We start from the raw sequence: 240,108 nt of genomic DNA, 5'->3' as shown, positions 1-240,108 counted from the left end.
GAGTGTATGTCTCCTATAGACACGCCGAGAACAATGCAGTAAGCATGACGATTGAACAAGGAGAGGCGTACATGATACTTCATGTAACCTGTGTCACAATTCTGCCTACCAGCTGGCAGACAAAAAGAGATTTATTTTTTTTAAATCAGAAGGGGACAATTTCTGGGCCTTTTTCGATAAAATTCAGTTTGGAATCTCGCCTCCCTCATGGTACATCACATGACTGTCATAAGAGACGACAAACGGAATCGGGTGGTCAGGTTCGCTGACTTGGATGATTGCATGCCATCGTACCCTAACTGTTGATCGATGCTCATTTAATTAATCACTGGATTGCCTATTAATTATTTCCAGACCGCCGTCATATCGCTGGAATAGTGCTGACATAAACATACAAACATAAGCTGTTTACCAGGGTACCGTCGTACAAAGCGATCTTAGCACTAAGGTGATCGTATTTCCCATACCTTAACATAGACTTACGACAGTCGTAGAGCTAAGGTTGTTTTGTACAACGCCACCCATCGCTCTTTGTGTATACATCCAAACAAACTACTTGTGTGACGTCACGTACGTACGGCTATAACTTGTCTTTGTGTCATCCGCGGTACACTTTATTATGTCAAGTAGTGTCATTCCTCGAGCTTGGTTACTCATAAGATCAGGCAGCTGCACAGCAACCCGTGCCCAAAATAACCACGGAGATTTAACGTCATGACACGTTTCACTATGACGTGCCCAGCCAACAAGAATATGTGTGGTTGTTTGTTGTAAAACGCCCAGCTATATTCCAGCGATATGAGGACGGTCTGTAAATAACCGAGTCCTGACCAGACAATCCAGTGATTGATATCATGAGTATCGATCTACGCAATTGGGATCCATGACATGCATCAACCAATTCTGCGAGCCTGACCGCCCGATCCCGTTAGTCGCCTCTTACGACAAGCATAGTCGCCTTTTACGTCAAGCACGGGTTGCTGAAGAGCTATTCTACCCCGGATCTGTGCGGCGTTAAACAACAAATAAACAAACAAACAAACAAACAAACAAACAAACAAAAATATGTCCTTTTATCTGGAGTACCCGGTACACTGTAAATCTAAGTCAACATCGCGTGCAGAGACCGGTGTCCCGCGGCCGGTAGAATTAGAAGCGACACAACCCATTCCGTAATCACGACAGAGATTTTATTCCGGCAATACCACGACGGGGAACACCAAAAATGGGCTTCACACATTGTATCCATGTGGAGAATAGAACCCGGGTTTTCAGCATGATGAGCGAACGCTTTGACAACTAGGCTACCCAACGACCCCACATATTCATAAGAAATCTCTGAGTCACAGAGTCAGCTGTACAATTCCGACTATATAACAAGCGTGTGTTTATGAATCACTATCAAATAGTAATGATACCAGGGCCCACTTGTCCAAAGCGATCTTAGCGCTACGACTATTGTAAGTCTATGTTAAAGTATGGGAGTTACGATCATCTTAGCGCTAAGATCGCTTTGTGCAAATGGGCCCAGGTGTTCGCTCCTCCATCCCTCAAAAATAATCGGAACGTTACTGCTTTCTAGTTTCCCTATGCCATTCATAAAAAAAGTATATATATAATAACGTCAAGATATTATCCAGTCTTGACTATCGGCCGAAACAGATATCATTTGGCATTAAAGTGAGTGAGTGAGTTGGGTGTGACGCTGCTTTTAACAGTATTCCAGTTATATCACGGCATGTCAGCTTAATGTGGGTGGAAAGCCCAAAGTGATGCAGGTCTCAGACGTTTACCACTTCGGTGAAACCCACGAGCACGGGTATGGTGCTGACAAACCTAGAAACATAATCGGGGCGAACCGGGATTCGAACCCACAATCATAGGTTTCTGGCGTGTCCAGGGGACGCAACTCTGCACAGCGAATCGCGGCGCCTTCGACGACTGGGCCAACCATGCCCCCCAGTCACATTGAACATCCATCCATGGTTCATATGTTGCATGCAAGGTAAGGCCTTCCCCAAGTGCAATGTGTCATTGTTAAGTGTAGTTGGATGAGTGGCATTAAACTAGCTGTGAAATGTATATGAATGGATATGAAAATAAGGGATGACGCCAGATGTTCGCGAAAAGGGTAAGGATGTCATGCCCTAACGGTAGCACCCGCCATGCACACAATTTGCAGGAATGGTGGAAGCATCCTTACTTTGTTCGTCTATACCATTGAAAGAGTACTGACACCAGCTGAGTCCGAACACAAAGATAATACTAGTTCGCTTTTTAAATGAATGAAAAGAACCGGAAAACAGTATATTTTTAAACATGTTTACCATGAATTTTGCAAACACCTGTGCACCATTATTAATTACTATTTGCACATTTTTGACAAATTTGTAATTATATGATTGCGAGTGAATAAACAATCATAATTTATTTCCATAACAGCCATCAAACAATGAATAGTTTGGAAACAATGGAATAATGAACACTGCTGTATTAGCAATTTAAATATGTCCGATTGCCATTTATCATATTTCTATGATGGATTGACACTTTCGTATTCAAACCGTCACAATATCTAGAATTAGCCTTGGGGAATTAGCTCGGCATCGGGCACCACCTTCAAAGAAACCAAACAAAGTGTCTATGGCCAGCTCCTTCATTGGGGATTACTCGACAGTCAGGTACCCCCGGGGCTAGCCAGTATATATACTCAAGACGCCTTGAATGGTCACGATGCATGTCATCGATCCCAATTGCGTGGATCGATGCTCATGATATCAATCAGTGGGTTGTCTGGTCCAGACTCGATTATTTACAGACCGCCATCATACAGCTGAAATATTGCTGAGTGCGGCGTTAAGCAGCAAACCAACCACACCAACCAACCATCAACTTGGTTTATCTGTACTTTTGGATGTTGCTATTGTGCCAAGTTTGCTGTGAACATTGGTGATATACGCGTTATGCAAGTACCTGTGAATCTGACCGCCTCCGTGGTCTAGTGGTAGAGCGTCCGCCCGGAGAGCGGAAGGTCCGGGGTTCGATCCCCGACCGCGTCATGGTGCTCGACATTCAGGGGCTAAAACAAGGACTGGTCGGCTCGGAGTCAGTATACTGTGTCTGAGTGGGGTATTCATGTTAAACTGTGGCATGGTATCTCAGTGAGCTAGCACTATAAATCGGCATCAGTCCGGACTAGTACAAGCAGCCACACACACACACACACGTGCATGCACGTCAATATATAAGTGTAATAATCTTGGACGCGACGTTAAACCCCATTTCACCTCACCTCACCTCACCTCACCTGTGAATCTGGTCTGCACATCTAATTTCCACAAATATTATACATATTATCCATATTTGATTAAATGCCCAATAATATACATATTATTTAAACATGTTTAGATTATTATAGGATAATACATATTGATATGCATTTTGACGTAAATATGTTTATATTCTAAACATGTTTAAACACTAGACATGTTAAACTTCTGAATATGTTTAGGTTGTGGGAATGTTGTGCAGTGGTGTTTAGGCTGTGAGACGATTGCTCCATTTCATGTGTTTAGACCCTAAACATGTTCAGATAGAACACACCAACTGTGTTTTCGGTTAAGGACTTATAAACATTCCTAAACATGTCATGTGTGTGTTTACATTCTAAATACGTTTTTCCTGTGCAATGCCGGAAAGACAGCACGAAGCCGAACTGGTAAAAATGTGTCAAAATATTTTACTTCCAATTCAAGGAACGTTATATTGTCTAGTGTCATCACACCGCTTCGGTTATACATTATCATTAAAACGAATACATTGATATTCCCATGAGGCCAAACCCTGGTGCTTGGAGCAACGCGACGAGTGGGTGAGTGGTTATGGTTTTACGCCGATTCTAGCAATATTCCAACAATATCAGTGAGTGAGTGAGTGTGGTTTTACGCCGCCTTTAGCAATATTCAAGCAATATCACGGCGGGGAACAACAGAAATGATCTTCACACATTGTACACATGTCGGTAATCGAACCTGGGTCTTCGGCGTGACGAGCGAACGCATCAACCACTAGGCTACCCGGCCGCCCGCCAACAATATCACGACGTTGACACCAGAAATAGGCTTCACACGTACATTTTACCCATGTGTTCGGCGTGACGAGCAAGGCAACGCGAACAGCTGATGAGGCAGTCACTTTGCACAAATCAGTAACCCCATGTGTTTAATCAGTATCTAGCAATACAAAAAAATGATCTGGCATAGTTGGGGTAAGATTAATGAAGTTTAAACAGATGTTTTTTAAGTGTTGTGCAGGGTCATCAATTTATCACGTTGATGCAGGCTACACCTTCTCCAGATAACACTTTGAATGTTTTTGCTGAAGTTTACAAATGAATTTGACTGTGAGAAGAATACTTACATATTTCATGGGTGTAATAAATAATGTGGATTAACAGTTATTAATCGTTGAAATCAGGGAAATATGAATGTGGAATTAGAACAAACAACCATATCTTACATTTGTAGGGAGTCCCCAATACGTCATTCAAAACTAGATATCACAAAATGTTAAAAAAACATGAAAGCGATATAAATTATATTTAATCACTTTCAAGGATACGTTGCGTCAGTGAATAAAGGTGAGCTTCAGTATCTCTGGTGTAAGTGAAAACCCTACAGTTTCACATACAGATAACAGGCATAGAGATTACGTTTCATATATCTGTAACAAAATAATTATAAAAGAAATCCTGTGAACCGTCTATCAACCATGTTCTATTACCAGTCGTGCAGTTATCTCACAATGCCAATCTGTAGCTGACTGCACATGGTATTCATGAAACGATTTACAGTAAAGTACGGTTATAACGAACTCAAAGGGACTACTAATTTTAGTTCGTCATAACCGTAGTTCGTTAAAAGCATACATACAACATAACTACAGCAAGTAGTCTTGACCAAAAGAGTAAGTTCGTTATATCCGTCAGTTCGTTATAAGCGTGTTCGTTATAACCGTAGTTTACTGTATGTATCGATGGTTTATCTAGTTACGTACCTCTGTACAGAATCAGTCATTTATAATTCAAACTAAACAAGAGGGCATACTGCCTTTTCTGTCGTGCACAACGTTAACAATGGACAACTCTCACTGCTCCATTTGTGGGTTTAATTACCAAGAACAGCGACTGTTTTCAGAGCTATTAAGCATTAAACTCAGTTTACATGGCACCAATTGTCATGCAACTGTGCATGTCGAATATTTCCTGTGTAGCTTGGTATGGGCAAAGACACACAATAGTTTTGGTCTTCAGATAACAAAGAAACATACGTTACCTTAATTGTGATAAAGAAGTTGTTCATCTATAGATCTTATCCTTACTAAGTACTCTAACTTCTAAATGACCCTCAAAGAAGTTATCTGTTACCATGCAATACGGAACATACAAATGAGTCACCAAAAACTATAGATTGGCGCTTATATAGAGGATTCATCACGAGTGTTTTTTAATATTAAAAAAACACGAGTGATGAATTCTATTTATCATTTTCACATTTTTGCTTCCCAATTAAGGAATAATTGCATTAAACATTAACATCAGCAACTTGTCGAAATCTTACGTATAGATCGTGCGTAGTGATACATGTTTTCCATAGCCGTGTAAACCAAAATAAACAACCTCTTAACTCCTTTATGGAATATTCCTTCGCTGAGAAAAAAAGTTCCTCGGATTATTTTAAACAAAATACTTGAACAGACTTTTGCAGAATAATTGAAATAATGTCTCCAACATCAAAGGTATCCATGTTCTTTGTAAACACCTACTCATGTGCACCGACGAAAAAAGTCCCACTTCCGGTTATCTAATTTGCATATCTAATTTGCATACTTATGTCATTGGGGTATGACATACATGTTTTTATGTCATAAGCTTATGTCATGGATAAATGCTTTAGTTAAATGATAAAAGGCAATTATTTCTGTAATAGTGGTCATCAAGGTTAGGCTACACACCAAGCAAAGTAGAGAGGTTGTATCGGAAGCTTTATCAGATTAGTCAGATACCTCTAGGGAGTAAACACCAACTCCACCTGAAGCTGAATCTAAATTGTCTGGCACAGATATGTATTTTTTTATGGCATCTTATGTGGAATCGGGAATGAGGACAAAGGGAAACTGAAAAAGATAAACAGTGGAATGAGCTCTAATATACTGGTGCAAACTCTCCCTCGTCTACTGTTCTGAATTATAGGTGAGGTGAAATGGGATTGAACGTCGCGTCTAAGAGTATCCGTCAGAGAAAAGGGGAAGCTGAAATGGCACAGGTCGACTGGCTACTAAACTGTCAGGAGGACATCACAGAAGGAGATGCAGTTGCCAGTTTTGTAACATCTGGAGACATCGATGCAGTGCCAATCCACCTGTTTGCTGTCTCCCTCCATTGGCCTCGTTTGGAAAACAACCTTTTCAAAAATACTGTCTATGTCATTCTTCAAAAGCAGAATCGCATCTATGATATTTTTAACATAACTGCAATTATAGAAATCTTGGAGAAGACCTACGATGACAGACACATTGGTGTCAAAATTGCAGTGGCACTCTGTTGCGGTGGAAATGATTTTGTTCCGAAATTCTATGCCATATCCCATGATAAACTGTTGAAGACATTCCTGGGAACAGAAAGGTTGAGAGAGCAAATGGTACGCCAAGACCAAACTGAAAAGTTTCAGTTGAATGTTGAACTGTATCAGGATCTGGTGAAGACATTGTATTGCCCGAAACAGAAAACCCCAGCTCAGTTAACATTTGAGCAAGTTAGAACAATGACAATAACAGCAAGGAGAAAACCTAAAGAAAATGTTTGTGGTCAGATGCAATTGCCAAACCCACAGAATTGGTTACCCCCTGCTTCAGCTGTGGAGAGACTTGCTGAGATCATTCAGTTCCAGATTGAATACCTTGAATCTGTTGGAGTGCATGAAGCAGACTTGCCTAACTTTCTGTCAAAACGTTGCTTTAGACAAACAGCAACTGGTGAAATAGAATACAACTTTGGGCCAGAATCTTATATGACTGCTAACCAGTTATGTGCTACAGAAGAAAATGCAAAGAGGAAAATAGATGTAACACCACAGAAAGGTCGAAGGAAAAAGGGGCAATTGACTTCAACCCCAGTTAAGCGATAGATGTTAGCCTGATTCACAAAATCTAAATCTTCTCACACCTACAGTGAGTTCATGTAAACCTTTTTTAAGAATGTTGTGACACTCACAGGCAATACCTATATTCATTAAAGTTGTGTGAATGAGGAGGCATACCAGTAGAGCAGGACATGCTTACCCAATTCATGAACACCTGATGTAAGTCTTATATAGACACTACATAACATACGCTGTGAAAGTGTAACACATAGTGTTTGTGCATAAATCTTTATTTGGGAACGGTATCCATGTGAAGCAAAGATATATACAGGATTGTATTTGATCAAGATTAACATTCACATACACACAGAATTACTATCCCAATATATTCGTGTGCATAAACTATGTCCAAATAACAGTGATTTCGACTGTTACAAATAGATGTTATCAAATAGAGATGAGTTTTATTGTTGTATCAAGACTATTTAATGACTTTGTGTAAATACAATTATTAACTTACTGATTTTTTCAGTGAGGAGGAAGTATTATGTATGACAAAATGTAAATGGATTTAATGAATTAAATGAGTAATTTAAATAGATTTCAGGACAATAACAGATACACAAGATGTTGTATTCAAATATTATGATGTATGAATAGTGTATAAATATTTGTGTGAAAACAATGTGTCACTTTAGTGTCATATGATTTCATTTCTGCTATCCCAATATTTCTTAAGTGCTAAAGAGAGCTAGACAATTCTCTAAAAACTTTCCAATTTTTACAGAAAAATTACAGCAAAAATGGAAAAAGGGCCCCGTAATATGGGATATTGAGATTCAGATGTCTGGACTTGCTTTATTTGGAGGTATAGCATTACAGGTTCAGTGATGGTGGAGGCAAATAATGTGATTCAGAGACTGTGTCTGAGAGACTAATAAATAGCATGTAGATGAACATGTACAGCAACGAGTAGTCTGTCACACAGTCCTTAAATCACATTACATTTCTTAAAAAAGACTTAACTAACTTGTTTGTTTGTTTTTTAACGCAACACTCAGCAATATTCCAGCTATATACGGCTGTCTGTAAATAATCGAGTCTGGACCAGACAATCCAGTGATTTACATCATGAGCATCGATTCATGCAATTGGGATACGATGACATGCATCAACCAAGTCAGCGAGCCTGACCACCCGATCCCGTTAGTCGTTAGTCGCCTCTTACGACAAGCATGGTTGCCTTTTATGGTAAGCATGGGTTGCTTACGACCTAGTCTACCCCGGATCTTAACGGGTCTAACTTACTTGTTATCCCTAAGACCAATTAAAGCAAGTTTATATTTCTTTCTGATTTATAAAAAATCGGTAATATAGGGTTCCTTTGTAATAGTTTTTTTATGAACTAATTATTACACTTTGTCTTGGCATCACTTAAAAGCTAAATATGTTATCCATATATTATAATACATGTTGTTCAATATTACCAAAATAAACTTCTGTTCATGATAATAATAATATGACTGTGGTTGTTCTTTTTAAATGTTTTCACGTTTTATCTCTGCCAGCACAGAATTAGTGCTCCAAGAGTCAGCCCCATGGTCCAGCTAGTTGAATTAAAAATAGATATCTCTGACTGAACTGTAACCTGATACAAAAACTGCTGCACCCTGACACTGTTAGGTGGGGGATAGAAGGCATGGAGGGGTTAGCCCATGTGGGGTCATGGCCGGCCTCTGTTGAGGGGGTGAGAGTAGTTTGTTAATGACTGGTGACAGAGAACATGTAAACAATAGAGAGATAAGGCAAGGATTAGGATTTCAGTTTTACGGGTTTGTTCCCTGGACTGTATCCCAGTTCTGGTCGTATCTTACTTCTGGTCGCTACACACGTGTGTGTCTTAGTGTGGCTGCTTGTACTAGTCAGGACTAATGCCGATTTATAGCGCCAACACATTGAGATACCTGACGGTCGGTATTGAAGGGGCTTTAACAAGGACTGGTCGGCTCGGAGTCAGTATATACTGTTTCTGGGTTGGGTATTCATGTTAAATTGGGGCATGGTATCTCAGTGGTTCAGCACTGTGAAATTAGTCCCGACACACAAACGTCGCCTATCGTTCTCAAGGCGCCTCTATATGTGATATTTCATACGGCGCCTTGTGTCCGTATTTGTTTGTATTATGTCTTGAACCCCGTATCAAACCTGTATATAGACACTTAGTTGTTGGGGAGCAAGTGCAGGTATCTGAAAGACCCGATGTTTGCTGAGTGGGAAATGGTGCACGTAACGCAGTCGGAATGTTGCTGAAATCTCTACTGACACGAGGCGGGAATAGAGATGTCACGCATATGTCGGTTTACTTGCCCCATTTTGCGTTATGCATGATACGGTGGCCCGGCAGTGAACACGAGCAACAATACGTATATCATGGGTATATCAGGGCATATTCAAGGGTAGAGTAGAGGACACTATATGTGTGTGAGATACCTCAGGGGATATTCAAGGGTAGAGTAGAGGACACTATATGTGTGTGAGATACCTCAGGGCATATTCAAGGGTAGAGTAGAGGACACTATATGTGTGTGAGATACCTCAGGGGATATTCAAGGGTAGAGTAGAGGACACTATATGTGTGTGAGATACCTCAGGGGATATTCAAGGGTAGAGTAGAGGACACTATATGTGTGGGAGATACCTCAGGGCATATTCAAGGGTAGAGTAGAGGACACTATATGTGTGTGAGATACCTCAGGGGATATTCAAGGGTAGAGTAGAGGACACTATATATGTGTGAGATACCTCAGGGGATATACAAGGGTAGAGTAGTGGACACTATATGTGTGTGAGATACCTCAGGGGATATACAAGGGTAGAGTAGAGGACACTATATATGTGTGAGATACCTCAGGGGATATACAAGGGTAGAGTAGTGGACACTATATGTGTGTGAGATACCTCAGGGGATATTCAAGGGTAGAGTAGAGGACACTATATATGTGTGAGATACCTCAGGGGATATACAAGGGTAGAGTAGAGGACACTATATATGTGTGAGATACCTCAGGGGATATTCAAGGGTAGAGTAGAGGACACTATATGTGTGTGAGATACCTCAGGGGATATACAAGGGTAGAGTAGAGGACACTATATATATATGTGTGAGATACCTCAGGGGATATACAAGGGTAGAGTAGAGGACACTATATGTGTGGGAGATACCTCAGGGGATATTGAAGGGTAGAGTAGAGGACGCTATATATGTGTGAGATACCTCAGGGGATATACAAGGGTAGAGTAGAGGACGCTATATATGTGTGTGAGATACCTCAGGGGATATACAAGGGTAGAGTAGAGGACACTTATATGTGTGAGATACCTCAGGGGATATACAAGGGTAGAGAAGTGGACACTATATGTGTGTGAGATACCTCAGGGGATATTCAAGGGTAGAGTAGTGGACACTATATGTGTGAGAGATACCTCAGGGGATATACAAGGGTAGAGTAGAGGACACTATATATGTGAGAGATACCTCAGGGGATATACAAGAGTAGTGGACACTATATATGTGTGAGATACCTCAGGGGATATTGAAAAGTAGAGTAGTGGACACTATATGTGTGGGAGATACCTCAGGGGATATTCAAGGGTAGAGTAGTGGACACTATATATGTGTGAGATACCTCAGGGGATATTCAAGGATAGAGCAGAGGACACTATATATATGTGAGATTCCTCAGGGGATATACAAGGGTAGAGTAGAAGACACTATATATGTGTGTGAGATACCTCAGGGGATATACAAGGGTAGAGCAGAGGACACTATATATATGTGAGATTCCTCAGGGGATATTCAAAGATAGAGTAGAGGACACTATATATGTGTGAGATTCCTCAGGGGATATTGAAGGGTAGAGTAGTGGACACTATATGTGTGGGAGATACCTCAGGGGATATTGAAGGGTAGAGTAGAGGACACTATATATGTGTGGGAGATACCTCAGGGGATATACAAGGGTAGAGTAGAGGACACTATATGTGTGAGAGATACCTCAGGGGATATACAAGGGTAGAGTAGAGGACACTATATGTGTGGGAGATACCTCAGGGGATATACAAGGGTAGAGTAGAGGACACTATATATATGTGAGATTCCTCAGGGGATATACAAGGGTAGAGTAGTGGACACTATATATATGTGAGATTCCTCAGGGGATATACAAGGGTAGAGCAGTGGACACTATTTATGTGTGAGATACCTCAGGGGATATACAAGGGTAGAGCAGTGGACACTATATATGTGTGAGACACCTCAGGGTGCATTCTAGTGTAGAGGAGGAAACACTGTATATGTGTGTGAGACACCTCAGGGTGCATTCTAGTGTAGATGGGGAAACACTGTATATGTGTGTGAGACACCTCAGGGTGCATTCTAGTGTAGAGGAGGAAACACTTTATATGTGTGTGAGACACCTCAGGGTGCATTCTAGTGTAGAGGAGGTAACACTTTATATGTGTGTGAGACACCTCAGGGTGCATTCTAGTGTAGAGGAGGAAACACTTTATATGTGTGTGAGACACCTCAGGGTGCATTCTAGTGTAGAGGAGGAAACACTTTATATGTGTGTGAGACACCTCAGGGTGCATTCTAGTGTAGAGGAGGAAACACTTTATATGTGTGTGAGACACCTCAGGGTGCATTCTAGTGTAGAGGAGGAAACACTTTATATGTGTGTGAGACACCTCAGGGTGCATTCTAGTGTAGAGGAGGAAACACTTTATATGTGTGTGAGACACCTCAGGGTGCATTCTAGTGTAGAGGAGGTAACACTTTATATGTGTGTGAGACACCAACGTGGATGTTCAAGGCTGGAGTAGATCCACGATTTTTTATGCTTGTCGTAGATGAGTTGATCGTATGTTCACAATTGCAGGGGGAGTGAATACGCTATAGACGGTTTATAGTGGTTTATAGTTATTACGGTGGATGATGAACACTACAATGTCTACAATACAATTGTTCCCTATCGTATAACAAGATGATAACGGTATTGTTGTCCCATTATATTATCTAGCAAGTGGAGAGTGTAGTAGGATCATGTCCCAGGACTGGGTATAACCTTGGTAACTCTCTGCTTACATTACTAGAATAGTGAATCTGCTAGAGGCGAATATATTTGGCTGGCCGGAGTGATGTTCGATAGTTACATATTTTTGTAAGCACTTCTTGTGTGCATTTGACCATCCAAGATTATCCTGCATATTTTATCGTCTCTCTGTCATGAAAACACCCAGGGGCCATTCGTCATCATCGTTTCGTTTCGTACTATCCACTTCGTTTACTTAATATCGCAGACAGAATATCTCTCGCTCGTGTGGGTAATTTTATTGGACAGCTATTTTGGGAGTCACGTGATTCGAATTCAGCTTAAATGAAGCTATGGTAGCGAATAGGTCATATACTGAATATTCAAGGACGTTGTTCGACTGTACTTCCGAAAATGTACCCTTGCTTCACAACAGCAAGGAAACATACTAATATTGATTCTTTTTTTAACTTCTTATCCGTTCACCGTGTTCTACAATCGGTCAATTTCCGAAATCTGTGTTTGTTGTAGTAACATCTTACAAACATTTATTGGTGAAAGATGTGTTACCAAAGTTGAAGAAAAGGGTTCCACTGATAGCTGCACCTGCGTCCTTCTTGTCATGCGGGGGCGGTCGGGTAGCCCAGTGGTTAAAGCGTTCGCTCGTCACGTTCGATTCCCGACATGGGTACAATGTGTGAAGCCCATTTCTGGTGTCTCCCGCCGTGATATTACTGGAATATTGCTAAAAGCGGCGTAAAACCATACTCACTCACTCTTATCATGCGACAATGAAATATGTCAAGTATTTTTATCATAAATATTTCTGATTTGTATCACTAATTTTGTCCACCAATGTATTAGAACTTGGGCCAATTAGAATATATTTACGACAAAGGGATGTTCAATTTATTTGGTTATTTCTGAAAAGGATACTGGATCAAGTCTACCAGTGGGCGTGAAAATCACGATAACAGACAGAATTAGTTGCATTTGAAAGGAATGTTCATATCCAGAATTATCCCAGTCTAAATCCGGAGTTGTTGGCAAAATGCAACTGGATATCTTACATCCATCCGCCAATCTAGCTGCCTCTAATTCCCGCCATCCCTTACACAAACAAGTACATCAAACACTTTCTGCCTTGATTTCTAAGCTCGCCCTTATCCAGTACACACCACGAACAGCCTCCTAAGCCTTCTATTATTTCTAGACATAATTTACAACGTCTTGCAAACATCTATCGAGCTGACGACATTTTCGTTCGGAGACAATAAGTCTTGGGTCTGCCACTCGACGTTTTACGTTTTTTTGTTCAGATTTATTGATTTCAGCTTGGAGGTTTAACAACTGCTTCCGGGAATTGGTTCGAGAACTTCTTAATGATCTTTCCAGACCAGCTTCCTGGAGTGACACTGTATCTAAATACTTGCGTACTGGTCGATATGGAAGTTTCTCACATACAAGATTATTATCAAACACCAGGACTTAAGTCAATACGTCGAGTGGGCTATATACCGCATGACCCTATTAAAAACTCCTGGCTTAAGCTTGGTTTAGCCGGTTGTTTTACTAAGTGAACTATACAGGCGATTTCTTTCTTTATTTCTTTATTAACTTCATTAACATTTTTAAAAGCCTTTACTTGTATTTCTCAGTCGATTGTGGTACACTACATTACATCTATATCACGGCAGCCTGTAGACAGCAACATTATATCTATATCCCAGCAGCCTGTAAACAGCAACATTACATCTATACCCCAGCAGCCTGTAGACAGCAACATTACATATATGTCACGACAGCAACATTACATCTACATCACGACAGCCTGTGGACAGCAACATTACATATATATCACGGCAGCCTGTAGACAGCAACATTACATCTATATCACGACAGCCTGTAGTCAGCAACATTACAACTATTGCCCAAGAGCCTGTAGACAGCAACATTACATATATATCACGTCAGCCTGTAGACAGCAACATTACATATATATCACGTCAGCCTGTAGACAGCAACATTACATATATATCACGGCAGCCTGTAGACAGCAACATTACATATATATATCACGACAGCCTGTAGACAGCAACATTACATATATATCACGGCAGCCTGAAGACAGCAACATTACATATATATCACGACAGGCTGTAGACAGCAACATTACATATATATCACGGCAGGCTGTAGACAGCAACATTACATATATATCACGGCAGGCTGTAGACAGCAACATTACATATATATCACGTCAGCCTGTAGACAGCAACATTACATATATATCACGGCAGCCTGTAGACAGCAACATTACATATATATCACGACAGCCTGTAGACAGCAACATTACATATATATCACGGCAGGCTGTAGACAGCAACATTACATATGTATCACGACAGCCTGTAGACAGCAACATTACATCTATATCACGACAGCCTGTAGACAGCAACATTACATATATATCACGTCAGCCTGTAGACAGCAACATTACATCTACATCACGACAGCCTGTAGACAGCAACATTACATCTATATCACGACAGGCTGTAGACAGCAACATTACATCTACATCACGACAGCCTGTAGACAGCAACATTACATCTATGTCACGGCAGCCTGTAGACAGCAACATTACATATACATCACGGCAGCCTGTAAACAGCAACATTACATCTATATCACGGCAGCCTGTAGTCAGCAACATTACATCTACATCACGGCAGCCTGTAAACAGCAACATTACATCTATATCACGTCAGCCTGTAGACAGCAACATTACATATATATCACGGCAGCCTGTAGACAGCAACATTACATATATATCACGACAGGCTGTAGACAGCAACATTACATATATATCACGACAGCCTGTAGACAGCAACATTACATATATATCAGGACAGCCTGTAGACAGCAACATTACATATATATCACGACAGGCTGTAGACAGCAACATTACATATATATCACGACAGCCTGTAGACAGCAACATTACATCTATATCACGACAGCCTGTAGACAGCAACATTACATATATATCACGGCAGGCTGTAGACAGCAACATTACATCTATGTCACGACAGCCTGTAGACAGCAACATTACATATATATCACGGCAGCCTGTAGACAGCAACATTACATCTTTATCACGGCAGCCTGTAGACAGCAACATTACATATATATCACGTCAGCCTGTAGACAGCAACATTACATATATATCACGACAGCCTGTAGACAGCAACATTACATATATATCACGGCAACCTGTAGACAGCAACATTACATCTTTATCACGGCAGCCTGTAGACAGCAACATTACATCTATATCACGACAGTCTGTAGACAGCAACATTACATCTATATCACGACAGTCTGTAGACAGCAACATTACATCTATATCACGGCAGCCTATAGACAGCAACATTTCATCTATATCACGACAGCCTGTAGACAGCAACATTACATCTACATCACGACAGCCTATAGACAGCAACATTACATCTATGTCACGGCAGGCTGTAGACAGCAACATTACATATATATCACGGCAGGCTGTAGACAGCAACATTACATCTATGTCACGGCAGCCTGTAGACAGCAACATTACATATATATCACGGCAGCCTGTAGACAGCAACATTACATCTATATCACGGCAGCCTGTAGACAGCAACATAACATCTATATCACGGCAGCCACGGCGACTAAAGCTATCTTATCAGGTTGAGATTTGATCCATGCTGGCAGAGCACGGTGACTTTTAGTCAGCCTAGTCACACGCACCTTGTGGTCACTGTGGCTGACATGAGTTAATTCCTCCAATGATTTAGAAGTGAGTTGGAGGTATTGTATACATGCCATGTGCCGATTTAACACTCTCAGGTGGTGCCTGTGCGTATCTATGTAAAATTACAGCCCAACGACACAAACGCATGCTCTCACTGATGGCGAGTTCCACGAATACCACACGACCTATAACATACCTGTCAACTCTCACGTATTTGGCGTGAGACTCAAACCTTTTCAACACAACTCATTCGCAATGTCACTGTAATCTCACGCCAATTCGTTCAAAACAACTTTTAAAAACATCGCGCTTTAATTGCCTCGTTCTTCATCGCAGCTGTTGTAGCGCTTTAGCCATTATTTCAACATCTCATTTCGACAACGCAAAATGAACCCTCAAGTAGAGAGATTCAAAATACAGTGCGAAAAGTTTATATCATATTCAATGCACCCCCACCCCACCACCATCAACACTTCGCACTGGACCTGACCCCCGGGCCTGCTCGCCTGGACCCTAGCTAATATACATCTGACTCATTGAATATATTTGGAGGTTTTTTTGGGGTTTTTTTTTGTTTGTTTTATATTTGGAGTTGACAGCCATGCTTATGTTCTAAAGTTAGTCCATGCTATAAGATCCTAAAAATGCGTGTAAAAATGCTTTTCGTTGGAATATCTTCAAAACTCCAAACATCAAAATATTGTAACGTTATAGTTATATATCATTATATCAAACTAAGTATTTGTTTGGATATCTTGTCAAGCTTAAAAATCAACCCTTGGCCGCCTGCGTGGTAAGCTAACACTTGAACCACTACCCTAGCGTCCGAGAATGTTAAGTAAACTACACGTCTTAACCAATTAAAAGAACATATTGAACACGATCGGAACTGATGCGATACAAATGACTCGTGAATACAAGGACGCCATTGCGGTTGTCTTCACCGAGGTCCGCGCCCTCCCGACATGGTTTCTGGTTATCAAAGAGATGTATTTCCATTCAAATACGTTCAGACAGCTGAGTCCACGAGCACTCGGTGAAGTAGATATTTGACGTAATCGGAGGTAACACGTCTGGCCGCCACGATAGGCCGTCTGCAGAGAAGGTCAGGCCACTTAGAGGTGAGGATATTTCGCTGCTGTCAGCGAATCTCGCTCCTATGTTCAATTCATGGCAATCAAATTTCATTTCTTTCAAATGATCCTCTTTAAGCCGCCAACTGGGTCGATATCTCCATGGAGACTTGCAACTTTGTCGACGAATCCTCCCCGAAAGCTGCTTTTCTCTTACTATCTGTGTATTAATAATGCCAGGCAAATTGATAAATTTGAGCACGGTGTATCCTACAGCTAAATAGGAACACCGATTTGTCACGGAATTGGCATGATTCCCCCGTGGATGGTATTCCCACCAGCAGTGGTTGTACGTCCCCGTTCTCTGATGGACTTCACGTTCAGGCTACGGACATTGACTACTTAACGTATTCCAGCACGATTAGGCAACACGAATTGTTCTGCTAACTAGTATGCTTTAATGGAACAAGGACGAAGCGGATCTGATAGTTAGCTAGTTTCGATGAAGGTTTATAATTGGTTGAAAGGATTTCAACCAAACTGGCACATAAAGAACGATTAGGGCATTATAGGATTGTGAATATTTACGAGAACATTCTTGACGAACAGGGAAATGTACAGTTGGCTTGAATTGCAGCGTATGTGCAGGCCGGTATGTACAAAGTGGTGTCACCATGTTGGTTAGAAAATAGCGTCACAGGGGCCTGTAGCTCACCTGAAGGAGTGAGTGAGTGAGTTTGGTTTTACGCCGCCTTTAGCAATATTCCAGCAACATCACGGCGGGGGACACCAGAAATGGTCTTCACACATTGTACCCATGTCGGGAATCGAACCCGGGTCTTCGGCGTGACGAGCGAACGCTTTAACCACTAGGCTACCCGACCGCCCCTCACCTGAAGGATATTTCTATAAAGATACAATTCTAAGACGTTGAAAACTAAAAGAATTATTGCTGAAAGGGTTAAGGCAGTGTATGTTTCAACACCACGGGCAGATTCACTGCAGTTGAAAATGAGGGAATAATTTTCTGAGTGTTACATTTTCAAAATGGCGTCTATGTTCGGTTAGGATTCGAGTTAAGATAAAGTCTTCACTGCCCAAGGCTGGCCTTGCGAGGCGATAAGGTTGGAGTACTGCCGATGTACCGTTAAATTATAATTCTCGCTCACTCGCTTGCTCCTACATGTCGACGCCTGTGTGTGACCTGGCTGTGTGTGTGTGCGGCCTTGCTCTCTCTCTCTCTCTGTGTGTGTGTGTGTGTGTGTGTGTGTGTGTGTGTGTGTGTGTGTGTGTGTGTGTGAGACACCTGGCTGAGTGTGTGACACCTGGCTGTGTGTGTGACACCTGGCTGAGTGTGTGAGACCTGGCTCTGTGTGTGTGTGTGTGTGTGTGTGTGTGTGTGTGTGTGTGTGTGTGTGTGTGTGTGTGTGTGTGTGTGTGTGTGTGTGTGTGTGTGACACCTGGCTGAGTGTGTGCGGCCCGGGTGTTTACGGCCTGGCTGTGTGTGTGTGTGTGCGGCTTGCTCTCTGTGTGTGTGTGTGTGTGTGTGTGTGTGTGTGTGTGTGTGTGTGTGTGTGTGTGTGTGTGTGTGTGTGTGTGTGTGTGTGTGTGTGTGAAACCTGGCTGTGTGTGTGAGACCTGGGTGGTGTGTGAGACCTGGCTGAGTGTGTGAGATCTGGCTGTGTGTGTGAGACCTGGCTGCGTGTGTGAGACCTAGCTGTGTGTGTGTGCGGCCTTCCTTTGTGTGTGTGTGTGTGTGTGTGACACCTGGCTGAGTGTGTGAGACCTGGCTGAGTGTGTGCGGCCCGAGTGTTTGCGGCCTGGCTGTGTGTGTGAGACCTGGCTGGTGTGTGAGACCTGGCTGAGTGTGTGAGGCCTGGCTGTGTGTGTGAGACCTGGCTGTGTGTGTGAGACCTGGCTGTGTGTGTGAGACCTGGCTGTGTGTGTGTGCGGCCTTGCTCTTGTGTGTGTGTGTGTGTGACACCTGGCTGAGTGTGTGAGACCTTGCTGAGTGTGTGAGACCTGGCTGTGAGACCTGGCTGAGTGTGTGAGACCTTGCTGAGTGTGTGAGACCTGGCTGTGAGACCTGGCTGTGTGTGTGAGACCTGGCTGTGTGTGTGAGACCTGGCTGTGTGTGTGAGACCTGGCTGTGTGTGTGAGACCTGGCTGTGTGTGTGAGACCTGGCTGTGAGACCTGGCTGAGTGTGTGAGACCTGGCTGTGTGTGTGAGACCTGGCTGTGTGTGTGAGACCTGGCTGTGTGTGTGAGACCTGGCTGAGTGTGTGAGACCTGGCTGTGTGTGTGAGACCTGGCTGTGTGTGTGAGACCTGGCTGAGTGTGTGAGACCTGGCTGAGTGTGTGAGACATGGCTGTGTGTGTGAGACCTGGCTGTGTGTGTGAGACCTGGCTGTGTGTGTGAGACCTGGCTGTGAGACCTGGCTGAGTGTGTGAGACATGGCTGTGTGTGTGAGACCTGGCTGGGTGTGTGAGGCCTGGCTGTGAGACCTGGCTGTGTGTGTGAGACCTGGCTGTGTGTGTGTGCGGCCTTGCTCTGTGTGTGTGTGTGTGTGTGTGTGTGTGTGTGTGTGTGTGTGTGTGTGTGTGTGTGTGTGTGTGTGTGTGTGTGTGTGTGTGTGTGTGTGTGTGACATCTGGCTGAGTGTGTGAGACCTTGCTGAGTGTGTGAGACCTGGCTGTGAGACCTGGCTGAGTGTGTGAGACCTGGCTGAGTGTGTGAGACCTGGCTGTGAGACCTGGCTGTGTGTGTGAGACCTGGCGGAGTGTGTGAGACCTGGCTGAGTGTGTGAGACCTGGCTGAGTGTGTGAGACCTGGCTGTGTGTGTGAGACCTGGCTGTGTGTGAGAGACCTGGCTGAGTGTGTGAGACCTGGGTGTGTGAGACCTGGCTGTGAGACCTGGCTGGGTGTGTGAGACCTGGCTGTGTGTGTGAGACCTGGCTGAGTGTGTGAGACCTGGCTGTGAGACCTGGCTGTGTGTGTGAGACCTGGCTGTGAGACCTGGCTGTGTGTGTGAGACCTGGCTGAGTGTATTAGACCTGGCTGAGTGTGTGAGACCTGGCTGTGTGTGTGAGACCTGGCTGAGTGTATTAGACCTGGCTGAGTGTGTGAGACCTGGCTGTGTGTGTGAGACCTGGCTGTGTGTGTGAGACCTGGCTGAGTGTATTAGACCTGGCTGAGTGTGTGAGACCTGGCTGTGTGTGTGAGACCTGGCTGTGTGTGTGAGACCTGGCTGGGTGTGTGAGACCTGGCTGTGTGTGTGAGATCTGGCTGAGTGTGTGAGACCTGGCTGTGTGTGTGAGACCTGGCTGAGTGTGTGAGACCTGGCTGTGATACCTGGCTAAGTGTGTAAAACCTGGCTGTGTGTGTGAGACCTGGCTGAGTGTATTAGACCTGGCTGTGTGTGTGAGACCTGGCTGTGAGACCTGGCTGTGTGTGTGAGACCTGGCTGTGAGACCTGGCTGAGTGTGTGAGACCTGGCTGCGTGTGTGAAATCATGCCCCGTCGGCTTTGTGAGTTTCGACAATCACCAACCACTAGTCAAGACTCCTATTATATACAGCGGCTGTAAAATAGTTGGACTATTCACTCATTCATTTCACTGTTAAAAATCAGATATCAATTCACTGCTCGTTGACAGACCTGCAGGATAACAATTGTTTGTTTGTTGTTTAACGCCGCACTCAGCAGTATTCGAACTATCTGACGGCGGTCTGTAAATAATCGAGTCTGGACCAGACAATCCAGTGACATCATGAGAATCGATCCACGCAATTGGGATACGATGACATGCATCAACCAAGTCACCTTTTACGGCAAGCATTGGCTGAAGACCTTTTCTAACACGGATCTTAGAAAATATCTCAGAATCTATGAAATAAACTATGTAAAATGTTAAGGATGTGTTAGAAAGACAACAGACCCGACAAATATGCAGATGTGGATCATAATATCAAGTACTGCACAAATCACGATTGTCACAAAACTGAGGGTAATTCAATTATTGAAACCCTCGCTCGTCACGCCCAATACCCAGATTCGATTCCCCCCATATGTAAAGTGTGTGAAGCCCAATTCTTGCGACCCCGCCGTGATATTGGTGGAATATTGCTAAAAGGGGGCGTCAAGCCAAAGTCACTCACTCACTCACTAATACAGTTGAGGAAAGTTACAAAGGACGCATTCTTTAAAGAGCATCTTCCCAAGGGAAGAAAGTTAACTGACTATAACAGTCCAGCTTCCACCCTTGCTGAACTAGCCTGGAATGTCGTGGATCGATCGTGGCGCCACCTGTGGCTATGACGAGTTTTGGCATTTCTATGTCCCTTCTATTGACCAATCAGATTCCACCACTCATATCACATGCATTTGCTTCAAACAAAATGGCGGCGCCCAGTTAAGACAATATGATCGATAAGCAAAATCTTTTTTATAATAGAATGCGTTTTACCTCACGAAGTGCATCAGGTCACTTGAGCACATTGATTAAAAACATGAACAGACTTGGAAAATATCTGTGTACGCCTAGTTGACGGTAAACATGCTCAACAAAACCTGCAATCGACCGAAATCTGCACGGTAGTCGCCATGTTGTTCATGAACCGGATGTAGATTCCGTTACGCGAGTTTGATTGGACTATGCATGTATTGGACTATGCAATGATTCCAGCCTAGTTCGGCAAGGGTGGAAACTGGACTTTTACAGTCAATTAACTCCCTTGCCACGGGAAGATTAAGTGCTGGTACATCTCGTGTGGCTGGGGACTGTTGACGGACTGCAGGCAGTCTTCCAGTGAGTGTTTCTTTTACTTTATTTTCTTAACGCCGCGCTCAACATTCCAGCTGTATGACGGCGCTCTGTCAATAATCGAGTCTGGACAAGACAATCCAGTGATTGATATCATAATCATCCATCTACATTATGATACGATGACATGCATCAACCAAGTCTGACCACCCGATCCCGTTATAATCTCCTCTTACGACAAACATGGATTGCTGAAGATCAATAATTGAGTGTTTGTTTGTTTGTTGTTTAACGCTGCAATCAGCAATATTCCAGCTATATGACGGCGGTCTGTAAATAATCGAGTCTGGACCAGACAATCCAGTGACTGATGTCATTAGAATCGATCCACGCAGAGACCATATACCGGTATATGGTCTCTGATCCACGCAATTGGGATACGATGACATGCATCATCCAAGTCAGCGAGCCTGACCACCCGATCCCGTGTGTCGCCTTTTACGACAAGCATAATCGCCTTTTACGGCAAGCATGGGTTTCTGAAGGCCTATTCTACCACGGATCTTCACGGGATGAGCAGTGGGGTGATGGGGACACACTCAACCCTGGGCCCGGATGTGGGTGGTGCAAGTACGACCTTCGAATCAGACTGCGGTGAGCACCTGGGTTGTACATTTCAAACGCAAAACGTAGCGTTGCGTGCAGAGGGACATGCGCCAGTATGTTGTCACGGCAGTACTCTCCAGTGACCAACAGATCAGCGAGGTGTAAGGATGTTCCGGCCGGCATGGTGATCCTAGTACCTCACTGAACCATCACCATCTCACATACTGGCAGACACTTAAGCTAACGTTGCGTCAAGCATGGGTGTGCCAATCCCCTTTCCCCCGCTGAATCAGGAATACCATCTCACCTTTCATCCTGAGCCTCATTTGATAACCCCTGAATCACGACTACTACCTTTCAGAAATCTCAAAAGCACTGAGAAAACGGAGCGATTTCAAGTTAATTTACTGACAAAGTATCGGAAAAATTAAATGATAAAAAGGAAACTTTTACGTACACCATTGATGGTCTGTTTTTAAATGAGGGCGGTCGGGTAGCCTTGTGGTTAAAGCGTTGGCTCATCACGCCGAAGTTCCGGGTTCGATTCCCGACATGGGTACAATGTGTGACGCCCATTTCTGGTGTCCCCCGCCGTGATATCGCTGGAACATTGCTAAAAGCGGCGTAAAATCAAACTCACTCACTCACTCACTCACTTTTATAAATGTAGGATCTGAGTATGAAATACGATTTTGCGTCCCGTGTACCACAGTACCGAGTCCCGAAAACCCTCCAAATAGACCCCGAATCCCGCGTACCAAAAGGGGGTTGGAAGCCTCATACATGAAGTCGATTTAAAAGATCCGCCCTGAAACAGCTATTGTTTGTTTGTTGTTTAACACCGCACTCAGCAATATTCCAGCTATATGACGGAGATATGTAAATAATCGAGTCTGGACCAGACAATCCAGTGACTGACACCATGAGCATCGATCCACGCAATTGGGATCGGTGACATGCATCAACCAAGTCAGCGAAGCGAGCCTGACCACCCGATCCCGTTAGTCGCCTTTTACGACAAGCATAGTCGCCTTTTACGTAAAGCATGGGTTGCTGAAGACCTATTCTACCCCGGATATTCACAGATTGGGTATAACTTATGGGAGGCACAATATTTCACCCCACAAACAGTGTAGCAGTTCACGCAAATATTATTTTGCGGGACAACTTAATCAATATGTCATGCTGACTGACGTGTGAAGAAAGAACGACATTGAATGTGTTCAGGCCGGATCACGTGCCATGTAGAGTCTTCCTGCCATTTAGTATTACTCGATGACTATCTTTAAAGGTGTTTAATGGGTATAACATGTGTAGGGTTAATAACTTGGAGGATACTGTAAAATTAGAATAACTGAAATCGAAATCGAACATCATTAGGCTGTCTATTGGCCAAACCCCAGACTGAAAGAAAGTTTTACATTAATTTGAATGATCAGTTTGATCTTTGAGACCATATTAAAATTAAATAAATTAATTTAAAGACCCAAATAAAACCATGCATGCACTTATATTTTTTTATATAAACTTGTGTGTAATTTTAGTAGTTATTGACGTTATTTGAAAATAATAAATTTCATCGAAGCAGGTTAGACTGGCTTTGGCCAAATACTGTTAAAAAAGTAAAAACTGAAAATATACTTCGATTATTTTTATTGAGGCTTACATGCTTACATTTATTAAATACTTACATCCTCAATATTAAGTGTCCATTACTGGTGTTCACAAACCTATGGGTGACACATCGGCATAAAATCCTTTCAAAGCAAAAATGGTCTAGGGGAGATAATCGCGTAAAGATTGAATCAAAATATTTTGTCCAACATGCATTTGTGCAATGATAAATAAAAACGCTATGTACACGACAATATGTCGTTCTCCCTCGTGCGATTCTAGTTTTTTCGATATAAATTAGGTTTCGATAAGAAACATATACAAAAGGACGCGAAAATCCTTGGACGACCATGCATGCCTCTTACACTATGACTCCGGTATACCATAAGGCCGCAGTTTCTTAAAGTTACGATTCACTGATTTATTCCAGCTTTTCAACAAAAGGTCGGTCGAAAAATAATGTCAATTTTTTATTTATTTATTTATTTATATGAAAGTCATTCTGCTGTGTAGTTAACTGCAGGTGGCTTCATGAATCACCGATAGTGATGTAGACATGGAATTCATATATTACATTTAAATTTGTATAAGAGGATCTATACTAGAGGGAGGCATAATAAAAATAAATATATTTATGTTTATTTTATTTCTTAGACCGGTTGCCTTTTAGTAGGGGTTGCGGGCTTGTAAAAACGTCACAGGACATAACTTTAAACGTGGTCAACCCGGTTCCACCCCAGTAAACACCCGTTTTACATTATTTTTTTTTCCAAAAGCAAACAACATTATATATTTAAACATATGAAATCAGGTCGTGTGATAGGGATTAAGAAAAAGCGGCCTACCTTTAGAATACAGTACCACAAACTTTTCAAACACGTGACAATACCCTATGACGTAATTTGTAGTATTTTGTTGCAAGTCACACCGGCGAAACAATGCCCTGTGACGTCAGGGGTCATCGAGTGTGCATAAGCTCCTCCTAGTGATCTATCATCTCAGCACGGAATGTCATTGAATAACGTGTATTATAGCTACCATTGGCATAATTCTCACATTCTTGATAGATGGATCTGACATTTTGGCATCCAAAGTCTGATCTAACAACGAACTTAACAATCTTTAACCGGTACTGAACAGGTTACTTCCGTTTGGCAGCCTCTAAAACATTCTAAAGCTGTTACATTAGGACACTCCAAACCATAGACGCAATGAGCATGGCGTAAACGAATCACTCTGCTGTACAACTGACAACAGGTAAATGGAACAGCCTCATGGGGAAATAGACAATTGACCAGACATAAAATTTAGATTGTGCCAACCTTTTCTATGTTGAGAAACCGTAAAGCTCTATACGCTCTATCGCTATCGCTGTGAGGAGCTTGAAGGAACTTTGCAAAAGGTTATCTCCCTTCTCAGAAGGTCGAATGATGGCGACACTGCAAGGAGCTTACGTCGTCCAGTGTTCTCAAACTCCTCACAGTGATAGACCGTTCTCGGAGTTCTCTGGGCTACCGCGGGGATAAGACCGACAAAGCCCTTTCCATAGTCATAAAAAAAAAATATCGTACGATTTCAACTGTATCTTGAGCTGTGTTTATGAATCACTATCAACGAAGGTGTCACGCGCTTGGAAGCTTTATGTGTATTTAAGAATTACTTCCCTTTGGCCTAGCCTCATCGATGCTACCCATTAGAATCAACGTTCTCTCCCTTTGACCATCAACACACTACTCAATGATTGATTGATTGTTTGTTGTTAAACGCCGTAATCAGCAATATTCCAGCAATATCACGGCGGTCTGTAAATAATCGAATCTGGACCAGACAATCCAGTGATTGACGTCATGAGCATCGATCCTACTAGGGGTACGATGGAATACTCATTAAAACCCGAAAATCAGAACACAGACGAAACTACTAGAATCTGGACTTTTCTAAGAAAGTGTTATCCCAAATATAACATTTGTTACATTTGACCACTTCGAAATGGCATTGTGTGTTCCAAATACAGTTACATTCATACATTTAAGGCCAGATAACGCATGACAGGTTCACCTATGTAAATCATTTTTTGAAAGGCGACTATGCTTGTCGTAAGAGGCGACTAACGGGATCGGGTGGTCAGGCTCGCTGACTTGGTTGATGCATGCCATCGATCCTAATTGCGTGGATCGATGTTCATGATATCAATCGCTGGATTGTCTGGTCCACACTCGATTATTTACAGACCAACATTTATGGCACCTGAAATGCTTAAACAACATTGTTTTGTTAAAGGTATTTTGAAAGATATTCAGGAACCCTATGCTCAACTGTGAGAACACTGTGCGAGTCGTGATATGGATCAGAGATCGCGGCATATGGTCGCTGTATCGATTACTTCAACATGTGGGAAAAAAGCCTAGACGATTTGAAAACGATTAGACACTGGGTTCTCGTGGTCTAACCTATACATACACTCATGTGCCAAAAATATGTAACTATAGCGACGACACCTCATCATTGCTCATGTAGTTACTACTGGGGTATATTATGTCATTTCAGAAAAGCAAAACTAATTAAGATATCTTTTAACCAACTGAGGCCATATTTGGCCACAACGAAGGCATATCATCATGATCAAATGAGATTTAGCAGGATTATAATTTCATAAAGGTTGTATAATTATCTTTTGAATAGTATGAATTTGTAGATTTGAATCACTGCACTACTTCTGTACAAAAGAAGGACATTGATATCACCAGTGCAGTTATTCAATAACCATCTCTTACAATTTCTACCATGATAGTGAGTGAATGAGTGAGTGACAGGTTCACCTATGTAAATCATTTTGTGAAAGGCGACTATGCTTGTCGTAAAAGGTGACTATGCTTGTCGTAAGAGGCGACTAACGAGATCGGGTGGTCAGGCTCTCTGACTCGGTTGATGCATGTCATCAGTCCCAATTGCGTGGATCGATGTTTATGATATTAATCACTGGATTGTGTGTTCCAAATACAGTCACATTCATACAACTAAGGCCAGATAACTCATGACAGGTTCACCTATGTAAATCATTTTGTGAAAGGCGACTATGCTTGTCGTAAAAGGTGACTATGCTTGTCGTAAGAGGCGACTAACGGGATCGGGTGGTCAGGCTCTCTGACTTGGTTGATGTGTGTCATCAGTCCCAATTGCGTGGATCGATGTTTGTGATATTAATCACTGGATTGTCTGGTCCAGACTCGATTATTTACAGACCGCCATCATAAAGCTGGAATATTGCTGAGTGCGGCGTTAAACAACAAACAAACAAACATAATAAAGATAGCTACGCGATAAATCGCAAAGAACAATGAACAACAAAGTGTTTGGGTTTTAAACGATAAAAATTTTTTCGTTTATGACGTAATATCAGGAGGACATGCGCCCGTAACTTAATGACGTCGTATATTGGACGACGTTATTTTGGAGACGGGAGTGTATAGTGAGTTGTTCCCCATAGATGTAGCTGGGCAACGCAGATAAACGCGATGGCCGAACAGTCGTATCCAAAAGCGGTGGAGATATGACAATCAGTATTGGGAGAAATAGGTACAGGTGATTGTGAGGATTGTGTGAATATGCGGGAAATACCCACCTGTGCATAAAATGGACTTGTCTGACATTTTCGAGGTCGGATTCTATTTTGGGAGTCATCATTATTAAGATACGGGTAAAGATACGGTATTGTTAAAGCTTGTACATTTTAGAAACATTTAACAGTTAACTCTCTTGCCTCGGAAAGATGACTGTGAATAGACTACAAAAAGGGTATTTCTTTTGCAAGTGAAGACTGTTGGAAGCAGAGATGTCGCTCAATGCAAGCGCTGCTCTGGAGCTCAATTAGTCATTTTGGGGAGTTGCGTTTATGCGGTGACACAATTTAATCTATTTTTAAACTATGAAATCCGTGCTTCGCCTGTTTGAAAGTAAACTTGAGCTGAAAAAACAAAAAAGTTCATCTGTCAGGATCATTTACATTTTCTATCAGCATTTGCGACACCCCTGCTGGCGGCTTACGCTAACAGGCAACTACAGGTAGATGTCGCTGGTGTAGGCGCTGCTTGGGAGTTGTAACGTGTGCTGTACATTCATTAAACAACTGACATTACTCAATCATTGTTTTGATGTTTGTCATGTTTGTACCAGAAACCGTGGAGAAGGAAAACCAGAGATAATGTATGCCCAAGGATTTTAACAGATGTGACATGATAAAACCACACTGACGGTAGCCTACCACAGGTACGTTAGCTCACCTTCATTGCACGATATAAAAATGGAGTGTTGATTATGTTATATTAATAATATTATCATTGTCTTGCGAAGATAGCATCTAGCAGATTTATCTTGATCTCCACCCATGTCCCCATGTTAAGTAGTGGCCATGCCCCTGAAATCATGTCATTTTCCTACCCCAAGGGGGCGGTCAGGTAGCCTGGTGGTTAAAGCATTCGCTCGTCACGCCGAAGACCTGGGTTCGATTCCCGACATGGGTACAATGTGTGAAGCCCATTTCTGGTGTCCCCCGCCGTGATATTGCTGTAATATTGCTAAAAGCGGCGTAAAACCATACTCACTCACTCACTCACTCTTACCCCCAGTTTCATGCATGCACCATATTGCATGTAAATATTGTTTAGCTATAAATGAGTGAGTGAGTACGGTTTTACGATTTTTATGGCAATATTCAAGCAATATCACGGCGGGGGACACCAGAAATGGGCTTCACACATTGTACCCATGTCTGGAATCGAACCCGGGTCTTCGGCGTGACGAGCGAAGGCTTTAACCAGTAGGCTACCCGACCGCCCCTGTTTAGCTATAAAGATAAGGCACACAGGTTGATTCAGTCTTATTCAGGTCAATGTAGTTTTCCACAATCAAATTTATGAGGTTTGTAAGATCATTGGGCCTACTGGCAAGGGACCAGTTATCGAAGATGACAAACTATAGCCAACCCTCAGTATCAGCGAGCACATGATCACATCTTGTTAAAAAATGATGAACAAATCTGACAAAACTGGGAAATCTTAATATTACAACTAACAGGATCGCTGACATGGTTGATGCATCGTGTAATTAAGAAATAAACGACCGTAGGAGTTGTTTATTGTATGATAAATGACCATGAGTCGTTTATTTCGTATATGAGATATCAACATTATGTACAGCCTCTTAAAAGACGATAATCAAGCGTACAAGCTTAACAATATTTTCCCTGGCAATGTTGGAGAGTCCGTTTTAGGCACAGGTGGGTATTTCCCGCATTTAGTCGCAATCCTAATGTTGATTACCTGTACCTTTTCTTCCAATACCGACTGCCACATCTCTCCTGCTTTTGGATGTGATCGTTCAGCCTTCATCTGCATTGCTCAGCTACATCTTTGGGGAACAACTCACTAGACACTCTCCTCTCAAAAATAACTTCTTTCAATATACAGTGCCACTCAGACACAGTATACTGACTCCGAGGTGACCAGTCCTTGTTTTATCCCCTTAATGCCGAGCGCCAGGCAGGGTAACAACAAGTACCATCTTTTAACGTCTTTTGGTATGACGAGGTCTGGGATCGAACCCCGGACCTTCCTCTCTCCGGGCGGACGCTCTACCATTAGACCACAGAGGTGGTCTTGTTGGTTGTGAGGTTAAGGCTGGAATAAACTCAGTATAATTCCTGATCAGTAGATACCTGGTCCCCTGGATATGACCATTCATAAGTAAGACTTCACTTTATGATCACATGTATTTATTGCTTCAAAAATACATGTCTGGGCTGGGAGACTGGACATACAGTAATCTAATAAGTAACAGAATTTAGTCAGGGGTAGAAACTAACATATTTAGTCCACTAGTCCTTATAATGATAACATATAGCAAAACCCTAAAAAAATGGCAAATTTCTACAAGTCCTTTTGATACTTAACTATTGGTCAGTTTGGCAAGGACTACAGGACTAGTGACAATTTCTAACACTGTTAGTCTGGACCAAAATGCTTTTTTACAGCAGCAATCAATGAGGTTATGTTTTACCGGACTGGCCCTATTCTGCATTTGTTCAATGGCTCACAAAAAGTCCATCCATGATTTTTGACCAATAGAATATCATATGCATCTACATGAATAATTCACCTGCCAGCGAGTGAGCAATTTATTAATTTACTTGTAGACTACTCAACATTTGAAAGGGATCAACTGTGCCAGCTTCATCAAATACTGGTCCTTGAATCTCAGTGAACGTGATAATAAATGCAGTTACCATATTCGATGTAATAAGCACTCTCAAAATTATAAATAGGTGGCTCTTATTAGAATATTATTTTGGTGAAAAAAAGTTGAAAGATTGTAAATTTCATGGTTTATGCTGACAGCCTAAAATGTTTATATTCGACAGATATATTTTTCAAGAATTTAACTGCCCTTTTTAAGGTTGCTTATAACACAAGAGTGCGTATTATACATGTATAAATAAGTCTTGTGTACATTGACCAACTGGGGATCATTCACTAGCCAATAATTAGCAAATATCACCCTGAGCGCTTAATAGAGCGGGGCGATTATTACGTCGAATACAGTATATTCCAGAAAAGAGCAGACAATGTTGAAAATGGGATCTAGTTCTTAAAATTCATATCAAAGCAGTTAAATCATAACAATTTGTGTATCAACCACAGGATAAACTTCATAATGCACAACAATAAGAATTATTACATTTACATGTGATATAATCAAAATATATTCAAGAAGAGGTATGTAAACTATTTATCATGATACACATGACAGACAGGTGATACACTTCCTTTCAAGGTGCATCCTTTATCTCTAAGTGCGTATCACGTTGATTCACAACACCAATGGGGATACCATTTCTACATTTCATGAAAACAAGATGATTAGTTTCATGGCTTAATGATTCACAAGTTTATTTCAAGGACACCCAGCAAAATAGTACAGCATAGCATCCTTTGTCTAACGTCGTCAACATTGTCACAACTCCATTTATGATCAATCTATAGATCTTTAACTAAATTTTGATTGAAGAAAAAGTCAATCCCTTTTTTTTTTCAAATGATAAAATTCTTCAGCTTTAAAAGAATTGTTTGATAGGCATTTCTTAGAAGTTGTCATAACAACGTTACAGTATAATTTCTTATACCCTTCTCAAGCAAGACAGTCATGCTTGGGAACCGTAAAAGGATCTGTACTGAAACGTCGCTATAACAGTATATCAAAACAGTTATGACAGTCGTTGTCCCCAAATTGTGTTAGCAGCATATGTATACTACTGTAAAACGTGAAATTAATGCGTCTCCAAAAGAATGAGACTGCTGGCCCCTAGCCAAAAATGCGACTCAATATGAATGTGACACCCCCTCCTCTCAAGCATCAGTGGATTTATATCTAAACAAAATGTCCTCTGTCAGGTTTACAGGAGAATCCTCACCTTAATCCAACCTTACATAAATCCAATCACACACCAAATAGCGCCGCTTATTAGCGCTGAGTAGAGCGCTTCAGCTAAAACAATAGGTGCGTGCTGGCTCGTGTCGGCCTTTGATGCAGTTGCAAAGAGCAACGACACCGTGTTGGGTGGCGTCTGTCTGGACTTGCAGGTGTGATCAGTGATGACATGAGTGAGTAGAACGCTTGTCTTGACCCCAGCAGTGAAAATTCACAGGATGTAATTAGTGTTTGAATGTCATTGTTTATATACTTGTTACAAGTGCTGCTCAATAAACATTGATGTGGAATACATAGTTGTTTGTTTTCAGCGTATGTCTAAGTAGGTATTTCTGCTGTCCAAAATGTCTTATTGTTGATATAAATGCGATGTTTAATAATGTGAGCAAAGACCACTCACATTTTTCGCATTTAATTCACGCTCGCGTTAATTTCACGTTTTACAGTATCATGCCAGGGGCACCAGCACTGGGCCCTGCACATTGTACCCGATGTGGAGAACTGATCACTGGGATTCAGCCTCAGTGAGATGTCCGTGATCACGTGTGACCTTGTCTAATGACGAACGTGCAGACATGAAAATCTCAGCATCAATGTCTTATGACAGTAAGAAATTTTTTAATTGCATGGTTTACAAATTGATTTTTTCAAACCATATGGTCATGTCAACTAAAGAATAAATTTGCAAAACATACTTTTCTTGAAATGTTCTCCCAAAAGTTTAGTGTCAAATCCCTTGAATTGTATACTCAACTTTGGGAACGAACATTTCTGTGGAACATATGGTGGTACCATCAATGTGAAACTGAAAGAAACAGAGGCAGGACTCGATTTAGCTATAAAAAAACATGCACCAGCGCAACCAATTATTGAAAAATGAAACCTAACATTTATATCAACATGCACCAAGTGCATGTAATATTTTGTTTGTGTCTGCCTAACTCTGACTTGTCCACCCAACAACGATCGTGGAACACATTCAATACCTCTAAGGTAAATTTACCATACTACATCAAAAATCTCTGTTACGTGTAGTTTGTCATGCTTTCGTGGGCTTGATGACATCAAACTGTGGGTACTTCAAGATACTGTACACATGTTCCTATAAGGTTTTACAGCAATGCATTATTAATCTATGTGACACTAGCAGCAGACCGGCCCATGTTTCACATATGAAAAATTTATGGGACCAAGGTGCAACCTGGTTTTGTTTGGTGCAACTTGGTTTTTATGTCAACTTGCACCTGGTGCAAGTTAAATCAAGTTCCTTAAATTGAGCCCCGCGTTTCATTTTGAAACTGAGACTGATGCTGACGCCAGTCTTTTGTTTGGTGCCACTTGGTTTCCATGTCAACATGCACCTGGTGCAAGTTAAATCAAGTTCCTTAAATTGAGCCCTGGGCCCACTTGCACAGAACAATCTTAGTTACAATCGATCCTAGGCGGCTACAATCAACTTTACTATCACCATACAATTGTCTTATTCCACTTGCACAAACCGATCTTAGCGCGATTGTAAGACGGCTTGGATTTAAGATCGCGATCTTAACTACTTAAGATTGGTCCGGACCAATTGTAAGTTTCAATTGTAGCTTACAATGATCTTAGCCTACAATCGCCTTGTGCAAGTGGATGGCGATTGAGCCGAAGCCTAAAATCACAATCTTAAGGATTTACAATAATTGTAGTGCTAAGATCGCTTTGTGCAAGTGGACCCTGGATGCTTCTCAACTGCACAGGATATACTGGTCTGAAAAGAGTTGCAGCAAAACAAACTGAGATGAATATTATGGGCAGCTTTTAACGTGTTTTTTTCAAGGACAAATCAAAGTTGTTTTTAGTACTTTTGTTAACAGAGAGAAAAAGTAAACTGAACTAAAACTGCATTCATAAAGTTTTTGATCCGTAAACCTTGTAATGAAAAATATGAAATTAAATACATTGCCCAAAAGAAAGATTACTACCAACTACAGCTTTGAAGAAGGGGCAAAAGTCTCTCGGACTAAACAAAAACAAATAATGTACAAGATATTATCAAAAAGGTATATGATACTTGCTATATATATTGCTTGGTGATCAGACTGCAAAATAAAACATTTCTTTTTCATTATTTTAACAAAAAAATTGACTGGTACACAAAAATCACTAATATGAAACTACCTGACAGTTAATTACAGATACAGTGGAATATTTCAAGGGAGAAAGGAAAAACCTGTACTTGTACCTGCTGAAGATGGAAAAAAAGATACCGTGAACATATTGTTATTCAGTGAATAAAAAACTGACCATGTTTTGTTTGTTTGTTTGTTGTTTAACGCCACACTCAGCAATATTCCAGCTGTATGATGGCGGTCTGTAAAAAATCTAGTCTGGACCAGACAATCCAGTGATTGACATCATGGACATCAATTTATGTAATTGGGATACGATGACATGTATCAACCAAGCCTGACCACCCGACCCCGTTATTCGCCTCTTACAACAAGCAGTCGCCTTTTACGGCAAGCATGGCCGCTGAAGACCTATTGATGATATCACTTACTAAGAGGCTGGTGTATTGAAGCAATACTATCCTGGGATGTGATATATACAAGGGTAATAATCATGATACAATTCATAGAAGGAAACAGGAACTAAAAAGATGAAGCTAAAAGGGTGAAAAAACAACAACCCAAATGTCTAAAAATAGATCTTGATTTATCGAAATAAAATTTGAAGCCATTAAACCATAGCTATAACATGGTTGTTTAAACAGTGCATGACCTAAATACAATGGGATGAAAACATACATGAAATCATTCAAAAACACTTTTTTATAGATATTTTGGGTGGCCTAAAGCATCTATGCATAGTCCAATAAAGACTGTGACTAAATTGACATCCGGCATGTAATACGAGAGGTGGAATCTGATTGGTCAATAGGAGGGACATAAAACGACCATGATTTGTAATAGCAACTGGTGACGCTACGTTCAAGCCATGAAATTCCAGCCTTGTGGACTTCTATAGTCAGTTAGTTAACTCCCTTGACTCGGGAAGATGGAAGTCAAGTTATCAACCATTGTTTCGAGGTGGAGCACAAGTTTTTGTCAAGACAAGATGTAATTTCTTTTGCCAATTAAGTAAATGATTTAGGGTGATCTGTAACAACAAGAGTAGTACTTCGAAAGTCAATTTATATTGTATTATTTGTCGCTACAGAGGACATGGTAAAATGGTTGATCTCTGAATGGGATGTCTGGTCAAAGATGCAAACATAAATTGAGAGAGTTTTCCATGATAATTACACTGAGGTAACGTGTCAATAATCTTAGCACCATTTTCCCATAAGACCACAGGGGGCACGGGGGGCCCAGTTGTCTAAGGCGGCGCGATTCGCTGTGGAGAGTTGCGTCCCTTGGGCACGCCAGAAACCTATGATTGTGGGTTCGAATCCCGGTTCACCCGGATTATGTTTCTAGGTTTGTCAGCACCATACCCGTGCTTGTGGGTTTCACCGAAGTGGTAAACGTCTGAGACCTGCATCACTTCGGGCTTTCCTCCCACATTAAGCTGACACGCCGTGATATGACTGGAATACTGTTAAAAGCGGCATTAAACCCAACTCACTCACTCACTCACCATAAGACCACGCTGAAGTAGTTTCCTAGCCCATCATCAACTAGTGATGCAGCCAGATTGAGTCAACTTAATACCCATCAGACCACGCTGAAGTAGTTTCCTAGCCCATCATCAACTAGTGATGCAGCCAGATTGAGTCAACTTAATACCCATAAGACCACGCTGAAGTAGTTTCCTAGCCCATCATCAACTAGTGATGCAGCCAGATTGAGTCAACTTAATACCCATAAGACCTCGCTGAAGTAGTTTCCTAGCCCATCATCAACTAGTGATGCAGCCTGATTGAGTCAACTTAATACCCATAAGACCACGCTGAAGTAGTTTCCTAGCCCATCATCAACTAGTGATGCAGCCAGATTGAGTCAACTTAATACCCATAAGACCACGCTGAAGTAGTTTCCTAGCCCATCATCAACTAGTGATGCAGCCAGATTGAGTGAACTTAATACCCATAAGACCACGCTGAAGTAGTTTCCTAGCCCATCATCAACTAGTGATGCAGCCAGATTGAGTCAACTTAATACCCATAAGACCACGCTGAAGTAGTTTCCTAGCCCATCATCAACTAGTGATGCAGCCAGATTGAGTCAACTTAATACCCATCAGACCACGCTGAAGTAGTTTCCTAGCCCATCATCAACTAGTGATGCAGCCAGATTGAGTCAACTTAATACCCATCAGACCACGCTGAAGTAGTTTCCTAGCCCATCATCAACTAGTGATGCAGCCAGATTGAGTCAACTTAATACCCATCAGACCACGCTGAAGTAGTTTCCTAGCCCATCATCAACTAGTGATGCAGCCAGATTGAGTCAACTTAATACCCATAGGACCACGCTGAAGTAGTTTCCTAGCCCATCATCAACTAGTGATGCAGCCAGATTGAGTCAACTTAATACCCATCAGACCACGCTGAAGTAGTTTCCTAGCCCATCATCAACTAGTGATGCAGCCAGATTGAGTCAACTTAATACCCATCAGACCACGCTGAAGTAGTTTCCTAGCCCATCATCAACTAGTGATGCAGCCAGATTGAGTCAACTTATTACCCATAAGACCATGCTGAAGTAGTTTCCTAGCCCATCATCAACTAGTGATGCAGCCAGATTGAGTCAACTTAATACCCATCAGACCACGCTGAAGTAGTTTCCTAGCCCATCATCAACTAGTGATGCAGCCAGATTGAGTCAACTTAATACCCATCAGACCACGCTGAAGTAGTTTCCTAGCCCATCATCAACTAGTGATGCAGCCAGATTGAGTCAACTTAATACCCATAAGACCACGCTGAAGTAGTTTCCTAGCCCATCATCAACTAGTGATGCAGCCAGATTGAGTCAACTTAATACCCATAAGACCACGCTGAAGTAGTTTCCTAGCCCATCATCAACTAGTGATGCAGCCAGATTGAGTCAACTTAATACCATGAGGGGGCTTTATCTACATAACAGCAGTTGACTGCATGTGTTTCACAGAATAAAGAGTTTTAGGACAGTGTTTGAAATACTAGACGGCCAGTTTGAGAATAATAAAATGTTTTCTGCAGAGCCTTTTTCGAACATATTGTACTTCATGATAATGATATATTTTTCTGCTGTGTGAAAGCCTTTTGAATAGTTTGTTGTCTGACACCGCACTCAGCAATACTCCAGCTATATGACGGCAGTCTGTAAATAATCAAGTCTGGACCACACAATCCAGTGACTGATATGAGCATTGACCCATGCAATTAGGATACGATGACATGCATCAACCAAGTCAGTGAGCCTGACCACCCGACCCAGTTAGTCGCTTCTTGCGACAAACATAGTCACATCCTACGACAAGCATGGGTTGCTGAAGACCTGTTCTGCCCCACATCTTCACAGGGTCCCTTTGAATAGGTAAGAGTTGCTTGTCAAGCTGTTCCCAGTCACCACTATTAAGCTTTATCCATGTTAGTGTCCAGAAGGTACTGAGGCTCACCTTTCTTGAAGGAAATGCTGCTAGATTTCAGTGTTCTGGTTTCAAGTTCTTGAATGGGGAAACCTGAATACTGAGATCCACTAGCTAAAAATCCGTTCTTCTTTTGTGGGCGGTGACCAAATGTTGACACTGACATGAACCAAGTATACAGCTGTGTCAAATATACCTCCAAGGAAACACTGTGGCGATCCTGATTGAGTGAATGACAATTTCAGACAGTCACAGCAAGCAATATGGTGACTTGAATGAAACTGTTGAAACAGGTCAAGTCCGCAAAGCGATCTTAGCGCTCTGACCGTTGTAAGTCTATGTTAAGGGTAGGGGGCATGGGTGGCTCAGTCGTCTAAGGCGCCGCAATTCTCTGTGCAGAGTTGCATACCTTGGGCACGCCAGAAACCTATCATTATGTTCGAATGGTTCGAATCCCGGTTTGCCCTGATTATGTTTCTAGGTTTGTCAGCACCATACCTGTGCTCGTGGGTTTCACCGAAGTGGTAAACGTCTGTGACCTGCATCACTTCGGGCTTTCCTCCCACATTAAGCTGACACGCCGTGATATAACTGGAGTACTGTTAAAAGCTGTGTTTAACCCAACTCACTCACTATGTTAAAGTATGGGAGTCATAATGGCCATAGCACTAAGGTCACTTTGTAGAAGGGACCCAGAGAGCCAACATGTTGAGCAATGACTATTTGCCTAAACTGGAGCTAGGGAGGGAAGTTAAGGACAAGAGCACCAGGGGGTCAATAAAATTGGAATAAAAGATGATAAAATCTAACTTTCTATAATCAAAATACCAAAACTAGGCAAGTAGCAGAAAAGACTGGTTTCCAAGCTGGTCCATTTATTCTGGTGTCCAAGAGGAGAGAAAAAATTAAAATGATCTTGAAAAATTCATACCTTTTCTAATCAAGCAAACATAATTGATTTCAAACTTTCTTGGTTTCTATATATCATCCTGACTCTCTGGCTTGTGTTCTTTTACTCTCAACCTGTCTAAAAAAGTAACATCAAGCATGTGAATAATACTGCTATAATAACAATACAAAACAGTCATACCATAGTCAGTGTAATAAGACCTAGGCACTCACAACATTATCGTATGTGACAGAGTTACAACATGTTTATTTGATATGGTTCCCCCCAAAATGCATGATCTCCATCCTCAAACATGAAACCCTTGCAAAATATAAAATAAGGAAATATCAACCATTTGTTTGTTGTTTAACTCTGCACTCATCAATATTCCAGCTCAGTGACAGAGGCCTGTAAATAACTGAGTCTGAAACAGACAAACCAGTGATTGATAGTATGAGCAATGAGCCAGGCACTCGTGGTGCCATGACATGCAACCAAGTCAACACATCGGGCCACCCAATCCATTAAGTCATCTTGTATGACAAGCCCAGGTTGTTAGGGGCCAGGGCCCCGTTCCACAAAGCGATCTTAGGGCTAAGTTGATTGTAACTCACTAAGTATGCGATCTTAAATTTTTGTTACGATCAGCCGCCCGTTCCACAAAGCAATCTTAACTAAGAGAGTTGTAAGTTAAGATCAAAATGCTAAGTTGCCCCGGACCAACTTAGGATTGCTAAAATCGATCTTAAATATTGTACCATAACAACAAAGATGGCGACTTTTATTATGGTGTGCAAGGAAATGCGTCGTCTGCTGAACATGACCAAGGGAGGCCACTCCAAGGGAAAATTTCGTATCTTTATGGCTGAAGATTCCGATCTTTGTTAAGATCGTCTACTTAAGAACTTGTAAAGTTACAATCACCCTAAGATCACTTTGTGGAACGGTTGTAAACTTTAGCTAAGACAATTTTAGAATCGACGTAAGTCTCTAAGATTGATTGTAGTTAATGATCGCTTTGTGGAACGGGGCCCAGGTCTGACCAAGAGTCCCCAATAGGGATATAGTCCCTGGTCATCGAGCAGATCTGCCCGTGAGTACACAGCCCTGTGTCTTGATGTGAGACTTACGGTGGCCCATAAGGGACATGGAGTCTGTTTTTCAATATTTTGATATTTCACTTACTTTTATCGCAACCTTTTGCAAATTAACACAATTTGTCATACAAATATGTGATAAATCATGCATAAAAACAACCAAAAACATGGAAAAAGTATTTTCAAGTAGCTATTGAATCGCTGAAATGTGAAGCGAAATTGTCAAAAACTAAAATGGAAATGTCAAAAACAAAAACAAAAAGGTTAAAAACTAAAATGGAAATGTCAAAAACAAAAGCGATGGAAATATTATCACCTCTAGTGTCAAAAAACTAAAATTAAAATACAGAAAACTATTTCCACCGCGGTGAAAATAGTTTTCTGTATTTTCATTTTAGTTTTTGACCTTTTTGTTTTTGACATTTTCATTTTAGTTTTTGACATGTTCGCTTCACTTTTCAGCGATTCAATATCTTCTTTATACATGATTTATCACATATTTGTATGACAAATCGTGTTAATTTGCAAAAGGTTATGAAAACAGTAAGTAAAAAATCAAAATATTGAAAAACAGACACCATGTCCCTTATGGGCCACCGTAGAGACTAGTCAGCTAGTAGCTACATAGTACAACGGCTGCAGAGATAAATTTGTGTAACAATAAACAATTAATGCTTTAAATAAACAAAACAGGATTAATCACTTGCTTTGATTACCTCAATCTCATTAATATCAGATACAGTCAAGTCCCGTTTATCCGACATTGTTGGTTGCATATGATTATGTCAGATTAACGAGTATGTCGGATAAACGAAATTGGGCAGTATCAACGTTCGTGATCGAAAATCCACCGCTGAGAATATCCAATTACAGGTCACGCCAGAACGACTTTGCAAACTTTAATTTTGTTCATCCGACATACTTGTTAATCCGACATAATCATATGTCATATGCAACCAACCATGTCAGATTAACAGGACGTGGCTGTATATGGCTATTGATGTATGGATTTCTTTAAATTTGCAGATAACATTTTTATAATGTACAAAAACTATATCTGAATAAGGACACACATTTTTTATTTGTTGCTTTGTCTGCAAAAGCAGACGGATTGAAATAAATTAAACATAAAAATATTAATTTCTATTATGTCACCAGCTAGTAATACAGACCCTCAATAAAATTGTTACATATAAATTCCATGTCTACATCACTATCAGTGATTTATGAAGCCAGCTGCAGTAAATGATTTTCATTTAAATAAATAATAAATTGACATAAATATTTTTTTATATTTTTTTTCAACCGACCTTGTGTGGGAAAGCTGGAGTAAATCCGTGAAACATAACATTAAAAAAGTGTGGCCTTATGTAAAAATAATATTTCATAACAATGATATATATATATTTGATTTGTTGAATATATAATGATAGAATCATTACAACACACATATATATTTTCAAAGTGGTTTGTGACTCTACATATCAACAGACCAATGAATAAACTCAGTATGTATACCAACAAAAGAACCTCTCACTGTGCAGCATGGAGAGTTTGTTCAACCTGCTCAACAATAAAATTTCAAAAAGGCCATTTAATGTGGGTATAAAAAATATATATATATATATGTATATAGATGGTTATAGTTTATAAGAGGACTGTATCACATCGTTAATATGAGGCAATATATAACAGTTACTGAATTAACTTCACTTATGTCAATCTCATTTAAATCAGATCTTAGTTTTCGCTACCGCTAAACAAAGATATGAGGACATCCCATAATGGGTCAAATCAGACCGACCTTGCGGTAACTTTGACAAATGGAAGGACTGACAAGAAGTCGACATTAGCCAATCAGAAGGCCGCTTTCTTGTGCTTTACGGCACTAATTTCAAATTGGCGACTATGCTTCGAAACAAATTTTGACAAATTCTTGATTAAAAATTTGAAACCTTAACAAAAGAACATTCTGGAATGGCTAACAGATGGTCTAGATTGTATGGATTCAGTTGTTAAACCCGTAATTATCGTTCAGAATACCCCGTGTGAAAGTTTTCGAGGTTGCATGATTAGAAATCACATTCCGACTGTCACTTTCATGATCTGGTAAGCGACGCTCTGATTGGTCGGATGAAATGTCGTTTTGACGTGACCTCTAATGGGATGTCCTCGGATCTTTGTTTAGCAGTGGCGAGAACTAAGATCTGATTTTAATGAGATTGCACTTATGTGTTCCAATCAATAAACACCATACAAAGAATTTCACCTTTAATACTAAATGATTAAGTTTATGAACCTAACGAATCTACAATGATGTCAGTCAACAACTTTTTATGAAATCAGCTGCAACTAAAACCTTTAAACATTACAAAACACCTGTTCCTTTCAAAATATTTCACCAATGTTCAAATTTTTCTTTTTGTATCTGTTATTTGATTTTGTTTAAATGCAAACCAAATTTTCAAAATCTTCTACATGATTAATAACAATTTTTCCCCGAAAATGTGGAATAATATTTGATCCAAACTCTGTCAAAGGCATTTCATCCACACCTAGCTTTGATTATGGTCAATAAAAAAATAATAATATGCAAACATATAGCACTATCTTAAACATCTAATTCATTCAAAGGCGTTTTATTTGTTGTATTATGGTCACAAGACAGTTCATCAAATATATGTCCTTAAACCATGGGATCGTCTTTTGAATTTAATTCTTTCAAAGGAATTTCATCCATAGCCAGCTGCCTCTCCATGCCTGGAGCAGGTCTGGGTGGTGCGGACTTGGGACCAATTCCGCCCACGGTGTGTTCTCGTCGTAACAATGGCTTCGTCTCAGTTTCCTTACCAGCATGGTCAGTTTCCTCCTCTTCAAACACAGCATCGAGACTAGGTTCCTCTCTGGGTAGATCAGGCTCCACCATCCCCATGCGTGCTGTATTACCGAGGTCAATGGTTACAGCCCTGGGATGGGCATGATCGTCTTTCTCCTTTCGTTCTTCACAGGCCTGAGCCTTGAAGTCGGACCAGGACGCCGGTCTGTCTGACACCGGGGACGATGGGGATGATGGTGATGTCGATGACTTCAGTCGTTGAAGGCGTCGGTTTCTTGCCGTCTTTTTCTGAATCTGATTGGCCATGCTTGACCGATACTCTTCTGTCAGGTTCTTGTCGTAGTTGCTGTGGAGCATCTGCAAGAGACATGTATATAAATTCCACAACTTCCAGAATATTGTTATTATTGTTATTCTTTATAAAATATACTGTTATGTGGTTCAAACTTCAAAGAGTGAGTGAGTGAGTTGGGTTTAACGCCGCTTTTAACAGTATTCCAGTTATATCACGGCGTGTCAGCTTAATTTTGGAGGAAAGCCCGAAGTGATGCAGGTATCAGACGATTACCACTTCAGTGAAACCCACGAGCACGGGTATGGTGCTGTCAAACCTAGAAACATAATCGGGACGAACGGGGATTCGAACCCACAATCATAGGTTTCTGGTGTTCCCAATGGACGCAACTCTGCACAGCGAATTGCGGCGCCTTAGACGACTAGCCACCCGTGCCCCCCAAACTTCATAGAGATATTAATAGAGATAAACTCCATGGGTAATTGTTATTTAGCGTTGCAATCTCAGTCTTTAAAAAATTGCATCTTGACCAGAGAAACCAGTGATCGATATTATGAGCAAATTCACATGCCTTAGGGATGCAGAGATTTTGCCAAAAATTGAAAAATGAAGGGGTGGTTTTGATCATGTTTCTAAATATATTGCAGGAATTTCTTTTACTTTGTTTTTCGTAGTAAACATAACAGCGTGAGGATGATAGACTTTTCTTATATCAAACTAAACTTTGCGATTTCACAACTAATGACAGACTACTGTGTGATTTATTTACATGCTATTACAGTTTTAACAAATAAAAATGTTACACAGTGAAATTTAAAATGCGGGTTTCATCATTTATGTGTGTGATCTCTCCTACACAACTCATTGTAATATGCATGATTGTAATTAATTTGCGTGAATCCCTGGCAATTCCTCTGGGATATACCCAGTTCCTTAACTTAAGGACAGCCTCTGTGGTCTAATGGTAGAGCATCCGCCCGGAGAGCAGAAGGTCCAGGGTTCGATCCCCAACCGCGTAATACCAAAAGACGTTAAAAGATGGTACTTGTTGTTACCCTGTCTGGCGCTCAGCATTAAGGGGCTAAAACAAGGACTGGTCGGCTCGGAGTCGGTATACTGTGTCTGAGTGGGGTATTCATGTTAAACTGGGGCATGGTATCTCAGTGGGCTAGCACTCTAAATCAGCATCAGTCCGGACTAGTACAAGCAGCCACAAACACACACACACACACACACACACACATACACACACACACACACACACACACACGTGCATGCATATAAGTGCAATAATCTTGGACACGACGTTAAACCCCATTTCACCTCACCTCACCACCTTAACTTGAGCCATGCTTGTGCATATTTTGACCATTGAACAATGCAGAGATACATCAGAAAGGACTGAAAGGTTAAAAAAATGCCTACCATCCTGCTGGTATGATGAGACAGTAGGAGGTGACGGAGACTCTTCGCATCAACATCTTGGTCTTTGGATTTATGTCTTCTTCGCACTGCAGGCTCTGAAATATACATGCAGTAATGCAGTTTACATTGCACTGATAACAAACTACTAGGAGTAAGAAGAATATTGATTTAGATTCAGCTTATATTATGGGACAATACCCATTATTTGTCTGCTGTCTGGCCTCATTAGGGCATCTTTCCACCCAGGATATGTGTTTGTTTGTTGTTTAATGCCGCACTGAACAATATTCCAGCAATCTGTAAATAATCAAGTCTGTACCAGACAATCCAGTGATTGACATCATGAGCATCAATCTATGCAAATGGGATACGATGACATGAATCAACAAAGTCAGCGAGCCTGACCACTCAATGCTGTTAGTCCCCTCTTACAACAAGCATAGTCGCCTTTTCCCCACATGGGTACAATGTGTGAAGCCTGTTTCTGGTTTCCCCACTGTGATATTGCTGGAATAATGCTAAAAGCGGCATAAAACCTCACTCACTCACTCACTCAATCAGCTGGAGATCAAGGGAATTATACCAAATAAATACAAATCTACATATTCCTAAAAAGAAAAGGTGGGCCTAATATAATTTTTCTGGTTATTGTCAATTTTTGAATAACCAACATGGTTTGCTAGCATACATCACAGACTTGACTACATCACAGGACCACAGGGGATACAAGTGGTGGTCAACAGGTGGTGGTCATCAGGTCAAGCAGCCCTACCTGGCTCTATTTCTACAGGCATCTGGTTGGCGTCGTCATCCTCTTCCCCAATGACAGGCTTCTGTCCAATACCTGGCAGGTACATGCTGGTGTCAATGTGAGGGCTGAAACACACAGCACATACACAGGTCTCTTCACACACGCATCTTATTATAGTAAACGATCGTTTACGAACTCAAAGTGACCACTAATTTTAGTCCGTAATAACCATATTTCATTATAAGCATATCTACAGCATATATGCAACAAATGCCCCGGACTAAAAAATAAGTTCGTTATTTTTGTCAGTTCATTATAAGCGTGTTCTTTTTCAACGTAGTTTACTGTTTATGCATTTTATGACATGCATCATATAACCAGTACTCGTCTTATCACACACTTATCTTACCAGTACTCGTCTTATCACACACCCATCTTACTAGTACTCGTCTTATCACACACCTATCTTACCAGTACTTGTCTTATCACACACCCATCTTACTAGTACTCGTCTTATCACACACCCATCTTACCAGTACTCGTCTTATCACACACCCATCTTACTAGAACTCGTCTTATCACACACCAATCTTACCAGTACTCGTCTTATCACACACCCATCTTACTAGTACTCGTCTTATCACACACCCATCTTACTAGTACTCGTCTTATCACATACTCATCTTACTAGTACTCGTCTTATCACACACTCATCTTACCAGTACTCGTCTTATCACACACCAATCTTACCAGTACTCGTCTTATCACACACCTATCTTACCAGTACTCGTCTTATCACACACCCATCTTACCAGAACTCGTCTTATCACACACCCATCTTACCAGTACTCGTCTTATCACACACCCATCTTACTAGTACTCATCTTATCACACACTCATCTTACTAGTACTCGTCTTATCACACACTCATCTTACTAGTACTCGTCTTATCACACACCCATCTTACTAGTACTCGTCTTATCACACACCCATCTTACTAGTACTCGTCTTATCACACACCCATCTTACTAGTACTCGTCTTATCACACACCCATCTTACTAGTACTCGTCTTATCACATACTCATCTTACTAGTACTCGTCTTATCACACACTCATCTTACCAGTACTCGTCTTATCACACACCAATCTTACTAGTACTCGTCTTATCACATACTCATCTTACTAGTACTCGTCTTATCACACACCCATCTTACTAGTACTCGTCTTATCACACACCCATCTTACTAGTACTCGTCTTATCACACACCCATCTTACTAGTACTCGTCTTATCACACACTCATCTTACTAGTACTCGTCTTATCACACACCCATCTTACTAGTACTCGTCTTCTCACACACCCATCTTACTAGTACTTGTCTTATCACACACCCATCTTACTAGTACTCGTCTTATCACAAACCCATCTTACCAGTACTCGTCTTATCACACACCCATCTCACCAGTACTCTTCTTATCACACACCCATCTTACCAGTACTCGTCTTATCACACACCCATCTTACCAGTACTCGTCTTATCACACACTCATCTTACTAGTACTCGTCTTATCACACACCCATCTTACCAGTACTCGTCTTATCACACACCCATCTTACTAGTACTCGTCTTATCACACACCCATCTTACCAGTACTCGTCTTATCACATACCCATCTTACCAGTACTCGTCTTATCACACACCCATCTTACTAGTACTCGTCTTATCACACACCCATCTTACCAGTACTCGTCTTATCACATACCCATCTTACTAGTACTCGTCTTATCACACACCCATCTTACCAGTACTCGTCTTATCACACACCCATCTTACCAGTACTCGTCTTATCACACACTCATCTTACCAACATGGTTGTCACAACTCCCATACTTCAACATTTGTTGCTCTAAAATTAGTTTTAGGAGGTAAAGTGGTCTTACGATAACGAGATTTAAAGCAGCTATACTTTAAGTGAGATACAGGTCTGTTTCATTGATCGTATTATCACTGAACATACAGCTGACAACCACAGAACAGACAGTTGTAGAGTTTGTTGATTAGGACTCAGCATCAATCTTGTTTTGACAGTTTTTCCTATCAAATTCAAGATTATATCTGATGATATTTGGGTACATCGAGGTAGCAATAAGGAAAAGTTGCTCACATATTTGCCTCCCCTGGCATAGACTTGACACCACACATCCTCAAGTACTTGAAATGTTCTCTGAAATGAAAACATAACAAATCCATTTTCACATTCTGTTTAACTTATCACTCAGTGTCATTAAAATCTGATCTTAGCTGTTGCTGCCATTGTAAACAAAGACCTGCGGACATCCCATTACGGGTCACGTTAATGGCCTTTCATCCAACCAATCAGAGCGTTGCTTACCCGATGAGGAAAGTGACAGTCGGAGAGTGTTTTCTGATCATGCAACCTTGAATAGGTTAACAGGGTATTCAGGGTAATTACAGTTATGGGCTGTACGACTGAATCCTTTAAAATCATCGTTCTTTTCTCGCTTTAATGGGATAAACATTTGAGGTGAGGTGAAATGGGGTTTAACGTTGCATCCAGGATTATTGCAATTATATAGTAGTGTGCATGCATGTGTGTGTGTGTGCCTGCCTGTACTTGTCTGGACTGATGCTGATTTATAGTGCTATCTCACTGAGATACCATGCCGCAGTTTAGCATAGAACACCTCACTAAAACACAGTTTACGGAGTCCGAGCTGACCAGTTCTTGTTTTAGCCCCTTAATGCCGAGTGCCAGACAGGGTAACAACAAGTACCATCTTTTAACATCTTTGGTATGACGCGGCCGGGGATTGAACCCCGGACCTTCCGCTCTCTAGGCGGATGCTCTTCCTCTAGACACAAAGGCGTTCGATAAACATTTGAAAGGAAGAAACTTTGCATAGCTCGTGGGAAATACTGCCATACAATCAGATAAATCTGGGCCATCTATTGGACATTCCAGAATATATAGACGTCAATCGGGATGTCACGATTCACCAGTATTTCAATGCATCAACATTATTGTCCAAGGATACAATATGCGATACTGTTCCGATTCATTTTTTAATCCTGTATCGTTTTACACATAGAACTTAAAAATACAACAGGAAAGGAATAACTTTGTTGGCAAAATGGAACCAACCTACATTTTAATAAACAATGTTATCATTATTAATTTATGCTATATCTACATTTTACATTGTACATAGTTTTAAGACTTTAATTCTGTTCTAGTAGTGGGAGTTGACCCTCAGGTTTTATCTGATATAAAGTATTGATTGATGCATCGTGTCCAGAATGTAGAAAATGTTGGATTACAGAGTGTCCAGTATAAAGAGAGCACCTACTTTAAGACAATCTTGTTGTAGAAAGCCTTCAGCTCAGAATCACTCCTCTGGGGCTCAATCTGCAGACATGGCCGGATGTAACGACTATCGAAATTTTCTAGCTTTTCCTGAAAAGTAAAAACAGTTACATGTATATGGTGATGAGTTCCAGCTAGGCTGCTCACAGAATCCTCCGGAAGCAAGGGAGTTAACTGACTATAAAAGTCCAGTTTCCACCATTGCCAAACTAGGTTGGAATTATTTTTTGGCTGGCCTAACGAGTCTTTGCATCGTGTAACGAAATAACATCCGGTTTCTAAACTTCTGTGCAGATTTCGGTCGATTGCAGGCTTTGCAAAGCATGTGTATGGTTAACTTTGTGTCAACAGATATTTTCCAAATCTTTTCATGTTTTTAACAGGACTTTTACAGTCAGGTAACTCCCTTGTCTCGGGAAGATGGCTCACGGGTGTTGCTTAGACAATGTTCATGATGCAGTCTACAGGGAGGCGTCCTCTCCTGGGCTTGTATACACTAATCCCTGGATCCATTCCTGTGGTTTATCACGATCTCAAATTACCCGCCCTTGAATTTCATCAACATTATACCGACCCACCAAATGTCTAGATAAGGGAAAAGGTAATGGGTGAGGCAGGTTCTCCACCAGTTTTAATGGACATGAAGACATCCTGACACCAAAAAGATTTTGAAGGCTTTCTTTTGAGTTTCAGAGTTTTTCAATGTTGAATTTCTTGCAAACTCTATGGTAATCAATGGGACAGACAGGCCGCCATGTTGTTGATTTTGCCAATTGAGGCTTGTGGCAAGCATTCTGATAGGCCGGTTACACTGAGTAGCTAATAATGAAAATCAAGGGCAGATAATTTGAGATCGTGACAACCAAGGGATTGGCCCAGGTGTTAGTGTAGGTGTACGGAAATGTGAGCCTTGGGGATACAGAGGATGACGTGGGAGAAAACAGGTGTGTGTTCTGTTCGTAGAAGAAATCTTGGAGACTGGATGCAGATTGATTTTGAGGAAGATTGTTCCAAGGCACAGATGATGCACACTGGAAAGAGTCATGGCCATATTTTGTTCTTGTTGTGAGTCTGATGTCCTTTGATCTAAGTGTGTGGGATGGAATGTGACTGTTGAGGAGTGGTGGCACATGTAGTGAGTGAGTGAGTGAATTAGGTTTGACGCCGCTTTTAACAGTATTACAGTTATATCGCTGTGTGTCAGCTTAATGTGGGAGGAAAGTCCAAGGTGATGCAGGTCTCAGACTTTTACCACTTCGGTGAAACCCACGATTCTGGAGTGCCCAAGGATGCAACTCTACACAGCGAATCGCGGTGCCTTAGACGACTGGGCCACCCGTGTGACAGATATAATGCAGTTGAGTCCACCTTCAGACACTTGCTCTTAAGATAAAATATTTTGTTTGAGAACATGAATTGTTGGACAAGCTGAAACAGAAGCAAAGAAGCAAGAAACAAATGACTTTTTCTTTGTTTTTACCTTGAAAGAGTATTTTCCATTAAATCCAATGATATCTTCCATCCCTGCCATCAGGTGATCAATGATCTGGAACAACAATGGAGGACATGTGTGAAGCAGGGTCAAGGTCATTTGCCACACCTCACAGCCTCCCAAAGAAAAAACCCAAAGTGTTTCAAAAAATGGGTATGCTATTTGTCTATATTGCAAACTAAAATAACGACTAACAGAAATATGAGAAGATTTTGCATACTAAACCCCCTTGCTGTGTTGAGAATGAGCTGAGATGGGTTTGGAAAATGACAAGAGAGCAGACGACAGTAAACTACGGTTATAACAAACTCAAAGGGACCACTAATTTTAGTTCGTGAATACATTGTCAACCTGTCCTTGAACAAGTGATTTGTACTCATATTTCTGCTAGTTGATATCTGATTGTGCAAGAGAGACAAATAGTATTTATCTATTTCTGTTTTGTTGAACACGTTTCGTTTTTCTTCGGTGGCCTGAAGCTGATCCAAGACAGCATCAAAGAAGGCTTGCATTAAGATTGACCTGGATTCTTTGAGAGTACAATGAAGGGGAATGATACGGGGATGAGTTTCAGTCTTGTATAATGATACATACCTGTCAATAAATATAATATATCGTCGGATCATAGGTTTTCGGACATCATACGTTTTTTTAAACATCAAATGTTTATCACGATTACTCTCGCTTATTAAGAAGACTTGTTAATTTGATTGCTGAAAGAAAAACTACGACTGTGTCTTAAGTGTTTGAAAACCCATAACATGTGAAAATATGTTTTTTACCAAAATTACCATGGCAGTATAAAATGTTTGACGATGGCATACCAATATTTGACAATGCCCTCTACTACTGCTGCCTCCTGCAAATAACAGATGAAAAAATGTCTTGAAGGAGAATGTAGACATTTCATGATATTGTAGAAAGTTCCTGCAAAAAGATTGTTCTACAAAAAGAAGGCCCCGTAAAAACACTTCATTAGAGGTTTATAGTAATACTTCCAGACCCTTTCTTCCTGGAGTCACTGGAGTTGTAGATCTTACGTACATGGTTGCTGAGCTCCCGGTACATGCTGAGCTGCTTCTCCGGGGCAAGCTTGACCTTGAACACTTCCACCAGAGGCTTCATGGTGATACCCTGGGACAACATAGCAGGAGCAGTATGTTAAATATAGGACATGTAAGTACACAAAGAACTTTGAACTGGATATAGACAAGCACAGAAGGGAGAAGAAGGAGGAGGAGAAAAGAAGAGAAGGGAGAGGAAGGAGGAGGAGAAGGAGAAGAGGAAGGAGAAGAGAAAGTGGAGAGGCAGAATGAGGAGAAAAGGAACAGAAGGAGAGGAAGAATGAGAAGGAGAAGAAGAGTGAGTGAGTGAGTATGGTTTTACGCCGCTTTTAGCAACATTCCAGCAATATCACGGCGGGGGACACCAGAAATGGGCTTCACACATTGCACCCATGTCGGGAATTGAACCCGGGTCTTTGGCTGACGAGCGAACGCTTTAACCACTGGGCTACCCTACCGCCCCAGGAGAAGAAGAGGGTTTGTGGAGGAGAAAACATGAAGAAACACATGCAGAGGAAGAGGATCACATCTAGTATGCAGTAGCAGTTATATTTAGCAGTGACGTTGGTCAATAGCCCTTCAATACTACATCTGCATGATTTTTCTTTCATTTTGTGCTGGTAATGTACATATGTTGCACGTTCTGCTAAATATAGTCGCTCGCAGTCCTCTGCCAATCCTCAGTCAGATTGTAGCCACGGGATCAAAACTCTATGGTGATGTTATCACTAACAGCTTGGATATTTCTTGAAAAGCGAACTTTGTAATTTTTGTCATTACTGTAAGTATCCAGCCACTTTAAAAGTATTAGCACACATGCAGCTATCTTCGTTAATTGATCATCACAATATTTCGTAATACTATTTCAAGTGGTGAGGATTATAAGGGACTGATCGTTTGATATTCTTGGGGGGGGGGCCTAGGATTTTGTATTGATTAGATATTTTTCAGCTACAAAACCAGTTTTTTATTAAAAACTATGAGCCTGATTTATTAAAAAAACAAAAAAAACATGCAAAAATGTCGTTTTTGTGGTAGGCAATTCCTATTTTCCAAACAGTCTGAAGCCTGATAATTTTTTTCAAGATGTTTTGCGTACAATTCTTTTGGGGGGGGGGGGGGGGCGAATACTGGCCTCTGAACAGGGGTGGATAAATAAATACCTGGCATGAAATCAAACGGAATCAAAGCTGTAACTAAGTCCTTGATCTACAAGATTTTGAAGTCTGTTACCTGAACAAACACAGTAAACATGATGACAATAAGCGTGGTTGTGACGAACATATTCTTCATGTTGGGAGGCAGAGAGGCTTCATCCAGCAGCATCACCAGGGAGAAGCACACGGCCCCCCGCAGTCCTCCATAGGCCTGCAAGCAAGGTCAAGGTCATCACTAGCGGCCATTAAAACTATTTCACAAGGTCCAAATCAGACAGTACTGCACCAGTCCATCTTTACCATGATTACGGCATAAGATTGGGCAGGACAGTTTCAGGGACACCAGCTGTATTTTGCAGACCTTCATTGTACTAATTATGCAACGTCTTTAACTTATTTGTGATTTTTTGCTTGTTGAGCAAGTTGGAAGGTCTTTATTTCCTGATGGTGAAATTTGATTTCAATGTGATTGGTTTTCTTTAATATTTTCTTGGTGTAACAGAACAATTACAATTTGTTATATGAACTAATCATTTATTTCATAGATATCTCCTGGAATGAAAGGCTAAACAACAAGGAAAGGTTTCTAGGAAATAGGTGCGTCAGTTTAAATCCATTGCGTCAGTTATTATTGTCACGAAATACAATATTTTTCAAATTTCCATGTCAAATCAAGCATACTCTGTTTTCTACAACATGCTGGACAACTGACATCGTATTACTTTTATTGTTCTTACAGGTTCATGTTGTCTGCCTCATAGCGTTTATCCACCTGATGAAGGAGTAAGTATATACTCCGAAACGTTGTGTTCCTCATAATAAAGACGTTGACATCCATCAATCCCCTCCCATAAGAACTGTCTGGGTAATACTTCAGTGTCATTAATGTACTGTTTGTCTGAGTACTACTTCCGTTTGATCGATATACTGTTTGTCTGAGTACTACTTCAGTGTCATAGATACACTGTTTGTCTGAGTACTACTTTAGTGTCATAGATACACTGTTTGTCTGAGTACTACTTTAGTGTCATAGATATACTGTTTGTCTGAGTACTACTTCAGTGTCATAGATATACTGTTTGTCTGAGTACTACTTCAGTGTCATAGATATACTGTTTGTCTGTGTACTACTTTAGTGTCATAGATACACTGTTTGTCTGAGTACTACTTTAGTGTCATAGATATACTGTTTGTCTGAGTACTACTTCTGTGTCATCGATATACTGTTTGTCCGTGTACTACTTCAGTGTCATCAATATACTGTTTGTCTGAGTACTACTTCCGTGTCATCGATATACTGTTTGTCTGAGTACTACTTCAGTGTCATCGATATTCTGTTTGTCCGAGTACTACTTCAGTGTCATCGATTTACTGTTTGTGTGAGTACTACTTCAGTGTCATCGATATACTGTTTGTCTGAGTACTACTTCAGTGTCATCGATATACTGTTTGTCTGAGTACTACTTCAGTGTCATCGATATACTGTTTGTCTGAGTACTACTTCAGTGTCATCGATATACTGTTTGTCTGAGTACTACTTCAGTGTCATCGATATACTGTTTGTCTGAGTACTACTTCAGTGTCATCGATATACTGTTTGTCTGAGTACTACTTTAGTGTCATAGATATACTGTTTGTCTGAGTACTACTTCAGTGTCTTAGATATACTGTTTGTCTGAGTACTACTTCAGTGTCATCGATATACTGTTTGTTTGAGTACTACTTCAGTGTCATCGATATACTGTTTGTCTGAGTACTACTTCAGTGTCATCAACATACTCACTATCATGAACTGCTCGTCATAGCCAATCTTCCTCACTCGGAACTTGTCCAGCTTGTTGATCAGGAAAGACAAGAAGAAGGTGACTGAAAAACAAAACCACACATACATGCTACAATTTTCCTTAAGGATATGCATTTGTTTTTGTTTAAAGTCTGCAATACGTTGTTGGCAATCTCCCTTGAACACAATGTATTAGTCAGTATGTAACCTCTAACATAACCAAACCTCAGCCAGATCTTACCACACACATGCATGCTAGGGAACTGTGCCAACCTCAAAGGGATGTCCAGTACCAAATAATTTCTGTAGGCATGATAAGCATGGTAAGAGTGAGTGAGTTAATGTGGGAGGAAAGCCCCAAGTGATGCAGGTCTCAGACGTTTACCACTTCGGTGAAACCCACAGCCCGGGTATGGTGCTGACAAACCTAGAAACATAATTGGGGCGAACCGGGATTCGAACCCACAATCATAGGTTTCTGGCGTGCCCAAGGGACGCAAGTCTGCACAGCGAATCGCGGCGCCTAAGACGACTGGGCCACCCGTGCCCCCAGCATGGTAAGAACTGTCCGTATGAGTCATATGTATGCATGGCCGGGCTGATGGTGTGATATCTTCCCTGATGGCCAGGCTGATTGCTCATGCTATTAACCACTAGTTTACCTAGCACCAGCCGATACATTTGAACACTGCTGATTTGGCAGAAAACAACATTCATTTGTTTGTTTGTTGTTTAACGCCGCACTCAGCAATATTCGGGCTACATGACATCTGTCTGTAAAAAATCGAGTCTGGACCAGACAATCCAGTGATTGACATCATGAGCTTCGATCTACACAACTGAGTGAGTGAGTTGGGTTTAATGCCGCTTTTAACAGTATTGCTGTTATATCACGGCTTGTCAGCTTAATGTGGGAGGAAAGCCAGAAGTGATGCAGGTCTTAGACGTTTACCACTTCAGTGAAACCCGTAAGCACGGGTATGGTGCTGACAAACCTAGAAACATAATCGGGGCGAACAGGGATTCGAACCCACAATCATAGGTTTCTGGTGAGCCAAAGGGATCTACGCATTTGGGATACAATGACATGATCAACCAAGTCAGCGAGCCTTACCCCCCGATCATGTTAGTCGCCTCTTACGACAAGTATGGGTTGGTGAAGACCTATTCTAACCTGGATGTTCACGGTTGGACACGAGTGACTTACTGATGAACCTGTAGACGAAGCAGAAGAGGATGGTCCACAGCACGAAGCCTGTGTGCCAGTAGTGTTCTCTTATCAAGGCCAGGCCCAGGAACAGGAAGATCACAATCTCCATGGTGGTGCTGCCGAAGGAACAGATAAGGTCAATGTTCATACATGCAGGGGCGGTCGGGTAGCCTAGTGGTTAAAGCGTTCGCTCGTCATGCCGAAGACCCGGGTTCAATTCCCGACATGGGTACAATGTGTGAAGCCCATTTCTGGTGCTTCGCCGTGATATTGCTGGAATATTGCTAAAAGCGGTGTAAAACCATACTCACTCACTCACTCATACATGCAAGCACAACACTCACTGTTTGGGATGGAAAGGGTGGGCGCCGTGTTCTAATGTTATCAAGGATTTATCTAGGATTCCAAACTAAGTGCCCTTGGCACACAGATTCATTATTTTGTTCATGTACTTATTTTCCTAAACTCAGAGGTATTTTAACATTGACTCGTAACGTTGGATTCAATGCAATAATGTTAAACTAATCCTTAAAGCATCTTCCTCTGTATGGATCATGTTATCAGTAAAAGACCAAAGCCATGACATCAATTATATCACTTACAGCATGACTTGGGAAATGTTTAATTCCAATATGGAACGTTTATTGACATTTCCTGCAGACTTAGGGCCAAAAACTGGCTTCTAAGCAGGCCCAGACCAATCCCTCAGTACGCATGCTAATGGGCTTTTGATTTTAACACGCCCTCCTCCTCTCCAAAAAATAATAAAAAATATATTTAAAAATAACCCCCCACAAATAAAACCAAACAAATCTCAGAATATGAATTGAAATGAATTTGAAGCTGAGGACTTTTTTCAGGCCTAATGCTCTAAAATATCACAAGGACACAAGAAATACAAGCTAGGTACCGGTAATTCAGTCTGCTGATTCTGTATTGTTATTATTCCACCCACAACAAAGGCTGAGTATCATATTAGCACCTTAATATATATCATCTGTGTCATTACAGTAAACTACGGTTATAACGAACTCAAAGGGACTACTAATTTTAGTTCGTTATAACCGTAATTCGTTATAAGCATTTATACAGCATAACTACAGCATATAGTCGGGACTAAAAAGTTAGTTCGTTATATCCGTTAGTTCGTTATAAGCGTGTTTGTTATAACCATAGTTTACTGTACATGCATTTTTTAAAATTAGTACAAGCAATTAATTTATGACTTTCACCTGATGACCTTGGTGAAGTATTTGACGGTGGTCTTGGACTTGTCGCTGATGTTGTGGAAGGCGTACTGGACCTGGACAAGGCCACAGCCGATGATGCTAATGATACCGGAGAACTCGAACAGCTCTGCCAGGAGGAAGCCGAGGTATGCCATGCTGTAGATCACCAGAGGCTGCACAACTGCAATACAAATAGTCCATAAATAGGAGGAAGTCGTCACACTTATTTGGAGGAACACAACCAAGATTTGAAAAATTGAACTACAGCAAATAACAAAATGATTTTTTTTAATTTACCAATTTATTTCTATACAACTTGGTTCATGGAATCCTTTCAGAAAATGATTGGTGGTTTAAAATAAAAAAAGGAGGGGGGGGGGGGGGGGGGGGGGAAGAGGTGAGAGGGGGTGTACATTAAATATACAAAATATATACAATTACAAATACACTATAGAGAGTGAAAACAAATTACAACACTATATAGCTGGATTTTTTTTAACACTCCAGGGAAGAAGAAAAACAATACCTCAGATTTTCAAAAATTAATATCGGCAACAGGGACTGCTTCCAGTCTAAACTCTAGTTAGAGTTTCTTACATATTGTGTTAAGGCAGGATGTAATCAAACAAGTCTCTGTGTGACAGACACCATGTACTGAGGGACAGGCCTCTGTGTGACAGACACCATGTACTGAGGGACAGGTCTCTGTGTGACAGACACCATGTACTGAGGGACAGGTCTCTGTGTGACAGACACCATGTACTGAGGGACAGGTCTATGTGTGACAGACACCATGTACTGAGGGACAGGTCTCTGTGTGACAGACACCATGTACTGAGGGACAGGTCTCTGTGTGACAGACACCATGTACTGAGGGACAGGTCTCTGTGTGACAGACACCATGTACTGAGGGACAGGTCTCTGTGTGACAGACACCATGTACTGAGGGACAGGTCTCTGTGTGACAGACACCATGTACTGAGGGACAGGTCTCTGTGTGACAGACACCATGTACTGAGGGACAGGTCTCTGTGTAACAGACACCATGTACTGAGGGACAGGTCTCGGAGCCAGGTGGATACTGATCACTGCTGCATGAGACCAAGTGGCCCTTTCACGTTAGACTGTGAGATTTGAAGATTTACATGCGAGGTTTACATGAACTGACCAATCAGCTGACCAACCCTTTACATCTTAATAAATGTTGAGTAATGTTAATTTACTTGATGTGTTAAAGGACAATTATAACATATAAATAGCTATATATATACGTTGACATTCTTGCCAATTTACGAAGGGAAACATCGTACCACATCCCATTGTTCTTGCATACAAAAAGAAAATGGCAGCATGCGAGAAATATATCGGTATATGGATTCTGGTGAAACCAGACAGAGGTAAAATTATTAACGAGATCATGTACTTCATAGTTAAGTAGGAGCTGGGGAGTATTAGCAATTTAATGGCAGTCACTACAAACAGAAAGGGTTCTCATCAGTATGTGCATGTACATTACCTTTAACGTGTACGGTGAACTTGGTGATGACAGCAGTCATGACACCTGCCAACACCCCCAGAAACAGGCCGCCAAAACACACCACAAAGAACTTGACAATACCGAGTACAATCTGAAACAGTCACCACCTCATTAGATATTCTGCTGCAAACACCGTGACTCTCCCTCGTTCCCTCTGACACCAGAATAGATGCACCTAAATGTGCAGCAGTTCCTGAATATGTGTATATGGTGACATGGCAAACATGGTACTTAATGACACATCAAAATTTGGCTTATGCAGGAGAGTTCTTAACACTGGAGACTTGCCTTGTGGGAAAGTTGAGTTCTGGAGGTAGTGAACATAGGAAGATATTCCAGGGAATGTAAGTGAACAGTATTTGCAGAAATATCCTTGCAACAAACGCAATATTTGGGATTACACTTTCTTAAAATAAGTACAAATTCTAGTACTTTTTTTCCTTTCTTTTTTAGCCTAGCCACTGAGGCTGGCCACCGAGCCTGGTCACCAAACGCAATCAAGTTGCGAGCGTATGTTTGAATCTCCACAAATGACGTCATGACAGAACAATGTATTATCGTGAAATAAACCACACTTCGTTCTTCACAGTTCTTTGCCTTTTATCGCGTACCGATCTTACATTAATAAAAATACATAATTATTTGATGCGAAATTTCAATCCTGCCTGTGTGGTTGGTAAGCAGTAGGGCTGCAACGATACAGGAAGGTCACGATATGATACGCATCTCGATATTCTGGTCACGATACGATATGTTTCTCGATATGCAATGATAAAAAAAAACAAGACTTAAAGCATGTAAAGATTGAACCTTTCATGATTTTTGAACAGTCAAAATTATTTTATGATAACAAGACTACTGAAGTTGTTCAACTTTCCTTCAAAACAATTCAAAGTTCAAACACCAGAAAATAATTAATGTACTCCACCAGTGATACAACTTCAAAGAATTTTGATGCATTGTATCTGAAATTATTGTTTTATCAGGAATAATTTATTCAAATATCGTGTTACCTTAGTTGCAGCTTTTACTATATAATTATATATTTATAATTATAAGAACCACAAGTGTAGCATTTTGGTACTGGTGATTGCTATTGCAGGATATTTTTACGTATGGAACAATTTGACCAGTCACCCTAGGGACTTCCCGTGCTACATGTATTTCGATTGCGATAACGTTATGTTGACATATATTAGCCAAATTGCCACAAATATGACTTTTAACGAGTCAAAGTATGGCATTTTTAATATATATATCCATTCTCTAGCAACTAAAGTTCGTTTCAATGCATCAAAAGCGGTAATCTGACCGTGGTTGCTGTATCTCTTCACACACGATTTCACATAACTTAATGAAAACAATATTAAATGAAATTTTGAATAAAATTAATAAAATATATTACAAACACAAGTCCAGATATACAATGAACACGTTTTAATAACAAGATAGTATAATAATGGTATTGAATTGCGTACTTCAGTTCGGATTTGCTGACTGGTATTTTCGGTGTTATGTGCTTGCGGTGATCAGCTGATAATGTTTTATGAGATGGGGAAAAACATCTGTCGGTGTAAAACCTGAGCTTATTAAAAATGTAAGTACCAGTATGTTTTTAGGAGCCATGCGTCAGCGCGCGCAAAAACCAAGTTAGCGGTTTATTGAAAGGCACAATACCGAGGAAACGCTGTACTTGAGATTTGCGTTCCATATCGTGGCGTATCGATAAATGGGCCCACGTTTATCGTATATCGTATCGTGGGTCAAGTATCGCGATGCATCGGAATATCGGTGTATCTTTTCACCCTTAATAAGCAGTGATTACGACAACTTCAGATGAGAGCTCTTTGGTTTGAGTAGTGACAAATGTCTGTCTTTGAGATAGTCAGCAACACTTCATTCATTTCTATTAGATTGATTCAATATAATTATGAAGCCTTAAAGTTGGTATACTACTATCGCAATACTATTACAATAGTGTGGGCTACTATTGCCATACAATCCTAAGGCCAGGTGTTTTATATTTTTCGGATTACGGACCCGCCGACTCTAATTTTTGAGAAATTGTAAAAAATGAAATAAATCTTATTGCCATTTTCTTTTCCCCCCCCGATAGCCGTGTAGTCAGTTATTTTATTTGTTATCATCACCTTTTAATAAAACACTTATGAATTTACCACTGTAAACTAGTAAAGAGATACATAATTGATCTTTGTTGATCTCAAAGCCGAACATGAATAGCCTCCCTTGACAATTGTCCGTGTTGTAAGTGGTAGAATTTTTATTGTTACAAGGGGCTTTATCGTCACAAATGGTGGTCTTTTGAGCACAGACTATATTCATTAAGTATGCCAGAGGCATTCTCCATTAAAAAAAATGCATCTGGCATTTTAATTTTTTTTCCCCTCCTCCAATCCTGGACTTTGGGCTGAAATATCCGTAATCCTAAAAATATAAAAAGCCTGGCCTAATAGTGAAAATAGCCCCAATAGTCAACCTTTGCAACTGGGATCTTTGGTAGCCAGGAATCCCAACAGCCAAATGCAAAAGTTTTCATGTGAAACTCGAGTGAGTGAATAGAGGCTGTTTATCAAGTAATAGTTAGTGTTGTCGATGCAATAAAACAATCCAATAAAGTTGGTATCATGATAAAAAAATATGCAAATGAGATCGCCTAGCAGCAACTTATTTCAAGCCCCAGATATCACTTGGCATCTTCCCGAGGCAAGGGAGCTAACCAACAATAAAAGTCCAGTTTCCACCCTTGCCTAACTAGGCTGGAAATATGGAGTTACATTTTGGCTGGACGAACGAGTCTGTGAATAGTCCAATCAAAATCGCATAACGAAATCGACATCCGGTTCATAAACTGCCGTGTAGATTTCAGCCAATTGCAGGATTTTCCAAATCTTTTCAAGTTTTTAATCAAGATCCTCACATGATTTGATGCAATCCACAAAGTAAGACCCGTTTTATTACAATATATATCTTGATTATTGGTCATATCATCTTGACTGGGTGCTGCCATTTTGTTTGAAGCAAATGCAAGTGATATGAGAGGTGGAATATGATTGGTCACTGGTGGCACTACGATGATCAAAGCGATGCCTCCTTTCCAAAAGAAGCTACATACTACTGTTCCTAAGATATTTTTTCAAACATGTCACCATAGTGATAAATATGCCTGCAAGTCATTTGGCACTATATGATAAATTTGGTGGTTCACTAAAAAATGGAATTCCTACTCAATTTATAAAGCTTCTTCAGTGAGTGAAATTACATTTTAAACAAGCATTATTTGCTAAATTATATGCTAAACAGATTATTGCCCTCATGTTGTCGACATAGTAAATATCTTATGTTAGAAATAAAAATGGCTGGCATAAGACACTTCTCATTCCCAATAAATGATATCTTCGATATGGAAACAAACTGGGCTAATGATCCATATTTATCATCTCAGTCAGAAATATCAATGGGCCGGACAATGCACTGGTTGATGGTATGAGATTATAAACCTATTCATTGGGATCGCTATTAAGTAAGAGACTTCTTTCTATAGGCATTAAAACCTATTGAGAGGTTTTACTTTCCAATCGGGTTAAATCTCATAAACAGGGACGTTGTAATGTCCCTGGGATTTTATATAATATCCCAGGGATTTTATATAATATCCCAGGGATTTTATATAATATCCCAGAGATTTTATATAATATCCCAGGGATTTTATATAATATCCCAGAGATTTTATATAATATCCCAGGGATTTTATATAATATCCCAGGGATTTTATATAATGTCCTGGGTATTTTATTAATATAACTTCCGTTCAGATTGTAACATGTAATGAAATGTAAAATCAAATGACAAATGTTTTCTTTATATTCCCGAGGATCGAACTTGCAACCTTCATATCTGTAGCCCAGTGAGTGTACCACGAGGCTACAGAGGTGTTGATAAGCCTCACTGTTTTTTAGAATGTCCTTTTCAAGATCCGTACGCCAGCAACAGATATTTTACGCTCGTTTCCTAAGGTTCATGGAAAGTATGTTCGAAACATAAAAATGTTGATAAATGTTGTTTTAAGTTTCTTTTTTCGGTTTATAAGCATGGAAAAACACTTTCCCTCGGTTTTGGTAGACAGAGCATGCCCTGGGGGTCAGGAAAAACCGCGGAGGCTTCGCCCCCTTGGTTTTTCCCTCTCCCCAGGGCATGCTCTGTCTACCAAAACCTCGTGAGCGTGTTTTCTCCAATACATCAGTCCCTGCAGAGGGGTTATCAAACACCAAACAATACAGGCAATACAGGTCAGATTTTACACTTTTTTGTTGTTGTCACACATCACAACTATTACACTACTTTGGCCGATATTCCAGCCATATGACATCAATGGACATCAAAAAGAGGCTTCACACACTGAATAGAAAAATAACAGATACAAACTGTAACCTTTATACACCACATTGTGATGGCCCTAGCTCACCTGGTCTGCTAACAGATACAAACTGTAACCTTTAAACACCACATTGTGATGGCCCTCACCTGTCTGCTAACAGACACAAACTGTAACCTTTAAACACCACATTGTGATGGCCCTAGCTCACCTGTCTGCTAACAGATACAAACTGTAACCTTTAAACACCACATTGTGATGGCCCTCACCTGTCTGCTAACAGATACAAACTGTAACCTTTAAACACCACATCGTGATGGCCCTAGCTCACCTGGTCTGCTAACAGATACAAACTGTAACCTTTAAACACCACAGTGTGATGGCCCTCACCTGGTCTGCTAACAGATACAAACTGTCACCTTTAAACACCACATTGTGATGGCCCTAGCTCACCTGGTCAGCTCCGATCGTTGGTAGATCGTTGTAGGTCTGAAACACCTGGTACAGTACAACCGTCACACCATCTGCAGCAAAACACATGCAGTACTGGCTCAATTGGATTGTGTTCAAATTTGCAGTCATGGATGCAGCATTTTACATATTTGACTCTGGAAAATTTCATCACCAGGATAAAAAATAGGGTAGGATAATATTCACTCTTACATGGGCAGGGTTAGAAAACATGTGTTAAATGCAGGTTGTCTGCAGTTGGTAACATAACTCTTGGACAAATCTAATATCACACAGATTACATTGGTGTCAGGTTCCAGGAGATTCCCTGACAGAGGGAGTGGATCTCCCTGAAACATCAGCTGGGGACAATGTCAAGTGTCTGCTTGGCTTCACCTTACCGTTGAGAAGTGACTCGCCGAACACCAGGAAGTAGAGACAGTCGTTGACACCCACCTCCTGGAACACTGCCAGAACCTGGGGAACACCATCACATCACTGTCAGTTGTCTGTCACATTCATGGCTGATTCATGGCCCCAAAATCCATTTATTATCACAATTAATAAATCTTATTTGTAGATAGGTTTACATGAAACATTGGAACCTGAAGGGTTTTACGCATTTATTATTGTTAGATATTGTTGGTTGCCATGGGCCTATTCTGCCCTAGATATCTAATCCTCATGGAAAGACAAGCAAGTTGTACATTGTTACTTTTAGTCAATGAACAATCTCTTTAAAATCAGACCTTAGTTCTCGTTACCGCTATACAAAGATCTGAAGACATCACAGTAGGGGTCACGTCAGAACGACCTCTCATCCGACCAATCAGTGCGTCGCTTACCAGATTATGAAAGTGACAGCCGGAATGTAATTTCTAATCATTACAATTCTAATTCCTTACAATCTAGACCATCTATTAGCCATTCCAGAATGTTTTTTGTTCAGGTTTCAAATTTATAATCGAAATTTGTCAAAATATGTTTCGAAGTGAAGTCGCCAATTTGAAATTAGTGCCGTAATTTAAAGCATGAGAAAGCTGCCTTCTGATTGGTCATTCCATTGGTGACCCGTAATGGGATGTCCTCGGATCTTTGTTCAGCGGTAGCGAGAACTAAGATCTGATTTTAATGAGATTGAGTCAATGAACTTTTAAAGATCACAAGGGACCAAACACTTAAAAAAAATGACCCATTTCATTGCTATCTGCATAAATGCATTCTTGAACAAACATCTGTTGCAAATATTGGGTAAAGATAACCGAATGGGTGATTGTGAGGCACCTATAGAATCTGTTGCCCGACTTACTGCAACTGGGTCCACAGCCACGATGAGAGCTGTAAAGATCAACACTTGCACCAACGTGAACTCAAATGGAAGCACTCCCATCCCTCCGCTGATGGCCAACCCATAGAGGGTTAAACCTGAAAACAAAACAAACAATTCGAAAGACCAATTTCAAGAAGCTTATTTACACTCATTCACTGAAATGCATGCTACTACATACTTCATACAAACACAACAAGTGTTTTTAGCCAAGATGCTAGACTAACATCTAGTCTCTGAAATGAACATATCATACAGACAAAAAAAGTTGTTCAGTTATCTTAATAAAAATATAATAAAAGGGAACCCAGTGACTCTCTTCATTTTCAGATACTGCAGTAATCTAGACTTGCCAAACATGCAGCTTCCATAGAATTTGATACAAATCTATATCATATCCAGTAGGGCCGTTACGATTCACTCGCGTATTCGGTGAATCGAACCATATCCATTCATGAATTGAATTCGTTATTCGTGGCCACTAGAATCGAATATTTATGAATATGCAATCATGTGCATTTACATACCCTGTACCTAAAACATCCATAAGAACATATGATATGCATAGGTTTCTTTTAAGACAACACTCTTATAATATTTAATTTGACGGGAATTTGGTCACTGGTCATTGTAGCATTTGAGCAGATACTAAGACTAAGTACCTGGACAAGTGCAGTATATAAATGTATAATATAGATAATTAACAAACCATGTCAAATAATTTATGCCTCACTGAACATGCTGAATATGACAAATAATACATCAACTGCTGACTTGTTATTGTATTGGTGAATTAATATTCGTATTCATTACCCTATATTCGTGATACAAATCGTATTCGCCTCATAGGTTATTCGTTGCAGCCCTAATATCCAGTCATAGGCGTGCTTGAGTAACATCATTAGTTATGATTGTGAAAACACTGTCCTGGCTTCCGGTTGTCCATAACTATCAGCACTAAGTACTGTACAGTGTTGGCTTCCATTGTGTTTTGCTAATCACCTATCAGCGCCAACTATCTGTTGCCCTCCCTTGTTCTGTTACCTTTAGTTACCTTATTACTGTTGTTGTTCTTACATGTACATATGTACATATATATATGTTCTCTGCCTCATAGCATTCATTCACCTGATGGAGGAGGAAGTATATACTCCTAAACGTTGTGTTCCTCATAATAAAGACATTGACATCCATAAATTGGGATACTGTGACATGTATCAACCAAGTCAGCAAGCCTGACCACCCGACCCCGTTAGTCACCTCTTACGACAAGCATAGTCCCCTTTCACAGCAAGCACGGGTTGCTGAAGACCTATTCTACCCCGGATCTTCATGGGTCCTTCAAGTATGACCAAACCATCCAGAGTTCCCTCCCTTTGTCTGCATGTTAATGTAAACTGTCAATTCAGAAAATGTAACTTACTTGTATTAGTGAGTTGATAAAGGAAATGCAGTACACCATGGCACTCTTTATTTACAGCTGGTCTATAGTATACAGACCTTTTACTTACTTCAAATGTATGGACAACTCACGTAATGTCTTTTTCACCCAGTGTTCAAGATTTTTCGAGGAATATGAGTCATTATGAGAACTGACGAGTATTAGATATATTTTTTAAACCAATAAGTACTGTACTGCTCATTTGTGAAATTGAAGAGTAATGGTACGATAATACACCACTATAATTCAATGACGTTGTGTTGTACATTAGTATTTTGTTGCCCAACTTGAGTAAACACAACTGAGACGACAGAAATTTGAGTGTTATTATTAGCCAATCATAATGCAGGATTAGGAAGAAATCCGTTTACCATTAATATGAAATGTTCCCATTTAAGCGGAGGGTAATATCCAATACATTAAACAGAAGTTTAATGATGTTTAGATGAATATTTGAGAACAAATAGACACGTTATGTTAACAATTAACACTGAGAACAACATTTGTCTGGAGCACTGTTCACCTCTTATATTTTCCAAAACAAAAAGCTCTGTAACTTTTTTGAGAGGCATTTAGGAGTTATAGTACCAAGTAAGCACAAGATATATGGATGAACAACTTCTTTATTACAATTAGGAGCGACGTTTCGGTGTAGGTACTAACACTGTGATCACTAACGGTGTTAGAACCTACACCTACACTTGCTTGATAACAGTGTTAGAACCTACACCGAAACGTCGCTCCTCATTGTATTAAAGAAGTTGTTCATCCATATATCTTATCCCTACTTAAAAAGCTCTGTGTTAAGCAAGGTATTTTATTTCTGACAACACAACAGATGCACATAGATCTCCAGTGACTGAAAATGTTATTATACTTATAACTTGTGGAACATTTACCATGGTAACTTGGTTTACACATCTACATTTCTTAAAAACATTTGATTCATGGATAAAATTTGATAAAATTTCCAAAACAGTATATTTTCGAGTGATCATATGATGTCAGTGTTAACTTGGACCTGTATCCTAGTATTTGTTCAAAGGACAAGTCACTTCGTCACATCAACTCACTCAGTGAGCTACTATGGAGGATTATATAAAAACTTTTCAACAGAAATGAAGTAACAGATTTTCGCGTAAAAATATTGACAACGATAATAAGAAAACACACTTAAGGCGACATTTTTTAAATTTCTTGGTTTACGTATTTCAAACTTATATCAAAAGTGAGGTTGGCAAACATATATATAAAAAAAAAACTCTCAGGTTAATAAAACAATGTTCATGTTATTGTGAAATGCATGAAAGACACTAATAATACTATTTTGGGGGCGATTAAACTGGTCAACACTGCCCTTTGTGTTGACAAGCTTTGATGGTATAAGAGAAGCATCTCAGCGAGAAATATCAGAGTGACTTCCCTTTGCTTTACACTTGATGAGGAAACAAAATTCCTTTTTTGATTGTACTTTTTATGCTTTTTTTAAAGTAAAGATCAGCAGTTATAAAACAAGGAGTAATTTTTATTTTTTATATTTTTTTAAAATGTGGACCTTGAAAGAACGGCGCATGTGTAAACCAAGAAATAAAAAGAATGTCGCCTAAGGATTAAAAAGAAAAATAATTTATCAGAAATTAGAAAACAAACAATACTATATCATCTTTTAAAAATATGACACAAACTACTTATAAGGGACTGCTTATTTGTTATAGGGGGTGCTGGGATGATAAGATTAAGGAGTAGGGTGGGTGGGTGAATCATGAGAAAATGACAGAGAAAGAAGGTGGGGTCGTCCAAATTGATTACGACTATTGATTACGACTAGCCCTGAGACCTATTCACCGGCCCACCCCATATATAACATGACCAGTCCACAGTGGGCGATCAAAGCGTATTTGAAATAGTTCTGTTAACTTATTTGTCTCCCCGGGAACCACCTGGTCGTGGAGTGGGTGTCATGGGGTCGCTCACCCATTGGATGGGCTGTTTGTGTGTACACAAACAAACAAAGGGCCTCATCAATAGGTAATCTAGTGTAACATGTTGTTGCAATAAATTGCAACACATGTCAGCAGCAATGGTTTACATAATACAAGAGAATTTTGATCACTATATTGATCACTATAATAATTGTTTAATCAATATTTATTGTGAGTCTGGTGCACTTTTATAGGGGTGGCGATAATGGCAGGGTCATAAACCTTGGCTGTTCCACAAAACAGAGATGGTACATGTATATCTGTACAGGCAATCACCAATATTTCACGTTGTCGGGAAGTCGGTTCATTGTTTTGATAATTCCTCCTAACAGGTACTTAGCTCCCTGAGGACTCCAGTACTGGTCGGGGCGGTTGGGTAGCCTAGTGGTTAAAGCGTTTGCTCATCACGCCTAAGACCCGGGTTCGATTCCTGACATGGGTACAATGTGTGAAGCCCATTTCTGGTGTCCCCTGCCGTGATATTGCTGGAATATTGCTAAAAGCGGCGTAAAACCATACTCACTCACTCACTTACTCCAGTAGGGGTCCTGTAGGGCTTCAGTAGGGCTTCAGTAGGGCTTCATTGGGGCTCCAGTAGGGCTCCATAAGCTCATCAAGGGCTGTGTTAAGTGAGGGAGTTAGATTTAATGCTGCTTTGATCTGTATTCCACTTATATCACAGCGTGTCTGCTTAATGTGGGAGGAAAGCCCGATGTGACGTAGGTGTCTGACGTTTACTATTTTGGTGAAATCCACGAACATGAGTATGAGCTGACAAACCTAGAAACATATTCAGGGCAAACTGGGACTCAAACCCACAGTCAGGTTCTGGCATGCCCAAGGGAAACAACTCTGCACACTGAATTGTGGCGCCCAGTTGTGTAAGAGATGCGCAGCAACCGGCCATTTTTTTTCCCTTAAACTTTCCCCAAATGGCTGGGTTTCCCCATGATTTCCCTGGGAGACTGGACTGTCAAGATAGATTCTCATCATGAAAATAATGTACCCCAGTATAGCATTTGCCATAATCAGAGCCCCAGACACTTAGAACATTGCCGAAGGGTTAAATTCATTAGGTTCTACTACACCAAATCAGTACCAGTTTGGAGAGTGCGGTTTTCGTAGGGAGCCTTCAGTGCAGATCGAGAGATATCTGCAGGCTGTGATTGGAGGATATTCTGTAAGATTTTTATGTCTTTCAAATGTACATCCATCCAGTTATTAAAACTGACCATGTTCTTCTATATTTAGTACTGTCTTTTTCAACATGATGACTTTTGCTGAATGTGACCACAGCTATTTTCAAGTAGGTGACATCTGGTGCGAAACTGGGGGTGGTGTGTTTAGCTTCCGGTACTCGGAAAAGGAGCTGGCTAAGCTAGTCATTTTTATTTTTTTTATTGCTGCTCTAAGGCCAAACTGTGCACACACCTACAGGTAATAGCTGTTGAATGCTTAGTTATTTTAAAAAAAATCATAACGTTACTATAGAAGTCTATGGGAAAACATTTGGTTGTGTGTAACCATTAGCATCCAGTGGTAGTGAAGAAACTTAATTGAACGTTGATGAATGCAAAACCTTTTTCATAATAGGTACTTGACAATTATATGCGCTACACTCCTTATGCACTGCTGTTTTATGTAAAAAAATCTGTAATGTGTTCATAGTTTATTTAATTCAATTGGATTAACGAACATTAGTGGTATAAAAGTTGCTATATTTTTACTGACTGACATTCTCATCATGAGGTTGAAACGAAAACGCCATGCTTACGATGCGGCATTCAAACCGAGAGTCTTCGCTCTAGCTGATATATTTTCTCACGGGTTCATAATTCTATATACACCGATTCACAAAATGGCACTTCGTTGTTGATGGCAACATACAATGATTATTATGAGATTAAAAAAAGACAAGAGAAACAGCTTCCCACATTATGAAAGTGGATGACTGGTTTGTTAAATCTTTATTAGAAATATTAATGACTTTTTCAACATAATTACAACGTTTTTCATCTTATATTATTGAATATCTGCGTGTACCGGCACATGTCTTGCAGTCCGACTTCGCAGTGTTGTTTGCCTTTCACTTCCTGGTTCGGCTTATCTACAGGTCATATCATTTTCTTTCGTATTTCAATGGTCAAGTTAACACCTCGGCTTATCTACGGGGTCGGCTTATCTGCGGTCATATACGGTACACAAAGTTACACCACTATGTACATTTCCGGTCTCAGTAGGGGTGCTTGTTTGTACAGATTACTTACAAATTGGTGTAGAACTTGGTAAGGGGGTGCTTACTGGAGCAGGGCATTTAAAACGGTTAATAGGGTAAATGTATTAAATGTTATATCATTGATATGGGAGACATTCAACTGAGCTACCGTATTCGACGTAATAAGCGCCCCGCTCTAATAAGCGCCCAAGGCGATATTTGCTAATATATTGGCTAGTGAACAATCCCAATTAGCACCCCTTCCGAATGATCAATGTACACAAGACTTATTTATTCGCGTATAATACACATTCGTGTGTTATATGCACCCTTAATAATGGGCAATTAAATTCTGGGAAAATATATCTGTCGTACATAAACATTTCAGGCTGTCACCATAAACCACGAAATTTATCTTTCAACTGTTTTTTTCACAAAAATAATATTTTAACAAGAGCTCCCTATTTCTAATTTTGAGAGAGCCATGGGCGCTTATTACTTAAAATACAGTATATCTATAGTAATGGAAGTAAATTCCTACTTTGCCATACAGACACACTGAGAAAGCACATGCTGTGTCAACATTTGTTCAAACCAGGAACATTTGATTAAACACACACATAACCAGCAATCAACTTTTCAAAAACACATTTACTACACAGAGACATTGACACATTGTTTGTGTATGGTCGGGAAATAAACATTAATCTCAGTCTTTGCTAGGATATGCCTTATCTTTGATCAGCTGTAACAAGCATCCCTGTAGAGCCTCCTCTAGTAGAATAGGGGCTGGGAGGGGTATCTCGGGTACTCGGGTTGGGTGGGTCCTGAGTACCCAGACCTGTGGATATTCACATTGTTTAATGACAAAAATTCATTAAAACTCACTAATGTTCGCATTTCTTTCTGACTATGCACACATTCCTTCTGACTTGTATATGTTTGAATAAAGATAGAGCTTAATTCAACTACAATGTACATGTAGCGGCCATAACATTTCCGAGTCCCGTGATGGGATTCGAACCACACACCTTCTGATCAGAGGTCAGACGCCTTGTCCACATGACCAAAGAGGTTAACCCCGTCAGCAAGCTGACAAGGTAAGGATGTCATCTTTGGGATGACTCCACATCCTGCTACATACTCCCCCGTCATCAGAAGGCACGTCCTGGGCTGCATTGTAGGGTACTGAGGCTTATTTTGCTCAAATTTAATACGAACATGCTCAGCCCCATGTTGTGCGCCAATGTAGCGGCCATAAAATTTCCGAGTGCCGTGATGGGATTCGAACCACGCACCTTCTGATCAGAGGTCGGACGCGTTGTCCACATGACCAAAGAGGTTAACCCCGTCAGCAAGCTGACAAGGTGAGGATGTCATCTTTGGGATGACTCCACATCCTGCTACTCCACATGACCTGGTAAGATCGTTTCATATGTGTATCTAAATACCTTTTGCCAAGGCTTTGATAAAACAATTCCCAATCAGACATTTTACACCCAACTCTTGAGGCCTCCAGCGGATACCCCCGTAGGGTCGGGTAATAGGGGGTTGGGTACCTGGGTAGTAAATTTGGACTCATCTCAGCCCTAATTAGAATATTAAATATATTCATCATGATGGTTCTACGAGTCAGAATACTTTAGTGAACAAAGTGCAGAATCATGAAACAAATTTGAAAATATTAGTTTGCTTGATTGTAACAAATGGACAATCTCATCAGTATTCTGTAGCTAGTGAAAACTTCACCATGATGTGAATGACATGGAAAACTCCTCTGTTAACTGGGCTGGGAGGAACTTGAGAGTGTTCTCGCACACTGTCCTTATAAGTGCCCCCGCCCCTTCTGTACTGTATCTCAGTAGACTCTCACGGTGACCTCGTTTACACAAACAACTCGGGTGCAAAGTACATCCCTTACGGTATTCCATAACTTAGCAAAATCACAAAGTATTGGTGGTATCTTGGTTACATGTTGGCCATCAGAGTAAGTCCATATATATATTTTTTTCTCAAGTGTGCCACAGGCCATGCATAAAGATGTTTAAGTGTCTGGTGCCCATTGGACTGTAAGTGTCCCAACTTGAAGACATCATCATCATCATCATCATCATCATCATCATCATCATCATCATCATCGATCTCAGTGAGGCTAGATCATCCTCTATATCACCAGTGCTTGCATTTTGGTAAACCTACACTGTGACCATTCCTGTAGTTCATGCAATCTTGAATTACCCGACCTTGACTGTCATTACCATTTTAACAACCAATCAACATTGAGATAAGCAAAATGGAAATGGGTAAGGGAAGTAACTTGTTTGGCCTAGAAATCAAAGCCTTTGCCAGTTTTAATGGACATGAAGATATCCTTCCATCAAAAACATTTTTAAGGGCTTTCTTTTGCATGTCAGTCAGTTTTTCAATGTGTAATTTCTTGCAAACTCTATCGCAATCAATGGGACTGGTCGCCATGTTGTTGATATCGCCAACCCAACATTTGTAACTAGCATTCTGATTGGTCATTAGAAATGTAATTTAGAATTTTTGACCCTTCGTTTTCATCCAGATTGAAAATACCCATTTTCGTTTCAGAATACTCAATGTGAATCATTCTGTGAACTAACTACTTCAGAAGTTCATCATTTTCCAAGTGTTTGTCACATCGCTTTGTGGTTATAAATTACATACATTACTAGCAGGTAGTGTTATTAAGAAGACAGGATTTCCAAGTCTCTATCGTGTCCTTAAGCCACAAGGAACTAAGTTTCACTGTGCCTTTATGGTTTTAGCTGTGTCATCCTGACCTTAATTTTACACTGATATCAATGGTATAAATTAGCTAGAATTCACTTGGTAAGACACATTAAAAGAATCTGTTTTCAATTGAAGACTTCAGATGAACAGGTATTTACCCCGAATTGTTCTGATACATCTTTGCCAATGTTTTATAGTTGTTAATCTACAATAAAGTAGGGGTGTAACCTAATCTGTTCTCAGTAACAACAATCGTTGTTATATGACAAATAGGATTCCTACAGTGACGCATACAGTCGTGGTTATATTGTCATTATTTCTCCCACTATTTCAGTAAGTCCCATTAGTGTAACAGGCTGTCACAATAAACTGGGCCATACCTCCATTTCTACGTTTGAAATTCTGTGGGGGGACTCTGAAATGATACAGTCAATCATCAATCAATATATATTGCCTTATTGTTACAGTACTGTCCTGCTGACTATCCCACACTCTGACGTGAAGACGTGGGATACGACGTGGGGACTACAGAAAACAGCAGCCCTGTGATCAAGAAACTGGGATATATTTCTTTATATACACACTGTTCCTGATTTGAGAAAAATAATACTTCCCCATTTTTTTCTCCTTGCAACATTTCCAAATGATTATTTATTAAATTCCTTATCATCAAGAATAAAGTTTCAGTTTCCTTTTGTAATGATTAAAGATCTATATGATTATAATCACTGATTTTATTTATCAACTCTGCTTAACAATCTCCAATACATGTTGTACACCTAACGTTATATACCATTCCGTTGTGGTCTGGGTTCGAATCCCAATCCCTAGGCTGGCCGTATTTTTTCTGTGTTTCCCATCTCTTGAATGTTCATTCCAATGTGAAATAATAAAAAGTTTTATCTCAATTTTCCCCACCACTGTGGAAATTTATGCACCAATGTTATAAAAAAATTACTCCTTCCTTTGCTTGATCTTTCTTCGACTATATTTATTAAAAATTTGTTTCCAACACAAAGTGACTAGATCTACTCCAAAAACTATTATCATAAAATTGTAAAATAAGTTACACAGTGAAAAGCATTTTAAAATTTTTAAATATTTTTTAAATATTTTTTTTGGGCCGCTCTCTTGCTGGTTGAGGATGGAGACGAGAAAAACATGAAGAAATATGTGTGAAGCAGATTCTTCGAATCCCAAGCTATGCTTAAACATCAAAACTAGGTGTGGGATGACTCACTGATACATAAATGTATTATGACACATAAAGTTTTGATGTAACGATTGCATCAATATGAAATAATGCAAGATCTAGGTATTAGTATGTTACCCAAATTATAGTGTAACAATGCACAGTTTGCCATAATGTGTTATTTCCACCCATAAACATGGAATAAATAGTTCGTTACACCAAATGTTCATCTTCATCCTCTGCTTGTGTTATTCTCCTGTACCATGTATACAGACACAGTATACTGACTCCGAGCCGACCAGTCCTTGTTTTAGCCCCCTCAGATACCATGCCGCAGTTTAATATGAATACCCCACTCAGACACAGTATACTGACTCCGAGCCGATCAGTCCTTGTTTTAGCCCCCTCAGATACCATGCCGCAGTTTAATATGAATACCCCACTCAGACACAGTATACTGACTCCGAGCCGACCAGTCCTGGCTTTAACCCCTTAAAGCCGAACGCCAGACAGGGTAACAACAAGTACCATCTTTTAACGTCTTTTGGTATATATATCTATGAAAACTAATCATGATGTCTTTGCCTAGCCAGTCCACATTGGTACAATGTGTAAAGCCCATTTTCCGGTTTCCTCCGCCGTGATACTGCTGGAATATTGCTAAAAGCCAAACTCGTTCACTCACTCACTCACTCATATATATCTATGAAAACTAATCATGTGTCTTTGCCTAGCCAGTATCATGATAATTGTATTGCTAAAAGCCATACTCACTCACTCACTCACTCACTCATATATATCTATGAAAACTAATCATCTGTCTTTGCCTAGCCTGTGTCACGATAATTGTATTCCCTTACAAAATCTACACTGTGTCAATATTGACATGCTGTCTAATGGAGGGAGGCATTGGTTGTAAACACGACAGAGAGAGCAGTGAAAGAGCTAATGCAGGTGACACTGACATTTGGTCCCAGAAATAAAGTTATCTTTTTATAAAATATATCTTCAAAATAAAAAAAATATGTAAATGGAGCCCAGAACAATCCTTAATTTCAGGGTTGAGTCAATCCAGACTGGCCAAGTCATTCAAGACTTGAGTGGGGCTCCGTTTTTAACTTACCGTATTCGACATAATAAGCACCCCGCTCTAATAAGCGTCCACAGCTATATTTGCTGATATATTGGCTAATGAACAATCCCAATTAGCACCCCTTCCGATTGATCAATGTGCACAAGACTTAATTATTCGTGTATAACACGCACTCATGTTATATGCACCCTTAAGTATGGGCAATTAAATTCAGGAAAAATATATCTGTCGAGTGTAATATGCACAGACTTTTCTTTTGTATCATTTCAGGCTGTCAGCATAAACCACAAAATTTACCTTCTTTCAACCCCGTTATTTTTCTTACCAAAATTATATTCTAATAAGAGCTCCTATTTCTAATTTTGAGAGCACCCTGGGCGCTTATTATGTCGAATACAGTATTGTCTAGGGTCTGGGAGACGCAAGTGGTATTAGATTACTTGATTTTAACATACTTCCTGTGATTTTGAAAGGAGTAAAAGTCAACTTGCACCGAGCCTGCACTCACAGTCTGTGCACATGCCCCTATGGTAGGGGGAGGGCTGTATCTATTGAGAGCGGGATGTCACGCCAATGGGTGTATTTGCAAGTGTATTGTACGTAGGCCTTTATTTCCCAACCGCGATGTATCCGTTACAGCTGATTCCTATTTATCAACAGAGTGTTCTGCTTGTACCCCTGCTTCAAGGTCAATTGGCAAGTCACATCCTTTCCTAATCTTTTACGTTTACCTGTTCAGTCGGAACACTAGACTGAATCTGTTTCCTGAGCTTAATGTATGAATGTTGACATGAAAACCAGGTTGCACCCTGGTCCCATAAATTTATCAAAGTTGAATGCATAAACTAGTTTAAATATGTAAAATTTCAGATCTCCGAACACAACACAGAGAACAGTAATACAGAGCAAAGTTTAGGTACTGAGTGTTTTCAAGGACTGGTTGTTGTGCAGACCAATAAAAAGATCAATCGGACACAAATTTGAATTTTGTTTAAGATGCACTCGGTGCATTGCCGAGGAAATATTTGGTAACATTTTTCAATAATAGGCTGCACTGGTGCATGTTTTACACCGCAATGTTGCCCTGCACCGAACCAGGTATGCCTTTCTTTTTTCAGTTGGTTTACAGATTTTTTCTCAAAACCTTTGGTTGGAGTTGGCACATGCTCTATATCTCAAGGCTCGAATTTCAGTAAACCTACAACGCGATCCCAAAATTACCCACCCTTGATTTTCATTAGCCAATTTGATTTGCTACGTCATCCAGTCTAACGGACCAATCAGAATGCGACTTACAAACCAGGCTCAATGTTGGGTTGGCTTACGATCGATTTTACAAGAAATTCAACATTGAAAAACTGACCAGAGTCAGCGGTTAGTGAGGTTTACCAAAATGTGAGCCCTGGAGATATAGAGGATGAGATTGACGCTTCAATTATTTTTTAATCATAAACATCATAATCAGACTCGGCGTCAATAAAGATAGCTTTTAACATCTTACTTTTTCCCACAATCCTGATTATGTTCGGCAGATGCGTAAATGGGTAATAAAAGAAAGAAATTAAGCCTAAATAAGGAGAGGTGAGGTGAAATTGGGTTTTAACGTCGCGTCCAAGATTATTGCACTTATATAGCGACGTGCAAGTATGTGTATGTGTTTGTGTGGCTGCTTGTACTCCTCGGACTGATACCGATTTATAGTGCTAGCTCACTGAGATACCATGCCGCAGTTTAACATCAATACCCCACTCAGACACAGTATACTGACTCCGAGCCGACCAGTCCTTGTTTTAGCCCCTTAATGCCGAGCGCCAGACAGGGTAACAACAAGTACAATCTTTAAACGTCTTTTGGTATGACGCGGCCGGGGATCGAACCCCCGGACCTTCTGCTCTCCAGGCGGTCGCTCTACCACTACACCACGGAGGCGGTCAAGCCTAAATAAGACAGTGTAGCATAAGGATACAAGAGAAGTGTTGTCAAAAGTAGATTACTACATGTATATCAATATGAGAGGATGCTGAATGGGGACGGAATGTTTAATGCCAAACTGTTGTACTTACCTAAAGTAAAGCATGCAATTATGGTACCCTGAAATGAAAAACAAGACAATAATGCTTGTGCTTGGCCATGGTAGACAGAATGCAGGAGAGTCTCAAATTATTTACGGTCCTCTCTGATGAATGTTTGTGTGTTCTTTGTATCTAACATGGCACTCAGCACTATTCCAGCTATATAACATATGACAACCTGTAAAAATGCATCTGGGCCAGACAAACCAGTGATTGATATTATGAGCAACTATCCATATTGTCAGTGTATGATAACATGCAAACTACAACCACTACAAGTCTGATCACCATTAGGCTTAACAAAATAAAGGAACTGGTTCTCAGGCAATGGTTTTTGAAAATATAGTTCGGGCTGGCAGTATCTTTTTTATTTTTTGCTTGTTCAAACTAGTATGTAAACAAATAAACAGTTGTGTAATAAATAAACAATTGTGTACAATCAACCCGGGAAAAGGCCTCACTACATAAATGTATTCCTTGATGAGTAAAATACTGGATTACAGTATTTGACTACCGTTGGACTTGGAATATCTAAGGATTTTTTTAATTTTTTTTAAATGGAAAAAACCCCGAAACAGGCGGCGAACTTTATGATGATGCAGGCAGTGCCTGAGAACCAAGACTTATATTTTTTAGCCTTATGTTGCCTTGAATGACAAGCATTGGTTACTGGGGACCTGTTCTGACCAGTAAACCCCCAAGGGACTCTTTTTTGAAGCAGTATTGATGCTGACTACTGTATAACATTCATTCACTCATGTCTCTAGAGGTCTTTAGCTCACCACGACAGCGAAGAGAAGGACAGATCCGATGTTGTCAGCAAACGTCCTGTCATGGAGGCTGAAGGATGCTTCCAAGATGATTCTGAAACAAGGAAAGAATACTGACATGAATCTCCTGTCATTTGGTACTTTAGTTTGTTGGACAGCAGGTTTATTACAAGTTTGATTTCATAGACAATATTTGTCTGGCAGGATAATAAATATTCTTATCACATCATTTCACCGTATTTAGTATTTTAGTACCACAACTTAAGCCTGACTGACTGCATGTTGCAATGCCCCACACTGTCAGGGTGTCTTCCCAGGTAGCCATGGTAACACTGTCTGGGTACCATTATATATAAAACAGACAGACCACTGCTGGGAGTGGGTCTTCCCAGGTAGCCATGGTAACACAATCAGCAAGCATCGTGGCCACCTGATCCCCTGCATGGCTGCCTCCTATGACAAGCATGGGGAGCTAGCTCTTCAACCTAAGTGCTACCTGGGAATCACCCTGGGAGGGATGACGAGGCCAGGTGAGCTAAGTTCATACTCACGGGGGAAGGAGGTACTGGAAGAATGTGTGTGGAGAGAAGAATGCTGGGATATACTTTACTGCACCAGATAACCTGAAATAAGATACACACAGGTACACACAGGTACACACAGGTACACACAGGTCATCTTCCTGAGGCAAGGGACTTATCTGACTATTCAAGTCCAGTTTCCACCCTTGCCAAACTAGGATGGAATTCCAGAGTTACATTTTGGCTGGACTAACGAGTTCATGCATGGTCCAATTAAAATAGCGTGTCGAACTAGATATCCGGTTCGCAAACAACATGGATTTCAATGTGCAGATTTCGGTCGACTGCATGATTTACAAAGCATGTGTACCGCCATCTGAGTGTCGACAGCAAATCTTTTCATGTTTTTAAGCAAGGTGCTCAAGTGATCTGATACACTTCGCGAGATAAGACTCTTTTTATTACACTAAAGATCTTGATTATCGATCAGATCGTCTTGACGGGGAGCCGCCATTTTGTTGGAAGGAAATGCAAGTGATACGAGAGGTGGAACCCGATTGGTCAGTTGGAGGGACATAGAAGGGACATAACTTGAATAGCCACTAGTGGCACTACTATCGGGCCTGGAAATTCCAGCCTATTTCGGCAAGGGTGGAAACTGGGCTCATATAGTCAGTTAACTCCCTTGCCTCAGGAAGATGCACACACATACACACAGGTACTCACACTGTGTTTCAAAGTAGAGCTACTGTTACCTGTCAATTTGATAATGCAACATTGAATCTTTAGCTGCAGGTACAGCTTGAGGTCTCAAATGCTTCATTTAGCAGGCTCAAATGCGGTTTTCATATCAGGGCTGTCATTGTGATTTCAAACCTTTGATGGCCCCTACAGATTTTAGCATTGCCCAAAGTCCTGGTAGAATCAGAGAGCAACTTGCTGAGTTCAGTATACAGAGGTATAATACAGTGGATTTGTTCCTCACACCACAAATCGAAAGACAATGTATTTGTGTTTACTATGTAAAACGGTAAAGGATAATCAGGAGACCAATCTCATCAAAATCAGACCTTAATTCTCGCTACCGCTAAACAAAGATCTGAAGACATCCCATTAGGGGTCACGTCAGAACGACCTATCTTCAGACCAATCAGAGCGTCGCTTACCAGATTATAAAAGTGACAGTCGGAATGTGATTTCTAATCATGCAACCTCGAAAACTTTAACATGGGGTATTCTGAACGATAGTTACGGGTTTAACGACTAATTCCTTACAATCTAGACCATTTATTAGCCATTCCAGTATGTTCTTTTGTTCAGGTGTTAAATTTGTAATCGAGAATATCAAAATATGTTTCGAAGTGTAGTCGCCAATTTGAAATAAGTGCCGTAAAGCACGAGAAAACTGCCTTCTGATTGGTCATTCCATTGGTCGGTCAAAGTTCGCGCAAGGTCGGTCTGACGTGACCCGTAATGGGATGTCCTCAGATCTTTGTTTAGCGGAAGCGAGAACTAAGATCTGATTTTAATGAGATTGATCAGGAGACAAACATGCAATGATATTGGGATAATCTAGCATGCTCTACCTGACTTAACCCTCAACCCAAAGTATGTATACCTTCATAAAATGATCAAAAGCAAGATGGCTTTTAAACATGTGTAAATTTTATGGCCGCTACAAAATTATTGAAAATGGCTAACCGTAGTCTTAACTGCGTCTGGAAAATTTTGTGAGAGCCTGTTAAATTTCCAAATGTCAAAGCTCTTTTTGCATGTCTTATTTTAATAAGTAGGAAGCTGTCTGATGAAATATTTACTTTGTTATTTTTAAACTTAATTGATGCATGTGTTGGAGAAACGTGTTTATCTGACACTACAAACTGGCTGGCGTATGTCTGGACGACTCGTTGTTATGTAAGCAGCTTGACGAGATGTGAACTTTCCCTGGTAATACTGTTGACACTGAGTGACTGTGTGTAATTACAGAAACACAGCATGTGAGGATTATTTATTTAATCATGCACTGGCTGGTTTGACAGAGTGTGGATTTGCATGAAAATCAGGCCTCCTTACATTGTTTGTTTGTTGTTGGTCTGCAAAAATTGCTGTGTCATGAAACTATTGTGAGAGTGTCTCACTCACAGTTTTCACAATACTTTCCTGCTTGCAAAACTTTGCAGATTTAAAGTACACATGAACACGATCATGTTAATATTTTGACACTTTTTCGAAGATCATATGTATATTTTCAAAAAATATAAATTGAAGGGAATGGATATTGATCTGTTAAATAATAATTCTGAAATGATATTTCGTCCAGTTGATATATAGACATTGCTTAAAGGCAACAGACTCTTCAAATATTCACTGGCAGACATTAAACAGGTGCCCCTGTAAAATATACTACTAAAAGAAGTTATTACCGTATTCGACATAATAAGCGCCCAGGGGACTCTCCAAATTAGAAACAGGGGGCTCTTATTAGAATATATTTTGGTGAAAAAAACCAGTTGAAAGAGTTGAAAGATCGTAAATTTCATGGTTTATTCTGACAGCCTGAAATGTTTATATACGACAGATATATAGATTTTTTTCCAGAATTTAATTGCCAGGGTACATATAACACACGAGTGCGTATTATACACGAATAAATAAGTCTTGTGTACATTGATCAATCGGAAGGGGTGCTAATTGGGATTGTTCACTAGTCAATATATTAGCAAATATCGCAGTGGGCGCTTATTAAAGCGGGCACTTATTACGTCGAATACGGTAACTTCTTTTGAGTAGTATTTGTTCACAGAATTATGGTTTGGGAAATTTGCTGACCTCTTTTTCTACCATTGAGATTTGGTCTGAAAATGTTCGCCTGCATTCCCATAATTTTAGGAAATGCGTTAAAATAAAATGAATTCTTTCAACATATTCAACTTACGTGAGGATGGCGCCCATAACAGTTCCAATCAGGATGAGCAGGCTGGAACAAAACGGCATGACATAAATAAATAAAAAAACAATTCAAAGAAAAGTCCCCTCTGGACTGATATAACTGGTAACCATTAGGGCTGTGTTATGTAAAATGTACTGAAATATATTACAATACAGGTATCTCGATTGCAATATACATGTGTTGCGATATATTGGATGTTAAAGTGCTTTGCAGTGATTGACACTGATTGTACATGTAGATTCTATTTTGTAATTACTTCAGTAAATATTAATCAGCATGGTCAGTCGCCACCATTTTGTAGTCATGGATACAGGGGAGATAACGATGAGAGAAAAAAAATCACTCCCGCACTTTCAGTTTTGTCAATCCATTTCGAAGAGGAACATCATTTGTGAATGAATTTCTGTATCGATTTTAGGTTAATGATACAAATTACAATGAAAATTGTGATATATTTTTACCCAATATACCGAAGAACGGAAAAATACTACTGCTATTTGTATTGTCTGAAAAGCGAATTGCAGTATACTGGTATAGCCGTAATACCACACAGTCCGAGTAACTATGACAACAGATTTTAACTATTCATCACCACACCAATTCACTGTAAACCGAAAATGATTTGAAAGTGAGGAAAATATCACCTATTGTCTCATGGCAATAACACATCGCAATTGGGACCGATGACATGCATCAACCAAGTCAGCGAGCCTGACCACCCGACCCCGTTAGTCGCCTTTTACGACAAGCATAGTCGCCACTTACGGCAAGCATTGGTTGCTGAAGACCTATTCTACCCCGGAATCTTCACGGGTCTTGAGGCCTGGAGGGATAGGTTTGTTATGCATGATCTGAAGCATTAATGATTATTCAGTCATGTACCAAGTACAAGTGATTCTACAGCATTTGACTGGCTAAGCATTCATGGTTCCTTAGACCAAAAAACCTTTAGGCCACACCCTACAGACAACAGATTCTTTCCTTAATTAGCTGACAATAGAATGGACACTGTTTGTGTTACTGTGAATGATGTTATTTATTTGGTTGTCTTCTGAGTTTTTAATCAATGATTAAATAAGCAGCCTGTGAAGTTATCGACATATTTATTTATAAGAACTTGACTTCAAAATGCTTATGAGTTTATGTAGAAATATATACTGTTTTTCTGTGATGTTTATACCTCCATAAATGCAAAATATTTTAAACTCAGTTCTTAAATATCTCAAATTCACCAGAGTGAATGAGTGAGTTGGCCTGTATACTGCCCAGAGCTCCAGATAACTGTTTGAGCAATTGAGTTTTTAACTCTAGGGTTTCTATTTTAATTGGGTAATAACATTTTTCATTGGGTAACCATTATTTTTTCACTCATCTTTTCATCACTCTATCAGGTATTTCCCCAAATGAGTGAACATTTTATTATTTCCAAAAAAAATGATATAATGTTTTCGATGTACATAACCATGGTAACTGTTCTAAATATATAGACTTGTCTCGGAAAGAAAATTAGCATCGTAATTGTGTATTCATTCAGCTACTTCATTGGGTAGCTAGCATGTTGTTTTTATACATTTGAGTTTTTCATTTAATGCATGCGTTTCTGTACGCAAGTTAATTGAAAGTTGTTGGGTTTCGAATATTTTTTGGGGTATTTTATGCAAATACACTGCTTATTGGTAGCTTTGGCTGCTTCCATCTTGAGTCAAGCCATATTTAAGTGCGGAATACCAACAATGGATTCCATACAATGCAATACCCAAACAGGGAACGGAACCCAGGTCTGTCCCTAAGATGCATAAAGTTCTGTGGGACTGGCCATTTGATATTTGGGATTGAGACATGGTGGGCTTCCTGAAAACATGCATCGTGAAAAAACCCAATCTAATTCTATATTTAACATATCTTACCAAGACTCAGGCAGCTTTGATGATAAGAAGTCAGCATAATGGAACCCTGAAATAATCACACCTGTTAGAACAAGTACAGCTTGAGTGTTCTACACATGCTCAAAATTAAGGCTTGCTGTGAGTGAGTGAGTGAGTGAGTGAGTGAGTGAGTGAGTGAGTGAGTGAGTGAGTGAGTGAGTGAGTGAGTGAGTGAGTGAGTGAGTGAGTGAGTGAGTGAGTGAGTGAGTGAGTGAGTGAGTGAGTGAGTGAGTGAGTGAGTGAGTGAGTGAGTGAGTGAGTGAGTGAGTGAGTGAGTGAGTGAGTGAGTGAGTGAGTGAGTGAGTGAGTGAGTGAGTGAGTGAGTGAGTGAGTGAGTGAGTGAGTGAGTGAGTGAGTGAGTGAGTGAGTGAGTGAGTGAGTGAGTGAGTGAGTGAGTGAGTGAGTGAGTGAGTGAGTGAGTGAGTGAGTGAGTGAGTGAGTGAGTGAGTGAGTGAGTGAGTGAGTGAGTGAGTGAGTGAGTGAGTGAGTGAGTGAGTGAGTGAGTGAGTGAGTGAGTGAGTGAGTGAGTGAGTGAGTGAGTGTTTGTTTTAACACCGCTTTCAGGAATACATCAGAAATGGGCTTCACACATTGTACCCATGTGGAGAATAAAATCCTGGTATTCGGCGTGACGAGCAAACACTTTAACCACTAGGCTACCCCACCAGCCCTAATAACTAATAAGGTAGCGAAAGGTTAAACAGATGGACAAAACAAAACCTAAAATAGTAAGTTTGAAGAAAAAATGCAAAAGGCAGAAATGGCTGATTATATTTCAAACTTTAGATCATAATGAGTATACTTATCATGCTCTCTATGTTAAAAGTGCTACACCCTTTTTACCCCAGACAATGGATCTGTTTGTTCTTGAATGTCATTCTCAGCTCTTTGGGGTATACAATTCAAGATGCCTTTGCGGCGCGACACGGTCACATTTCTATTTCATTCACTGTAGGGTGCTGGGAAGCATATTTCGAAAAGTCTCTTGTCTAAGGAAACCCCCTCAGGATGACAAGGAGGAGGGGATAAAGCAGAAATAGGAGGAGGAGAAGGTGGAGGAGGAAGAGGTGGAGGAAGAGGAGAAGGTGGAGGAGGAAGAGGTGGAGGAAGAGAAGCAGGTGGAGGAGGAAGAGGTGGAGGAAGAGGAGGACGTGGAGGAGGAAGAGGTGGAGGAAGAGGAGGTGGAGGAGGAAGAGAAGGAGGTGGAGGAGGAAGAGGTGGAGGAAGAGAAGGAGGTGGAGAAGGAGGTGGAGGAAGAGAAGGAGGTGGAGGAGGAAGGATGTTGTGTAAGAGGAGAAGGATAAAAAGGAGGTGGTGTAAGAGGAGAAGGATGACAAGGAGGTGGTGTTAGAGGAGAAGGATGACGAGGAGGTGGTGTAGGAGTGACCAGGAGGTGGTGTAAGAGGAGAAGGATGACAAGGATGTTGTGTAAGAGGAGAACGATAACAAGGAGGTGGTGTAAGAGGAGAAGGATGACGAGGAGGTGGTGTAAGAGGAGAAGGATGACGAGGAGGTGGTGTAAGAGGAGAAGGATGACGAGGAGGTGGTGTAAGAGGAGAAGGATGACGAGGAGGTGGTGTAAGAGGAGAAGGATGACAAGGAGGTGGTGTAAGAGGAGAAGGATGACGAGGAGGTGGTGTTAGAGGAGAAGGATGACAAGGAGGTGGTGTAAGAGGAGAAGGATGACAAGGAGGTGGTGTAAGAGGAGAAGGATGACAAGGAGGTGGTGTAAGAGGAGAAGGATGACAAGGAGGTGGTGTAAGAGGAGAAGGATGACGAGGAGGTGGTGTTAGAGGAGAAGGATGACAAGGAGGTGGTGTAAGAGGAGAAGGATGACAAGGAGGTGGTGTAAGAGGAGAAGGATGACAAGGAGGTGGTGTTAGAGGAGAAGGATGACAAGGAGGTGGTGTAAGAGGAGAAGGATGACAAGGAGGTGGTGTAAGAGGAGAAGGATGACAAGGAGGTGGTGTAAGAGGAGAAGGATGACGAGGAGGTGGTGTTAGAGGAGAAGGATGACAAGGAGGTGGTGTAAGAGGAGAAGGATGACGAGGAGGTGGTGTTAGAGGAGAAGGATGACAAGGAGGTGGTGTTAGAGGAGAAGGATGACAAGGAGGTGGTGTAAGAGGAGAAGGATGACGAGGAGGTGGTGTTAGAGGAGAAGGATGACAAGGAGGTGGTGTAAGAGGAGAAGGATAACAAGGAGGTGGTGTAAGAGGAGAAGGATGACAAGGAGGTGGTGTAAGAGGAGAAGGATGACAAGGAGGTGGTGTAAGAGGAGAAGGATGACAAGGAGGTGGTGTAAGAGGAGAAGGATGACAAGGAGGTGGTGTAAGAGGAGAAGGAAGATGAGGAGGTGGTGTTAGAGGAGAAGGAAGATGAGGAGGTGGTGTAAGAGGAGAAGGATGACGAGGAGGTGGTGTAAGAGGAGAAGGATGACAAGGAGGTGGTGTAAGAGGAGAAGGATGACAAGGAGGTGGTGTTAGAGGAGAAGGATGACAAGGTGGTGGTGTAAGAGGAGAAGGATGACGAGGAGGTGGTGTAAGAGGAGAAGGATGACGAGGAGGTGGTGTAAGAGGAGAAGGATGACAAGGAGGTTGTGTAAGAGGAGAAGGATGACAAGGAGGTGGTGTAAGAGGAGAAGGATGACAAGGAGGTGGTGTAAGAGGAGAAGGATGACAAGGAGGTGGTGTAAGAGGAGAAGGATGACAAGGAGGTGGTGTAAGAGGAGAAGGAAGATGAGGAGGTGGTGTTAGAGGAGAAGGAAGATGAGGAGGTGGTGTAAGAGGAGAAGGATGACAAGGAGGTGGTGTAAGAGGAGAAGGATGACAAGGAGGTGGTGTAAGAGGAGAAGGATGATGAGGAGGTGGTGTAAGAGGAGAAGGATGACAAGGAGGTGGTGTAAGAGGAGAAGGATGACAAGGAGGTGGTGTAAGAGGAGAAGGAAGATGGGGCGGTGGTGTTAGAGGAGAAGGAAGATGAGGAGGTGGTGTAAGAGGAGAAGGATGACAAGGAGGTGGTGTAAGAGGAGAAGGATGACAAGGAGGTGGTGTAAGAGGAGAAGGATGACAAGGAGGTGGTGTTAGAGGAGAAGGATGACAAGGAGGTGGTGTAAGAGGAGAAGGATGACAAGGAGGTGGTGTAAGAGGAGAAGGATGACAAGGAGGTGGTGTAAGAGGAGAAGGATGACAAGGAGGTGGTGTTAGAGGAGAAGGATGACAAGGTGGTGGTGTAAGAGGAGAAGGATGACGAGGAGGTGGTGTAAGAGGAGAAGGATGACGAGGAGGTGGTGTAAGAGGAGAAGGATGACAAGGAGGTTGTGTAAGAGGAGAAGGATGACAAGGAGGTGGTGTAAGAGGAGAAGGATGACAAGGAGGTGGTGTAAGAGGAGAAGGATGACAAGGAGGTGGTGTAAGAGGAGAAGGATGACAAGGAGGTGGTGTAAGAGGAGAAGGATGACAAGGAGGTGGTGTAAGAGGAGAAGGATGACAAGGAGGTGGTGTAAGAGGAGAAGGATGACGAGGAGGTGGTGTAAGAGGAGAAGGATGACAAGGAGGTGGTGTAAGAGGAGAAGGATGACAAGGAGGTGGTGTAAGAGGAGAAGGATGACAAGGAGGTGGTGTAAGAGGAGAAGGATGACAAGGAGGTGGTGTAAGAGGAGAAGGATGACAAGGAGGTGGTGTTAGAGGAGAAGGATGACAAGGAGGTGGTGTAAGAGGAGAAGGATGACAAGGAGGTGGTGTAAGAGGAGAAGGATGACAAGGAGGTGGTGTTAGAGGAGAAGGATGACAAGGAGGTGGTGTAAGAGGAGAAGGATGACGAGGAGGTGGTGTAAGAGGAGAAGGATGACAAGGAGGTGGTGTAAGAGGAGAAGGATGACAAGGAGGTGGTGTAAGAGGAGAAGGATGACAAGGAGGTGGTGTTAGAGGAGAAGGATGACAAGGAGGTGGTGTAAGAGGAGAAGGATGACAAGGAGGTGGTGTAAGAGGAGAAGGATGACGAGGAGGTGGTGTAAGAGGAGAAGGATGACAAGGAGGTGGTGTAAGAGGAGAAGGATGACAAGGAGGTGGTGTAAGAGGAGAAGGATGACGAGGAGGTGGTGTTAGAGGAGAAGGATGACGAGGAGGTGGTGTAGGAGTGACGAGGAGGTGGTGTAAGAGGAGAAGGATGACGAGGAGGTGGTGTAAGAGGAGAAGGATGACGAGGAGGTGGTGTAGGAGTGACGAGGTGTTGTAAGAGAAGGATGACTAGGAGGTGGTGTAAGAGGAGAAGGATGACGAGGAGGTGGTGTAGGAGGAGAAGGATGACGAGGAGGTGGTGTAAGAGGAGAAGGATGACGAGGAGGTGGTGTAGGAGGAGAAGGATGACGAGGAGGTGGTGTAAGAGGAGAAGGATGACGAGGAGGTGGTGTAGGAGGAGAAGGATGACAAGGATGTTGTGTAAGAGGAGAAGGATGACAAGGAGGTGGTGTAAGAGGAGAAGGATGACGAGGAGGTGGTGTTAGAGGAGAAGGATGACGAGGAGGTGGTGTAGGAGTGACGAGGAGGTGGTGTAAGAGGAGAAGGATGACGAGGAGGTGGTGTAAGAGGAGAAGGATGACGAGGAGGTGGTGTAGGAGTGACGAGGTGTTGTAAGAGAAGGATGACTAGGAGGTGGTGTAAGAGGAGAAGGATGACGAGGAGGTGGTGTAAGAGGAGAAGGATGACGAAGAGTTGGTGTAGGAGTGAAGAGGAGGTGGTGGAGGTGCAGAAAGAGGAGAAGGATGACGAGGAGGTGGTGTAGGAGTGATGAGGAGGTTGTGGAGGTGGAGAAAGAGGAGAAAGAAAAGGATAACCAGGAGGTGGTGGTTCAGGAGAAAGAAGAAAAGGATGACGGGGAGGAGGATGACAAGGAGGAGGAGAAGGATGAACGTTTGGTTGTAAAATTTCAGCTGTAATGCTAAGGAGAACTTACCCACTTTGCTGAGTCCCGCCAACAGAATGACGATGGTGAAGAGTAGCGGTGCTCGGACACTATGAAAGTGCAGACTTGCCACTTCAATACCATGATGCTTTTCATGGCCGTCAGTATGTTCATTATCACTTGTGTTGTTGTCGTGGGAAACATTGTGATTGGCTGGCTCGACATCACATGTCACATTTAAGACAACCAGAGCCAAAATGGCAATTTTCAGTGCACTACCAAAGGACATGATTGGCACTTCCTCTGATCTTCATTAGACAATCACAAAGGTGATCTTGTATTTTCAAAATGCATCAGTCACAGGCACAAAGTCTTGCTGAGATATCTTCCTCCTGAAATCAAAAATGATTTTTTAACCAATCATTATCTTAATCGTAACATTTCCACTGTCTGATGTTGAAGTACCCTATATCAAGATACTTGCCACTGGACATTTATATCATGCACACCTTGTGCCATACAGGTATATCAATAACTTCTGGTGCCATACAGGTATATCAATCACTTCTGGTGCCATACAGGTATATTAAACACTTCTGGTGCCATACAGGTATATCAAACACTTCTGGTGCCATACAGGTATATCAAGCACTTCTGGTGCCATACAGGTATATCAATCACTTCTGGTGCCATACATGTATATCAAACACTTCTGGTGCCATACAGGTATATCAAGCCCTTCTGGTGCCATACATGTATATCAAACACTTCTGGTGCCATACAGGTATATCAAGCCCTTCTGGTGCCATACAGGTATATCAAACACTTCTGGTACCAGACAGGTAAATCAAGCACTTCTGGCACCAGACAGGTAAATCAAGCACTTCTGGCACCAGACAGGTAAATCAAGCACTTCTGGCACCAGACAGGTAAATCAAGCACTTCTGATGCCAGACAGGTATATCAAGCACTTCTGGCACAATAAAGGTATATCAAACACTTCTGGCACCAGACAGGTAGATCAAGCACTTCTGCTACCACACAGGGATATCAAGCACTTCTGGCACAATTAAGGTATATAAAGCACTTCTGGCACCAGACAGGTAGATCAAGCACTTCTGGTACCAGAGAGGTATATCAAGCACTTCTGGCACAATACAGGTATATCAAACACTTCTGGTACCAGACAGGTATATCAAAGACTTCTGGCACCAGACAGGTACATCAAGCACTTCTGGTACCAGACAGGTATATCAAGCACTTCTGGCACCGGACAGGTATATCAAGCACTTCTGGTACCAGACAGGTATATCAAACACTTCTGGTACCAGACAGGTATATCAAGCACTTCTGGTACCAGACAGGTATATCAAGCACTTCTGGCGCCAGACAGGTATATCAAGCACTTCTGGTACCAGACAGGTATATCAAGCACTTCTGGTACCAGACAGGTAGATCATGCACTTCTGGTACCAGACAGGTAGATCATGCATGGTTAGCAGTATCGAGAGGTATATCAATCACACCTGCCAACAGACATATATACCTTATACACAGCGATCTATGGTTTCATGCACACAGGCCATTGGGCAGGCAATCAAGGAGACGTGACTCTTGACACTAAAGCCCACTTTCCAACTGTAAATCACTACCTGAATGACCTGGTCGTTGGGCAAAGTTCTCTCAACTATTGACTCACGGAAGAATTGATAAGTAATGACACAATGACAACACTATGAGCAGATTTGACTGTGAAACGGAACACGAACTTGAAGAGAGTATACGTTGTAGCAGAAAGTGAGATTCACATGATCAAAGAACTGTGATGCAATGTTTTGATTGTACAAGACAATATCCCATTGCATGATATTCATACACATGTAACAGGTTATATTTGGGATAACACTTTCTTAGTGAAGTACAGATTCTTGCACTTTTGGTTTGAGTCTTGTCCTGGATTGGAACCAATACTGCCAGTGTGAGGCACCTAATCACCAGCACACAAAGTCAGTGATTTAACCCGCTCATCCACCGAGGCTTCCACAAAATGAAAGTCTGACAACTGGTAGTCTAGATCACGTACTTTGTGTACCCCTCTGACAAGTGTAAATTCTTACACATGTTCAAGTTGAGTGATTTTAAACAAAGCAAGGCCAGATTACATTGCTCTAAACATCATACCCTTCACTTCAAGACTGAAAGCACTGTTTATCAAACTGCACGATCTAACAGATGACATGCTGGTTCTTGCTTAAGACATATGTGTCCACATCCTCCTCGATAGGGGATAGCCTAGTGGTTAAAGCAATTTCGCTCATTATGCCAAAGAACCAAGGTTCGATTCCTGACATGGGTACAATGTATGAAGCCCAATTCTGGTGTCCCCCACCGGGATATTGCTGGAATATTGCTTAAAAAGCGGTGCAAAACTAAACTCACTCACTCACTCACTCACTCATTGAGACCTGTTGATTCGACTTTCAGAGTCACATGACACGTGTGGAAACACTTCAATAGTGAACATGTGGACCATCTCTCATGCACATATATCCTAAATATGGGCAGCGGTGTCCGACTTGTCGAAGGCACCACAATTTGCTGTGTACAGTTTACTCTTACATGTGCCATGATCTTCTTATCGTGGGCTCTGTTCTCCGATTTGCTCCAATTTTGTCCTTGGTTGGTCAGCACTATGTGCTTGTAAGTGTAAGTGTCTGCAAAGTTGTAACAGCCAAGCCTTGCCTCATTTTGGGCTTTCTGCTCACATTAGTGAGTGAGTGAGTATGGTTTTACGCCGCTTTTAGCAATATTCCAGCAATATCACGGCGGGGGACACCAGAAATGGGCTTCACACATTGTACCCATGTCGGGAATCGAATCCGGGTCATCGGCATGACGAGCGAATGCTTTAACCACTAGACTACCCGACCGCCCCCTGCTCACATTAGCTGACATGCTGTGATATACATGAAATACTGTTATACAGAATATCTGTGAGGATATGTTTTACCTTTATCTATCTGGGATCCGTTCAACAAATCGGTCGTACACTATGACCGTCATAATAGTATGTGTTACGATGGGTGTTATCAATAACTGTACTTAATTTTGTTTTATTATTTTCACAAATAACACTTGTAGAGACATTTTTGTGCAACATGCAGAAATCCATGGTCCACTGACAGGCCGTCATGCATACGGGACCCCTCTCAGGTGGTCACTTGTACGCGAGACGGGAGAGCTGTCTCGCGTACAGGTTACGTCCTCTACTGGTTATGATCGTCGTAGCTATGATCGCTTCATGGAGCCAGGCCCTCTACATCTCTACTTTACTGGCACTTGGCCCTATCACTAAATGCAGAGCTCCAGATAAGCTGCGTATCTGTGTATCTGCGTAAAATACGCATCAGAAATGCAGAAATACGCAGCAAAATCAAATCAAAGGGTATCAAATACGCAAAGAACATTACAGATACGCTACAAAATAAAACTTGTGCGTATCATCAAAATATTGTGAAGTAACCCTGCGTATTCGATTAGCAAATCAGCAACTTATTCTGAAATTATAAACGGTCATTCCGTCAACCTTGCCAACGTCCACGATGACAGTTACATCATGATCATTTGCCATCACACTTTCTTGTGGAAGTATCGTGGTATTTTGAGTCCTATAAAGCTCTCAAACCCACACGAAACTAGTTTGCAGGGCCTAGATGAATAGTGTTTTTAAATATTTAACTTAAATACCCACATGTGTAAAAACTAGTGTGTAACAGAAATTTGAATACCCAGATAGAATTACTGATACCCAATGATTTTAAAATGCATGGGTAAAATACCCACAACACCAAAAGCTTATCTGGAGCTCTGCTAAATGTAAATGGTGGCACTTTACATTCATGTGTGTGGGTTCCTGAAAGATACATCTGTCTGTGTGGTATTCAGTTTTTCTTATCTAGTCACATTTTACAGCAACTTCATTCCAGCAAGTCTCCATAACTTGAGGAAATCAAATAACTGTTACCATGGTTACTGTTAAATAAGATAAAGTTTATAATTACAGATTGTAGACTAAACACATCCTTATCACCAACACACACTCAGTATAAGAAGTGTTGCTGTAAACAGCCTGTCATACTTAACGGATGCATTTCCTTCTGCAGACACACATGGGTGTGTCTGAGTGCATGTGTGGATGTTTTGGATGTGGGTTGTTTGGGGGGTGTGGGTGGTCGAGTGCTTTGGGTGGATGAGTGAGTGAGTGAGTGAGTGAGTGAGTGAGTGAGAGAGAGTGGGGTGGGGTGGATGTTTTGGGTGAGTGAGTGAGGGGGTGGGTGGGTGGATGTGTGAGTGTTTGGGTGAGTAAGTGGGGCTGGGTGGATGTTTTGGGTGAGCAAGTGAGAGAGAGTGTTTTGAGTGGATGAGTGAGTGAGTGTGTGAGTCCATTTAATATTTGTATGTGTATATAACACAGTATTTTGCATGCAGTAACACCATGAGATATCAATAACACATATCAGTCAACAACAATCAGTCAACAACAACCAGTCAACAGCAACCAGTCAACAAATGTCAGTCAACAACAATCAGTCAACACATGTCAGTCAACAACAATCAGTTAACACATGTCAGTCAACAACAATCAGTCAACACATGTCAGTCAACACATATCAGTCAACAACAATCAGTCAACACATGTCAGTCAACACATGTCTGTCAACAACAACCAGTCAACACATATCAGTCAACAACAATCAGTCAACAACAACCAGTCAACACATATCAGTCAACAATCAGTCAACAACAATCAGTCAACACATGTCAGTCAACAACAATCAGTCAACACATGTCAGTCAACAACAATCAGTCAACACATATCAGTCAACACATGTCAGTCAACAACAATCAGTCAACAACAATCAATCAACAACAATCAGTCAACACATGTCAGTCAACAACAATCAGTCAACACATGTCAGTCAACAACAATCAGTCAACACATGTCAGTCAACAACAATCAGTCAACACATGTCAGTCAACAACAATCAGTCAACACATATCAGTCAACACATGTCAGTCAACAACAATCAGTCAACACATATCAGTCAACACATGTCAGTCAACAACAATCAGTCAACAACAACCAGTCAACACATGTCAGTCAACAACAATCAGTCAACACAAGTCAGTCAACACATGTCAGTCAACACATGTCAGCTAACAACAATCAATCAACAACAACCAGTTAACACATATCAGTCAACAACAATCAGTCAACAACAACCAGTCAACACATATCAGTCAACAATCTGTCAACAACAATCAGTCAACACATGTCAGTCAACAACAATCAGTCAACACATGTCAGTCAACAACAATCAGTCAACACATATCAGTCAACACATGTCAGTCAACAACAATCAGTCAGCACATGTCAGTCAACAACAATCAGTCAACACATGTCAGTCAACAACAATCAGTCAACACATGTCAGTCAACAACAATCAGTCAACACATATCAGTCAACACATGTCAGTCAACAACAATCAGTCAGCACATGTCAGTCAACAACAATCAGTCAACACATGTCAGTCAACAACAATCAGTCAACACATGTCAGTCAACAACAATCAGTCAACACATATCAGTCAACACATGTCAATCAACAACAATCAGTCAACACATGTCAGTCAACAACAATCAGTCAACACATATCAGTCGACACATGTCAGTCAACACATGTCAGTCAACAACAATCAGTCAACACATGTCTGTCAACAACAATCAGTCAACACATATCAGTCAACAACAATCAGTCTACAACAATCAGTCAACACATGTCTGTCAACAACAATCAGTCAACACATGTCAGTCAACAACAATCAGTCAACACATATCAGTCAACAACAATCAGTCAACAACAATCAGTCAACACATGTCAGTCAACACATGTCAGTCAACAACAATCAATCAACAACAACCAGTCAACACATATCAGTCAACAACAATCAGTCAACAACAACCAGTCAACACATATCAGTCAACAATCAGTCAACAACAATCAGTCAACACATATCAGTCAACAACAATCAGTCAACACATGTCAGTCAACAACAATCAGTCAACACATGTCAGTCAACAACAATCAGTCAACAACAATCAGTCTACAACAATCAGTCAACACATGTCAGTCAACAACAATCAGTCAACAACAATCAGTCAACACATGTCGGTCAACACATGTCAGTCAACAACAATCAGTCAACAACAATCAGTCAACACATGTCAGTCAACACATATCAGTCAACAACAATCAATCAACAACGACCAGTCAACAACAATCAGTCAACACATATCAGTCAACACATGTCAGTCAACAACAATCAGTCAACAACAATCAGTCAACACATGTCAGTCAACACATATCAGTCAACAACAATCAATCAACAACAACCAGTCAACACATATCAGTCAACAACAATCAGTCAACACATATCCGTCAACACATGTCAGTCAACAACAATCAGTCAACACATGTCAGTCAACACATATCAGTCAACAACAATCAATCAACAACAACCAGTCAACACATATCAGTCAACAACAATCAGTCAACAACAACCAGTCAACACATATCAGTCAACAATCAGTCAACAACAATCAGTCAACACATATCAGTCAACAACAATCAGTCAACACATGTCAGTCAACAACAATCAGTCAACAACAATCAGTCTACAACAATCAGTCAACAACAATCAGTCAACACATGTCAGTCAACAACAATCAGTCTACAACAATCAGTCAACACATGTCAGTCAACAACAATCAGTCTACAACAATCAGTCAACACATATCTGTCAACACATGTCAGTCAACAACAATCAGTCAACACATGTCAGTCAACAACAATCAGTCTACAACAATCAGTCAACACATATCTGTCAACAACAATCAGTCAACACATGTCAGTCAACAACAATCAGTCAACAACAATCAGTCAACACATGTCAGTCAACACATATCAGTCAACAACAATCAATCAACAACGACCAGTCAACACATATCAGTCAACAACAATCAGTCAACACATATCAGTCAACACATGTCAGTCAACAACAATCAGTCAACAACAATCAGTCAACATATGTCAGTCAACACATATCAGTCAACAACAATCAATCAACAACAACCAGTCAACACATATCAGTCAACAACAATCAGTCAACAACAACCAGTCAACACATATCAGTCAACAATCAGTCAACAACAATCAGTCAACACATATCAGTCAACAACAATCAGTCAACACATGTCAGTCAACAACAATCAGTCGACAACAATCAGTCTACAACAATCAGTCAACAACAATCAGTCAACACATGTCAGTCAACAACAATCAGTCTACAACAATCAGTCAACACATGTCAGTCAACAACAATCAGTCTACAACAATCAGTCAACACATATCTGTCAACACATGTCAGTCAACAACAATCAGTCAACACATGTCAGTCAACAACAATCAGTCTACAACAATCAGTCAACACATATCTGTCAACAACAATCAGTCAACACATGTCAGTCAACAACAATCAGTCTACAACAATCAGTCAACACATGTCAGTCAACAACAATCAGTCTACAACAATCAGTCAACACATATCTGTCAACAACAATCAGTCAACAAATGTCAGTCAACAACAATCAGTCTACAACAATCAGTCAACACATGTCTGTCAACAACAATCAGTCAACACATGTCAGTCAACAACAATCAGTCAACAACAATCAGTCAACACATGTCAGTCAACAACAATAAGTCAACAACAATCAGTCAACAACAATCAGTCAACAACAATCAGTCAACACATGTCGGTCAACACATATCAGTCAACAACAATCAGTCAACACATGTCAGTCAAAAACAATCAGTCAACACATATCAGTCAACAACAATCAGTCAACAACAATCAGTCAACACATGTCAGTCAAAAACAATCCGTCAACACATGTCAGTCAACACATATCAGTCAACAACAATCATTCAACAACAGTCAACACATGTCAGTCAACACATATCAGTCAACAACAATCAGTCAACACATATCAGTCAACAACAATCAGTCAACAACAATCAGTCAACAACAATCAGTCAACACATGTCGGTCAACACATATCAGTCAACAACAATCAGTCAACACATGTCAGTCAACAACAATCAGTCAACAACAATCAGTCTACAACAATCAGTCAACAACAATCAGTCAACAACAATCAGTCAACAACAATCAGTCAGGTGTGGTGGTGTGTGTGTGTGTGTGTGTCGTGATGTGCGTGTGTGTGTGGGTGGGCTGTGATGTGTGTGTGTGTGTGCACGCCGTGATGTGTGGGTGGGTGGGCTGTGATGTGTGTGATGGACACTGAAGCAACTGGAGTTATACAAGTTAACCCCATCTCAACTGCATCTACCACATCAGCATGTGTGGGATGTAACAGCTTACCACTGAATCTAAACAGCTAGATCCTGGGGAAGCACAAAGTTCAAGCATTGTCCATAAGGATCAGATGACAATGTGACGAGTTTGCTGTAATGGTCTGTAAGTTGCATCCTGTTCTACATTTGTCTGTCAAAACCTTCTTCCTGGGGAAGGGAGTAAACTGACTATAGAAGTCTGGTTTTCGCCCTTGCGTAATTGGTCTGAAATTATGCAGGCATATTTTGGTTGGACTAACGAGTCTATGCACAGTCCAATCAAACTCACAAAAAGTTTCTACCTACATATCACCAGCTCAACTGCATCCTATTTGTCAGCCTTAAACCAAGTTTCTACCTACACATCACCAGTTCAACTGCATCCTATTGGTCAGTCTTAAACCGAGTGTCTACCAACATATCACCAGTACAACTGCATCCTATGGGTAAGTCTAAAACCAAGTTTCTACCTACATATCACCAGTTCAACTGCATCCTATTGGTCAGTCTTAAACCGAGTGTCTACCAACATATCACCAGTTCAACTGCATCCTATTGGTTGGTCAGTCTTAAACCGGGTTTCTACCAACATATCACCAATTCCACTGCATCCTATTGGTCAGCCTTAACCCAAGTGTCTACCTACATATCACCAGTTCCACTGCACCCTATTAGTCAGTCTTAAAACAAGTTTCTACCTATATATCACCAGTTCCACTGCATCCTATTGGTTAGTGTTAAACCGAGTTTCAACTTACATATCACCAGTTCCACTGCATCCTATTGTTTAGTCTTAAACCGAGTTTCTACCTACATATCACCAGTTCCACTGCATCCTATTGGTCAGTCTTAAACCAAGTTTCTACCTACATATCACCAGTTCCACTGCATCCTATTGGTCAGTCTTAAACCAAGTTTCTACCTACATATCACCAGTTCCACTGCATCCTATTGGTTAGTCTTAAACCAAGTTTCTACCTACATATCACCAGTTCAACTGCATCCTATTGGTCAGTCTTAAACCGAGTTTCTACCTACATATCACCAGTTCAACTGCATCCTATTGGTCAGTCTTAAACCAAGTTTCTACCTACATATCACCAGTTCCACTGCATCCTATTGGTCAGTCTTAAACCAAGTTTCTACCTACATATAACCAGTTCAACTGCATCCTATTGGTCAGTCTTAAACCGAGTTTCTACCTACATATCACCAGTTCCACTGCATCCTATTGGTCAGTCTTAAGCCAAGTTTCTACCTACATATCACCAGTTCCACTGCATCCTATTGGTCAGTCTTAAGCCAAGTTTCTACCTACATATCACCAGTTCCACTGCATCCTATTGGTCAGTCTTAAGCCAAGTTTCTACCTACATATCACCAGTTCAACTGCATCCTATTGGTCAGTCTTAAACCAAGTTTCTACCTACATACAGTGGTCCCTCTCTACAACGCTGCCAATGGGGTCCAAATAATTGGTGGGCGTTATAGACGATGAGCCGTTTAACCGAGGCCGAGGCGGGGGAGCGCGCTCGGCAAATCTCAAATCATCAACATGTGTTTATCTCACGTCACGTCAAAATAGTATATATTTTTATGGACCTAGATCTACCTGTAATATCATTCATTTATTAAATCTGTCACATTTCACAATGTCTGAAATACGTATTCCATTTCAATTTATCATTTTTTATCGATAAATTAAAAAATTATTCACTATTTCCCGCGATGTTATGGAAAATAAAATTCTCGGACACACATTTCGACAACGGGTCCGCATCGAACATGTCAAAGAGCAAAATAAAGACGTTTTAAGCAAATCTTTAAATATATTATACAAAGTGATAAATAAAATCAACAAAAATATATCTAAAAGTAATCTAACTTACATCTAAGTTATTATTTCCATCGTTTCGTGCGATCGCGTGTAATGCAAGTCAAATGACATCTCGGCTTTCGTCGCCTTGAATTCTCGGCTCGGACACGTTTAATGCAAAAATATATGCATGAAAAATCTTTGTCACAGCTCGTAACCTAGCACGATACATTCGCGAAGTTCCATATTTTTAATAGATATCGTGATTTCCTGCTTAAAACGTTCAGAATCACACGATTTAACAAAAAATCTTTCGCCAACTTCTGAAATTTATCAAACACGAGCTTGGTATCACAGCTATAATTTGATTGGCTGCCTGAGGTCACATGCTCAAAATTGACCAATCACGAAACTTGTAGCAGATTTCGGCAAGAAAGCGTCATTAGAAACAAATTTTAATCCAATGAAATCGCTTGTTATAACTGAGAAAAAAAAACAGGCGATGTTACGAAAGCACGATTACGAAATGAATGACCGCCGTGTTGTGACAGCAACTACATGTGTGTGACAGTGTCGCCTCAAATTGGATTGCCCACTAATTAAGAATATAAACTTCGCTTGTGGTTCTCTTTTATTGCATGCATGCGCTTCTAAGATCAAAGGATGTATTGTGTGAAAAGTTAACTAGTTGAACAATCGTATTTCCGGGACTTGCCGCGGATGTTTTCAAGCAGATTATTAGAACTCCATTCAGCAATAAACGGTTGATTATGCAATGACAAGCGTTATGTGCAAATGAACAACGAACAACAATACAATTATGTCTGTGTAAAACCCTCAGTAATAAAAGTGTACATAAATTTTGGGAGCCATGCGTTACCGCGCGTAGTAACCGAGGTAGCGCTTTATCGAAGAGCACAATAGCGAGGGATCACTGTATCACCAGTTACACTGCATCCTATTGGTCAGTCTTAAACCAAGTTTCTACTTACACATCACCAGTTCAACTGCATCCTATTGGTTAGTGTCAAACCGAGTTTCTACCTACATATCACCAGTTCCACTGCACCCTATGGGTCAGTCTTAAACCGAGTGTCTACCAACATATCACCAGTTCAACTGCATCCTATTGGTTAGTGTCAAACCGAGTTTCTACCTACATATCACCAGTTCCACTGCATCCTATTGGTTAGTCTTAAACCAAGTTTCTACCTACATATCACCAGTTAAACTGACCCTATTGGTCAGCAATATGAGCTCTCATAATCTAAGATGCAAACCCTCTATTTCAGGATCCTGACATGTCAAAGGGATGCAACTCTGCATTATGAATTGCAACTTAGGCTACTGAACATCAGTGATCCTTCATGTAAAAAGCAACACAAAATGATTTATAGTGTTGAGGTGAGGTCATAAAAAATAATTTCAGCCGGTGTGTACTTGCTCCTAGTCATTTATCCTACAATCATGGTCATGAATCTATAACAGTTTTTTTATATCTATTTCATAAGATTTGTTTGTTTGTTGTTTAACACCGCACTCGGCAATATTCCAGCTACATGAAGACAGTCTGTAAATAATCGAGTCTGAACCAGACAATCCAGTGATTGATATCATGAGCATCGATCCACGCAATTGGGATACGATGACATGCATCAACCAAGTCAGCGAACCTGACCGCCCGATCCCGTTAGTCGTTTCTTTCTATTTCATAAGAGAGTCATGTTTAGTTACCCATCTATTTCATTATAAGAGAATCATTTAAGTCTCCTATTGTTTGTATATGGAGTTAGAAGGAAAGAGGGTAGACACTTCACCATCAACTTCCCGCACTGAGTAACATGAAGCAACAACACAGGCCAGATCCAGCACTTCTAAAAGGGAGGGGTCCAAAATATCAAATTCCCCTCTCAGTCAGTTTTACTGCCTCCAACTCACTACATTTGGTTTTCAAGGGGGGAGGGACAGGCCCCATCAACAACTGGATGACGGGTGTGCCAATAGTATACAACTGCCTCCATCTGTTAATACACATTCCCCAACAACCAATTTTCAATAAAATTAAATCTTAACGTGGTTTAACAGGGTTTTACCCTGACTTACAACAGTGTGTGTGTGTGTGTGTGTGTGTGGGGGGGGGGGGGGGGCAGGGGACCCAAAATAAAATAATGAGTTTTAAGGGTCCTTGCAGGCAGTATAAGGGTCCTGTAAAGTAACGAAATGGTGTAGTGTGTACTGTACGTTTTGATTCTTACTTTATAGTCTGGAATGAATCAATGATCATGTGGACAGTGGTTACTTCATGGGGGAAATAACAGACACCCATAACTGCTCTTGATGCAATGTAGATATGAGATTATTATTATTGTGCGTCCAGACGGATGCACTTCATATTTTTTCTGCATCCAATCTCTCCATTTGCACATCACGTAGAACCCTGGTTTAAGTGAACAATGTTCTTCCACACTGAGCATGTGTAGTCTGGCTTGACACGAGTAACGACCATTAAACTTGTGGGATGAACAATGAACTGGGCTATCTAGAACACTCTATATGCAGGCTGCACACATTTACAATAACAAACATCTGCAATATTTCAATGTGAACAAATAATACTTATATATTGCAACTAATCAATATAAGCAATTACGTGCCTGAACAAAAAAAAATAATTGCGTGCCTGAACGAAGAAAATAAATACATAAAACATATTTAAAGAATCAATGGCAGCTTATGGCTTTCAATATTACACAGAAACACATACATACAGATAGATACATATGCATAAATATACACTCAGGACCCATCATACATGTCATCATCATCATCATCATCATCATCATCATAATATTAATAATTCCATACCACATGCTATAAGCCTTACACTATTACTACCCCAGTCACTGGATCAGTGTGAACTTGATTACATTCTCTTCTCCCTGGGGAGTATACAACACAAGCTTCCTGTGAGGTGCTAGAAGGTTAACAGTCACACCACCATCTCATTCTACCGGGTACCCATTCACTGCTGGGTGACGGAGGCACATTTCGAACAAAGTCACATGCTAAGGAGACCTCCAATGTGCCACTGTGTGTAGGGCAGGACCGAAGCCCAGAAACTCACAGGAGTCCAGCTACCGAACACAGCCAAGACCGCCTCCGTGGTCTTGTGGTAGAGCGTCCGCCCGGAGAGCGGAAGGTCCGGGGTTCGATCCCCGGCCGCGTCATACCAAAAGACATTAAAAGATGGTACTTGTTGTTACCCTGTCTGGCGCTCGGCATTAAGGGGCTAAAACAAGGACTGGTCGGCTCGGAGTCAGTATACTGTGTCTGAGTGGGATATTCATGTTAAACTGCGGCATGGTATCTCAGTAAGCTAGCACTATAAATCGGCATCAGCCCGGACTAGTACAAGCAGCCACACACACAAACACACACACGTGCATGCACGTCGCTATATAAGTGCGATCATCTTGGACGCGACGTTAAACCCCATTTTCACCTCACCTCACCTCACCTCACCGAACACAGCCACTCCTCCAACTACACTTAACAATGACACATTGCACTTGGGGAAGGCCTTACCTTACATGCAGCATATGAACCATGGATGGATGTTCAATGTGACTGCATATCTGTGATGTGTCAAAAACAGGTGCACCACTTATTGGTTGTTTGTTTGTTGTTTAACGCCGCACTCAGCAATATTCCAGCAATATGACGGCGGCCTGTAAATAATCGAGTCTGGACCAGACAATCCAGTGATTGATATCATGAGCATCGACCCATGCAATTGGGATTGATGATATGTATCAACCAAGTCAGCGAGTCTGACCACCCGATCCCGTTAGTTGCCTTTTACGACAAGTATAGTCGCCTTGTCAACGTGTTAGTCAAAATTAGGTTGCAGCGTGTCACATAAAAAATCATGACATGCATATTTGTAGCCGCAATGCAAGTTAAACATGTAGAATGCATTAAGTTATGCATGTGGTTGTAGTGTGAATCTCACCTCTGTGAGTGTCAGCCATCAGCCGAGTGTCAGAAATACATGCATGCTGTGGGATACGCTTCATGTTGGATGCAGCACACAGCATCCCCGAGTGTACACTCATCATCCATTAACACCACTTAGCATCAACAACCACTGATGAATGCATCAATTACAGACATCAGTCTGGGAATGTCATCTGCATGTGTGACGATTACACTACCAAAGCTATCAGTCAGCCTGGTGAACATTTGTATCAGAACAATTCCCGACTTTCCCGACTAGATTTAACATATCCAACAGATTTTAGTAACAATTGTTCAATTTTTTATGTGGTTGTCGTTTGTTTGTTTTATGTTAATTTGTGTTTGGTGAATTATTAGTGCTTTCAAGTTATTCATTGAAAATGCACACCTGTAAAAGCCTTCTAAAAGCATGAGTCATGATGACTCACCATATATTTTAGAGGGGATCATTTTCTAAATTTGGGAGTCACGATTTTTTTACATTAATACAATTTAGCACGTTGAGTTCTTACATTTTATTCTGAAAGTTTGTTGATTTGTTTTAATTTCAACAGCTGGTGGAGTAGCAGTGTGTATTTAAAACAAATATTGTTAATACTCAGTCTGAAATAACATTGGGATAGCCAATTTATTGCATCAGCTATTACTCACAAATAAAAGGTTTTGTGAACATTTCAGGGAATTGTTGCGTCAAATAGGCAGGAATTACATGTCTTGTTAACCCTGGTCTTCATCTCACCAACATCATTTGAATATAAAACTTTGATTTAACATATACTCAAGGTACCAGGAACTTATCTTAACTTACCATTATCATTTTAACCCCAAGGCATTTTGAATCCTGAAATTCATGGGGTACAACTACCAGACACATCCACACAATGTGCAACTACTTGACACATCCACACAATGTGCAACTACTAGACACATCCACACAATGTGCAACTACTAGACACATCTATACAATGTACAACTACTAGACACATCTATACACTATACAGTGTACACCTACTAGACACATCTATACAATGTGCAACTACTAGACACATCCACACAATTTGCAACTAACTAGACACATCTATACAATGTACACCTACTAGACACATCTATGCAATGTGCAACTACCAGACACATCTATACACTATACAATGTACAACTACTAGACACATCTATACAATGTGCAACTACTAGACACATCCACACAATGTGCAATTACTAGACACATCTATAAAATGTAGAACTACCAGACACATCTATACAATGTACAACTATTAGACACATCCATACAATGTACAACTACTAGACACATCTATACAATGTGCAACTACTAGACACATCTATACAATGTACAACTACTAGACACATCTATACAATGTGCAATTACTAGACACATCTATACAATGTACAACTACTAGACACATCTATACAATGTACAACTACTAGACACATCCATACAATGTACAACTACTAGACACATCTATACAATGTACAACTACTAGACACATCTATACAATGTACAACTACTAGACACGTCCATACAATGTACAACTATTAGACACATCCATACAATGTACAACTACTAGACACATCTATAAAATGTTGAACTACCAGACACATCTAAAGAATGTGCATCTACTAGAAACATCTATACAATGTACAGCTACTAGACACATCTGAAGAATGTACAACTACTAGACACATCTATAAAATGTAGAACTACCAGACACATCTATACAATGTACAACTATTAGACACAGCCATACAATGTACAACTACTAGACACATCTATACAATGTACAACTACTAGACACATCTATACAATGTACAGCTACTAGACACATCTATACAATGTACAACTACTAGACACATCTGAAGAATGTACAACTACTAGACACATCTATAAAATGTAGAACTACCAGACACATCTATACAATGTACAACTACTAGACACATCCATACAATGTACAACTACTTGACACATCTATACAATGTACAACTACTAGACACATCTATAAAATGTACAACTACCAGAAACATCTATACAATGTACAACTATTAGACACATCCATACAATGTACAACTACTAGACACATCCATACAATGTACAACTACTAGACACGTCCATACAATGTACAACTACCAGACACATCTTTACAATGTACAACTACTAGACACGTCTATACAATGTACAACTACCAGACACATCTATACAATGTACAACTACTAGACACATCTATACAATGTACAACTACTAGACACGTCCATACAATGTACAACTACTAGACACATCTATACAATGTACAACTACTAGACACATCTATACAATGTACAACCACTAGTCACATTTATACAATGGACAACTACTGAACACATCCATAGGTATGTGGTGAATTGTTTGGATTAAAAAAATTCTGTTTGTTGTCCTTATTTTTATTCATCAGTCCTAGATGAATTCCTAGACGCTCGCTGAAAGATTTGCAGATTAATGGGATTTTTTGCAGAATTGCAGAAAATTGCAGAATTTGCCAATTTTTTTCGTCAACCAATACACTATTTTGCATTATATTCAAGATTTACTATCGAATGTTGTACTGGAACTATGCCCAAACATTTCACATGCGATTCAAACATAAAAAAATCAATCCTACAATAAAATGAAATTGGAATGAATACTTCTTACATTTAAACCTTCTTGATATATTATGACTCCATAAAATTGACATGTTAAACCCAACCTGAAATGTTCAAATGCATGACATTTGTAAAGGAAAACCTGAGTTAGGTAGAATAAATTGTTTAGAAGGAAATGGTTATCTCTTTCCGCTGTATTTTGATAACTTGACCACAGAAATCATCTGGGACTGATATACATACATTAATTTGAATACATTTACATGTTATTTGGTTCATTAACATGTCATTTACACAAATACCTCGTGAAAATGCTGGTTAGAATTGGTGTTTCTCAACCCATGCTTGTTGCTAGAGGCAAGACACAGCAACGGGTGGTCAGACTCTCTGACATGGTCAAACCCAAATTCTGTAGATCAATGCTCATGATGTCAATCACTGGATTGTCTGGTCCAGACTCAAATTTTTTACAGACCACTGTTATTGCTGGAATATTGCTGAGTGCGGCAGCCAAAACAAACATGTACAAAAATGTAGCTGCGAAGTTTTCTTTATATCAGATTTTTTAACATTTCCATACGGGCGTGTTTTGAATATGTAAAAGATATTGCTTGATGGACATATGGGTATAAAAAACCCATTACATTTTGCACACTTCTCAGTACCCATTGAAGGCATACAACCCATACACATGCACAAACAAAGTAAAGATTACGGTGTTATTAGACTTATACTGATTGGTAAGGAAGCTAGAGGAATTTGTTTGAGAACCAAAAAAATCATTTTCAAGATTTGGGAGTTTTCTTAATGATTCTCAGTGTAGTTCATCTTTAGAAATAATCTTTCATGATAACATATATTATTTTATCCAAAGGATAACATTGTATTAATACCTTCTATTTTATTCCAAAATAAACATATTACTAGTTATTAAATTAGATATATGAACATTACTCTCTCTCTCATGTCCAAGTGATCATTCATTACATCATTCCCAATGCGCTTTAGCCCTAAAGGACGGAAAATGACAAGTTATTAATTTACAATAAGGCAAAACTGACAAATAATATTTTCAACCAGGATTCTGAAAAAGTAATTTGTTTAAGAAAGTAATTAGCTTTACCAAATCTCTCTTTCCCTCTCTCTGAAACGATCAACATACTCTGTTTTTTATTTTAGTTTATCTGTCAACTGACAAATATTTTCAGCTGGGATTCTGAAAAAGAAATTGGTTTAGGAAAGCAATTGGTTTTACCAAATCGCTCTCTCTCTCTCTCTCAATCTCTCTCTCTCTCTCTCTCTCTGAAACGATTAATATACTGTTTGTTAATTTTAGTTTATCTGTCAACTGTCGCTGTATATGTACTGTTTGTTTGTGAATGTGTCACTTCTCCACTCTTTATTTTCCCATCTCTTTAATTATAACCACACGTTACACTAACGATCGCCGTGAGCCCCGTCCAAGGTAGCGCGCCCCACACGCTGTGTGATTGCTGCGTTACTCCTACTGCTATCGCAACATGTCGGCGTGCACTGGGTTGTGATGAATGAACACATTCCTTCACATCGACAACCAGTTCCTTCAATTATTTCAAAGAGAAATATAAACTTTCTTTACAAAGGCAGCAATAGCAATATCCCTTACCTTGTTTACAAACGCAACCCGCCTGTCCGAATACCTCGACTGTTCTAACTCCCTCGTCAGAGAGCACCGTTTTGTTTTTCTTCCGCGTTCAACCTGACACTCGCTCGTTATAACGAGGAAGGAGGAAGCAACTCTAAAAGCCAAGTACATTTCAAAGCTCACGTAAAAGGCTCAAGCTGCACTCAACTTTCAAAACAACAAATAATTATGTATATCTTTTTTTAGTAAAATAATTTTAATTTGCAAAACAGGTCAAACACCAAATGACTTAATGCTTATTTTTGTTTTTAGACAGTTTTAAAGAGAGTTTTCTCATGATCAGACCAATTTGGCAAATCATTTATTTCTGAAAAAAGCTGACGAAAAGAGCTGTGACAGGACAAAATTAAAACAAACACTAAAAATGGCATAATCTCACATACGTGCTACAGTAGTCTGTCTTACAGACCCTGATACAAATATATCAACTACAGCCCATGCAAGTCTATAATGTTTGGCAAGTCTTGATTACTGCAGTATCAGGCAATGAAGAGAATCACTGGGCTCCCTTTTTATTATATTTTTATTAAGATAACTGAGCAACTGTTTTTTTCTGTACGATATGTTCATTTCAGGGACTATATGTTAGTCTAGTGCTACAGAGGAGCCGTGACTCCTCTCCTGACCTTTGAGGTCAAATTTGACAGCCCTCCGATTTTGGAAAATATTGTATATGTTTAAAAGGGATCGCTTCTGATTGTAAATCAGTTCAAATTATTTTTGCAATTTGTGGTGGGTTACAAAGTAGACAAAAAAGTATGGCTAACAACTTCTTTACTTCAATGGAATTGTTGTTAGTGTTAATCCTTCACCTCCCATGAAGTCCGTACCATGTTCATTAATCACTCTTGCTTGAGAACGGTAAAATTATCTATACCGAAACGTCGCTCTTACAGTGTATAAACAAGAAGTTGTTATCCGTCAACTTCTTAGAAATGCCAGTCAAACAATTGTGGCGGGTGCCTTGTTAATTTGAATGGAGTATTTGGCCCCTTGAAATGACGCAACTCTATTTCTTGAAAATAAAAAAGGTAGGAATTTGAAAATAATTTAAGGCCACTTATTACAGGGGTGGGGTCATGGAAAAATGTTACATGTAATTTGTTTTTAAATTTTATTTTATGTACTTTTAAAAGAAAAACAAATATTTTGCTGTCACGTGCAGACGATTTGCGTTACCTCCTAATTAAACAGATCATACCTCGTCCTGACATGGTGTATGTTTTCTTGAGTGAAACCGAGGTTTTGAAGTGAGGTAACACTGTGAGAAATTATTGAGAATATAAGAAAACGTACTCGCCTCGCACACTTATTAAATTAACGAAAGATCTTATTAACTTGCTATGCCGCACTGACGTGACGTCCTTTTGTTTGAAAGAATTTAGAGAAAGGTTTTATTTTATTATCTTATCAATTAACATGTGTGTTCTCTTTTTGTGGAATCATTTTTTTACAATTGTTTGAATACCGGAAAATACATGAATCATGGAGCTATTGTGAGATTTTGTCAAGATATGAAAATACTATGATCGTTCAGGTAAAATTCCACTGCCTACAAATGAAAACAATACCTGAGCGATTGATTACAATGATTTCTCCCACGGGGTCAAAGGCAAAAGGTTATGAAAAAGAATCCTGTTCTGCAGCCAAGAATAAGAGGTACATATTCCTCGGGAGCGGCAGTTTCACGGATGAACGGGTAAGATTGTACTACTCGCCTGACACCCACATCGTGTCTTGCCCCTCTGAACACAGTGTTGTATTGACATTCTTCCCCCTTTCAAATATATATGTGTCAATCTTGTGTGGGTTTTGACAAAGTGATGCACTGATGTATGAAGAAGATGCAGATGTTGTTTTTCATTTCTTGCTGGTATTTGGAAATATTTGGGTATTTTAAGCACCTCGACTATATGATATTGTTTATAACCCAGCATATCATTACAATAAGCCCTCGAGAATATCCAGTACCCACAAACAAAGACACCAACGTTATGACATGTCAATAATTTATGCGACTAGACTAGGTTACGCTAAGCATTTCGTTTCTGGTCCAATTTCTATACATTATATAGGCATTGCTGCATTTACCATTGCACATAGAAAATACATCCTATTGACTAGTTTAACGTGTGTTTAGGTTTTATTGTGGACACCGCAGCGTGCACTATCTATCTGCCGGACTGACTGCCTTACAACGCGAACTCGATAATGCCGCATGCAGTTTTAACGTAATCAATGGATTGAGGGTCTCAACGATACCGCTTATTGATTGGTTTCCCTGGCTTATTGAAATATATTATATTATATGTTCCACGGATTAAATGTTGCGATGTATATCAATAAATATCAGGAAAAAAACGGACGTAGAGATATTTAGCGGTCTTTGTTTCTATAGCTAGTGTGGGATTCATATTTACAGAGTTGAAAACGGCAGAGGTATATGCTTGTGGAGCCTCACTGGCCGGAGCGGTTCCTGTCCCTATTCGTTATAACGCGGATGACCTGAGCTTTTACTATTAAGTCTCATGTTTGAAATATATAGGGGTTACGATGTCGCCATGCCCGGATCTCCTGGTATGTCGGCGATGGCAGATTGTCGGTCAGTCATATCATGTATGCATGCATATCATTTCGATGGGTGGCGAAGGTATGACTGATCGAGTCGATTCGACATACGCTCATGGTTTCAAATGGGTAGAAAGAAACAGCTAACGCTTTCACACCACCCCATGTACGTCATGATAGTTCGCCATCATCATCATCATCATCATCATCATCATCATCAGGACGGTCGGGTAGCCTAGTGGTTAAAGCGTTCGCTCGTCACGCCGAAGACCCGGGTTCGATTCCCGACATGGGTACAATGTGTGAAGCCCATTTCTGGTGTCCCCCGCCGTGATATTGCTGGAATATTGCTAGAAGCGGCGTAAAACCATACTCATCATCATCATCATCATCATCATTGTTTTTGTATCCAAATCAAATATATCAACTACCATATCGATCAGATTGTCAATACTCTGCAGTTTTACTAATTAATAATGTGACTAAGTGACTCATTAGTATATAGGTTAAAAACACATCTTAATTATGATGCTGCGTAAAAATATTCCTCCGGAACTCTTTTCTCAAAAGTGATTATTTTATTGAAAACAGAAGTGATGAGAGAAGGAACTTTCCCCCACAAATAATCAACACACACAACTAGGCATACATTGAACTATAACACAATGTCAGTTAATACAATGATCACAGTGTCCTCGTCATGTTCTACGTGAGATATTTTATATTTTTTTATCGATAGAAATATAAATGACGCGCAAGATTTAAAAGAACCTATGATTTCCTTGTTTAGCCTTTTAATTATCAAAATATTTCTCACAATTAAACCTGCATCGATAGTTAGGCAAAGGTACGTTACCTTAACTCCATGTGGCGTCATGCACACAGAACAGTTCACTTGAAGTGGAAAATGGTTTCGTGAAATTTATACAAACCTCTTCATATGAGGGAGACTGCGCGAGTTTCGTTTAACACCACGAGCATAGGTATGTGTCACGCATCTTAGACACAATCTACTCCCTAAATTGCGACGCCCCATACGAACAGACCCAAAAGGCAAAATCGAAATCCTATTTCTTTCATATGTCCCCTTTCCATGTACCTAATAGGTGATATAATTACGACAAAATTAATGGCCAAATTCGGTTAATACATGTAAAACGTACTAACCCCACTTTATAATAAAACTCTTACACTTAATATTTTTACAATTATGCTTCTGAAATTGCATATACAACTACAACTACAACTACTGTAACTACTGCTACTGCTGTTGCTGCTGCTGTTGTTGTTGTTGTTATTACTACTACTACTACTATTGCTACTACTACTTCTACTACTACTACTTCCGGCCTCCTCCGTGGCCTAGTGGCTACAGCGTCTGCCCAGAGAGCGGAATCTCGGTGGCTCGACAGCCGGTCGCGCCTTACCAAAAGATCCGCCTCCGTTGTCTAGTGGTAGAGCGTCCGCCCGGAGAGCGGAAGGTCCGGTGTTCGATCCCCGGTCGCGCCTTACCAAAAGACGTTACAAGATCGTATTTGTTGTTATCCTGCCTGGTGCATTCACGTCAATATATATATACGTGAAATATTCTTGAACGCACCGTTAAACTTCATCTCACTTCACTACTTTTGTTTCTACTCCCACTACTACACAACCACAGAAAACACAAACTCGCAATGACTGATCCCCAACGACTACACATACTACATATGCATGTCACATCTGCCCCTACTCTGAATGTATACGCGGTGTCATGTATTTCAGCCATGGTGCGTGGGCGTGGCTCTACCTGGTTTCTGGTGGGCGTGGCCGGCTTGCTGATGGGCCTGAGTTACATCCTCTACACGCCTGTCCCGGACGGCGTCTCACAGCCGTGGAAACTTCAGATATTCATGGCGTCAGTCAAACTAGCAGGAGTCGTGGTAAGTGTGACGTAATACCGACTGGTTGGAAAATATTATTCAACCATGACTTGAGAAAAAATCTGATTGTCCGTTTCAAAAACCAAATCGCCGCCGATACTAATATTGACCTCCACATGGCCTCGTTCTTTTTCTATTGTTACTACATTTTCGATATCTTCTCTGACAAGGCAGAACCTTAAAAAATTGCATGAAAGATCCTAGCTATGATGTCTTTAAAACATGCACTCAAAATTCCGGCAGTTTATACAACGGTGAGGGACGCAAGAAATGGGTTTCGCATATTTTAGCCATCTTGGGATCGAACAGGACCTTCGGCTTGACGAGCAAACGCTTTAACCACAAGGCTATCCCACTACACGCAGTTTGCAGATATGTTGTCCAAAATGAACGCATACATATGACCACTTATGCATGAATGAAAGCATTTCGAATGTGAAATGGGGTCTGGTTTTCAGGGCAAAACTCTTTGGTCGGCATTCAACTTTTCCACGTATGCTAATGCTTCATAAGATGACCTGCCGCATTAAGATTGGCCTAGATCAACACGGTAGACCCCCTCGAATGTTAAAACCCTGTAAAAACGGAGTGGTACCTTCAAAAACATTTAACAAAATTAAGCCCTCATTTGATCAGACCCTTATTAAACCGGACAGTACGTACCGACATCAGTTCCGGTTTTTGTGCTAACGAAACGACAAAGACGTGTGAACCAATCTCATTAAAATCAGACCTTAGTTCTCGCTGCCGCTAAACAAAGATCTGAGGACATCCCATTACGGGTAGCGTCAGACCGACATTTTGCGAACTCTGACCGACCAATGCAATTACTGACAAGAAGTCGACTTTAGCCAATCAAAAGGCAGCTTTCTCGTGCTTTACGGCACTAATTTCAAATTGGCGACTACGCTTCGAAACATTTTTGACAAATTCTCGCTTACAAATTTGAAACCTGAACAAAAGATCATTCTCCAATGGCTAATATGTGGTCTAGATTGTATAGATTCAGTCGTTAAGCCCGTAACTATCGTTCGGAATACCCCCTTTTAAAGTTTTCGAGGTTGCATGATTAGAAATCAAATTCCGACTGTCACTTTTATGATCTGGTAAGCGCCGCTCTGATTGGTTGGACGAAAGGTCGTTCTGACGTGACCTCTAATGTGATGTCCTCAGATCTTTGTTTAGCGGTAGCGAGAACTAAGATCAGATTTTAATGAGACTGACGTGTGCACCGTTTATTGCCCCGAAGAAGGTCACGGATTAACGAGGTTTAACTGTATGTTTTCCCTGCCAGAGTGAGATCGGGCACCTGCTGGGATGTGGGAGCAGGAACAACATGACACGAATGATCTTTGAGAAACTCGTGGGGACAGGAGTGGTTTCCAAATCTGACCCGGAACTATACGTGAGTAGTGCGCTGAAATTGAGTGAGTGAGTGAGTATGGTTTTACGCGGCTTTGAGCAATATTCCGGCAAAATCACGGCGGGGGACACCCGAAATGGGCTTCACACATTGTACCCATGTCGGGAATCGAACCCGGGTCCTCGGCGTGACGAGCGAACGCTTTAACCACTAGGCTACCCGACTGCCCCTACTACGCTGATAGAGGCGTGTGGTCATCACTGACTTGTATCTATATGAAAATATAAAGTATAACAGTGTTATTCTCTCCACGGTTTACAGTTCAATAAATGAACTGTACACGATATCCTAGGATGTTTACGGTGGCCCATAAGGGACATGGAGTCTGTTTTTCAATATTTTGATGTTTCACTTACTTTTATCGTAACCTTTTGCAAATTAACACAATTTGTCACACACATATGTGATAAATCATGTATAAAAACAACCGAAAACATGCAAAATGTACTTTCAAGTAGCTATTGAGTCGCTGAAATGTGAAGCGAAAATGTCAAAAACTAAAATGGAAATGTCAAAAACCAAAACGAAAAGGTGTAAAACTAAAATGAAAATGTCAAAAACAAAAACGCAAAATGTCAAAAACTAAATTGAAACCACAGAAAACTATTTCCACGGCGGTGTAAATATTATCACCGCGGTGGAAATAGTTTTCTGTATTTTCATTTTAGTTTTTGACATTTTCATTTTAGTTTTTGACATTTTCGTTTTCGTTTTTGACATTTTCGTTTCACTTTTCAGCAATTCAGTATCTTCTTTACACATGATTATCACATATTTGTAAGACAAATCCTGTTAATTTGCAAAAGGTTACGATAAAAGTAAGTGAAATATCAAAATATGGAAAAACAGACTCCATGTCCCTTATGGGCCACAGTAGATGTTGAATGAAAACTTTATAAATAAATGTGCAGTCGCCTGTTTCCTTCAGAAACATCTGATATCATCAATGTCAGCATCCCTTTAATGTTCCTTGATAATATCGCTGACTGATAACGATCACATTTTCATATCAAGGACAACGCATCATAAAACAAAATAATTCAAGTGTGTATGCACTTACACAGCAACCTCTTTTCAGTGACAACCTAAATAGCTATCCAACTGTGTAGCTCATTGTGTATCGTAAGTAACCGCTAAGCTGTATGGATAGGCTTCTCCTTCTCTACAATCTAGGTGACTGACGAACTATTTGATGGGGTAGCAGTGCGAATCTACTACCCTCGGGCAGCCAAGAAGCCCCTCCCATGCCTCGTCTACTACCACGGTGGGGGCTTCGTCTGGATGAGCGTCAACTCCTACGACGGCGTGGCGGCAGTGTATGCTAAAGGAGCTAAAGTAGCAGTTGTCTCAGTGGAGTAAGTTGTTGGATCCATTAGTGAGTAGTTTGGTCTGACGCCGCTTTGAACAGTATTCCAGTTATATCACGCCGTGTCACGCAGCTGTCTCAGTGGAGTTGATGCTCATGATATCAATCACTGGATTGTCTGGTCCAGACTCGATTATTTACAGACCGCCGTCATATAGCTGGAATATTGCTGAGTGCGGCGTTAAGCAACAAACCAACCAACCAACTCAGTGGAGTAAGTTGTTGGATCCATTAGTGAGTGGTTTGGTCTGACGCCGCTTTGAACAGTATTCCAGTTATATCACGCCGTGTCATCTTAATATGGGAGGAAAGCCCGAAGTGATGCAGGCATCAGACGTTTACCACTTTGGTGAAACCTACGAGCACGGGTATGGTGCTGACAAATCTAGGAACCTAAATAATCAGGGCAAATCTGGGATTCGAACCCACGATCATAATATTCTTGCACGCAAAAAATTTGCACCTTTGCACAGCAAATTGTGACGGCTATATAAGATGGATGGGACACCAGAGCCCTATTGGTCTAATTCGGGTTCATGCCAGAACATTTCTTTATTCTCGGTGGAAGGTGGATAGTTTCCGTTGCTTGGCAGCAGCAGTGAACTGTTTGATTATAATGACCAGGGCCCACTTGCACAAAACGATCTTAGCGCTAAGACTATTGTAAGCCTATGTTAAAGTATGGGAGTTAAGATCATCTTTGCGCTAAGATCGCTTTGTGCAAGTGGGCCCAGGGTACCGTTGTACAAAACAACATTAGCGCTACGACTGTCGTAAGTCAGTGTCAAGGTATGTGGGTTACGATCACCTTTGCTCTGAGATCGGCACCCAGTAGGTGCCGGTGAAATAATAGATCCAATGCATCAATATATATGGCCCGACTTATGGAAGAATAGTAAACGTGGTTTGTTTGGGGTGGGGGTGGGAAAGGATTGGTCTTAGGACTGTATCATATTTTGCAGATCCCTCCATTCCGCCCCTCTCCCCACTGGCATTGTCACTGTTGTTTCCCAGTTTGTGATGGAGGTAAAACTAAGCATGTACGCCCCTTGCGAACCCCGTTAGGACCCCCTTTGGGTATTCATGCTTGTCGTTCGTGCCGACTATACAAAGCGGGGACGGTGGGGTAGCCTTGTGGTCAAAGCGCCCGCTCGTCATGCTGAAGGCCCATGTTCGATTCCCCACTTGAGTACAATCTGTGGAGGCAATTTTTGGTAATCCCGCTGTGATATGGCTGGAATATTAGTAAATGCGGCGCAAAACCATACTTACTCACTATACAAAGTAGATTGAGTGACATTGCTGACTTTGAAACCAAACCCAACATTCTGGATTGTTGCTCATGCTATCAACCACTGTTTAATTCATCCGTTATACTCCTACAAAGGATATTTAACACAGAACACTCTCTTCTGTGCGATAAGCATAAGACTGAGGCGCGGTTAAACACGGCATGAAACATGGCTGTGAATTCTCAAACATATAGTGAACGCTTCAAGTCAACCTCATCATACATGCCTACTTGTGTTTAACATTACGTTATGTGACATAGTAACACGATTTGACATCATCTGTTGGCTCTAGGTACCGCCTTGCCCCTGAATATCCATACCCTATACCGTTTGAAGACTGTAGAAGGGCCACCATGTTTCTACTGAAGAACGCCGATGACTTCGATATTGACCCCACAAGGATAGCAATCGGAGGTACATTCCCGTCTCGTGTAGACAATGTTAACGATTGGTTATAAGAATACGTTTTATATCTACCTTCCAGTATTTTGTAACTCTTGTCAAAACCTCTGTGTTCTCTTGAAATTGAACCGAAACTATCATGAGAACTGAAGAAAAGACAGATTAAGTATGTTATCTAACTTGAATAAAATTACGGATGAATTCTCCTTTTTGATTGTAGAACATAATCGGCTTTTAGAAGTAATTATGTAGAATAGTAATTCCTTATTAATCTATATTTTTAGAAGTATAAAGCTTTAATTATTGATAAAACATGTACCCTTCTTAGCTTAACAAATGTTTTATTTGGCATAACACTTTCTCAGAAAAGTACAGATTCTCGTACTTTTTGGGTTGAGGCCCGCCCGGGATTAGAACACACACTGCCACAAAGTCACAAAGTCAACGAGTAACTCACTCAACCACCGAGGCTTCCAGGCTGAGTGGGTTAGATCGCTGACTTTGTGTGCTGGCGATTAGGTGCCTCACTCTGGCAGTGGGGGCTCGAATCCCGACTGGGACTCAAACCCAAAAGTACGAGAATCTGTACTTTACAGAGAAAGTGTTGTCCCAAATATAACTTTTTTTACATTTGACCACTTTCTAAATGGCATTGTGCGTTCACTTCTTAGCTTGTCAATATTTATCCACCATGCAGTTATCAAATAATTGTACTGTAAAACAGTATATCACAACAGAGACCATATTATAGTATATGGTCTCTGATCACAGCCACTTGTCGCCGACGACTTGTATAATGTATAATGACTTAAGGTCAGTATTCTGAAAAAAACCAATGATTGATATACGTTCTTGTTTTTTCCAGGGGATAGTTCCGGCGGTAACATAGCAGCTGCTTTGGCCATCAAGTTCAGGGACGACCAGGTACTCCCGCGCATCAGGCGACAGATTCTCATATATCCCATGTTGCAGTTCTGCGACGCTCGACTTCCGGTTCACGTGGAACAGAGAGAATTCAGTCCTTTCTACGCCCAACAGATGGCGTTTATATTCGGCATGTATGTCAACTTGACCATTGATCAGTTGTCTCTAATGGCAACTGGAAATTTTTCAACTAAATCTTTGAGAGAGAAATGCAGGAGATGCGTCGATTACAAATTATTACCACATAACCTGGTGCCCCATGATTACAAACGACGTGACGTCATAGCACCGGCAGACAATCCGTATGCTCAGGACATTGAAAAGCTTGTCTCGGACCCCAAAATAGCTCCCCTTATGACTGAGAATTTGTCCGAGCTTCCGCCGGCTTTTATCTTAACAGTGAAAGTCGATGGTCTTCGTGACGAAGGAATAATTTATGCAAAGAGACTGGAGCAAGCAGGTGTTCACGTGAAATGGATGCATTTACCAGACACTTTTCATGGAGTGCTGAGTTTCTACCGAGGAGTATTTGGTTTTGATGCTGCTCAACGAGGCCAACGGTACATCATAGAATACTTATCTGAAAATATTTAATTTGTTTGAAGCGTATTTAGCGCTAGTAAGTGGCACAATCTCACTAAAATCAGATGTTTTGCTCCGATACGATACCCCTCTGCGTGAAGATCTAAGGACACCTCCCGTGGAGGTTGCAATTTGTAGGTGAACTTTCTACACAGCCATACAACATCGAGGCTTTTAGGTTCTCGTGGTTATCGAAGAATTCATACAAGCAAATCTGATTTCTGTACCTCGAAAACGAATATAATCGGGGAGTTCCGAATGCAAAACAAGGCCGCGCTGTCACATGCTTGTTGACTTTTACACCTTGTTTCTGAGCGCCATGGCCACTAAACCAAATGGGATGTACTTGGGAGTGTATATTTGTGTTCTGTGGCGGTTTTCCATTGCTGAGATCTATATTACACATCCGAGGCGGTAAGGTAATGAAGTCGGATAGTTTCAGAAAGCTGACATCTGATTGGCTGAGGAAAGTGTGCTTTGTGTTCACATTTTGTGGAAGTGTCGTCAGATATTCACGCAAGGGGGTATTTCACATGAGCCTGGAGAGTGGCCATTCTGGTGCTCATGACACGTTGGTGGTTGGTTCTGAATCAGGCGTCAACTCTTTGAGAATTAGGAACGACTCACTCGTGGTCAGTGTTGTATACAATAATTGAGTGTACGACTTAGCTCATGGTTAAAAGCGTATCATGACCACTCGGATTAATAATAGGTAAAGGGGTAGTCCTCCGCCATCTGACGGCCGTCGACAGTCTAGGTCTATACTTTGTGGTAGCTGCTGAGGGGGAAAGTGTAGTGAAGGTAATCGTTAACTAGACAGAGTGAGTGAGTGAGTATGGTTTTACGCCGCTTTTAGCAATATTCCAGCAATATCACGGCGGGGGACACCAGAAATGGGCTTCACACATTGTACCCATGCCGGGAATCGAACCCAGGTCTTCGGCGTGACGAGCGAACGCTTTAACCACTAGGCTACCCGACCGCCCCTTTTAACTAGACAGACGAGAACTATAAAACTGTAGTTGGCGGATAAACAAAGTTGTGTACGCACGACTTGAATGAACTCGCTATCTTTGCCAGCAAATTGACCAATGTCTCTTATGATCTTAGAACACTTTGAGTGAGTGAGTGAGAGAGTTTGGTTTTACGCCGCTTTTAGCAATACTCCAGCAATATCACGGCGGGGGACACCAGAAATGGGCTTCACACAAAATGTATAGATGACCTTCAAATGCACATGCGACAGCATGAATTTGTTGTGATAAGTATGTAATTGGCACTTTTCAATAATTAACCACGCGAAGAACTAGTAACTACTAGAATATGGGCACTGTATTGTTCATGTAATACGTGAAACAGATGTTTCAAGAAACACGACCAACCTGTACACAGATATAATACGTTTCCCTTCTGCCCGAGTTTCCAAATAATATTGACACGGCATTCGACAAAAATATTATTTTCTTGCTTTGGATTGTTTAAAAATATAATTATCATTATTATATGTAAGACAATGTTCCCGAAGAATAGAGATATAGGAATGGATGCTCAACCTGTGTATATACTGTTCTGAAAACCATCGGATCCCATTCAACAGTCATAGCCTATGTTAGTTTTCTCTCAAACCTGGACATATGCTCGGTACGAAAGCTGGCATAAAACTGGACTTTGGGACATACCATTTGATATTCGGGGAGTGGGGCGGGTGGGTTTGTGTTTTCCTTGGAGTTTTTTTTGGAGACTAGATATTTTAACAGCTACAGCTGCAAAACCAGATATGTGTTTAATTAGAGCTATATATATATATATTTTTTAAAAACACACTTTGCAACAATACATTTTTGTGGGAAACAACTTTACTTATGATCATCAATCTGAATAATAATTAAAAAAATTAATGAATTGTCGGGTACAATTCCCCCCCCCCCCCCCCCCCCCCTGCTGGCCCCGGGCAAGTGTATCAACAGCCAGCCGTGACATAGCTGGAGTATTGCTGACTGCGGCGTTAAACACCGCCCACTCACCCATTGAATAAACACTTAAGGTTTGACGCAACAAATCGTAATGGCGACACTATTCCCAGTTACCAAGATAATATATGTATAATCAATGCAATGTACATAGCGCTCCTAGTCAGTTCACACATGGTTTTATTGTATAGTCAGATATAGCCTTGCTCCAAGGCTGTACTGAAAGATAAGTCCATGGATCTGTAGTAATTCTGTCCCCCCAATAGGCAAGTCCAGATACGTGAACAGTACAGGACTCCAGTCTCTTTTAGGGACAACTTGTTCTTATTATTTACATATCTAGAAATTATGATTTAAACTAATAATTATTGCCTTGTATTATTGACTTGTGCAAGTCTAAGTCGGATATATCCCTTGTTAACTTCTGGCGTGTTGGTATAGCTGTATATAGCCCCTATTCGAATAGACAAAGTACGGCATCGAACAATAGCAGCCCCCACTGCGTGCAATTGTAATCAAAATAACAAACTAGTAATTATTGCCTTGTATTACTGACTTGTGCAAGTCTAAGTCGGATATATCCCTTGTTAACTTCTGGCGTGTTGGTATAGCTGTATATAGCCCCTATTCGAATAGACAAAGTACGACATCGAACAATAGCAGCCCCCACCGCGTGCAATTGTCACTTAACATTACAGGGTGAGGGTCAAACTGACAAATATACGCCACAGCTAGGTTAATACATCTGGACTAAATAGTTTTCTTTCTTACCCTGACTTGTAATATCCGTTAAGGTCATACATGCTTGTTCACACCGATGAAAGAGACTCGAAGATGTAAACGTTTTCGGAGAAGGATTTACAATGTCAGAATTTCGTTCACACATTGTCATCAACGAAGTTTGATCGATTTAACGATTTAGCGTAACGCCGTCCCGCTGAATTATCAGTCAACTGTAGACTATACATCCCTCTGCTTCAAGGAGAAGTCCGTTGGGCTCGCCAGAAACCTATGATTGTGGGTTCGAATCCCGGTTTGCCCTTATTATGTTTTTAGGTTTGTCAGCACCAAACCCGTTCCCGTGGATGTCACCAAAGTGGTAAACCTGCATTATTTCCGGCTTTCCTCCCACATTAAGCTGACACGCCGTGATATAACTGTAATACTGTTCAAAACGGCGTCACTTGTTTGCAGACACAACGAATTCAGCGAATTCAACTCCAAGCATGGTTGTGCCCATCTATCCCAGTAGGGAGGTTTGACTGGTGGCAGCGATAGCATTGTGAGCTCCGCGAACGGGCTATCGCTGTGAGGAGCTTGCGTCAGAAATCTATGATCATGGGTTCGAATCAAGGTTTGCCCCGATTATGTTTCTGGGTTTGTCAGCACCATACCCGTGCTCGTGGGTTTAAACAAGGTGGTAAACGTCTGAGACCTACATTACTTCGGGTTTTCCTCCCACAATAAGCTGTCATGCCGTGATATAACTGTAATACTGATCAAAGCGGCTTTAAACTCAACTTACTCACTCACCCATGTTTTCCTCCTGAGGGTATCTCCATCAAGCCCCAGGCTTAACCACTAGACGACCCCACCGCCCCTTCCTTGACTTCAGTGACAGTCTGATACTGTAACTATTTGTCACGTGTGTTCTGAGTGGCTGAGGGAAACCTCTCAAAGTATACCGACCAATCAAATATTGTATATTATAATTTGGTGTGACTACTTATTAAACCCCTTATGACACACATATCATAATTTAAACGTAGATACATATGCACAATGTTGTTTGTTGGTATACTTTACATGTATGTTACATATACACACTTTATTATTTATTTGTACGACATACTTTTATGCACTATTTATCGTGTTGTTAATGTTGGAGAACTTGACACTGTGAAATGCAATAATTCCATTCGAGTTCGTTTTGTACAAACTTATGGATACGGTCTATGTAAGAATGAAAGATAATAAAGACATACATTCACACGTGTTTCTCTTCAATATGCAGCGATGCTGGAGTAGATTTTTGGGCACCACAGTGCGTCTTCCTTGTTGTAAGAGTGAGTATGGTTTTATGCCGCTTTTAGCAATATTCCAGCAATATCGTTGCCTGAGACACCAGAAATTGGCTTCACACATTGTACCCATGTCGGGAATCGAACCCAGGTCTTCGGTGTGACGAGCGAACGCTTTAACCACTAGGCTACCCGACCGCCCCTGTCGTTGTAAGAGGGCTAGGATATACACGTTGATTTTCCCCCATGGAACACCACTTTTCACTGCGACAGTTCCATTGTATGTGTGTGATGTCAATTTACATATTGTTTCACAGAAAATATAATAGAAAACAAACGCAGTTGTCTGAAAATAACATTTTATTGAACATGTTAGTCGTATATGAAAATATATAATTCTACTACACAAATTGTTAGTTGTCAAAATGGGTTACTATGGAAATAATGCGATAAAATATGAACATTCTTAACTAAATATAGGTGGAAATGCCCACAGTAAACCATCGTCCAGGGTACCGTCAAACATGTATAGTGTTATCGTTAGTCAGAGATAAAACAGTATTACACCATAGCGTGTGTCGAGAAGGATTGTACTGGGACGTCATATCGCATCGTCTTGAACGATATATAGACTAAACGTAGTTGAATGAGGCTCCACTGCATGCTATACATCATTCGTGACCAACTCGTGTTATTCCGGGACAAGCCGAATAGAAACTCGTGCCCCTCTCGTGGCCATTTTTGCGACCGGGCATACCTAAAACAATTGTCAACTCGTTGCGTGATGGTTCACATATATTTCCCCATATATTATACATATTTTAGATGCAATTTAAAGCACATCGTGACGTGCGGAATTATACAGTAAATTGAACACATTTTACTGTGTCTTGGGTATAATTTTAGATGCAAGACATATGTAAAATCAAAAATTATTTCTGAGGGATTATTTGACAAGGAACTCGAAATCATACGGGCATTCTGATTGGTTTGTCGTATTTTCGCACATTACATTCATCGATAGGGGGACGAGTCTTCTTGCAAGTCACGGAAAGGGGCGAGTGGTGACGAATGGCAATACATAACAGAGGAAATTAACCACGGACACATTCATCAAGATTCGTCCCTTGTGTATTATATTTGGGGTTACGAACAATATACTCTATTTGGAAACCTATTTTGAGTCTTGAGAATGTCTTCTTAAGTATGGCGTGTACCAGTCGAAATGAAGGTTTTTCTCAAAACCGAACACTTTGGTAGTCCTCTTCAAACACTGGGTTTTCGTGACCTTGAACGTCATTTGCTGTTCCGTTTGAATCTACCTTTTCTGGTGGCGTCATGCTCTGTTTTCGTGATACTGACTTCTTGTGCGACTGAAGCCGTCTGTTGTTGGCTGTCTTGGTCTGGATATGGTTCGCAATGTTACCGTGGTGCTCCTCAGTGAGGTTCTTGTCCCACTTGCGGTGCAGAGCCTGATAAGTTAAACAGAATAACTGTTATAACAGATTTTAGATGAAGTTGGTTGGTTGGTTGGTTGGTTGGTTGGTTTGTTGTTTAACGCCGCACTCAGCAATATTGCAGCTATATGACGGCGGTCTGTAAATAATCAAATCTGGACCAGACAATCCAGTGATTAATGTCATCCACGCAATTGGGAGCGATGACATGCATCAACCAAGTCAGCGAGCCTGACCACCCGATCCCGTTAGTCGCCTTTTACGACAAGCATAGTCACCTTTTACGGCAAGCATGGATTGCTGAAGACCTATTCTACCCCGGAATCTTCACGGGTCTTAGATGCAGTTTTACTGTCACATTGTTAGACGTAACTGCATTTATTTTTAACATTTCATCTCTTAGGATATGTTTTCTGGATATAATAAATTTATTTTAAACATTTTGTTTCGACTAGTAAACTGCTTATATTATGAGCAAAATTTGACAAATTCATTTTGGCGGTTCAAGCATTTCCAATCTCCCCTGATATGGGCTAGTGGACACTCTTGCCTCGGGGAGATGGTATTACCACATGAATATATTCATGATAATCATACAGTAAACTACGTTTATAACGAACACGCTTATAACGAAATGACGAATATAACGAGCATATTTTTGGTCCCGGCCATTTGCTGTATATATGTTTATAACGAACTACGGTTATATCGAACTAAAATTAGTGGTCCCTTTGAGTTCGTTATAACCGTAGTCTACTGTATTTACCGAAGCTCCTTGGTGCATTTGCAGCAGACCCCGGAGTCCATACGCATCAATGTCTTTAGCCTTGTGCTTCCCTTTTTTCTTTTTCTCGGGCGCTGGAAAAGACATTCAATCAGCATGATGGTGTCAAGTTGAGGGACCGACCTTTTCATAGTCAATGTCCTGGGATTATTTTGCAAAAGATAAATTGTACCAGAAAAATATGCAGACAAATTCTTGTTGTTGTTAAAAAAACTCTGTTGCACAAATTACTTGTTTGGCTCCTACTTTTACGGAAAAGGGCAATTAAGCAGTGACCAAAACATATCCCCCGGAGCTTTAGCAGGGCTCAGCCAAACCACAACTCGCTGATGTTTCTAAATAACGCCGCTATATTTACGCAATATCACGGAGGCCAGACCTGGAAACCATCGGCCCTGGACCAAATTCTAGTAATGCCAATGATGCGGTTATTTCCGATGAATCGATAACAAATAAAAAATAAAAAATAAAAAAAACAAGAAGGCCCCAATAGGTTTAATAAATCCCGTATTTGCAAACTGAAAAGGTGCAAATTGTTTGTCACTTGCATGGTCAATTCTTTCTGACAAAATCATACAATATTGTCAGAAAAATACCTGAAAGCCTTACCTGTCACGTGACCATGTACACCATGGCTGTCAGGACTTTCCTCGGCAAGGTACAGGCTGGTTTCAATCCGGGGACTGGAATGGAGATGTATTTCAAAAACGTTGAACACCAAAACAATTCAACGGTCCTGAACTCTATCGTCTTTTTTTGTGGACATATCACAGAATACCTGGGTATTGATTAAGCCTCTATGTCTTTGTTAATGTACATTCATAATCCAATAACAGCTTAGCATTAGAATACTTACTACCAAGTAAAAATCAAACATGCTTAAGGCTAGTGTCCGCGTTATTACTCTTTTGTAAGGCGACCTGTAAGTTAGTCAGTCTTGTTCAGACAAATCAGGGCCATGTTCCACGTGGTGATCGTAGCGCTACGGCAGTCGTAATTCTGAGTTAAGGTATGGGAGTTACGATCGTACCGCTACGGCAGTCGTAATTCTGTGTTAAGGTATGGGAGTTACGATCACCTTAGCGCTACGACAGTCGTAAGTCTATGTTAAGGTATGGGAGTTACGATCGTAGCGCTACGACAGTCGTAATTCTGTGTTAAGGTATGGGAGTTACGATCGTAGCGCTACGACAGTCGTAATTCTGTGTTAAGGTATGGAATTCATGATCGTAGCGCTACGACAGTCGTAAGTCTATGTTAGAGTATGGAATTCACGATCGTAGCGCTACGACAGTCGTAAGTCTATGTTAGAGTATGGGAGTTACGATCACCTTAGCGCTACGACAGCCGTAAGTCTATGTTAGAGTATGGGAGTTACGATCACCTTAGCGCTACGACAGTCGTAAGTCTATGTTAGAGTATGGGAGTTACGATCACCTTAGCGCTACGACAGCCGTAAGTCTATGTTAGAGTATGGAAGTTACGATCACCTTATCGCTACGACAGTCGTAAGTCTATGTTAGAGTATGGAAGTTACGATCACCTTAGCGCTACGACAGTCGTAAGTCTATGTTAGAGTATGGGAGTTACGATCGTAGCGCTACGACAGTCGTAATTCTGTGTTAAGGTATGGAATTCACGATCGTAGCGCTACGACAGTCGTAATTCTGTGTTAAGGTATGGAATTCATGATCGTAGCGCTACGACAGTCGTAAGTCTATGTTAGAGTATGGAATTCACGATCGTAGCGCTACGACAGTCGTAAGTCTATGTTAGAGTATGGGAGTTACGATCGTAGCGCTACGACAGTCGTAAGTCTATGTTAGAGTATGGGAGTTACGATCGTAGCGCTACGACAGTCGTAAGTCTATGTTAGAGTATGGGAGTTACGATCGGACCGCTTTGACGAACGGGGCCCAGGGTTGATAGCAAACGCAACGATTCGTACTTTCGGGTACCCTGACATCCATTGTAACTGAGCACCCTTTTTAGATTTAAGTCTTCTCTTCCGATCTATTCTGGTTAAGGACTTACAGAGTACGTTTACAGAGAGATAGACTTGATTGGGTGTACCAGTCACAGTGTATTAGGACTTCAAACTGTTATAATGCTCGGCAAAGGTTGCATAATATAATTTGTATTCCTAAAACTTGATAATTACGATACAGGAACACTTGGATAATGAGGCAAGATATTTTTGAGGGAACAAATTGTTTTGTTTCTAACTCAGAAATACCTGAGTATTCTCATACTTAAAGTCTTAGGTGGGGAACATTGTCGAAATAAAGGTTAATTATGAACAGACCAATATTTAAAAAATACATAAACTTGTGTTCATTTTTTAAAGAAATATCTTGTAACATTATATTTTTATGTAATATATCTAGTGAAAGATTTTTTAATTTTTTTTAGTAATGGTACAAATATATTAATTGTTACTTTCAACAGTGAATGATAATTTACATCAGTATGCAACTTTTACCCTCGATGACGTCCAGCGATTATTTTAATTAGAAATTTTCCAAAAATAATTATTTTAGCAAATTTTCTTAAATACATGTAATAAGAGAAAACAATACATTTGTGTCCTCAATAAAGTGTTCCTGCTAAAACTCTTTACTTTCTTACATACAATCAAATTTATTTTATTTATAGTCTTACGCTTTGAGAAGATCATATTGCATAACAAATTAGTCTTCAAGAGGTGAAGAGAGTTTTTTCCTTTTCACAACCTTGCCATTGATAATCTCAATTTGCATAATTGAGAACCGTGGGTGGAGAGGTTTAATTATAGAAGAGAAACATTCCTGACTTGCATGTCTGCACTGTTTACATCACACTTACATGTGGCCCTGTCCAGTCTTGGCGGAGACTCCCACCAGCTGAAGATGTTTGTAGTGCTCTCTGAAACAGGAAAACACAACAAGCACTGTCAGAAAAACTGTTAGAAGACAAAAACAAGATTGCCTCTGCCTTAAGAAATGGCGTCTTCATGTTTATCTGTATTCCCAGGGCAATCCACAAATGCATCTAAGTGTCTTACAAGTTTATGATTCTCCTCCAAGTCGCGACCGCCTCTGTGGTCTAGTGGTACAGCGTCTACCCGGCGAGCGGAAGTTCCGGGGTTCGATCCCCGGCCGCGTAAAACCAAAAGACGTTAAGATATGGTACTTGTTGTTACACTGTCTGGCGCCCAGCATACAGGGGCTAAAACAAGGACTGGTCGGCTCGGAGTCAATATACTGTGTCTGAGTGGGGTATTCATGTTAAACTGCGGCATGGTATCTCAGTGTGCTAGCACTTTAAATCGGCATCAGTCCGGTCTAGTACAAGCAGTCACTGACATACCCTTGCATGCACGTCGCTATGTAAGTGCAATAATCTTGGACGCGACGTTAAACCCTATTTTACCTCCCCTAACCTCCTCCTTCAAGTCGCAATACTCAACTTCTTTCAGTGGCATTTAGAAGTTGGTGTGATGAAGAAAGACGAGTTCTATGGATGAACAACTTCTTTATTACAATTAGTGCGACGTTTCGGTGTAGATCCTAACACCTTTATCACTTGCTTGACGTTTCGGTGTAGATCCTAACACCTTTATCACTTGCTTGATAAAGGTGTTAGGATCTACACCGAAACGTCGCACTAATTGTAGTAAAGAAGTTATTCATCCATAGAACTCGTCTTTCTTCGCAATACTCAAGTCGAAAATTGAAATATATTCAGATTCTGTATGCATGCGTGAATGCCATTTGAACGCTCACGTTTTCTCCAGGGGCGACGGGGTAGCCTAGTGGTTAAAGCGTTAACTCGTCACGCCGAAGGCCCGGGTTCGATTCCCCAAATGGATACAATGTGTGAAGCCCATTTCTGGTGTCCCCCGCCGTGATATTGCTTAAATATTGCTAAAAGCGGCGTAAAATCATACTCACTCACACTTTCTCTAAACAGGAGCCAGTAGGTAACGACATAGTGTTGTTACACACGCCGATCGACTTTATAGTCAAACATGATGTTGAATTTGACACTGTAAACAGAGACTTTTCAGATTGTGCTTGCCACCTGAACGGCCTAATCTGCCAGCTTCATCCAGCCTCGACCACGGGAGTATTACTTTCTGTTTGTTGTTTAACGCAACACTCAGCAATATTCCAGCTATATGACGGCGGTCTGTAAATAATCGAGTCTGGAACAGACAACCAAGTGATTGACATCATGAACATCGATATTCGCAATTGGGATACGATGACATGCATCAACCAAGTCAGCGAGTCTGACCACCCGATCCCGTTAGTCGCCTCTTACGACAAGCATAGTCGCCTTTTACGACAAGTATGGGTTGCTGAAGACCAAAACATTCTTCCAACCCGGTGGAAGTCTTCCTGAGTACAGCCTCACACCAATGCCACTCACTTGAGCAGGATCTTGTGGTAGAATTCCTGGAGCTGGGTTTGGCTCAGTTCCGGTTCCAGTTGGAGCCACCTCCTGATGTAGCGGTCCTCGAATCGCTCCAGCTCCTCCTGTGTGGGGGCAATTGGAGAGTAAGTGAGTGAGTTGGTCTTAACGCACTGGAGGCGGGTCGAAATGGAGTATCGAGGGTCGAAGCTTCGACCGGCACCTGGGCCCACTTGCACAAAGCGATCTTAGCACTAAGACTATTGTAAGCCTATGTTAAAGTATGGGAGTTACGATCGATCGTCTTAGAGCTAAGATCGCTTTGTGCAAGTGGGCCCAGGTGCCGGTCGAAGCTTCGACCCTCGGTACTCCTGGGCCCTGGATCGTCAACATCAATAAACCCTCGGCCCTGTTACTTCCCACCCACCTCCCATGAGGTCCTCCAGACTCCGCGTATACCTAATTCTTTGCGATAAGATGTTTACTTCGAGAGTGTCGGTTTGAATCCCGGATGTGACGCCACTTATAAAAATCTACCAGAATTGGAACTTGACTAGAAAGTGGTTTCCCAAATATAACATATGTTACTTTTGACCACTTTATGAAAGGCTTTGTCCATTCAAGGAAAAGATATTGGTGAAAAAAATGATGGCGAAAGAGGAGGCGTATGATCTAGTTGACTGCCATATGAATAAAAGATTCTCCCCATTGCTTGTAGAGAAGACCGGACTGAGATGAGCCGGGTGAATAGTGCTTGGATACTCAGTCTGCTGAAGCGGCGTAAAATCCCACTTTATCTACCAGAACCAATGAGAGCGTTAGACAAAGACAATATATGTGAACAAGTGAACACATTCCTTCAAGTGTACGATAGAGTACTGGTTTTGAAATGTGGAAATGCATATCGTTGTCTCATATATAGTCTTGCGCCATGACTGTGGAATTTATTTTTTTACTAAAAGCCTAAGCAAGTCTAGATCAAACTAAACAAGTCTTGTTTCCCTAATTTCACAAGAGCAGTAGAGGAAAGGTTCTTTCGAAGAAGAAAATATTTTTATATTAAAGAAATGTTTTCATTGACTAAGTGTTAGTCTATCTCATAGAAAGTACAATGTTTAAGTCATCAACGCGATGTCATCACCTACACTTGCTTGATAACGATGTTAGAACCCACACCGAAACGTCGCTCATAATTGTAAGAAAGAAGTTGTTCATCCATAAATTCTTATCCTTACTCAGTCTAACATTATATATGCACTACTAAAAGATACGTGTGAAGAACTGGAAATACCACGGGGAGGGCAAGAACTTGTCCCCAATTCCGCCCAATTCTAGTGAATAAATATGTTTAAATAAAAATATAAAAAAACACCGTGTAAGTCTGACATTTCACGTCGAATAAAATCATATTAGGGTACGCGGCATCACTATGATGCTGAGCTATCCGGAATCAGAGCACGATGCATATGAGCTGAGTGTCAATCGTTTCTTGTGCTCACCAAACCATGCTACACGAAGTAACTGCCCTGACAGCTATATCCATTAAACCACTTATATGACAAATACTGGCCACACTGAGAGCTGAGTGTCAATCGTTTCTTGTGCTCACCAAACCATGCCTCACGAAGTAACTGCCCTGACAGCCATATCCATTAAACCACTTATATAATAATTATCGGATAAAATAGCACATCTAATAGTGGTCAATATTTATCATTGCCCAAGGGCAGTTACAAACTTACAAACGGATTTCTAACAACTGCCCAATCTCATTAAAATCGCGAGCACTCAGATCTGATATCACTTTGATTGAATCCCTGCCCATCGTCTCAAGGCAAGAGAGTTGCCGAACGACACTAGCCACCAGTGCATTTACGAGTTATGTCCCTTCTATATTCCTCCTATTGACTAATCAGATTCCACCTATCATATTACTTGCATTTGCTTCAAACAAAATGGCGGCGCCCAGTCAAGGCGGTCTGCTCGATAATATATATCTGTATTGTTATCAAACGGGTTTTACCTCGCGAAATGCATCAAATTACATTAGCACCTTGATTAATAACATGAAAAGATTTTGAAAATATCTGTAGACGCCCAGTTGACGGTACACATGCTTTGGAAATCCTGCAATCGACCTAAATCTGCACGGCAGTTTACGAACCGGATGTCGATTTCGTTACGCGATTTTGATTGGATTGTACATAGACTCGTTAGTGCAGGCAAAACATAACTCCGAAATTCCAGCAATGTCCGGCAGGGGTGGAAACTAGACTTTTACAATCAGTAAACTCCCTTGCCTCGGGAAGATGACCCCTGCCTTACCACCCTGCAAAGCACACTAAATAAATCTGTAACGCTTTGACACAAGACCAGAAAGACGTACCTTTATTGTGTATCTTCCCCGGAAACCAACAATTTCCTCCACGCCGGCCATCAAATGATCTGTCACCTGAAACATTAAAATAACTTGGCTATATATTTTCTTGCAGCGACATGTAATTCTTGTCTGATCCTTGAATTCAAATGATGTCTGGTATTCCATTTCATGGCGCCGTCCAGGTTAGGAAGAGGTTGTTACAGACCCGTGAAGATCCGGGTAGAGAATAGGTCTTCAGCAACCCATGCTTGCTGTCAGAGGCGACTATGCTTGTGGTAAGAGGCGCCTGACGGGGTCGGGTGGTCAGGCTCGCTGACATGGTTGATGCACGTAATCGAGCCACAGTAGCGTAGATCGATGCCTATGGTGTCAATCACTGGCTAGTCTGGTCCTGATTCGATATTATAGCTGGAATGTTGCTGAATGAGCGTTAAACAACAACAGCAAAAAAACCAAACAAACAAACGTTGTTATACTCGTAGTTGATAGGCTGCCTCACCGCCATGTTGCTGACAGATGGGAGGAGGGGATTTGCTGCTTTTCAAACCAGGAAAATGTTATCGCTGTTGGACGTCTGGGTGTATGTCAACTACATGTAGTTGATAGGCTACCTCACCGACGTCTAGGTGTATTCCTGTTGTATCAACTACATGCTTTATATCAATCAGGGGAAATCCTCGCCAACTCACTTGGTCGTTAAAGTTTTGTAAATGTATCAATATCTGATAAATCTGCATCAGTATCTGACTCAAATTCTTGTTGAGGTCCTAGTACATGCATCAGTATCTGACTCACATTTTTGTTGAGGTCCTGGTACATACATTCGTATCTGACTCACATTCTTGTTGAGGTCCTGGTACATACATTAGTATCTGATTCACATTCTTGTTGAGGTCCTGGTACATGCATCAGTATCTGACTCACATTTTTGTTGAGGTCCTGGTACATGTATTAGTATCTGACTCACATTCTTGTTGAGGTCCTGGTACATGCATCAGTATCTGACTCACATTCTTGTTGAGGTCCTGGTACATGCATCAGTATCTGACTCACGTTCTCGTTGACGTCCTGATACATGCATCAGTATCTGACTCACGTTCTCGTTGACGTCCTGATACATGCATTAGTATCTGACTCACATTCTTGTTGAGGTCCTGGTACATGCATCAGTATCTGACTCACATTCTTGTTGAGGTCCTGGTACATGCATCAGTATCTGACTCACATTCTCGTTGACGTCCTGATACATGCATCAGTATCTGACTCACATTCTTGTTAAGGTCCTGGTACATGCATTAGTATCCGACTCGGATTCTTGTGGAGGTCCTAGTACATGCATCAGTATCTGACCCACATTCTTGGTGAGGTCCTGGTACATGCATCAGTATCTGACTCACATTCTTGTTGAGGTCCTGGTACATGTATTAGTATCTGACTAACATTCTTGTTGAGGTCCTGTGCATAATAAGTAGGGGGGAGGGAGGGATAGGAGAGGTGGGGGGGGGGGGGGGGGGGGGGGCGCATGAGTTGATGTACCCACTATGTTAGTTTATGTTCCCAAAGCTTGAGGGACAGGTAGGCAACAAAAATTTTCTTGTGTACATGCTTACATACCACAGATAGGTATTTATCTACTTCATTCATTTCTCACATATGTCGAAAAGCAGATGGCAGAAAACAAAGGTAGAGTTATTACCCCTAGCTCTTTTCATTCGGACAATTTGTAACAACCTGGAGAATGGTGTCTTGCATCATTCATTCGAGATACATAATTACGGTTGGTATGTTGCAAAACAGTTCTGCAATTCGAGCGGGCACACAAGAAATGTACCTTACATGTTAGCGGAGAGTATTGGGAATAATAGAAGGAGTCGCAGCCAAATCCGAATCCGACATTCACGAATAAGGTAAAGTAAGTATTAGTATCTGACTCACATGATCGTTGAGGTCCTGGTACATGCATTAGTATCTGACTTACATGATCGTTGAGGTCCTGGTACATGCATTAGTATCTGACTCACATTCAAATCCGAATCCGACATTCACGAATAAGGTAAAGTAAGTATTAGTATCTGACTCACATGATCGTTGAGGTCCTGGTACATGCATCAGTATCTGACTCACATGATCGTTGAGGTCCTGGTACATGCATTAGTATCTGACTTACATGATCTTTGAGGTCCTGGTACATGAAAAAGTATCTGACTCACATTCAAATCCGAATCCGACATTCACGAATAAGGTAAAGTAAGTATTAGTATCTGACTCACATGATCGTTGAGGTCCTGGTACATGCATTAGTATCTGACTTACATGATCGTTGAGGTCCTGGTACATGCATTAGTATCTGACTCACATTCAAATCCGAATCCGACATTCACGAATAAGGTAAAGTAAGTATTAGTATCTGACTCACATGATCGTTGAGGTCCTGGTACATGCATTAATATCTGACTTACATGATCGTTGAGGTCCTGGTACATGCATTAGTATCTGACTTACATGATCGTTGAGGTCCTGGTACATGCATTAGTATCTGACTCACATTCAAATCCGAATCCGACATTCACGAATAAGGTAAAGTAAGTATTAGTATCTGACTCACATGATCGTTGAGGTCCTGATACATGCTCAGCTGCTTGGCCTGAGCCAGCTGCACCCGCATCAGCTTTACCAGGGGCTTGATGGAGATACCCTTAGGAGGAAAACATGGGTGAGTGAGTGAATTGGGTTTAACGCCGCTTTGATCAGTATTACAGTTATATCATGGCGTGTCAGCTTGATATGGGAGGAAAACCCGAAGTGATGCAGGTCTCAGACGTTTACCACCTTGTTTAACCTCACGACCACGAGTATGGTGCTGACAAACCCAGAAACATAATCGGGGCAAACCTTGAATCGAACCCACGATCATAGGTTTCTGACGCAAGCTCCTCACAGCGATAGCCCGTTCGCGCAGCTCAAAATACTATCGCTCCCACCAGTCAAATCTCCCTACTGTGATAGATGGGCACAACCATGCTTGGAGTTGAATAAATTATTCGCAACCGACAGGCTGTTGTGTGTGTGCAAACAAGTGATGTCTGTCAAGACGCCAAATAGTTCAGTTTGAATTTCTATTTCATTTCAACTGTCGTGTAATTGGTATCGTAAGAATGTAAGGGGGATTTTCCGTTCGTCTGCAGTCTCGAATCTGATCAAACAAACAAAAAGTTAAAAGTCATGGGGGAAATCTGGTCAGTCACAAACATTTTCAAAATTCACTATGATGGCATTCCCAAAGACATAAACAAGTATAAACGTTACTACATTTGGGATTAGAGGGCAAATGTCTTGCAATGGCCCCTCCCACACTGACGGCAGCGATGTTACCCAGAGTGTAACGAAGGTGTCACGCGCTGGGTAGGAGCTTGGTTTCTGGCGTTCCCAAGGGAGGCAACTCTGCAACTATCGGCGCCTCAGACGACTTGGCCACCCATGCCCCCAGAAAACATGGGACACGAAAGAGGGTGGCAACCACCTCTCTACTGAATCCCGAATACCATCAAAGTTTTCACTGCTCACCCCTGAATCACGAAACTCACAAGTACAACTCAGAATTCACTCTACACAGGCAGAATGTCAATCACAGACGAAAAACAAAATACGTTTAGAACACGTCTATAGGTCATATGAAAAGGTGCGACTCGAAGTTAAATTACTGATAAAAAAATAGAAAAAAATAAACAAATTTATTACGCACGCTAATATTGTTTTTTAATTGTTGAACCTGCGTACCAAATACGGCTTTTTTTTTAAGTCCAGCATACCTCAGAGTCCCAAAATACCCTCAAAACAAAACTCCTAGTCCCGGGTTCAAAACGTGAGTTTGTTTTTTACTGCACTTAGTTCCTCCCCTGTAGGGGCGGTCGGGTAGCCTAGCGGTTAAAGCGTTCGCTCGTCACGCCGAAGACCCGGGTTCGATTCCCGACATGGGTACAATGTATGAAGCCCATTTCTGGTGTCCCCCGCCGTGATATTGCTGGAATATTGCTAAAAGCGGCGTAAAAACATACTCACTCACTCACTCCTCCCCTGTAATGTGGCTGTCCCCTCACTGGGGTGTAATGAAGCGGGAACACCAAAAGGCATTAAAAATGTACTTTGTTACAACTAAGACGTCAAGTAAATGCATCGCCAGAATAAAATAAACGAGTGGTTGTTTAAATTGAAACAGAATGTTAATGCTAGGCATTCAGTTTGAAAGGTCCCACACTCATATCGCACATGTTTAACGACACGATACCTGCACGAACACTGTGAAGAAGATGACGACAAGAGTGGCAGTTTCAAACATGTCCTTCATCCCCGGGGGTAGCGCGTTCTCATTCAGCAGAGCGACGAGGGAGAAGCACACCGCCCCCCGTAGACCACCGTACGCCTGGGCAACAGAGCATTGCGTGAGAGGAGTTTCGTAACAACAAACACATGGCATCTACCGCAAACGCCTCAATCGGAATAATGTTAGCAACGAAGCCTGTTATACTTAAATCGTTATAAATATGGACACTGTAAAGCTATGACCCTGGCTATAAATCATTAAAGGAGTGAATGAATATATCTGGAATTCGAACCCACGAGCATCGGTTTCTAGCACCACTAAAAGACGTAACCCTGCACATAACATTGCGTCACCACAGACTACTGGCCATGTATGGAGTGCTTGGGGCCTAAGTTAACGTGGTCCCCATGGGGAATCCCGAGTATCATGTAAATATCATTGTTCACAGCACAATCAAGAACTGAGGTTTATGTAGGTTCTCTGTACAATCATGAACTGAGGTTTATGTAGGTTCTGTGTACAATCATGAACTGAGGCTTATGTAGGTTCTCTGTACAATAATGAACTGAGGATTATGTAGGTTCTACGTGCAATCATGAACTGAGGTTTATGTAGGTTCTACGTACAATCATGAACTGAGGCTTGTGTAGGTTCTACGTACAATCATGAACTGATGATTATGTAGGTTCTACGTACAATCATGAACTGAGGCTTATGTAGGTTCTACGTGCAATCATGAACTGAGGCTTATGTAGGTTCTACGTGCAATCATGAACTGAGGCTTATGTAGGTTCTACGTACAATCATGAACTGAGGATTATGTAGGTTCTACGTGCAATCATGAACTGAGGCTTGTGTAGGGTCTACGTACAATCATGAACTGAGGCTTATGTAGGTTCGACGTACAATCATGAACTGAAGCTTATGTAGGTTCTACGTACAATCATGAACTGAGGCTAATGTAGGTTATACATGCAATCCTGAACTGAGGTATATGTAGGTTCTCTGTACAATCCTGAACTGAGGTTTATGTAGGTTCTCTGTACAATCATGAACTGAGGTTTATGTAGGTTCTCTGTTCAATCATGAACTGAGGTTTATGTAGGTTCTCTGTTCAATCATGAACTGAGGCTTATGTAGGTCCTCTGTACAATCATGAACTGAGGCTTATGTAGGTTCTCTGTACAATCATGAACTGAGGTTTATGTAGGTTCTCTGTACAATCATGAACTGAGGCTTATGTAGGTTCTCTGTACAATCATGAACTGAGGCTTATGTAGGTTCTCTGTACAATCATGATTTGAGGTTAATGTAGGTTCTCTGTACAATCATGAACTGAGGTTAATGTAGGTTCTCTGTACAATCATGAACTGAGGTTAATGTAGGTTCTACGTACTATCATGAACTGAGGTTTATGTAGGTTCTCTGTACAATCATGAACTGAGGTTAATGTAGGTTCTCAGTTCAATCATGAACTGAGGCTTATGTAGGTTCTACGTACAATCATGAGCTGAGGCTTATGAAGGTTCTACGTGCAATCATAAACTGAGGTTTATGTAGGTTCTACGTACATTCATGAACTGAGGATTATGTAGGTTCTACGTAAAATCATGAACTGAGGTTTATGTAGGTTCTGCGTACAATCATGAACTTAGGCTTATGTAGGTTCTACGTACAATCATGAACTGAGGATTATGTAAGTTCTACGTACAATCATGAACTGTTCGTCATAACCGATCCTCCTGGTTCTGTCACTGTCCAGCTTGTTGATCAGGAAGGTCAAGAAGAACGTGACTGGAGAAATACACAAATACGACAGACTTAAACAGTGTACAGTTTGTTTGTTTGTTTGTTGTTTACCGCCGCACTCAGAAATAGTCCTGCTATATGACGGCGGTCTGTAAATAATTGAGTTTAGACAAGACAATCCAGTGATTGACTTTATGAGCATCGACCTACTCAATTGGGATACGATGACGTGCATCAACCAAGTCAGCGAGCCTGACCACCCGAATGGCAGTCTCCTCTTACGACAAGCATAGTCGCCTCGAACGGCAAGCAAGGGTTTCTGTAGACCTATTCTGTATCTATTCTGACTCAGCTTGTTTTTATCCTTGGATGTGTGTATCGTATTTTTTTTTATTCATTCGTACATCAGTTAGGCGTGTAACTAGATTATCCAGTCAGTAAGTGGGTGTTGTTTTACGTCGCTTGAAGCAAAATTCCAGCAAAATCACGATGTATAGAAATGGTAATAAAATAGATTGTGGATGGACCGTACCGAACCATCTAGGTGGGTACGACTGTAGGTCTCTACTCACTGAGGAATCTATACAGCAGGCAGAAGAAGACTGTCCAGAGCACGAAGCCCGTGTGCCACATGTGGTTCTTCTTCCTGACCATGGCCAGACCGAGGAAGAGGAAGATGATGATTTCATTGGCGGTGCTGATGGAGAAGAAAGAATGAGGCATTGAGAATATACATGAGTGAATGAGTTGGGTTTGACGCCGCTTTGAACATTATTCCATTTATATCACGGCGTGTTAGCGGAAGGAAAGCTCGACACATGTCTCAGACGTTCCCCAATTTTTGGTGAAACCCATGAGCGTGGTGCTGACAAACCTAGAAACATTATCGGGGCGAACCGGGATTCAAACCCACGGTTACTGGCGTTTCTGAAGGACGCCACTCTGCACAGCGAGTTGCGGTGACTCAGACGTCTGGGCTACCCGTGCCCCCAAGCACGAACATGAACTCACCATGTGGACAGCAGTTAAGTGTCGTTAGGGTATCTGATTGCTAATTGAGTATGATACAAAAATTCCAGACCGCCTCCGTGGTCCAGTGGTAGAGCATCCGCCCAGAGAGCGGAAGGTCCGGGGTTCGATTCCCGGCTGCGTTATACCAAAAGACGTTAAAAGATGGTACTTCTTGTTGTCTGGCGCTTGGCATTAAGAGGCTAAAACAAGGACTGGTGGGCTCGGTGTCAGTATATTGTGTCTGAGTGGGGTATTCATGTTAAACTGAGGCATGGTATCTCAGTGGGCTAACACTATAAATCGGCATCAGTCTGGACAGCCACACACACACACACATAAGTGCATGCACGTCGCTATATAAGTGCAATAAAATTGGACGCGACGTTAAACCCCATTTCACCTCAACTCTCAATCATGAATGTAAAGGAAGTTGAGAAAAATACGTTCGAACGGAAGTGTCACACTTACACGGAAGCAAACATGTTCATAGGTTACAAGAAGTCAGTTCTCTTGTTACAGGACCCCCATCCTTCTAAAGCATCTTGACAAAGTGAGTGAGTGAGTTGGGTTTAACGCCGCTTTCAACAATATTCCAGTTACGTCGCGGCGTATCTTGACAAAGACGTATGCATCCGGAATTGTGGTACATGTACTATGAGTCTGTGGCCTCTCAGCATCAAGAACTAAAGAACACGGAATGTTCCTGAAGACAGCGAAACTATCAGATCCTTCACTGATGTATCTGTATCGTGTACCACACGCTGTGTGAGTATTGTTTTACGCCGCTTTTAGCAATTTGTCGGCAATATCACGGCGGGAGAATTGGGCTTGACACATTGCAACCAGTGACCCACGCAGACACGTGCACTTTCGTAATTGCTTAGAGTGAGTGAGTATGGTATTACGCCGTTTTTGGCAATATTCCAGCAATATCACGGAAATTGGCTTCACACATTGTACCCATGTCGGGAAAAGAACCCGGGTCTTCGGCGTGACGAGCAAACGCTTTAACCACTAGGCTACCCGACCGTCCCCGTAATTGCTTAGAGCGGCTTTTATATTGATCAGGGTACCCTTATACAAAACAACCTCAGCGCTACGACTGTCGTAAGACTATGTTAAGGTATGGTTAAGGTGAGTTACGATCGCCTTAGCTCTAAGATCGCTCTGTACAACGAACCCTGGAACATCCTACAAAAAACACATGTTTCACTGACTCCTTTCCCGTTATTGGTGTAATTTGGAAATTTAATTATCCATTCATTATCTACCCTTGCACAATAGTCCGGATAAACGGGTTTTCCCGTCTTTTATATTCTTTCGAGTTCCTGACCTGATGACCTTGGTGAAGTATGTGACGGTGGTCCTGGACTTGTCGCTGATGTTGTGGAAGGCGTACTGGACCTGGACGAGGCCGCAGCCGATGATGCTGATGATACCGGAGAACTCAAACAGCTCCGCCAGCAGGAAGCCCAGGTATGCCATGGTGTACACGATTAGGGGCTGGGCGACTGGAATAGCATCGTGTGAGTGAGTGAGTGAGTGAGTGAGTGAGTGGGTGGGTGGGTGGCTGAGTGAGTGGGTAGGTGGGTCAGTTAGAGAGTGAGTGAGTGGATGGGTGGGTGGGTGAGTGAGTTGGTAGGTGGGTGAGTTAGAGAGTGAGTGAGTTGGTGGATGGGTGGCTGAGTGAGTGGGTAGGTGGGTGAGTTAGAGAGTTAGTGAGTGGGTGGGTGGGTTGGTGTGTCGGTGGATGGTCGGATGATTTGTGAGGAATTCGGAAAGTGACACCGGGTGTTACTGATGAACGCTGTAAGCCAAGACATGGACCTTCGATACTGAGTGTATATGAGTCGAACCAACGACTAGAGGAACCTGGCAATCAAGTATATCAAAGATTTCTGTTTGTGTTAGATTGTGTCAGTGTGCGTACATTATATCGTAACTCAGGTAACATGTCCTAGTGATCATTCATTACATCATTCCCAATGTGCTTTAGCCGTAAAGGAAGGAAAATGACAAGTTAATCAAGTTAATCAATTAGGCAAAACTGACAAATACTGTTTTCAAAGGGGAGTCTGAAATTTTTTTTGTTAAAGAAGGTAATTGGTTTTACTCTCTCTTATTTGCTTACTTTTCACGTGTCTGGTGTATTTCGTCAAGACTGCTGTCACGACCCCTGCGAGAACACCCAGAGCAAGGCCGCCAAAACACACCACAAAAAACTTCAGGATACCAAGTCCAATCTGTGTGGAGAACGCAGGCGCGAATAAGGGAAGAGATCATATGTTTCACATACATTTGCACGAAACATTCAGACCAAAAAGTAAGGATACCCTTCCATGAACTGTATTTGTATACGCTTATATCTAGTACACTAACTTACATCACAGTGTGATCGTATCGTGTCGCCACGAGTAGTTATATATGCATGTGTGAGTATGTGTGTGTGTGAGTGTGTGTGTGTGTGTGTGTGTGTGTGTGTGTGTGTGTGTGTGTGTGTGTGTGTGTTGTAATATATTGCCTCACTGAAGGCTGTTATTAGACGTTTTATCCGATTAACAAAAACCGTGGTACTAAGACCGCTTTGTGGAACGAACTGTATGTTGCTGTGTGAATGTATGACCTGATACAGCAGTAGTCTTACCTGTTCTCCGTTCACAACTTGACCTGATGAGACGAGGTCGTTGTATGTCTGCATGACCTGATACAGCAGTAGTCCTACCTGTTCTCCGTTCACAACTTGACCTGATGAGACGAGGTCGTTGTATGTCTGCATGACCTGATACAGCAGTAGTCCTACCTGTTCTCCGTTCACAACTTGACCTGATGAGACGAGGTCGTTGTATGTCTGCATGACCTGATACTGCGGTAGTCTTACCTGTTCTCCGTTCACAACTTGACCTGATGAGACGAGGTCGTTGTATGTCTGCATGACCTGATACTGCGGTAGTCTTACCTGTTTTCCGTTCACATCTTGACCTGATGAGACGAGGTCGTTGTATGTCTGCATGACCTGATACTGCGGTAGTCTTACCTGTTCTCCGTTCACATCTTGACCCGATGAGACGAGGTCGTTGTATGTCTGCATGACCTGATACAGCAGTAGTCTTACCTGTTCCCCGTCCACACCTTGACCTGATGAGACGAGATTGTTGTATGTCTGCATGACCTGATACAACAGTAGTCTTACCTGTTCCCCGTCCACACCTTGACCTGATGAGACGAGATTGTTGTATGTCTGCATGACCTGATACAGCAGTAGTCTTACCTGTTCCCCGTCCACACCTTGACCTGATGAGACGAGATTGTTGTATGTCTGCATGACCTGATACAGCAGTAGTCTTACCTGTTCGCCGTCCACACCTTGACCTGATGAGACGAGATTGTTGTATGTCTGCATGACCTGATACAGCAGTAGTCTTACCTGTTCCCCGTCCACACCTTGACCTGATGAGACGAGATTGTTGTATGTCTGCATGACCTGATACAGCAGTAGTCTTACCTGTTCCCCGTCCACACCTTGACCTGATGAGACGAGATTGTTGTATGTCTGCATGACCTGATACAGCAGTAGTCTTACCTGTTCCCCGTCCACACCTTGACCTGATGAGACGAGATTGTTGTATGTCTGCATGACCTGATACAACACCACAGTCACGCCATCTGTGTACGACAGACGTTACACATTATGGTAATACATACATGGTAAAGTACTCACGGAAATGAAAAAAACCCTGTTTTTTCGATCTCAGAGTTAAAATAAATGCAGTAAATATACAAAATATATAAATATTCAAACAACTCAATTAGTACGAATTGGGCCTTGGCACAAATACAGCGTATCAAAGGTTTTTATGTAAAAGTGTGTAAAAATATGAACAAAATATTGTGAAACTGAACATAACCTTGACGACAGGTGAAAACAGGTGCTTGAAACCCACGTGCATGTAATTTGTCAGTGGTTAGTGATTTGTGAGTGGCATTGTGGGATAGTGAATCATCGTCAAAATGTCAGAACGTAAAAGTAACATATTCCCTTCTCAAACAACTTACATGTCATTATTATTATGTACATAAACATAGCTGTTATTTTTGTTGTTGTTTTGATAACTTTTTTCCAGGCTAATTTGCATAATGCCCATAGCCTGTTTCTTCCATGTCAATTTGGACTTAGTTTTATTTTTAAATGTTGAAAGTGCCTACAAATTACCTCCTGTAAAGTACATTTTGTATTGAGCTGAGATAAAACTAGCAAATCCAGACTAGTACGTTTCCAGTTGTTTTGTTATTTCGTATTTACATCTACGTAATGCTTTCAGTAGTCTTCCCCTGTCTATTAAACAGTGTATAAAATTTTAAAATCAGTCAGACAACCGGACTGGCAACATTGCAAACTTACCAAACCAGATAAAATGTTGCCAGTCCAGAATTTCCTAGACTAACGAACACAAGTAACAAAAGGGTAAAAATAAGTGAGTGAATATGGTTTTACGCCGCTTTTAGCAATATTCCAGCAATATCACAGCGGGGAACACCAGAAATGGGCTTCACATATTGTACCCATGTCGGGAATCGAACCTGGATCTTCGGCGTGACGAGTGAACGCTTTGACCACTGGGCTACCCTCACCGCCCCGGTTAAAATAAGAATATCGGTGGTACTGTTAAATGTTAGTTCTCAGAAAATAACAATAAACTGGATTGTCATCTCATTAACTTTAACTCCCGACCATCGGGCGTGCAACTTTTCAAAACTGACCGTCCGATAAAAGAAAACCCAGGCCGTTTCGAACTGTCGGGCAGGCGGGTATTTTAAACACTGCAGAGGATGAATTCTATGACATATGTTCATACAGTGTATAAATTCCCCTTAGGAGAGTCACAGGTATACATTATGAGGAATCAACTTTGCATTTTAAGTGTTAAATATACCACTCAAACAAGTTAAGGATTCTTTCATATTACCACAGCCTGTGAAGATCCGGGGTAGAATAGGTCTTCAGCAACCCATGCTTGGCGTAAAAGGCGACTATGCTTGTCGTAACAGGCGACTAACGGGATCGTGTGGTCAGGCTCTCTGATTTGGTTGATGCATGTCACCGTATCCAAATAATGCAGATCGATGCTCATGATGTCAATCACCGAGTGTCTGGTCCAGACTCGATTATTTACAGACCGCAATCATATCGCTGGAATATTGCTGAGTGCAGCGTCAAACAACACACATCCAAACAAACAAACAATCAAACATAGTAACACGTTTAGCAATACTATAAATATGAAAGAATGAAGTGGTCATTAACTTTTTTTTGTAATATGTTTATAATCGGTATTTAAACACTCGAGGATTATCTAAATCTACCAGCAGACAACACATAACGCCGGGGGACATGAAGACTTGGTCTTACCGTTCAGCAGAGATTCTCCGAATACCAGGAAATACAAAACATTGTTAACACCTATTTCCTGGAACACAGCCAGTACCTGAAACACAAGCATTTGTATTCGATGTCAGTTTTAGCAATGAAATTCAAGTTTTGAAGTGACAAGCATATTTAAAATTCGCTGGGTCCATTAGACGAGCTCAGTCTATGTCGAAGCTCAAACATATTATCTGGATCATCCGAATATTAGTCATCATCCGATTTAGTCAAAAACAATATACGTAATGCCGAACTGCGTATGTTTGGACGTAGTATAAATTGCCCTCTGGGCTAAATGGCGGTTTTAAAAAGGCTGATTTAGAGACTATGTTTAAATGAGATCCGAGATCTGTGAGCACATAATCGTAGACATTATGATGAGGTGACATAAATCACATCATAATTACTTCTACCTACCGCCACAGGGTCGACAGCGACGATGAGTGCGGCGAAGATGAGGATCTGTATGAGAGTGAACTCGAAGGGGAAAACCCCCATGGCCCCGCTGATGGCTAGGCCGTATAGAGTGAGACCTGTAGACATTCGAGGAGGTACAAGTCAGAGTGAGTGAGTATGGTTTTACACCGCTTTTAGCAACGTTCCAGCAATATAACAGCGGGGGATATCAGGAATGGGCTTCACACATTGTACCCATGTGGTTAATCGAAACCGGGTCTTCGGCGTGATTCGCGAACGCATAAACCAGTTGGCAACACCCTAAAATTCAGAGATCTTCACGATTTGCAGGGAATTGCCAGCGTTTAACCAGTGATGAGAGCAGTATCAACTCGTCTTGACCGGTTAGAAACACTTGCCTGTTTTTGTCAGTAAATGATTTCGAATATGCCATTTAAGGATGACCTAAATCAAGTACTGTCATTGTTTAGGGTACGACTCCGAGAGTTCTCACCACATCGGTTATAATACGTTTTTGTTTTCAGCAATATTCCAGCTAATTTATATGACGTCTTTCTGTAAAATAATCGAGTCTGGCCCAGAGAGCCCAGTGATAGACGCAATTGGAATACGATGACATGCATCAACCAAATCAGCGAGCTTGTCCACTCGATCCCGTTAGTCGCCTCTCACGACAAGCATAGTCGCCTTTTACGACAAGCATGGTTCTAACACGGATGGCGGGTGTATCCTAATGTTGCATCTGAGTCGAATTTTTTCACGCGGATAAAATGAAATTGCTAAACAAATACAGAAAGTAGAATTCGCCGAAACATTATGAGATATTCTATGTGGCAGGTTCGTGAAACTACTCACCTAGGGTAAAGAAGGCGCATATGGTACCCTGAAACACAAGTGTGTGAGTGAGTTTTACGTCGGAACACTATATCTAATCAGTGAGCAGCAGCGTAAGGTATTACAACCCTCGCCTGGTGACACGACGCACCAGGTCTGCTCAGGTGGTCAACAAGTCCAGTTCTGCTCACGCTCAGCAGCCATCTTGTCCGAATGACGTCACTTCACTATCATAGCATCACATTAAGTAAACCAAATGGTACTGAAATGACACAGTGTTCCCAGTATCAAAAGCGTATCAATCTTGAACGCCCCGTTATACCTCATATCACTGCACCTCACCTCACCCAGTATCAACGATACGTGTGACTTTAAGTCCAGCAACTGGCACGGAAATGATACCCAGGTACCCAGTATCAACGATACGTATGAAAACACGTCATGTTGTAAAACGTCATCATGCAAACTTATTAGATGTTGCATAACTTTGAAGAACTCACAATCACAGCAAAGAGGAGGACAGATCCGATGTTGTCAGCAAACGTCCTGTCATGGAGGCTGAAGGATGATTCCAAGATGATTCTGAAAACACATATTGAAAAAACCGTAAGCAATTTCCATCCTCAAGAATGCACAGTGCCAATGGGCAAGTAGTGTTCTGTATTATTCGTCTGTAGTGAGCTGCAGTTAGATGTATTGGCCTGTATCGTGCAGTAATTATCTGTTTCGTGCAGCATTGTCTGAGCATTGTGGTGAGTTCTGTATACTTTAATGTGCTGTAGTGAGCTCTGTTTGCTTTAATGTGCTGTTGTGAGCTATGTATACTTCAATGTGCGGTACTGAGCTCTGTATACTTTAATGTGCTGAAGTGAGTTCTGTATACTTGAATGTGTTGTAGTGAGTTCTGTATACTTCAATGTGCTGTAGTGAGCTATGTATACTTTAATGTGCTGTAGTGAGTTATGTATACTTTAATGTGCTGTAGTGAGCTCTGTATACTTTAATGTGCTGTAGTGAGCTCTGTATACTTTAATGTGCTGTAGTGAGTTCTGTATACTTTAATGTGCTGTAGTGAGTTCTGTATACTTTAATGTGCTGTAGTGAGCTCTGTATGCTTTAATGTGCTGTAGTGAGCTCTGTATACTTTAATGTGCTGTAGTGAGCTCTATTTGCTTTAATGTGCTGTTGTGAGCTCTGTATACTTCAATGTGCGGTACTGAGCTATGTATGCTTTACTGTGCTGTAGTGAGTTCTGTATACTTTAATGTGCTGTATTGAGTTCTGTATACTTTAATGTGCTGTAGTGAGTTCTGTATACTTTAATGTGCTGTAGTGAGCTCTGTATACTTTAATGTGCTGTAGTGAGTTCTGTATTCTTTAATGTGCTGTAGTGAGCTCTGTATACTTTAATGTGTTGTAGTGAGCTCTGTATACTTTAATGTGCTGTAGTGAGCTCTGTATACTTTAATGTGCTGTAGTGAGTTCTGTATACTTTAATGTGCTGTAGTGAGTTCTGTATACTTTAATGTGCTGTAGTGAGCTCTGTATGCTTTAATGTGCTGTAGTGAGCTCTGTATACTTTAATGTGCTGTAGTGAGCTCTGTATACTTTAATGTGCTGTAGTGAGTTCTGTATACTTTAATGTGCTGTTGTGAGCTATGTATAATTTAATGTGCTGTAGTTAGTTCTGTATACTTCAATGTGCTGAAGTGAGTTCTGTATACTTTAATGTGACGTAGTGAGTTCTGTATACTTTAATGTGCTGTAGTGAGTTCTGTATACTTCAATGTGCGGTACTGAGTTCTGTATACTTTAATGTGCTGTAGTGAGCTCTGTATACTTTAATGTGCTGTAGTGAGCTCTGTATATTTTAATGTGCTGTAGTGAGTTCTGTATATTTTAATGTGCTGTAGTGAGCTCTGTATACTTTAATGTGCTGTAGTGAGCTCTGTATACTTTAATGTGCGGTACTGAGCTCTGTATACTTTAATGTGCGGTAGTGAGTTCTGTATACTTTAATGTGCTGTAGTGTGTTCTGTATGCTTTAATGTGATGTAGTGAGCTCTGTATGCTTTAATGTGCTGTAGTGAGCTATATATGCTTTAATGTGCTGTTGTGGGATATGTGTGCTTTAATGTGCTGTTGTGAGCTGTGTGTGCTTTTATGTGTTGTAGTGATCTCTGTATACTTTAATTTGCTGTTGTGAGCTATGTATGCTTTAATGTGCTGTAGTGAGCTCTGTATGCTTTAATGTGCTGTTGTGAGCTCTGTATGCTTTAATGTGCTATAGTGAGACGATACTCACGGAGGAAGAAGATACTCACGGAAGAAGGTACTCACGGAGGAAGAAGATGCTTACGGAGAAAGAAGATACACACGGAGGAAGAAGAAGGTACTCATGGAGGAAGAAGGTACTCACAGAGGAAGATACTCATGGAGGAAGAAGATACTCAATGAGGAAGAAGGTACTCACGGAGAAGAAGGTAATCATGGAAGAAAAAGGTACTCACGGTGGAAGAAGGTACTCATGGAGGAAGAAGGTACTCACGGAGGAAGACGGTAATCATGGAGGAAGAAGGTACTCACGGAGGAAGAAGGTTATCATGGAGGAAGATACTCATGGAGGAAGAAGGTACTCACGGAGGAAGAAGGTAATCATGGAGGAAGATACTCATGGAGGAAGAAGGTACTCACGGAAGAAGAAGGTACTCACGGAAGAAGAAGATACTCACGGAGGAAGAAGGTACTCACGGAGGAAGAAGATACTCCCCGAGGAAGAAGGTACTCACGGAGGAAGAAGGTACTCACGGAGGAAGAGGAAGAAGATACTCACAGAGGAAGATGGTACTCACAGAGGAGGAAGGTACTCACGGAGGAACAAGATACTCACGGAGGAGGAAGATACTCGCGGAGGAGGCACGGGGGAAGAAGATACTCACGGAGGAAGAAGATACTCACAGGGGAAGAAGATACTCACGGAGGAGGGAGGTACTCTCGGAGGAAGAAGATACTCACGGGGGAAGAAGATACTCGCGGAGGATGAGGAAGGAGATACTCATGGAGGAAGATGTTACTCACGGAAGAAGGTACTAACGGAGGAAGAATATATTCACGGAGGAAAGAGGTACTCACGGAGCGAGATGGTAGTCATGGAGGAAGAAGATACTCACGTGGAAGAAGATACTCAGGGAGGAAGAAGATACTCACAGAGGAGGAAGGTACTCAGGGAGGAAGAAGATACTCACGGAGGAAGAAGATACTCACGGGGGAAGAAGATACTCACGGAGGAGGGAGGTACTCACGGAGGAGGAAGGTACTCATGGGGGAAGAAGATACTCACGGAGGAAGAAGATACTCACGGAGGAAGAAGATACTCACGGGGGAAGAAGATACTCACGGAGGAGGAAGGTACTCAGGTAGGAAGAAGATACTCACGGGGGAAGAAGATACTCGCGGAGGAAGAAGGTACTCACGGAGGAAGAGGAAGAAGATACTCACGGAGGAAGATGGTACTCACGGAAGAAGAAGGTACTCACGGAGGAAGAAGATATTAACGGAGGAAGAAGATATTAACGGAGGAAGAAGATACTCACGGAGGAAGAAGGTACTGGAAGAAATCATGGGGTGAGAAGAACTCCGGCATGTAGACAGCAGCTCCCGAATATCTGGAAGAAATACAGTATAATAATCTAAACGTCAATTGACAAATCTGTACCATGTAACTATTAAACCATGTTCCGGTATCGAGTCGTGCATGCACTTGTAACAACGACGCTTAACACGGCAGCTGGGAATACACATCGCCCATATGAACATGAACTCGAGGTGTATGATTAGACTAACAATAAGTCCAGAAATAAAGTTATCTTATTTAAAATATATATCTACAAAATATAAAAGTTAAATCGAAATGTAGCCGAGAACAATGCTTAATTTCCAAAAGATGAGAAGACCTATACTTGCCAAATCATTCCAGACTTGAGACGGATTCGTTTTTTTAATATATACTCTTGGCGACAGACTATTGTATAATCGATGCATCGAAATTGCCCATGGTCCGACGGCAGTTATAAAGCTATCGACAGAATCGAAAGACTAATAAAATGAAAATAAATCTGTTAATCATTTATTTATCTATTCGTTTGTATGCAAAACACACCTTGTTTGAATCACATGTATCCATTCAGAATATGTTCACATACTTGCTGATGTCGAAATTGTGCGACTAAGTCTAATCTATGGGAACAGTCGGTGTCATCACTGACTTTCAGTGGTCCATTCACATAATTTTAACCTCCAGTTAACCTTTTACGCCAATGGAATCTGCAAAGATGACTTCGACTACAGCCCGTAAATGACACAGAAATATGTTATGCACTCTCATACCTTTCTATGTTCTGGAAGAATTACAAACAGGGCATGCTTGCCGTAACTAACGGGACCGGGTGGTCAGACTCGCTGACTTGGTTGATGCATGTCATCGTATCCCAATTGCGTGTATCGATGCTCATGTTGCCAATCACTGAACTGTCTGGTCCAGACTAGATTATTTATAGACCGCCGTCATATAGCTGGAATATTGTTGAGTGCGGCGTCAAACAACAAACAAACACAGTTCATACCCAAGAATACATGGGACCTAACTCTTCCACAACGATATAAACCCAATAAAGCGTTGTAAAATAGTATCTTGATGTCATCAGCGATAACTCCTGCAGTACTAATTGAGGTTAATTAGCAAGGGTTAATTAGTGTTTATTTATAGCACGACTCTCGTGCTGTACGTTCTACGTTCGAACCCACGTGTAGATACATTTCGTGTAAATATTTTACATTTCTGTTTGTTTTAAAAACTAAAAGAACATTGTTTTGGATTAAGTTCATGAATGTATAATTTGGTATGTCATACTTTATTATCGTCGTTTTATATTGATGTAATCGGAATGTAATCATTTGAAGTGTATTTTGCGCTATTACCTGTTGTTAAAAAGTGCCACAAGAGGCGATATAGTTATGCATGAAATAATTATACAAGCACCGAGTCGAAACATCAGCTAACAAACTAAATAAACAAAGTTTTGAATTGAGGAAAACTATTTATTTACGTGAAGACATGAATAATATAATGCATTGTGCTAATCTTTAACAAAAGGATGTCACATGTCCTAAACACATAAACAGGTCTGCAAACATCAGTTCAGTTTGCTGGCCATCTCCATAAGTTTTGCCCTTGAAGTGGACTTCGTTGACACATCATGAGTTTGCAAAAAGTCACGGAGCCCCGAAACTGAAAGTTCACTCAAATTGACATCTTGAGTTGGTTGAGATGTAATTTCTTTAGTGATGTTTGACCTTTTACCCTGTCTCACTTCATTTATCGTATCTTCCCAATACACAAGCTTCCTTTTGGTGTATTGGCGCTTGACTCGATTTAAATCACTATGGTTCTCCATTCGTTTCCTGACTTTCAGTGCCTCAACGGTTGCATCCCATTTATTTGATTTTTGCTGATGTATTTTTTTAATTTCATCATTAGTTTTTTCAAGGGCCTGACAACTGAAGTCACGGATTGAGCCATAGCGGTCAACAAAACCAGGGACATGGTAAACCAAACAGTGAATATATGGCGTTATTCGCATCTTTTGGTACAAATTCATTTTACACCCAATTGAAACGAATAACTGAACCCAGCTTCTCGACAGTTCAAAAACCTCAATTGCTGGGGTACCTGGAGTACAAATTTTGGAATAGGTTTCTGAAAAGTTTTGCCAAAGGTTGATGATGATGCTCTCGGTGTCAGGATTTAATTTGCCTCTAAGCTTTGCAGGTAGATAATTCAAAAGCTTTTTCTTTTCCTGACCCGAGAGACTTGTCCAATTGAGTTTTTTGCTCTCTCTCTCTTCCCAAACAGAAAATGAAACACCACAGGACCTGATACACTGTACTATCTCGTCAACATGTCTTGCCTTCTCTTTCTTTTCAACTAGACACTTATCCATGTCGCATGCCTCCACTATCAAATTCCTTTCTAGCACATCTGTTATCCTAAGTAGTAGATGCAACTCATCTCCAATGTAGTTCTGAACCTCAAGTTTTATAAGCGGGGCATGGAGAGCACCATTGGAACATTTGTCTGCACATTGTGTAATGTCCTCTACTGTACGCCTGAGTTCCCCTGTGTCATAGTAATCCCAGGCCTTAGTCACGTCGTGTCTATCATTCTTATGCACTTTGCACCAGGGACAAGCATAATTGCCAGTAGCGCCACCTAGGCCTAACATTGTTGAAATCATTTTCATGTCTGACGAGAAAAGAATGTCAATGCCTATCTCTCTGCAACCCACTTGGATATGACCCACAGTTACAATATCATTGATGTCATTAAACATTGGATAAAGACAGGATTTTAAACTATGGTAATCTTCTTTACATTGTACAATGGCAAGGGTATTTAAATTTAAAGATGATAATGTCTTGCCAGGCTCGACAATGTGGAATGTAAAGATGACAAAATTAGAAATCCTACTAACTTTGGTGCCATCCCCGCCAATATTAACACACACCTTATCTACGTCAGGATTATCTTTGATATGCTGCGCTACCTTCTTCCTGAGCTCACCCTTAAAGCTAAGCATTGCTCCCGGCACATTACCTGGCACACGTTGAATGACTACAGAAGACGACATCTCATTACGTGCCCCTACCACTGTGTGAGTTCTTGGTAATTCTCTGTAAATTTGGGAAATTTCGTGATATGCTGAGTCGCTTACGCCAAAACGATCCAAAACATTGACAAGGGAGCCCAGCTTTAGCTTTTCAGATTCTGACAAGTTGGAATAATGTTTTGGAGTTGACATCGGTAAACTGACTAAACTGTTTTTTGAACCGCTGGCTGTTGTTGTAGGCGTTAAACCGAATTCCTGAAGAAACGACTGAGTCCTATCAGATTTAGCTTGGTGTAGAGGTGTAGGACCTTGACCAGAGAGCGTGTGCCAAACTTCTTGGCAGTGTGATTCCTGCTCTACTCTATCGCCTAAAAACTCAGTAACTGTAGCATTACCATCCCCTTGAACACACAGTAGCTCACTTGAAAATACAGAAAAACAGTGTTTTTCACCCATAAAAAGTTCCCTTTTTCTGCCAGATTTATATTTAGTTTTCAATTTGGAGGACACTGAGCCACAAACACGTCCAATGTGTGTTTCCATCCTGTCTGTCTGACATAACTGCATGTGCTTTAGTTGAGTATTTACAATGGCTATGTATGATAGATTACCATAGCGACATTTTGCAGTATGGAGCTGTTTCAGAAATTTATGAGTAACAAACAAAGATATAGCAATTTTGTCAGCCCCTTCTAAATGTTTCTTATTCAGAAACGGACTGACCTCAGTGGAAAATGATAAAGAGTCCTTGAATTTCAAATTCTGTGCATACGTTATGTTGTCAGACATTTTGAACAAACAATTTAAGGTTATATACACTGTGGAAAAACTATATACACTATATACAAAAAGCCATAAGTTGTTTTGAGTTCATTTTCCCTTTGAAATGAAGGCTGCATCACAAGCTCTAGTGAGCACAGCAAACTGTACTGTCTCGACGGGGGTCTTCACGAGCAGCACACGACCATCACGGACCACCCAGGTGGAAGTCATCCTCACACGTGGCCAGGCCCTCACAGGAAAGTCCACACACGTTCCCTCTCCGTGGACGTTGACATGATACCACCAGTGGTCAGATAGAAAATGTTTGGTAAAATCAGCTTGCTGGAGATGCACCTTGCCATCAGAATGGTACACAGACCTAAACACGTCCAAAGGACACGGTAAAGAAAACCTGACTTCACGGGTTTTCAGACGTGCCTGGAATCCTCTCTCTACATCTCGAAAAAATGCAGATGTGGACAGGCATCTGGTTGGTGGAAAGACTGAATCAAATGGCCTGGCAGATGATGTTCAGGCTCCCAGGTGCAGTCCTCTATTGAGTAACCCTGCCATTGCACAAGATAGAGTACACCATGAAAACAAAATAAAGAATATTGAACATGTCAATGACTTACATTGATCTAAGCCAATACCATTTCATTTGCAAATACATTTCAATAATCAATTCATACACGATATGTCACGATAAAATGGTACGTAATGTGCACAGATTATATAATCATATTATGATAATAGATGTAATCAAATTACCCATCGTTAAGTCTGGTCTGTAGCGATTGAACTGCACAGACGTTTAAGATATTCCTGGTGTTCCTCCACCAGCAGTTGCGGTCGGTCACACAAAGACCGCCTTCATTACTTATTTCCTTTTTGTATACATTATAGTTATACTAAATCTATGTAAAGGGTTTTGATAAAAATACAGTGTTGATTGGTAATTTTAATCTACCAGAGGATAGTAATCTTAATATCAATGAATCTTTACATGACCTTTTTTTGCCAGACAATGCTTTAATTATATAATGCAAATATTACGAGATATCTGTTACAACTTTACTTACAAGTAAATGTAACTTTTAACCATATTCAGGATTGTGACACAATAAACTATTCTATTCTATTCTTAAGTTCTATTAAAAGCACTACTACTAATATTACTGTATTTCACCAAGGGCGTAAAGAGAAGTCCTTGATTTCACACAAGCCCAAGACTGAACGTGTGGTGTTTTAAATCCGTATTATCAAGTTTCAATGCCCCTATCAAACAATATACATTACGTAAACGCGACCCCATCTGGTGATATCGCCAAGGCGTGATATAAATGTATACAGTCCACTCGTAATACATCATCTGTTCGGTATTATGGGTTTGTTTTTATTTATTTCTTCTTGATAAGGTTGGAGATGGTCTTACTTGTATTACATTTACATATTGCTTAAATAACAAACACTTCATGAACCATCGTGGCTCTACCAAAATGTAACGAGAATGGAACTATTGACAAAACTGTTTCAGGAAATAATTAATCAAAGTATTGTTATATAAACATATTTCGATAAAATAGCATGTGATTGATCAATCCGTATCTTATAGTAATGAATTCCGATTCAATGAAAAAAATGTTTTTGAATGCTTTGATATAATAACACTATTTCATGTCAATTTATATGAAATTAATAGAATAACCATGTCTGAAAACCTCAACTATAATCTATAAGTATGGCGCTGCTTCAAATGTGCTGAACCATAAATCAAAACCTACATTTACGTTTTTTTTACGTGATGTTTTAAGAATTACACTATATCCTATTTATTTCACGTCATACGCTGTTGTTGTTTTATATAGTTAATATCTTAATTATATATTATCTGTTAGTCTGTGAATGCTCTGACGTATCTAGCCCAACACATTATGGTACCTTTTACTACTTACTAATAACTTGAGAGCTGTACACATTAAAACAAAAGCACAAATTAACTTTAAGTTGACCTACCTTTTGAGTTTTCTTCCTTTGTATCAACCGCTCCACACAGTACACTCCTGGAAGGGTTACGGTGTTGGTAAATCTGGAAGATCGGTCGCAGCTAAGTTGTTCTCCTTCATGTAGTTTCTTCCAGTCCGTGTGATTGCGTGCCCTCAAATCCATTCTCACTTATATATCGTATCGTTAGTAATTGCTAAGATAACAAGACGATTACCAAAATGACCGATAGCGTACGCAACAGGCACATGCATGATTTTTTATGCATCGCGCTTGCTTTTATACATACCTTTGACACACTGAGGTGAAGTGTCATATTGACAGCAATCTCTCAAATACGTACAACAAACCATGCCTTAAAATTTAAATCTTATCGTCATGTGACGAATGTAGCATTCTTTATTTTCTGTTTAAATGTTAGTCAACTGAAAACATGTTATTTTTAGTACAGATATATATTGGAAAATGTGTCCATTATTTTAATACGTGAAAGGATAAAACTACTTAAAACTTTTTTCAGTGATTTAGTTTACGATACTTATTTTACTGAACTATTATTTTTGGGTATGAACAAGTATAAAGTTTTAGATCTTGACATATGGATAGATATCAACTCGAATCCTAATATTCATACCGTGTTCCTTTCTATGTATTATACACGAGAGACAGGACGACGCCTCCCCCCAAATATAGGAAATGTTGTTAACAATAAGAAAATGTTAAGAAAGGCAAAAAAAATAATTACAAATTTTGCCAGTTAAATAACAAAGATTGACTTAAATTCCAATGCAGCTACGGATACTTTCGATATTTCCTCATCCCGATTAAATGTTATCTAACACAAATCCCTTCATTAATGTCCGGTCTTTCACAATGAGCTTAACGGTTTAACACCTGTTACATTGGGGAAACAAAAGATAAGGCAAGTAAAGGAAAGAGTCACTCTACACGTGTGATTACAGGACGTTTCTCCCTCTCTTATCTGCTCAAATGGCTTAATTAAATTGCATTAGTTTATCAAAACAATGTAATTAAAGGATATCCGATAGTTTTTGCAGGCAAAATATAATTTGTTCCGTAATAGAAACTAATTCGGATGGAGGTTTCTTACAGTTTAAGAATTGTATATAACCCAAAAATTTCTTTGAAATACAAACCAAAACAATTGCTCCTTCTTTGTCAATACATTCAATCATTACAACATATTGTTATTCCATGACGGTGATGTTATCATTTGATAGAAATCCGTATCTAAACAAACAACAACAGTTTAACAAGTATTTGCGTCATACAACACGATATCTGTTAAACATATCGGATCATTACGGTTACATTTATAAATCATTAACATGTTTATAACCTTACAATTCGTAAAATAATATACCACTGAGTCAAGAATTGTTTATATAATTTTCAATAAGTAAAGTAGGGAATTTTGAATAGAATTGCGCCATAACGACAAATAATTAAACACAGAGAGTACACTCATGACACGAAGCACCTGAAGACAGACATATAGATATATATGACCCCTATTGACCGCTTGTGCCCAGGTCCAAGGGAGCTAACCAGCCGGTGCCATAACTAACTGGGAAATATAGCAATCTCGAAAAATGTGTGTCATCTTTAAGCCTTTGTGGAAGAAACTTAGCATCCATATTTTTTGCTAAGTTTTGGAATAGTATCTGAGAAAGGTTTGATGAATAAGTAGATATGCGCGGAGTATATCTATGTATTATACTTAACAAGTTATACAGTGTCAAACTTTGTGATAAATCTGACAATTCTTCTTTCATTATGGTAACAGCAAAGAATAACAACCCTCTACATTCGTTTCAAGATGGAAGCCATTTACGTCCAAGTTAAAAATATATAGAAAAATTCTTTAGAAAGCTTACGGTAAGTAGAATACATACATAGGCGGGGAGATACTGTAACTTCTGTCTATTCTATTTTAAAAATTAAAAAAGAACCTAGTCCTTCTTTGCTATCATATATTGCACGCTCCGTTGAACAGGAGGCACAGCAGGCGACAGGCGTCCAATTCTTGCACATGATTCAACTCGTGTCGACTAAGACACGGATATTTTAGCAATCGTTAAACTTCGAATGCGTTTAGAACATTGCACTGACAATTTGATAATACTGCTACATTTACAACAGAATTATCTTCAGAGACAATGAGGCGTAATTATTCAAAAGCCTATCCCATTTGCATTTAGCTGTTCCCTGCACACTCTGACACATGTGACTGTAGCTCTGCCTTAAATAACTGGTAAAACTGCCTTCCTTTGCTTTTCCCTTCAAATCAAAGTGGACACCTAATTTCTCTTAAGCACGGAATAACCTGTCTTCAAAACGGCCGTCGTGTTGTAGGGACTATATGCGTCAGGATCTGGCGTTACCCGGTTTACATTGCTCTTATGCAATATCACTACTCCATTGCTGCCGGAGATATAATGTAGGGCAGCGGAATAAGCCGAGTGACCCCGAGTGGTCACGGCTACTGAAAATGTCACAACAGCCACAATCTGACACTGTCTTCACGACAGTGGTTTAGGTTTTAGTTTAATTTATTAATTCTCGAATCTGTGTCACATATCTACGGTTGGATAACCAAGCTTACACAATATGTCTACACAGTGTCGGTATCAGATGGCCGGTCTATAAGTCCCCACGCTGATACAGGACCTATTTTTTTTCTTCTGCGAAATTCGATACATGTTGATAAAAGGTTTGTGACGCACGTTTTTTGTCGACATAAACGGAACAGATTAACTAGGTGACTAAAGTACTCACAGAAATGAAAAAAAACCCTGTTTTTCTCAATTTAAAAATCGACACAAAGCGTTACGTAGCTGTAAATACGAAATAACAAAACAACTCGAAAAGTACTAGTCTGGACTTGCTAGTTTGATCTCAGTGAACAATACAAAATGTACTTTACAGGAGGTAATTTGTCGGCACTTTCAACATTCAAAAATAAAACTAAGTCCAAATTGACATAGCAGAAACAGACTATAGGCATTATGCATCTGTTCTCACCTGTCGTCAAGGTGTCATAGGTCACCTTGATCTACTTACACCTGGTTATGCCCTGTTTCACAATAGTCTGTTTTATTCACATTTTTACACACTTTTACGTGTAAAAAGGCATAAAAAACATTTGATACGCTGTATTTGTGCCACGGCCCAATTAGTACTAATTTAGTTGTTTGAATATTTACATATTTTGTATATTAACTGCATTTATTTAAGATCTGAGGTCGAAAAAACAGTTTTTTTTCATTTCCGTGAGTAATTTAGGGTCGCAGTCACAAATGTCCATCAGCACAGGGTGAAGGTCGTGCACTCGTGTGGTTTCATTGTGGTCGTATGTATATGACCTTGACCTTGAGTATGTCTGGAGTGACATAAAAGGTTACCTATTTCTGGGATACCGTTCCATAGCAATGAACCCTGTTGGCATCAAAGCAGTAACTACTACAGGCATCAACATGAACTAAATTATTTTTAAAACTAACAAATCCTAATTGTACAGACTTTTAACAGTTTATAGGGACAGACCATTTTTTTAGCCGGGGAGGGGGTATGGGGACTGGCTACAGCTGCGAAAGCAGATTTTAATAACATTTTAACTATGCGCCTAAATATAATAATAAAGGTAAATAACGTCTTGTCACAATGACATTGTTGGGCAGACAATTTCTTTTTTAACGGTCAAAAGCATAATTATTGTTCTCAAGCATTTACTGGGATTATCTTTTTTCGATAATAAATTGTTAAAGTTGAACGTTTTACTCTTACAGTTATGTTTTACAGATAAACAAAACCACATTCATTACAAAGACTACATATGTGTTGCATTTTACAAGGAGCGAGCCTTAGTGCTAATACAAGAGTGCTGGTAAGCGTTGTATTCACAAGCACATAACATTGTCACCATAGACAGCTTATTTTAATTGTAACATTTCAGTTTGCGGCGTATTGCCGGCATATATATTGTCATCAAGCTGTGTTAGTCTTAGGTTTTATTTACATATTCCATTTGTTTGATCTACATATTTCATTTGTTTGATCTACGGAGAAATACAACAACAATTTCCAGAGATTATTTTTCTCATGCTGCAGTTTTTTTCAAATTTCAAACTGAAAGTGCATTTGTGACAAAAATGCAGGAGGCGTTTTAACAGAACTGCCCGGAAAATGTATTCTAAATACTCAATACCAATCAATTCGTAAATTGTTCGTTCCGACGTCGACTCTAGATATATCCAATGTTTGAAACCATAAACTACGATACCAATTTCAAAAAATTATTTTTCATTTGCATATGCAAATGTGACAAAGCAATAAGTGTATGTAAACGATGAACATTCATAAGCCCATAGACTAACATTAAGTCCCAGAAATACAGTTATTTTATTTGAAAATATGTATCTACAAAATATAAAATAACATCCAAATGGAGCCCAGAACAATGCTCAGTTTGTGAGGGGATCTAGACTTGCCAAATCGTTCTAGGCTTGAGTTGGCCTTATTTCTCAATTTATTCTCAAGGGTTTGGGACTTATAAGCCCACTATACAATGAGCTATACATACTCCCTGATAACAGAGGACCGGTATGCTAAAAATATAGAAAGAGTCCATCATTTTTAACTTTACATGAATAGCTGTGCGTGACATCGAGGGCTGAATAGAATAACACCTTCTATACTCACTCAATAATAACCCCGAATATCAGGCCAAGGATGATCAGTAGGCTGAAACACGAAAAGGCGATGTGTATCGTGTTACTGTTTGAGGACGTGATACAAATAATAACAACGTGGTGAATAGGAGAATATATCTGACTGTGGACCGTAACGCCACTTTGAACAGCATGTAAGTTATAACATGGCTTGTCAGCTTCATTTAGGAGAAAGTAAAGCAGGTCTGTGGTTAAGCTCAAGAGTACAGTGTAGACAAACATAATCATGGCGAATCTGGCAACCAAACCCACGACCAATAGATCCTGGTACGCCTGAGGGAGATAACTCTGCTCAAGCGGATGCCATGTTTAAGATTGACTTGTAATCACCTGACCGATTTTATCAAGCATAAATCCAAGATATTCATGCTTACCAAGACTCCGGAATCTTTGATGATAGGAAATGAGCATGGTGGAATGCTGCAAGAAGAGTTTTATTGTTATCAGAGATCACATGGACGCCGTGAAGATCCGGGGTAGAATAGGTCTTCAGCAACCCATGCTTGCAGTTAAAGGCGACTGTGCTTGTCGTAAGAGGCAACTAACGGGATCGGGTGGTCAGGCTCGCTGACTTAGGTTGATGCATCATGCCATCGAGAGTTGTTTTACGCCGCACTCATCAATATTCCAGCGTTATGACAGGCGGCCCGTAAATTATCGAGTCAGGATCAGACAAACGTGTGATTGGATGCACGGGCAACCATCCACGCAATTGCGTTATAATGATACGCACTCAACAAAGTCAGAGAGCCATAGGCAGCTTGGGGTCTATTCTAACCCGAAATCACCACGGTAACATACCAAATAAGTTGTCATATGCCATAGGATATAGCACATTTTAAACACATCTATACCGAAAATACCATTAAGTTCTAATATACTATAGATTGACGGAGTAAGTGAGGTTTTACGTCGCTTTTAGCAATATCCAAGCCATATCACAGCGGGAGACACAGGAAATGGGCTTAACACATTGTACCCATGTGGGGAATGGAACCCGGGTCTTCTGCGTGGCGAACGAACGCTTTACCCACTAGGCTACCCCGCCGTCCCTACTAGAAGAATAATTTTACCGAATACATGTAACACACTAGAAAAGGTACTTATATACCACAGAATAATGCGAACTGTAATACATGTATTATACCAGTAAACGTATTAATATACCATAGAATAAAGCAAATTGTTGTTAAATCGATTACATGAAATATACCACTATAGATAATAATCAGACTCACCAACTTTGCTTAGGGCCGCTAGTATCACCACGATGGTATAAATCAGGGGCTCTCTCACATTCGCAAACAGGACACCGGCGATTTCAATGCCATGGTGTTCACCGTGGCCGGTGTCCTTGTCATGGTTATTGTCTGTCGTGTTGTGAAGCCCACGTGTGCCGGACGGCTCCGATGTGTTCACATTGGAAGATGATACGGCAAATACCATGCAGGAAAATATGCACAAGGACACAGTTGATGCACACGCCATGTTTAAATCCGTGCCGAACAGTTTCAAACCACCTTCCTTTCCAGGTTGGCTTGACGGACCGGCAGTGTTCAGGAGTTAGTCTTGAAAAAAATATAGATCCGTGTTTATTATGATATATATAACAAAGTGGTCGCAGTGGTGGATTCGGTAAATATACCCACATATACATGTCATGAGTATACGGGGCTCGATTTAGCTGTCTCTCTCTATATATAAATAGAATGCACAAGTTCAACCTTTTATTGGAAAATGCAACCTGATATTATTGTCCACATGCACCAAGTGCATGTCAACAAATCTAGACTTTATTTGCCACATCACGTAACCCTATAATTTGTCATGCCTTCTTGACATGACGTCATCAAACTGTGGGTACTTCAAGATTATGTACTGTACATTGAGCTTGATCTGTGACTGAAGCTGACCACCGTAACACGTTATAAATTATGATGATACAATTATCCAAGTAATGATAATCATAATGCATTATATATGTAAAACTATCAATAGTCAGGTATTTACAGAATAACAATATAATAGATTGTACTAAAGTTTGCCAAAGACCTATACTGCCATATAATGTATCAAAAATAAACAATAAAAAGGGAAGCAAGGTATTTTATGAAGCCCTATTAAACCCTAAGTTTATAAAACATAAGTGCTACAGTAAATGGGAGGATTTTCTTGAAAAACAGTATACAGATACAGAGAGGACAAACTTTCACCTTATGGCAAAAAGAGGGACAAAGTTCTGAATTAAGATGGTTTCAGTTTAAAGTTATACACAATACTATGAGTACTAACTGTTATTTATTTAAAACTGGATATGTTGAATCGCCAGTTTGTTCATTATGTAATGAACCATCTGAAACAATTACTCATGTATTTTGTAATTGTCACTATGCTGTTGATGTATGGACGATACTTTCAGGTTGGCTTGGATACTACACAGAAGGCAGAGTTATTTTAGTAATGAACACATACTGTTTAGATTTGAAGAGAAGAATAACAATTCACTCAATGCAGTAATTATGGTAACAAAATCTATGCTGTACACATTTAATAGAAAAAAAGTCAAACCAATCTTTTCACTATTTCAAAAAGAAATGCTTCGATATTATGAAATTACAAAATGTATTGCATATTCAAATTGTAATTATGCAAGTTTCCATGCCTTCTGGTCTTCTCTACATGTGTTATTTAGAAACTCTGTATAACTATGATATCTGATCTGTCCATGCTACAAACATGCCAATAATGTCACAATAAATCCATGCACACTCTATGTTTGATATGGAAATGTAAAATATGATGGAATAAAAAAAAAAATAATAATAATAATAATGCATTATATGATGGTTGCCATTGATAACATTGCCACATAAGTATTGCAACAGTAATAACGTATCAAATAGTATGACACAGTCAACAGAGATCAGAGATTTTTTTATATTTAGATACATTCATGGAACCAGGGTGCAGCCTGGTGCAACTAGCTTTTCATGTCAACATGCACGTGGTGCAAGTTAAATAAAGTTCCTTAAATCGAGCCCTGTATATATAGAATACTAAACCGTCTCTCCTAAGTGTACAGCTTTATGTTTATAAAACGGGTGATCTCTTCACGGGCAAGTAATAAATTAGGATTGTATGATAGTGTGTACTATCTTTCCGACATTTGCACATGTGCAGTGTAATGACTCTCGATGCTGATTGGTAATTTGAAGCCATAATACGTCACAGTGTTTCATTGTTGACAAACATACGATACATAGAGGATATTTACTGTGTTTTCTCAAATACCACTTTTATCTCATCTCGTGAAGTGGGGAGAGTCTAATATTTTCACGAGTGACGCAGTCACTCGTGAAAATATTAGACTCTCCCCAATTCACGAGATGAGATAAAAGTGGTATTTGAGAAAACACATTGAATTTTCTATTTATTATATGCATGTTTGATTTTTTTATTACTTGCAATTTATATATTTTTTCGAAAACAGTGTCTGATAAATTACTAAGTTCTCCTTGTCGCCCCTTTACCACCGCCGTATAACGGGGGTTTGCGAAAAGAATATAGTTCGTGAATAAAACTAGCCCTGTAAATATATGTTATGCGAAATATATTATTTCATATCGAGTATTTTTGTTTGTCATAATTAAACATTCCTGTTTAAAATGGATAACTCTTTAATGTTTTGATTCGGGAGAAAGTAGTTCCGGCACCTTGTTTATATCAGTCACTAGTGACTGATATAACTTTTTTATATCAGTCACTAGTGACTGATTACTTGATCTATCGTCACTGATAAATTCCAGTATTTCATTCATATGTATATGATAAAACGTCATCCATTGTTCGTGATGTCACAATTTGATTACATGACGTCATCTAAACACTAGACTGCCTTCAATGACGTAAATCGGTAGGGCTGACATTCCGTACGTTTTTCTATATGTTCTATCTGAAAATGTTAATGAGTAATATACAGAATATCCTACTGGACACTTGCAGTGACGGATTATCTGTCCCTAGTGGTGAGGTGGGGGTTTAACGTCGCGTCCAAAATTATTGCACTTATATAGCGATGTGCATGCACGTGCGCTGTTAGATTGATATTCTCAGTGCCCAGGCAGGGGCTGACTGTGACTGTTCGCTGGGAGAAGTTGTCACACAGATAGTATTCAAAATCAGCCTGGAACTGGCCTTTACCAGTCTATGTAAAGACGGACCAGTCTGTGTAAAGAGGAACCAGTCTATGTAAAGGGGAACCAGTCTTCGTAAAGAGGAACCAGTCTATGTAAAGAAGAACGAGTCTATGTAAATAGGAACCAGTGTGTGAAAAGGGGAACCAGTCTATGTAAAGGGGGACCAGTCTGTGTAAAGAGGAACCAGTGTATGTAAAGAGAAACCAGTCTATGTTAAGAGGAACCGGTGTGTGTAAAGAGGAACCGGTGTGTGTCAAGAGGAACCAGTCTATGTAAAGAGGAACCAAATTGTGTAAAGGGAACCAGTCTATGAAAATGGAACCAGTCTATGTAAAGAGGAACCAGTCTATGTAAAGAGGAACCAGTCTATGTAAAGGGGAATCAGCCTATGTAAAGGGAACCAGTCTATGTAAAGAGGAACCAGTCTATGTAAAGAGGAACCAGTCTATGTAAAGGGGACCAGTTTATGTAAAGAGGAACCAGTCTATGTAAAGGGGAATCAACCTATGAAAAGGGGGCCAGTCTATGTAAAGGGGAACCAGTCTATGTAAAGGGGAATCAGCCTATGTAAAGAGGAACCAGTCTATGTAAAGGGGACCAGTCTATGTAAAGGGGAATCAGCCTATGTAAAGGGAACCAGTCTATGAAAATGGAACCAGTCTATGTAAAGGGGAACCAGTCTATGTACAGGGAACCAGTCTATGTAAAGGGGAACCAGTCTATGTTATAGGGAACCAGTCTATGTAAAGGGGAACCAGTCTTTGTACGGGGAACCAGTCTATGTAAAGGGGAACCAGTCTATGTAAAGTGGAACCAGTCTATGTAAAGGGGAACCAGTCTTTGTAAAGGGAACCAGTCTGCGTAAAGAGGAACCAGTCTATGTAAAGGGGAACCAGTCTATGTAAAGGGAACCAGTCTATGTAAAGGGCACCAGTCTTTGAAAAGGGGAACCAGTCTATGTTAAGGGGAACCAGTCTATGTAAAGTGGAACCAGTCTATGTTATAGGGAACCAGTCTATGTAAAGGGGAACCAGTCTTTGTACGGGGAACCAGTCTATGTAAAGGGGAACCAGTCTATGTAAAGTGGAACCAGTCTATGTAAAGGGGAACCAGTCTTTGTAAAGGGAACCAGTCTGCGTAAAGAGGAACCAGTCTATGTAAAGGGGAACCAGTCTATGTAAAGGGAACCAGTCTATGTAAAGGGCACCAGTCTTTGAAAAGGGGAACCAGTCTATGTTAAGGGGAACCAGTCTATGTAAAGTGGAACCAGTCTATGTAAAGGGAACCAGTCTTTGTAAAGGGAACCAGTCTATGTAAAGGGGAACCAGTCTTTGTCCTAGAGCCGCAATACGCACCGGATACATTCGCCATGCAGTATAACAGATCATCGCAAAGTAAGCTTCGGGAACAACGGTATGGCGTAATCAATCAGTGGGGCTCAGTCTTAAAATTGTCATATTGTATAGGCGTACAATCTCTTATTTCTCAACGAGTGTAGACCATATCATATGTTAAGGATCTTGTGCAAACACGCATACATGTCATAGACTGAATACATGCCCTAAATAACTCTCTCTATATATATATTGGTTTGTTGTAAACATGTGAAGGTAGCTCTCTCTGTAACAATGAGTATTCATTTCATAGATTCCTCTGCATCCCACATTTATTTGATGTGTGAATGGGAGAGGATTGACATTGTGACATACATACTCTGTAAACTGACATCCTGGGTGGTATGGCCTGTGCATTGTGTGCGTCAACAGGCACAGGACTGAAGAATAGGCGTACAGGAAATTACAGCAGATCAATAAGCATTCTAAGCGTTAACATATCAGGTTTATATGAAACAGTAAACACGATGATAACGATACTAAATAATCCTAACGGATTATGAGTATTGCTTTGTGAAAATTACATTTAGATGGTGTATACGTAATATATATATATATATATATATATATATATATATATATATATATATATATTCCATTTGGCTTATTGTTTACAGCATACATTTTGTCTTATTTAATACAATACTGTATCATATTCATTTAGCGTTAGTAATCTGCTAGAATTTTATATTTACTAATTTTAGCGAGTAACCAAGGTTCGCATTTGTTTATTTAGTTTCTTTATAGAGGGTTTTTTGTATCCAAGAAAAATTCAAAAATAATAAATTAGATCTGCACTCAAGGTGCATCTATTTGTGGTAAATTATTAAAATGAAAAAATGATATTTTGAAATCAATGGAGCATTCTAAACAATATGTAGCGACAAATAATATTATCAACAGTAAAAATAAATAAATTCATATCCATTTGTGACATTTTATACTTACCAGGACAATACGCAATCCTCACACCCAAGCGACGCTGATCCTGGTTAGACAAAGAGATCACATACATTGGAATAGAAGGAGGGTCTGTGGCTTGGACGGTGAGTCAGCCACAAAAAAAGGGTAGAAGGGGTATAATACCTTTCCTGGACCTACCAAAGTAGATTAGGTTAAAGCTCTATGCCAGCTTATCTGAATGATGTGATTTTCCTTGTTAAATCAGCTGGATTTAATATCACCCGTTGAGTAGAAAAGGGCGAATGCATTTAGCAAATAACCTGGATTTCCTGATTGACCAGTTTATAAACGCTTGAACAAGTTACGACATGCGACCGTTCTTACTTGGACGTTTGTAGATGAAGGAGTAAAGATTGACGTAACCTTTTTCCACATCTGTTCTATTGCGTCGTCTCCGTTAAAGGGACTCTTCCAGCTCAGGACCGCATGGCAACTGTGTGATAAAACAAAAGTACGTATACGTGTTGAGTTTAATTTAAACCAATAAAACGACAGACTATGAGTGAAGTGGGGTTTAACGTCATAATGACAAGTATTGCACTTATTTTGCGACGGGTATGCACGCGTGTGTTTGTGTGCGTGCGAGCGTGCGAGCGTGCGTGCGTGTTTAACGCAGGATAACATTCAGACATACCAATTTCTCCAGTAACCACGAAATAGTATGCGTGAGACGCGTAGTGTGCTTCCCACTCGGCCAATAACATGTGTAAAAGGTAACACTCTCATTTATGAAAAAGAACTGAAGAAGGTGTTAAAAGGTGTACACACATATGAGTAATCCCACCCCGACTTTACAGGATATTCATAAGAGTGAATCACGTGATGGAGATATTTCGAGGATCTGGTGATTCCAGGTCCGCATTCTACTTCCGGAACCAACATATTCCAGTTATTTCTAGACGTCAACTATGGTGTGGTTCATGTATAATGTCCCTTCATTTTGCATACTGCCCTATAGTTGTGTCAGATTTACTCGTTTGAAATGCACGTTGACAATGGCTACTGAATACCTGGTTCAGCTGCAAGAACAATATCGCGACGTCATAATGTTTTCATTTGGGTTTAACGCCGCTTCCAACAATTGATACGATCAACCAAGTCGCAGAGTCAGACCAACTGATCGAATTTTTTCATTCCTCACTACACGCAATACAGTGCTGGTGACATATTTCAAGTCGGGTCAACGCGAGGCCATGCAGTTATATCTGGCTAACTAATTAAGGCTGTACATCGCACCCATTGATCCTGGACGATCTCTTTGTACGTCACCATTCAGTGGGGCATGTACTCCGAACTAAACAGCCAATTCATGCCGTAAAGCCGACTATGCTTGTCGCAAGGGGCGAATAACGGGATCAGGTGGTCAGGCTCGCTGACTTGGCTGATGCATGTCATCGTATCTCAATTGCGTAGATCAATGCTTATGATGTCAATCACTGGATTGTCTGGTCCAGACTCGATTATTTACAGACCGTCGCCATAGAGCTGGAATATTGCTGAGTGTGTTGCGTTAAACAACAAACAAACATAACCTGAACTATTCTGTTTCATAATACTCTCAGTCTATTTTGTAGAAGAGCCTGTCCCATAACTTGATGCTAGTTGTAACCATCTGGGCCTGAGATTGATTTTTTTTTAATATAGCAGCCTACTGAACTTGATGCATCTGTATTGTAGTTCTCATACTGATTTAGAAATCACTTGTTATTGTGAAATTAATCTGTCTAAATAACAGTGTCTATTCATGCACTGTCTGTTAATATAAACGGAATTTCAAACTTTACATCGAAAGTGCTTTACTTTTCAACAACACATTATACACCCCACAAACGTTTTCACTTTGTTAGCAAAGATGAACATAAAATTGGAGTATAGCGTTTTGCCCGCTCCCATTACCGATATTTAGAAAATGTTAAATGATTCTCTGGTTCACTCCCAAAACTTCTACATGCCAAAACTTCTACATGCCAAAACATCTACAGAGAGTTGTCATGGCTGATTGAGTTTACCTATTGTTATAATCGTATATCCCTCCTGTAATTAAGAAGACTCATCAGCTTCTTTACGATGTTGTTTTAGAAAGGCAAGGAAGGGTACTTTGGGAAGATTAAATAGTTACAGATGTACCTGATGAAAAAGATAAAGAAGATTATAATAAAGTCCTGTCAACTGGGTTGACGATGATGCTCGGTTTCTAATACCTCTGTGGAATCACCACCAGACAGCCGGCCCTCGCACCAACAACAATCTTGAGGGATTTCACCATCGCCTTAACAGAACCTTACCCCACCGCCACCCGAATATCTACCGATTTGTAGAAGTGATTAAGAAGATTGAGTGTGCAGACAGGACACAAATCGCAAAGTAAGACTTTGGTGCCGCCCCACCCAGAAGGAAGCGAGTTTACAGAGAGACTGAAAATCGCCTGAGACGTCTTAAGGACATGTTGACTCAAGGACAGAAAACCCCTATCGAGTTCCTTGATGCTGTTGGTCATCTTCTCAAACTTGGTAAAGAGACTTGAAATATAGTAAGTGAGGCCATTTGTGACATTGAATTAGTGTGTGTACTATTTATTTGTACCAGTGCTATATGAGTAAATTGTCTTCAAATTGTTTTGTTTTGTTGTATGTTGTACACTTAATTAATTGGACTGTTCCAATCAATGACCAACAGGTAATAGCCAGGAGATTAGTGGTGCAGTGGACCATAAACTTTGTTGTTTTAAGCTGTAGAAGTTTTGGCATGTAGAAGTTTTGGAAGGACACCGATTCTCTTGTGGATAGCTGGGTAGGCACCGTGACGTAAGGCAATAATCAGAGCGTCAAGGTGAAGGTCAGACAGTGTCCTCGCGTTGCCTGGACCTGACCTAGATACAGGCGAATCTGACACCCGCCATAGATTACACAGGTCGGGTCGGAGGTAAGAATTAGGAAAACAAAGGTCACAAAAAGACATTTATGTAACACTCTAATCCAGAGGTTGAGGGGTTTGAGGAACGTTTATAATTGTAAGGAAAATGGATGCGTTCAGGTAAAGTCATGAAAGCGTAAATAACTGAAGATACTGACTAAAGCATTATACTGCGTCTCTTGAATAGTAGGTGAGGTGAGGTGAACGTCGCGTCCAAGATTATTTTGCACTTATATAGCGACGTGCATGTACGTGTGTGTGTGTTTGTGTAGCTGCTTGTCCGGACTGATGCCGATTTAAAGTACTAGCACACTGAGATACCATGCCGTATTTTATCATGAATACCCCACTCAGACTCAGTATACTGACTCCGAGCCGACCAGTCCTTGTTTAACCCCTTAATGCAGAGCGCCAGACAGGGTAACAACAAGTACCATCTTTTAACGTCTTTTGGTACAGCCTTATGTCATGTCACACATTAAACACCAACGCATTAATACAGCCTTGTGACGTCACACATCAGACACCAACGCAGTAATACAGCCTTATGTCATGTCACACATGAAACACCAACGAATTTATACAGCCTTGTGTCGTCACACACCGGACACCAATGTATTAATACAGCCTTATGTCATGTCACACATTAAACACCAACGCATTAATACAGCCTTGTGACGTCACACATCAGACACCAACGCATTAATACAGCCTTGTGACGTCACACATCAGACACCAACGCATTAATACAGCCTTATGTCATGTCACACATGAAACACCAACGCAGTAATACAGCCTTTTTTCATGTCACACATTTTAAATACCAACGCATTAATACAGCCTTGTGACGTCACACATCAGACAACAACGCATTAATACAGCCTTATGTCATGTCACACATTAAATACCAACGCATTAATACAGCCTTGTGACGTCACACACCAGACACCCACGTATTAATACAGCCTTATGTCATGTCACACATTAAACACCAACGCATTAATACAGCCTTATGTCATGTCACACATTAAACACCAACGCATTAATACAGCCTTGTGACGTCACACATCAGACACCAACGCATTAATACAGCCTTATGTCATGTCACACATTTAACACCAACGCATTAATACAGCCTTGTGACGTCACACATTAAATACCAACGCATTTATACAGCCTTGTGACGTCACACACCAGACACTAACGTATTAATACAGCCTTATGTCATGTCACACCTTAAACACCAACGCATTAATACAGCCTTGTGACGTCACACATCAGATACCAACGTATTAATACAGCCTTATGTCATGTCACACATTCAACACCAACGCATTAATACAGCCTTGTGACGTCACACATCAGACACCAACGCAGTAATACAGCCTTATGTCATGTCACACATTAAACACCAACGCATAAATACAGCCTTGTGACGTCACACATTAAATACCAACGCATTTATACAGCCTTGTGACGTCACACACCAGACACTAACGTATTAATACAGCCTTATGTCATGTCACACCTTAAACACCAACGCATTAATACAGCCTTGTGACGTCACACATCAGATACCAACGTATTAATACAGCCTTATGTCATGTCACACATTCAACACCAACGCATTAATACAGCCTTGTGACGTCACACATCAGACACCAACGCAGTAATACAGCCTTTTGTCATGTCACACATTTTAAATACCAACGCATTAATACAGCCTTGTGACGTCACACATCAGACAACAACGCATTAATACAGCCTTATGTCATGTCACACATTAAATACCAACGCATTAATACAGCCTTGTGACGTCACACACCAGACACCAACGTATTAATACAGCCTTATGTCATGTCACACATTAAACACCAACGCATTAATACAGCCTGATGTCATGTCACACATTAAACACCAACGCATTAAAACAGCCTTGTGACGTCACACATCAGACACCAACGCATTAATACAGCCTTATGTCATGTCACACATTAAACACCAACGCATTAAAACAGCCTTGTGACGTCACACACCAGACACCAACGTATTAATACAGCCTTATGTCATGTCACACATTAAACACCAACGCATTAATACAGCCTTATGTCATGTCACACATTAAACACCAACGCATTAATACAGCCTTATGTCATGTCGCAGAAAACGCACTACACATTCGAGCGGTGGGGTAGTCTTGTGGTAAAGACGTTGCTCGTCACGCTGAAGACCCGAGTTCGATTCCCCACATGGGTACAATGTGTAAAGCCTATTTCTGGTGTCCCCCGCCGTGATATTTCTGGTATATTGCTAAAATCAGCGTAAAACCATTCTCTCTTGCTCACGTACCTCGCATGAGAAATATTCCAGTTCCAGTCTCTGGTGTTGACATTTCACAACGGTTGTGGGACAATCTAGCATTCATTTTGTACCTCGATTTGCAAAAAGCATAAGTGACAAAAATAATTTTGGATGCAAATCCATATTTTGACTTCTATCATATGTTACCTTGTTCGTTCAGGTAAACATTTGACGTGTGACGTATTTGTGATGGGTGCCACCGGTGGGGCAGGATACGCTCACCTTTTCGCGAACACCTGCTATCATCACTAATTGATGGTGATTCATAAACACATGCTTATGACACAGTCGGATGCGTACAAAGAACCCTGCTTTCACCAGACAGGTCTTATGATTAGGGGGGTGCTGTCGGGTAGCCTAGTGGTTAAAGCGTCCGCTCGTCACGCCGAAGACCCGGGTTCGATTCCCGACATGGGTACAATGTGTGAAGCCCATTTCGGGTGTCCCCCGCAGTGATATTCCTGGAATATTGCTAAAAGCGGCGTAAAATCATACTCACTCATTATGATTAGAGAAGTGGTTTTGTCAAAATGTGGACACCATGTCCATGTATAGAATACAGAATACATACTGTGTAAGCCTACTGGTGCCAGGTGATGGTTTATACCACTCCTGTCGCAGTGTAACGGTAGACTCCCTGCGTGTAAATGGCTGCCTGGCTTTTCCCGGGGTTTTTTTTCAGTGCGAAGTCCAATAACGGTAATTTATGATAGGGTAACAGGTGCTTCAGGTATGTTTTCCACGATAGACATAAGTAATACAAGTCTGTTTCCGGGTCACATATGGTCAGATTACAGCACGTATACTGGTCTGTGTGTGTGTGTATCTAAGTGGAAGATGGCCTCACAAGTTGACCCTTTACACAATGGTTTTCTTAAAACATTGTGGAAATTGGCGTGACTCTCTGACGTTTTAGGCAATGGTTTTCTTAAAACATTGTGGAAATTGGCGTGACTCTCTGACGTTTTAGGCAATGGCTTTCTTGAATCAGTAACTTGCGTTTAACATTAGGCGGGTACATACTACAGGGGGTGATCGCATGGGGAACCATTCATGACGCCGAGTTACGATGTCGCGCAATCAACCTGGTAAAACCTTCCACCCCTGTTGTTATTATGGACTGCACCGACTTTGCAGATCCGTGTCAGGTCGCGACTGTTTATACATTTTGGTTGAAATGGCCATGGACACGATTTGATACTATCCATATTAACTGCACAAAACAAATGTTATTAGTGTAGGTTGTAATTCAAATGAATAAATTGAAAGTAAAGTCTTTATCTCTGAGAGAATGAGTTTAACCCCACTTTGAACAGATTCCAGTTGTATCACGGCGTGGCAGTCGTCTAAGGTGCAGAGTTGTGTCCCTTGGGCCGGTTCGACCTGATGACGTTTCTAGGTTTGTCAGCACCAAATCCGTACTCGGGATCCCTTCGATTGCTTCGGGCTTTCCTCCCAAATATGCTAACACGCCGTTATATAACTGAAATATTCTTCAAACCGGCGCTAAATCCTACTCACTCTCTGTGATATGGGCACTTACTTTCATTCTTTTCATATCAATTACAACGAACAGTAATAGCATTTGTTTTGTACAGTTTTTGTTGATTGTACTGATATTATTCGTTAAATCTTGTCCATGGCCATATGGACCCAAATGTATCTGCCCTTGGCAGCCTAATTGGTTTAACCAACTTAAGAAGATAGTCACGACCTGACAATTGAACCCCCCTTTTCATTATTCCTTAGGACCGCCTCCGTGGTCTAGTGGTAGAGCATACGCCCGGCATCAGTCCGGACTAGTACAAGCAAACGCACGCACGCACGCACGCACGCACACACACACGTGCATTTACTTCCCTATGTAAGTCCAATAATCTTGCACGCGACGTTAAACCCCATTTCACCTCACTTACTTTCTTGTCAGCCTGTATAAATACAGACATATAAAATAAGCTGTGTGCAGCTACAATGGAAGATAAGACATTTGCCTGCTACAGCGATGACGCGTTAAAAGGCGGTGTGAGTGGTGAATGTGTTTCTATGTGTTTTGTACGCTACAATGAACAAGATAACGACTTTATCTCGGCAGCGATTATCCACGCCGGGCATGGCTTAAATCTGTGTAATATATCCATCATATATAATCAAAAGACGAAAGTATGCCAATCTATTTTTAAAAATTATATTTTAAACTATATGTGAATTTCATCTATTGAAGTTTGTTTTTTATGACTTGAATGCTGATACATCCTTGCTAAATGTAGCCTAGTTTAAATCTATAAAAGAAGAGACGTTTAAGATATATTAAACCCAAAGCTGTTAAAATACGATTTGATTTAAAACGTTAAAAAAATAATATAAATAATTTTCGCACAAAACACTGCTTGCTGGTATCCTAGAATCTTTTCTTTGAAAATCCATAAATTTGCTTTTTACAACATTTTTAAAACTTAGAAGGGACCAAGTGGTTGCAAATTCATTTCTTACCCCAGTCTTAATTGAACCAATTTTTTTTTTACACAAAAGTATCCAGTCACAGACAACTCTTTTACAATTTTACAAACAGTTGCAGGAATGAGTGATGGTACAAGAGACATAATCCAATTTAATGACAATGCTTTAAATTTTCAATTATCTAAAAACAAACCCGTTATACATCTTTTGCCCTCACTGCATTAAACATTTTCAAATAACGGAAATTCTGACGGACATCATTCCATCATGGGCCGTCGTAGACGAGGGCGATTATTACATGACCGGGCCGTGGGGTAGTCTCGTGGTTAAAGTGTTCGCACGTCACGCAGAAGGCCCGGGTTCGATTCCCAACATGGGTACAATGAGAGAGCCCATTTCTGGTGTCCCCTGGAATATTTCTGGAATATTGCGAAAAGCGGCGTAAAACCTCCCTCTCTCTCGCGAACGACAATCAAAGATGCAGGTTAGAGCCAAGCGTGAGGCACACATTCAAAATAGAAGTGAGTGATTGAGTATGGTTTTACGACGGTTTTAGCAATATTCCAGCAATATCACGGCCGCGAACACCAGAAATGGGCTTCACACATTGAACCCATGTCGGGAATCGAACCCGGGTCTTCAGCGTGACGAGCGAACGCTTTAACCACTAGGCTACCCGTCCGCTGTCAAAATAGAAGTAATTCCATCAATTCCAAGTGTACATCATAGAAATGTGCATCCAAAATAACGAATGTGTGAATAATTGACATGCAACAATCCATTCCTGAAAAATAATTAAGGCTTTCAAACAGACGAGCGGACCTGTGACAGTCGGATGCCGTATCGGCGTATGACAAGATGATGGAACGGTGATCGACGGGGTTGGTTAACCGGTTCTGTTGCAGGTTTTATATTGAATCTCTGGTTAATTTCTGCTTCCAAGAATCGGCGTGTACACCTGTTTTGAGACAGCAGGCGTTCCACGTGCAATGGGAGAGGCCATTTCCACTGAGCAGGGATTGTCGCGGAGTTCATTCTCTGCGGCTCGGCACAAACATAATGTATTTTCCATTCATTTAATTTCAATGCATAAAATGTCCATACTGCTAAACAAACTAAGGAAACATCGCCATGAACACTAGGTTTTGGAACAAAATGAACGGAAGAATCTAGTTCCAGGAAAATGCGGTAGAGTCTGACGCGGGGCACGTGCAGTCCATGCTCAACGTGTATTCGTCTATGCTGGACATACACGCGGAAGCACATTCATAAATTTCCATTCATTCTATTTCACTGCATAAAACACTAGCGGTACCTTTCAATTGTGAAGTCGTAGCATCGTGGTTGCGCCTGACACCTGCAAGGCAAACACAACCGACTGGTCTACGAGCAAACCTTCCACCCCTGTTGTTGTTATCGACTGCACCGACTGTGCAGATATGTGTCAAGTCGTGACTGTTTTCTTAAGTTGGTTAAGCCAGTTAGGACACATACATTTGGGTCCAAATGGCCATCGACACGATTTGGTACTGTCCATAATAAATGTACAAAACAAATGCTATTAGTGTAGGTTGTAATTCAAATGAATAAATTGAAAGTAAAGTGTCTTTATCACTGGGTGAATGCGTTTAACCCCACTTTGAACAGATTCCAGTTGTATCACGGCGTGTCAGTTTGATGTGGGGGGAAAGCCCGAAGTGATGCAGGTCTGAGAGGTTTATCACTTTGGTCAAACCCACGAGCACGGGTATGGTGGTGACAAACTTAGGCCTGGGCGAACCGGGATTCAAACCCACGATCATAGGTGTCTGGCGTGCCCAAGGGACGCAACTCCACACAGTTAATTGCGTCGCCTTAGACGACTAGGCTACCCGCTAGGAACAGACATGTTTGCATAAAAACACTCCCCCCAATACATAACATGCCTTTCTGCAACGATCACGTTTTCGTCAGTACAAAGGTCGATATGTACAAAACGTCTTAAACATATTTCATAATGAAAGAAAAATAATCAAAAGAAAACCAACCAAAGCGTCTTCCTTCTTGAGCTTGGCACACTGTTCGTGATCTTCTCAGCTGATCGAGGTGTGTCCACATGAAACGTTCACCCTAGTTTGAAGCCATATGTCACGTTCGTTAAGACTACACTCGTCTTGCTTGGATGACTATTCATTCAGTTGTATGATATCACGAACCACGTTCAATACATTAGTCGTATGTCTATCAACCAAGTGCAGTCATGTGCTCCGACAGCCTTGACGTGACATAGCATATTGGCTCAGGTCGTGATTCTTCTTGTTTGTTTGGTGGTAAGTATGCTAGGCAGTTACGTTGATGTATAAATACACATTCCCAATCCAAAAGACTCCCGTTCAGCAACTATCATATTTCCGGAATTCAAAGTGCAAATCTGGATATATGTGACAATACACTGTGTGATTTTCTCATCATGACGTGTATTTTCTATGTAAAACACTTTCACTTTTTGGAAGCCACTCACTCGGGGAGGTTGATTTGCTTGGCTGAATATTTATTCAGTTGTAATATATCACGAACAATGTTTCATACATATGACGATGTTAGCCGATGTTGTCCGATAGTCAGGACACGACATGTAGGCCAATATATAAACTGTGGGATTCCATCGCGGCTGTCAGCTGTATGACTATGTGACTTAATAGAAACCGTCCACGTTTCCCATCATGTGCTGCATGTTATTTCTTTTGTGAACACAGCGAAAATAAATTCCGTATCTCCCAAGGAAAAATTAAATTGCGCGTATACTGAAATGTTCCGTGTCGCATGACCTGTGCAATAATACTCGTGGCGCATAAAGGGATGTTAACAAAAAAACATTGCGGCTTCAGGAGAGAGAGGATCACAACAAAATCTGTTAAGACGTCTCATGTTCAGATACTAGGTTCCCGGATCCGCCTTTCTATTTAGTCTCGCGGTCTGTAACTTTGTTTGTTGGTTTGTTGTTTAACGCCGCACTCAGCAATATTCCAACTATATGATGGCGATCTGTAAATAGTCGAGTCTGGAGCAGACAATCCAGTGATTGACGCCATGAGCATCGGTCTACGCAGTTAGGATACGATGACATGAATCAACCTGCCCGATGTCACCGAACCTGACCTCCCGATCCCGTTAGTCGCCTCTTACGACAAGCATGGGTTGCTTAAGACCTATTTGGTTTGGTTGGTGTGTTGCTTTGCGCCGCACTCAGCAATATTCCAGCTATATGACGGCGGTCTGTAATTAATCGTGTAAAACAACAGCCAAGCCAACAGTAAATAAATAAAGATAAAGATAAATAAAGATACACACAAAGGAGATTGTCACACCTCCTTGTCAGAATGACGTGATCTGATTGGTTCACGTGACCTTGATAAAATACGATGTATCCCGCCATGGAGGGAAACAAATTTCTCAGCGGCTGAATAAATCTCTTATACCCCGTGTGGGAATCGAACCCGGCCTATGGCGTGACCTGCAAAAACTTTTCCTCCGAGGCTTCCCTACGGCCGAAGTGATCTGGGTTTTGAAACGTATTTCAGCAAAGTCACTGCGTGTTATTTTAATACTGGAGGAACGTCGAACGCTCAGGTCACACATGCCACATGGGTAGAACCCACGGGCACATCTATGGTGCTGACAAATCAAATGTAGAATCCTGTCACGACTAAGGGACACAACTCTTGTCAGCGCTTGTGGGCGCCTCAGTTCACATGCCATACATTCTTGCCCATGTGTTAAAATGAACGTCTGTAACTGTTAGGGAGTAGTTCAAAAGTTTGATGTCAGATACAAAATATGAATTTCTAAAGTTTTGAGACATACCCCCGCTTCCAACCCTAATACTTGATAATGGAAGTGTTTTAAATATCATAATATCCTGCATAAATGTTACCAAAACAAATGTAAGCAGAACCTGTCGAGTTACACGAACATGTTTGCTGTTTGTTTGTTGTTTAACGCCGCACTCACCAATATTCCAGCAGCTATATATGACGGCGGTCCGTATCTTGATTGACAGCGACAGTCTACAGCAATCTATGAATTTACTTTAGTATCTTGTTTACACATCTTTACAATCACCTTTCAATGATCAGCCAATTGATCAATGATGACCAACACATGTGAGGTCCGGAGAGCGGAAGGTCGGGGGTTCGATCCCCGGCCGCGTCATACCAAAAGACATTAAAAGATGGTACTTGTTGTTACCTGGCCTGGCGCACGGCTTTACGGGCCTAAAACAAGGACTGGTCGGCTCGAAGTCAGTATATAGTGTGTCTGAGTGGGGTATTCATGTTACACTGCCTCATGGTATCTCAGTGGGCGAGCACTAAAAAATCGGCATTAGTCCGGACTAGTACAAGAACACACACACACACACACGCGCGCACACACACACGCACACACACACACACGTGCAATAGTCTTGAACGCGACGGTAAACCCCATTGCACCTTGCCTTATTAAAGGGTCTCGTTCAAATTACTAAATTGATATAGAGAGACTACATCCTTGACATACAGTCTCAGTCCGAGAGAGGGTTCTCGACGTTTCGTCTATAACCTAGCCTATAACCTTTGATTTATAGCCTTTAACCCGTGAAGATCCGACAGAATTGATGCGGGTCCTCATCAACTCATGCTTGTGGTAAGAGGCGAATAACGGGATCTGGTCGCCAGGCTCGCTGTCTTACTCATGTTAATGAAAATATGTTTAAAAAAACGAACATATTTGAAGCTTCGATCGTGTGTAAATATGGATATCATTAATAATATCGTTCTTTTTTCAGTAAATCGTGCATTTAGCAATATGACATATAACACAGCGTTATCAATGAATAGATTCACATGTACATAGTGAGTGAGTGAGTGAGTATTGCTTTACGCCGTCTTTAGCAATATTCCAGCAATATCATGGCGGGGGACACCAGAAATGGGCTTCACACATTGTACCCATGTCGGGAATCGAACCCGGGTCTTCGGCGTGACGAGCGAACGCTTTAACCACTAGGCTACCCGACCGGCCCCACATGCACCTAGATAGAAATGGGACGGATGTCGCATTATAACATGAGCAAATAAGCGGGATGCACGCATTGGACCTCCCGCTTATATTTCAACTAGACGCATTGTACAAACAAGCGTCCCCCTTTCCATAAAAATAACATAGATGATAAAGCGCTCTACGGGGATCGTCAGTATCCGGGTATATCCATTGTGTTGTAAATAAAGGTTACAGCGCTGTTGTTTAAAGGTAAAAAGCAGATAGAAGGCTGATCATTGATACTCCCAATTTCACAATTTCCGTGCAACATGAGTCATCATGAGATGACATATCCCCCTGGTCTGATGCAGTTCGGAAAGGATGTTTGGCTACTCATACCCCACTTTGGGGCATTGCCATTGGATACCTTTGTCAAACGTGTTCTTGATAGAGTTTGGGCAAGTAAACAACATGATTCAGCTTAAAAACCACAATACAAATTATTGCGACAGGCATCTTACCGAGGGAAGGGCGTTAACTGACTTCAAACAAAATGGCGTAACCTGCAAGAAGACTCGTCCCCCTATCGATGAATGTTATGTGCGAAAATAAGACAACCAATCAGAATGCCCGTAGGAAAGGTCAAAGAATCCCATCTCAGGAATATTTTTTTGATTTTACACATGTCTTGCATTTAAAAATACACCCAAGATACAGTTAAATGTGTTCAATCATACTGTATAATACTGTAAGTCCCGGTGTGTCCCCTATAGCATCTGTAACGTATATGATCATTCGTCACCACTCGCCCCTTTCCGTAACCAGCTGTAAGACGACTCGTCCCTCTATCGATGAATGTTATGTGCGAAAATACGACAAACCAATCAGAATGCGTGTATGATTTGAAGTTCTTCGTCAAAGAATCCCTCAGAAATAATTTTTGATTTTACATATGTCTTGCGTCTAAAAATATACCCAAGACACAGTTAAATGTGTTCAATCATACTGTATAATTCCGCATGTCCCGATGTGCTTTAAATTGCATCTGAAATATATATAATCTACGGGGAAATATATGTGAACCATTACGCAACGAGTTGACAATTGTTTTAGGTATGCCCATTTGCGCTAAGACGGAACCCGGTTGCCAAAATGGCCATGAGAGGGGCACGAGTCGCTATTCGGCTTGTCCCGGAATAACACGAGTAGGTCACGAATGCGTATGTGATATATGACGCAATTATACGTGAATCATGACGCAACGAGTTGACAATTCTTTTACCTATGCCCGTTTGCGCTTAGACGGAACCCAGTCGCAAAAATGGCCACGAGAAGGGCACAAATCTATTCGGCTTGTCCCGGAATAACACGAGTTGGTCACGAATGAGTCAAGACGATCTATAATAAGACGGATCTTACTGAGCGAAGTACATCAAATCACTTGAGCACCTTGATTACAAACATGAAGAGATTTGCAAAATATCTGTCAAGGCCCAGTTGGCGGTTAACATGTTTTGCAAAGCCTGCAGTCGACCGAAATCTGCACGTTGAAATCCATGTAGCCTGCGAACCGGATGTCTAATTCGTCACGCGATTCTCATTGGACTATGCATAGACTCGTTTATCCAGTCAAAATGTAACTCCGGAATCCCAGCCTTAACTGAACGGCAAAAGAAACTTTGCACCATGATGAGATTGAAGTGGCTGTAATAAATACACACAAAAGATAACAAAAGTTTGAATTAAAGTATATTTGATAAACCAACAATTCCACAAAGTATTGCACAACTGATCAAACGTGACATTTTGCGGTTAAATTTGTACACCAGACAAACAAAATCAGTGGGAGTTAAAAATGCAGTTGTCCAGATTTTTACTGCAATTCATTCAAACTGTGAAAGTTTGTTCCGGTCACAGAAACAAAACTTGTCACTTGAATACCGAATGTGGCCACCCCGTGCCTCCATACATGCAAAAACTCTGCGTCGGACGAAAAACGTCAAACGTCTGATGAGGTCACGTGGCAAGTGGTTCCATTCATCACGTTGAGCTTGTATCAACTATTGTCTGTTGGCGGGAGGGCGTGGTCGGACACTAACTCGCCTGTCCACGACGTCCCAGAGGTGTTAGATGGGGGATAAGTCGAACATGCCGGCCACGGTAAGACGTCGACTGCGATACGAGCTGTGTGGGGCCTGGCGTTGTCGTGTTGGTACAGACCACATCGGGGTTGTTGCTGGAGGTAGGGCAGCACTTCTGGACGGAGGATGTCATCTCTATAGTGTTGCGTTGTCTTGTCTCCACAGATTCCACGATTCCCCCCCCCCCCCCCCCCCCCCCCCCTCCAGGCTCGCTGACTTGGTTGATGATGCATGTCATCGATCCCAATTGCGTGGATCGATGCTTATGATATCAATCACTGGATTGCCTGGTCCAGACTCGATTATTTACAGACCGTCGACATATAGCTGGAATATTGCTCAGTGCGGCGTTAAACATAAAATCAAATCAAACCCTTTCTGACATCAACACTAAACAAACAGAACCTGCTTACGTCAGTAAAGACCACGTGTTGCCAATCCCGACGCTGCCACCGTCGCATTGTATTAGCCCATCGTATTCGTCCGCGTCGATGTTCAGGGGTCCACATCTGTTCTCTGAACGGTCGGCAGGCCCTGACACCTGCTGCCCGAAGTCTTCTGGTCACTGTGTGTGTGCTCACCCGCCGACCCAAGGCATTCACTGCCGATGACGTCACTGTGAGGAAGCGGTTGCGGAGGTGCAACGTTCGCAGATACCGGTCTTCCTGTGGAGTAGTGACCCGTGGTCTCACTGTCCTGGGCCTGTCCGACGTCCTTCCAGTCTGTCGGAAACGCTGCAACAAGTTTCCAACGGCAACACGGGAACAACATGGGTGTTCGTGGCCACCATCTGGACCATCCCACTTGCCCGCTCACGTTGTTCTGTTGTTAGTCTTGGCATTTGTATTGGCAAATGTATTTTTTACAATGTGGCTGCTTGTACTAGTCCGGACTGATGCCGATTTAAAGTGCTAGCTCACGAAGATACCATGCCGCAGTTTAACATGGATACCCCACTCAGACACAGTATACAGACTCCGAGCCGACCAGTCCTTGTTTTAGCCCCTTAATGCCGAGCGCCAGACAGGGTAACGTCTTTTGGTAGGACGCGGCCGGGGATCGAACCCACGACCTGCCGCACTCCGGGCGGAGACTCTACCACTAGACCACGGAGACGGCAGACAGCCTGAGGAAGCTGAACTTTGTCATGTATGTTTCTCTTTATGATGTATAATATTTTGTTCAAATTATTTTCAGTGAACAAGAAATATAAAAAAAATGCACGGCATTTCAGAAAATATTATCATAAGGCTCAGAATTGAAGCCCCTCCTCTTTATAAATGTAAGTTTTAACCCAGAGCGGCAGATTCGATGAGCAGACGACACGTCACGTGACTCTATATCCGACCGTCAGCCCGCACGTTGCGACGTGGGCTGTGTGCAGTTGGAGTGTGACAAGTATAGCGCACTAAATAGGTTTCGACGACAGATACACAAGAACATGTTCAACAGTAGGAGAGACAGAAATCAAGGTTTAAGTATACATGTCTACTTAAGAAGGAACATGTCCAACAATCTATGACAAACAAGTTTTTTTTATATTTAGGAAAAAACAAATGAACTATGGAACAAACCCAGACGAAAACCTTTTCCAAAGTGTAACTGTGATCAGTGGTGCGGAATGGTGCACATATTTCAAGAAGTTACTCGATGGAGGACAACTTTATTCCTGATCAGAAGATCGAGTAGAAAGTCATTGATCACAGGTGTTCACGCTTCCCAGTGAGACACATGTGACACACGTGACCAGACCCGTGAAGATCCGGGGTAATATAGGTCTCCAGCAACCAATGCTTGCCGTAAAAGGCGACTATGCTTGACGTAAGAGGCGACTAACGGGATCGGGTGGTCAGGCTCGCTGAATCGGTTGATGCACGTTATCGTATTCCAATTGCGTGGTTCGATTCTGATGATGTAAATCACATGATTGTCTAGTCCACAGTCGATTATTTACAGACCGTATTGCTGTGTGTGGCGTTCAACAACAAACAAACAAACATGCGACCAAGGACAGACTGACCAACTGGATGCCGACATCACACTCAGCGAAGTGTTGGAGGCAATAACTGATGTGAAAAATAACTAAGCGGCAGGGGGCAATGGAATCCTGTCTGAATTACTCAACCATTCTACAGACGCACCACAGTTTTGTGAACTGTTTGTTGAGGTGTTACAAACTGGCAATAAGCCAAAGGCGGGGGGCAAAGCATTATATATCCGCTTCACAAGAAGGGCTCCATGGCGGATCCGAACAGAAAAATGTCTCCTCCAGTGATTGGTAATTAATGATTCACAAACATAATAAATGAGAGACTTTAGTGTACTTTGATGAAACGCGGATAAATAAAGAATCACCCACAGGCTATTACAATGAATCGTCCAAATTTGACTCTCTCCGGTCACCTCAGTTCTGTAAAAAATTATCATTAATCATTATCATTACAACTCTCTAATTCGGACTTTCACCCTTCGGACTTCGGACTAAAAAATGACTTTGAACAATTATATATATTTTTTCATCATTTCAATGCTGACACTTCCTAACTAACGACAGTCTTGTTTAAGAAAAGAAGTTTAAGGTATGAGGAAAGAAATGTTACATGTTAAGAGAGCACTGACAAAAATACATTCCGGGGATATTTCCGTTAGGAGTCTATACATGGGCACAGTCGTCAAGTATGTTCTTTACCTTAAACATATCCCTACCCTACTTTCTGAAACATATGGGGGCGGTCGGGTAGCCTAGTGGTTAAAGCGTTCGCTCGTCACGCCGAAGACCCGGGTTCGATTCCCGACATGGGTACAATGTGTGAAACCCATTTCCGGTGTCCCCCGCCTTGATATTGCTGGAATATTGCTAAAAGCGGCGTACAACCATATTCACTCACTCACTCTGAAACATATGATACATATCTAATTTTAGAATCTGACAAAGTATTATTTGGGGGAATTGTTCAGTATACTCTTTGTATTCCTTTTTATAGCATTACAGTATTCTGACGGGAGTCCCTGGAAATATACAGCCCTCTTAAGGGATGTATGCTTCTGTTTTTCTCATAAAAAGATTACCTAATTAATTTATCATGAAAATCCTATATACATACAGTGATGTAACACATCATTATGTATATATTATTTTCTATTTTCAAAAAAATGGAAAACAATTTGATAGTTAAATTTACATAATAATATCATATGTCGCCGTCGCCGTGATCGACTTTTGCACGTTCACAAATAATAAGATTCGATTCCACCTAGCGGCACACTTTCAAAACAGATATATTTCCGTCAATTCCAAGCAAATAGTGTTTACAATTTCAAGTTTACATTAATAGAAATGTAGGTCCAAGATAACGAAGGTATGAATAACTGACAAGCAACAATCTGTTCCTGAAAAATAATGAAACGTTTTATAGTGTGACGTCACAGATATGTATCAATACTTTCGAACAGACAAGCGGACTTGTGACATTGGGACGCTGTATGACCAGGTGATCGACGAGGTTAGTTCTGTTGCATGTCCATCATGGAGTATATTGTTAATTTCTACTACTGAACAAACTTCGGAAGCATCGCCATGAACACTTGGTTTTGGGACAGAATGAACGGAAGAATCCAGTTCCAGGTGAATGTGTTAGAGAGTGACGTTTTGCACGTGCAGTCCATGCTCAACGTGTATTCGTCAACGCTGGACATAAACGAAAGCACATTCATAAATTTCCATTTACTCTATTTAACTGCATAAAACACAGTCTGTGCCTTTTTATTGTGAAGTCGTAGCTTCATGGTTTCGCCTGGAACCTAGGTACACTCGGTCGCCAGCCAGTGAACACACACAACAAGTGGCCTACGAGCAAACCCCTGTTGTTGTTATCATCTGAATGGTGTTTGTTTGTTGTGAATATTCCAGTTATATGACGGCGGTTTGTAAATAATCGAGTCTGGAACAGACAATCCAGTGATTGACATCATGAGCATCGATCCACGCAATTGGGATCGATGACATGTATCAACCAACTCAGCGAGCCTGACCACCCGATCCCGTTAGTCGCCTCTTACGACAAGCATAGTTGCCTTTTAATGATGCTCGGTTTGTCAGCATCATACCTGTGCTCATGTGTTTCACTAATTGGTATCATCTTGGATCTGCACCACATGGGTTTAACATGCAATGACAAAGCTAAAATACAATTAAGGGATACGGTGACATGCACCAGTCAGCGAGCCTGGCCACCCGATCCCGTTAGTCGCCTCTTACGACAAGCATAGTCACCTTTTACGGCAAGCATGGGTTGCTGAAGACCTATTCTACCCCGGATCTTCACGGGTTTCACGGATAACGCAGATACTGGGTTTTAGCAATTTGGCCGCCAGGTGCAGGTACGTTTAAATATCTGTAATCTTTTCAGCCTAACGACATGTGTTTAAGAAATAAAGTTTGCTCTACCCAATGTGTTGTGTAATAAGGTATAGTTTTGCCCCAAACTAGCAGTTAAAGCACGGGGACGATATCGACGTTATGATAGTTCAGGGCAAAACTATACTTTATTACACTAAACAGCGGGGTAGAGCAAACTTTATTACTTTTCTAACATGCAAAATGTAAGACTAACCTTGTGTTTTATTAAAGATGGGTTTATAAAGAAACCTGTAATAAGGGGCGCCTTAAATTGCCGCAAGCCACAAAATACTCTGTTCACCGAGTTGCGCTGTATGATACCGTACCAGACGTGAATCGGCGTCCAGGGGTGTGATATGGCGTCGCCGTTGGGTGGAGAGCAATGTTCAGCGGTCGTCTTGTTGGACTGATATATGTTGCGGAGACCCAAATACTGCAGCTGACCCGAGACATCATTTTGTCATATTTGTTCCCAGGTAACAATATTCAATTATTCGACAAGTTTAAAGAAACTATGTCACTTGTGGATACGCCATCTTGCTTGACAGTAATGAAAGAATGAGTGAGTGAGTGAGTGAGTATGGTTTTACGCCGCTTTTAGCACTGTTCCAGTAATATCACGGCGGGGGACACCAGAAATGGGCTTCACACATTGTACCCATGTCGGGAATCGAACCCGGCGTGACGAGCGAACGCTTTAACCACAAGGCTACCCGACCGCCCCTGAAAGAACGACGTTTCCAAGGATACGTTAGATCATGGTGGTAGGTAATTTGAACAGCACCATGGCGTCGCAGGATAAAGCACAGCCGCACCTTTGATCTTTTATCGAAGCATCTCAGAAGTTTATATGTAAAACACTCTCTCTGCAGTGAAGCCTTTCAGTCAGGGCGGTTAAACTACACCTAACTTGCATGGATGAATATTCATTCAGTTGTAAACTATCACGAACTATGTGCTATACATTTGTTGTAAGACTGTTGTAAGAGTGCAGCCATGTTGTCGACAATCAGGACCCTACGTGTAGGTCCATGTCTTGCCTGTCGCACCCCACCACGGCTGTGGGCTATATGACTATGTGACTAAATAGTAACTGTGTCAACGCTTCCCATACCATGTGTTGCATGTAATTTCTTTCCTGATTAGGAACAACAATAATAATGATGATTATGGTGATGGTGAGGATGACGATAATAATAAAAATAATAATGATCCATTTTTAAAGTGCTCCACACACAATGTATGCTCGAAGCGAACAAGGGGCGGTCGGGTAGCCCAGTGGTTAAAGCGTTCGCTCGTCACGCCGAAGACCCGGGTTCGATTCCCGACATGGGTACAATGTGTGAAGCCCATTTCTGGTGTCCCTCGTCGTGATATTACTGGAATATTGCTAAAAGCGGCGTAAAACCATACTCACTCACGATAGTTTAACGCAGCACTCAGCAATATTCCAGATATATGACGGAGGTATGTAAATAATCGAGTCTTGACCAGACAGTCCAGTGACTGACATCGTGAGCATCGATCTACGTTGTTGGAAAACGAATACATGCATCAACCAAGTCAGCGAGCCTGGCCTCTCAGTATTATAGTCGCAAGCATGGGTTGCTTCACGGGACGTTATCGTCTCTACATCAATATATCTCTGTGCTCTATAACTGGCAGGTTTCTGAGTATGTTAGCGGGGCACGAATGACACACCAGAAACCTATGATTGTGGGTTCGAATCCCGGTTCGCCCCAATTATGTTTCTAGGTGTGTCATCACCATACCCGTGCTCGTGGGTTTCACCGAAGTGGTAAACGTCTGAGACCTGCATCACTTCGGTCTTTCCTCCCACATTAAGCTGACATGCGGCGATATAACTGGAATACTGTTAAACATGGCGTCAAACCCAACTCTCTGTGTATGTCAACAAGGAACAAGGAATGATGGAGGTTTAACGCGCTCACCTGTAACTGCTACTGATTCCGATTCCTCCTTGTAGCTCACGGGCTGGTGTAGGATGCTCGGCTCACATTTCCCAGTGATGCGTTTCTTCGTTCAAGAGGAAAAATTGACATACGTTGCTTCAAAAGAGCCGATTCATCCTCACAACCCAGTCTATTGAATTTGGACAAAAGCTCGCGCAGTGCACATACAGGCTCGTTTCGTCTGTCGTAATAGGTTAAAAGGCTCTCATCCGAACACAACGACGGCACTCGGAGTTATCAAACCAGGACAGACAAACCAATGGACGATGGTGTGAGCACCATGGATGGACACTGGTGACCGTTGCCTCTACCTCCCTCGATATCACTTACTGAGACTGTAACATGCAGTTGGAAATTTGTGAGCCCAATGTCAAATGTCTGATGTCACGAAATGTTATTGATTCATTGTTGTCTGGCGAAGGCGCGAGTAGCCCATTCACCTTACGCGCCGCAATTCGCTGTGAAGAGTTGTGTCCCTTGGCCAGAAACCTATGATTGTGAGTTCGAATCCCACTTCAACTATTTGCTCTGTGTTTGAATTGTCCCGGGCCCTCGTGTACTGTGAGTGAGTGAGTGAGTGAATATAGTTTTACGCCGCTTTTAGCAATATTCCCGCAATATCACGGCGAGGGACACCAAAAATGGGCTTCACACATTGTACCCATGTCGGGAATCGAACCCGGGTCTTCGGCGTGACGAGCCAACGCTTTAACCACTAGGCTACCCGACCGCCCCTCTCGTGTACTGTGAGTGTGAGACACACTTCTTACTGATGGGATTTCCCGTATGCATTGACCGTGATGCACGCTTGTTTGTTTGTTGTTTAACGCCGCACTCAGCAATATTCCAGCTTTATGACGGCGGTCTGTATATAATCGAGTGTCGACCAGACAATCCAGTGTTTTACATCATGAGCATCGAAACCGTGCAATTGGGATACGATGACATGCATGAACCAGGTCAGCGAGCCTGACCACCCAATCCCGTTAGTCGCCTCTTACGATAAGCAGTGTCGTCTTTTACGGCAAGCATGGGTTGCTGAAGACCAATTCTACCCCGGATCTTCACGGGTCCTTATGATGCACGTGCAACTTCAGGGGCATCATGGGTAATCATGACGTCTATTGTCATGACATTATCATGCAGGATCCAAGGCAGTTATATTTCAATGCAAACTTCATGGCGCACAGCAGATTTATTTCGCTTGTATATATAAATAGATCATGACACTTTTTCTTATTATTGTTTTTTTTATTATAGTAACTTCTTTTATGGCTGTTGACTGGCTTCCATCCTAATTAAACTTAACTTTAATCAATTCATGTTAAAAACCTTTTTCCCGCGTCAAGATGTCCGGCTTTTGAAAATATGAGTGGACATGTGACAGTTAAATATTACAATGTGTGAAGCCCATTTCTGGTGTCCCCCGCCGTGATATTGCTTGAATATTGCTAAAAGCGGCGTAAAACCATACATACTCACTCACTCCGGCCGTCACCGACGGGGTTTGTTCTGTTTCATGGTCAACGTGCTAAAAATCTCTTGTAATATCTCGGTAGCCACTTGACAGACATATTTGTGTACAGTCAGACCCATCCCAACGCCATTACGGGTCTTGTCGTTCTGTCACAAGGTAAGAGTTCCACTCGGCGTTTTTGTGAGTGAGTGAGTTTGGTTTACGACGCTTTTAGCAATATTCCAGCAATATCAAGGCGGGGGACACCAGAAATGGGCTTCACACATTGTACCCATGTCGGGAATCGAACCCGGGTCTTCGGCGTGACGAGCGAACGCTTTAACCACTAGGCTACCCGACCGCCCCAGCGTTTTTGTGATTTCCGTTTCTTACAAAGCGCCCAGTCGGGGACGACAGGACTTGACTTGCTTGGCTGAATATTCTTTCAATGGTATAATTTGACGACTTTATAGTCGTATAGTATAGCCGAGGGCCGCGACTGTGAAAACGTGAATTATATAAATAACCATATAACAGTGAACATAAAGTATACTCTTAGAAAATGTAGGGGTAGATAAGTGTTGACGACAAACATTCCATGCAAGAACGTTTATGATAAACTTGACACCAAAATACATCCTATAGTTTGCACGTTCCTCACGAAGTGGCGCCATACACGTGCGCTTCCTGATTTTGACATTTTCAAGGAAGATCGATTGACCTCCGTGGACCATTGTGTCTGTCAATCTTATTGATTCTGCCTATCCTACAGTTGTGATTTACTTGAATTCATTCATTGTTTATGTATGAGTGAGTGAGTTGTGTTTAACGCCGCTTTCAACAGTATACCAGTTACATCACGGCGTGTCAGCTTCATGTGGGAGGAAAGCCCGAAGTGCTGCAGGTCTCAGACGTTTACCTCTTCGGTGAAACCCACGAGCACGGGTATGGTGCTGACAAACCTAGTTACATAATCGGGGCGAACCGGGATTCGAACCCACATTCATAGGTTTCTGGCGTGCCCAAGGAACGCAACTCTGCACAGCGAATTGCGGCGCCTCAGGCGACTGGGCCACCCGTGCCCAATGTTTGTGTATGAACTAGCGATGCGGCGCTTGCAGAAGTACGAGGTACGGGTCAGACGGTTAGTAATCGTATACATGCACCTTATCTCCCTGTTAGGCGTGTTGTGTCGCCCCTTACAAATCGTCATTGCCAACAGACGTCAATGGTGCACACAACGTCGAAACTGGGGTAAATCGTCGCTGATCACGTGTCATGTTTTCAGATGAGTCCCGATTCACTTCACACTTCCTTGACAGGCGACGTCGAAATGAACGTCAAACCAATGTCAAATTGAGACCTCATGACAGATTTGGCGGTGGATAGGTTATGGTAGGGGGTGTCATCACTATGACTGAGCGAACCCCATTCCATATTGTGTCCGGAAGGGTCACTGGACAGTACTATCGGGCCAACATCCTGACAAACCTGTGTTGTCCTTTTGTTGTCCTTTTGTTGTCCCGACGTGTGGGTCGACGTTTTGTCTTTCAGGGCGAGAAAACTCATGCTCGCCGTGCACGAATCGTCAGCGCCCATCTCCAGCAGCACAGCATCCATAGAATGCCATGGCCAGCGATGAGTCCAGACCTTTCGCGGGGGAACAAGTCTTGTAGTCCGGTAATTAAAGGTTTTTTTTCACGAAGGCTCAACAAAATTGACGGAAAAGGTTTAGTAATGCATTTCAGTCCCTTGATAGGTCTTCTTTCAAGAACAAAATAGTTTACCAAAATTTGACTTTGGGAAACACCCAAAATAGGTCAAATCCAATATGGCCGCCATCAAAACAAGCGAAAATGGAAAAAGTCAAAAACATGGAATCGATCAAAATTTAAACATGGATGATGAGTCTGTTAATAATCATTGGTGTAATAGGAAGACGTGTACGTCAACGTCATAGGTCGCTGACCACGTTGACGCTGCGAGAGGAATGGGAAAGACTCCTTCAAATCGCAATTGAGAGACTGGTACGCAGTGTGCCTCGTCGAGTGGATAAATGTTTGCCAAATCGTAACGGTATCACACACTATTGATCCAAGAACGACAACATAGAAATTTCCTGTCTTAGCCCTATCGACCTTCAAGATCGTTGGCGGTCATAGCATCTGCCACACACCACATATACCACAGCGTTGGAAATACCTTCCTGCCCGAATGACGGGCTGTTTTCGTCTCGGGCAGTTAACTTTAAGAAATTGCACGCTCGGTGGTCGTGTTGGTTTTGAAAATGTGCATGTAAAAATATATGAATATAATACCCTCATATTTTTTATGATCGACGAATACAGATAAGCAACTCAGTTGCGGCTGCACGAAATCTTCTGCAACCAATGCCAGCATTTAGAAGAACGCAAGAAGCTTTTGCGTGTACCATTTAATATTTAACTCACTGTGATTTTATTATCATTTGCGAAGAGTTGGTGCTTTCAATTTACAAAAATAATATTGATTGTCATCATTCGAACTGGGCAGTTAAACCTATCAGATGTGACGAGGAATTCGATCATTTCTTCATTGAGAACAGTTGAACAGTTGGGCGCCCTTGTGGGTGAAGAAAATATCCTAGTATTTCTTCACGTCCCAAGAGCCGACCAATGGGAATCGGTCAGACTCTGTGACCTGCATGTCATCGCAACATTGTCGTGGATGGTTGCTAATTTTTGTTTGTTGTTTAACGCCGCTCTCGGGGACGTTGCTCGTGATTTCAGTTGCTTGTTATCCTGGTCCAGATTCGACTGTGGACACGCAGACGTGATATCCCGATTTACGGACTGCAACGTTATAAAGTCACTGAAACACTGTTTTCATATACCAGCATTCACTGAAACATTGTTATCATACACCAACATTCACAGAAACAACATCATACACAAACATTGACTGAAACACTGTTATCATACACCAACATTCACTGTAACAGTAATCATGCATCAGTATTCACTGAAACATTGTTATCATACACTAACACTTACTGAAACACTGTCTCACACCAACATTCACTGAAACATTGTTATCATACACCAACATTCACAGAAACAACATCTTACACAAACATTGACTGAAACACTGTTATCATACACCAACATTCACTGTAACAGTAATCATGCATCAGTATTCACGGAAACATTGTTATCATACACCAACACTTACTGAAACACTGTTTTCATATATACCAACATTTACTGAATCAGTTATCATACACCAACTTTCACAAAAAACATTATCATACACTAATATTCACTGAAACAGTCATCATGCATCAATATTCACTGAAACAGTGTTATCATACACCAACATTCACTGTAACAGTCATCATGCATCAATATTCACTGAAACAGTGTTATCATGCACTAACATTGACTGAAACACTGTTATCATACACCCACATTCATTGAATGAGTGTTATCATACACCAACATTCACAGAAACAACATCATACACTAACACTGACTGAAACACTGTTATCATACACCAACATTCACTGAAACATTGTCATCATACACCAACACGTACTGAAACACTGTTATCACACACCAACATTGACTGAAACACTGTGTAACACCAACATTCACTGAAACAGTTATCATATACCAACATTCACTGAAACAGTTATCATATACCAACATTCACTGAAACAGTGTTATCATACTGTGTATGATGATACACCAACATTCACTGAAACACTGTATTACGCCAACATTCATTGAAACACTGTTATCATACAGCAACATTCACTGAAACACTGTTTAACACCAACATTCACTGAAACATTGTTATCATACACCATTATTCACTGAAACAGTTTTCATACACCAACATTCACTGAAACACTGTTATCATACATTTACTGAAACACTGTTCAACACCAACATTCACTGAAACACTTATCATACACCAACATTTACTGAAACATTGATATCATACACCAACATTCATTGAAACACTGTTATCATACATTAACATTCACTGAAACACTCTTTAACACAAAAATTCACTGAAACACTGTTATCATACATTAACATTCACTGAAACACTGTTTAACGCAAGGACATTCACTGAAACACTATTCAACACCAACATTCACTGAAACACTGTTATCGTACACCAACATTCACTGAAACACTTATCATACACCAACATTCACTGAAACACTGTTATCATACACCAACATTCATGGAAACATTGATATCATGCACCAACATTCATTGAAACACTGTTATCATACATTAACATTCACTGAAACACTGTTTTACACCAACATTCACTGAAACACTGTTTAACGCAAACATTCACTGAAACATTGTCATCATACACCAACATTCACTGAAACACTGTTCAACACCAACATTCACTGAAACACTGTTTAACGCCAACATTCACTGAAACACTGTTTTACACCAACATTCACTGAAACACTGTTTAACGCAAACATTCACTGAAACACTGTCATCATACACCAACATTCACTGAAACACTGTTCAACACCAACATTCACTGAAACACTGTTCAACACCAACATTCACTGAAACATTGTTTTACACCAACATTTACTGAAACACTGTTTTACACCAACATTCACTGAAACACTGTTTAACGCAAACATTCACTGAAACACTGTCATCATACACCAACATTCACTGAAACACTGTTCAACACCAACATTCACTGAAACACTGTTTTACACCAACATTCACTGAAACACTGTCATCATACACCAACATTCACTGAAACACTATTTAACGCCAACATTCATCAACTCATGCTTGTCGTAAAAGGCGACGATCGTAAGAGGTGACTAACAGCATTGGGTGGTCAGGCTCGCTGACTCGGTTGATGCATGTCATCCTTTCCCAATTGCATGGATCGCTGCTCATGACGTCAATCACTGGATTGTCTGGTCCAGACATGATTATTTACAGACTGTCGTCATATAGCTGTAATATTGCTGAGTGCGGCGTCAAACAACAAACAATCAATCATCAATTAATTCATTTATCATATATTTCAAGATTTATTATGTAACATTACATTTTTGATATAAAAACATCACCACATATAGAAGTTTCTAATTGTACAACATGTATATAATTGTCAAAAGACTTCCAGGTGAGCCATGAACAGCAAGGAGCACAAGACGTTGTTCAGGTGAGCTGTCACCTAGGTTATTGCCAGAAGAACACATCATCCAGGTGACATTCATCCAGTAGTCAAGAGGACAACATATTGTTCAGGTGAGCTATCACCAAGTAGACAGGAAGTAAACTGATTATCAAGGTGAGCTATCAGTTCGATGACTGTCAGGAGGACAACCCATTGTGCAGGTGAGCTGTCACCCAGTAGAAAATTGAGAGGACAACACATCATCCAGGTGAGCTATCACCTCATAGGGTGTCAGCAGGACAACATATTATCCAGGTAAGCTATCACCTCATAGATGGTCAGGACAACATATCATTCAGGTGAGCTATCACCCATAGACAGTCAGGAGGACAACACAGCATCCAGGTGAGCTATCACCTCATAGGGTGTCAGTAGGACAACATATTATCCAGGTAAGCTATCACCTCATAGATGGTCAGGACAACATATCATTCAGGTGAGCTATCACCCATAGACAGTCAGGAGGACAACACAGCATCCAGGTGAGCTATCACCTCATAGGGTGTCAGTAGGACAACATATTATCCAGGTAAGCTATCACCCATAAACAGTCAGGAGGACAACATATTGTCCAGGTGAGCATTATATGCCGGGGGGATAAAATGGGATAAAAAACTCAATAAAGCATAAAGGCAATAAACGATTTTCTAAGCATCTCATGTGACTAACTACAATTCACGGTTGGTCATTTCAGTCACAAACACAAGTATCAAAACCATAATGTAAAAAGACATTGTTCGCTAAAAGCTAAAACAGAAATAAACATCCTTCCTCATCTTAATTACTGGAAAAAATGTTTTTGGAGATCCCTGGCCATGTCAGCTATAGCTGTTCTACCTACTTCAAAAAGATCCAATACCAGTACTGAGTGTATTGCAATATAATGTCTATGTGCGACCTTAATCCCTGCTTTTCTCAGTCGTTGAGCATACATGATGCTTTCATCTCGTAACACGTCATACTCCGCCGTGACCAACAGAGATGGCGGGACTCCTGTGAAGTCCTCAGCAAGGAGAGGAGCCAGGTACGGGTTGGTAGCTCGCGGTGCTATCTCCGCCCACAGAGTCTCATTACCGTAATCTACATCTCTGGAAGTCTCCTTCCTCAGAAACCTCTTCGGTAAATTGGCATTGGCATCAACAAAATCAGCATATTTTGACCGCTTCGCTGATGCTGAGGTGTGCTGGTTGTGAACCATGGCTTCAACTAGATCGGGATGGGAGGTCTGTCCAATGTAGGCGGCCCAGTACCAAGCCATATCGTTTGGGCCTGTGGCAAAGAAGTTCAATGGATTTGTGTAAGACGGCAACTTGAGGTCCAAGGGCTGAACGCAGGGATATATGAGCATCTGGAAGGACAGACGTGGGAGCTGTTTGTTGTTGCCGAGCCTCAGTGCAACAGCGGCGGCCAGGTTGCCGCCAGCACTGTCACCTGAAACAGACGAGTGTGAGTGGGTGATTATTTGCAACATACTTTCTGTAGTTTTTAAGTATTAAACCAAAGACCGAAATTTTCATTTGGAAATGAAAGTAAGCTGAAGGTTTCACATTAGGTAACTTCAGTGCATTTAATATTTAGTGATACCCACAAAAACCTTTCACAGAACACACATACTGAGAGACTGGTTTGTTGTTTTACGCCGCACTCAGCAAAATTCCAGGTATATGACGGCGGTCTGTAAATAATCAAGTCTGGACCAGACAATCCAGTGATTAATATCATGAGCATCGAGCCACGCAAATGGGATCGATGACATGCATCAACCAAGTCAACGAGCCTGACTACCCGATCCCGTTAGTCGCCTTTTACGACAAGCATAGTCGCCTTTTATGGCAAGCATGGGCTGCTGAAGACCTATTCTACCCCGAAATTGCATTAACCAAGTCAGGGAGCCTGATCACCCGATCCCGTTAGTCACCTTTTACGACAAGCATAGTTGCCTTTTACGGCAAGCATTGCTGAGGACTACTGAGAGATGGTTGTGACAAGATTGACAACTTGAGATGCCAAACTAGAGCCTTGAGACTCCACCGATCACATAGAACTGGGATATTTATACAGTCAAACACCATTGTGTGGAAGTTAAAAGGACCTATGTAAATATTGAGTTAGCCGAGGTTTCAACACAACCAAAAACTGATGAATAAAGAAGGAATATGCAGGGACCAAGCTTTTACTTCGGGACAACTGATAATTTGACACATCAATTCAACACAATGTGGATGAAATTGCTTGAAATTCAGACCATTTAAGTTTTACAAGATCTTTTTTAAATATTAAAAAACTGATATTTAATTTATGTTTCCACACAAGAAGCAAACTCACCATGTATTAAATAACAGTTTGCTACATGAATAATATTGGTTAATCAGTCAAAATATGTTCCCATGACTAGCATCAAACATTCATTCACTCATATATATTTTAACATAGTATGTCAACATGGCTTATTTTGTTTTACGGATCCATCGACCCAAAATACTAAAAAAAAGGGGGGGGGGGGGGGAGTTTGGCTGTGAAAGAAATCAAAATCAAATGTAAAATTAATTTCAAAATTTTTTATTTCAGCAGCACCATTCCAGTTAAGGAAATACAGGGAAAAGAAAACTTTTTTTCTGGAATCTTGCAATGCATTAATGTTATGGTCATCAAAAATCACCCTTCACCCATCTTCTTTGTATTTAAATAGCAAATAAAAGTAATAATATTCAGTACAGACAGGATATATTTCTTGTGTCTTTTAATTAGTCACTGCTTAAAAGAACAAGTTCCACAGTGACAGTTTCAAAGGGCGAAGTCCACATACTGGTATATGTCATGTCACTGCCCACTGATAAGGCTGGAATAGAGTTCACTTGGACAGGAAGTCCTAGCAGTCCTATGTCACTTTTTCATCCATTGGTAGAATGTGTCCATTGATAGGACTTTTATGTCCACCGCACAAGGCTATTTTACATCCATGCAAATCTGATCACCTGTTGATCCTGATGAGGGGAGACAACTCTTACCTCCCACAGCAATCCTGTTGCCGTCCACCCCATACTGCTGGGGGTTCTGGAGCAGGTGTAGGGTAGCCGTCACACAGTCCTCAAACGGGATGGGGAAAGGGTGTTCCGGAGCAAGGCGGTATCTGGAAAGATGTTTTGACTCAACTTAATTTGTCAAGTTCCACTTAATGAAAATATATGACCTTGGAATGAGCCATCCAAAATAGCGACTTTGAATTAACTTCATCAATCACATCATAAGGACATGCTTAAAAACTGTGGTAAACGTCTGAGACCTGCATCATTGCGGACTTTCCTCCCACATTAAGGTGACACGCCGCGATATAACTGGAATACTGTTAAAAGCGGCGTTAAACCCAACTCACTCACTCACTCACTAAATTGATTTGACTGGTTACATGTTTACAAACAGAAACTGTCCTAAATCCATCAATATCTGTGAGCTTTAAAGGAAGTCATCAAGGGATACCAGAAAGGCTGGAAGGCCTCGAGTAACATGTGACCTAAATATGCCATCTTTCTGTACATGTCACGAGTGTTGTATATTGTTTATATACACCTTGCACACAGATTATTGGGAAGAAAACCCATGTGGCCTTAATAACAGCAAAACAATGTCAACCATGTTTTTTAATTAAGCAGCGCTTGATGGTGATCATTAATTCTCACACTGATTTAGCCTTGGCTATTGACCTTAAAGGCTTTGGACTTTCAAGTTAGCATCCACAAAGGAGTCTTCTTAATGTGCCCACTTAACATTACCGATTTGGCTTGTAGAACTGGACCTAGAATTGTTGATGAGGAATAATCCAGAAGTCGAATTTGGAAAAATGACTTCTAAATGTTCATGTAAGGGACGGGTCATTCACTACAGGTTGGTTTGTTGTTTAACGCTGCACTCAGCAATATTCCAGCTGTATGGCGGCGGTCTGTACATGATTGAGTCTGGACCAGACAATCCAGTGATCGATATTATGAGCATCGATCCACCCAGTTGGGGCCGATGACATACATCAACCAAGTCAGCGAGGCTGACCACCCGATCCTGTTAGTCGCCTCTTACGACAAGCATAATCGCCTTTTACAGCAAGCATGGGTTGTTGAAGACCTATTCTACCCGAATCTTCAGGAATGGGTGGGTCAGAGGTCTTTGATGCACTAATGTACTGAAAATAACGATGCTCCCCTGATGCTTGTCATATTTTGGATGACCCTCCCCATGTCCTTGTAAATGACAAAACATAAAATGCACAAGCATATTTTATCATAAAATATACATCTTTTAATGACTATCCTTGGAGAACGTCATATTTTTGGCAACCCCATTACAAATAAATGACCGGTCCCTAAATCACCCAGAAACTGACTGTGCAAGCTCGCAGGCAGTAGGACGAACATAGCATAGCTGTGTTGGTCTATGACCAGCTGAGCTCGTGAAGTATATGAGCTATGTAAAGTCTATCTTGTTTACCCAAGCTGTTTGAGAACCAGATTACATAAATGACAGCAAAACTTACTCGACTGACACCACCAATATGTTTGCTGATTCCGCTATCTGTCTGGTGAAGCGGTCGTATAACGCTGCAAACAAAACAGTACTCCAACATATATGTTTTGAAAACAGGACAGAACGCTCTTTGGCATGTTGCTCAGTCAACTAAAACTTCTTCATAGAAGTGATGAACAAGTGTGGTATAGTTTGTGTTTTATGTAATGCTGCAGTCTGCAATATTCCAGGTTTTTAACGGAAGCCTGTAAATAATGTGCCTCCACCAAACAAACCAGTGATTGAAATTATGAGCAACGTCCCTCGTCATCAACCTTAAACTATCAATACAACAAGGATCAATGAAGAAAATACAGGGCCACTGTAATCTAAATGTCACCATTCAATGTATGGATTTTCTAGTGATGACAAGACGCAGGAACTCGTCTCTATGTATATAGAGGGGTGTGATTTTTTTCTATACGAATATATTATGTTATACACGTTATCATCGAGTTCCTGTGTGACAAGACGACTAAGTCAAACTATCCACGTTGCCAAATATACCACTCTATAAATTATGGTGCTTATAATTGGAACAGACATTAAAACTTCCCAGGACACTTTGCATCCAAATCTCACAAATTTCCACATTTCAAATAATAACACGAATCTTGGAAGGCAAACTTTGTTTGAACTTTGGACATTTTGGAGTTTCAAAGAATGTTTTTTTCATGGGAGATAACCCCTCATCCTTGACTGCCCATATGCTAAACAAACCGCATGAAGCGTCATAAAATCTCCATCCTTGCCTCTGCCACAGTGTCTGAGATGGGTGTAGGAAGGGACACTGTGATTCCGGAGATATGAAGTATCATGAAGTGCTAACATTATATAGCAGACAAAACAAAATTCGGCAAGTTTAATCGTATGGATTACTTGTATTGTGTTCTTACTCAGTTTGGACCTAGACAAAAAAAGGTGAAAAATTGTTTATATTTGAGATGGGGTAAGAAGGTTTATATATTATAGCTCTCTGATAGAAAATTAGGTCGGACAGTCTGGCTACTTTTATTTTCCTAAGCTAGAATGAAAGGAAAGTAGCCATAAAGATATTTCACCCACTGTCCCTCCCTCCCCTCTCCCCACCTTCAGAGACAACTTCACAATGCCATCTGTTCCCCGCCCTGCACCCAGGATGAAATACACCAAACATCCATACTTCATGTGAAGCATGGGGGTACAATTGGTCTTCAGCAACCTATGCTTGCCGTAAAAGGCGACTATGATTGTTGTAAGAGGCGACTAACGGGATCGGTTGGTCAGGCTCGCTGACTTGCTTTCCGATTGCGTAGACTGATGCTCATGAAGTAAATCACTGGACTGTCTGGTCCAGATTTTATTATTTACATCATGTAGCTTGAATATTGCTGAGTGCTGTGTTAAACAAGAAATAAACAAAAAACAAACCTCATGTGAATCACATCCATCAATAGTAAAGGTACACAGTTGCCTTGAACATGTTAAAAAAAACAATGAACAAAAAAATGCTTCCCACCTCAAATTGTGTAAATTATTGATACATGTATGGTGGTCTAAGATATGTGAAAATAAACAAACAACTGACCAACACTTCCGAATGTCCAGCCTCCACCATGGTAATACACTAGAGCTGGACTGGGAGTGTGGCCGCTCTTGGGGCGGTATATCCGAACCTTGACCCCATCAAACCATGTGTCAGTGACCTGCAGTAACATATAGTGAGTGAGTGAGTTGGGTTTAATGCCGCTTTCAACAGTATTCCAGTTATATCACGGCGTGTCAGTTTAATGTGGGAGGAAAGCCCGAAGTGATGCAGGTCTCAGGCATTTACCACTTCGGTGAAACCCACGAGCACGGGTATGGTGCTGATAAACCTAGAAACATAATCGGGGCAAACCAGGATTTGAACCCACAATCATAGGATTCTGGCGTGCCCAAGGGACGCAACTCTGCACAGCGAATCAATACACTATCTGTCATTATTTTCAAGCTATTCTTAAAATTTTGCACTCGATTATTGGATGCCCAAGCATTTAACATGCAATTCAAACATACAAAATATGATCCAACATCAAAACAAAATTAAAAATAAATAATTCTCATTTTTAAACCTTCTTGAGGTATTACGACTATATAAAGTTGACATGTTGAAACCCAAACTTAAATGTCTTAAGAAACGCAAGAGATTAAAATTTGTAAAGAAATTTTTTTAATTTTTTATTTTTAAATGTATTAATTTTTGAGGGGTAAATGGATATGTTTTCACCAAAGACTTTTGGTAATTTAACACAGAATTTTGGTAATTCTACCATAGAATTTTGATGATTTTACTGTGAAATTTGTCTGGGACTGCTGACAGAATGCTAATAGTTCAGCCTTGGAAATATCTTTTTTCTAAGCAGACTAAGTGTAAACCTTCTTTCGCTCGTCCCCAGACTTTGTAGTTGATCCTGCTGAACAAGCCAATAAAGTTCACTGTATATTTCTGTCAGTGTTATTGTTCCAATTTGTAGCAAAACTGAAGCATTGAGAACCTGTTTCAGAATTACAGCCCTCAAATGGTACCAGTCAATAAAGACTAGATTGGATTTGTAATGTATCTACTTGTCCTCGGCACAATTTACCGGGGTAGTAGTCACGGGCTCGTGTGAACTTGAAAGGCTGGTTGTAACTGACACAGTAGGTTAACAATTTCAGATCTTTTACTCCTTTCACACGAGCAAACAGGTATTGTATTGGAGAAATAGATCAGAGTTTAGTGAGAATACACATGTTTACAAATTAATTGCTATACAAATATGACAATACATACAAGGACAGCATTCCTTCAGGTAGATTTCTCATCATTTATCTTAAAACTGTATACATGTACTTTGTGTGTGGACTTTACAGGGCTATACGATGTTTCGATACAGAATGGTTTAAAAACGAAAACTGTTTATCAAAGCAGGCTTAATAACACAAAGCCAAATTCATTTTTCCATTTGATGAAGATTCAGAAGAAAAGTGTCGGTGCTTCAAGTAAAAGATGTGGTTGGCCCATTATATTCTATCATTATCTTAAACTTTTTTAGATCAATCCTTCTAGTTTGTTTGTTTGTTTGTTTGTTGTTTAACGCCACACTCAGCAATATTTCAGAAATATGACGGCGGTCTGTAAATAATCCAGTCTGGCCCAGACAACCCAGTGATGACAAGCATCAACCAAGTCAGCGAGCCTGAGCACCCGATACCGTTAAGCACCTCTTGTGACAAGCATAGGCGCCTTTTACGACAAGCATGGGTTTCTGAAGACCCCGGATCTTCACGGGTCTCCATGCTTCAAGGGCAGATTCACATGTCCATTGTGATGCTTATTACTGCTCGACGGGCCCAAGTTGGACTACAAGTGGGTATTTTTTAAACTAACCTCAAAACAAAAATATTTTTAAAATTATTTTAATTATTGTATTATGCCTCTGCCTTTTGTTATACTGACAAATAAAATCAGTTGAATAATAAACAAGATAACATACATTAAGGAATGGACTTGGTTTGTGGTTGAATGCCCCGGCCTCTGCCATCGTGTCCAGCAGACGCAGTGTGTTTGCATAGCTGCCACAATCAGTGGAGTCAGTAACTCTGCCCTGGAAACAAAAGAAAATTAGCATCATTATTGCATAATTTTGCTCTCAGTGATAATGACCTCATTGAGATTATTATAAATAGTGCAAAACTTTTGAAGAATGGAATGTCAATCTAGGGCAGCGACGAGAGCAAACGACCAGATTTTACATATTTACTCAAACCAAAAATGTGAGAAGTAATGTGTGTGTAGGCAGAAAGAAATTTAGCAATTTGTAATGTAAACATGGACTTTGATTGTTATTGCCGTTAAACAATATATCACGTGACTAACCACGGGTCCAGGTTGTCCAGAGCCTACATTTTTTCTTTTAAAAAACATTTTGCACAGTCTTCCTTTTTGTGGCCAACAATTTCGGTTTGTTTCAATAGTCTGAAGCATAAGTACTTTTGTCAACATTTTTCGGGGACAAATTATTTTTCTCCAAATATAAAACCCCAGGCTCCCCACACTCCTACCAGAAATACCAAATGGTCGTCCCTAACATAGATCTGATTATTTCATTTTGAGAAGAGTTACATATCACTACTTTGTTCCATTTTCGAACATAGGTGAGGTGAGGGGAAATTGGGTTTAACGTCGGGTCTAAGATTATTGCACTTATATAGCAATGTGCATGCATGTGATGCCGATTTATAGTGCTAGCTCACTGAGATACCATGACACAGTTTAACATGAATACCCCACTCAGACACAGTATACTGACTCCGAGCCGACCAGTCCTTGTTTTAGCCCACTGAGATAGCATGCCACAGTTTGACATGAATACCCCACTCAGACACAGTATACTGACTCCCAGCCGACCAGTCCTTGTTTTAGTCCCTTAATGCCGAGCGCCAAACAGGGTGACAAGAAGTACCATCTTTTAACAGCTTTTGGTATGACGCGGCTGGGGACCGAACCCTGGACCTTCCGCTCTCTTGGCGCTTGCTCTACCACTAGATCACAGAGGCGTTTTTTCAAACATAAGACTTACCACAAGTTGTAGTAACTTAAATGCTGCTGTGTATATCCTGAGCTTCCATGGTTCTTCCAGGTCGTCAGGTATAGGTGTGTACAGGTAGATAGAGAGGCCTGTCACAAGGACAGATACCAAGAGGGCAGATACCTTCACGCATCCCATAGTGCAGATGACTGTCTGTAAACATTAACACAAGATCATAAACAAATTATAGTGTGTATGTTTGTTTGTTCATATTTTGACACTTTGATAAAAAAAAGAATCAGTTACACATGACATGAAAGTGTGCAAATAATCGAGAGGATTCACATAAAAAATAATTTATTAATTATAACTCTTTCTTAATGATTGGATTACTGTAAAACCATGATTGTACAGTAAAATACCCATTAACATTTACGCATCCTTAGCTATACAGGGTATTTTATTTCTGTTCTATTATTTACATCATTTTCTGAAAATAAAACGGTCCCCTTTCATAATTTCAAATTAGGTTGTCTTATATGATGTTGTGTGATAAGACGGTGCGACCATCATGCATGACAACACGAAGGTCGCTCAAATTACAAAAGCGCTGCCAAGAGCTTTAATTTAGTGCTAAGTCTTACGATACCTCATGAACACGTTTCTTGGCATTTGATCAAGACAATCATTGATCATATTACGTCTACAAGTATACCTCGCTTGTCGACTCTATTCTTTTAACGACTTTCTGTGTATGCGTGGACAAGACGAAACATTTCCCTTTTTCGTCCGGGTGTTACTAAGTTGGGAGACATACACTACAACTCCTTACAGCCTACTTTAGACTGGCGCGGCAGACAAGGGAGGAAGCATTTGATTTTCGGGGGTGTTCTAAAAATATAATCACGAGTCTTGTTCTACTGAGATCGCCGCGAATAGCTGAAAAAATGCTGACTAACTCACGTTTTTCTGAGAAATTATTCTACATATACCTCGCATATTGAAGAAAGAAAAGAACCTACGCTTTTCTTGACTTTTTTTTAAAAATGTCCGAAGAATACAGTCAGTCATGTTTATCAATTTTAGCAGAGACCATATAATAGATAATATTATATGGTCTCTGATTTTAGTAAATAAGCATCCAGATTATGTAGGAACAAATAATTTTGACCTCCCAAACAAAATTAAAATGCTGATCTCAAACCAAAATCCCGCCCCCTGAAAATGAAATGGTTGCTCCCTATCCGTAAGCTGGGCTCCGTCTCTTCATATCATATGACCATGTCGTTGAAGATGCGCATAGTATAGCTAGTGATCGTTTCACCGTGATCTGCATTTCCGTAGATGAACAATATGTTAAGGCTTTTAAATACAATTTCACGTTAATGACTTGAACAATGTACATTTCGTAAAAAAATAATAATGCTAACCATTTTCACATGTATTTGAACATGTACAATTTGGGTGATCTTATGTACCAATTCTTCAAAATCATAATCAGTTCATTGCACATGTATCTCAGTATTGTATGTGAGATATTATATTTCCTTTTTCCATGCGAAGTACGAAGGTGACATGGTTTGATGCTTTTGTAAAGAATTGTAAAACAAGAATTTCGGTCTGATAACGGAATATAGTTACACAATCGGTCAGTCGATGTGTAAAAGGGAGAGAGGATTATACTCAACAACAAAACAAAAACAACGTTACATGCAGATAATGCCAACCTGGCTTTTTGGGACACACATATACAATTTAAAGACGTTTGAACACTAAAAGGTAGGTAATGTTGGATGGTAAATACATCCTAGCCTAGCTCCTTTTATATATTTCAAATTTTGAAATAAAAGCTGACAGTGATTGTCAATCATTATAAGATAAAATTGATACTACCTTTGCAGTAAATGTCCTATGAATAGAAACTAGGAGCTTGCGCGTATTCTGTTATTCAGCGATGTTGGGAGTTTGGAGTATCCTCCTGTCTCAGTTGCTAAGGGGAGTTTACCGCACCGGAATTTAGACAACGCACGGCGATAGTCCCGATGTTTGATCGTACATATAGTCACTGAGTACTGGTTCGCTTTCATACAGTCTACATATACACGTATGCTGTTGTCGTTAGGTTGGTTTTGATCATACCAATGAACCTTGAGTCCACTTATCAGTCAATTTTGTTAAAAAAACATTATGAACTGTCAACCCTACATAGAAACTTCACTGGAGGTAGCCTATTGACGCAATGGAATCATTTTGTGACGTCATGAACAATGGATGATGTCATATCGTATTTTTCTCAACAATGAAGCACTGTGAAATAAAGTTTGCTCCACCCCCCATGTGTTTAAGTTGGTTTGTTGTTTAACGCCGCACTCAGCAATATTCAAGCTATATGACGGCGGTCTGTAAATAATCGAGTCTCGACCAGACGATCCAGTGATTAATATCATGAGCATCGATCCATGCAATTGGGATCAATGACATGCACCAACCAAGTCAGCGAGCCTGATCACCCGATCCCGTTAGTCGCCTTTTACGACAAGCATAGTCACCTTTTACAGCAAGCATGGGTTGCTGAAGACCTATTCTACCCCGGATCTTCACGGGTCCCACGTGTTTAAGAAATGAACGATGAGTGGGAGTTGTTTATTGTAATATAAAACACTGCAGGGAGAATAAACCACGAGGGGCAGTATTTTGTACAGACTTTTTAAGGATACACTCGGACCTCGTCAATGTCGGACAACTCCATTTTATGTACTCGTGAGTAGTTCTGGTATCGGACTCGTTTAAAAAAATGGCATTACACGGGAGCTCGTTAAGTCTTCTACATTTACAACACATAGGGTTAGAAAAAACCGAGTTGATAAAATTCGCATGGGCACATGTGCTAGTATCACTTCACACGCACAATTGTATTTTAGACCCATGAGGACCTGGGGTAGAAGAGGTCTTCAGCAACCCATGCTTGCCGTAAAAGGTGACTATGCTTGTCGTAAGAGGCGACTAACGGGGTAGGGGGGTCAGGCTCGCTGACTCGGTTGATGCATGTCATCGCATCCCAATTGCGTGTATCGATGCTCATGTCTGGTCCAGAGTCGATTATTTAGACCACCGTCATCAGGTCATAAAGCTGTAATATTGCCGAGTGCGGCGTTAAACAACAAAGAAACATTGTATTGTTTTTGTCATCCGGGCGGCATTGTTGACGTCATTCCAATCTAATAGTAACGCAAGGTCGGAATGACATCACACTAGAAACGACATCATAGCTGAAGATTTTTTAAGTGATTCGAGACTTTCCTGAGATGGCTGTCGTGTTTTTTTCTAAAGGGGACTTCAAAAGAATTAAAAAATAATGGATAATAAAGAAATTATTAAGGAAGAGAATATAAGGATGTCAACTTCTTTATTATGAGGAACACAACGTTTCGGAGTGTATGTTTACTCCTTCATCAGGTGAATGAATGCCATGAGGCAGAGAGCATATATATGTACATGTAAGGACAACAAAGTTAATAAGATAACAAAAGGTGGAAAATAACAAAGGGTAGAAGCTAACAAAGGAAGCCAGCAGATGATTGGCGCTGATAGGCAATTAGCAATAGACAATGGAAGCCCATACTTAAGTTATCATAGCTAAGTAATTGGCAATGGACACTGGGTAAAGGGGAAGCCACCAAAGTCCTGTCTACCAACAACAACAACTAGAGACAAAGGAAACTACAAGAAGCCATTGAGACCAGGAGACACCAGCCAGCCATGAACCGTGACCAGGGAACCTACATGCCTACATCTTCCCGAGGCAAGAGAGTTAATTGACTATAGAAGTCCAGTTTCCACCCTTGCCGAACTAGACTGGTTTTATGTAGTTATATTCTGGCTGTACTAACGAGTCTATGCATAGTCCAATCAAAATCGCGCAACGAAATCGGAATCCGGTCAGTAAACTGCATGGATATTTCGGTCGATTGCATGATTTACAAAACATGTGCACTGCCAACTCGTTGTCAACAGATATTTGCTGAGTCTTTTCATGTTTTCAATCAAGGTGCTCACGTGTGTATTTACTTTGTGAATATGATATATTTCTGTTGATGTAATATGATTCGGTTATTTCTTGTTTGATGTGTGGGAAATTTGGTATGGAGTCGGAAATGTTTGATTTGTTACAGTTATAATATGATTTAATACTTCATTTTGTTTTTGTTGAAATCCTAATAAAATTGTCAATTTTGAAAATTCTAGTTCTATTCCAGTTTTGTCTTTGATCCATTTTGTAAGGTTGTTCCAGATAAGTTTTTCAATTTTGCACTCTGAGAACATGTGCACTGAGGTTTGTTTTTCTCGTTAACAAAAAGGCAAAAAAATGTGTTTTTTTTGTATCCCATTTTGTACAGTAACTCGTTTGTTGGTATAATTCTATGAATAATACTGTATTGGAACCATTTTTGTTTTGAGGACACATAATATCTGTGGGGGATACGGTTAATCGTTTGCCAATCTTTCTCCGTCATGTTAAGGCCAAGATCTAGTGCCCATCTTTGAATGTATTTTTGGGATATCATAGTGTTGTATACTTTATTTAATATATATCATAATATACTCTACCCCCGTCTTCACTTGGTTTTCAAGAAAATGTGGTATGAAGGGTATATGTAACCTAGATGTTCGGGCTATACTCTTACGCTTTAGATATTGTTTTATTGCTTGGATAAGCCTGGAATATTTCAGCAAATGTGTTTTACAGTCGTGTGTTTTGGGTCTAAAAGATCTAGAAAATGTCCGATCTCGTCTATCAAATCATTTACAAGATTAATAATACCTTTTCCCGAGTACTGTCCATATGAGTTTATATTTATCTGTCTCATTTGATATTGCAATTACAGTCTTTGGTTCTCTGGAAATCTACAGCAGTTAACATTAACCGGAAACGTTACAAGCCATAAAAATAATGGCATATATTAGACCAAACTCTTGTGCTAACTAACATATTTTAGCCCTTGGGAAACATTTTTAGCTGTCTTGCTAGGTCCAATGCCGGCTTTTTCAAAACATCTTGAACTATTAACATAATACGTAAGTGTTGAAAATCTACAGGCCTGGCACTCTCTTCCTCCTTCTTAAGTGCAGTCCTCGGATCCTGCAAATATTTCTTCATCTGTATTTTCTTAATCATAGGTTTGGCATCGATCCCGTAATAAATATTAACCAACTATATTTCACGTCTGATTGATTGACCTTCTTTGTATAAATGAGAGAAGCAGCCTGAGAGATCCGGTCCATAAGAAATGAAGAAAGAAAGGAACTGAAAGTACTCCACGACCATCAGCTGTACGTGTGGCGGGAGAGATAATCCTTGTTGTCTCTGCGGCTAATGATCAAAGGGAGATAATCGCGCAAAGGAACATAATATTATTAAAATGTTCTGGCCAACAAGAATTTATAAAGATGAACTCCGTAAATTAAACGCAGGTAATCTGTTGCATGTGTCGTCCTCCGACCCTCATTTTCCCAATGGATTGAGCATCGAAAGGCTAAACGAATGACAGAATATTACACGGGAACACCCGAGTTCGATGAATGATCAAAGGGAGATAATCTAGTTTAAGAATGCAAGAGTTAAGTCCCTTGATTGAGCTCCTTACAGGGCATTAAATGAAAACTTCACACACTGCGTGGGTTTATCAATATAAACTGGTTCCACTGTTTGTACGCGAATCAAACCTAACGCTTGTGTAAGACAGGAGCCCAGTCTATTATTAAAGGGAAGTAACTGCGGCAACATTAAGAGTTATGGCCCTTGCACAAACTCCTTACACTGTCTTTATCAAAGGGAGGTAAGCGTGAAAGTTGACTGGTACCCTGTCCATGTGGCGCGTCGAGGAAAACCAGCCTAGCATGATAGTAACTGTTATCTCCCTTCGGAGAAGGTCGATGATGACACCGTAAAGAGCCTTAGCGGACATGCGTATGTCGATCATATTTTACTCATCTCAGATACCATTTTCGGCTATTTTCGTCAAGCCTGTAAACAAATACCAACCTCCTCTTTTGCCAGATTGGAGATAACCCGGAAGTGATTCACAATAACGCCCATAAACTTGTATTATTAATGTCCTTTTTGAGGGGATACACCCGACTCGCCTAAAAAGATTTTGACCCGACTCGCCTAAAAAAGTTTTGAGCGAACTATGGTCGGTTTTTGTATTTTAGAATACGTATGTAACTATCAGAAATACATAGTAATGCATTTTATACACATAATGTACCTAAATGTTAGTGTTGTAGTCTCGGTAACCGACTGGGCTCTGACTCACTCCGGGAAAACATACAAATGCCAGTTTAGTGAACATGTGGTGCAACTGCAACGTACGTTGTGTTATCTTCAGGATATGAATTATGGATTTATTATTTGATGGATATAACGAACCCATGAGGTATGTAAAGAATTAAGTGATCTTTTAATGTATGTTTTTAGGATGTAAATATGACAGAAGACAAATTCTATGGATGATACGTTTGTTTGTTTTTTATTATTTCCATACTTGTGTATGAATATAGGCAACTAGTAATTGTGATCATTAGGCCTAACCTAAGTTATATTTGCCAAACGCGTACCAAAATATATATATTTTTTAGGCGAGTCGGGTCAGATTTGTTTAGGCGAGTCGGGTGCAACTCTTTTTGAGAATGTTGTCTGAAATCTTGTCATAACAGAGTAGGCTAGCCATCATTGCGACAAAGCTAAACACGATCGTGCAGAAAAAAATATTAGCTATCGTGATTTGTTTGTAAATTTGACGCCTGTCAGAAGCATGCAGAAGTCACTCGTGGTACGTGGTACCATGACCTAAATTATTAAAACCATGTTGCTTGTTGCTGCATTAGCGTACCGGCCACAGGAACTCGTTATCGGTCAGTAACTAAAAATATATACATATACATGGGGGTAGATCTACATATTTATATTTCCTGTGGCACCATCCTGTTTCAAACCTCAAACCAAATTTGGAATCCGTTAATATATGGCGTTTGAAGGTTTTAAAAATATACTCATGCGACGTGGTTTGTAGATCTAGTGAGTGAGTATGGTTTTACACCGCTTTTACCAATATACCAGCAGTATCACGGCGGGGGACAACCGGAAATGGGCTTCACACGTTGTACCCACGTCAGGAATTGAACCCGGGTCTTTAACCACATGGCTACCCGACCGATCAAAGCAAGATTTGGTTCCAGGTGTGTAAAACGTCCTTTTGATACCATGCACCTAATGTCAGTTCCTTCACTGGGTTGCATCAGTCAAAACATCAGTTTCCATTTTGGTGTGTTAATTCGAACATGGTAGAACTTCTACTATCTCAAGGGTTTTTCTTCTTGGGGCTGTCTAAAAAAATGGGGGGTGTTTTTGAGGGGGGAGGAAAAACTAGATACAGATATACCATAATAGGAACAGACCTAGCTCCTTAAATGTGTAAGTTCCCGCTGAAATTTTCTCTTTATTGTAAAAGTTCCCTTACAATAAAGTTTATCTGTGATGAAATTTCGGTTGAGTCATTAATTAATTATATAAATTGAGGTAAGAAACTATTCCTCTCAGTTGATTTTATCATATGATGTTTGATCAAGTTTGATATTCAATTGAAAATATCGTAAGAAGAATCTAAGTGGTATTATGTCCAAAAACATTAAGTGTACTGGCACTTACTCACCACTCAAAGAATACTTCCACATGGTTTTATTTTTAATACATAATTTAATTTAAACTTTTAATAATTAAAAACATTCACATAATAGGCCTATACACAACTGATGTTATATCCTATATATCTGGCTATACTTTGTAGGTGTTTACAATCTCATTAAAATCAGATATTAGTTATTATATAGATATTAGCGAGAACTAAGATCTGATTTTAATGAGATTGTAGGTGTTTACCGCTGAACATAGGACATTTTGATCGGAAATCTCATAAAGCAAACTAGGTGTATTGATGGGAACTTTATATGCAGTTTGTGATTATGAAAAAATAATAATTTTGTATGCGAATAATCCTCGTAAATGCTGCTCTGGTGCTTTCTGGTTTTCATTTTTTGCCTGTTTCAAAGCAAAATGATTGGTAAAAATCACTGTCAGATTGTTCTTGTATATAGTCACTTATCTGATAAGTGTCAACAGTGTTGTAGGTGTGTTATACTGTATGTAATTTACTTTTTATATATTTTAGCATACTAATCTCGATTATTACTTTGATACCAATGTTGACAGAGTTTTCATGATTAATACGTGCAATTTTGTGAAACTGACATGTTAATAGATCAAAACTGTTCACCTAAAGACAACTTTTAGGAACATTTGCTCTTGGCCCGGAACATACACTACAACATTTTGGCCCTTCAACCACATAGTTTGGTTCTGCTGTGGAATAAAGTTTGGGAAAACAAACATGTTCTCAGATGTCTTACTACTGGAGGTGTTGCTCAGTGTTGGTGATGCTTGGAGCTCCTACTAACTTTGTGATGATCAGTCCGCCCATAGGTTTACTCAGAATGTCAGCCTGGCGGTGGTGGATAATAATATTTTTGAATATCATTAATGTGAAAACATACAGAAAATATGACAAGCAACTACATCGGAATAGGATATGGTCGATAAGAATAAACGTTCACACATCTTCATTTTTTAATGCACGCTCCTGAGGCAGAAATAAGACTGAAACAGTATATGGAAATACCATTTTATTGAAAAGCATATACATCAAACACGTCAGGTGATATGAAAAAATTCTGTTGATACAAAAAGAAAACGTCAACAATGGAAAAGAGCTTGTATATACTTGTAAATAGATCACAAACTATGTCAAAGGGGACATTTTACTTCTGGAACAATTATGCTCAACATAAACACACATTTCTACATTCTGTGAAACTATAACAACTTGGAATGTTAAGCTGTAAATATCCACATACTTGGTATTGTCACACTATCAAAAGCCCAGATCAACATTCATAAATAATGTATGAAATTTATACAAGGCCATGAGTAAGTGAGACATTATATATACAGATTCATGTTCAGACTTAACAGTCTACATTTTATATAGAAGCACCACACATAACAAAAGGCACTGTTACCCTGGGGGCCAGAGGCCCTGTTGGATTTCCAATGTCCGTATAATTGAGCTTACCATGCATGAGGCCCTGCATGATGCCCACTGATCTGGGTCAAGGCACAACACTACTACAGGTGGGTCAAGGCACAACACTGCCACAGGTGGGTCAAGGCACAACACTGCCACATGTGGGTCAAGGCACAACACTGCCACAGTTTGGTCAAGGCACAACACTGCCACATGGGGGTCAAGGCACAACACTGCCACAGTTTGGTCAAGGCACAACACTGCCACAGGTGGGTCAAGGCACAACACTGCCACAGTTTGGTCTAGGCACAACACTGCCACAGGTGGGTCAAGGCACAACACTGCCACAGTTTGGTCAAGGCACAACACTGCCACAGGTGGGTCAAGGCACAAAACTGCCACAGTTTGGTCTAGGCACAACACTGCCACAGGTGGGTCAAGGCACAACACTGCCACAGGTGGGTCAAGGCACAACACTGCCACAGGTGGGTCAAGGCACAACACTGCCACAGTTTGGTCTAGGCACAACACTGCCACAGGTGGGTCAAGGCACAAAACTGCCACAGTTTGGTCTAGGCACAACACTGCCACAGGTGGGTCAAGGCACAACACTGCCACAGGTGGGTCAAGGCACAACACTGCCACAGGTGGTTCAAGGCACAACACTGCCACAGGTGGGTCAAGGCACAACACTGCTACAAGTGGGACAAAGGCTCAATACTACTGGTACAGGTTTGTTCACATTGTGAGCTGAGAAATATGATAAAGTAGAATATCATGTATATGATATTTCAGAATGCTGATATATATATATATCATCAGCTATCAAGACTTGCAGATCTCACAAAATACAAGCAAAATGATAACATCAATGTAAATGCACTAGTTTAACTACTAATTGAATTGGTTGAAATGTCAAGTTGTGTATAAACTAATTGTTAGGACTGACTGTTTGAATCACAAAATTGTTTTATTCACAACAACAATGGCCAGCTATGAATACTCAAGTGATGATAGTCACTTGAAATACTTTGAAACGTAAATACTGAATTAAAACATTTACCTGAAACCCCATGAGGACCAAATCACAAATTAACTGAGATGACATGTGAGTGAGTTAGTGAGCTGGGTTCAACTCTGTTTTGAACAGTATTCCAGTTCCGTGACTTGTGGGAGGATAGTCCGAAGTGATGCAGGTCATAGACATTTACCACTTGGTGAAACCCACGAACCAACGAGCATGGGTATGGCGCTGACAAACCTGGAAATATTCATTGGGTCGAATTGGGATTCGAACCCACAATCATAGGATTTTGGCGTGCCCAAGGGATGTAACTGCACAGCAAATTGAGGCGCCTTACAGCGTTAGAAATTGGCACTAGTCCTGTAGTCCTTACCAAACTGCCCAATAGTAAAGGTATCCTAAGGACGAGAAGAAATTAGCCCATTTTAAGGGTTTTGCTACATGTTATCATTATAAGGACTAGTGGACAAAAACTGTTAGTTTCTAACCCTGCCTTAGACGACTGGGCCACCCGTACCCCCAGGTGAGGTGGGAGGTAATAGGGGGAAGCTGACAGAGGTGATAATCTAGTGATTAATTGATAAGGTCCTAATGATGTCAAAGTACTGTCTGACCATACTCACAATTATTCCTTATTGTCAGGATGGAAAAAAGCTTTGATATCTTGATAAATCTCTTTCCTTGCCTTTCTACAAATTTCAAACGCATTAGTTTCGAGCAGTCCGTGAATGATGTGGTAATGTCGATGTGTGACATCAATCCCTGCCTTTCTCATGCGTTCTACATACAACACACCCTCGTCCCTCAGTGCATCGAACTGAGCTGTCACCACCAGGGCGGGGGGGACCTTCTCGATCTCGTGACCCAGCAGGGGGGACAGGTAGGGGTTGATCACCTGGGACTCAATTTCACTCCACAGGGTTTCATTTCCACTTTCCGTATCCATCTTCCATTCCCCATCGTAATAGTCTTTCGGGAAGTTCTTCACATCAACCAGCTCGGCAAAGTGGGACGTTTTCATCTCGGGTGATACATGCTGGTTTTGAGTCATGGCTTTAGGAAGGTTGGGGTGGGATGTGGGGCCGATGTAGTGTGACCAGAATGTGGCATGGTCCAGACTGGTGTACAGGTAGTGGTTGGCGGCGTCGGTGTAGGAGGGAAGCTGCAGGTTGAAGGGCTGGAGGGGAGGGTAGAGGAGCACCTGGTACACCGTGTCAGGGAGCTGGGGGTTGCTGTTCAGCATCATGGCCACTCCTGCTGCAAGGTTGCCACCAGCGTTGTCGCCTGGAAATTCACAAGTCAGAAGTGAGCAAATAGTGTTTTATTGAGTGAATGGTTTTACATTCTGGAGTTTGGACCACTTAAACCAGTGAATTGTTTGATAGGCATTACTTAGAAGTTGACGGATGACAAGCTAGACACAATTTTATGGATAACAACTTCTTAAATACTGTGGAAAAGCGACGTTTCGGTATAAGGATCTATACCAAAACGTCGCTTTTTCACAGTATTAAAGAAGTTGTTATCCATAAAATTGTGTCTAACTTAAACCAGTGGTTGATCATGTGAGTCACTTTGAATAGTACTTCAGCCTTGTCATGGTTTTGGTTTGTTGTTTAACGCCGCACTGAGCAATATTCCAGCTAAATGACAGGCAGTCTGTAAATAATCGAGACCAGACAATCCAGGGATTGATATCATGAGCATCGATCCACGCAATTGGGATCGATGACATGCATCAACCAAGTCAGCAAGCCTGACCACCTGATCCTGTTAGTCGCCTCTTACGACAATCACCCCGGAATCACTTTGTCATGGCATGTTAAACCCAAGTGATGCAGATGATCCCAGATGATACCACTTTGGCGAACCCCACGAGCACAGGTATGGTGCTGACAAACCTAGCATCATTGAAAGGCAACTATGCTTGTCGTAAGAGGCAACTAACAGGATCGGATAGTCAGACTCGTTGACTTGGTTGATGATGCATGTCATCGTATCCCAATTGAGTGGATTGATGCTCATGATGTCAATCAATCACTGGATTGTCTGGTCCAGACTGGATTATTTACAGACTGCCATCATATAGCTGGAATATTGCTTAGTGCGGCGTTAAACAACAAATAACCAACCTAACAGCATCATTATCCAGAGAATTCTGGGATTTGAACACACAACCATCAGACTGTGGCACAACTATGGGAGGTTGGGCCATCTGTATTTCCCACTTGATTGAACCAGTAGCGGGCCATATACAGAATAATGGACCCGAGACCAATTATCAAATGGTTGCAAGTGTAAGCCTCCATCAATGCTGTTTGTGATGAAACAATCACATCATTGCTGCATGTCAACTTTCCTAGTGGCCACCGACCTGTTAATACTTGATTGTGGATCATTGATCGTGTGAGGCAAGATGTCGCAGTGCTCGATTCAAGGAACTTGATTCACATTGAACGATGTGCATATTGCCATGAAAACCAAGTTTGCACCAAACAAAACCAGGTTGCACCCTGGTCCCATAAATTCATCAAAGTTGAAACAGGCCGGTCTGTTGCCAGTGTTAAATGTAAAACATAATAGGAACATGTGCATATAATCTTGAAGTAGCCACAGTTTGATGACGTCAAGCCTGAGAGAATATGACAAATTACACATAACAGGGATTAGTAATCATGGTAATGTAGTATGGTAAATAACTTTAGCGCTACTGAGTTTGTTCAAAGATCGATTTTGTGTGACAAGTAAGGGTTTGTCAGACACAAATTTGATGCACTTGGGGCATGTAGACATAAAAATAAGGTTCCATTTTTCAATAACAGGTTGCACTTGTGCATGTTCCCAATCAAATTAAAATCAGATCTTAGTTCTTGCTACCGCTAAACAAAGATTTTAGGACATTCCATTACCGGTCACGTCAGACCGACCTTGCACGAACTTTGACCGGCCAATGGAATGACCAATCAGAAGGCAGCTTACTCGTGCTTTACGGCTCAATTACAAATTTGAAACCTGAACAAAAGAACATTCTGGAATGACTAATAGATGGGCTAGAGTGTATGGATTCAGTAGTTAAACTCGTAACTATCGTTCGGAAGAACGTTTTCGAGGATGCATGATTAGAAACCACATTCCGACTGTCACTTTCATAATCTGGTAAGCGACGCTCTGATTGGTCGGATGAAAGGTCGTTCTGACGTGACCCCTAATGGGATGTCTTCAGCGGTAGCGAGAACTAAGGTCTGATTTTAATGAGATTGGCATGTTCCATATTGCAAAACTGAGACTGTGTGGCTGATGGTTGGTGTAGCCAGTTGACCCCTGATTGGTGTGGCCAATTGACACCTGATCTGAGTATTGTCCACACTGACTGCCACTGTTGTCACCTGATCCCAAGTTACCCTCATCTGTTGACCAACACAACACATTGGAGCCATATACTATTCTGGATTTATCACAGGGAATAGCTCTGTGTCAAAGGTCATGGGCGGATACAGAGGGGGGTCGCGGGAGTAAAAAAAGCTGTATCCGCCCATGAAGGTTATTAGGTAACATGGCGAAAGCAAACTGTAAAATATACCTCCCCCTAACTTTTAGTAATATAAGTATGATGAGATAGGGAATCTATCAAATGTCTTATAATATCAAATATATCAACACGAGTCACTAAAAGTGTTGCCATGGTCACCGATGACCTCACAATGGTCCCCAAAGTACCGTGATGCAAGTTTATATCTCCTGGAAGAGATCACGTGATCTCACCCAAATGGTATGTCCTGTGGAAGCCAGTTTTGGATGATGAAAGGTGTATTACTATGGTCATTTATAAGGCTAAAACAAAATGATAGTCGTGGTTCTCGGGCACCGCCTGCATCATCATAAAGTCATCATAAAAACTGTTAATTTGGTTACATGCTAGTTTGAACCAAAAACAAACACCCGCCTGCACTATATTTTCAAAAGTCATTGCCTGAGAACCAATTCTTTTATTTTTTTAAGCCTAATCCAGTCACATTTGTGAGAACTGAACTTTGTGTTGTCAGCACCAGAACTTGGCTAACCTCTAGCATGGGGGGGAGATACAGTCAAGTCCCGTTAATCCGACATTGTTGGTTGCATATGATTATGTCAGATTAACGAGTATGTCGGATAAACGAAATGAGGTAGAATCAACGTTCGTGATCGAAAATCGGAGAACTACACGATTGATAACGATTCAAACACGTTGTAATAAAAAGAGGGAGGAAAAAGGCAACATTCATATTGTTATGTTACATTGTTAGCGGAATATGTTTTCAAATCATGCAACCTCTAAAGTTTAACACAATGTATGACTGATTCAAAATACTTTTTAAAGCATAGTCTGGAATGGAAGTCACTAATTTGAAACTAGTGCCGCAATGCTTAAGAAAGCTGCTTTCTTAGTGGCTAATGTTGACTTCCTGTCGGTCAAAGTGTACACAGTTTAAGGCATCAATTACAACATGATTCAGGACATGGAAAATCAGTCATTTATTCATCATACATGTCTTACATACACAGCATGGTTTCCAAAATTAAACAAAAACGTGAGTGCAGGCAAAGATTAAAGATAGAAGAGAGTATAGGCTAACTGCACCAACTAGAGCTGAAAGGAGCTTGCAACTTGTACATCCTGTGAACCAACTACAATACACCACGTGAGTGTAGACTATCAAGGCCACTGATGACTGAAAGTAACAATATGCCACCAATGACTTAATATAGCAGTCAGGACTTTCTGTTGGACACAGCCTAGTAACCAGCATTTGTAGTTTCGTTGACCTCAGGAGTGTACAAGATTAATAACGTAATGATCTCACTGAAGTGATATCTCTTTTGAGAGAGAGTTTTGGATAATGATCATGATGTGTTGTGACATGACATGACATATTTAAGGCATAGCAAGGTCATGCATTCATACTTGCCGTAAAAGGCGACTATGCTTGTCGTAAGAGGGATCGGGTGGTAAGGCTTGCTGACTTGGTTGATGCATGTCATTGTATCCCAATTGCGTGGATCGATGCTCATGATGTCAATCACTGGATTGTCTGGTCCAGACTCGATTATTTATAGACTGCCGGCATATAGCTGGAATATTGCTGAGTGCGGCGTTAAACAACAAAGAAAAGAAAACAAATCATACAGAGTGATACTGGATATATGAGGACAGCTTTCATATCTTCATTCCCTTCAGGGAAGGGGCTACAAGTGTTGGGAAAATATTGGCAGTTTCAGAAACAGAAGTTTTGCTTGGGATTCTTCTCATTCCCTGTGATGATCAAATATGTTTCCTTAGATTTCAGTGAGAATTCGTGAATAAGCCAGGTTCTTGGATATTCAGTTTACAGACTACAGCATATCAGAAATGATACTCAGGATAGCTCTGAGCGTAGACTGATGCTAAGTAATATGAGAGGTGGAATCTGATTGGTCAACAGGAGGGACATAGAAGGGACATATCTCGTATAGCCACTGGTGGTGCTACAATCAAGCCTGAAAATTCCAGTCAAGTTTGACAATGGTGGAAACTGGCCTTTAGTGAGTTAACGCCCTTGCCTCGGGAAGAAGTCAGAGTCAGGAACCCACTTTTAGCCCCTCAATCTCCACCTGATGGTCAGGCAACTTAATATAAACTACAAGAGCTGAGAGAATCAGAGCTGCTGAAACCAATACTCAGGAGAAACAATTTGTTGATATTGATCATATATTGGCAATCTGTCACAAAGTGATTTTGTTATGCAGAAAAACTGGAAACAAGATGCAGAAAGGTATGACACTCTATGCAGGCACAAAGGCACAAGGGAAGTGGACGGTCAACACTGATGATATTGTTTTATTTACATAAGGCCACACATTTTTTGTTTTTTGTTTCACAGGCCTGCCGACCCTACGGACAGTCCAAAAAATAAATTAAACATTAAAATATTTTATTTTTATTATGTCTCCCGCTAGTAATATAGACACTCTCATACAATAAAAAAATGTTAGACATGAATTCCAAGTGTACATCACTATCAGTGATTCAAGATGCTAGCTACAGTTTAAACTCCACGGCATGACTGACACAGCTATTTATTTTTATTTCGACCAACCTTTTGTGGAAAAGCTGGAATATTTCTGTGAAACATAAAATTAAAAATGTGTGGTCTAATTGACATCATGGGGAGGATCATGTCAACAATAATAAACTACTAGTCACAAAATACGATATGCAAGTTGGGAAGGGCATTGTACTGATAATTTCTTTTTAGGGATCCTGAATATTTTTGGGGATATATTTTTGTACTGAAGACTAGTCACACAATTTCATAAAAATATCCCAAAATATTCATGATTCCTACTTTTTGGGGTTCAGTGTACATACTTCTCACACTCCACCCATCATGGGTTTACCCCCACCACCCAGCTGGAGACACAAGAACCCGTGATACATCTACTGCAGTCACACACAATCGACCTCTTCTATCCCAGACAGATGCTCCAGGCAAAAGATCCTTCTCACATTGAAGCATGAAGGATATCAATAAACATCTGGAAGGACTGAAACACCCGAGTCCAAGAGAAACAGTAACATCCAGTTGTCACACAGTCCACTTGAATATATTGCTCTTTCACCTTAATAACAATCACAATAATAAATCACAACATTCAACACATGACCTGTAAGTATTCGTTGTATCTACTGCCAATGTGACCTTATGTTTCACCTTAATAACAATCACAATAATAAATCACCACATTCAACACATGACCTGTAAGTATTCGTTGCATCTACTGCCAATGTGACCTTATGTTTCACCTTACTACTTACTATATACACTGTGTCCGGGATTTACCTGGGTTACATGTTTTGGGGGTCCTGGGACAGTAATTGTAGGGGTCCCAGGTTAAAACATGGGGACCTGAGACCAATTGTAAAAAATGGAAGACAGTGCTCTACCACAAGTGATGCAAGATTACACATGCTCAGTTGCCATTTGCTGACTTAAGTAAATGTACAAGTGTAACAGATCGTGATTTTTTTTAATGATCACAGGAATGAAGTTTAAGTGTTTCCAAATTATAAAAATGCATACAGATTTTCTGCATCCCACACACTGTATGTTGTGTGTGCCCTGTGCCCTGTAATGTGTGTGGGGGCGGTCGGGTCGCCTAGTGGTGAAAGCGTTCGTTCGTTACGCCGAAGACCTGGGTTCGATTCCCAACATGGGTACAATGTGTGAAGCCCATTTCTGGTGTCCCCTGCCGTGATATTGCTGGAATATTGCTAAAAGCGACATAAAACCATACTCACTCACTGTAATGTGTGTGACCTAGTGAAGCAGAGCAGCATATGATCCATGCATGGTTGATGGTGGAGCACATATCACTGTTGTCTACATTGGTTTTCACAACATAAACAGGGGTTGTTGGGTAGCCTAGTGGTTAAAGCGATCGCTCGTCACGCCGAAGACCCGGGTTCGATTCCCGACATGGGTATAATGTTTAAAGCCCATTTCTGGTGTCCCTTCGCTGGAATATTGCTAAAAGTGGCGTAAAACCATACTCACTCACAACATAAACACCAGACAACTACAAGGGATTTCTGAAGATTTATTTTCAGGTAAATTTGCATCTTCCCAAGTCAAGGGAGTTAACTGACTGTACAGGTCCAGTTTCCACCCTTGCCAAACTAGGCTGGGATTTCTGGGCTTGATCATAGCATCACCAGTGGCTATTACGCGTTATGTCCCTTCTATGTCCCTCCTATTGACCAATCAGATTCCACTTCTCATATTACTTGCATTTGCTTCAAACAAATAAGATCTATATTGTAATAAAACTGGTCTTACTTCACAAAGTGCATCAAATCATGTGAGAACCATGATTAAAAACATGAAAAGATTTGGAAAATTTCTGCTGAAGGCATGTTAATTGATGGTACACATGCTTTGCAAATCCTGCAATCGACTGAAATCTGCACATCAGTTTGCGAGCCAGATATTGATTTCGTTACACGATTTTGACTGGACTATACATAAACTCATTAATCCAGCCAAAATATAACTTCATTATTCCAGCTTAGTTCGGCAAGGGTGGAAACTGGACTTATATAGTCAGTTAAATCCCTTGACTGGGGAAGATGATCAGTTTGATGAATTGACATGTACTGCTGCAGCAAGTGCTCTGATGATGACACAACCAACCAGAATATGAAGAACTTGCCTAATTTGGGCAGCCACAACTATAACACACACTACACTCGCAAGTGTAGAGATAGATAAAAGCTATGTGTATGTGTTAGTATCATCATATTCATAAAACTATTAAAATAATCACAACTCGCAATATCTTAAAAAAGGAAATCCATGATGTGTACCATGTACGATGGTGTATCTGTGTGCTTGGAGTTAGTCAAAACACACGTCAGTAAATTATTACAATTTGTATACTAAACCTTTCCATTATTTTGATAAATATTCTTTAACACATCTATTCCGAAGCTGGTGTGAATAATAACTGAATTATGTTTCACTTGCGGTTATCTGTGATGCTAGTTTATCCTGATTTAAGAGTACAGGTAAATATTTCCCTGGGTGGTCACTAGTTTGGTCAAGCAGAGCACATTTATATGCTGATAAGGTACATAAAGTATACAGGTTATAGAGGCGTGAAACTCCCGTGCTTCGTGATACTTGTACATTTCAGCAAGACAGGACATAAACAACCAACACTTCAACCATACGGTTTATATTAAATCGTGCAAACTGCTTCGAATATGAATGGTTGAGTTTGTGCGATCTGCAGAGTAGGGATGGGACGAGTACAAACTTACTACCCAGGTACCCACCCTCTATTACCCTACCCTACCCGGGTACCCACTGTAGGTCTCAAGGGATGGGTACAAAATGTCCGATTGGGACTAGTTTGACCGTAGCCCTAGCACTATAGACTTAGATACACATATAAAACAATCTGCTCATGCATACACTGAATTTGACTGAAGCTTTATCTTTATTCAAACATGTGAAAGTCAGAAGGAATGCGTGCACAGTCAGAGTGAGTGAGTGAGTTTGGTTTTACGCCGCTTTTAGCAATATTCCAGCAATATCACGGCGGGGGACACCAGAAATGGGCTTCACACACTGTACCCATGTCGGGAATCGAACCCAGGTCTTCGGCGTGACGAGTGAATGCTTTAACCACTAGGCTACCCGACCGCCCCCGTGCACAGTCAGAAAAAAATGCAAACATTAGTGACTTGTAGTGTTGCCATGGAGTTCTAGATAATTTTTGTCATTAAACAATATACCACATTACTAACCATGGGTCCGGTTGTCCTGTGGGTAACAGGGTCCTAGTCTGTACCCACCTGACTCAAGTACCCAAGTTACCCATCCCCGTCCCGTCCCAGCAGTGCATAGTTGTTGTGGCAGTATTTTATCGGGACATAAATGTCCTGTCGCGGGACAACTGGCACTTCTCATCTGTGACATACAGACATGGACGTGATGGTGAGAGAGTGCCTTGGCTGACATCTTCCCGAGGCAAGGGAGTTAACTGACTTTAAAAGTCCAGTTTCCACCCTTGCTGAACTAGGCTGGAATTCGTGGGCTCGACTGTAGCGCCACCATTGGTTGTTACGAGTTATGCCCCTTCTATACCTCTCCTATGGCCCAATGAGATTCCACCTGCATTTGATTAAAACAAAATGGCGGTGCCCAGTCAAGATGATCTGATTGATAATCAAGATCTATATTGTGATAAAACGGGTCTTACATCGCGAAGTGCATCAAATCACATGAGCACCTTGATTGAAAACATGAAATGACTTGGCAAATATCTGTTGACAACGAGTTGGCAGTGCACATGTTTTGTAATCCTGCAATCGTCCGAAATCTCCATGCAGTTTACTAACCGGATTCCAATTTCGTTGCGCGATTTTGATTGGACTATGCATAGGCTCGTTAGTCCAGCCAAAATATAACTCCATAAATCCAGCCTAGTTCGGCAAGGGTGGAAACTGGACTTTTATAGTCAGGTAACTCCCTTGACTGGGGAAGATGACATGGATGTGATGGAGAGGGAGTGCCTTGGCTGAAGGTATTCAGAGATTCCACTATAATTCTAATTCAGCTAAACTATGGTTGTTAAACCCACTACTCTTACTAGCTCAATTAAAAGAATAACCTACAATGTTCACCGAGCAGTAAAGCAACTATTCTTAGGTTCTCCTTATCAGCAACACCCCTCCTGACAATAAGATGCCTTGTCACATGATTCTTTGTGTGTCGCATCACAATACTTTTATTGTAAATTTTTGAATATACATATACAACTAAAATTCCTCTTATCATCATAAATTTCAATTGTTAATAATACTTTAATCCTTATTCATCAACCGCCTCTGTGGTCTAATGGTAGAGCGTCCGCCTGGAGAGCGGAAGGTCCGGGGTTCGATCCCCAGCTGCGTCATACCAAAAGACGTTAAAAGATGGTACTTGTTGCTACCCTGTCTGGCGCTCGGCATTAAGGGCCTAAAACAAGGACTGGTGGGCTCGGAGTCAGTATACTGTGTCTGAGTGGGGTATTTATGTTAAACTGCGGTATCTCAGTGTGCTAGCACTATAAATCGGCATCAGTCCGGACTAGAACAAGCAGCAACACAAACACACACATACACGTTGTTATATAAGTGCAATAATCTTGGACGCGACGTTAAACCCAGTTTCACCTCACCTCACCTTATTCATAAGATCCAGGCAAGAAAAGCTGTTCATTTACCATGGTGGAATGATTTCTTGTTTTTGAAAAGAGTTTATTCCCATCCCCACACCCAAACATTGTTAAATGACACACCTGTCAAATCTTCTCAACACAAATTTTGAGTCTTTCTTTTATATTAGATGGTTAACAGATTTTCCCCCATTTAAGTCAGTGAAAAATAAAATCAATGAAAAAAAAAGAAATGTGACATGACATCTTTTTTTCCATTTGGTTTATGGAATTTTCTAAAAAATATCAGTTTGGTTGTGGTGGTTGGTTCTCTTAAATGTTGACAAAATAGAAAGGTACGACACATTCATTTTCTCTTTGCTGCATATTACTTTAATTGCATTTTAAAATAAAAGGTTTCAGAAAGGAGGTGTCAGAAAGGTGAGTTTTGATGGCAAAATATTTTCATTTAAAAACTGTGTTGTAAGATTCTAAAAACATCATTTTTAATTCTTGTTCCTAAACTCAATATAATATTAAAAAGGAATTTTTATTTTATTTATTACTTATTTTTTAATTTCCATTTTCTCAGTCGTTTGGGTCAGCTGATCCATAAACCAACTGAAAAAAATGAAGAAATACTTACCAACAGTTGTATTCCCTCAAATTAGGAGATAAATATACTGTGTTTTCAATGTAGAGCTAGGTTACCTGTAGATTTAACCCCGCTAAATTGAATTTAGAAAGAAACGCACAGCGTGAGGTTCCAAATGTTAAATTAAGCGCAGTTAAATCTACAGGTAACCTAGCTCTACACTGAAAACACAGTATATTTATCTCCATTCTACCATGACTAAATAAAACGCGAACTCTTGGGAGTTAGCAAATATACTGAGTGAAGCGGCATGGGTTGAGTCCAGTGTTTTGAGCAGGTTATCGATCTGAATTATGGAATCACCGAACAAAATATGGCGCTGTATATACTCAAGCAGTTTGTCTACACCGTAATACTTCACTCGAACATATGACAGGCATTGAAAGCATAGAAGCACGGCAACTTGGTAAGCTAACATGAGGTGGGCATCCCTAAAGAAAACAAAGCAAGCTTTGCAAGGCTTTCGCTCTACATCGCACGTCACCATTATGACATCATATCGCTCATTGTGACAAAAAAGATATGACGTCACAGTCGTATATAGAAAAGCGCCAAAATTCCAAGCACTCTGTTGTCTCCAAAACGTAAATACATTCCCTTTGAAGATTTCCATCGTGTTTTCTGCACGAAATGTATTGCCACACATCCTTTGAATATTGTATCTGTGCATTTTGTAACCTGTAATTGTAGATATAATTATTTAAATATGCCTACCGACAATGACTGAAAATAGTACTATTCTATGAACATTAGCTTCCATGGTGATGCGGCCTTCAAACCAGCTGTTTCAATCAGAGGGGGTTTATTGTGATTTAATAGCCTTTGATTGACCAATCACAACTGAGTAAATTCCAAATTCATGGTAGAATGATAATTATGCCATGTTTTCAAGAACCGGTTATCCTTATTATTCTTTGTTCATATTGACCTCAATATAGTTGACAATTTCCTTCAAGGCCCTATGGCAGACTTCCAACTGTGTGAAACTGTAAGACAAGTACATGTAACAGAAGCCATGACTAGCCTGTTTCACATGGTAAGTATTGACGCGTATACCCGCTCTACGTAGCCTCTCGGCATAGATCATCCCCTCGTCCCGTAGGACATCTGTATCAGCAGTCATGATATATGCAGGGGGCACCTGGGTCAGGTTCTGTGCCAACAGGGGTGCAAAGGTTGCATCCAATATAATAGCCTCAATCTGATTGGACAAAGCGTCATTTCCTTCATTCTTATTCAAGATGTCCATTGGAGGTGTTTGAAACCGCTCAGGAAGCAGTTCTTGACTCACAGATCGAGCATAATCCGAATATTTCAAGATCATTGATGTGTGATTATTGGTGGCGAAGTCTTGGTAATATTTTTCTGGTTCTTTGAGCCCCAGGTACAGGATCCAACATATGACAACCTCTTCTTTTGACAGCATTGGATCATCCTTGAATTTGTGAAATGATGGGAGGTTGAAGTCGAAGGGTTGGAGCACTGGGTAGATGAGCAGCTGGAACTTCAGTCTCTGGATGTACGAAGTAGGTTCATCCGAAAATCTTTTGGCGATGGCTGCAGCCAGATTCCCACCAGCACTGTCACCTGAAATTGTGAAAGTTTTCGTTCATTGCCTGAAAGCTGTCTGTTTGTTGTTTAACACGGCTCTCAGCAATATTCCAGCTATATGACATTGGTCGGTAAATAATCAAGTATGGCCAAGACAATCCAGTGATTGACATCATGAGCATCGATCTACGTAATTGGGATACAATGAGATGCATCAACCAAGGCAGCGAACCTGACCACCCGATCCCATTAGTTGCCTCTTATGACAAGCACAGTCGCCTCTTACGGCAAACATGGGTTGCTGAAGACCTATTCTAACCCAGGTTATACATGTTGCTGTAGATGTCCTGCATTGTTCGTCAATGACCGCCTCTAATACTTCACCTTCACAGGGGAACATCATAAAGAGCCCTTGTCATCAGCAAGGCTAACATCTCACAGCAAAGAAGTACTGTCAGTAAATAATCAGTTCTGGACCAGACCATCCAGTGATTGTATGTCATCATACTCTGCTATAATATCAATCTATGAAGGCAGCGAGCATCATCAGCTGACTCCATAGGCCTATACCATGGCCTTGTACAAAAAGCATTATATAAATAATTACTCTTGAACGCCAAAGAGGTCGATCCGAGGGTCCTTGTTTTCGCATATTGACCACGTCAAGGGTAATTATTCGTTTTGTTAAACCGAAATTCACTTAAAGTTCATGAAGGCTTTAAACTGTCCTCTGTTTCATTACAGTAACTTAGCTGTGAACTATGAAATGTTCGTACCATCTGGTTTTCTAGCAGACGAGTCAATATATTCATCACATAACAGGTCAGTACTGATCATGTGACGAGTCAATATTGGAGGTAAGTGTCAGTCACATGACTTTGGGGTCTACATGTAAATGTAATGTTTTATCACGTGAAACGGTTTAACCAATGGAATTGCAAGATACTTAACCTGAAATGTTTTCACACTTCTTACCCCTGCCTGCTTGATTAGCTTTAGCATAAGGTGTTCTAAAGATATTGAGCAAGCTGAGCATTTGTGCATGTCATACGTAATTTAAATGTTATGCAAAGCCTTCTTGGTAAATAGATATTGCAAGTTTTGTTTGTTGGTGTCCTTTTGCTATTCGCCTGTTGAATGGCTTCGACATCAATGCACGGCTAGTGACACGCTCTGTCGAATGGGTTCAACATTAGCGTTGGTGTGGACCTTTCCCAACCAGCATCCCCACTGTTCAAGGCAGGCAATAAATCATGCAATATATTGTATGACATGTGACAAACAGTGCAAGTGTCAAGCAGGAACCAGGTCGGGTGCAAATGGACAAAGCGGGGAGGATATTCATGCACTGACATGCAGCTTTCGTACATTCAATACTCGTCTAGGAATACATCCAAATACTACAATAACTAATTGAAGAAAACATCAGCTTCAGTGAGACTGTGCCCTACAGCACATGCGTGAGTGAGTGAGTGAGTTGTGTTTCACGCCGCTTTTAACAGTATTCCAGTTATATCGCGGTGTGTCAGCTTAATGTTGGAGGAAAGCCCCAAGTGATGCAGGTCCCAGGCGTTTACCACTTCGGTGAAACCCACGAGCACGGGTATGGTGCTGACAAACCTAGAAACATAATCGGGGCGAACGGGGATTCGAACCCACAATCATAGGTTCCTGGCGTGCCCAAGGGACACAACTCTGCACAGCGAATCACGGCGCCTTAGACAACTGGGCCACCCATGCCCCCCTACTGCACATGAAGTCAACAAACATAAATCTAGTTGTATGAGAGTGCGTACAGCGTAAGTTTTACTTTTTATCAATTTCATGTTTTCTCCCCTTTAATTAATCCCTGGAGGCTAGGCTCTGTTCTGCCACATACCTGTATTAAGCTTAAATGAAAATCAAAGCAAACATACTGACTCCAGAGGTGAGACATCGTTCAGAGGGCCTCCTTGTCATGTGGATGAGTAAATGTGTTCAACAACTCTTTGAACTGATTTCAGTAATATTGTGTGCCACCTTCTTTACGAATGAGTGAGTGAGTTGGGTTTCACGCTGCTTTGAACAGTATTCCAGTTATATCACAGTTATATCACGGTGTGTCAGCTTAATGTGTGAGGAAAGCCCAAAGTGATACAGGTCTCAGACATTTACCACTTTGGTGAAACCTACGAACATGGGTATGGTGCTGACAAACCTAGAAACATAACCAAGGTGAATAAGGGATTAGAACTCAAGATCTTCACTCAGTGACTCTTAAATGTCACCTACTTTCCATTTGCTATGACTAATATTGAAATACAAATGCTCAAATACCTACAACCGTCATACACTTAAAGAAAATAATTCAGTTTCCTATTCATTCACCCGATCTTTCAAGTTTGATTTCACATGATACCCATCCTAACACGAGGCTGGAGACATGGAGTACTTACTGTGGTACATCTTCATTCTTCTGGCAAGAAAATCATTCAAAAATGTGTTGGACATGGCATATTCCCGTTCGAAAAGAACACTTTTGTTGTCGTCCAGAAAGCTTCTCCCACCGTTCTCAGAGTTTCAAGAGACATCCTCCCAGGGATGTAGTTCACAGCTACTGGTTGTGACCGCATCGATCCAGTCAGGGCATAATACGACACATGCTGAACAAGTTGAAAGAACAGCGTGTCCGACAAGAACTTCCCCAGCATAATGACCACCAGCTGCCATACTGACCATTTGATCTCCTTTGGGATTGTTTGCATGTTCCAATTTCTTAATTTCTTAATTCAAAACACGGGCTGTGTCCCTGTGGGCCCATGGAGTAAGCTGATCAATGTGTTGGATTAACGAGACTGATTAATGAGTGATTTCAGCAATCCGTTGCAAATTTGGTGTGTCGGAGTCAGAGTGCAAGACTGTCAGATTAACAGGTTTAAAGCCCTGATTTAATTGGTCCCATCACTTGTGTCAGATAAAGCCGACTGTTGGATTAATGAGTGTCGTATGAACGAGACTTGACTGTATGTCAGTGGCACTGATATACTCATGGAGAAATATAAAGGAAAGTGTATAAATTTATCCCCTTCTTTCACAATACATTCTTCATAACAATAACATTCTCAAGGGTGCAATGTACATTAGAATATTGCTAAGTTCACTCACCTACATTTCCGAGTACAGAGACATTTATCTGTGATTCCAAACTAAGTGCTCTTGGCAAGCAAATTGGTAAAATATCGTCTGAGCCTCTGAGCAGGTCTTGATACACAAGTAAATGGTTAGATTCCATGCAGCTTTTACCATTATTTCTGCTACACAGCGAACCTATAAAGGCACTTGATGTCTTAAGTGTGACAACTGGAGTAGATAAAGACCATCATATCACACAAGTTTTTCCCATTCAAACAACCTGTCCCTATGTCTGTGAGTATATGATGTGTTCCTCAATGCTCCCAATGCTTCTATGTATCCTGTTGCCACTATAATAATCACTATAATAATCACTGTGATAATCAGTTTACATTCCACGGAGCCCTGTAGGCTTTGAGAACAGTTCATTTTCAAGCCAATTCAATTTTTGTTCCAATATTTCCGATCAAAAATTGATAAAACCAATTAAATGTCCTACTGCTATTAAATTTTGTCTCCAGCACAGTCCCTGGCTCCCCCTACGTGGAAATACCCCCTTTATGTGGAAATGTCTCTTTGAACACATCTTTGGAAACACTTCATAACTGTGCAGGCAAGGGGAGACAACTACACTATATACAGACATGCACAAACTCCATGCAACACTTTGCTTGAGAAGGCGTATCACTTGCACATCAATGCCACAAACCTATTTCCTACCATTCCATTTATTTTTTAAATTGTGTATAAATGATTACTGGATGAGATATGTTGGTGTCTTCAGTGACGGAATCCACAACATATCACACAATATGGCTGAATCAGGTATGTCTCCACATTTATATACGGAATGTGCCTAGTTTGCTTTGAATATTTTGAATAAATCTACTAGTTTTACTAAGAAGGCAACTCTTAGAGAACTGCATGAAAGTTACAAAATGTAACATTGATTTACATGTACGAAGGCCAAAGGTCATGTCACAGCTACAAGATGGGGACATTCGAGAAACAAAAAAATATAACAAACTATATTGGGTATATTCAATCACATGCATAGACATGAGACCAGCATGCACACACATATACAACTGATGCACATAAATACTGAATCATGCATAGCACTGCAACAGTTTTCTCTGAACTTTCAAAATGCACGTAAAACAAGGGCAAAAGTGAGTGTGGCTCACTGATACTCCCGACCCGCCTAGTGTGTCAGTAGTTTCCAATTAAATAATGGATAGGGTTAGGGTTTGAAAAATTCATAAAAAAATGGAAAATTTATAAAAACAATGTTTTTCTTTTGACTGCACCCCTCCATATGACACAGATTATATGTACTAAATTTGAGATGAATCCACTGAATAGTTTAAGAGAAATCACGCAGACAAAGTTTTCGGACGGATGGACAGACAGATGGACAGAGGAACCTTGGTATACCATATACCTAAAAGGTCGGGGGTATAAAAATTCTTTCCAGATCCACTCAAAACTGTACTTCAATGACATTTCAAACCTCTTAGTATTTCAAACTAGGCTTATGACAGCTTTAACAAATGTACTCCAGATGGCTGTTAATTCATCTGTCATATGTTTCATAAATACTTTGCTCATAAAATTATAAGTCCTGGAAAATACAAACTTGAGGGATTGTCATGAAGAACTGAAAAACAAGAGTCATCAGGAGACGACAAATCTCCCTGTCTGGTGCAATTCATAAATGGAGTTTGCTAACCTTTCCCCACATTTGGTTCAATGCCATGGGATACGTTCAGTTCAGTTCAGTGAAGGAAAAGATAATGCTGTTCAGTACTTTCAATATCCCAAGTCATCAAAAGACACCAGTTCACCACAAGACTGATCTGTAAAACTAGCTTCATTCAGAAATAGTCAACAGTTTTGGAGTTCTGCTCCGGAAACGAGCACCCCCCTCATTTTCAGTAAACTCCAAACGTGTTGTCATGGAAACAAAAAAAACAAAAATAATAATTAAAATCTGAAACCAGCAAGTTTCAACAAGACATATTCAACAGTTTAGGAGTTCTGCTCGGGAAACAGAAAATGGACAGCAGACAAATGAATGGACATGCTGATCGCTTTTTGCCCCCGTTTTTCACACCTGGGGATAATAAATCAGACAATAAAATATAAATAATATACTAAATTTACAAGGGCCATGGAAATAACTGGCAAGCACCTGTTAGTGTAAACATGTTTCAAATCATGTACATAGCAACATTAGACAGTCATTAAGATGTCATCTGCCACCATCTCCCTACAACGGAGAGATTCTCACGAATCTGAAACAATCCACTCTTACCTCCCACAGCAATCCTGTTGCCGTCCACCCCGTACTGCTTGGGGTTCTGGAGCAGGTGTAGGGTCGCCGTCACACAGTCCTCAAACGGGATGGGGAAAGGGTGTTCTGGAGCAAGGCGGTATCTGGAAACATGTTCAGATGTGAAGATATATGAGCAGGTGGATGGATGAATGCACTTTTGTCTCTAAAGCCAAAAAAAATAATCGTCTTGGTTCTCGGGCACCGCCTGCATCATCATAAAGTCTAAGTTTCATTTTTTTATTTCCATTTTAAAAAAATATATTCAAAAACAATGCGATCCAAAATAGCATGCAGTTACTTCCCTTTACATGCACACTGCTTTACTGCGTAAGTTGTTTTATGGTCAAGGCAGCAATAGGAGTTTGTATGCTTGTTTTTTTGTAGGTTTCCAGATTGATGGTACGAACTATTTATTTGGTTACATACTAGTTTAAACAAGAAAAAAACAACCCAAAAGAACACCCAGCCTGAAAATAATCGAGTGTGGACCAGACAAACCAGTGATTGATATTATGAGCACTTATCCCTGCCGTCACAGTACAATGACACAGAGCCATGTTACCCTAGCCTCAACACGTAATCCCCTCAGGTGCCTCCTCCACCCCACAACCATGTGCTGCTGTTCTAACCCTGACTCCCCACGTCGGATGTAGTTGGACACTCACTCCACTGACATCACTACAATGTTGGCTGCCCTGGCAATCTCAGCTGTAAACTCATCGTACTGGTCTAAAAACAGAAACACATCCTGTTACTTCTTCACATAGAAGTAAAACCACATCTTGTTCAAACTTAAATTACAGTAAACTACGTTTATAACGAACACGCATATAACAAACTGTGTTTTTAGGGGCCCTGTCCATTTGCCGTATATATATATATATATAAAAAAAAAGTTTGTTATATGCGTGTTCGTTATAAACGTTATATATATATATATGTATGCTTATAATGGTTACTGTTATAACAAACTAAAATTAGTGGTTCCTTTGAGTTCATTATAACTGTAGATTACTGTACATTTTAATATAGAAGTGAAACATATCTTGTTCAAAATTGAATTACTTACTTCTTAACACAGAAGTAAAACACACAGATCTTAGTTCTAGTCTGAGGACATCCCATTACGGGTCACATCAGAACAATCTTTCATCCGACTGAACAGTGTGTCGCTTACCAGACAGTCGGAATATGTTTTCTAATCATGCAACCTTGCAAGGTTACCGCAGGGTATTCAGAATGACAGTTACAGGTTGTACGACTGAATCCATCAAAATCATCGTCTATCTCTTCAATGCGATAAACATTTAAACCAAGGAAGCTGTGCATAGCCAATGGGAAGTACTGCAATACAATCTAGCCCATCTATTAGACATTTCAGAACATTCTTTTGTTCAGCTTTCAAATTTGAATCTAGATGTTGGTCTAAATATTTTTCAAAGCGTATTCTGGAATGAAAGTCACCAGTTTGAAACTAGAGCCTAGAGCTAATGTTGACTTCTTGTTATTCATTTCAGTGGTTGGTCAAAGTTTGCGAAAGGTCGTTCTGAAGACCTGCAATGTCATGTCCTCAGATCTTTGTTCAGCTGTAGAGAGAGCTAAAATCTAATTTTAATGAGATTGATCATGTTTAAAAGTGAATTACTTCCTAATATAGAAGTAAAACACATCTTGTTCATCAGTGATGTCCATGCAAAATATTTTCAAAGAATTTTGGTATTGGCTGACCCTATTTTTGTGCCTTGGATTTTGATCTTAAAAACTGGACCTCAAAATATACAATATATCTTAGTAGCATGAGGCCACATCTGCCTTTGATAGCCTAAGTCAGAACTTCATTTGAGAAACTGTGAATGAGGAAAACACTCCAGATACAGAACACCACAGTACCTGTCTACAGGCCTAACACATGCACTGGAGACACGCAGGAAACAAAACCACAGTACAATTTTGAAACGTAAATTTTGAGTACTTCGGGTTGCAATTGTTTACCAAGAAACAAGATGATTCCATCCGTTCTCTGCCAAGAACTCAGGTCGACTTACCAACACTTCCAAAGATCCATCCCCCGCCGTGGAAATATACCAGCGCTGGGCTGGGCGTGGGGGCACTCTTGGGGCGGTAGATTCGGACAGGGATCCCGGATAACCTGGTGTCTGTTACCTGGAGGGGAGAAGGGAGAAGGGAGACTTGTTATTCAAGCCAAAATATAACTCCATAATTCCAACATTGTTCGGCAAGGTTGGAAAATGGACTTAAAAAATCAGATTACTACCTTACCCCCCGAGCCAAGTACCTGACTCCCACAGGAAGCTGGCAATGTGTGGGACTCCCACAGGAAGCTGACAATGTGTGGGACTCCCACAGGAAGCTGACAATGTGTGGGACTCCCACAGGAAGCTGGCAATGTGTGGGACTCCCACAGGAAGCTGACAATGTGTGGGACTCCCACAGGAAGCTGACAATGTGTGGGACTCCCACAGGAAGCTGACAATGTGTGGGACTCCCACAGGAAGCTGGTAATGTGTGGGACTCCCACAGGAAGCTGGCAATGACATGTTCAGTGACCCACTGACTGGGGTATCACTGTGGCACTATGAGCATACCAAGTAGCTAAGTGGAGTTTGGCGCTATGGTGTGTGTTTGTTGTTTAATGCCGCACCCAGCAATATTCCAGCTATATGACAGCGGACTGTAAATGATCCAGTCTGGAACATACAATCCAATGACATGCATCAACAAAGTCAGCGAGCCTGACCATCGGATTCCGTAAGCCGCCTCTTACAACAAGCATATTTGCCTGTTACGGCAAGCATGGGTTGCTGAAGACCTAACCTATCCCACCTTCACATAGGAACATTCATTTGTTATTATTACTAAGTGTTGCAGGTGTGCAAGTTGCTTATGCCAAACTCAGCAAGACTCCAGCTACATCCTGGAGGAAAAGACTGTCGTCGTACTTGTAAGTCAAACTATATTGGATGATCCATACATTGTCAGTTTCATAATTGCTGCACTTTAGACCACCCGTGTCCCTGTAACGAAAGATACACCAACCTTGAGTAGGGGGTCAGACTTGGATGCCACTGCCTGAGTAGCAAACATCTTGATCAAGCCCCGAGTCACGTTGACTCTGCTCCCCAACCCCACCATCTCACTCACGCCACTCTGTGGGAGAAAACAACATATGTCACCAACCACGAGACAGACCTTCAGATAACTTTTTGAACAATTTAATTTTTACTCTAGGGTTTCTATTTTAATTGGGTTATCAAGGTCTATACCAGGTGAGCACCTTCTGAGTTCAACCATAACTTTTCCGAAGTTAATGCAACCAACATATATTTGTGCTTCACTTGAGATAAACCATATGTTCAATACATAATTGTCATTTAAAAGAATGTTTTACTGACCTACTGCACCTTTAGTCCAAAGCGAAAAAGCAAAATCCCCCAAAAAAACCTTTCTACCCTTTTGATGATCAGTATCATCCATATTGAACCCAAAACCAAATTTTCTCCAGGGTGAATGAGTTCCAGTTGTATCCAAATGACGGAAAGAATTTGCCGGGATTTGCAATGCTCCTAATTTCAAAAGTTAAAAATTTAAAAGTTGATTCAACATGGACTTACGATGAGTTTCACCATCTTGAAAGCAGCGAGGATGGAGCGGAGTTTCCAGGGTTCCGTCATGTCGTCAGGCACAGGTGTGTACAGGTAGGCAGACAGTCCTATCATCAACACTGACATGGAGATGGCCAGCACCTTCAGGCAACCCATGCTTGCTGCTGGGACCTGGAACAGTGAGTTGGGGTTTATAGCACAGTGTAATATTTACAGCCGTATCGAGGTGGGGGAACACCAAGCTGGTCTATGGCCAGCACCTTCAGGCAACCCATGCTTGCTGCTGGGACCTGGAACAGTGAGTTGGGATTTATAGCACAGTGTAATATTTACAGCCGTATCGAGGTGGGGGAACACCAAGCTGGTCTATGGCCAGCACCTTCAGGCAACCCATGCTTGCTGCTGGGACCTGGAACAGTGAGTTGGGGTTTATAGCAGTGTAATATTTACAGCCGTATCGAGGTGGGGGAACACCAAGCAGGGCTTCACACATTCACGGTTCAAACCATCTTCCCGAGGCAAGAGCGTTAACTGACTTTACAAGTCCAGTTTCCACCCTTGCCGAACTAGGATGGAATTCCTGGGCTCGGTCGTAGCGCCACCAGTGGTTATTACGAGTCCCATATGGACCAATCAGATTCCACCTCTCGTATCACATGCATTTGCTTCAAACAAAATGGTGGCCCCCAGTCAAGACGATCTGATCGACCATCAAGATCTATTTTGTGATAAAATGATTCTTACATCAAATCACGTGAGCACCTTGATTAAAAACATGAAAAGATTTGGAAAATAACTGTTGACAACGAGTTGGCGATGCACATGCTTTGCAAATCCTGCAATCGACCGAACTCTGCATGACAGTTTACAAACCGGATTTTGATTTCGGTGCACGTTTTTGATTGGACTATGCATAGACTCGTTAGTCCAGCCAAAATATAACTCCATATTCCCAGCCTAGTTCGGCAAGGGTGGAAACTGGACTTTTGTGGTATAATGAACATTGATCCATGCAATTGGGATCGATGACATGCATTAACCAAGTCAGTGAGCCTGACCACCCGGTCCTGTTAGTCGCCTTTTACGACAAGCAAAGTCGCCTTTAAGGCAAGCATGGGTGACTGAAGACCTATTCTACCCCGGATCTTCACAGGTCTGCAAAAATGAGTGACAGTCACAGTGATCTTCAATACAGTAGAACATGGATACATTGTATAACGTTTTTTTTCTTCAGTTTTTTTTGCTTGGAAACGTCCAGCATCTTGGATAAAACAAAACACAATGCACCTAATTGCAGCATTGACTTGTATTAGCAGTGATCTCTTCATAACATTCATTAAATAACATTAAATTGATAACATTTCATAACATTTATTAAATAACATTAAATTGATAACATTTTTGTTTGTTTGATGTTGAACGCGGCACTCAGCAATATTCCAGCTATATGATGGCGGTCTGTAAATAATAGAGTCTGGACCAGACAGTCCAGTGATTGACATCATGAGCATCGATCCACGCATTTGGGATACAATAACATGCATCAACCAAGTCAGCGAGTCTGACGACCCGATCCCGTTAGTGGCCTCTTACAATAACATGTTTAGAACATTGTTTATCAAACATGTATTTAGTATTTCATGACTTACATACGTGAGGTGAGGTGAAATGGGGTTTAACGTCGCGTCCAAGATTATTTCACTTATATAGCGACGTGCATGTATGTGTGTGTGTTTTGTGTGGCTGCTTGTATTAGTCCGGACTGATGCCGATTTATAGTGCTAGCTCACTGAGATACCATGCCACAGTTTAACATGAATACCCCACTCAGACACAGTATACTGAATCCGAGCCGACCAGTCCTTGTTTAAGCCCCTTAATGCCGAGCGCCAGACAGGGTACCAACAAGTACCATCTTTTAACGTCTTTTGGTATGACGCGGCCGGGGATCGAACCCCGGACCTTCCGCTCTCTGGGCGGACGCTCTACCATTAGACCATGGAGGCGGTCGACTTACATACGATTTACATGCTGACTGCAAGTAAGATAAACATTAAACAAATTTGACAGGGTTGAAATGTCACCGCTGATGGTGTTGCTTCGCCGCGATTGTGTTGATTTTTGGTATAGCCAATAATTGTCAGTGACACTTGACACCGAGTGGAAGTTCTCAGTTGGCTATACACGTCACTAATTAGTCCTATTTAGGCTTGTCAATGATCAGATATCAGTTCGCTATACATGTTTATTCACTGTAGAGAGTTCGTTATGTACCTAATTTTAAATTATATTATATAGGAGATAAATTGGGGATTTTGTAACAGTTCGTTGTATCTGTTTGTTCGCTCTATCCATGTTTGCAGCATTAGAAATTGGCACTAGTCCTGTAGTTCTTGCCAAATTACCCAATAGTTAAGATTTCATAAGGACTAGTCATGCTAGTAGAGATTTGCCCTTTTTAAGGGTTTTGGTATTTGTTTATACGGACTAATGGACTGAAAATGTTAGTGTTTACCATGTTCTACTGCTGGTCTGTAATACCTGTGTTCTACTGTATTTGAAAACCTGTCTTGAGAAAGGAAACCAGAGAACTCAGACTCAGACTATTAGTTTGAAGACAACGCTGTCGGTTTGTCCATGTATCAATGTCGGCTAGAACGTAATTTTCCTTCAACTGTAAATGAAATGTCCTTCATTGTATTGGTATATCTAAATGGCATACTTGTCTTCATAAATGGTATATGTAATATAACATTGGCTGTTTTGTCTTGAAAACTTGAACCATGAAGTCAAAGGGACTACCGTACTCGACGTAATAAGCGCCCAGGGCGCTCTCAAAATTAGAAACAGGGGGCGCTTATTAGAATATTATTTTGATGGAAAAAACAGTTGAAAGATAAATTTCGACATATATAAATACGACAGATATATTTTTCCAGAATTTTATTGACCATAATTAAGGGTACATATAACACACGCGTGCGTATTATACACGAATATATAAGTCTTGTGTACATTGATCAATCGGAAGGGGCGCTAAATGGGATTGTTCACTTATATATATTATAATATATATTATCAAATATCGCCGTGGGCGCTTATTAAAGCGGGGCGCTGATTACGTTGAATACGGTATGCCATTTTGAAGGGCCTAAAGATGAATAATCCACTCACACTAACATGGCCATGCCAACAATATGAATAATGGCACAGTTTATAAACACTTCTATCAGTCTGCGAGGAAATATGGGATTAACTGTCCAATCGGCTTACTGCACACTGGGTCTGCCGCAATGACACCCTAAGGCTCGCTTGAAAGAATTTACATAACCAATAATCATTAAAGGATTTAACATGTTTAGAAACAAATAATTTTAAGACAAAATACACTGTATACTAAGGCACATGGTTGGTCAACTCAGTCAAGGAACAGATCATTTTCGTGAAGGAAAATGAGAGTCCAAGACAAAACAACGAAAGAATGTTAGGGCTGGGACGAGTCCAAATTTACTACCCGGGTACCCATCCCCCTACTACCCGACCCTACCCGGGTAACCGCAGTAGGTCTCAAGTTGGGTACAAAATGCTCAGTTGCAAATTGTTTTACCAGAGCCCTGGCAAAAAAGCATTTAGATATAGTATAAAACGATCTTATCGTGCATACACTGAAGTTGACTGAAGCCTTCGCTTTGCTCAAACACATAAATTCAGAAGGAAATGTGCGAATTGTCAGCAACAAATGCGAACATTAGGGACTCGAACTTGTGTAACCATGGAATTTTATTATTATTGTCATTAAACAATATATCACAATCCGGGTCCTACTCAGAACCCACCCGACCAGAGTACTCGGGTTACCCGTCCCCGCCCTAAAGAATGTTCACATCATTCCTTAATTTATTATAAGGTTCAAACAAGGGGACATGTTAGTGTTATATAAATGGTTTGTTGAACAGTGTTCAATTTTGTTCTGGATTTGATATGTATAAGACATATTAGTATTTAAAACTATGATTGCCAAAGCTAATAAAGTATTTGGGTTTTTAAAAAACAAAAATATTAGTATGCCAACCCCCAACCCCCATTATAAAAATCCTGGATCGCCCCTGTTAAATAACTTCAATCATAAATTCAGGGGAGACAGAAATAATTAAATTAATAAAATAAAATAATGCAATTGTCATTATTATTTATCAAATAAAAAGCTTCCAAATCAACTAAAAAAGAAAACAGGGTTGAACACGACATTCATATTACCTGCTTGACCAACTTATAAAAAAATAAATTATCACATGGAATTACCTCCCTTTACACATCACTATCTATTGCCGAAACGGCCCTCTGCATTACCATTTGATAATCATCCATTCATTAAATTTGCCACTTCCGTCTGATATCATGCAGCAACTTACGTATTACCAATGATATGTTGACAATGCACTAAATGTGATAAAAGAACACGTGTCAGTTACAAGCGGCAACGTGTTCATGAAGAGACCATTTCACCAAAAGGGGACCCCCTCCTGTTTGACGAATGCTATGGGTTTGTTGTCACTTCACCTCTCACTGGCGTGTTAACAGGAATCATACCATTGCAAAACGAATAAACGTGGCAGCTAATAATGTCAAATAGATAAAACTCACCTCAGACTTGTTGAAATAGTAATATGCAATTTCGATCTTTGCAGGGGGAAGTATTTTTTTGTTTACTCAGTGCCCACGCGAAGTGAACAGGTTTCTTGGCTCGAGAAACTTCGCGTCTCGCCGTGGCTAACCGCGCCTCAGTGCCCACGTGGAACAAGGGAAGCAACTCGTGGAAGCGTGTATACTTTTACTAAACCTTTTAGTAAACTGGTGCGCGAAAGATGCATGGAGGCGGTGCTATTTCTAATTTACTGGGTCAGTCCAAGAAAATACACTCATTGCGCTTTTGGTACATATAGCTAATGATTTGTCAACTAAAATCAGTTGGCATGCCAAAAACTCGTGCATATGCTCACTTCTAATAGGATGATGATAAACTGCACATCTGGCGAGTCAATACTGGTTAAACGAGTAGGTGTTATAAATAGAACTAAATATTCCACGTCATTGCATAATGTAAATGTACATAATCCTCTACTGCTCACGTGTCGTCGCTGATGACCAGTTGAAGAGCTTAGAGTTAAAAGGGGCCAAAATGCACTTTGGCCCTTATTGCATATTATTGCATAAATAACATCTATCAGTTCTTGTCTACCTGAAAAAAAAAAATTGTATGTTTTCAATGATGCGTTTTTGAAATATGACTACTTAAAATTCTATAAAGGGCCAAAGTCAAGTTCCGAAAGGGCCAAAGTCACTTTGCTAGATTGTGGCCCTTTTAGCTCTCATTTTCGTGTGTGGTTAAGACTGGTTGCCTGAGAGAGATTTTGAAAATTTGGACACCTTATTATTGTATTTCAACTATTTTAACAAAGTTGGCATTAGTTTAAATCATTTAAAAAGGACTTCAATAGTATGTGTTTGTACTTTCAGTAGTAGTTTATCAATCTCACATGTTAAATCCCTGCAAATGCCTGAGGGTAAAAAAGGGCCAAAATACAGACATTGGTTCTTTCCAACCTTACACAAATTAAAAACGTGAGTTTATTTCCTTTTTTGAATGTTTTTTAACAACATTTATATCTCTGATGTCAGAATGCGTTAATGTCTAGGAATTTATCGGTAAGAAAAAAGATGCATGATATTATGTGTTTTCATCACTTTTCTCAAAACAGGCTCCACATGACATTGACCCTTATGGCTCTAAGCTCTTCAGTTTATAATTCTTGGTTTGTTTGTTTGTTTGTTTCTTGTTGAACGCCGCAATAGTCCAGCTATATGACGGCGGTCTGCAAATAATCGAGTCTGGACCAGACTATCCAGTGATTGACATCATGAGCATCGATCCACGCAATAATTCTTGGTTCTTTCTTGACGCCCTTTAGATGTTGAAGTATGAAACCCATAAGTCTGTGTCACAGTCCAAATTGTTTTTAAATATAACTTTGTATTCAGGGATAAATTGTGTATATATCATCTTGGTCTCGTCGCTGTATTGCTGAAATAATGCTGATGCGACGTTAAAGCTTAACCCACTAACTTACAGTCTCTGAACCATTTTTTGTTCACTTCCACCAAGCTCTTCGTGAAATGCAAAAGCCCCAAATGATGCAATTCCTCGGGTCTGAATCTCTCATCTCACTGGAGTTATTATTCTATTTAAATGGAGTTTTATTAGTTTTTATCAAAATAATAAATTTTCATAGACTTTCATGTAATTTAACGTTCTAGTCTAGAAACCGATACAAAAGAGCGGTTATGCTAATGAAATGAAAACTAGTGCAAATACACATATACATTGAAACGGAAAGAGCACATTTAACCTTGATTAAACATGAAGAAATTCATAATACTAAACATTTCACAAAACAGTTAAACAATACATGCACGAACCAAACTTTAATTGTTTGTTTGTTTTGTTTGTTGTTTAGTCCAGCTATATGACGGCGGTCTGTAAATAATCAAGTCTGGACCAAACAATACCGTGATTGACATCATGAGCATCGATCCACGCAAATGGGATAAGATGACATGCATCAACCAAGTCAGTGAGTCTGGCCACCCGTTCTCGTTAGTCGCCTCTTACGACAAGCATAGTCACCTTTTACGGCAAGCATGGGTTGCTGAAGACATAATCTAACCAGAGACCATATAATGGTCTATTATATGGTCTCTGTTCTAACCCGAATCTTCACGGGTCCCAAACGTCATAATCACTGTGTCTTTTTTTTTTTTATCCCCCGGCATATAATGCGGGTGGATATAGCTATGGGCATGTCTGTCCGTCCGTCTGACTGAATCGTTTCCGGAGCAGAACTCGAAAACCTTTAAATATTTCTTCATCAAACATTGCATTTACATCACTTAATTGGTGAAGTTGTGCCTTTTGAAATTTAGAAATTTTAGAAATTTTCTCTTTTTACGTTTCCATGGCAACAAGATAAACTTAGGTTCTGTGAGGATAGGGTTCGTTTCCTGAGCATAACTCATAAACCGTTCAATA

General features: G+C 40.8%; 6 protein-coding genes and 1 long non-coding RNA gene across 15 annotated transcripts; 1 reads left to right on the top strand and 6 right to left on the bottom strand.

Annotated features, from left to right (window-relative positions):
- Nucleotides 1-37,962: 37,962 nt before the first annotated feature.
- Nucleotides 37,963-105,940, bottom strand: LOC124130842 (sodium/hydrogen exchanger 1-like). 2 transcript variants are annotated; one of them, XM_046493873.2, is made up of 23 exons: nucleotides 105,843-105,940; nucleotides 87,309-87,649; nucleotides 82,341-82,386; nucleotides 80,419-80,460; nucleotides 77,514-77,585; nucleotides 76,975-77,056; nucleotides 76,184-76,211; nucleotides 63,423-63,538; nucleotides 62,515-62,590; nucleotides 62,117-62,187; nucleotides 57,250-57,361; nucleotides 55,737-55,914; nucleotides 54,502-54,620; nucleotides 53,295-53,377; nucleotides 51,588-51,722; nucleotides 50,335-50,424; nucleotides 49,279-49,344; nucleotides 47,782-47,888; nucleotides 46,578-46,637; nucleotides 44,433-44,536; nucleotides 43,661-43,755; nucleotides 41,955-42,297; nucleotides 37,963-38,145 (listed from the first exon to the last, which is right to left on the bottom strand). In XM_046493873.2, exons 2-23 carry the CDS (start codon nucleotides 87,544-87,546, stop codon nucleotides 38,096-38,098), a joined length of 2,313 nt encoding a protein of 770 aa, XP_046349829.1. In that variant the 5' UTR covers nucleotides 87,547-87,649; nucleotides 105,843-105,940; the 3' UTR covers nucleotides 37,963-38,095. The 2 variants fall into 2 exon arrangements, with proteins under 2 accessions (XP_046349829.1, XP_046349818.1); XM_046493862.2 differs by lacking the exon at nucleotides 37,963-38,145 and having other exon boundaries at nucleotides 41,211-42,297.
- A 1,559-nt stretch (nucleotides 105,941-107,499) lies between these two features.
- Nucleotides 107,500-118,264, top strand: LOC124130850 (esterase LipI-like). Its single transcript, XM_046493887.2, has 6 exons — nucleotides 107,500-107,580; nucleotides 110,214-110,371; nucleotides 111,666-111,776; nucleotides 112,968-113,149; nucleotides 114,745-114,866; nucleotides 115,720-118,264. The coding sequence occupies exons 2-6, from the start codon at nucleotides 110,216-110,218 to the stop codon at nucleotides 116,370-116,372; spliced, it is 1,224 nt and encodes a 407-aa protein (XP_046349843.1). The 5' UTR covers nucleotides 107,500-107,580; nucleotides 110,214-110,215; the 3' UTR covers nucleotides 116,373-118,264.
- Nucleotides 118,265-121,301: 3,037 nt separating this feature from the next.
- Nucleotides 121,302-185,342, bottom strand: LOC124130808 (sodium/hydrogen exchanger 1-like). 5 transcript variants are annotated; one of them, XM_048390995.1, is made up of 24 exons: nucleotides 185,081-185,342; nucleotides 164,181-164,289; nucleotides 163,842-163,881; nucleotides 158,542-158,871; nucleotides 157,678-157,723; nucleotides 157,275-157,316; nucleotides 146,715-146,786; nucleotides 143,622-143,703; nucleotides 143,143-143,170; nucleotides 142,288-142,403; nucleotides 141,856-141,931; nucleotides 139,639-140,111; nucleotides 138,580-138,691; nucleotides 137,782-137,959; nucleotides 136,010-136,134; nucleotides 135,400-135,482; nucleotides 133,653-133,787; nucleotides 131,973-132,062; nucleotides 129,374-129,439; nucleotides 127,006-127,112; nucleotides 125,437-125,496; nucleotides 123,202-123,275; nucleotides 122,575-122,666; nucleotides 121,302-121,823 (listed from the first exon to the last, which is right to left on the bottom strand). In XM_048390995.1, the coding sequence occupies exons 4-24, from the start codon at nucleotides 158,789-158,791 to the stop codon at nucleotides 121,590-121,592; spliced, it is 2,541 nt and encodes an 846-aa protein (XP_048246952.1). In that variant the 5' UTR covers nucleotides 158,792-158,871; nucleotides 163,842-163,881; nucleotides 164,181-164,289; nucleotides 185,081-185,342; the 3' UTR covers nucleotides 121,302-121,589. The 5 variants fall into 5 exon arrangements, with proteins under 5 accessions (XP_048246952.1, XP_048246954.1, XP_048246951.1 ...); XM_048390997.1 differs by having other exon boundaries at nucleotides 164,220-164,289; XM_048390994.1 differs by lacking the exon at nucleotides 185,081-185,342 and adding an exon at nucleotides 173,615-174,342.
- Nucleotides 185,343-191,684: 6,342 nt separating this feature from the next.
- LOC124130787 (arylacetamide deacetylase-like) lies at nucleotides 191,685-201,784 on the bottom strand. 3 transcript variants are annotated; one of them, XM_046493807.2, is made up of 7 exons: nucleotides 201,513-201,784; nucleotides 200,915-201,076; nucleotides 199,829-199,939; nucleotides 197,899-198,016; nucleotides 196,303-196,366; nucleotides 194,786-194,907; nucleotides 191,685-193,208 (listed from the first exon to the last, which is right to left on the bottom strand). In XM_046493807.2, exons 2-7 carry the CDS (start codon nucleotides 201,059-201,061, stop codon nucleotides 192,559-192,561), a joined length of 1,212 nt encoding a protein of 403 aa, XP_046349763.2. In that variant the 5' UTR covers nucleotides 201,062-201,076; nucleotides 201,513-201,784; the 3' UTR covers nucleotides 191,685-192,558. The 3 variants fall into 3 exon arrangements, with proteins under 3 accessions (XP_046349763.2, XP_046349758.2, XP_046349769.2); XM_046493802.2 differs by having other exon boundaries at nucleotides 201,579-201,781; XM_046493813.2 differs by lacking the exon at nucleotides 201,513-201,784 and adding an exon at nucleotides 201,346-201,433.
- Nucleotides 201,785-209,587: 7,803 nt separating this feature from the next.
- On the bottom strand, nucleotides 209,588-211,310 carry LOC125377350 (putative uncharacterized protein ENSP00000383309). The gene is made up of 3 exons (XM_048390392.1): nucleotides 211,301-211,310; nucleotides 210,086-210,716; nucleotides 209,588-210,025 (listed from the first exon to the last, which is right to left on the bottom strand). The coding sequence occupies exons 1-3, from the start codon at nucleotides 211,308-211,310 to the stop codon at nucleotides 209,995-209,997; spliced, it is 672 nt and encodes a 223-aa protein (XP_048246349.1). The 3' UTR covers nucleotides 209,588-209,994.
- Nucleotides 211,311-211,415: 105 nt separating this feature from the next.
- On the bottom strand, nucleotides 211,416-238,025 carry LOC124130751 (esterase LipI-like). Of its 2 annotated transcripts, none has more exons than XM_048390627.1 (7): nucleotides 237,666-237,835; nucleotides 233,031-233,192; nucleotides 232,456-232,566; nucleotides 231,444-231,561; nucleotides 230,064-230,127; nucleotides 229,378-229,499; nucleotides 211,416-212,311 (listed from the first exon to the last, which is right to left on the bottom strand). In XM_048390627.1, the coding sequence occupies exons 2-7, from the start codon at nucleotides 233,175-233,177 to the stop codon at nucleotides 211,653-211,655; spliced, it is 1,221 nt and encodes a 406-aa protein (XP_048246584.1). In that variant the 5' UTR covers nucleotides 233,178-233,192; nucleotides 237,666-237,835; the 3' UTR covers nucleotides 211,416-211,652. The 2 variants fall into 2 exon arrangements, with proteins under 2 accessions (XP_048246584.1, XP_046349739.2); XM_046493783.2 differs by lacking the exon at nucleotides 211,416-212,311 and adding an exon at nucleotides 223,027-223,985 and having other exon boundaries at nucleotides 237,666-238,025.
- LOC125377421 lies at nucleotides 215,525-218,462 on the bottom strand. The gene is made up of 2 exons (XR_007219571.1): nucleotides 217,848-218,462; nucleotides 215,525-217,755 (listed from the first exon to the last, which is right to left on the bottom strand). It is a non-coding gene; the product is annotated as an uncharacterized LOC125377421 (long non-coding RNA).
- Nucleotides 238,026-240,108: the final 2,083 nt, after the last annotated feature.

This window comes from Haliotis rufescens, unplaced genomic scaffold (genome assembly GCF_023055435.1).
Source record: "Haliotis rufescens isolate VD_foot unplaced genomic scaffold, xgHalRufe1.0.p SCAF_9, whole genome shotgun sequence".
NCBI classification, from domain to species: Eukaryota; Metazoa; Mollusca; class Gastropoda; order Lepetellida; family Haliotidae; genus Haliotis; species Haliotis rufescens.
Note: the sequence above shows the minus strand (reverse complement) of the source record. Positions and strands in the feature narration are given on the sequence as shown.

Bases quoted from the DNA above. Each gene is read 5' to 3' on its own strand.
- LOC124130842 (XM_046493862.2), bottom strand. From the start codon at position 87,546: ATGTCCTTTGGTAGTGCACTGAAAATTGCCATTTTGGCTCTGGTTGTC. The intron at 82,387-87,308 runs GTAAGTTCTCCT...TGATTATTTCAG, and splicing joins GGCGGGACTCAGCAAAGTGG to GGTTCCATTATGCTGACTTC. The intron at 55,915-57,249 runs GTAATGTACATG...TTTGTATTGCAG, and splicing joins GTTCACCGTACACGTTAAAG to TTGTGCAGCCTCTGGTGATC.
- LOC124130850 (XM_046493887.2), top strand. From the start codon at position 110,216: ATGGTGCGTGGGCGTGGCTCTACCTGGTTTCTGGTGGGCGTGGCCGGC. The intron at 110,372-111,665 runs GTAAGTGTGACG...TTTCCCTGCCAG, and splicing joins TCAAACTAGCAGGAGTCGTG to AGTGAGATCGGGCACCTGCT. The intron at 111,777-112,967 runs GTGAGTAGTGCG...TCTACAATCTAG, and splicing joins AATCTGACCCGGAACTATAC to GTGACTGACGAACTATTTGA.
- LOC124130808 (XM_048390995.1), bottom strand. From the start codon at position 158,791: ATGGCGTGTGCATCAACTGTGTCCTTGTGCATATTTTCCTGCATGGTA. The intron at 143,704-146,714 runs GTGAGTATCTTC...ATGTGTTTTCAG, and splicing joins TTCCAGTACCTTCTTCCTCC to AATCATCTTGGAATCATCCT. The intron at 123,276-125,436 runs GTAAGTGTGATG...TCTCCATTCCAG, and splicing joins AAGACTGGACAGGGCCACAT to TCCCCGGATTGAAACCAGCC.
- LOC124130787 (XM_046493807.2), bottom strand. From the start codon at position 201,061: ATGGGATGCGTGAAGGTATCTGCCCTCTTGGTATCTGTCCTTGTGACA. The intron at 199,940-200,914 runs GTAAGTCTTATG...TTTTGTTTCCAG, and splicing joins TTAAGTTACTACAACTTGTG to GGCAGAGTTACTGACTCCAC. The intron at 194,908-196,302 runs GTAAGTTTTGCT...ACATCTTTCCAG, and splicing joins ATATTGGTGGTGTCAGTCGA to ATACCGCCTTGCTCCGGAAC.
- LOC125377350 (XM_048390392.1), bottom strand. The intron at 210,026-210,085 runs AGATCAGTGGGC...ACGGACATTGGA, and splicing joins GTAGTGTTGTGCCTTGACCC to AATCCAACAGGGCCTCTGGC.
- LOC124130751 (XM_046493783.2), bottom strand. From the start codon at position 233,177: ATGGGTTGCCTGAAGGTGCTGGCCATCTCCATGTCAGTGTTGATGATA. The intron at 232,567-233,030 runs GTAAGTCCATGT...TTTCTCCCACAG, and splicing joins TCAAGATGGTGAAACTCATC to AGTGGCGTGAGTGAGATGGT. The intron at 231,562-232,455 runs GTTGGTGTATCT...TCTCCCCTCCAG, and splicing joins AGTCTGACCCCCTACTCAAG to GTAACAGACACCAGGTTATC.